At 46.7% G+C, this 235,436-nt stretch overlaps 5 protein-coding genes across 33 annotated transcripts; 2 read left to right on the top strand and 3 right to left on the bottom strand.

The window, feature by feature from the left end:
- Positions 1-23,435: 23,435 nt before the first annotated feature.
- On the bottom strand, positions 23,436-48,892 carry ZMAT5 (zinc finger matrin-type 5). Of its 13 annotated transcripts, none has more exons than XR_014785688.1 (7): positions 48,771-48,892; positions 47,181-47,331; positions 44,575-44,637; positions 42,941-43,021; positions 27,904-28,015; positions 23,836-24,239; positions 23,436-23,724 (listed from the first exon to the last, which is right to left on the bottom strand). XR_014785688.1 is itself a non-coding variant. In XM_084819362.1 (7 exons), exons 2-6 carry the CDS (start codon positions 47,305-47,307, stop codon positions 24,110-24,112), a joined length of 513 nt encoding a protein of 170 aa, XP_084675488.1. In that variant the 5' UTR covers positions 47,308-47,331; positions 48,771-48,892; the 3' UTR covers positions 23,436-23,724; positions 24,103-24,109. The 13 variants fall into 13 exon arrangements, 2 of the variants coding, with proteins under 2 accessions (XP_084675488.1, XP_084675487.1); XR_014785689.1 differs by having other exon boundaries at positions 23,859-24,239; XR_014785690.1 differs by having other exon boundaries at positions 23,436-23,713; positions 23,926-24,239.
- Positions 48,893-49,115: 223 nt separating this feature from the next.
- Positions 49,116-52,193, top strand: UQCR10 (ubiquinol-cytochrome c reductase, complex III subunit X). The gene is made up of 2 exons (XM_084819365.1): positions 49,116-49,307; positions 51,942-52,193. The coding sequence occupies exons 1-2, from the start codon at positions 49,134-49,136 to the stop codon at positions 51,987-51,989; spliced, it is 222 nt and encodes a 73-aa protein (XP_084675491.1). The 5' UTR covers positions 49,116-49,133; the 3' UTR covers positions 51,990-52,193.
- A 953-nt stretch (positions 52,194-53,146) lies between these two features.
- ASCC2 (activating signal cointegrator 1 complex subunit 2) lies at positions 53,147-137,581 on the bottom strand. 9 transcript variants are annotated; one of them, XM_084819344.1, is made up of 19 exons: positions 137,561-137,581; positions 103,989-104,088; positions 99,946-100,104; positions 96,879-97,049; positions 94,509-94,638; positions 91,683-91,750; positions 90,215-90,325; positions 86,202-86,314; positions 85,032-85,106; positions 84,015-84,122; positions 79,078-79,146; positions 76,089-76,163; positions 75,175-75,355; positions 73,536-73,750; positions 72,478-72,597; positions 62,934-63,158; positions 61,193-61,292; positions 56,902-56,978; positions 53,147-56,632 (listed from the first exon to the last, which is right to left on the bottom strand). In XM_084819344.1, the coding sequence occupies exons 2-19, from the start codon at positions 104,067-104,069 to the stop codon at positions 56,461-56,463; spliced, it is 2,250 nt and encodes a 749-aa protein (XP_084675470.1). In that variant the 5' UTR covers positions 104,070-104,088; positions 137,561-137,581; the 3' UTR covers positions 53,147-56,460. The 9 variants fall into 9 exon arrangements, with proteins under 9 accessions (XP_084675470.1, XP_084675472.1, XP_084675468.1 ...); XM_084819346.1 differs by lacking the exon at positions 137,561-137,581 and adding an exon at positions 114,236-114,256; XM_084819342.1 differs by lacking the exon at positions 137,561-137,581 and adding an exon at positions 109,147-109,243.
- Positions 122,575-128,041, bottom strand: LOC146336219 (uncharacterized). Its single transcript, XM_084819363.1, has 4 exons — positions 127,785-128,041; positions 127,072-127,133; positions 126,129-126,258; positions 122,575-122,718 (listed from the first exon to the last, which is right to left on the bottom strand). Exons 1-4 carry the CDS (start codon positions 127,950-127,952, stop codon positions 122,650-122,652), a joined length of 429 nt encoding a protein of 142 aa, XP_084675489.1. The 5' UTR covers positions 127,953-128,041; the 3' UTR covers positions 122,575-122,649.
- A 2,321-nt stretch (positions 137,582-139,902) lies between the features above and the next one.
- On the top strand, positions 139,903-233,624 carry MTMR3 (myotubularin related protein 3). 9 transcript variants are annotated; one of them, XM_084819339.1, is made up of 22 exons: positions 139,937-140,098; positions 172,222-172,293; positions 175,080-175,157; positions 180,269-180,358; positions 181,258-181,374; positions 186,075-186,157; positions 187,173-187,339; positions 193,318-193,414; positions 194,589-194,702; positions 198,236-198,441; positions 199,168-199,299; positions 201,120-201,231; positions 202,714-202,909; positions 203,439-203,624; positions 205,923-206,093; positions 212,333-212,478; positions 212,683-214,090; positions 224,413-224,523; positions 225,020-225,108; positions 229,082-229,108; positions 229,967-230,024; positions 231,082-232,411. In XM_084819339.1, exons 3-21 carry the CDS (start codon positions 175,155-175,157, stop codon positions 229,986-229,988), a joined length of 3,477 nt encoding a protein of 1,158 aa, XP_084675465.1. In that variant the 5' UTR covers positions 139,937-140,098; positions 172,222-172,293; positions 175,080-175,154; the 3' UTR covers positions 229,989-230,024; positions 231,082-232,411. The 9 variants fall into 9 exon arrangements, with proteins under 9 accessions (XP_084675461.1, XP_084675457.1, XP_084675464.1 ...); XM_084819331.1 differs by lacking the exon at positions 229,967-230,024 and having other exon boundaries at positions 139,922-140,098; positions 231,082-233,624; XM_084819337.1 differs by lacking the exon at positions 229,967-230,024 and having other exon boundaries at positions 231,109-233,624.
- The last annotated feature ends 1,812 nt before the right edge of the window (positions 233,625-235,436 follow it).

Here is a 235,436-nt window from a genome sequence, read left to right as displayed (position 1 = left end):
AGAGGCAGCTGTCTTTTCAGCAGATAGCATGGTTTTGCCAGGGTGGGCCCAGCTTAACCCAGCTGGGGGAGTCACTGGGACCCGCATGGTGGAACTTTTAAACTAAACTTTAAAAGCATGTAAAAGTGCATGGAGAACCTTCTTCCCCCCCACCCCACCTCCCAATCTGAATGATGCAATACTGTGTACTTTTATAATCGGATATTAGAATCCTACAAAATATATAAAATATTATATATATATAATATATATATTTATGATAAACCGAATAATCAGTTAAGCAATACACACGCGTCGGGATTTTCTATCCAAGATTCGGGCGTTGCATGAACATCAACACAACAAGGGCTGGACACAAATCACTCGCTTTTTGTAGCGTTGTCCAACTTCCCCTTTGCAGGCTCTCTCCAGCATCTATGCACTTTTTTTCTCTCTCCCCCCACCCCCAATCTGGGAGCGGGGGCTTACGAGAGCCTGTATTATGTGGATCTGGGAGTCGTTCGGATGGAAGGCACCAGCAAACAGTTGGACTGCCTGGAGGAGGCGAGCTTTGGTGTGGCTTCAGTGGCCGTTCTCATGATCATTGCATGTAGAAATTCCATGGCAGGCCACACCAGGCATGGAGGAATTCCTCCTCAAGGGGGCGCTGGGGCAGAATGTTCCAGGAGATGTAAGAGACTCCACCTCATTTGTGCCCTGTTCCATCTACTCACAGTGCCACCATAATTGTATATAGGGCACCAGTGAAACCATCAAGTCTGCCATCTTTATGGTGCAAATTCTTTTCCACTAAGCCCAGTATAATGTTATCTGGCTAGGGTAGTGTGTCTCTTTTATAACCCTATTATTGTCTTGAAGTGGAGACTTCTGAGTGATGGAGAATGCATCCCTTTCCTGGGCAGCCCTGTCTCAACGGTTAACCATTTTCCCTGTTTTAAGAAATATATATATATATACATATATTGTGCCTTATTTCTAATTTCAATTTGTCCAACTTTTAACTTGCAAGCTGTTGGTTCTTGTTATACTGTGGCTAGATCAAACAGACTGTCACTCTTCCCACGCTTTCTTTCCGTGAATGTATTTTTTCTGCCACAACGAGTCAGTTCTTAAACTTTAAAAAAAAGATGCTAAGCAGACCATACTCCTCAAGTCTGTAGCTCTTTTCCACTTCCTGTTTAAAATGTAAACATGAGGGATGGATACAGATGGATGTAGTCATGTTCTCAATTCTCATCAGAAAGGTACAATGAACTTTTCCCTGCCTGTGCTGGCTATATCTTTGTTAATGCACACAAGTATTTCTTCAGCCCAACCTCCACCAACCTGGTGCCCTCCAGATGTGTTGGACCACAACTCCCAGAATCCCTAGCCAGCATAGCTAGAGAGCACATCTCTAGGGCATCAGGTGGGAGAAAGCTCCTTTAGCCCTTTTCTTCAGCCAGAGAATCAGAGCAAAAGCTTCCTGGATAAGGATAAGGGAGAAATTTGCCCAGCTCAGATTTTAATGCGAATGTACCTCATTTTGCACTTTCGAACCATCTCATGAACCAAAACTTGGTGATCCATCAAATTTCACACATCTCAGATATTGTAACGGAGTTCTCCAATCAAAACATGCATACAAAAATGTGTATATTAAGGGGAAGTACACACAAAAATGTGTATATTAGTAAAAAAAAAAAAGTGTAGAAAAAATGTGCGTATCAGGAGAGATGTGCACAAAAAATGCTTATGAATTTTCATGCGAACTTTGAAAAAAAAATCTGAAAGTTCAGGACGAACTGAAATTAAGACTGGGGAAAAAGAGAGACACCAAAATGGACTGATTTATTCATCCCTGGGTAGTTCTCTACTCCACGCCAACCCCGCCACTGCTGCCACTCAAACTGATGTTTCCCTAAAATTAGGCAAAGATAGCAAATTCATAAGATTGGGTTTTAAGGGCCCGAAACAGATGCAATATGAAAGATATCTGAGTGGATATCTGAATGGCTTGTAAAACAAACCAACAACTGCAACACAAGGGATTCTGATTTTGGTTGGAGCCACAGTGCTGGAATTAACCCTTTCCCCCAGACTGGTTTCTGAATCTTCTCTCACACACACTCACACAGGGCCGACGTCAGGAGTAGGTATGGCTGGGCACCTGCCAAGGTTCCACACCTGAGCAGGGGCGCACTGATAAGAGCCCCGAGTGTCCATGGGTGCCAATCGAAGGCAATTAAGCTGGGGAGGGGGACTTTTTCCCATTGGTCTGGGATCTGGAACAAGGTAGAAATTAACTGAAGGATTTATTTTATTTAAGATGATTTGGAGGAGGAATTAACTGGAAGTCTTTGCCTCCTGTGAAATTTAAATAAATCCTAGTCATTATTTCCAAATGTGCATATACAGGTATAAGTCAGCATATGCAGATCTTATACAGATTTATGTTCTATGGGTCTGGGCCCCACATCTCTTAAGTATATAGCAACACCCTGTAACAGAGCCCATTTCCACTTTTGTGGTATCATCAGGGCCAGCGTCAAGGGTAGGCATGGTTGGGCACCAGCCAAGGGCCCACACCCCAGCAGGGGCCCACTGACAAGACTCCCCCAGAGTTGCTCCTCCTCCTCCCCATTGCAACCGCTTGTTTACCTGCCTCTCGCTCTGGCCCAGACAGCAGCGGTGGCGAGGAGGAGCAGCAGATGCCCCGGGCTCCTTGCTCGCTGGCGCTCTGCCTGCCCAGCAAGCCAGTGGTGGCAATGCTGGAAAAGAGGATGAGGAGAAACAGCACCTGGCAACAATGGTGGGGGCAAGGTTGACTCCCTGCAGGAGGGGGCCCACGGAGGGTGTCTTGACCAAGACACCCCAGAAACCTGGAGCTGGCACTGCACACGCACACAAGCTGTGATTTCCCTCATTGGGGAGAAATGACCTGTATCCTTATTGTGCCTGTCTCCCCGTCCCCCACAGCATGACTAACAGCACCTTCATGGAGGAGAGGTGGATGAAAATTCAGATTGGGAAAATGGCACAGATGGAAGTCAAACGCCCCCTCCCTCTGCAACTGCTTCAAAGTTGTTGCTGTTTTTTAAAAAAGTCAAGAGATCATGTCATGTTCAGGTGACCCCGGGTCCTACTTTACTGGGGACCATCCGGTGGAGCCGATTTGGGTGGACCTGTAAATCCGTTCTGGGCTTCAGTCAGAACTCTAAAGGAGCTATCCAAGGTGCTGAACCCTATCCCCAAAATAGATTCGGCACCTTGGATAGCTCCTTTAGTGTTCCGACTGAAACCTGTAGTGCAATCACCGCCCCACTGAAATCGGAGCCACCAGCCTCCACTGGACAGTCCTCTGTTTGAAGTGCTGTCTGGTACAAGTCCAGTTTAAAGACGAAGCCCATATGAAAGGCGAGCAGGAGGGCTTTGCGGGTGCCCATCAACACTTAGCAGCAGCTGGGCAGCAGGGTAAGCAGCTACTCGGGTCACCTGGTCGCTGTCTTCCCCGCTATAGTGAGATGTATTATATTTCTATATTATTGTAATTATTATAATATTTATATCCTGCCTTTTTCCCAACACTGGGACTCAAGGCAGCTTTACAACGTTAAAACTTATAAGATTAAATTAAAGTCCTTATTTCTAAGTTTTGCATCTATACCTTTAAATTAGCATATGCACATTTTATCCTCTTTTGCCCTCTTTTTGTGCAATGCCTTTCCTACACCACGTCCATTTTGGCCCATAGTCAATCAGTAACTGCTCAGTTGAGGCAGGTGCACCTAAGCTACGATCCAGCACAGAGGCAGACAGATGTAGGCAAATGGATTTTAAGAGTTTTGGGGCACAATCCTATGCATGTTTAGATGGAAAAAAAAGTCCTACAACTTGGCTGGCTGGGGCATGCTGGGAGTTGTAGGACTTTTTTTCCATCTAAACTTGCATAGGATTGTGCCTTTCAGCATGCCTGGAATTAGGGCTCTTTAGAAGAACCCTGCCCTATGCATTAACTGGTGAAAGAGGACCTCACCCGCCAGCCCAGGGTGCAGAACAAATTGGGGAACAAACCCAGAGCTATTCTAGATATGATGGGAGATCTCATTCAGCAAGTCATCTGGCTCCTGAGGTTTCGGAGATGTTCCCACACACTTTAAAGGAGGGGTGGGGAACCTCTGGCCCCGTAGCCAAAACCAGCCCTCTAGGTTACCCCAGCTCACCACACCCCCTTTCCCCCAGCCCCTTTCGCCCAACAGCAATTGTTTGCTGGTTTCCCAGATTTTGCACAGGTTTTTTTCCCCTCATTCTAAAAGGTTGAAATGCCTCTCCTAGGGATGGGCGAATCCCCCAATGTCCAGTCCAGGGACGTCCACCATGGAGCAATTCGGCTGCTTCGGGCCCTGCGGATTTCTCCGGAGCTCCGCTGCATCTGCTGGAGTTGCTGGAGCAGCTCTCCAGCTTTCTTAAAGACACGAGAGGCTAATGGCGGCTGCGGGAAAATTACAGCCATCAGTGGCATATTTTACGCCATTTCTGGCTGCAAAGCACTTACTTTAGGGCTGTATTTATGTAAAAGTAAGTGCTCTACGGCCGCAAATGGCATTCAGTGCGCAACTGACGGCTGTAATCTTCCTGCGATAAGTTAAGGGCAGCCGCCATTAGCCTAGCAAGCTGGAGAGCCGCCCCGCTGGAACTCTCATGGAGGTGTGTGTGGCCGGTGGTTGGATTCTTTTGAATCCAGCCTCATTTGTGTCTGTGGAGGATTTCTCCAGCATCCCTAGCTTCTCCTAAGGGTTAGTTTCTGGCAGGAAGAGCATTAAGCTAAAATTTGCTGGTATGGAGGGGGGGGGTTCACATGCGTGTGAAAATCACTGGATGACTGCAACATCAAGGCTTGACTTGCAGGTGTCAATCAGCCATCACAAGAACAAATACCATAGGCCAGGCGATGTCCCAGGGGTGGGCAATGTTTGGGGGTCTGGGGCCATTTTCAGTCCCTGGACCCTTCATTGTGGGCTCTACTCCACAGGGCAGGGGGGGAAAAAATGTCCCTTTTAAAAAATTGGTTGGTGGCATATGTTTTCACACACACACACCCCCAAATGTCACCATTAGCCAGTGTGGTGTGGTGGCTAGAACGTTGGACTGGGAGCTGGGAGATCCGGGTTCTAGTCCCCGCTCAGCCATGGAAGCGCATTAGGTGACTTTGGGCCAGTCACTGCCTCTCAGCCCAACCTACCTCACAGGGTTGTTGTTGTGAGGATGAAATGGAGAGGAGGAGGATTATGTACGCCACCCTGGATTCCTTAAGGAGGAAAAAAGGAGGGATATAAATGTAATAAATAAATAAAATATTAGCACTACAGAGCACTCAACAGGTTGAAGTGAGCGTTGAGCGCAAACTAAATTTCACTTGCGTAGTGCTCCGTAGAGCTAATGCTGCCATTTAAAAATAATAAGAATTGCGGGGGTGACCACCCCCGCACTTGGCCCACAGGCCACATGTATCTCACGCCTGCTGCAGACAGAACTTCAGTATTAGCTCAACCCCAGTGCCTTGGCAACCGAGTTGGTTCACACAGGCCCCATGTCGCCAGCACAGGACTTCCTTGGGCCCCACCTGGGATCCCAGGGCACCCACCCCTGATGCCTCCCCTGTGCCCCCTTTAAAAGTGGCTGGCTCAGGAAGCTGCCATTAAATTCCCCACAATGCCTCTGATGTAGTGATCCTCTGGAGCATTATGGGAAATTTGGATGGCGGTTCTCCAACCTCGCCACCGGGCGCCTACTGCTGTGATCGCACACCGCAACCAGGTAAGCCTGAGGGGGCCCAACAGAGGGCCCTTTGCTGTACCCCCCCAACCTAGAACCCACTCTGAGTTCAGAGAGATGTTCCTCTGCCAGTCATCAAGCGTACAATAATCAAGCATAAAGAAAACCAAGGAATGTGCCTACGCTTATGAACCAGGCCCAAATATAAAGCATGCATATGTGCAGACTATATGCTCCAAATGTCCCAATGTCATGCAATCATTGAATTTAACTGTTGGAAGGGACTTTGGAGGTCCTCTAGGCCTCCAGGAATCTGTAGCTGCAACATCCCTGACAGATGGCCATCCAGCCGGTGGAGCCTGGTGGCTCTGATGTCATTGGGGTGGTGAATCTGCTCCAGGTTTCAGTCAAAACCAGCCAGAACTCTAAAGGAGCTATCCAAGGTGCGGAGCAGCCCATATGGCGAAGCACCTTGGAGTGCTCCTTTAGAGTTCTGACTGTAAACCTGGAGCAGATTCATCGCCCCACTGACATCAGCGCCCCCAGCCTCCACTTCATCCAGCCTCTGCTGAAACACCGCCAATGAAGGAGAGCCCATCACCTCCCAAGGCAGTTTGTTCAACTGTCAAAAAGTTTATACTGTTAGGAAGTTTCACCAAAACTTTCACCAAAATCTGCTTCCTTTCCATGTCCACCCATTAGTTCTAGTCTGACACTCTGGAACAAGGGGGAAAGAAATCTGGTCCATATTTTACACGACAGCCTTTCAGATATTTGAAGATGGCTACCATGTCTCCCCCCCTGCCCCAACTATGATAAATTACTTTCTCCCGCTATAGTTCCCTTGCTAGGGAGGCCTTCTCAAGTTCATGTGAACATGAGTTGATAGGGTTAGCTTCCTTCCCACAGGCTCCAGATCACAACCTTCCCCAACCTGTGGCCTTCCAAGAATGTTGGGCTACATCTCCTATCATCCCCAGCCAGTGGCCAGCACCATGCACACTTGTCTCATGCAAATATGAGAATCAAATTGCCCCCCACCCCCAAGAAACAGGAAAAAAAAGCCAGCCAAACCACACACCCATCCCAAATCCGGCTGGTCCAGATGTAGAGTTGATAGGGTTAAACTACCTCTCCCATCATCCCCTGGGAGTGGACAGGACCAGGTACACTTTTCTCATGCAAATATGGGAACCAAATTGCCCCCCAAAAAGAAAAAAGAAAACCCCTGCCAAACCACACACACATATCCCACATCCGGCTGGTCCAGATGTGTGGCTTGCATTTCTTCATCCCGCTTTCCTTTTGAGCCAGGTGGTAATATACTAATTGTGCCACAAGGATCCCCCTGCCCCCCACCGGCCAGTTTCAGGTGCCAAGTGCGCCCCTACATGGTGACAGCTGGAATTTACCAGCAACATCATTTCTGATGGTTTTGAGATCCTCTCCAGTAAAGCGAAACTCATGAGATGTATTTGAAGGCTTTAATTATCAGCTCTTCTTTTTGTTTTTCAAACCCAGACAACAGCAACGCAAACGCTCTGGCCCAGCCAGCGCAGCGAATCCGCATGCCAGAAACAAGTTGCGAAAGCTCCCTTTACAGGGCTAACGGCAGCTTCGGCTTTGGGGTGGGGATCAGCACTGTAGCTGGGGGAGAGAGAGTTTAAAAAGAAGAAGGCCACCCTGCATACTGATCCTGCTACACACACACACACACACACACACACACACACACACACTAATCTCCATGTCTGCTATTCTTAAGGGACAACAATGGACACCTGAAATGCACACAGTTAATGCCAGTCTCTTTTGGTCCTTACACAGGGGGTGGAAAAGGCAGTTCTGGCAGGGAGGGAGGCAATGAGGATCTATGGATCTATGGATCTCTCTATCTCTCTAATGTAATGCATTTATATCCTACCTTTTTTCCTCTTGCAAGGAACCCAAGGAAGCTTGCATTATCCTCCTCCTCCCCATTTTATCCTCACAACAACAACCCTGTGAAGTGGGCTGGGCTGAGAGTCTGTGATGGGCCCAAAGTCACCCAGTGAGCTTCCATGGCCATGTGGGGACTAGAACCCGGATCTCCTGCTCCCAGTCCAGCACTCTCACCACTACACCATGCTGGGAGAAGCCTAGTTTCAAAAAGGGAATTTATTTCATACGGAAGCGTAATTTGCATCCAGACATTGGCAGGCTGCACTTGCAGGGTTAGCAAGGTGAGGCGATCCAGCTCAGGTGAAAGATTTGGGGCTACACCATTCAAGGGCAGCCAAACTGTCCACTCTTGAATGTATTGTGAGCTTGTTTGACTTCTATGGAGAGCGTTGCAAGGAGGTCTGTATTTGGCTATTCTGCCCTGGGCAGCAAAATGTCTTGGACTGTCTCTGTGCACCTAACACAGCTGCTGCTGCTGGTGACAGGGTGTGTCCGTGCATGTGCGTGCATGCGTGGATCACAGTCCCCTGGAGTCCAATCATAAATTGGGCTTAGGAATGTGGGAGCCCCTTATACTTTTATTGGTCCATATTGCTCAGTATTGTCTACACCACGGGGGTTGGCGCTGAGGCCAGTGGACTAAACCCAGCCTACCTGGCATCCCATTCCAGCCCTGTGGGGTTTCACACACCCGCTTTCCTGGGCACCACCCCCCTTCCCCCAACTGCCTATCAGCTGGTGGTTTCTCAGCCTTTTTGTGCACATTGTGCCTAGTTGTTTATAGGCTGCCAAACCAAGTTCTCTTTAAAGGTACCTTCTGGTACACTCCGATCAGATACATGGGCAGTGGTGCACCTAGGGCTGGTCCTCAGGGCCCTGCAGGCCAGGGCCCCCCCAAAGAAGCAGCAGATGGTGGGGCCAGTGACGAACAAGCCCTGTGTCTGCATCAGAATCTGGGCTGGCATGAGCATGCCAGGGCCCACCAGAGCTGACGCTGCCCGCGGCAGCATCCTCTCTTCTTCTTTTTAAACACGTTCAAGTTAGGGAGCAGCTGGCTGGGCACATACATGAATTACAGATGTTCATCTTATTATTTTTACTATAAAATATAAGTGAACCTTTTCTACAACAAATGATGCTTATTCCCGAGTAAATGTATTTAGGTTCAGGCCAGCAGAAGCAGACTCCATGGTATCCCTGTAATCATGACAGTGCTGTGATTTAAGCGAATTTAAAATGGAAAACTGCACATGCTCATTTTTTTTTTAAAAAAAAATCAGGGTTGGCAAATAGGGCTGTTTGTTTGCTCGAATGTATCAGGAGTGTAAAACCAGTTTGGAAGCATGGAACGGTGGGGAGGGGAGAAATGTTATTTGCGGGCTTCATAACTGAAGTAATACACATGGCCATCTAAGGGGAAATGGGGGTCCCATAAGACCATTAAGAACATTAAATTACCTCGCTTGCAGCACTGTACATTGGTTGTATATGGGATTTGAACCCAGGTCTAGCAGTTCCACACCCAATACCATCCATCAGACCTGGAGTGGGCAGTGGTGGCCCAGGGTCTGCTCCCTAAAAATATTGTATACGGCCCTTGAGAACTTGATTGAATTTTAATCATGAAATATGGTAAACCATTTTCTCGTAGTTTCACCGGTAAGGAAAATAAAAATGTCTGCAAGATGTTGCATGCACAGAAATGCCACACTTCAATGACGCATCTCCCTTTGGGTGTTGTATCTAGTGCCATAATCATGCTGGTTGATTGCCCTGAGTGCCAATAACTGGGAAGCCCTTACTGCTAGGTTGCACTGCCTTTCTTATGGGGCTTGACTCCTCATAAGGACATGCGCTTGTGCAGCTAAATCACTCACTTCCAGGCCTCTGTCCACTGTCTGCAGAATAGTGCCAAACTCCACAGATGTTGGCCATCTTTTGTCTAGCCCAGCCTTCCCCAACAAGGTGCCCTCCAGATGTGTTGGACTGCAACTGCCTGAGCTGAAAATGATGGGAGAAGCAGTCCAACACATCTGGACACCACCACATTGGGGAAGGCCAGTGTAGACCAGGGATGGGCAGACAGTAGATCTCTAGATCTTTTGCACTTCAGCTCCCAGCATTCCTGACCACTGGTCATGCTGGCAGAGGCTTCTGGGAGTTGATTAGTGACTAACCAAGAACAAGATCTTGAGGATGTGGTGGACAGCTTGATGAAAATGTCGACTCAAATAAAGCTGCCAAGATCATACTCCCCTTATACTAATCTATGGTGCGGCCACACTTGGAATACTGTGTACGGTACTGGTCACCACACCGAAAAAAGGATATTGTAGAGTTGAATAAAGTGCAGAAAAGGGCAACTAAAATGATCAAGGGCCTGGAGCATCTCCCCTATGAGGGAAGGTTACAACAGCTGGGATTGCTTAGCTTAGAAAAAAGGGCAAGTAAAGGGAGGCATGATAGAGGTCTACAAAATTATGCCTGGTGTGGAGGAAGTGGATAGGGATACATATTTCTCTCTCTCTCTCTCTCTCTCTCTCTCTCATAATACTAGAACCCAACAGGGTCATCCCATGAAGCTGATTAGTGGGAGATTCAGGGAAGATAAAAGCACATGAATGAGCATAGTTAACCTATGGAATTCTCTACCAGAAGATTTAGTGATGGCTATCAATTTGGATAGCTTTAAAAGGGGATTGGACACATTCCTGGAGGAGAAGGCTATCAATGGCTACAAGTCCTGATGGCTCTATGCTACCTCCAGTATCAGAGGCAGTATTCCTATGTACACCAGTTGCTGGGGAACATGGGCAGGACGGTGCTGTTGCACTCATGTCCTGCTTGTGGGCTTCCCATGAGTAGCTGGTTGGCCACTGTGTAACAGAATACTGGACTAGACAGACCCTTGGTCTGATCCAGTATGGCTCTTATTTTGTTAAGTCCAAAACATCAGGAGATCTACCTTCTAACCCTCCCTGGTCTGGACCACAGTGGGCTGCCCATTAAGCCCTACTGCTCAATAACATCCAGAAATTCCCACCCTTCCTTCTTCTCTGCTTTCCCACTAGCTCTCAAACAGAGCCTCAGAAGTCATGACAAAACCCAGCTGAAGCAATTCACCAAGATGTCGAGGTGTTTCAAATAATAGGTATATTCCCAAGGTTCATTCAAAATGTAAGCCAGAGGGGTTCTGTTTAAAAGGAGGAGAAGAAAAAATATATATCTTGGTTCTGCTTAAAATGTTCCTGACAGAGCAATATGTTCTGTTGTTACAGCTGGCAGAGGGAATCGCTCACCACCATTTATAATAAAAGGAATAAATCACACTGCTTATTTCTAAATACAAAGCTCTGGGTTGTTTGTTTCTTTTTAAAAATATATTAAACCATTCAGCCCGCTGTGCATTATTAACTATAATTTTACATGGTGATGGTAACCGTCTTCTGTAAAATGCCAGTCAAAGTGATGGGCAGGTTGTATGGGGGAAGGGATGTCAGAGAAATCCACAACAAATTCAAATAAGTTCAGTTCTCTATGGATCCAAACTGAGGATTCCGCAACCAACTAGCTTTTTCCATGTCACACAGATTCCATGGACTGGCATTTCACTTGGGGGGGGGGATTTGTGCTAATTCGAATTAGCGCTAATGCACATTAGCGCTAATGCACGTTTGCTAACACATATTAGCACATTTGCACAAATGTGCATTAGTGCAAGTAGAACAAAACTCTGGTTTCAAAAATCAGATTCCATCAACGATCAGACAACAGAATGAAAGGCACCTGACAATCCACAAAACACAGATGGAATGGAAATCCATACAACCCTAGTGGGAGGGGGAGTACATTTCCCGGACCCCATGCTTATGTGTGTGCGAATGTATCCAACTGGTTGGATACAAACTTAGTCATACTTAGAGTAGACCCACTGAAATCCATAGGAGTTCTGTTAGTCACGACTAAGTTACTTTTTATTGATTTCAATAGGCCTGCTCTAAGTATGACTTAATCCGGATCCAAGCAAATGTGTCTCTTTGTGCTTCAGAGAAATATTGCACCCTTTGAGAGACCCATGTCAAGACTGGAACAAGGTTCACCAGGCCAAGCCGATGGAGTGGGCCCTGCTGCCCCATCTCTCCCTCTGTGAATGGCAGCCTGTCCTGCTACGGCTGATCAGGCTCAGCATTAGGTCAACCTAAGGGACAGCCCAAAAGGAAGTCAAGAAGCAGGCAGTGGCCAAAGGCACCGTTTTACCGGGTAAGAGGGAGAGGTTCGAAAGAGAGCTCTGAAGAGCAACCAAGGTTAAAACACGGATAAGCAGTCAGATACAATACACAGTCCAAGAATCAAGCCGGAGTCCAAGGTCACTAACACAAAGGTTCAATCACAGAGCAAGGTCATAAGTATAAGGCACTGGAGCTGGTAAGAGACATTGTTTCCAGCAATGACTAGACTGACACTGCAGGGTTATATTGCCAGAGCTTCCTGAGGCCCACCAAGGGCTCATCTGCAGTTTGTTAAAGGCCTTGCTCCTAGGCAGTCCCTTCTCTTGAGGAGTACTTCCTTCTATTCAGGCACTTCTCCTTAAAGCAGCCTTACTGGCCTGCCTCTTGAAGCAATGATGCTCTCAGGAGCTAAGTGGCAGAACTCCCCTCCTGTGGGGACAGACCCATGGTCATCTCCCCGGACGGCCCAGGCTGCCCCTGGTCTCCTGCCATGGAGTGGCTCCTTGATGCTGGCCATCTCGGGGAGCTTCAGCTCCTCAGGGGAAGACTCCTCCAGCAGCGGCATGACAGTGCCTGATGTATCCCAGAGGGGTGGTCATCCCAGAGGGAGGGTGCAAAGAAGCTTGCTTGGAGAAGCTCTCAGAAGCTCTCAAGAAGTTATCTTGGAGAAGCTAGCTTGGAGAAGCTCTCAGGGGCTGCATTTCAGGGGTGGATGGGGCTAAAGTCAAAAGGGGGCAGGGCCAAAATCAAATCCGGTGGGCTCAAAACACCAAAAATGCCAGCATATTTTAGCTTAAAACTCTTCCTGCCTGGAACTAAGCCTTAGGAGAGCAATTTCAACATTTTAGAATGGGGAAAAACCAGCACAATAACTGAGAAACCACCAAACAAACTGTGGTTGGGGAGAAAAGGAGTGAGGCTAGGGAAAGGAAGCACGGCCATCTGGAGAACCTCAGGAGGGCCCTAGACCAGAGGTTCTGCCCTCTTGTCAAATGGGTTTAACTCAATTCACTTAAATGCTGAGTAATAGCTTGAATGTTGGGTTCTAGCTGGAATAAGAGGTGTTCTGTTGTAACCAGTGCAATTTCTCCAGCGTAACCAACATCAGGGAACGACCTTCCTCCCATTTCCTCAGCAAAACATCAGGCTCAGCTGTAATTCCACCTCTGCAAACGAGGATGTGAAACAAGCTGCTAATGAACATAAGGCCCCATTTATGTAAAATACCGTCTAAACACCATCTTTGCATGCGCTCTAGGCAGGCTGTTCCCCCCTCTTGCCTAATGGATGATCCTCCTCTAGGCCCCCAAACAATGCATTTTTAATGGGAAACAGATTAAAACAATAAAGAATAGGGCAAACTCCAAGAGTCGTTAGCACATCCCCCAAGCGCTGACATCATTGTCACCTTCCCCCGTTCCCCTGCACCCACTCCGTATCATTTCATTGCTATGCCTGGTATCACACAGAAGATCCTGTTTAATTGGGAACAGAGACTGCACTGTCTTCTGCATGACAGCCCTTCAGAAACCGTCTTCAAATATCTGAAGCGCTGTCATGTGGAAGATGGAGCAGACTTGTTCTCAGTTACTCCAGAGGGCAGGATTAGAAATGGCAGGGAAGGACATTTTGGATCTACGTTAGGAGAAACGTCCTAGCGCTAAGACAATGGAAGAAACTGACTGGGTTCAAACAATACGATACCCCACACTCAATGGTCGAGTGTGGCTTGTGGTTGAACCGTGGGTTGTTGTTGAAACATGGGTTATCATGTTGTCTGAACCCAGCCAAACAAACCATGATTTGTTAACCATGAACAACCCATGAAGAGAACCCATGTTTTGTTGTTGGGTTGTGAACTGTGGGTTGTTCGTGGTTTACAAACCATGGTTTGTTATCGTGGCTAGGTTCAGACAACACGATAACCCACGGTTCAACAACAACCCATACTCAACCCTTGAGTGTAGGTTATCATGTTTCCTCCGGAGGTGGTGGGCTCTCCTTCAGTGGAGGTATTAAAGCAAAGGCTGCATCTGTCAGGGGTGCAGAACTTCTTTCAGACCGAGGGTTGGACTCCATTTTGGAGAACCTCAGGACCAGGGGCAGCATCCAGCTTTAAAAAGGGGTTAGATAAATACCTGGAGAAGGCTATCAATGGCTATGTGCTACCTGCAGTACCAGAGGCAGGGAGCCTCTATGCACCAGTTGCTGGGGAACATGGGTGGGAGGGTGCTGTTGCACTCATGACCTGCTTGTGGGTTTCGTGTGAGTAGTTCATTGGCCACTGTGTGAACAGAATGCTGGACTAGATGGACTTTTGGTCTGATCCAGCAGGGCCCTTTTCATGATCTTAGAAGCTTTGAGGGGCAGCATTCCAGTGGTGGGTGAGGCCAAAGGCAGAAGGGACAAGGCCAAAAATACCACAATATGTTAGCTTAAAGCAGGTCTTCCTGCCAGCAACTAAGCCTTAGGAGAGGCATTTCAACCTTTTAGAGTGGAGAAAATCTGCAGAAAAGCCAGGGAACCACCCTGGTGGTCGGGATAAGAGGATGGAGCCAAGACCCAGATGCAGCCCCTGTTCCTGAAGTTCTGCACCTCTGCTGTAGATGAAAAATTCCTGCACTACGCAGGGGGTGGTCTGGATGATTGCCAAAGTCCCTTCCAACTCTAACATTCTATGTCTCTTTTATGTGTGAATCCACAGACTTGAAATCTGGAGAAACACCTGTTTATTTATTTAAAATATTTCTTGGCCGCCTTTCAGGGTAGAAGCCCTCCCGTGGCGGCTTACAACAATAAAATACATAAAAACAGTTAAAATATTAAAAGTGATAAAAACATAAAAACAAAATCAGCAACTATGTTAATAGCAGTAACAGCAAAAATAGCAGTCATATCAAGAGAAGGCCAAGGAAAAATAATAGGTTTTCAAGGCTTTCTTAAAAGTCTGCAGTGATGGAGCATGGCGGACCTCCGATGGCAGCTTGTTCCAAAGGTGTGGGGCCACTGCAGAGAAAGCCCTCTCATGTGTGGTCACCCACCTGACTGCTCTAATGGGTGGGCAAGTGAGAAGGGCCTCTCTTTCTGATCTTAAAGTGTGAACAGGTTGATATAGAAGGCAGTCTTTCAACTCACTTGGTCCCAAACAGGTTAAGGCTTTAAAGGTCAAAACCAGCACTTTAAATTGGGCTCAGAAGTGCACTAGTAACCAGAACAGCTGGAACCCAGGTTGCTTCCACTAGGGATGTGGGAGGAATCTGTCCAGGGGGTGGAGCTCACCGAGCTTCCATCAGCTTGGCTCCCCAGACTTCAGCTTGTTTCCCTGTGAGCTGGCCCGATTCAATCCGCATTGAACTGGGCCAGCTTGTGGACTTTCCAGGTTTTTTTCATAAACAGAAAGTTGTGAAAATTGCAGCCACAATTTGCACAACTTTCTATTTATGACAAAAAAAAAAGTTCCTGGATTTCAGGAAAAACCCACAGCTTGGCTCACAAATGCAAGCTGAGCTAGGCAGGCAGCAGAAATCTATCAGGCCCCAAAAGGGCCAGATTTGCAAACAATGAACATCGGTAGCTTACACGCAAGCTCTTTCCTCTGGAATTACCATCCTCTGTTGACTTGCTTTTTATGGAGCATCCAAACACATGTCATTGTCAGCTGGTTCTGTCCAGGGTTTTCTGCGTTGTCCGTCCTTGCTGTTTTTCAGACCCAATTTATGGTGCTTTTTCTTCAGTAAAAATACAACTGCTGCACAAGCCTATACAAAGTGGAGAGGCAGAGCACTACTGAGGCTTTCAAGGGCCCCTGTGCCTTTAATTAAATATCTCCTTTTTATAGGTTGGGCTCATTTTATTGCTTCCTCTTGAGCACAGCCATGGGATTCCTAACGAACAGCTTGTTAATTCTGCCTTGAGTAGCTCTCTTAATTGGTCCAATGTCAGTTTCTCTTCCAGGGTAGGGTAGGGTAGGGTAGGGTGGGGGTGAGATAGTTTCCTCATCGTTATATATTTGATATTAGAATAGTGCTACTTCAGTATAAAAATGAAAAGGAACAAATAACGGAAGGAAACCAGTAATTAAGGACACCAGCACCCACCCAGCATGAACAGAAAATGACACTGGGGCAATTCGGAGAGGCTAATCTAGGGGCATTATCAGGAATCACACAGGACATAGGTAAACTATGGAATTTGCTACCTCAAGATGTAGTGCATGGCTCTAAAGGGAGATTTTTAAAAATCCATGGAGGATGAGGCTAGCAATGGCTGCTAGTCACGATGGCTATATTTTACCTTCAGGATCAGAGGCGGGATGCCTCTTTACCCCAGTCCCTGGGGGGACATGAGTGGGAGGGTGCTATTGCACTCATGTCCTGCCTGTGGGCTTCTCATTGTCCAGGGAAGGGGAGTTTATGGCCTCCCTATCTGGCCCATGAAGGCCTCCACTGAGGTGCCACCCCTTGCCTGAAGCCCCCACCTCCTTGGAGAAGGAAGAGTGGGTGAGACAGCAGCTCCCAACTGATCTAACCCTCAAGGAGTGCTCCTTGAGGTAGCAGTTTAGATGGCTTCACTGGCCTGCACCTTTCCCAAGCACTGAATGTATGAACACAAGAGGAGCCCTGCTGGGTCAGACCCAGGGTCCACCTAGTCCAGCATTCTGTTCACACAGTGGCCAACCAGCTGTCGACCAGGAACCCACAAGCAGGGATGAGTGCAACAGCACCCTCCCCCCATGTTCCCCAGAAACTGGTGTACAGAGGCTGACTGCCTCTGGTACTGGAGGTGGCACATAGCCATCAGGACTAGTAGCCACTGATAGCCTTTTCCTCCAGGAATTTGTCCAACCCCCTTTTAAAGCCATCCAAATTGGTGGCCATCACTACATCCTGTGGTAGCGAATTCCCTAATTTAACTCTGCGCTGTGTGAAGAAGTCCTTGTATCTGCCCGGAATCTTCCCCCAATCATCTTCATGGGATGACCCCACAGGGTTCTAGTATTATGAGGGGGGGAGGGGGAAATGTCTTTTTCTCCACTTTCTCCACACCATGCATAATTTTGTACACTTCTATCATGTCTCCCCTTACTCATTTTCCAAAGGTAAACAGTCCCAGACATGGTGGTAACCTTTCATAGGGGAGTTGCTCCAGCCCCTTGATCATTTTGGTTGCCCTTTTCTGCACCTTTTCCAACTCTACAACATCCTTTTTTCTGTGCGGTGACCAGAACTGTGCATAGTTCCGTTTTTGTTGTTTATTCAGTCAGTCGCTTCCGACTCTTCGTGACTTCATGGACCAGCCCGCGCCAGAGCTTCCTGTCGGCCGTCGCCACCCCCAGCTCCCCCAAGGTCGAGTCTGTCACCTCCAGAATATCATCCATCCCTCTTGCCCTTGGTCGGCCCCTCTTCCTTTTGCCTTCCACTTTCCCTAGCATCAGCATCTTCTCCAGGGTATCCTGTCTTCTCATAATGTGGCCAAAGTACTTCAGTTTTGCCTTTAATATCCTTCCCTCAAATGAGCAGTCTGGCTTTATTTCCTGGAGTATGGACTGGTTTGATCTTCTTGCAGTCCGAGGCACTCTCAGAATTTTCCTCCAGCACCACAGTTCCAAAGCATCTATCTTCCTTCGCTCAGCCTTCCTTATGGTCCAGCTCTCGCAGCCATAGGTTACTACGGGGAATACCACTGCTTAAACTGTGCGGACCTTTGTTGTCAGTGTGATGTCTCTGCTCTTAACCTCAGCTCAAAACAAGTTCCCCTGCCATAACATCTAGTTGCCCACTGTGGGAAACAGTTTGCTGGACTAGATGGCGATCCAGCAGGGCTCTTCCTCTGATCTTATGATGCCTCCAGGGTCTCAGCTCTTTGACTTTATGACCGTCAGTCCAATGTTTGCCACACTCCAGAGGCCTGCATCTGATCAATAGCTGCTCTTGCAAGGTGTCTGTTTTTATTATTTTAATTTAACGTGGCTGGCTTGCTTTACCTGTCTCCAATTTCCTCTTGCTATGATAACAGATATGGATCGGTGCATGGGTATCTTTTCTTCTCCTCCCCCAACCCCAGTTCAGGAGAGGATTAAGTGCATATCAGCCACAGTAAATGACATGCAAATTTGCTGAAAGGAGCTTTTCGAAAGCTGATGCTCTGCAACCATTTATAAAAGGCTTGGGGCGGCGGGGTGGGGTGGGGGAAGCATATCAGTAGCTGGGACACCGCGAAGCCAGAATGTCTCGGGGGAGTTAGGTAGAAACCTTTGAGGGCAGCCATTTTCAAGATGGAATGGAGGCCTCAAAACGACCTCGGAGGAAGAGGATCCTGTCTTGGCCCTACTATGTACGGCAGGGATAGGGAACCTCAGGACCGGAGGCCAAATCCAGCCCTCCAGTGCTTCCGATCTGGCCTGGGGTCCTTAGATGGCCATACACCCCTTTCCCATGACCACCGACCATTTATTTCTTCATTCCATTTATATCCTGCCTTTTTCCTCTTGCATGATCCTCCTCTCCATTTTATCCTCACAACAACCCTGTGAGGTAAGTGAGGCTGAGAGTCAGCGACTGGCCCAAAGTCACGCAGGGAGCTTCTTGGCAGAGTGGGGACTAGAACCCGGATCTCCCGAGTCCCAGTCCAACACTCTAACCACTACGCCACACTGGCTTCGGTTTTTCCCCCATTCTGAAAGACTGACATGCCTCTCCTAATGCTTAGTTAGTGGCGGTAAGAGCTTTAAGCTACAATGTGCCGGTATTTTTTGGTATTTTGGCCTTTGGCCCCATCCACCACTGGAATTGAGCCCCCAAGAGTTTCTCTGAAATTAAATTGGGCTGAAAGAGGTTTCCCCACCCCGAGCATACGGGTTTGAAGAGGAGTCAGGAGATACCGACACAGACACCCAAGACCACCACCTGGCACGTCATCTCGCACGAGGAGGCTGTGGCTTCAGGGGAAGCAATGATCGATTTCCCCCTCACACCTCCCCCTCCAGACCTTCCAAGATCACCCCCGAGACCCTCGGAACAGAGGCGGCAGCTACTTCCAAGCAGAAGCCCAGATCTTAATGTACAGCACCCGTCCGGCAGCGCAAGGCCTCTCATCTCCAAATCTGACTCACAAGGAGGAAGCCAGATGCCTCATGTTCCTTGGGTCAGGGCCCTGAGAACGGGCCAGGAAGGCTTAGGGCAGCAGAGCCGGCTCTAAATCTCCTGTTTGGGGTTGGCCATTGCTGGAGAAGCCAGATGTGTTGGACTGCAACCCCCACTGGCCATGATTTCTGGGGATGATGGGGGTTGCAGTCCCAACACATCTGGAGGGCACCAGGTTGGGGGAGGCGGATGTAGTTCAGAGCGACAAGGAACAGACGAGTGGGTGATCACTTCTTAGTACAGATGCTTTCACGGGGACAGCCGTTCTATTCCTCCCTCCCCTCCCCGTCCATTCCTGTCTGTTAATTCGGTCCTGTTTAACTTCAGAACCTACACCAGTTGGGTTCTAGACACCCTGGCGGGTAGCCAAGCTAAGTCCAAACAGGCAAACATCACCACAGGCTAAAAGATAAACCGAAGTCTATTAAATGCTTTATTTAAGGAAATTACAAAAATTAAGAAAAGATGGCATGGTGGTTATATGAGCGTTAGAGTTAGAGGTATTATAATGCCATAACATTAATTAGCATCATCATCATATCATCCCACCTTTTTTCTTCATGTGAGGAACTCAAGGAGGCCTTTATACTCCTCCTCTCCATTTTATACTCACAACAACCCTGTGAGGTAGGTTAGGCTGAGAGTCAGTGACTGGCCCAAAGCCACCCAGAGAACTTCATTGTCGAATGGGGACTAGAGCCCGGATCTCCCGCGTCCCAGTCCAACACTCTAACCACTACGCCACGCTGGCTTTCATAGAATCAAAATGTCAAGGTCTTCTTGCCCATGGCTCAGGAGTCTGGAATATAAGCATGGGGTCTTCTTAAATATGAGTCTGGAGTCTTTTTTTTCTTGTGGGTCTCCCCAAAAACCCCATTCAGGTCATTTAACCATCCCAGATTAAATCATCCAGCTTTAGTTTGAAGTCGCCTCTTCAGTCTTCTGTTAGCAAAATTATTTAACACAGTCCCACAACAACCTCCCAGTGACTGCTGATATGGAGAAGCTGAGTTAGAGGGGCGGGGTGGAAATGAGTACTGCATTTTAATGACGGACGGCAATAGCTGGAAGACATCGGAAGCGCTAGGCCGGGGTGAGGAGCTGGTGAGCTCTCTCCAAACCACCAGCAATCACTCCTGACGCCTGGCCCCCAGCCCCAGACATCTCCGATGAAAAGGCCGCCGCGTTGATTAATACCCCGTCTGGGATCACGCTGTCCGAACTTTGCCTGACCAATCCGCTGGCTCCTTTGCGACGGTGCTTTTTAACAAGTTCACCTGTAACAGCTGGCACCTTGGTGATGCATCGTATCATTACGGTTCCCCACCCAGCACCACCATAAAAAAAATAAAAAAATGAGGCTATAAAAAGCCTATAATTTATGGCTTCCTACAAGTAACGGTGAGCGAGAAGGCTACATTCACACTTCAGTGGCTGGTGAGGTTGAGGACTGCAAAAGGTTTACCTGTAGCTTCGTCCTCATCCCTTTTGATGGCTTACGTCCTACGGACACCGATCATCCACGGCACTTCCAGGAAAAACATTTCTTAAATCTGTTGTCGGCATCCTGCTGCCCATGTTATCAGTTCCTCTGTTGCTGAGGCCACCTAAAGCGTGAGACGGCTTCTCTCCTTCCACTTTGCCAGTAGCCTGATGGTGGTTTTAGAGCTGGACATGGTTTCAGGGCCAAACAAGAAGCTACACTAGACACACACAGCTGCTGCTGAAAACAGCAACGAGGTGTCAGTTACACATGCATGGGTGACTTCTAGACTGGACTACTACAGTACTCTCAATGCAGGGCTGCCCTTGAAGATGACTCAGAACCTTGAATGGGTTCAAATTGCATCTGCCAGGATGTTGGTAGGAGCCAGCTACATGGGTTACTAGGAGTGTGTGCTGACCACAAGATTCAATTCGGACCCCGATTTGGCTTGGACCAATTCAGAGGCCACCTGCTTCAACTCAGGTCCAAATCTTGATTCAAAAGTCCAAATCTTCATGCCTCCCATTGACCATTGTTGGAAATCAACAGCAGTAACTTTTTCTCTGTTTGTCGGAATTGGATGAAATTGGCAGGAATCCCTGCCAGTCACAGTCCCTTGTAAGGGAATTACTTCACCCGAAGTTCAGACAAATGGGTGGAGGGATTTTTGTGCTATGTGCCGTAAAATTTGATTTTTTAATTCTTTTTAAAGTGGGGAACTGCTGAGAACCTTTTTTATTTCTTTGCGGAAATGGATTCAATTTGCCAGGAGAGTTGCCCCTTCAGAGGTGCATGCCCTGGCCGTGGGCTGCTAAGGTTTGGAGGTGCCAAGAAAGGGATAAGCCAGACCCAGGTTTACTTACAAGAAGCCTTTATTGAGTACTTACAGCACACAGGCATACCCAATGGCTGGATCAGACAGCTCTGTGTTCAGAGAAGATGCCTGATCCAACCACTGGGAAAGTCTGTGTGCTGTAAGTACTCAATAAAGGCTCCTTGTAAACAAACCTGGGTCTGGCTTATCCCTTTTTCGGCACCTCCAAACTTTAGCAGCCCACGGCCGGGGCACACAAGAGGGGATCAAGCACGCCAAGTTCCTCATGAATAGGTGCAGCGAGTTTTGTGCAGAAGCAGTCTTCCTGGCATATGGAAGGGGAAGAAATGGAAGCAGTGACAGATTTTACTTTCTTGGGCTCCAAGATCACCGCAGACGGCGACTGTAGCCATGAAATTAAAAGACACTCGCTCCTTGGGAGGAAAGCTATGGCAAACCTAGACAGCATAGTAAGAAGCAGAGACATCACCTTGCCGACAAAGATTCGTATAATCAAAGCTATGGTTTTCCCAGTAGTAACGTATGGCTGTGAGAGCTGGACTAGAAGGAAGGCTGAGCGCCAAAGAATGGATGCTTTCGAACTGTGGTGCTGGAGAAGACTCTTACGAGTCCCCTGGACTGCAAGGAGGTCAAATCAGTCCATCCTAAAGGAAATCAACCCTGAGTGCTCATTGGAAGGACAGATACTGAAGCTGAAGCTCAAATATGTTGGCCACCTAATGCGAAGAGAAAACTCCCTGGACAAGACCCTGATGCTGGGAAAGACTGAAGGCAGAGAAGGGGACGGCAGAGGATGAGATGGCTAGATAGCATCACCGATGCAATGAACATGGACTTGAGCACGCTCTGGGAGAGAGCAGAGGACAGGAAGGCCTGGCGTGCTATGGTCTGTGGGGTCACGAAGAGCTGGACACGACTGAACAACTGAACAACAACAACAAAGTCTTCATAGTTTGAGGGTTTCCAAAAGAGTATGAGCTTATCCCTTTGCCCCCATGCCCCCGCCAGCCAGGTCCTCTGCCTCCACAGTATGGCTCCCACTGTTGCCACACTGCTGGATTCCCACGTGTCCTCTTTCCCAGCAGAACCACTGGTTCTGCAGAGAAACAGGGTACATGACGATCACATGCCCGGTTTGTTTGCAGAATCGTGCTCCCCCACCCACCCCCGCCAAACACTCAGACACACCTTGGCAATCTTGCTGCTTTGTTGTTTCTGTGTAATACTTTTCAAAAACTGTCAGTCACTCCTTATTTATTGGCATTTTCCCACCTTTAAAAGGCTTTTCTCATCTATTTAAAAATCTCCAGTTGGCAACCCCATCTTTTCTGACATGCCTAACAAAGCTTTTATCCCCACTGGCATTTCCTGATTCATTCTCAATCATAAATAGCCACATTGATTTTTAAACATTTCTTTTACTGCCCCCAAATAAACGTTTTCTGAAGCTGCTGTGAATCATCTATGCACCCTCTATCGACAGGAAGGCTGTCTCTCCCCAGCACTTCCTAAAATTGTGACCATGTGCTAGTGATGGAAATTCTGTACAAGCAAACAGGGGAACCATTTCCTCCATGCTTCAGAAGGATTGGCAGCTACTGAAATAAAAGATGCTAGTACTGAGGAGCGGGGGAGCCCACAGGGTTTTGACAGACCTGCGGGCAGATCCCAGGACAAAAACTGGGCGATGGCTCTTTTTGAGTGGGGAGGAATGGATCTTTTTGAGTATGTTCAGCGCGCACTTCATCAGACATGTTAATAACACTTCTGAAGAATCCAGAGGCACTGGTATGCTATTCGTTCCATCTGCATTTTTATGCCCTTTTCGGGATCAACGGTTGTGCACCTGCATCACATAGAAATCATAGAAATCATAGAATCACAGGGTGGGAAGGGGCCTACGAGACCATCAAGTCCAACCCCCTGCTCAATGCAGGAAGCCTGGTCTCCCACCCCAAAGAAATCAGAGCATGAAATCAAACAATGCAAATTCTGATACTCGCAGGGGTGTGCAGGCTCAATTCTCACATGCTCGGAGTCCAGAAAACTTTATTCATTAGAAATATGTATTTATTTATTTATTTGCAAGTACAGGGGTAATACAATTTCAACTGAATACAACCACGCCCGCTGGCAATTTTTTTAAAGCCAGCTGAGATGCTGAATCACTTATTAAATCAGCATGTCGGGGTTTCTTTGTCTGCATTCTGCTTCGTGTTTTACATTCGACATTATAAACGCATGGTCTGTATAAACCCCCCATCATTAAAGCTACAAAAATGTATACTTAGGGCAGTATCCAGTAGAGGCTCCGATGTCCGTGGGGCTGCGAATCCGCTCCAGGTTTCAGCCAGAACCAGCCAGCGTTCTAAAGGGGCTCTCCAAGGCACCTTGGAGAGCCCCTTTAGAACGCTGGCTGGTTCTGGCTGAAACCTGGAGCGGATTCGCAGCCCCACGGACATCGGAGCCACCAGCCTCCCCCAGCAGTATCCAACACCGTCACAGTGCCGGTGCCAGGGATATTGCACTGGCGTACACCAGGGCTGGTGCGGCATCATTAGCGCTTGCCAGGCAAAAGGCAAAAGCAGCTCTTTGCCCCTGAATCTCGGCAGCCAATCGCCACTTTGACGACGTCACGCTAGCGCAGCGACAGCTTTGGGACTGCCCTTAGTAAACAACATGCTGGGACATCACGATGGCCGTCCCCTTTGGAACCCAGTCATCATCCCCAGTGGAGATTCGGTGGGACCAGCCATCCCCCGAGAGGCGGAGCCCGCAGGGAAGGTGGAAGCTCCTGAAGTGGGGGCCAGCCAGGGGGATACTGGAAACGTGTCTCTTCCTCGCAGAGGGGACTAGGGAAAAAAAGAAGGGCGGAAAGCACAGGTTTTCTGTGGTGCTTTTTTCAGGGCTGGATGTGCTGCACAGACGATATTCTGTCGGCAATCCTTGCACCGCCCCTGCCAGTATCAGCATCAGTGTCCCCATATTGTAGACAGGAAAGGCTGAGGCTTGGCTAGAGCCCCCTAAGGAGCAAGGCTCAGGGGAGAGTTGAACCAAGGGCATTCCAGCCCGTAGGTCAAATCCTTAGCCAGGAGGAAGTCTTACAGCACACTGGTCTATCTGGCACAGTACTGCAATCCCCAGGGGTGAAGAACCTTTTTCCGACCAAGGACTGCTTGCTGTTTGCCCATGGGAAAAGCCAGTGGGGGGAGCAAGCGGTGGTGGGTGGAGCCAGGTCTGATGGTGGGTGGAGCTTGCGGCATTGCTGGATTGCATGGTACTCTCTCTCAATCTCTCTCTCTCTCTCTTTCTCTCTCTGTGCCACCCCATCTCTCTCTCTGTGCCACGCCATCACTCTTTCTTTCTCTCTGTGCCACCTCATCACTCTCTTTCTCTCTCTCTCTCTCTCTCTCTCTCTCTGTCTCACTCCATCACACTCTCTCTCTCTGCCACCCCATGATACTCTCTCTTTGCCACCCCATTACTCTCTCTCTCTCTCTTTGCCACCCCATTACTCTCTCTCTCTCTCTCTGTGCCACCCCATCTCTCTCTCTGTGCCACGCCATCACTCTTTCTTTCTCTCTGTGCCACCTCATCACTCTCTTTCTCTCTCTCTCTCTCTCTCTCTCTCTGTCTCACTCCATCACGCTCTCTCTCTCTCTGCCACCCCATGACACTCACTCTTTGCCACCCCATTACTCTCACTCTCTCTCTCTCTCTCCCTCTCTGTGCCACCCCATCACTCTCTCTCTTTGTCTCTCTGTTTCCCCCATCCTCCATCTCCCAGTTCCTTTTGGCTTTCCTCCAATTAATACAGGTTTGAACTGATCACCGGCAGAGGACTTCCCTTCACCGCTCCACCACTGTATATGTTTCAGCTACATCAATTTCTTTTCCCCCTTCCTGCCCTCCTTCTCTCCTTCTGCTTACCTCCCACACACACACGCACACACACTGCAAGGTTCCTCCCACCCCAATGGTATATAGCATAGCCTCATTACCCATCCAACCCTTCCTCTCACACACACACACACACACACACACAGAAGAGAAAGCAATTCCCAGAGAGGAGATCTCCTGACCGGGAAGGAGGCAGTGCTGCTGTGTGTTTGAGGGGACGGGACTCAGGCTCGTGACTATGCTGGGGCTTTTCAGGCCTTGGCTACTACCAGTGCTGATGAATGTTGGGGTGCATCAGGCAAAGTTTTTGTTTAATTGGGAAGAGCACGGGGTCCCAAAGCCCAATCAACATCCACGGCTGAGGAGAGCAAACGGATCCAGGGCGCCACTCTCCGCAGAAGGCCAAGGTGCAGTGCTGCTGGAGAGTGAGGCACTAAGGGAAATGCGGGGAGCTAGCAAGGACAGGGGGCCGAGCGCCAAGGCCGGCTGCGGAAAGGACAGGAATGCTCGGAAGAGGACAAAAGGGAGACCTGGCACTGGCCCAAGTGCCGTTCAATTAAGCCTGCGGCAGAGTCAGGTGAGCAGAGAAGCAGCAGGCGGAGAAGACGGCGGGGGGGAGGCTCCACTTCGGCACGAGAAAGCCAGGAGGCAGCCCAGCTCGGCTGAAGGCAAGCAGTGGGTCGAGAAGCCACCAGTGGGAGGGTTCAGCAGGGAGCTGCCATCTCCCAAGCCTTTTGCGAAGAGGACCCACAACTCTCTCCCCCGTTCCCCCACCGCCACCATCCGCCTTCCGGCAGCCCCAAGGTGAGGGAAACTGAGGCACAGAGGGAGCACAAGGCTGAGGAATACAGAACCCCAGGCACAGAAGTGTGGAGGCGGAGAATGGTTTGGAGAGGGGGGCTCTCCCTTCCCCACCCCGAGAGCCGATGGGAACCTCGACGCCACGGGTGCCTTCCCTTTTGACCACTGTGTACCAATGCAGGCTGGCGGCTCCGATGTCAGCGGGGTGGTGGATCCGCTCCAGGTTTCAACCAGAGCCAGCTCCGCACCTTGGAGAGCTCCTCTAGAATTCTGACTGGATCTGACTGAAAACCGGAGTGGATTCACCACCCTATGGACGTTGGGGCCACAAGCCTCCACTGCTGCATACCTAGGAGAGTGCTTTGTAAAGGGCCACGCTCCCCATCATGCAAAAGCTTCCCCTGCCCCTCTCAGCTTTCCACGGTCTCTCTTCTGGAGCAGGCTGCTCGTCAACCACGACCAAGAGAAGGCCGTGGCACAGTGGCCAAGCACACCCTTGGCATGCAAAAAGTCCCAAGGTCAAACCGCAGCATCCCCAAGGCAGGTCCGGGAAAGACCTGTTTGGAACCCTGGACAGCCGCAGCCAGCCAGCGTGGAGGAAACTGGCCCACACAGACCAAGGATCTGACTTGATATAAGGCAGCTTCCCAGCTAACATATTAATTCTGGGGGTGCAAAGGACCGTCGTTCAGCAGTAGAGCACCTGCTTTGCAAGCAAATGGCCTTGGGTTCAATTCCTGCCATCTGTACTTAAGAGATGTATGGATTGAGTAAAATCTGTTCCATCTGTGTTTCACGGATTGTCAGGTGCCTTTCATTCCATCGTCTGCCCATCACCGGAATCGGGGGGGGGGGGGTCCCAATTTGCAAAAATGTGCATGTGCGAAAATGCGAAAAAAACCCAAATGCGCATGTTCTCGTTTTAGCCTGTGGCGGAAATGTGCAATTTTGGCCCGGTTATTTTTATTTTGCCCATTTTTCGGGAAAGTTAGAAAATCGGTCCACAAGTTGGCGGAAACAGCCCGACCGGGGGCAAGCCAGTCTGTTGTGAGACCTATGGGTCAGATTCATGACAATCCAAACTCATTTGGTTCCGTTGCGGATTTCTCCGACATCCCTAGTTAAGAGAATTATATAGGACAGCCTTCTCCAACCTCCAGAGGTGCTGGACTCAGCTCGATCATTCCCAGCCAGCATGGCCAACCATGATTAAAACAGAAGCAGCAGGCGAGCATGACAAGCAAATCCTGACTGTGCTTGGGAAGTCAAGCATGCATTTTCCCTTCCAACAGCCACGTTGGATGGGAATGAGGGGAGTTGCAATCCAATACATCCGGAAGGCACCAGGCTGGGGAAGGCTGGTATAGGGGGTGATGTGAAAGACCCCTGCCTGAAGCCATGGAAAGCCACTGCCAATCAGAGGAAACCAATACTGAGCAGGATGGACATGTAGACTGGCGTGGGCAAAAAAGGGCTGGGCAGAAGGGGGGGCTGGGCAGAAGGGGGGGTTGGTCTTCAACTCCCATCAGCCCCTGCCGGCATGGCCAATGGTCAGGCATGCTGGAAGCCCAAAAGGAGATCTACGTTCCACCCACCCCTGCTCTAAGGAATCTTGCTACATCCCTGGTACTACATTAAAAAAAAAAACAAGGCTAAAAATTGTGGCAGACGGCAAGGTTGACAGGCAACACCCCACTATGCTTGGGAAGTCAACAGGGCATTCCCCCTCCCAATCCCATTCGGCAGACCTACAGACTGTCTGGTGTCCCATCAGGCTGCTGCCGGAGCATGCAAGCAGGCTGCAGGGGCATGTACCTGTCCGTCTCCGCCGTGCCGAGCTGCTTGGCCCTCTTCTCCAGCCAGTCGTTGATGGTGCCCAGAGGGAGAACCGCCCCTTCAAGCTGCTGTTCTTTGGCTCGCTTCTCCTCTGTTTGGGGGGAAGGGTAAACGTGTGAGACCACGAACCTTCCACCCCATTAAACCCACGCTCCATTATCCCCCCATTGTTCTTTTGGCAGCCGGCAGCTCTGGCCTAAGCAAGTTTGGAAACTCCTCCCCAGCTGCTGGAAGTTTGGCTGGTTCCAGGTGGGGGCCGTTTTCCCATCCAACAGGCCTTTTTGCCTATGTTGCCTGGAATGGCATTCAAAAGCTCTGGCCTGGAGGCGTTGGTCCAAGCTTGGAGGCTAGCCAGTTTCACTGCCAGGGCGGTTACCGTGGCAGTGGAAGCAGGGAAAGGCCGGCTCTGGCTCGGGGGTTATCTGCCGCTTTGTGGGCCGAGGCCTAAGGGAAGCTCAAACCACCACCCCTCTCCCTTTGGCAGCCTGAAATAAACCCGTGCTGTTTTCCCAAGTGCAGTGAGAATGGGTGTGCATCTTTGGAAAGAGATACCACCTGCAAATGCATGAACAAGCGAAGGATTCTGAAACACAACATGTACTCGGCACCATAGAATCAATCAACAACTTGCTATATTATATGGAACCACTGACTGGGGATGTTCTAGCTCTGGATTTCCTGCAATGAGCGTTGGAAGAGATGGCATACAAACCTACACACGCACACACAACACACACACGCGCCAACTCTCGGATTCTAAGGTCAAACCACCTGCCTGGGTTGCCATTGGCTGAGCTGCTCTGATGTCACAGGAGTGCCTAGAGTTGGTACCGGCAGCAGGCCAAGGTGAAGAGGGTCAGTGAAGCTGTGGAAAAGAGTTGTTCTAAGGGAAGAGGTCACTGGGAGAAAAAGAGAGCCAGCAGGTACAGGCTCAGGCAGCAGGGGGACGAGGTCTGTCAAGGTGTGCGCACATGCACAGGTATAAAGTAGAGCGAGGAAGGACAGTCTCTCACAGCAGCAACTTATCACCTGACCTCCTTGAGCTTCTTATTTACTTATCACACAAAAATTAGGCCGCCTTTAAAGGAGAACGCTCTTCTTGTTGCTATGAGACTTCCCGGCTGTTCTCGTAGTTCTGAGGGCTCAGGGGGAGGGGGGAAATACATAGGCTGAATTTCTGCCACATTTCTCTCTGCCCTCCCCGACTCAGGACCTGCTGTGGGAACAGGCACAGCCGTTTTTCCAGTTAGGGTCTGCGCTGCCATGACCATGTGCCATTCCTCACCTTCCGACACCCTCCGCTGGCACCGACGCTGTTGCAGCAAGCCGAAACTGCCACAAATCTTACCTCAAGGCCTCGCCAGAGCCGAAACAAGATGTCTCCCTTCAGAGGAGGCCTGTTTTACCGTGCAAGGGCTGGCGTCAAGGGTAGGCCTGGCCAGGAACGCCAGCAGGGGCCCCCTGTCAAGATCCCCCTGGGCTGGTTCCACCCCTTCCCCGTTGCAACCTACTCATTCACCGGCCTCTTGCTCTGGCCCAGGCAACGGTGGCGGTGAGGAAGAAGAGCAGGAGATGCCGCGGCCCGCTTGCTCTCTCCCAGCCAAGCAAGCCAGTGGTGGCCATGATGAGGACGGGGAGGAGGAGCAAGAGCCGCTGGGGACCATGGCGGTGAGACTGACTGGAGGAGGGAAGGGGCCCATTGAGGGTGTCTTGCCCAAGGGCTCTCAAAAACCTGGAGCCGGCACCAGCCAGGGTTTTCCTACACATCTGGGCAATGTCCCCATGCACTGCCATTAAGAGCACAATCGCAGGCCGACGGCCGAATAAGCCTGAAGCGGGCCGAGAGACTGCAGCCTGCAGGAAACTTTCCATCTATCAGAAACGAGAACATGGGGATTCCTGCTTCTTCTTTTAATAGTGGATCAAGGTATCCTCCTGCCTATATAGATGCTCAGCGCCTCCTGCCCAATCTCAGTAGGGAGCCATTTCAAATAGATTCCCCCCGCCCCCCCGCCGTGGCATCTCCTATCACCACCCACCAGTCACCCTCCAGCCTATCCCACCCACCAACCCCACTCCAGCAGCCACCTGCTGTAAACGAAGACGGGCCGTATGTCACGCTTTTAAGCAAAATGTTAAACACTTCCCGACAGGGTGTGAAATTAACTCCACCACTCCAGCAGAGTGAAGGATCACGCCAGCCCCAAGGTGGCAGCCAATTATTCTTCTCACCGGTTGAATATTGATAAGGGCAACAGAAGAAAGTTGCACGACGGGCAGCCGGAGATGGATGGCACGCCGTATCCCAGGCTGGTTTGTGGGAGTGGCCGTGGCTCAGGGGTAGAGCCCCTGCTTTGCATTTGGAAGGTCCCAGGTTCGATCCGCAGCAACTCCAGGTAGGACTAGAAAAATTCCTGCCTGGAGAGCTGTTGCCAGTTGTCGTTGGCAATATTGGGCTAGATGGACTCATGGTCTGACTCAATATAAAGCAGCTTTTTATTCTTTCAATGGTCCCATTCGCATGACACAGCGGCAAATCACAGTTTAATTAACCTACAATTTGCCCCACGCAGACCGCCACCATATGCAATCTCCGAACGGAGGTTATTCTGTGATGTCCAAGCCATGGGTTAATAATCATAGATTAACTGTGGGTCGTTTAACCCACAATTAACCCATAGTGTCTGGGTTTGAATGCCACAGGATAACCTCCGATCAGAGGCTGCATATTCAAAATGGTGGTGACACACAACCCGGGCAAACTGTGGGATAATTAACCCATGATTTGCTGCAGTTACATGCGAACCAGGTCAATGTGTTTTGAAATGAGATATATATGAGCGGCCTATCTCAAGGAGCGCCTCCAGCAACACCAGATAGGCCACTCAACAAGATCAGCCTCGGATGGCTTTCTCTCTGTTCCATCAGCCAGGATAGCTAGACTGGTGGGGTGGCCCCCACTCTGTGGAACTCCCTTCCAAGGGAACTCCGCCATGCCCCCTCTTTAATGAGCTTCCGCCACGCATTAAAAATGTGGTTGTTCAGGCAGGCATTTGGGGTGGGTTAGGGCAATTCTAGAAATATGTTTTTAATGTAGAATTTTATTGTTTTGAACTGTTTTTGATGTTGTGCGTCGCCCAGAGTGGCTGGGTGGCCAGCCAGATGGGCGATTAATAAATTAATAGCTTTGTTGTTGTTCAGTCGTGTCAGACTCTTCATGACCCCATGGACCATAGCACGCCAGGCCTTCCTGTCCTGCGCTCTCTCCCGGAGAGTGCTCAAGTTCATATTCATTGCATCGGTGATACTATCTAGCCATCTCATCCTCTGTCGTCCCCTTCTCCTTTTGCCTTCAGTCTTTCCCAGCATCAGGGTCTTTTCCAGAGAGTTTTCTCTTCGCATTAGGTGGCCAAAATATTGGAGCTTCAGCTTCAGTATCTGTCCTTCCAATGAGCACTCAGGGTTTATTTCCTCTAGGATTGACTGATTTGACCTCCTTGCAGTCCAGGGGACTCGTAAGAGTCTTCTCCAGCACCACAGTTCGAAAGCATCAATTCTTCGGCGCTCAGCCTTCCTTATAGTCCAGCTCTCACAGCCATACATTACTACTGGGAAAACCATAGCTTTGATTAGACGGACCTTTGTTGGCAAGGTGATGTCTCTGCTTCTTACTATGCTGTCTAGGTTTGCCATAGCTTACCTAATCCCTTAAATCTATTCCTCACCTCCACTGTATATTCATAAGGGATATGATTTAGGTCACACCTGAATGGTTTAGTGGTTTTCCCTACGTTCTTCAATTTAAGCTGAAATTTTGCAACAAGAAGCTCATGATCTGAGCCACAGTCAGCTCCAGGTCTTGTTTTTACTGACTGTATAGAGCTTCTCCATCTTTGGCTGCAAAGGACATAATCAATCTGATTTCGATATTCACCATCTGGTGATGTCCATGTGTAGAGTCGCCTCTTGTGCTGTTGGAAAAGAGTGTTTGCTATGATCAGCGTGTTCTCTTGGCAAAACTCTATTAGCTTTTGTCCTGCTTCATTTTGTACACCAAGGCCATGCCTGCCTGTTATCCCGGTGATTTCTTGACTTCCTACTTTAGCATTCCAATCCCCGATGATGAAGAGGACATCTTTTTTTGGTGTTAGTTCTAGAAGATGTTGTAGGTCTTCATAGAACCGATCAACCTCAGCTTCTTCGGCCTCAGTGGTTGGGGCATAGACTTGAATTACTGTGATGATGAATGGTTTGCCTTGGATTCGTACTGAGATCATTCTATCATTTTTAAGATTGTACCCCAGTACTGCTTTTCCCACCCTTTTGTTGACTATGAGTGCTACTCCATTTCTTCTAAGGGATTCTTGCCCACAGTAGTAGATATGATGGTCACCTGAATTAAATTTGCCCATGCCTGTCCATTTTAGTTCGCTGATTCCCAAGATGTCAATGTTCAATCTTGCGTTTGACCACCTCCAGCTTACCTTGATTCATTGATCTGACATTCCAGGTTCCTAAACAATATTGTTCTTTACAGCATCGGATTTTCTTTTCACCACCAGACACATCCACAGCTGAGTGTCCTTTAGGCTTTGGCCCAGCCACTTCACTCTTTCTGGCGCTACTTGGAAATACCCTCTGCTGTTCCCCAGTAATATATTGGACACCTTCTGACCTGAGGGGCTCATCTTCCGGCGTCATATCTTTTAGCCTTGTGATACATTCCATGGGGTTTTCTTGGCAAGAATACTGGAGTGGGTTGCCATTTCCTTCTCCAGTGGACCACATTTTGTCAGAACTCTCTGCCATGACCTGTCCGTCTTGGGTGGCCCTGCACGGCATAGCTTATGGCTATGCCATAATTTATTTATTAAATATATTAATCTATAAATTAATAGATACCCTTTCACTATGTTCCACCACTTTGAAGATAAAGTTATCAGCATGCCTCGCCATACGAGTTGCTGGCGAACACGAGCGGGCGAGCGCTGCTGCACTCGTATTCTGCATCGGAGATCGGGGAAGTGGTGCCTTCTGAGGGGGGGGGTCAATGTTTTCCCTAATGTAAAGCGCACACACATCCCCACTAAATGCTATTAGTTGCCATGCTGGGGGGCGGGGTGGGGAGAGACATAGGTAAAAATGATCTTCCAGTCTTTTGCTCCCGCTGAGCTAATAGCAGCGGGGGGTATTTACACCAGAAAAAGGACATTCAGAGGGCGGGGGCGGTTTAAACGTGCACTGATGCCCTGATTTTCAAAAGCAGCTAAATAGCAAAGAAAAAACGAGAAGGAAAAAATAGCAGAGAAGAGGGGACTCCCAGGCTGGGGAACTTGGGTCTTCGGCTTCTGAGGGGCCATGGGCTTCTGAGGGGCCTGACAGGACAGGACTGTTGGGGCAGCCCCTGCCCTCTTCCTTGGGGCTACTTAAGACCTGTGTGCTCTGAGGGAAGGGAAGAGATGGCCAGGCAGGGGGCTCAGGCCATTGGATCCTGAAAAGACCTTCCATTGGCCTGACAGAACAGATTAAGTCAATATATACTATAGTTTTAAACCCATTTTGTCACGTCGTATTTGCTGGTTTTAACTGTAGGGAACATGAGCTGCAGAGCATCTGCGATGGGGTGGTATAGAAATGTAAGAAATTTTATGTATGTATGTAGAGACAGAGACAGACAGACAGACAGACAGACAGGGCTTTCTGATTCGTGGCAACATGCGTTTGTTTCAATATTGAGAAATTGTGAACTGCATTGGCAGGAAGGCGACTGAAGTGCATTAAATAAATACAGAACCAGCAGACGCACAGAGGAGGTCTTAATCACGGATTCCGTGCCATGTCTATTTGGCCCTAGGAGGCAAAGATTTAAACAACATCTTGTTTATGCCCAGATAGTATCAAACAGCCATCCAAATTTTTTTAAAGCATCTCGCGTCACCTCAAATGGGCGAGTTCGGCCTCATTTACATACCTATGGGATTATTAACGAAGCACTTCGACAAAACAGAGAAACACCATAGCCCAGGCTTCCTGAACCCAGTGCCCTTCAGATGGCCAAGCTGGCTGGGATGATGGGAGTTGTACGCAGCCATTTCTCCCCCCTTCACCCCCCCCTCGCTTTTGCACCTTCAACGTCCTGCTTCTGTGAGCAAAAACAGACATTTCTCAAAAGGTGTGTCTAACAACTATGTTTTTTCTTTTTACTCTAGACTAGGCAAGTCCTCCCCCCCCGCGCCCGATCCTGGTAGGAGTGGTAGAGGTGCTTTTAAGATCCAATTCGGGGGCCCTGCGCCTACTCTCGAGTCAAAATGAAAAGACAGCATCGCTGGTAGACACACATTTAAAATCATGTCTGTTTTGGCCCCTGCGATCCTAGGCTCGTAATGCTCTCGCCAAGGCCCGCAGATCCTGCCTGTCTGGCTCAGATCTCTCATACTTCCCCGAAGGGTAGCAAAGAAAAACGAACCCGCGACTGAGTGTTTCTTACTGCCCTGCACAAGTCGATAGTGGAAGCCTTGCCACCAAGCATCTGGGCTGCGGGCTTCTCCTCCAGTGGAGTTCCTTTAATTAAAAAAGGGTTTTGATTTGCAAGACTGAAGCTGAGGGGTGCGAGTGGGGAGTTGGCTGGGGTCCCTCGCAGGAACAGTCAGCCCCCCCCCCCCATCATCCAATTCAGTGCTTTTGCTTTCATCCGGCCCATTTAACCGACGCCAATAATCAATAGCTGCATAATTGGCGAACAAACATGACAAGGCCGGGAACAGCTGCGCCGATCTCCCTGCCTCCTCCAGCGCCGCAGCAAGCGGAGGGAGGGCCTGCGTGCCCGCACAGACGCGCCCATCACAATGGCTGTCGAAGAGTGCTTGCGAGGAGGCAGGCTTGCCGTCCCGGTGTGGGCCGAGTGTTGCAGGTCAAGCCGGAGAGAAAGCATGCCCTACGGATACTTCCAGACGGCACCCTGCCTGTCTTTTTCTTTGCTTCAAAGCAGCTGTGGTGGTGGGAGGGGGATTTTATTTTAGTCATTTATTTATTACATTTTATATCCCACCTTTCTTCCATCGTGGAACGCCAGGTGGCTAAGTGGGGTTCCCAGGAGGTCTCCCCTCCATGCACTGACCAGACCAGGACGTGCTGAGCTTCAGCAAGGTGGCTGCCTCATGTGCCTTCAGACCGTGCCCTGGGACTGGGACCAGTGGAGGCTGGTGGCTCCCATTTCAGTGGGGCTGTGCATCCATTCCAGGATTCAGTCAGAACCAGCCAGACCGCTAAAGGAACTAGCCAAGGTGCTGAACCCATTTGGAGTTGGAATCACAGCCCCAGTGAAATCGGGGGTAGTGATGGAGATCTGTACAGTTTCTTTCTTTATTTACAGTGGGTGGGATCCAGGATCTGCCTTCTGCAAGAGGAAGGTTGCTCCGCCCAATTTTGGGGGATCCCCCTCCTCCTACCATCCACAGCTCACCCCGTTCAGCAGGATCTCCTGATTCTCCAGGTACCATTTTCAGCAGGCCAGAGGGGCTGCTGTGGGAAGAAGGGGGCAGGAAAGCCCACTTCCTCCAGCGCAGTCGATCCAGGGTAAACCTGGATCCGACCCAGTCCTGATATGCCACCCAACAGCAGTATCGTTCTCTGGGTTGTCGACAGTAACAGACACAATAAAAACAATTTAAATGCAGCTATGAACCATAAAATAATGCAGCAGAAACATTCCAGTGGCAGAGAAGAAAAATCCATACACCGATGCTCTCAAATGGCACATGGGGAGAGATTTGAGGCCAATTTTAAAGGTGACTTTAGCAGTATAAACGTTTAAGAAGTTTTGCAAGTTTAACACCACAATCCTGTACATGTCTGCTCAGAAGTAAATTCCAATGAGTGCAACAGGGCTCATTCCCAGGTAAATGGGTATAGGATTGCCGTATAGGTTTAAATGCAGGTAACTGTATTTCCTGGACAGGTAACACTTTTTTTTCCCCTCCCCCAGGATTACTTAGCACCCTCAAGGGGGGAGAGGAAGGTATTTCAATCAGAAAATTGTGCGGGGGGGGGGCAGGCATGGGGGAAATCCTCTTTGCCCAGCACCACAACCCCGACCCAAGTTACATGCCTAGCCTCATTCAAGACAAAATAAATAAATCACGAATCTCCCACATTATGTGCACTTTGTCCCTGAGGAAACAGGAGGTTAATGGGCCTATTTGCATTCAGAAAGGCAAAGTTCATCCTGTTTTATCCTCCAAAAAAGCCTGCAAGGTAAGGGAGGTGTCCTGCATGTTTCACGGCTGAGCCAGGATTTGACCCGTGTCTCCTTGGACCAAGTCCAGCACTCTGTTGAGTCGGGTACCCAAATCTCCAACAGCAAAGGAATGCTTTTTTCCTCTCTGAATGTTAACGTTTAAAATATTTCACTGCGATACCCAAAAAAGAGCGTGAGAAGAGCGCCCACTTGTGCCCGCAGCGGGGAGCATGCGGAAAGCTGACATGAGAACAGGCCACAACCTCTCTTGAATAACCCGCTTCCTGCCAGCAATCTGAGGCATCAATAATTCTACTTGCCAGGGGCGAGTGCCTCTTGCCCTGTAGGAAATGATTCTCAGAGCAGCCTCAAAGAGGCTCTCACCCGTGCAGCAGGCTGGTTAAGAAAAGGGACAGCAAATACTCTCCTGCCCTTCCTGCAGCAGCGCAATAAGGCTGGACTCGGGGGTAGAGGACTTGGGTCCATTCAGCAGGAGGGTCCCCAATGCAGCAGCAGGGCTGGCTTATCGCATTTGGAACTAAATGAAGTGACACACACGCCCATCTTATGTGCAGGAGGCATAAGAACAGCAGGAGAAACACCTGCTGTTCCTTTCCTTTGCCAAAGCTTCCGGCAAAGGAGAGAAGAGCCCACCAATCTCTCCCTCCAGCAAGCTTGGAAGAAATGGGGGGATTTTTTTTTTTCCTGGCTTGAGACGAGGTTTAAATAAGAAAAGGAATGGCAGGCAGGCAGGCAGGCATTTGGCATTTCTCCTGCTCTTTCTTAACGTATTCACATCTCTGTCCAAGTCAGAACAGACCCTGCCTTTTTCCCAAACCCTCTGTGCTTGCAAGAGCAGAGATGGGCACAACGTAGATGGGCACAATGTAGACAGAGATGGGCAGAACGTAGACTGGTATTTATAAGTACATCTGTGGATGATTACAGAAACGAAGGCTTAAGAAAAAATCGGGGGGGGGGGGAAGGGGCCGGGGGAACAGAAAAATTAGGGGGAAAACATTATTTTCACCCAAATTTTCCAAAAACTCCCTAGGGGGGAAATCCCTCCCCTCCCTCCAAACAAAATTTGCTTCATTTTTTTCTGGTGTTTTTTCCCAGGCCTTCACCTCTCTATGGGTGATTTGAAGTAGATTGCTAAGGATTTCTGACTCCCAATTGTTTAATGATAGCAACAAAATGGTGGGGCTGTTCACACAACATGCTAACCCACACTCAGTGGTTGAGTGTGAGTTGTTTTTAGACTGTGGGTTGTTCCATGGGTTAGTGTGTTTTCCGGAGGGTGGGTTATCGCGTTGTCTGAACACAGCACGGGTGGTTTGCTAGCCATGCAGAGTGGCTTGTTAACCACCCTGAACAACCCAACAACAAACCATGGGTTCTCAAGGTGACTTGTTCAAGAAAATAAGCCATACTGCATGGTTAACAAGCCACCCTGGCTGCGTTCAGACAACATGCTAACCCACAGTTCAGCAAACAACCCATGGTTCAAAACAACCTACACTCAACGACTGAAAGTGGATCAGCGTGTTGTGTGAACAGCCCCATTGACTGCCACTCCCACCTGACAATTCGACCACTGAAATGAAAAAAGCAATGGAGTGTGTGAGAGAGCGAGAGTGTGTGTGAGAGAGAGACAGACAGTGAATATTTGTGCAAGCTCAGTTCCAGTGCTCCAAACCAATCCCTGGGCTCAGAATTCTTTAATTCAACGTGTATGTCTTTTGCCCCTGGTTCCAGCTGATAGAACTCAGGGTTCTAGTAAAAACACAACACACACACTAGATTCCCAAAAGCTTGATATCCACCCCCACCCCACCCTGGTGCTACAGGGCTTTGAACAGAGGCAGAGTCTGAATTCTGTATTTATTCAGTTGATATCCCATCTTTCCACCACACATGATGCTCAAAGCTCGACAGTTGCAAAGCAGTTTGGGGGAAGATAAAAAAAAGCAGATGAGATGAAAGGCACAATCCTATGCATGTTCAGATGGGAAAAAATCCTACTTCAAATCACCTTCAAATCAAATCACCCTGCCCCCTCTGCACTACACTGCACATAATACAGTCTATCTGTGCTCCCCACTCTCCGCTGGCGTGGCTGTTAAGTGGAGATCAGAAACTTCCAGTGTAGTTTAACTGCAGTTTAGCATGTTGCCCAAACCCTAAACTGTGGTTCATTTTAACTACGTGGAAACATTCAAACGTATCCCCTACACTCATCAATAGTGGATGGCTGCTTATTTAGATATATGGACTGCTTGTATTAATGTAGGTATTTGAAACAGAAGCGTCAAATCCTTTCTTCTCCTCTGTATTTTCTTTCTTTAGTTAATGGTATTGTAAATGATTATTGTGCATGCATATGTCATGGTTTCATTTTTCTTTCTTCCGTTTCTCTTTTTTTCCTGTCATGGCTTCCCCCCCACCCCGCTTCTTTTTTGTTACTGTTATATTTGCAAACTAAAATAAAAAACAACAACTATGTGGAAACAAGATAGCTCCATAAACTATTATTTTGCTTCATCTCTCAACTATGGTTTAGCGTTATGTCTGAACCAGCCCAATCCATCTGGTATATTGAACTTTAAACATATTGATGGCACATCCTTTGTTTGACCAATGTAAGTGCTTTTGGATTGGTAATGGTTTTGCATTCATAATTCAGAACTATCGGCTTGCTCGGTGCATTTTAAGTTTCATGTTTCGTACAGTATCTTTTCCTCGTCATTTCCTTGTGATCTTATTCTGTGGCGGTGATGGCAGTGAAGAAATCTGCTTCTCTGCCACCATTGCATCTGGTCAGTGCCGTCCAACAGAGCTCTTTCATGTGGTTAAAGGCCTCTTGGGCGTAGACCTTGGAACACAAGAACTCGAACCCTCAAAGGCCCGCTGTGAACAATCTGCCAGACACTTTGCAAATAAAATCACTCGTATTCATGCTGACTTGGATGCTATTGTTTTGACAGAGTCTGATCTGGACGGGGCTGGTGCACCATCTAGTCATGTTATGGATACCTTTCAGCTTGTGCAACTGGAGGATGTGGACAAACTACTTGGAAGACTGAGGCCCACTACTTGCCCTTTAGATCCTTGCCCATCCTGGCATGTGAAATCTGCCAGAGCTGGGCTGGATATCTGGACGTTAGAGGTGGTAAATGCCTCCTTGAAGGACAGAGAGGTCCCCGCAGCTTTGAAAGAGGTGTGGTGAGACCCTTACTGAAGAAACCAAGTTTAGATCCCATGGTTCCAGATAAGAACTCCAAGCCTCAGAACTCCAAGCCGTTTTGGATGAACGTGATTACTTAGATCCATTCCAATAAGGTTTCAGGCCTGGTTATGGGATGGAAACAGCCTTGGTCGCCCTGGTTGATGACTTATGGTGGGGAATGGATTGGGGGAGTGCAACTCTGTTGGTTCTTCTGGACCTCTCAGCGGCTTTTATTTATTTATTTATTTATTTATTGCATTTATACCCCGCCTTTCTCCCTCTCGCAAGGAACTCAAGGCGGCTTACATTATCCTCCTCCTCACCGTTGTATCCTCACAACAACAACCCTGTGAGGTAGGTTGGGCTGAGAGTCTGTGACTGGCCCAAAGTCACCCAGTGAGCTTCCATGGCCAAGTGGGGACTAGAACCCGGATCTCCCGGCTCCCAGTCCGTCACTCTCACCACTAAACTACACTGGCTTTTGATACCATCGACCATGGTATCCTTCTGGATTATTTATCTGAATTGGGCTTGGGAGGCACAACTTTAAAGTGGTTTCCATCCTTTCTGGAGGAGCGGTCTCAGAAGGTGCTGCTGGTGGACTTCGATTCCACCCCATGGCCATTAGCCTGTGGGGTGCCACAAGGTTCTCTCTTGTCCCCCATGCTTTTTAACATCTACATGAAACTTCTGGGGGAAGTCATCAGGAGGTTTGGGCTGAAATGTCATCAGTATGCGGATGATACTCAGCTCTACCTCTCCTTTCCATCTGCACATCCCAGGGAGGCTGTGGAGCTCTTGAACCAGTGTCTGGAGGCTATTTTGAGATGGATGAGGGCGAACAAGCTGAAACTTAATCCAGACAAGACAGAGGTACTGTGGGTTGGGAAACCAGCTACTTTGGATGGAGATTTACCACTGGCCTTAGATGGGGTTGCACTCCCCCTGAAAGACCAAGTGCACAGCCTGGGAGTCCTCCTGGACCCTGAGCTAACTGGGGAAGCCCAGATGGCTGTGGTGTCCAGGAGTGCTTTTTACCAGCTTAGGCTGGCACGCCAGCTGCGGCCCTATCTGGAGAGGACAGACCTTGCCTCAGTTATCCAAGCACTAGTCACACCCAGGCTGGACTACTGTAATGAGCTATATGTGGGGCTGCCTTTGAAGACGGTTCAGAAACTCTCCCTTGTGCAGAGTGCAGCCACCCAAGTATTGGTGGGGGCGAGGCGATTTGATCACAAAATGCCTATACTGCACCGGCTGCACTGGTTATCAGTGCATTTCTGAGCCCAATTTAAAGTGCTGGTTTTGACCTTTAAAGCCTTAACCCATTTGGGACCAAGTTACCTGAAGGACCGCCTTCACCCATATCAGCCTGCCCACACTTTAAGGTCAGAAAGGGAGGTCCTTCACACTTGCACACCCATGAGAGTAGTCAGGTGGGACATCACACGAAAGAGGGCCTTCTCTGCAGGGGCCCCACACCTTTCGAACTAGCTGCAATCGGAGGTCTGCCATGCTCCATCACTGCAGACTTTTAAGAAGGCTTGAAAACATATTATTTTACCTTGGCCTTCTCTTGATATGACTGCTATTTTTGCTGTTACTGCTGTTAACGTTGTTGCTGGTTTTATTGTTGTTTTTATGTTTTTGTCATTTTTAATATTTTAACTATTTTTATGTATTTTACTGTTGTAAGCCACCTTGGGAGGGCTTCTGCCCTGAAAGGCGGCCAATAAATATTTTAAATAAATATTTGGGCAATATTTTCTATAAAACTTAAGAGAGCAATCCTATGGTTGTGTAATACTTAGACAGCAATCCTTAAGAGACCATGGGACTGCTCGTAAAAACCTTCCGAAGTCAGAGACAGGGGAGTTGGAGATACCCCAACCCCTTGCAGGCAGTGTCGAGAGAACCATGCCAGCTGCATCTCGGAGATCGGAAACTCAACCTTACAGTGGGGGAAAAGGGGGAGTTCTGGTGGGTGGAGAGGGGAGGAGACTGGAGAGGCCACGATATGAGTTATTCTGAGCATCTTCCAGCCTCCTTCCCTACCCCTCCAAAGCGCTGTTCCTAGATGGGCTAAAAAGCCCATCTAGCGAAATCGGGAGGGCGGGGAGGCGAAGATCACCTCCGCTGCTCTTTCCACCCTGCCTTGGATGGTCGGATGCCTCTAAGTTCGGGGACTCGATGGTCTTATAGGCCCCTTCCAACCCTATTCTATGATTCCATGACTTCCTATCACTGAGGGAGCAATCAATTTGCACTGTTAGATACTATTCTTGCGAGCCAAGCACCTAAATTTAATAATCTGGCTTTTTGTGATCAAATGCCTTTTAGGAATAAAGTTCTGCCGTTCGGGGGCAGGATGAAGAGGGATCATATTTTTATTATCAGCATTGTGCTTCTCTTCATAAATTAAAAAGAACAAGCGCATATTGCTCATTCACACTTAATGAGCAATCCTATGCATGTTTAGACAGAACAAAGTCCTAAAACTCCCAGCATGCCCTGGCCACGCTCCCCATGCTGGGAGTTGTAGGTTTTCCTATCTAAACAAGCATAGGATTGTGCCCTAAATACTTGCTTTTTCCAGCCTTCTGCACACTGCAGCACAAACCTGGCTTCTTCTGGAAGGCCCCTTCCACATGCCAGGGTGGTGGAGGAGGAGGAGGGGGAAGACAGAGGGAGGCTTGGCCAAGCAGCTAGTCATAGACACCCCAATTGGACCTGACCATTGCAGCGCCCCAGGCCATCTGGGAGGGCCAGCAGGCCAGGACAGAGGACAAGCCCCCTGGGGGAGCCACTGCTTCCAAGCCCATTCATAGGTTTGGTTTAGTGCCTAAACCCCACTCACCAGGTTTCTTAAGGGGCTTGCGACCATCATGCCCCCTCTGGAGGACTCTTCTTCAGGGACAACCTGGAGGCCCCCCAAGACAAATAACGCGGAGGAGCGGCCTGCAGCTACTGACCTTGAGGGAGACCAGGTGGATCCTAGCCCCAGGGAGCGAAGGCGTCAAAATCAGGGTTGGATAAATTGTGGTCCTCCTGATGTTTTGGCCTACAATTCCCATCAGCCCTAACCAGCACAGCCAATGGTGAGGGATGACGGGAGTTGTAGGCCAAAACATCTGGACAGCCACAAGTTGGCCACCTGTGGCCTAAAGGTTCAGGCTTATCCAGTGGCCAGGCAAAGAACTGCCCGCCTGAGGACTCAGAACTCCTCGTGAGTAAAGGTATACTTGTGAGCAAGGCTCTGCCAGCTAGTACACCACTCTACAGGTAGCACTGAGGACCTGCAGTCGTGCTCTGGGTGGGCCTCTGAAGGCTTAGGGTCGTCATGTGTGCACCAGCCTTGCATTTACCTGACCGCCTAGCTCTTCTCTGGAACGCCCTGTGTTTGGACTGCCCACTGACCCCGACTAATTCTCTGGAGCTCTGCCCCACGCCACAATGAGCAGGACAGCTGCTGGGGAACTGCACGGGCCAGGCTCTTCCAGAATCCCGCCTCTGTGTCCTCACTGCAGCTGAACCCTTTGGCCATCACCTACCTTGCACCTGTGCGTTCAGCTTCTCCAGATCCTCCTCCGTCATGTGAGAGAACCTGCAGTTGGAGCCAAAATCGCACTGGCCTGCAAGGAATCCAAACAGAGGCATATCAAGTAGAGGGCGCCCAAGAGGCCACGGAAGTCTCAATCAATCACTCAATCCATCAGTCAGAATCAGCACCCTTAACAGGGCACAACAAGCACGACCACAGAAGAATGCCTCCGATATAGACTCTGGAACCACCAGCAGAGTCTTAAAAAGAGATATATTCTTTTAAAATATAGCAAGTTTCTAGGCCTCGTGGAGATATGAGAGAGTGGTGGTAGAAAGAGAAGTTGAAACTTATGTGGGCAGTTTCTATAGCATGCTAACAAAAAGTCTAAGGATCTGGAAGATGGGGCTTCTTTATTCAACATAGAGCTGAATCCCCTTGGCCCTCTTTGCTTATTGCCCCAGAACATCCCGAGCCACCTTCCCCAGTTTGCAGTAAAGAATAAGCAGGAAGTTTAGTATTTTGCATCTGCCATTCAACCCCTTGCTCAAAAACTGTAGATGGTGCAGAATGAACTTGCCAGGCTATGGATGAGGGCCTGTAACGCTGACCGTGGCATATTTTCAGCATGAAAAACCACTATTACTGTTTCATTTGCACTGGCTCCCTGGTGTGTTTCTCGGCCCGGTCAAAGAGCTGGTTATCACCTTTAAAGCCCTGAACAGCTTGAGTCCAGGTTTAACAGAGCAGGGCTTCCCCAACCTAGTGCCCTCCAGAAGGGGTGGACTACCACTCCCATCCACCTTAGCCAGGATGACTGTGGATGATGGTAGTTGTAGTCAAACACCTCTAGGGGGTGCCAGGTTAGAGAAGGCTGTTCTACACTTCAGTTCTATATTCAAGTATTATGGGTTAGATGTAAAAGCTTCTCCGATTCAGCGAAGGCTCCTGTTAGCGGGGGAGTGGAGATTTCTGCTGATTTCCCCCTCCTGCCTGGAGGGTCCGCCAACCCTCTGGAGCAGAATTTCAGGTGGCGCAAGGGGAGGGAGGGAAATCTGCAAATATTGCCTCTCCCGCCACGCCACGTCCACGCCACGCGAACTGCACTCCCAGGATTTTTGGATCCAACCCACATAAGCTTATTTGAATAAGGCAAATTAAGTACAGATTAAAGGACATGGTAACGGTGGCTGCTTTGGTGGCTCTAAGCGGGGATAAGATAAATCCACAGAAGGGGTGCAGAAATCATTCATCTTTCTTATTGGCCACGCTGGCCAAACAGAACCTCCAGGCCAGCGTGGTGCAGTGGTTAGAGTGTTGGACTGGGAGTTGGGAGGTCCAGGTTCTAGTTCCCACTCGGCCACGAAGGTTACAGAGTGACTTTGGGCCAGTCACTGACCCTCAGCCTAGCCTACCTCACAGGGTTGTGGTGAGGACAAAATGGAGAGGAGGAGGACCAGGTAAGCTGCCTTGGCTTCCTTGCCAGAGGAAAAAAGGCAGGATATGAATGGAATAATAAGAGTAAATAAAAAATTCAGAGGCAGTACACCTGTGAATGCCAGTGGCTGTGGGACAACAGCAAGGGGAGCCACTGGGAGGCTTCTGGTTTGTGGGGCGGGGAAGACGATGACAGAGAAAGCATACCTGTTTGCAGGAATTTCCGGCACGGCTTCTTGCTCTGCTCTTCGTGCAGGACAGCTGCAGCATCTATGAAAGACAAAGGACCACAAGAGACGGAGAACGCGGTTGTTTCATGGGAGGTTCCTTTGGACCATGTCCTGACCTCTCTGAAGCCCTTCACCACTTAGCCTGCCATCTTCTACTCGCCTGGGAGCAAGTCCCATTGAACTCAGTGGGGCTTATTTCCAAGCAGACCTGCACAGGTTTGCACTGTTAGCCACTGCACAATATGAGCTCTCTTGAATACACTCCCCAAACCAAGAAGTTAACTGGGTGTTTTTTTAACCAGTCAGTAGAGCCTTCACCTTGAGTTGTCACACTAGATTGCTGCAAAGTTATAGTTAAATTACTAGACTGTGTAGTTCACTCTCAGCCAACCTGGTGCCCTCCAGATGTTGTGGAGTTCAACTCCCATCAGCCCCAGCTGACATGGCCAATGGTCAGGAATTCTAGGAGTTGTAGTCCAAAACATTGTAAGGGGGAGGGGGCAAGGTTGGGGGAGGGGGCAAGGTTGGGGGAGGGGGCAAGGTTGGGGGAGGGGGCAAGGTTGGGGGAGGGTATGCTAAGCCTTTGAGATAGGACGGAAAGAAATCTCAACAAAACCAGCAGACCCAGCCTTCCTCATTCTGATACCTTGCAGATGTGTTGGACTACAACTCCCAGAATCCCCCAGCTGGGGGAGGGGAAGGCTGATGAAACCTAATAAAATTATCAAGTACTGATAATTTCTCGGTGGCTGCCCCAAGGCTCTGGAACCCCCTTCCCAGGGAGGTGAGAGTGGCACCCTCCTTGATATGCTTTCGTAGGCATGAAAACATTTTTTTGTTCCAGCAGGCCTTTGGGGATAACTAGTCTGGACCTGTAAAAATATGACGTATGGATACTATTTTTGTTGTCTTTTAATGTTTTGATATTTTTACAATTTTAATATTGATGATTTAATTATATTTCTAATTTTTGTACACTTGTATTTATATTTCTATTTATAGGTTTAAATTGTATAAGTTTTAACATTGTGAGGCCGCCTTGAGTCCCAATATTGGGAAAAAGACGGGATGTTTAATAATAATAATAATAATAATAATAATAATAATACTGCTGCAGGCACGGCTTTGTGATGGGTATTCCCACCTGTACAGCACTTGGCACATGCTGTAAAATAATAAGTGGATAAGAGTGTGAAGCAGGAGAGGATGTCCCAGGTTCAAATCTTGCCAAGTGGCCTTGAGCACACCTCTGATCCTTCACCTGCAATGTGGAGGTACTAATACTGGCCTACTCACAGGATTGTTGTGAACATAACCGAGATAATGCCTGCACAATGCTTTGAACACTTGAAATGCCCTCTATAAACCCTATCTAGTCTTATTATTAATCAATGATGCTGACATCCACTAACTATGCTAACTGCATGCTACTGTTATACAAGTTGGAAATATTTTCAGTGAGTTGGAAATATTTTCAGTGAGTTGCGGTAGCCAACATTTCTGGTAAGGGGGCCTAAAAAGGGGCTGGGGGTGGCAGAACAGACCAACCACAGATGCAGAAGCCAACTATATTTTAAAAGTTATTTATTTATATTCATGTTGTTGTTGTTCAGTCATTAAGTCGTGTCCGACTCTTTGTGACCCCATGGACCATAGCACACCAGGCCTTCCTGTCCTGCGCTCTCTCCTGGAGCATGCTCAAGTTCATATTCATTGCATTGGTGATGCTACCTAGCCATCTCATCCTCTGCCGTCCCCTTCTCCTTTTGCCTTCATTCATTTATATTCATATATTATATGAAATATTAGTTTTTTGAAAAAAATAAAAATCAGGGTCTCATGCTTATCAGTCATCCACTGCCTTAGAATTCATTGGTGGGAACAAGTTTGCTTTGTGGTGAGCAGGTGGGTGGAAAGAATTCTGCCTCTGCAATTTTCCTTATATCTCCAGAAGGAAAAGTTCTAGGGATTTTCATTTTTTAAAAGCAAGAAAAGATTCATGGAGGGGGCCTGCAATGTTCCTGAAGGGGTGAAGGTTGTTATAGCAACCCCCACCCAATGGCAACGGCCCTGGTTGCTGCGTTCCGTTTATGAAGGACGGATCAGCTGGTCACGTGGATGGAGGTGATACAGGGAATCCAGTGCCATGCACAGCCCCTCAAAAACATCAGCGGCCATTCCATCCATGGAGAAGAGGGAGGGTCAGGAAGCAGGGCCGCTCCATCAGCTCAGCTGAAAGACCAGCCATTTTTGGATTTGAGCTGCTCTGTTCCAGCTGGATGTGATAAAAAGACCCAACAACGTCTGTCTGCATTACAGCTGGTCTCTAGAAGAACTGTACAATGGTTGAGAATTGGTGCCTGAGTTTTCTTGTGTTCCTTTTCCCTCCCCATCCCTTTTTCCTTTTGTGTGACTTTTTAGACTGTAAGCTAAAGGGCAAAGCCTGTCTTGTTCTTATTCATAGGTAAGCCACCCTGGGAGCCTTTCCAGATGAAAAGCAGGGTATAAATGCCTGAAATAAAGAAATAAGTCCCTCCCTCCACTGCCCTTTGCTGAGTCCAAGGAAGGGAAACCGCCTCCTACCTCGAAACAGATCATACCAGACCTTCTTAGCCCTGAGGTGCTGGACCCCGTTCAGGTGCTTCTTCCGGTTGTGGAGGTTGTCCTGGAAAGAGCGGTTGCAGTAGTCGCAGAAGTAGCGCTTCCCCATTTAGACACCTCTGAAGGAAGCCTCCTGGAGGAAGATCAAATACCATTTTTCCACTCTTAAGGAAATGTCCAAGGCAGATTAAGTAGGTGAGAAATTTATGAAAGCATGTCACGGCCATGGGAGAGCCAGACAAAACTGTGTCTCTCCAAAAAAAGAAAAAGAAAACAGGGTGCATTTATACAGACTGAAAGTTGGAGAACAAAGAAAACACACTACGCATGCTCGGAAACCGATTAGTACTCAGCAACAGTCTTCTTATCTTTAGGGATGAGTTACTTTGGTGGATAGGAATTTCCCGCTTATGAAACAGATCATACACGAGTAAGTTGCAATTACCTTCTCATGGGTGCGCGCGCGCGTGCGTACACACACACACACACACACTCTCTCTCTCTCAGTGCCATCAGGCATCTTGGTTGGTTGCTTGAAGCAAACGACTCAAGAGGCTTAGTCAGGCCTACCTTCACACCACACAATTCTAAAAATCACAACTCAAAAGTCCCCCCACCCCCAACTGCATGGTCACTCATGCTCATGGCTGTTCATGGCATAGGATTTCCATTTATTTCACACACAGCTGTTGCAATGGCACGGATGTCACTGTGAATACAGGCCCAAATGCTGTTTTTGGTAGAAAGGCAGGATATAGATTTAATAGATGCATAAAATACAGCCACAATTGTACATTCACTGAACATGTATGTGTAGGATGACCAGATGAAAAAGAGGACAGGATCCCACAAACATGTAATCGTTGTGCTAAAGTGGGAACATCAGCAGATAACACACGTAAATACTCAAGGAGGCATCTAAGTGGCTACTGGCCGGATAGCCCATGGCAAGGAAGAATAGCATCCTGCCGAACAGGCAAAAAGCATTTACACATTAGAACCACCACGCCCACTCTCACCACCACACCACGCTGGTTGTTGTTGTTAATAATAATAATAATAGTTATCGTTATTATTATTTCATTTCTATACTATCCAATAGCCAAAGCTCTCTGGATGATTCACAAAGAATACATATCATACTGCAAGATAGTAAAAACATAATATAAAATCTCTAACATAAAAAAATTAAGACAATTTAAACAGCTGAAACATTTACAAACCAGACCTGATAAAAACTGACAAAAATGCCCCACCATATGCCATCAAACGCCTGGGAGAAGAGGATAGTCCTAACCTGATGCCACAAAGGTGGCAGCATTGGTGCCAGGCGGGCCTCAGTGGGGTGATCATTCCAAAATCGGGGGGCCACCACCGAGAAGGCCCTCTCCCTTGCTGCCACCTTCTAAGCCTCCCTCAGAGGAGGCCCTTGGAGGAAGGCCTCTAATGTTGGTCGTAATGTCCAGGTAGGTTCAGGTGGGTTATAACGCAGCTTCCTATGTCGATGATGGTTCTGGGCACCCTTCACCCTACCCAGCAATGAGAAAGCACCCAGCCCAGAAACCCACTCACCTTCTTCCACAGATGCTACATCACCTGTACAGAGCCTCACACACCTGGTACTGGCAGACAAACCCCACGGCCTGGATTTCCACCCAGTTTCCTCCTCTTCCTTTCAGCCAACTGGGAACTCTAGCGTGGCGTGGCTTGAGAACGAGAACTAGGAGATCTCAGGAGAGACTACGACTCCCAGATGCCTCGGCGCTCAACGGTCACCTGAACGCGAAGGAGGCGTGGTGCGGCTTGGGAAATGTAGTCTGCTTATCTGAAAGCCCAAGGACTGGTTGAGGAAATGTGACTCCAAAACCCATAATTCTGCGCGAGAAAAGACTTCGTGGCCCATGATGCTTTGCGCCACGGATATATAAGACTGGAATGCGCATGCGTAGTACCGAAAGGCTACTGAAAATGGCGTTTGGTCAGCAGGTTTATAACATGCTATTCCGGCGGACCTCCACTTTCGCCCTCACGATTGTGGTGTGCGCCTTGGTCTTCGAGCGGGCCTTCGACCAAGGTGCGGACGCCCTTTACGAGCACCTCAACAAGGGGGTAAGTCGGTCCGGGTGAGCTCGCAGGCCCGAGCCGGGGACTTGCGTAAAACGGAGCGGCGTCGGCTGAAGGTCAAGTGGGGCCTTGACGTACGCGAGGCCCCGGCTTCGGCCTTCCGCGCTTCTTACAGAGCAGGTTTCCATCTGCATCGATTAACAGAGGCTCGGTATTTCTCCGTGTGAATTGCGGCTTTCTCGAAGGTAGCAGGGAAAAATCTCTAAAACGGCGTTCTCTATCAGGCTTTGACGGATTTGCAGCCCCGCCTTGTGTTTACTCAGGAATAAGTTCTGCTGAGTTCAGCGGCGCTTACGCTCAAATAAATGCGCATAGGATGGCGGCCTCCGGGCTGGTCTGTAAGCCACGGGCACAAGAGTGTGTCAGTGCAGAGCAGCTATTTGATAGCGCCTGGTTTCCGTGCTAACTGGTGCTTGAATTAAATTCACGATTTCATTCTTAAGCGTATATGAAAGGGAGCGACCATTTTCCGACCATCTGGATTGTCGGTGCCTGGTAGTGTAATCGCAGGGCATTAATTAGTATCCAACATTAAACTTTTCAGAGAGGTAGCTGTGCTAGTCTTTTAAACCAAACATAGAAATAATTACGTATCAATAAAGACTAACAAATGTAGTATGGCATTGGCTTTGTGGATTATAGTGCGCTTCATCAAATGCGTGAAACGTTATCCTGCATTACCATCTGTGTATATTTGCCTCTAACCACTTCATGTATCTGATGAAGGATCTTGTCAACAAAAACTCCCCAGTGTGGTGTAGTGGTTAAGAGTATTGGACTGGGACTTGGGAGACCCGGGTTCTGTCCCTGCATAGTCATGAAGGAAACTTGGTCACTTTAGGCTGAGAGTCAGTGACTGGACCAATCTACCTCATGGGGTTGTTATGAAGATAAAATGGAAAAGAGGCTAATGTGTGCTGCCTTGGATTCCTTACAAGAGAAAAAGCCAGGAGCTAAATGTAATAAACAAATATGACATATTTTGTTATAAATATTATTTATGTTATTATAAATATTAAATATGTTATAAATAAATAAACAGTATTAGGCATGGTTTAAATGCCATCATCAGGCATTATCATGGCTGAGCCGCAGGGAGTGAACAGGCTGCCTCCTGTGTGCTTGTCACTTATGCTTTCAGTTAACCTGTTCTTGGGTTGTTATCATGATGTCCAAACCTGGAAACTCTGGGTTTAGTGGCTAAGTAACCCAGAGTTAACCCATGGTTTGTTTGGGGGTTAACCCTGGGATGTTCTTGGGTATGTTGCTGTTCTTCCACATCCCTGATCTAGGGATCTCATTGCCTCTTCGTGGTCTGAGAGTACAGTTGTCATATTTTCTATTTACTACTAATTCCACATCTACTTGGGACACATTTCTCAGAGGAGTGGCTCATTTGTAGAGCACATACTTTGCATGCAGAAGGTCCCAAGTTCAATCCCCAGCATATCCAGATATCTCCAGGTAGGGCAGGAAAAACTCCTCTCTGAAACCCTGGAGAGCTACTGCATGCAGAAGGTTAGAGGTTCAATCCTCAGCACCTCCAGGTAGGGCTTGAAATATTCCTGCCTGAAAGCCTGGGGAGCCGCAGCCAGTCAGTATTGACAATACAGGGCTAGATGGACCATGGGGCTGACTCATTATAAGGCCGCTTCCTGTGTCCTATGTTCTTGCATTATGGTCTGTTGTGGGGAAGAGAATAAGGGTCCATGCCCTTGAGAGAGCCATACAACACAACTACTGCTGCCATCCAAACTACTACTCCTTCAACAGGTTTCCCTCTTGCTGCCCTGTATACTTGGGGTTGCATCTCAGAACACCTGTGTGATATCACATCCCTTACTTCCCTCAAATCCCCCCTCAAAACCCACCTTCTCTGTAAAATGTTTGGTACAGCCCCCTAGTTCCCATTCTTCCAGTTTTATCAGCCTCTACCTCCTTGCCCTTCTGTCTCTCAAATTGTAAGTTCCTCAGGGCAGGGATCTGTCATCTTCTAATCTGTGGAACACAGTGCATATTTATGGTGCTGTTTAAATAATAATGAAGATACTGTATTGCTGAAGTTAGAATCAACTCCAGGGAAGAGGCTTGCTTATGAGTGGGTTTTGTTTTTGCTGCTGGAATATAACTAGGGCAGGTATCAGTAGGTCTGTTTACTCCCAATAGGTTTATGCTCTTTGGGGGAATCGGGGAGACCACAACATTGAATTTGAGGCAAAGACAGAACGTTGGAAAGTCAAAACATGGATAGAAGAGCCAGTTGACATGCAAACAGTGTAGCAGTATGAATAAAACAAGGTGGTGTGGATTTCATTTAGGCCCTAAATACACTTGCTAGGGAGTAAGTCACATTCAATTCAGTAGAGCTTACTTACAAATAAATGTGTTTAGGATTATATGGTAAAGGTGATGCAGACATGCATCCTGTTGCCTCTGTTCTTGTCATTTTTTGTCTGAAATTATTTTGAGTAGTACTGTGATGCTTTGCAAAATATGCCCCAGCAGTCCTGGGGGCACTATCTGGTGGTCACTGCTGGGTTGTAATATCCTGTTCAGCTACAAGCAGACATTCCTGAGGCTCTTGCATAATGTAGTGTTCCTCTGTCTCTTACTATGCAGAAACTGTGGAAGCATATCAAGCACAAGTATGAGAAGGATGAAGAGTGAAACACAGATGCTTGATTCCTGCAAGACCTTTCTTTGATCTTCACTTCAAGCCCTTCCTGACTACCAGCTGTTAAAGAAGCAAGTGTTCATCCATATGTATCAGTTCGAGCCAGAGTGCAACCTCTCAGGGGTGACAGAAAAGCTACCTGGACTCATGGACTTGTGCTGAAATGTAGTTTAATAAAATACATTCTCAGATATGTACATTCTGTACTGTGGATCTTCCATTAATTTTCTCTGAGCTGGTTTTGGTGTAATCTGAAACAAATTTTATTTCCAGGAGAAAGCAGCATGCCAGTCTATGCATGCTGGGAACTAGAAATCTGGAGGCATTTCTAGGCTTTAGCCTATTTTGGTATCAGTCTTGTAAATGTTCATTTATTGCTTTAGTCCAATGTTCAGGCAACAGCGAAAGCCTCAAATAGGTGGTGTGGCAAGTAGAACTTGTAACAAAATATTGCAGTCCATCCTCACCTCCTGAGGAGAGTGCTTCTGCTCAAGATGCCTGCCAGCCATAGCATATGCTGCCAAAAGGCGTAAATGGGGCATTTTAGCTCCCCCCCCGAGTGTCTGTTTTTCTCTTCCCACTGGCAAGTCAACACTCAGCAGTTACTGAGCATACTAAGTTCTCTTGGGCTGTCCTTTGCTTCCTTTTGTTTCTCAGTGGTCCTCTTCCAGTTCCATTTCTGTTGGTACTCACCACCTGAGTTCACTATTGGAGTGATTATACTTGAACAAATGCTTCATTCACTAGCCTCAACTTTGAATCATTAACTGGGCAAACCATTAAGAGCCACCTGTGTTCAGTCAGTCTTGGTACTCTGCCTTGGTGCTCTCATTTTCTGAAACATGTTTTGTGGGTGTGCGTCTGATACTGCACTCAGGTCCTGCTTGAGCATTTCCCACAGGCAGCTGGTTGGCCATTCTGTGAACAGAATGTTGCACTAGATGGACCCTTACTCTGATCCAGCATGGCTGGAGTGCAACAGCATCCTCCCACCCATATTCCCCAGCAACTGGTGTACATAGGCAAACTGCCTCTGATACTAGAGGTAGCATGTAGCCAGTAGGAGAAAAGGATACCTGTGGGGAAGGCATACCGTTAAGTCTTTAAAAACAAATTGTGGATGAAATTGAGAATCTTTTCCCAGTGGCTAAAGGCACTACTTTAATTTTCATTAGACCAGTCCACCAGGGATAGAAGGGCAGGCCAAAATGGCTGCACTACTTCTGCTATTCTAAGGTTTAGTTTTGGACAGGGTGCCCCCTCCCCCATGGTAAGCAGAAGCTACACTTGCCACTCCTGTGGCCACTGGCAACCTAGCTGGGCTTCCCCTGTGGCTTCTGTGGCTGTGCCAGCCACACAGACTAGGCATTTGCTTTGTGATCAAACGAAACCCAAGTCAACATCCTGAACACCAACTCCAGTGCAGATGGAGAAAAGTAGACCCTCTAATTTCCTAGATCTATAAGGGTGCAAGCGGCACAGCAGTGAAGTAGGTAGCCCTGTATTAATTTATTCCTGCATTGACAGGTACGGGGAGATGGCATTCTTGGTTCTACGTCAGCAATCTGCCTAACAGAAAAGCAAACACAAAGATGTCTTAAGTCCCATCCCCCCTCCTCCTAACTTGTTACTGATATGTCAGGATGGGCTGCTTTCCATACTGCAGTATTATGATAGAAAAACCCATTACGTCCCAAATTTAAGTGTCTGCTGGCGCACTTCACTGAAGTGTCTCAAAACTTGGCATTATACCCTCGTCTTGGTGGTTACATTAGGTAGGGCTCATTGCCACAGAACAAATCCAATTGACAGACTCGGATTTTATTCCTTAAGAGAACTTCAGTGCAAAGCTTTCAACACCTCAGTGCTCCTAGGGCAGTGTCTGGCATCAGCTGGCATGCTCTCCGGCAGGCACTGTCAGGTACCAGCTGCTATCGCCCTGCTACTGGCTGACACATTTCTGTGGGTGTGTCTACCTGTCTAGTATCATAAGAGACCAGTGATGGCTGGGGGTTCAGCGGCCACTGCAGGGATTCTTGTTGGTTCAAGAGAGGCAGCAAAGGGTTGCTGCTCTATGGTCTGTCCCCAGCCCATTTAATGGACTGGAAGAAGTACACAGATGGAGTGCAAACCCAGGAAAGCGAAGGGGGAAGACGGCTGAAAATGACAGTTTATGATGGAATAACCTGGGACTTTGGGATGAGAGGCGGGAAAAGTGGGTTCAGCCTTTAAATCTGCTTTTTCCCTTACCTCAAGGTTTGTTTTTTTGGGGAGGGGAAGAGAGAGAAAGATGCTGGACCCGGAACACAGGAAGCTCCCTTGTACTGAGTTAGACCACTGGTCTAACTAACCCAGTACTGTTGACACTGACTGGCAGCAGAAAGGTTTCAGGCAGAACTTTTTCCAGCCCCACTTGGAAATGCTGGGGATCAAACCTGGGACTTTCTGCAAGCAAAGCAGGTGCTCGGGGGCGGGGGGGGGAGTGGAACATATCCTATACCTCAGTTCTCCCTTCATCTTTTTTTGCAGCCATGCAGCCTTTGTTGCTTGAGCACGCTCCGGGAGAGAGCGCAGGACAGGAAGGCCTGGCGTGCTATGGTCCATGGGGTCACGAAGAGTCGGACACGACTGAACAACAACAAAGCCTTTGTTGGTCGGGGGTGAGTGGTTTTCCAGAAGGGTAGTTTCCTGTTAGAAGAAGACCTCTCCCCCATTTAGGCTCATGAGATGTATACACAGAATTGCCTATTATTGAAGGGGGGGGAATAGCAAATTCCATATACAGGCCACCTTCCTGCATTGAGCAGGGGGTTGGACTCAATGGCCTTGTAGGCCCCTTCCAACCCTACTACTATTCTATGATTCTATGGACTCTAGCTATCAGAACTGAAAAAGGGCAATTAACATAAGTAGTTGGAGAAGCCTCCCTGCAAGAAAAGTAACTGGGGCTTTTCAGCTTGGGGGGACGGAGCGGGGTGAGGAAAGTATGAGGTGCACAGGGGAAAATAATTTTCCTCCCTTCTCACCCCATGAAACCGATTTGCAATAGATTTACAACTGACAGAAGGAAGTACTTCAAACATATGGCAGATTAGCTTGTGGCATTCACTAATGCAAGACTGGATGATGGCCAGTAACTTAGTTTTGTTTAGACAAATGCATGGCAGACAGGCCTACCGCTACCTGGAACCTCTAGGTCAGGCTGTTGAACCAAGGGCCGAAATCAATGCCGGAGAAGCTCTCCGGTGCCAAAATACCAGCCTATTGTAGCTTAAAGCTCTTACTGCCAGTCACTAAGCCTTAGGCGAGAGGGCCGCGGTGGCTTAGTGGTTAAGATGCTGAACTGCAGACTGGAAGGTCGGCAGGACAGCAGTTCGAGACCCGAGTGCTGCATGACGGAGTGAGCTCCCGTCTTCAGTCCCAGCTCCTGCCAACCTAGCAGTTCGAAAGCAAGACATTGCAAGTAGATAAATAGGTACCGCTTCGGCGGGAAAGGCAACAGCGCTCCGTGCACCTCGGTGTTCAGTCACGCCGGCCACATGACCACGGAAGCGTCTTCGGCTTAGAAACGGGGATGAGCACCGCACCCTAGAGTCGGACACGACTGGTTGGGGACACCTTTACCTTTTTAAGCCTTAGGCGAGACATTTCAACCTTTTAGAATGGGAAAAAGAACTGCACAAAAATCAGGAAACCATCAAATGATCTGCGAATAGGGGATAGGGCACATCCCGGCCATCCGGGAATCCCAGAGGACCAGATGGGGGCTCCAGACCAGATGGGGGCTCAATACCCCTACTCTAAGCTCAAAGGCAGTGGAGATAAAACATTAGTGGTATAATCCTATACATATTTAGGCAGAACAAACGTCCTACAATTCCCTGGGAGTTCTACGACCTTTTTTCTGTCCAAACATGAACAAGATTTCACCTTAGGGCAGCCTTTCCCAACCTGGCACTCTTCATATGTGTTGGACTGCAACTGCCATCATCCCCAACCAACATGGCTAAGGATCATGCTTGCCAGTCATGGAGGCTGTAGTCCAGCACATCTGGAGGGCACTAGGTTGAGGAACGCTGCACTTGGAAATAACCATCCCTTTTGCACCCTGCTTGTGGGCTTCCCAGAGACCTGGTTGGTGGATTTCAGAAACAGACCGCTGGCTCTAAGGAATTGGGGCCGTTCTAGCGAGAGCACTGTGTTCTTATCAGGGCCGATGAGGAAGCTTTCTTGAGTGGGAATTAAGAAGTGCTTTGTCCAATCCCTATAAAAAATGCAACACAGAGCTGCAGCAGTTCTCTGTAATGAGATTCCCATGGCTACATGCAGATTCAGTCTGCCTAGGCAGATCTTCTCCATACACGGGAACCCTTCCCTTAAGGGATGAATGCTGTCTCTTGGGGCTAGGGCATTGCCCTGCGTGCCTCGGGGCTAAGAGGAACGGTGGCCCCCATCTCCACTTCGTCAGGATGGGATCATGCCTTTATTGCGCTTCCTGTCAGCCATGGCACGCCGGTTGTGGTTAGCCCTGGCCCCTTTGCTGGCTTCTTTCTTCCTGCGCTCCTGGACAGTGTCTCGGCTCTGGCCGCGTCCCTTGGCACTGCCCACAACAGCTGCAGAGTTGTCCGGCTTGTGCCTGCAGCAGACAAGAGGGAGCTTCCTTGTAAGTTCAACCAGGTTGACACAACAAATGCTTCTAGTCTGCCTTCTTCCCTCCCCCCTGCTCCCCCCCCTTTTCTTTTTATTGCAGGACAGATTCGGTAAAGTACAGATTTGGTCACCAGTGGTGATATGGTAATACTGAGAAATAAAATTGATAGGAAGGGCAACGACGGACGTATTGGAGGTGGCAGGGAGCCCAATAAACTAGAGCTTCTACAGAAGTTCTTCAGAACTTCCCCTTACCCTTTCCTCACGAGGAAGGTCATCCGTCTGGCCTCAGCTCTCTCCCTCAGCACTGCCGGGTCCTGCACAAAGTGGTCCTGCCACGGAATGGAAAGAACATTTGCTACAGACCAACCTGCACTCATCCAGAGGCCAGAGAAGGAGCAACCACAGAGATTGCTTCCCCCTTCCCCCACCGAAAGAACATCTGGCACCAGCTGTCAGTGGCCCTGGGGCTGCCCAGAAGTGCACTCTGCCCTCCACCAGATAAGGGGCTGCGTGCACACGTGCAAACTTAAAGGCAGGGAGGCCCTTCTGTCCGGATCAGATGACAATGCTATTATGCAACAGCCAGAACTGGTCCCTGGATTTGCTTGCTTTCCTCTTCCCTCATTCCTTCTTTTTTGATTTATTATTGATTTTATTTGAAGTATTTCTTAAGCTGCTCCTCAGGCCAACAGGCTCCTGGAGGGGCTGACATTTTTAATCAGTCAAGCAAGGCGGTCCCTGCCCACAGGCGTACAGCCTAAAAAGACATGACAGACCAGGAAAAAAGAATGCGATGGGGAAGAGGAAAGAAATAACTCTTTTAGTAGGGCTGGTGGAGCAGCCTCTCATCTCAGCCTGCTGGAATGGCTGCTGGCGGTACTTCTGAAATGAGGCTGAGTGCCAAAGGTTGGTCAGCCCTGCTGTATGCAGCGGCCTACTGTTATGTATTTTTTAACTGACGAGGAAACGAGTTTGAGCCTAGCCTTCAGGGTGTGGGGGAGGTCTTTGGCAGGGCTGCTGGAACGGCCCTGCTTTCGCTCAGCTCCATGTATCATGTCTATTCAACTGTGAGCCTGTGGGCAGAGACTATCTTACCTTTTAATCTCTATGTAGCATTAAGAAAATGTCATGGGCATTATAAGTGACAAATAAATATAGATTTTTGACATGGGGGGTGGTATCAAGCAAGTGACTCCCAACCCTATGTGAATTCTGAGGTAGTACAATTCTGCGGGAGGGCATCAGAAACTGCACCTTTCAACTTGTCAGGCGGCTACTATGAGGATAAAATGTGTTCAAAATGTACGGAGACCCAAGGTTGGAGCAGGAAAGAATTCTAAATCAACCCACAGTCACCTGAACCTGCCGCACAACCTGCTTGGCGCTGTCCGTACTCAAATGCACCGCGCTCATTTGTCCCAACAAGGGAAGAGTTCCCTATTCCAACTTCCTGTACTCTTGCTCAGAAACATCCCCAGCTGCCACCTGAAGTAGGTGTGATTGCCAAGAACATACAAAGCTCATTAACGCCAGAGCCACTGGTCTGTCTATCCTATAACCTATCCTGTATACTCTGATGCACAGCAACTCTCTAAGGACTCAGGCACAGTCTCTCTCAACCAGCAGGACAAGACTCTTTTAACTGGGAATGCCGGGACTGAACCCGGGACCTTCTGCATGCAACCAAAGGTTTATTATGGTCTGGATCCAGTTTTATGCTGGATCATCTGAGCTGATGGAAGTGGACTTCCCTGCCCACCCCTTCCCACAGCAGATCCTCCAGCCCCCTGAAAATGCTACACAGAGAGGCAGGAGACCCTGCTGAATGGGCTGAGTTCTGGTATGTGGGGGAGAGGGGATCACCAAAATTCAGGTTGAGGGACCCCCAAAACTCAGGCAGAGGGACCTTCCGCTAGGAGGGGCCTTCCTCGCAGAAGGCAGGTCCTAAATCCAAGCCCATGAGTGAAAATCCAGCACATTTGCACACCAAGGCCATTTCTTCTGTTCAGCCTTCCCACAACCAGTGCTGTGTCCAGATTTTCTGGGGAGTGAGGAGGCTTATTTATTACAATTCTCATTTGCCCACCCGTGAGAGCAGTCAGGTGGGTGATCACATGGGAGAGGGCCTTTTTTGCAGTGGCCCCACACCTTTGGAACAAGTTACCAGCAGAGGTTCGCCATGTTCTGTCATTGCAGGTTTTTAAGAAGGCCTCGAAAACATATTATTTTACCGTGGCCTTCTCCTGATATGACTACTGTTATTGCTGCTACTGCTTTTGCTATTTGTGCTAGTTTTATTGTTGGCTTTTAGTGTTGTTTTTACAGCTGTTTTACTGTCTTTATGTTTTATTGTTTTTAATATTTTAACTGTTTTTATGTATTTTAGTGCTGCCGTGACAGGTGGCTAATAAATAAATAAATATTTATATCCTGCTTTTCAAGATATAAATCCATTCAAGGTGGCTTACCAGGAATATAAAAACACACCCATCAAAACAAGCAGTACTAAAATACAACAATACACCAGGATCCTTCTCACAGGGCAGTTGGCAGTAGTAGCCCCTGTGGGCAGAGGGAGGAGACAATCCAGCTGGAGCAAGCTCCAAGGTGATCTTCACCTGCTTCCTCTCTCCTCTGACCTCGGTGCTCCCCTTCCCAAAATGGGTCCTCCTCCTCCTTGCCACCATCACCGCTGCCCATCTTCCCTTTGGGCCCAATGTGCAGCGGCACCCAGAGGGAGAGGAAAAGGCAAGTGTCGGCTGTTGCCGCCGCTTCCCACTTTTCGTCACTGCTCACACACTGAGAGGGGCCAGATGAACAGGCAGCAGTGGCAAAAAGGAGAAGGAGCAGAACCATGGATCTGGGAGGCTGACAGCGGCCCCCTTCTGTGCAGCAGGCCTCAGCAGGTGCCCAACCATACTGACCCCCTGGTGCCAGCCTTGCCCACGACGCAGCTCAGCCTCAACCAACTTGCTGGTAAAGAAGCCAGGATGTAAATTTATTAGCTGCTGCAAAGAAGTTATGAAGCAAAAAATACTAGAAAAGGGACAGGAAGCCCTGAACTGATAAAATGGCTTTCAGAAGTTTGGGACATTATTATTATGGGCAAATTAACTACCGTCGTTAAAACCAGACAGGGAAGAAATCAGAGAGCTGTCAGTGTTTATAGAGGGTTGGCAAACATTTACACACTATTGGAATACAAATAAACCTCAGGAGAATGTACATTCACAGCCTTTCTTCAGGTTATAAATGGAATATAAAAGAGAGTTAATATATGCTTTTGATGAGAATATGCTTATCATTTTCACACTCATCTGCATTCTTATATACAAACTATTTTAACTATTTTTAAAACCTGCTAGTTACCCTAGTATAGTCTTCCCCAACCTGGTGCCCTCCAGATGTCTTGGACTATAACTCCCATCATACCCAGCCAGCATGCCCTCCTTCCCCACCTCCCCACTCCAAGACCAGGCTGGGAAAGGCTACTTTAAACTAAGGCAGTATTAATGATGTAGAGCAGCTATGCAGTGATTAATCGTGCTCTCCTGCTCCAGACTTGAGAGTTGTCAGCTTTCTGACATGCCCAGCCAGACACCAGGGCCCAGGGGGACATTCACACTGCAGCCTCCCAAAGCTGCTGTCTCACCCCCTGGAAATGGGGGCCGACAGCAGCAGAGGCACGTTCTGCAAGAGGACACTCTTTCTTGACTGCCTGTCTGTACAGCCGCCATGGACGGAAGCACAGGAACCCCAAGGGACGGAAAATATATAGCATCTTGAAACAAAAGAGGGCACTGGAATGGGGCGCAGCAACCCCACCAGCTGGCCCTGTCCTACATGGCCCAGAGCATCCACTGCACCCCACTGTCTCTGGCTAGCTATTGCCCCGATGATGGCTAAGGGAGCCCTCCAGGAGGTATGCCAGTTTGGTCCCACACAGCCAGCCTCCCTGTTGCTTCTCCCTGGCAAATTGGGGGCAGAGCCAGCTATGTAGGGGGAGCTTTGTGAAGGAAGGGGAAGGGGCCCATCTTCCTCATGCCCAAAGCCAGGAGCCTGAGAAAGGGATAGCCCTCCACAAGGAGGGAAGGGCTCCCAAGTAACACAACTCCGGGCTCACCCCTTCCAGCTGTTTCTTTTCATTTACGTTCCTTTCTATTTCTTGGTGTGACCCCTTTCTTCTCATCCCCTCCTGAAACTAAGCCCAAGTCCATGTAACTGAACACCTTCTCTTCCGCCAGTTACCCTCGCCTCCGTCATCTTCCTCCCCTCCCTCCATTCCCTTCTCCAGGTTGGATTTAAGACTGTAAGCTCCTGAGGGCGGGGACTCGCCTTCTCCTCGCTGCTCCGCCAAGTGCCACGCACATCGGCGTCACTCCATACTCATGAAATGAAGAGCAGGAATTCCCCTTAGCCCCGGGGACTGCAGAGGCCTCCACAGTCTGCCGTATGGGTATGGTCCCAAAGAACAGTAATGCAGACATACACTCCCTTCTGGCCCCCTTGTGATTTGGGTCCGCAACTGCTCTGGGACACTCACCTTTATCGCCTCCTTCTCATCCACCTCCTCCTCCTCTTCCTCCTCCTCCTCCTCCTCCACCTGCTCTTTCGACCTCAGGACCTGAGGGATGGTAAATGGCCTAAGGAGAGTGGGAAAGACAAAGAGCCTTAGAGGCGCAGCCTATAGGCCTCAATGCCTCCAGAAGACAGCCTTGTCTGAGGACGTGCCTTACCCAAGGGATGGAGTGAGAGCCACCCATTTGGATGGCTTTAGAGGGGGATTGGACAAGTTCCTGGAGGAGGCTATTGATGGCTACTAGTCTTGATGGCTCTATGCGACCTCCAGGATCGGAAGCAGTATGCTGGATTGGAAACCCAGGAGGGCTGAATTTGGCCCTCTGGCCTAGGTTCCCCACCCCTGGGCTAGTTAATTATCACTGTTAAAACCTTAGACTGTAAACCTGAGGACTAGATCAACTTTTATTGTTGTTCAACATGAGGCCTGGCGTTGGCACCCATGGGGCTGCTGTCCCTGCCGTGTGTGAGGGAGGCTGATATTGGGCGGGGGGGGGGGGGGAGAAGTGGCAGTTTGTCAAAAGCCCCCTTAAAGCCGGTGCCAGCTCTATTCAGTGTTTAGTCATTTTGGGTGCTTTAGAAAAGAATTACAGCAAAGTGCCTAAACCCAGACAGAGAAGCACCATATTCCAACAGCTGGGAGAAGGGGTGGGGGGCACAGAGCAATGGAGCCTGCCTCACCCACCCCATCTCTAGACTGTGACTGATAACAGGGGAAGCTGCTGAAGGATGAGTCGAGGGATTGGAGGAAAGAGGGTCATCTTAGACCTTGTTCCACAGGCTGGGAACAACGGGAACCACATAACAAAGCCCATGCTAAGCGGTACGTTTTCCAAGTTTCATGTGTTATATTTTTATAATCCCACTTTAAAAATAAATTCATCCTCTCCCCACCATCCCAACATCTCTGTGAGATAAATTAGGCTGAGAGACAGAGACTGGCAGAAAGCTTTGTGACCGAGTGAGGATCTGAACCAGTCTCCCTGGTCAGAGTCCAACACGCTCCCCGTTCGTATCCCAGAGGCTCACCATCCAAGTCACAGTCAGCTTATCCTTCCACCACCCCAACCCCTAATGTATACCTGGTTCATCCATTTTCACGGAACTTCCTGAGGCTGCTGCTCCTTTAAACTAGGGGTGGGCAATTTCAGCGAGTCCGGGGGCCACTTTCCGCCCCGCCAGACCCCCTCACAGGCCAGATGCCTGCCCTCACTGTGCCGCCAAAATTCAGTGGGGCACAAAAACACTGGGTGCTTTGCTGCTGAATTTCAGTAGCAAACCACCATGGAAGCGTCCTTTTGGAGCCTCCATAGCGGTTTGCCACTGAAACTCAGCAGCAAAACACTGTATTTGTTGGGTGTGGTGCTGGGAGGACAGGGGGCTGCATGTTGGGAAGAGCGTACCGGAGGACAGGGGGCTGCATGCTTCCTCATGGGCCACATACTGCCCACCCCTGCTTTAAACAAAAGAGCTCCTTACAGTAGCGTCATCTGTTGACTATTAACCATTAACCAAAGAACTACACAACACACTTGCAATGAAGCTACAGAAGCTGACTGCGGAAACGGTACTCACAATTGCTAATGGGTTGTGAGAATGGGGGAGCGGGGAAAGACAGTGTCCCCCACTTCCCAAACTGGCCTTGCTGCCGGAGCACACACACAAGTCACGACACGGGCTCCGTTCACAGAGGGCGCGGAACTCACCTCCTACTGATCAGCTCATCGTCCGAGTCAGCATCGTTCGCGCCCACCTGGTTGCCGTCGTAGGTGTCATCGTATTCGTCCTCGTAGTCGTCCTGGCCGAAAGGGCCTGCCCCGCTCTGCTCGGGGACCTCCTCTACTATCACGGAGTACTGGCTGTAGCGCTCCCTCTGCTCCACCACAAGGCGCTTGTCATTGAGTAAGCTTTTGGTAGTGGCTTTGTCACTCCTGCGGCTCAGGAGGTGACCACAAAAGAGAATGAGTAAGAATAATAATTTTAATTTGTTTTGTATTCGCCATCAGCTTATTATTTATTATCCATCTCAAATAATCTCTCTAACCATCTTTTCACAATTTATTTCCCGTTATTAATAATCTATTTTTTTAATTGGGTATTTTCCTCATTTTATAAACAATAGCAAAAGAAAACATAAAGCAGCAGGAGGGGAAATCTCTCTTTCTTTCCCCCATCTATACACATACACACACCCCTCCCCATGTAGAAAAAAGACCTCTCTCTCTCTCATATGCAGACACACACACACACACACACACACATTAGTATGTAGAGGTTGACTGTGAAAGGAAGGGCCAATGTCCATCCACAATGCAGAACTGAAAACTGTGTCCATTATATTGTATTCCAGCACACTTCAATCGTATGTGTCCGTATATGCTATTCAGATATCCAGGTTTTTAAACTGTTTACATTTGCAGGTTCTTTGCAAACCTCAGCAAACCAGTAATACTCAGAAAGTTTTTTCCCCCCTATTTGCGTTTATTCTACTACAGTTTTCAAAGACGTGTTATTTACTGCTATGTGTTTCTTCTGCCCTTTGATACCGTTAGTGTTTGGAACAACTCTAACACTATTAATGTTTGTATTTATTACCTCCTTTTCAGTCTTTTGTGGCATGTATTGTATGGCCACATTCTATACTTCTGTACATGTTTGTATTTTCCATTTACAAAGATAAATACATTGGTCTTATTTATTGCATTTCTGCCCGCCATTTCCATCTGTGTTGCTTTTCACTGGATACCAAGATCACATGGTGGTGGGGAGATGGGGTGTTGCATTTAACTGTCATGGCAAACAACTACTGAAATAGGCGGGGCCGTGGCTCAGTGGTATGCAGAAGGTTCCAGGTTCGATCCCTGGCTCCTCCAGTTAGGGCTAAGAAAAATTCCTGACTGAAACCCTGGAGAGCTGCTGCCAATCAGCGCCAACAATACTGGGCTAGATGGACCAAGGGTCTGACTCAGGATCAGGCCGCTTCCCATGTTCCTAAAGAACTATCCGCCATAGATTTCTCCTAACACTTTTTAAAAAGACACTTAAGTTAGAAGCAACATATTGTGATAATGAATCCCATATTCTCACCACCACCACCAGTTTTTTCCAATTTGATTTTGTTCTTATTTTAAACTTTTTATATAATACACAAACACATTCTAACAGATTTAAGAAGTCCCATCTGTTAAGTAATACTGTCTGGCAGTTCTGTTACTATTCTAATAACAACAACAAAAACACCCTTATTGTGCGTGGTGCTTTACAGAGTTTATGAGAGCAAGTTCCTGCCCTGAGGAGTTTACAATCTAAAATTCAACACAGGGAGAACAGAGGAAGAGGCGGCAGGGGTAAACAGGGAGAAAATGTGCAATTATTTCAGTTACACATCCATAGGCTTAGTTACTGTAGAACAGTCTTCCCCTATCTAATGTCCTCCAGACATGTTGGACTACAACCTGCTGACTGGGCAGTGATGAGATTGTAGTCTGTAACATATGCATGTTAACATAAATGTTTGTGTTTGAATTGTAAAATGTTATCTAGGTAAGTTAGAGTTAATGGAATGTGAGTGTGAGTGAAAGGGGGCTTGTGAGTGAGAGAATTCTACAGGGTTTACAACGGAGAGAACCGATAGTTTAATGGTTGGAGAGGGTTGAGGGATTCACGGAATGCACATCTAGTGAGTGGCATTTGGGGAGAAGGGTTTAGAAGGGATAGGTAGCTTAGTTCTATGTACAGGATGATTAAATAATAACCTATATAACTCTTCTTGCATTTAATACAATTTTAGTTGTTTTATTATCTACATAATTCCACATGCTGGGTTGATTAATTAACGTTACCAGGTAGAAAAGTCTATTTTCCTGTTACTTCTCCTGTTTTGGTTAAAGGAGTGAACCAGTGAACCTATCGGGTGTTTTCTTGACACAAAGTAAAACGGCTGAAGCTCTGGGATTCAGTGAGGACAACTGGCCAGAGTGGAAGCAGACATACAGGGGGTGGGGGGCATTCAGTTTCAACCGACGGAAACTGGAGGGAGAATAACCCAGAGCAGGAATGTCACCAACACACCTGGGGGACACCAGGTTGGGGAAAGCTGCCATAGAACATGGGGACTACTGGACTGTACCAAAGGCTTCACAGATAAGGTGCATTTTGAGGAGGGCTTTGAAAAGAGGGAGCATCAGGGAGGTGTTCTGGAAGGCAGGATCCCCCTCCCTTTCATTGTTGGTTTTCCCCAGCATCAAAAAGCTCCAAATGCTCCAGCCTTTTCTAGCAAGGCAGATGTTTCAGCCCCATGATGATTGCCTTTGCCATTCCCTGCCCCTTCTCCAGCTCCTTTTGAGATGCGGCAACCAGAACAGTATACAAAAGTTGCACCACATCATTCCTCTTTAAAAAGGAACATCCTGACCTGGGGCTGTTCATTCCATGAGTTGTAATCCTGGGCCCCAGGCAGGCAGCCTAGAGATCTGGCAGCATGGGGAGGAGAAAGCTCACATCCCTGGCCCCAGAGCCCAAGGGGAAGCCAGCAGGCAGAGGAGCAAGCGTCCACATAAACAAAGACTCGGTCCAGCAGCCAGGTAGGTACAGTCAAGGCTGCTTGTCTGTCGCCAAGCAGAGGTTTGTATAGCCCTGCTGGGTCAGCGGAAACCACCAGCTGCCTGGCACCTGGAGGGTGCACCCTAGCCCTGGGAACCCCTTTATGGCCTGGCAGCCTTGAGGGTCTCCCGTACAAGAGGAAGCAGAGCACCGACCCAAAGGTGTGCAGTCGCAAAGCCTCAGAGGTTCTCAACACCGCAGCGCTGCAGATGCCGGCTGTGTAAAGATGGCTTCTGGAGAATTAAGACTCTCTCCAGCAGCACCCAAGAAAGAAAAAGAACAAAAAAACCCAACAAGAACAGGAGGCTGCAAGATCTGTCTAAAACTGAAGCAGTGAGTTTCAGGGGATGCCAAATGCAATGACTCCCGTTAGGTTTCAGCTGGAACTCATGAGAAAAAGGGGGTGCCCTCCATACCCGCGATGCTCTGGCCATGTGGTGGCATTTCCAGGTATACAGCTCCCCCAGACACCATCTGCAGACATCTTTTTATTATGCCGAGTACCTACCAGCAGAGGGCCTTGAGCTCCCATCCTCCCAAATCAGGTTGGGATGATGAGGCCAGAGTGGGACAAAGTCACCCCCGCAATTCCAGTCCCCCCCTGAAAATTCACACACCAAGTATCCTGTGTCCCCTGAAGGGAGGTGACCTGCAGTTTGAAAATTGCGACCTTTCTTATTCACACCGATAAGAACAACGTTGCCGATCTTTTGGCTGAGCTTTGCGTTTCTGGGCACCTACCTGCTGCCTTGCCTCATTGCCACAGTCTGTCAGTCTTCACCTCACGTGGCTGCTTAATGCGCTCCGTCCCATGATCTCACAGGTGACAGCCCATTCCCTGCAAACCCCAGCAAGCCAGTAACATTACGCCCACTGTTTAGCTGGGAAAGCTGTAGCACGGAGCTTAGCTCTTCAGCCTGGGCTGTTGAACCTCTTTCAGCCCAAGGACCAAATGCCATTTCAGAGAAGCTCTCGGGGGCCGCATTACAGTGGTGAGTGGGGCCAAAGGCAACAGAGGTGGGATAAAATGACAAAAAAATACCAGCATATTTTAGTTTAGAGCTCTTACTGCCTGGAACTAAGCTTTAGGAGATGCATTTCAACCTTTTATAATTGGGGTGAGGATGGGAACTGCACAAAAACTGGGAACCCAGCAAATGATCAGTAGCTGGGGCGGGGAGGGAAGGGGTCATGGTCATCTGGAGAACACCATAGGGCCAGATTAAGATCTCAGGCAGCCCCAAGTTTCCGCACCCCTGTCTTAGGCCAACATATACCAAGGTGATCACCCATTTTTACTGAAATGCATGTAACTGTTTTTATAACAGTTGCATTTTGTTGTTTGGTTGTAATTTTGGTTGTTTGACTCCCTCTGTAAGCTTCCCAGAAGACTTGGGTTATAGGGTGGCCTACAGATTTTACAAATGAAGTGCTAATTCATTCAACCCACACTGCAGATGCGAACACGGCAGTGAGTTTGCTGCAGCTGGGGAAGCGTTTGTCTCATCGCCAAAGAGCTGCCTGGATGAGTGGGGAAGACGTCCGATACGTATCAGCAATGGCTGGGAGCACAAACTATTGGCCTGGCTCTTATGTGACATGAGTGGCGTAAACGGACACCATCCAGACTTGAGCCCCAAGTTTCCTGGTCTGCACAGTGGCGCCCGTTGTGGTGGACACTCAAGGCTGCAGTGTGGAGGACAAAAGGAGCAGTACAATCCCCCACTAGGGGGCAGAAAGTAGAACTCCAGGTTTTTTTTGGACTTCAATTCCCAGCATTCCTAACCATTGGCCATGCTGCCAGAGGCTTTTGGGAGTTGAAGTCCAAAATATCTGTAGATCTGCCCAGCCTTGCTCTACAGTCTTACAGTATTTATCCCATTGAGTCTTGTTGGCTTTGCCTGGCAATACATGCTTCCAGATCAGGCTGGTCTTGGCTTGGGAAGCTTCTTACTTCCGGTCTTGCCACTTTTCTGCACCTGCCTCCAGCTTCTGCATTTCCTTACCTGGCTGCCACCTCCCTGGCATTGCACTCCCTGCCAACTCACCCTTCGGCTTTGATCCCAGCCAGTGACTGACTCTGTGGACCGACCTTTCTGCAGAAGGCCTTGAACCACGGTCAACACTGCCTGGAGCTGCCCAGCCACGCGGGCCCCCAATCCTGTGCCTTACTCCTGCCTGACCCCAACACTTTTCGTCAGCGCCGAGTCCCTCGCACTCCCTCGAGGCTTACATCACTGAATTCCCTGCAAAGCTGTGTGGAAATACTTTTTTCTAATGACACAGGCAGCCACATTCTGCTCCCGGGAATATAGACGTAGCATTCACATCTGGGCTTTCTGCACAGCATTCTCCTCATACCACTGGTGGAAGGCCACATCTGGAGGAGCAGGTGCAACTGGAAGGGTCTGTTTCCCTGAGGCAGCCCAGCGCCAATCTAATGAAGGCCTTCCGGGGAAGCACGAGAAGCCTGCTCCAAACCTCCACGCTTCGCGTCCCTTGCAGGCAGCACCCTCAGATTACAGGCAAGGTGGAAGATTAACATAAGCACCCCATCTTATGTTAATCTTATTAATCTTATGTTAATCAGGCAGTCACTGCATTTCTTTCCAGCACGGCCTGAATCGGGCTTTGTGATTAACTCCACAAGCCCTTTGCAACACCAGGTTTCGCTCACGTGTGGCCAAAGAGGCCGGGGAGGTGGAGAGGGATGTTACAAAATATCTCATGCCCGTGCTTAGCGGCAAGGCTGATGACACTTCAGTCACTGTTCCCTGTCAAGCCAGCCCAACAAGTTTGCAACCGGGCAGAATGCGAAGTTTGCAACACTCAGTATTCTCTGCTTCCAGACAAGGCTGCAACGGGGCATAACACTCGGTATTCTCTGCTTCCAGAGAAGTGTGTTAGTCTGGAATACCAAGGCGAAAATGAGCATGGTGGTGCTTTAGAGCAGCCTTCCCCAACCTGGAGCCCTCCAGATGTGTTGGCCTACAACCCACCAGGCCCGGCTGTCTGGGGAATGCTGGGAGTTGTAGTCCAAAACATCTGGAGGGTACTGGTTGGGGAAGGCTGCCTTAGGGCAGAATCCTTTTGATTGTGCCCATGCTGATAGTAAGGCAACGAACGCAAGGCTTACAGTTATGCTAGGCAGGGTGGGACGATCTTCGCCTCCCCGCCCCCCTGCCCTGCATTTTTCACTAGATGGGCTTTTTTGCCTGTCAAGCCAAGGCATTTCAGAGGTGGAGGGAAGGGGGCTGGCAGAGGCTCAGTTTAGCTCGTATCCTGGCCTCTCCAGTCTCCTCCCTTCCCCTCCCACTGAAATGCCCCCTTTCCCCCCTCTCCAAGGTCAGGTTTCCGAGCTCGGAGGCCAGCCAGCGTGGTTCTTTCTGCACCAGCTGCGAGGGGATGGGATAAGCGGTCAGGTTTCCAATTTCTCCCTTCCGAGGTTGTAGCGCTGTGTCCTGTCTTGGATCAGGGATTCAGAACTATCCTATGGTCCCTCAGGTGCTGTCTAGGGTCCACAGGATTGCTCCTGAAGAGAATAAGAAGTAATTCAAAAGGTTCAAGAAGAGAACATCATTGAGTCACTTCTCTGAAAAGATGTGCCCCTGGCAGGAAGCATGATGATGTGGCTGCCTCAGATTTTGGTAGACCTGGAAGATTTCAGTGGCAGACTGGGAAACAAACCATGCTCTCGAGCAGCTCCTCATAATGACAAGACTTGAGGAGGAGAATTTCACGGTGTTCCTCCATGTTAATGGGAAGTGGGGAAAGAGTTGCCCATATGGGTTTTCCATTCCTGGCGCCAAAGTGTATCGGACCAGCCCCGGTTGGAAAGCATCTCTACGGCAAAGCTCCCTAAGATTTCGAAATCCAGTGAGATTCTGAGCTGGAGCCACCACAAAAAAAGAAACGTGCATTCTGGGTGATACAGGTCCATGAAAGGGTATTCAAATCCTCTAAATGGCAACCAAGCCCTCTAAAGCAAAGTAAAATGAATCAGGGAATAACTGGGTTATGTTGGGAGATATATGCTAGTGAAGTCTGTCAACAAATGTGGGCAGGGGAGAGGGTACTCTAAAATCCTGACTTGTCAGAGGCAAGTTTCTCAGAAAAATTGCTATGTGAATATTACCGCTAACATCACTGAGATTTCTTCTGGGATATACTGATGATGTAATCCCACTGCAAAGCTATGACTTGACCAGCAATCTCATGATCACAGCTCAGATTGGGTCGGCACAAAAGGTTGTAACCAATGTTAGTCCTACTTAGGCTGAATCTACACATAGCAGTTATACCGTTATCATAACTATTGGTGCCCATTGGTGTCATGTGTACCAATAGTTATGATAACGGTATGATAACGGTATAACTGCTATGTGTAGATTCAGCCTTAGAGTAAAACCATTAAAAATGGGACTTACGTGTATCATGACTGACTTAAGTCCTATTCATTTCAATGGGTCTACTCTAAGGAGGACTAACATTGGATACAACCCAAAAAGGGGAGATGCCCACATTAAAGTCTTCTCTGATCTGGTGCCGTCCACACTGGTGGAGGTCTTCTCTGATCTGGTGCTGGACTATAACTCTCAGAATCCCTTAACCACACCAAGTTGGGGAAGGCTGGAATACAGTATAGGTCATATCATACATGGTAAAACTTACCATTCTATATGGTTTAGTGAAGGCAGGCCAGGGGTAGTTACTATTAGGGGATTTATTTTATGTTGGCATTTATATGTTAATTTTTGGAACCTGCATTTTCCACAAAATATAACTATGGATATATTATATTTCTGGGCGGGGGGTGATCTTGTGTATGAGGAAGTATTTGAATTTCTGAAATATTTGTTTCTGTATTATTATGACCATAAATTTTAATAATAACATAATAATAAAGTTTTAAAAGTAAAAAGAAATAATAATAAAGTTTTTAAAGTAAAAGAAAAGGAAATGCCATCAAAAGGAGCTACAACCATCTTGAACAATGGCGAAAAAATAGTTTCAGTTAAAAAACCATGCCAGAAAAAGGTCACAAGTGTCACCATCCACTAACAGTAATCCTCATGAACCTCTTAAAAAGTTTTGATCCCCTGAAAAAAATAGTCAAAATTGTCCCCAATTTTGCCTCCTGGGAATGGGACAGGACAGGGGGGAGCATTTTACAACAGCCCCAGAAAAATGCATGTTTGGACATTTTCTGTTCTGTTTCCCTACAGGTCTTCTAGAAAAGCATGTTGGGAAACGTAACACTGGAAGCAGCTCTAGCTGGTTTATCACGGCATGAGTTCTCACAACCATCGTTTACATCTTATTTTGCATCCAAGGAAGCTGTTGTTGGCACAAAACTTATGCTGCCATAAATTGGTTCATCTCTAAAGTAGCCAGGGCACTTCTACCCTTTGCAGCACCTATCTTCCCCCATCAATTCAAGCTCAAGAGCAAGACTATGGAAGCATGCTAGGAATCCACAGTTCAGTGTTGGAAATGACGGTGACGCTAAAAGAAAAGAGCCAGGGGCAGGAAACACCTTTCACCTCAACTCTGTGCAAGTCTTTTGGCACAACTCTCTCTCTCTCTCTCTCTCACACACACACACACACACACACACACACACACAAACACACTAACTGCTCAGTCCCTCTTATTTTTAGATATGTATGTAACCTGCTCTATTGCAAAGAGCCAGGGCAAATTACAGCATTTTACGACTACAGGGTAACTCTTCATCCCAAAAGCTCACTGCTTACATGCTGCCCAAGCTCCCACCCCCTCCCTTCAACCTTCCCCTCTTTCCAGATAATACCATCAATTTAGCCCCCCTCACAGCCCACCACTCTTTAGATACTTCCTTTTTTAAAATGCCCCCACCTATTTCCATACCCAGATTTCCATCTGACCCAATCCCAGTCAAAACCAAATGCTCACACATCCCTCAGCTACTCCAACCCTTAGGGCTGGTTTGCACACCACACTAAGCCAGGGTTCCAGGGGATGCACCAGGGTTTGTAGTTTCTTCACTCAAAACTGCCCTCGCACAGCTGCTTTCCTACCCACTGGGGTGCCAGGGAAGGCCAGGAGGAGAGATCCCTCCCTGCAGTCCAGAGTGCTGGAAATCAAGTCACTGTGAAGAGGAAATAATAACCACTCCCAATGGCTGGAAAACTGAAAAACAAGCCACCCTGCAAAAAAATGTCCTGGGTTCAGATAACCTGCTAGCCCATGGTTCAACAAACAACCTAAAGTTCAACAACAACTCACACTCAGCCACTGAATGTGGGTTAGTGTGTTGTGCAAACCCAGTCAATGAAAGTAACTAAGCCTCAGGAGGTGTTTTAACCTTTTAGAATGGGGGAAAACTGCAGAAAAGCCAGGAAACCACCAAATGATTGGTGAGGTGGGGGGAGTCAGAACCACCTGATGTCATGGGGAAGGGGGCACGGAGTTCTGGGGAACCCAAGAGGGCATGTTTGGGAACCCAGGAAGGCTGGATTTGGCCTCCAGAACTGGGGCTCAACACCCCTGCCTGAAAGCCTTTGAAATTATATAAGGTTTTTATCTTTGCCTGTAAAAACAGTTTCATGACTCTGATCACTGATCACGCACAGCCTGAGTAGGCTGACCACAATTCAGATGACTCACCTCTTGCCTTTCTGCACCCGGGATAGATCCACAGAGTCTTTGCTGAAAACGTCAAACTCATCGTTCTGGAAAACATTGTACCGTGAAGTGACTAGAGGGGTTGGGTCTGGTTTCACCGGCCTGGCAGAAAAAAGTAAAAAGAAAACGACTCAGTACTTTCTCAGAAGCACTCAGAAACACAGAACACCTCACGAAACAAAATGGGAGCCTGCTGCTGTAGGGCTGCAATCCTGCACCCACTTTCCTGGGAGTAAGCTGCATGGAACTCAATGGACACATACAGGATTGCACTGTACTGTCGCTTATTTCAGTGGATTGGGATCGAGGGAAACAATACACTGATTATAAATATACAGAATTTGACTTTACTTATTTTAACAACATTTGTATGCTGCTCCACATTTAAACACATTCTGGAGTGGTGAACAACAATGAACAAGAGATAAAAAGAAGAAACATGATATTAAGATTATTCTTTAAAAAACAGAATGCCAATAAAACCAAGGCTGGTTAACCCAGGAAGGCTTCCTGGAAAAGAGCTGTTTTCAGGAGGCGCCGAAAACAACCCAGTGTTGGAGCCTGTCTGACCTCCAGAGGCAGGGAGTTCCATAGGAAGGGAGCCACCACACTGAAGGCTCTCCTCCTCGTGGACTCCAGCCAGACCATAGGTCCATGTGAAACCACCAGGAGCATGCCCTCTGATGACCTCAGTGATTGGGTAGGTTGTTAAGGGAAAAGGCGCTCTCAAATAGCACTGTTACCACCTTTCTGATCCCCAGGCAAAGGCCTGGTTTAAAATGAGAATATACATAAGAAGAGCTGTGCTGGATGAGACCAGAGGCTTATCTAGTCCAGCATTCTGTTCCACAGTGGTCGACCAGAGGCCCCAGTGGGAAGCCCACAAGCAGGACACGAGAGCAATAATATCCTCCCGCTCGTGTTCCCCAGCAACTGCTCATCAGAGGTACTGGTGCTATACAAAGGAAGTATACAACCTATTACACTTTTTCCTCATAGAAGCCTAACCAAGATATTGAGAGAAGCCATCTCAGCTCTACCTGGGCATTGCTCGGTCCAGCTTCTCCAAGGATGCCACCAGCTTGCCCTCCAGAAGGTTGTTGATCACCTGCTCGACATTGTAGTTATACTCTTCCAGGCAGGCCAGGACGAAGCCTTCTCCAAGGTCAGGGAGCAGGTCCTTCACTTGGGAGACTAGAGAATCCAGCTCCACCCCAGAGACCTTGGCTACGGGCGCTGCAGCTGCTCCAGCGTACTAAAGCCAAACACAGCAGGCAACATTACCCTGGGAGGATCTCAATGCTGGAAGAAGTCAGGTGTGCCAAGCCAGGAAGAACGGCACAATGGGGATCGTTGCTTTTTTTTACTCAAAAGCCATGCGAATCAAATGCAGCATCTACATTCATTGCAGGCTCATCCACAGAGCCAAACAAGGAAGGCAGGACATGTCCTCCAGGGAAAGACAGGCAGCACTTTCTCCAGAACCCCCCTGCCATAATCTCTCGTGCACTGATACTCCCCCTGCCCCAGGATCAGGACCTCCCAGGGGAAGGGAAGGAAGACCTGGATCTTTACAGATCAGGTCTTTTCCAGAGAGGTACTCGGGTGAAAGAATCCAGCTAAGGGGCAAGGTGAAATTGTAAGCTGGAGAAGCAAGCAGAGGTCAACACCTGAAAGGCAGTGCAGACAGATGAAGCAGGCACAGAGAGAGAAGTGGGTAGCTGGATGGGTGGGAACGAAGGAAAGGCGCATAAGGCCAGGCAATGAAGGTGGAACGGGCGGTGGGGAGCAAGGCAAGAAGCACGGCTTGTAAGCTGCACACAGTAGCTGCACACAGGCAGCCTTTTGGAGCTGTGTCCACACTTGGCAATTCAATAAACTGTCATGGGCACCACCATAAAATGGCTGCCATGGGAGGCATGGCAAAGGACAAGTAACCTGCCAGAGAGACTGAGTACAAAACAGAGGTGATCCCCAACACACTAAACAACTCTTCTGAGCCCACAGTTTTCAGCACCAACAGAAACCTACTTCAGAGCAATCCCAGCTGATGGTAAGAAAATGGGTTGTTTTTTTCAAGTGGGTACGGCACCTTGGTGGGCGCCAGGAAAGGTGCTCAGGGGCGCATTGGTGCCCATGGGCACCATGTTGCCTACCCCTGCTGTAGATGACTTGGTGCACAAGGCGTGCTAACAGAAAGTTAGTATGCAGCAGCCTTCCCCAAGTTAGTGCCCTCCAGATATATTGGACCAACTCCCATAAGCCCCAGCCAGCATATAGCCAATGATCATGAATACTGGGAGCTGTAGTCCAAAACATCTGGAGAGCACCAGGTTGGGGTAAGCTGGTATAAGGACAAGAAAGGGCCACACGCTATCACAGAAGGACAGGCAAAAGAGCTAGTAGAGCTACTAAGGGCCCAGGAAGCCAAGGGATGGTCCAACAGAGAGGCAAACAGCTCAAGGAGAAGAAATCCAGGCCAGCTCCTGGAAGGCCTGAGGCTGAAATCCAGCTATGACCAAGAGGGAACTGTCTCTGCCAGCCATCTGGACCAGCACAGGAAGCACCTCTCATAAATGAAATTCAAGCAGCCCACAGCAGCCCCCGCTTAGCACCACAAAAGGAAGGATAGGCTCTGTGGCCAGCCCAGGTAGCTCATGACAGGCTCTAAATACTCACCTCTGTATGATCCTGCTGGCTGAGCCTCTCTGACCCGTCAGCAGTGCCAGGCAGCCCTACTGCTGTGGCTCCAGCCACAGCTTCCGGCAGGGGTGGGCCCTGACCCATTTTCTTCCTCCTGTCCACTCCCTCCCAGGCACTTTCCACTGCTTGCAGAATGTAAGTCGTCCGGGTCTCATCCCTACCCAACAGCATTAAGGGCATTTCTCTGATCAGATGCAGGGAATGTTCAAAGAGCGACCATGTCATCGGTTGAATCCCAGGGAACCAGGCATGGTCTCCATTTGCTTTCGGACATTTCTGCACCAAAGGCAGCCACGGTATCCCTGTTGCAGGCCAGCCCCTTACATATCAGGCTGTGGAAGCCTGCTAATGCCACAGAGATAAGGGGAACAGGCAGATTCTAATGCAGGTTGGGCGATAGGGTGAGCCGCCACAGCCTTGCATCTCTCCAGGACGAGCCCTATTCCCCTGGTTTGTCACCACCCAAATAGCTTCATTCATTTGGAAACAGGCAGTGCCGATTCAACCGCACCGGGACTGGGACCCCTTCCCTAGAGAAGAAGAGCTCATCACTAAAAGAAGAGACAAGTCAGGTCTCCCCACAAAGAGGCAATGAGGGTTGCAGGGGGAGGAGCTTATTCTTCCTTGACCACGCCTCCCTTGCTATGACTGGACCAAGACGGCGTCAATTTGGGAGTACGGAGGATGCAGAGAAAAGCTGTCAAGCACAAAGTGCCACGGTGTGGACGGGGCTTAATGGTGAACGTGGGTGGGGCCACCTTTGCCATGGCTCTGCCCTTTGCCAGCAAGCTGGCCTGGCAGTATTTTTGGAGGATGTGACACAACGGGTGGGTGAGTTAGTTAACTGCCACCCACATGCACACACCCCAGTGCTAAATGGCAAAGGATACAAGGTGGCGGAGGCTTGCTGGAGGAGGCTCACGTCATCTGCTACAGGGAAGTGCTCGTCGTAGTCGCGGAGGAACCTGCAAGTAGAAGGTTGTGATCCTAAGCATGCTTGCTAGGGAACAGGTCCTATTGAGTTCAGCGGGGTTTACTTCTGAGCAAACTACTGGCTTAGGATTGTGAGCTGCAAGTTTTGGAAATGTGTACACAAAATGGGGTGCAGAACCCCCAAGAGTTCTCTAGTCACTCACAGAGAAGTTTTTAAGGGTTGGAAAGTGATAGAACAGAGCCAGTTGCCAGTGCTGCAAGCACCACTTTCTTCCAGCCCACTGTAATCTGTTGCCAAAGTAGGTGCACGGAAACTCTACACCGTCATACTGCTTTCCTTCCCTCTGTTATAAGCAAAGAAAGGGCACAAAAGGTACCTCTGCAAGAGCAGGGATGTGTTTCCCCACTTCTCAGCAACTCCTGGATGTTGTGCGAAAGCACCTCCTTATCATCTGCTTCTTCCTCCCACCAGGTCTGGTCCCAGAATTAAGGAAGTCGGGGGTCTCCAATGTGGTGACTGATTTATATGTTCTTTAGAATGTTTTAATATCAAAAAATATTTTAACTGTGGTTGGCATGCTGCAAAGCAAAATACTGGGCATTTGGGACTCAGATCCTGCCTCTGCCTTGTACTGCATTTCTTATGTATTTATTTATTTATTTGCTTACTTTTAAACTGCCCAGTAACTGAAATTCTTTGGGCAGTGTGCAATATTTGGCCAATTTACTCATCTATGAGCCTCACCTGTTTGCCTTTGGGGAAAATGGGTATTTTGTGCCTGGCCACACCGACCGTGGCAGCCATTTTATGAGAGTGCCCACAACACCCTCTCAACATTCCCAATGTGTCCACCAACCCAAAAGGTTTGGGGATCCCTGGAATACAGCCTTGGTCAGAAGAACTGGATGACCATCACACAGACACACACACAATGGATTCAGGGACCACCTCCCACTGTAAGGCGCCAGCAGACTCAAACCACGGTATCTGGCAGGAGGGCCCAGAAGCCACCACCAGGAACACTGTAGAGGTGGACAGGCTGCCTGGCCTGAGCCTTGCTGCTCCACAATACTCCAGCCCAACAGCAGCATGAAGGGACCCTGCAGCCAGTCAAGCCCAGGAGGAGCCAGTTGACCTAGTGTGGGGGTCCCCAACATGGTGCCTGAGGGCCCAACGGGCCCATGAAGTGGCCGCCAATGTGGGGCCTGTGCTCATCCACAAAGCTTTTTTTTTTTTTAAATCCTGTTTTTAATATACGTACATGGATTTGTACGTATATTAAAAACGTACATCCACAGCACTGATGAATACATATGAAATACCTATATATATAAAAATACACGTTTCTAGCAATTATACATAGCCTTGCCATTTCTCTTCCCCAATCCCTTTCCTTGCTTTTTCTCTCCCTTCCCCATCCCTAACCACCTTTTTTCTCTCCCTTCCTAGCCCCTACGCTTGCTCTTTCTCTCCCACTCACCCCTTTATCATGCTGCTTCTCTCAACTCCCAGCCTCTAACCTCGCTATTTCTCTCCCTGACACCTCTTTTGACTAGCCAGACTCCCATGGCAGCCATCATGTGACCTCCATGGGAGCCATTTTGTGGTGGCGCTCGCAGCAGTTTCTCAAATTTCCAAACGTGCCCAAGGGTCCAAAAAGATTTGGGACCCCTAACCTGGGGAGCCAAAAGGGGCCCTGCCGGCCTTATATGAGAACTCTCCTAGGCTTGGCTCCTCTATCTGAGCAACCCATCTGAGAAAGAGGTGCTAAACTAGCTTTCCCCAACCTGGCATCCTCCAGATGTGTCAGACTGCAACTCCCATAATTCCCAGCCAGCATGGCCAACGGCTGCAGTCCAACACATCTGGAGCCAGCTTGGGGAAGGCTGTGATGAACAGATGCTTTGCCCCCTTGTCTACTTGCCCCAGAACCTGACCACCAGCCTGTTTGGACCACGACTCTGCCTCTGATCTCTAAACCTGCAGGAGAACTGCAGAAAGGGGCTGTATGTAAATAGGAGGGGAATGCCTGTCGTGGCTTCCCCCCTTATGCAGAGGAGCAGCAAGTTTAGGGTCAAGCACTCGGCTTCTGCGCTCACTGCCCCCCCCCCCCCGCTGCACAAAGGAGAAACCTTCCTGCTTTCTCCCTGCTCTGTGCTCCGAACTGCACCCATGGAAAGTAAGGGAAGGCACATCCCTGAGTGAGACAGCGTTTCGAAGGCCCATTGATGGCCCATTTTGATAAGCCAGGGGAAAGAAGCAACATTCTCCGGCAAACAGCAATCCACTGCTGCCACAGAGGCTGACAAGTCTACAAGCCCTTTAGTGAAAAACAATAAAGAGTTTTGTGACACTGTAAAGACTAACCAATTTATTCTGGCGTAAGCTTTCAGGGACACTCATCAGTTCATCCGATGCAGCTGATGAAGTGGAGAGCATCCGCAGAAGCTTGTGCCAGAATGAATATGTTAATGTTTAAGGCCGGGGTGCAGAACCTCTTTCAGCCCGAGGGATGAATTTCATTTCTGAGGAGCTCTGGGGGGCCATATTCCAGTGGCTGGCAGGGCTGAAAGGAAAAGGGGCGGGGCCAAAGAATCAAAAATACCATCCTATTTTAGCTTAAGGCTCTTTTGGCCAGTAACTAAGCCTTAGGAGAGGCGTTTCGACCTTTTATATTGGGGAAAAAATGCCCACAGCTGGGAAACCACTAAATGATGGATGGTCAGGGGAAGGGGCCGTGACCACCTGGGGAAACCTGGAGGGCTGGATTTGGCCCATGGGCCTGAAGTTCTGCACCTTTGCTTTAATATGTCACAAGATTCTTCATTGCCTTTGCTGCAACAGACTAACACAGCGACCCCTCTGGAAATTGTTACTGAACGGATGCATCCCAAACGCCTCTCCAGAGGTTAACGGGGGTCCCCCACAAAAGCCGGTACTCTCACCTCCTCTCCTGAAGCACTGAAGTGAAGATCTGTAGGAACTCTTCAATATAAGGCTGAATATTATCACTGCTGTAACAAGAAGGTAATATTAATCACACAACAACCACAACAAATGCATTTCTATCAGCTCAGGCCAGACTTTTTAGTTTAGGATCCTGATTCTTGCTTTGGGTGCAAGGGATTCAAATCCCTCCAAGGAAAGGGAGCCGCACCTTCGGGCTGTGGGGGGGGGGGGGGCATAGATGCTGTGTGTGATGTTCTTCATTATAAATTATGCCAAATTGTTTAATGTGTCTTATGTGGACTCCTGGGCTGGACTAGGATGTGTTTCAGGCTGCTGTTTTAGCTTACATTTTTATCTGTTGCTTTTAAGATCTTGGTTTTGAGCTTCCTTGAATGGGCTGGTTGCTTTGAAAGGCAGCATAAAAGTATTGGAAAAATACAAGCAAAGGGCTGGATGTGCCTGATGTCATCTGATCTCAGAAGCTAAGCAGGGTGAGCCCTGCTTAGCACTTGGATGGGAGACTGCCTGGGAATCAGGCTCCCTGCAGTGAACAGGGGGTTGGGCTCGATGGTCTTGTAGGCCCCTTCCAACCCTATGATTTTGTGATCTTAAAAACGCAACTCTGAACTTGGCATTAACAAATTGAATTTACATCGATCAACATATAATCCCCAGTTCTCCATACGTTTATCACACTTTTGATGTTTTCCTTAGATGTCAATTTGGCCATCGCAGCAAAATCCCACATTTTAGCTAGTTACATATTAGAGAGGATTTCCAATATGTAGCATAAACTAATCTAGCAACTATTATGTAAAAAAAAATTAAAATCCAGCTTACATAAAAAAATAATAATTTAAATTTAAACACAAACACTAATTTTCATCCACCCAACAAGCCATCCTCCCCCTGTGTCAGGGTCTCCAAGCCTACAAAACATAGCAGACACGTACTCCCAAAAAACGTTAGCTACTCAGTATTTCTTTTAAAGTAGCTTGTGTCAAGGCAACACCAAACTTCTGTTAAAGCCCCAGAGAACTGTCTGATGAGCGGCATCTGGGACTTCGTCTTTAAGGTGAGTATAGCAATAGAATTTCTCTCTGGAGGAATCTAAAAAGCTCATTTCATGCACAAATATTCAGCATGAGCACTGCAAGAGGACAAATAGAGGGAACCTGGGGAGGAGACATTTCTTGCGCTCTTTAAAGTGCTTGAGCTGCTCCTACAGCCTCACTTCTGGATGAAAATGGACCAGTAGGATCAGCAGGAAAGCCACAACCTGGTAAGAATTGTGGAGGCTTGGGCTGAGGCTGGGACAGACCAGCGACGGTGCACAATTGGAACCCATTTTTGGCACATAAAGGAATGGAGGTGAGCAGTGTTGACCCCTGTGACCAGCAGGCAGAACGAAGCTTCTGGACTGGCCAGACCTGGTATAAATAGAAAGAGCCTGGCCTTCTGCCTTTGCCTGAGCAGTATCTCCTGTCTGCTACATTCTAGGCCTGGGGTCTCCAAAATGCCCACAGACAACTCTGTTAGTGCCCACTAGGCTCCCTATCCCTCCCAAATTTTATCTTATTTCTTAAAGATTTGTGTTTAATTTAAAAAATGTGGCATGCTGCAAAGCCAATTGCCCTCCAACACCACCTTTATTTGGGTTCAAAAGAGTGCTTTTGCATTTGGGAACTCAGACCCTCCACCTCTGCCTTGTACTTACGTTCTTAGGCAAGCTACTTTTCTTTTAGACTCATGAGTTTGCCTTCTGATAAATGGGCATCTTACAACTGGCCATGGCCATCATTGTAGCCATTCTAAGAATGGGATTGCCCATACCCCTGCAACCATGTCTGCCATTTTGTGAGAGCACTTACAGCACTCTCAAAATTCCAAACGTGCCCACCGACCCAAAAAGGTTGGTGGGACCATTGCTGACTCAAGTCTCCAGCTCCAGCCAGCAGGGAATCTAGGATGGAAAATAACCATCCTGCGTCTGGAGGTGAGTAAGGCCACCCATAGCCCCGAGCTGGTGTGCAGCAGTTCAGAATTTGCCCACAGTTGTGCCAGTGTCCCTCCCCTGTTGATGAATATCTTTCCTCTGAGGCACTTCCTGATTGGTGCTACTGTTTCCAAAGAAGGAAATGTGAGAGAATGCCATTGTCCAAAAGCATGTGTCAACGTTAGGTCAGAGTTCGGCTGAAAGGAGACCAGAAAGATCCAGGAAAAACAATACTTCCTTTAAAAATATACATAATCCTTAGTAATCTTTGAGCTTAGGGTAAAACACATCCCCTAGAACTTGTTGCTTTGATAAGGTGGAGTCGGAATGCTGTATAGCTTGGGTCAGAAGCAGGTGTTGTGTTGATTGCATCTAATTCTACTTTGGTGAACTAAAGCATGGAATTTTTCTCAAGCCATTTTTACTAAGGAGTTATGTCTTGCATGTTGGGAGAAGGGAGTTCCTGTGAGGGTTTTTTTTTTCAAAATGGTATTGTTATATTTTATTTTAAAAGTTTAAATACCTTCTTATTTATACCTTTTTTATACTGCCTTTCATCAAATTCAGATTTCAGGGCACCGTACAACAAACGAATAACATCAGTACTCATGAACATAAGCACTCATGATGAGCATGGTAGCCCCATCAACAGCAACTGGGTTAAAATAAATTGAGCAAAGAATAAAAGGAACCTGGTGGTCAGAGCCTACTACCGGCCACCCAGTCAAGGAGAAGATGAGGATGAAACTTTCGAAAAGCAAATAGACAATGCTTCAAGGAAGCATGATGTAGTAGTAATGGGGGACTTCAATTTCCCCAATATTTGTTGGGAGACAAATTCTGCAAAACTTGGCCCCTCCAAGAAATTCCTGACTTGTGTGGTGGATAACTTCCTCCTACAGAAAGTAGAGGTAGGAACTAGAGGATCGGCTATCCTTGACTTGACCCTAACCAACAGAGATGACTTAGTGGGTAAAGTAGCAGTTACAGGAACTCTGGGGGAAAGCGATCATGTTATACTTGAGTTCATGGTTCTAAGGGAAGCAAAAGCTGAGTGTAGCCAAACCCGTACCCTGGATTTAGGAAAGCTGATTTTAATAAACTCAGAACAATGTTCACTAAGGTTCCATGGCAAGCAACTCTTAAAGAGAAAAGGAGTCCAAGATAGATGGGAGTTTTTAAAAAAGGAAATTCTCAAGCCACAATTACAAACAATTCCAAGAAAAAAAGGTGGAAGATAACAGAAGAAGCCAATGTGGCTTCACAAAAAGCTAGGAGATGACCTGAAAACAAAAAAGTACACATATAGGAAGTGGAAAGAAGGCCAAGCAACAAAGGAAAAGTACAGGCAGGTAGCACAGAATTGCAGGGATGGTGTCAGGAAGGCTAAAGCTGAGAACGAGCCAAGGTTAGCAAGGGATGCTAAAAGCAACAAAAAAGCTTTCTTCAGCTACATGCAAAGTAAAAGACAGAGGAAAGAAATGGTGGTTCAGCTATTAAATAAGGATGGCAAAATGATAACGGATGACAAAGAAAAGGCAGAAGTGCTCAACTCCTACTTTGGCTCAGTCTTTTCCCAAAAGAGGACCTATGACCCACCCACCCACCCCAGCGAAGGCAAAGTACAGGCTGAAGGGGAAGGACTGCAGCTTGAGATCGATCGGCATAAGGTCAAGGAACACCTAATTACTTTGAATGAGTTCAAATCTCCAGGGCCAGATGAACTGCACCCTAAGTAATAAAGGAGCTGGCAGAAGAACTCTCAGAACCACTGGCTATTCCCTTTGAGCAATCATGGAGGATGGATGAAGTGCCAGATGCCTGGGGGAGGGCTAATTTTGTTCCTATCTTCAAGAAGGGTAAAAAGGAGGAACCTAGGAACTACAGACCAGTCAGTCTGACATCAATCCCTGGGAAAATTCTGGAGCAGATGATAAAGCAATCCATCTGTAAGTACACTGAAAACAATGCAGTGATTACTCAAAGCCAACATGGATTTCCCAAGAACAAATCCTGCCAGACAAATCCGATCTCATTTTTTGATCAGGTCGCCTCCCTTGTGGACGGTAGGAATGCTGTGGACATAATATACCTCGACTTCAGCAAAGCTTTCGACAAAGTGCCCCATGATATCCTGATGAGCAAACTAGCTCAAAGTGGGCTAGATGAAACAACAATCCAGTGGATCCACAGTTGGCTACAGAATCGGACTCAAAGAGTGCTGATCAATGGGGTCTTCTCAAAGTGGGAAGAGGTAACGAGCGGGGTACCGCAGGGCTCAGGCCTGGGCCCAGTGCTCTTCAACATTTGTATGAATGACTTAGAGGAGGAGGTGCAGGGAATGCTGATCAAATTTGCAGATGACACAGAATTGGGTGGGACAGCTAATACCTTGGAAGACAGAAACAAAATTCAAGGTGATGATGATAGACTGGAGCGCTGGGCAGAAAACAACAGAATGACATTGAATAGGGATAAATGCCAAGTTCTGCACCTAGGAAAAAGAAACCAAATGCGCAGTTACAAGATGGGGATACGTGGCTCAACAACACTACAAGCGAGCACGATCTTGGAATTGTGGTAGATCACAAGCTGAATATGAGCCAACAATGGGATGTGGCTGCAAAAGAGGCAAATGCTATTTTGGGCTGCATTAATAGAAGCACAGCTTCCAAATCCTGGGAAGTACTGGTTCCCCTCTACTCAGCACTGGTTAGGCCTCATCTGGAGTACTGTGTCCAGTTCTGGGCACCGCACTTTAAGAAGGATGCAGACAAGCTGGAGAGGGTTCAGAGGTGAGCGAGCGGTGGGCGGGGGGGCACTGGCCCTGCCCATATTTGGCTCTGGCCCCACTCACCATTGGCACACAACAGATTTTCCCAGACTGAATGCGGCCCTTGAGGAAAAAAAGGTTCCCTACCCCTGAAAGTACAGTACCTGCTTTCCAAAATGGGTTGAAGGCATAGCTGGTTTACAACTATATGGAAAACTTCCACCACCTTCTTCCTGGAATGGGCCAGCCTCCTCCATAAATCCGACAGCAAGCTAAGTGGAGGGAGAGAGAGAATTCATGCGGTCATATGATTAGAGCACTGGACGAGGGAGATCCAGGTTCTAGTCCCCACTCAGCCATGAAGCTCACTGGATGACTTTGGCCCAGTCACTGATTCTCAGCCTAAACTACCTCACAGGGCTGTTGTGAGAATAGAGAGGAGGATCATGTAAGCCGCCCTGGGTTCCTTGCAAGAGGAAAAAGGGTAGGATATAAATATAATAATTATAAATAAATAAACTTAGTGCTCAGACAGTTTGACATTGCTGCTTAAATGCCATTCTCCCCCTCACTGGAGCCTTTGGTTTTAGCATGACGCTGGGTGTAAAATGGTTGTTGTATAGAGTAATAAACGCAATGGTCTAATATTGAGCATGTTGGAGGAGCTGCAGCTCAGTGCTGCAGCAGATGCTTTCCCATAGGCACCTACTAACCAATGCCAGTTACGTCATTGACAATCACCCCCCCCCCCACCACCAGCCTAAGCACTCCCTCAGTATTCTACATAAGCACTCATGTAGCCCTTTAACAGAAGTGGAGAACATGGAGCCAGCTGTGGTGCAATGCTAGACTTAAGACTAGAGCAACCTGGGTTCAAATCCCCACTCATCCATGAAGCTCAATTGGTGATCCTGGGCCAGTCACACTCCCTCAGCTTATAAACTACTTCACAGGTTGTTGTGAGGATAAAAAAAAGGAGCTCACTACATATATGCTACCCTCAGCTCCTGAGAACAAAGGCAGGATGTGTGACAAATAAATGTACGTGTAAAAAAAAGACTAGGCTGTGACGAAACTCCAAGCACAATTCAAATCCACAGCCTTGACAGGTACATTGCGCCTGACTGGAGGGGCACCGCATTTATTTCAGAGGGGCAAGGACATCTCCGCAAGAAATATACCTGTTATCCTCATGTCGTCTCTTCTTAATCGCAGATTCCAGCTCTGGTATCACCATCTCATAAAACGCAGCCAGCCTACAAACAGGGGCAACAAGCCCAATTGTGAATGGGGTTTGCCAAAAGTCAAATGAAGGCAAGGGAGGAGGAGGGGTGAAAAACTCCAAGACAGGTCCTATTGAGTTTACTTCTGAGCAAACTACTGGCTTAGGATTGCAAGCTGCAAGTTATGGAAATGTGTTCACAAAACAGACTGCAGAACCCCCAAGGGTTCTCTAGTCACTCACAGAGGCTAGAGAAGTTTTTAAGGGTTGGAAAGGGATAGAAGAGAGCCAGTTGCTCATGGGCAGATCACATCCTTGGTATGCGAATGCCCCCAGGTTCAAACCCCAGGATCCTCCGCCTGGCAAGCTCCTGCCAATCAAAGCACACAATACTGAGCTAGATGGACCAGTGTCTGATTTGGTAAAAGGCAGCTTCCTATGTTCAGTCAGATATGTACACTGCATCAAATCCCTACCTTTTTTTTTTTTAAAACTATTGGGCCCCTACATGTCTCCACCAGCCTTTCCCAACCTAGCCCCCCTCCCCCGGTTCTGCCATCATCCTTGAGCACTGGCCATGCTGTCTGGGGATGATGGGAACTGTAGTCCAACACCATCTGGGGATCCTAGGTTGGGAAAGGCTACTTTAGCGCAGGGGCCGGGAAAAAGTAGATATCCAGATTTTCGGACATCAACTCCCAGCATTCCTGACTATTGGCCATGCTGGCAGGGGCTTCTGGGAGATGAAGTCCAAAACAACTAGAGATCTACTTTTTGACCACCCCTGATAGGGTGATGGTTGTTCCTTTCTTTTTTACGTTTGGGGTATTATGGGTGCCCTCATTACACATGAATGCTTTAAATAGGGCTTGCCCAAGACCTTTTGGTGTAAAGGATTGCTTTCCAGCAGATTGCCATTTATCCATCTCCTGCTCAGCCACCCTTGATGGCAGCCAAAATCCGCTACCTAAGATGACGCCTCACCTTGCCTCAAGATATGGCCACCTTCAAACATTCAGTGAACAAGAAGGGAAGCAAAGGTCCAGGAAGCTATGGCTTGGATAACTTCTCAGACACGTGCTTTTCTAGGGGAACTGAAAGACACTCAAGAAACAGCCTAAAAATATACCTGTAACAAAAGTCATGCTTTTGGAACGTCTGACAAGCCAATGGGAAGACATCCAGGAAGGCCCAGAGGGTGATACAAGTGTCACACAGGTACAATACAATATCTTTCAGCTCCTAGGAGAGAGAGAAAAAAACCTTCCTTAAATATTCAAATGCTGTACAACCTTCTTTTCTTTTTGAATAGACACTGACTGGGTTCACACAACATGCTAACCCACACTCAGTGGTGGAGTATGGGTTGTTTGTTGAATCGTGGTTAGCGTGTGGTCTGAACCCAGGACATTTTCCACAGGGTGACTTGTTAACCATGCAGCGTGGCTTATTTTTCTGAAGCAAGCCACCTTGAGAACCCATGTTTTGTTACTGGGTTGGTTCAGGTTGGTTAAGAAGCTACCCTGCAGAAAATGTCCTGGGTTCAGACAACACACTAACCCACAGTTCAACAACAACCCACACTCAGTCACCGAGTGTGGGTTAGCATGTTGTGTGAACAGCCCAAATGAAACAATTCCCTGCCCTGGTCTCCCCTTTCCCTTTTCCTCCACCGTCTGCGTGTCCTCTTCCTCCTCAGAGCTGGCGACGTGTAGCAGCCAAGTACGTTAGCCAGGTCTATGGTTAAGTGGGGAGAGGCAGCCCACTGAGTCAGACCCTTGGTCCATCTAGCCCAGTATTGTCAACATGACCAGCAGAGGCTCTCCACGGTTTCCGGCAGGATTCATTCATTCATTTCATTTATATCCCGCCTTTTTTCCTCCCAAAGGAACCCAAGGCGGCGTACATAATCCTCCTCCTCCTCCTCCATTTTATCCTCACAACAACAACCCTGTGAGGTGGGTTGGGCTGAGAGTCTGTGACTGGCCCAAAGCCACCCAGTGAGCTTCCATGGCAGAGTAGGGGCTAGAACCCGGATCTCCCGACTCCCAGTCCAACGCTCTCGCCACTACACCACGCTGGCTCTGTGATTCCTTCTTAGGCCTACCTGGAGAGGCCGGGGATCAAACATAGGACCGTCTGCATGCAAAGCTCCAAAGAAGGTGCTCCTACAGCTGAGCTACAGCCTCTCCCACAAAGATTTCAGTTCTTTAATCCAGCATAGAAACCAGAGGAGAGAAGCCCCTTCCTCCGCACCCAGCATGGAAATGCAGCTGTCAGGGTGGAAACTGAGCCCATAGAGCCCCAGAGCAGTTCTGATTCTGAGGAGGATCAGCAGTCCGTGGGAGAGGAGCCAGCTCATCCCTCACAGGCACAGCAGCTGGCAGAGATTCTTCCTGTCGGCATTCCTGAGATAGATAGTGATCCTAGCAGTGAGAGTGCGGGAGGGGGGCTTGCTAGACGCTCGACACAGACGCAGGGAGCAACAAGCGATGGAGGGCGCGGAAAGGAGGCATAGTGCCCGTTTGGCACGCAAGCAACGGCCGCCTCCTGTGGACCCAAGGGAAAGAGGGAGGATCTCTCCCTAGCCCATAAGTTCAGGGTCTACAAGTGACTCTCCTTCAAACGGGGACCAAATGCCTACTCGGAACACAGGCTACTCTGCTGTTCCTTGCTTAGTCGCTGGTGATTAGCATCTGAAAGAGTCATTAAGTTGTAAAAGGATTAAAGCCTTGAAAATAATCCTTTCATCTGTGTCTTGAGTTGGCTATTGGAGTCTACTGAAAGAGGCTGCTAGGGCGCTCCTGACAGCAGCCATCCATCTCACCTCTGCCAGCCCCCCAGCAGGCTAGTAATCCTTTTTTGCAGCCTACTAATTTTTGTGGAAGCAGTGACAGATTTTACTTTCTTGGGCTCCAAGATCACCACAGACAGTGACTGTAGCCATGAAATTAAAAGACGCTTGCTCCTTGGGAGGAAAGCTATGGCCAACCTAGACAGCATAGTAAGAAGCAGAGACATCACCTTGCCGACAAAGGTCCGTCTAATCAAAGCTATGGTTTTCCCAGTAGTAATGTATGGCTGTGAGAGCTGGACTATAAGGAAGGCTGAGCGCCGAAGAATTGATGCTTTCGAACTGTGGTGCTGGAGAAGACTCTTACGAGTCCCCTGGACTGCAAGGAGGTCAAATCAGTCCATCCTAAAGGAAATCAACCCTGAGTGCTCATTGGAAGGACAGATAATGAAGCTGAAGCTCCAGTATTTTGGCCACCTAATGCGAAGAGAAAACTCCCTGGAAAAGACCCTGATGCTGGGAAAGACTGAAGGCAAAAGGAGAAGGGGACAGCAGAGGATGAGATGGCTAGATAGCATCACGGATGCAATGAATATGAACTTGAGCACGCTCCGGGAGAGAGCGCAGGACAGGAAGGCCTAGCGTGCTATGGTCCATGGGGTCACGAAGAGTCGGACACGACTGAACGACTGAACAACAACAACAACAATTTTTGTGGACTTACTTACAAGGCTGCTTTTATTATTTTACTTGGATCAGCGGGGGGGGGGGGGGGCAACATTTGGATTTTCTGCCCCAGGCACCAAAGTGTCTCGGGTTATCTCTGATCCCCAGACCTAATGACCTCATGGCAGAGGGGATATCCAATACAAAAAGTGAGGGTACCACATTTTACAGAGTGGATTTGTTCAATCAGATCACTCTGCTAAAATGTCCTGTAAACCAGGGGTGAGCAGAAGGTAGATTAGGATCTACTGGTAATCTCCAGGTGATTGGCTGCAGATCAGCAAGGGTTTCTGAGTCTCAATATGACAACAACAACAAAAGCCATTTTTCCTCCTCCTAAATTAGGCTCCTGAAATCAAGAAAGCCTGGGGGAAGGAGGGGTAGATTTGTATGTGTGAGATGATTTGTGTGCAAGCTCTAGTTCTGGTACAGAAAAAAAAACTGTGGGCTGGGCACATGCTCAGAAACATCTTGTTCCTCAAATACTACATCCGCCTTCCTGAGAAACTATTTTGCACCTGGCTCCAGTCCAGATGGTGCAAAACAGTGAAAAACAAAGCAGATCCTGAAAGCCTAACATTTGCCCACCTGTGTTCAGAGGAACACAGGGGTGTTCTCTACTGAATGAGACCCTTGGTCCATCTAGCCAGTATTGTCAACACTGACTGGCAGCAGTGGTCTCGAGGGTTTCAGGAAGGAGTTTTTCCTGCCCTACCTGGAAATGCCAGGGGTCGAACCTGGCACCTTCTGCACGCAAAGCAGGGGCTCTACCACTGAGCCACGGCCCCTCCCCTAAACACTTCATTACAAGTTATGGCACGGAATTAAACTATCAAAATTTCGAAACATAGAACAGAATTAATCTACCTTCCCCCACCCACCACTTTGGCTCTCTTGCCTCACGCCCTGTCCCCGGATTCTTTCTAACTTGACATTGAAAATATAATCGTCTCCCGGTCAAACCCCTTGCCCAGTCCCCAAGGTTCCAATCCCCTCAGGATTAGAACAGAGTAAAGCCTCTCCAATAATCTATTTATTTATTTGTTATATTTATATCCTGCCTTTCTTCCAAGGAGCCCAAGGCAGTATATATGATCCTCCTCTCCATTTTATCCTCATAACATTCCTGTGAGGTAGGTTAGGCCTAGAGTCAGTGACTGGCCCAAAGTCACCCAGTGAGCTTCATGGCTGAGTGGGGACTAGAACCGGGGTCTCCTGAGTCCCAATCCAACACTCTAACCACTACATCACACTGGCTCTCAGTCTTTTCTTCCCCTCCCTGGTCACTTCTACATGGGTGTGCACATGGGCACATTCTGCTTCTAAAAGAACACAAAGCAAAGAAGTGTTTGGTGTGATTTTAAAAGCGCACATAACGCTAATGCAGTCCTTTAAAAAAACAAGAACAAAGCATACCCAAATTCATGTGATGGGGGAGGCTGCCTCACCCAGCCACAGGACAGGCAAGAGAAATGATTACTAGGAACCATGTGCAGGATGAGACATACATTTTGGGCGGCTGGGGAATATGACTGTGGTTGGGCTTAAAGCTGTGGCCGAGTCTGGCAGGGGGAAGATGTTGGTCACGCAGCCAGTAACCCCACATACATAGAAACACGTACCTGCAGAGGAACGTCCCCAGGAGTCGTTCTGATCCTTTCCTCCAGTTTCTGTGGTGTGGCTGAAGCACCGTCGCCCTGCAAGCCACATGTATGCAAGATGCTGCCGAATACCTAGAAGGCAAAGGGCAAACTTTCAAATACGTCAGGTGGTGGAATGCAGCCAGCCAGGCACATTTTGCCTTTATTGGTAGTCTTCGCCTGACAGAGATTTTCCTCTTGGTGGTGGCCCCCCAATTATGGAATGATCTCCACGATGAGGCCTGCCTGGTGCCAACATTGTTATCTTTTTGGCGCCAGGTTAAAACTGCCCTCTTCTCTCAGGCATTTGGCAGCATATAATGAGCTTTTAATCAGGTCTCGGATTGGTTTTGGTTGCTTAAAAAATAGGTTTTTAGATATGTTATCCGGGTGTGTGCTGTCTGTCTATATCTGTGTATGCAAATGGTTTTGCACTTTGTGTAATGTGTTTTTAATCTCTGTGATCCGCCCAGAGAGCTTTGGCTGTGGGGCAGTATAGAAATATAATACATGAAATCAAATTAAATCTGCTCTCCAAGGGGAGAGCCACCTTTGCTAAAAAGCAAAGTCAGCTGTATATGGCACATCTTTCCCCCAATACACACACATATTAGTTAGCCCACCCACCCCAAATGAACATCCTCACCCAGCCACCCCACCTTCCTATCCAAAGAAGAACCAGTGTGCGGAGGGCAAAAGGTGGGCGAATATGGGGATCACTTCATATGGCTGCCTCTTGCAGTTTCCAAAACAGTGTCTCAAATTGTTTGTATGTGTTTACTGAATTTGTATTCTGTCCTTCAAGCAGCTCAGGGCAACGTACATTTTACCCATGTTATCCTCACAATAGCTCTGTGACTTACGTTAGGCTGAGAGATAGTGACCAATAAACACATGCCTGTTTTTGCAGGCTTGCCACACAATAATATAATCATCATTATTAATTATTATATTAATCATCATCATCATCGCCGCTGCCACCACCACTATGTATAAAGCACCCAACATTTTCTAAGCACTGTTAGGAAAATTAAAAGAGAAGATACTGCACAGTCTATACTGCATGGCAAACCAAAGGTTTGGATTTGCACTGGGTGCACGTTCAACCTGCTTCAGAACCGCCATGTGGACATGCCGTTCAGGCCGGTGCAGATGCAAGCAAACCCCTCTGCATGAAGCGGCCCCAGCATTCCTGGGATGTCACCGTGCAAAGCTCCCTCTGCAAAGAATTGCTGCGGCTTTCTAACACCTCTTTTCAGCTGTGGCACTCATGGGAATTGCCACCAGGAAGCAGCAAGCTCTCTCCCGACAGACTTCCCTTCCTTCACACAAGTGCTGAGAACATCCTGCACAGTGTGATTTGTTGCAGGGTGTTTCTAAACTGGCCCTTAGACTACATATTATGCAGGGACAAAGAGATGCTCCAAAATAATGCAAAGAGAAGCAGAACCTGAAGGACCGTAGGCACCGTTTCATCCAAGTCACTGAAGTAGCTTGGCTGCTGAGTAAAGATGTTTTCTGAGGGACAGGATGGAGGGGCAAGTGAGGAGAGAGAGAGAGAGAGAGAGAGAAGAGAGAGATTGATTTCAGGCTGGTTGAAACATCGAACTTCACAAATGGTTACACATTAGCTAAGGTATCTTTCTTTCAAGTAACTCATCCCGTCTTGGTGCGCAGACCAAAACACAACTCCCTGATTCTCCCCGAGGGTGTTTTTTATTTTTATTTCCCACACTCCCGGTAGTGCTATGACCCTGAAAGGAAACCCAGTTGAGGGGGAAACAGCCTGAGGAAAGGGGGGCATCTGCAGGGGGACTTAACAGGTGCAGAGCAGTTCAGCAACCCTGCCCCCTTTCCGCTCACTGCTTCTCCCCTACAAATGCCTCATCTATCCCTGCATTACCTTGGCAAATGCAGGATTGGGAACATGCTTGTGCCAAGGTAACATTTAGAGTTTTGCCCATCACCTAATGCGAAGAGAAAACTCCCTGGAAAAGACCCTGATGCTGGGAAAGACTGAAGGCAAAAGGAGAAGGGGACGGCAGAGGATGAGATGGCTAGATAGCATCACGGATGCAATGAATATGGACTTGAGCACACTCCGGAAGAGAGCGCAGGACAGGAAGGCCTGGTGTGCTATGGTCCATGGGGTCACGAAGAGTCGGACACGACTGAACGACTGAACAACAACAACAACCATCAAGAGTCCAAAGTGGTGTCATGGGCAGAGTGCTACAGTTGGATCAGGCAGACCTGGCTGAGCAGGGATTTGAACCCATGAAGCTCACGGTAGCTATAGCTCAAGGCGCTGTAGTTCAGTGGGAGAGCATCAGCTTTGCATGCAGAAGGTTCCTGGTTCCATCCCTGGCTTCTCCAGGTAGGGTTAGAACAATTCCTGCCTGAAACCCTGGAGAGCTGCTGCCAGTTGGTGTTGACAATACTGGGCTAGATGGACCCAGGGTCTGACTCAGTAGAAGGCTATGCTCCTACTGGGTGGCCTTCAGCCAGTCATTCTCTCAGCCAAACCACTCACCCAGAATTCAATTGTAATTAAAAAAATTAAAGGCAAAGAGCCCAGCAATCTCAAACAGGTCTGCTTCTTGACAAGCAATTGGGCAGGTTGCCGCCCGCATCTTTTTTAATGAAAAGCTGAAAATTAACTCAAGGGACTTGGCATGTACTCAAGCAGGCTCCCTTCTGAAGATCTCTCCCCAGATATACATATATCCCTGATTCAAGCCTGGATGTTCAGAGGGAAAGTAAAACAAAAAGGGGATGGGATACACTAGGGGTGGAGTAACCTGTTCCAGATGTTCTCAGACTACAACTCCCATCATCCTGGCTATTACTCAAGTTGGCTGGGACTCACTTGAAGCACCATTAGAACGAAGTGGAGCATGTGAGTTTGCTGTGCTGGTTCTGTGCCAGTTTGCTTAGCCCTACCTTGAGGGGATTGCCTATGCCTCTAGTCTTGAGGGTTTGGGATATTTTAAGGAGATGACAACAGAATCCCAACAATGTGAGATGCGCCTATCTAATGTTTCATTTGCGATTCATAGAATCTTTCTAAGGCACCCTGGAAATGCTGGTCTTCATTTATTCTCTCCCTAAAAAACAACACAGAGACTGCTGGCAGGGAAAGCATATTATTACTGTTAGCAATATTTCTATACCACTTCTCGTTTGCACAAATCCCAAAGTGGCTTACGAAAGAATACAAGAAATAAATACACAGGGTAGTATCCAATGTTAATCCTATGCAGAGTAGGTCCACTGAAATGAATGGGACTTAAGTTAGTTGCAATTAAGTTAAGCCTCATTCATTTCAATGGGTCAGTACTCTGTGTAGGACTAACACTGGATACTACCCATAGGAAGCTGCCTTCTACCAAATCGGACCACGGGTCCATCTATCCCATATTGTTGACACTGGCTCTCCATGCCACTGGAATTTCTCCAGCCCTACCTGGAGATGCCGGGGATCGAACCTGCACCCTTCTACATGCAAAGCAGCTGAACTGCGGCCCCTCCACTACGTGCCTTGAGGCAGTGGAATCCTTAAGTTAATTATCCATTTCTAGTCTTTCTTCATTCTGGGCATGGGGAAACTGCGGCCCTCCAGATGGTTTTTAGGACTACAACTCACATCACCCGTGACCACTGGCCATGCTGGTCAGGGCTGTTGGGAGTTGGAACCCAACAACATCTGAAGGGCCACAAGTTTGTTTGTTTATTACATTTATATCCCGCCTTTTTTCCTCCTTAAGAAACCCGAGGTGGCATACAGAATCCTCCTCCTCCTCTCTATTTTATCCTCACAACAACAACCCTGTGAGGTAGGCTGGGCTGAGAGTCTGCGACTGGCCCAAAGTCACCCAGTGAGCTTCCATGGCCGAGTGGGGGCTAGAATCTGGATTTCCTGAGTCCCAGTCCAACACTCTAGCCACTATACCACACTGGCACTCCCACTCTTGGTGTTTAGCTTTGACGTCCCTTTTGCAAAGGACCAGTTTGGAGGAGCCTCCCTTTAAAGTCTAGCACAGCTGTTCACCGATTCTCTGTTCATTGATAAAGGAAACGTTATTTAGCCTGCCTAGATCAAAAATGAAAGCAAGATTACAAAAACTAAATACAGAAATAAACCAGTCTGCCCCCTACAATAAATAAAGGCTACTGGACTGAGAAGTGGCAGGTCTGATCTAATCCTCGATTTCTAGAGCCCCCTGCCCCGAAGACCCTTCACCCCCTGCTCCCCACCCACCGTTCCATAACTAACCAATCATCTTGTTGAGTAGAGCACTGTTGCCTTTTCCAAACAGCACACACAGATCCAGGATTTTGGGAATGTCGAACAAGAAGTTATTGTAAAGGATCTCTCCAAAAATGGATGGCGTGATGAAATGATCCTATATGGAACGGAGAAAAGAGATAGAACCTTTTTTTTTTATCAATAGCTGGCAAAATGTCCATTGTGATGACAATGGGTGTGGAGGAACTGTGTACAGTACAAGGGCTCAGAGTGCAGGTGCACTGCAGTACAAGAGGGCAAGGTTAGGACAAGCCAGCCTCCATATTCAGAAGGACAAGCCCAAGGCCCTTTATTGGGGCCAGCCCTGGAGAACTCTAAAGCGCTCAGCAAATTTTCCTGCCTTTTCAGGGCATCCTCTGTCTTGACTAGCTAAAGATTTAGGGCTAAAGTCTCTACAGGGCAGTTTTTAAAAACATATGTGTATGCAATTAGAATGTACATGCCGCCATATGTTTCCAAAGAACAGCTTACAGCAGCTTATAGCATAACACACAGAAACCAATAAAACACTTAAAAATTCATCAAACTAAATCCGCAAAACTGAATCCTGAAGCCATGAAAACCATAAAATGACATAAGATCACATATAAGCAGCAGCCGATTCCTCACTAGCTCCTGAAGGCTTGCTGGAGGGGAAAAACATCTTTATACATTCCCTAAAGACTGTAACAGAGCAGGCCTTATAAGCTCCCTGAGGCTGGAGTTTCATAACACTGGTACCACTACTGAGAAGGCCCTGCTCCTTGGCTCCATCATTCTCACTCAAGGGTGCACAAATCTTGGGTGGCCTTGGTAGCTAGCCAAAATCTCTAGCTGCCACCAACCTTGTCCCTCTCTGACACGGGGGAAGGACGGAGTTTCATTCCTGACGTTGTGCTGAGCTTTCAAGGCACTCAAAAGGGAGCTCACTGTGTTCCGGGTGCCACTGAAGCCCATCTCAAGGTCAGGGCCATCTCCCACCAGACTAAAAAGATGTACTCGCCACTGGAGAGCTAGAGCCCTGAATCTGACTTCAGATGCATTTCTGGAGCCCTGAATCTGACTTCAGAAAGTGACAGGATTCAGAGGAAGCCGTCTCTGATTATCTTAGTGGGTACAGTGGTTCATATGGGAGAACACACTCCCCAAGGTAACGCAGGCCAAGGCCATTCAGAGTATTAAAAGGCTAAAAGCTGCGCTTTGAATCACACCTGTAAAACAAATGGGGGTGGGTGGGGGGAGGCAACTGAATTCTTGCGGAGAGAACCCCTAGAACCATGTGAAGGACTTGCTTTGCCTTATTAGTTATAGGCTGACTTAAGAGTTACTTTTTGTTAATTCATTTTGAAAGGGTTAAAATAAACCATCTCCATGTATCTCTACTTATCTGAATGCTTCCATTAATTAATCTCACTGTGGGAAATACAATATGGGTGAAGCAGCCACCCCAAGAGGAAGCAGCAGGCAGAATCAGGGACCTAGGCTCACACTCAGTTCCTTTTCTATTAAAAATACCTAACAGCCGCCTACTACATACAGCAGGGCTCACCAACTCACAGCCCCCAGCCTAGTTCCAGAAGTACCACCAGCAGCCATTCCAGCAGGCTGTACTGATGGAAATGAGGGGAATGTGCGGCCATTCCACCAGCCCTGCTGGAAGACTTAATTTTTTTCCTCCTCCCTCCCCATTCCTTTTTCCTTATGCATCGTGTCTTTTTAGATTGTCAGCCTGCAGGCAGGGATTGTCTCGTTTGACTGACTATAGGTAAGCAGGTCTGGGAGGCTTTTTGGCAGAGGAGCGAGATAAAAATACTTTAAATAAATAAATGGTCCTCTGCAAGCCATCAGTTCAGGCCTCTGGAAAGAAGCATCTGTGCCTCCCCTGGCAGCCCATGGTGTGGGGAGGGAGAGGGGGAGAGAAAGCAGTGGGAGAGAGTCAGACATGGGGTTGCCCTGCTCATTTTTGGCTCTGCCCCCATCCACCACAGGCATGTGGCCTCCAGTAGAAAAAAAGGTTCCCCACCCTGACATAGGGTATTTGTGAGGACTAATGAAAGAAGAAAATGTTCCTTCCCACCGCAACCTTTTAGGGACAGAATGGACTATATGCCTAAACAAATACATTACCATTTCCCAAAAATCATTTGGATACATGAGTATACTATGCTTCTATTCATTAATGACTAGGAAATAGTACTTGAACGGGGGGAGGGAGGATACTGAAGTGGAGCCTATGAAGGGAAAGCTATTAGGAAAGACAAACAGAAACCCGCCATTTCTCCCCCACCCCCCGCCCACCCCAAATATCTGTATACATATCCCAAAAACATGCAGACTAAAGAAAGAAGTGGTATTTACTTTGGATTCCTTGTGAGTGGACATTCGGAGGAAAGTTAGGAAAACATTCTGATGAAGGCATTTCTGTAGGTCGTTCACCTCTGGGGGCAAGTCTGCCGCTGTGTCAAACTTGCGAGGCGCGTGGCGCAGGTACGAATCCAGGCATTTCTGGAGAGTCTCGTCAAAGATCACCTGCCACAAAAAAACAAAGGCCTCATGGGAAACCTAAGCCCAAATTGATGGATAGAACCCTTTTAGGGGAAGAAGTAAAAGGGAATTTTCCTTGTGGTCATTGCAGCATATGTGTTAACTACTATAGAGGTAAGAGCTTTGTTAACACTAGAGATAATACACAATATTTCTACCAAGGTTTTTTTTTTTTAACTGCAATACCAGAGGGGAGATCTCTCTCTCTCTCTCTCCCCCCCCCCCGCCCCCCCTGGTATTGCAGTTAAAAAAAAAACCTTGGTAGAAATATTGTGCATTATCTATAGGGTTAACAAAGCTCTTCATCCTAACTTACCCCATAGGGTGACTGTTAGAATAAACAGGTAAGGATTATAAATAAATATATATATCAGGAAATGCTGAATAGAAGGGGGATGCATCGCCTGGTTTCTTATGCAGCTTTTATGTTCACCGATCCTGATTTTGGTAGCTCTTGTCATCATTCTCTCATTCATATATATATATATATATATATATATATACACACACACACACACACACACAGTCGTGTGTGTGTGTGTGTGTGCATGTGTGTATATATATATATATATATATATACACATACACATACATACATACATATATATACATACATACATTCATATATATGAATGAGAGAATGACGACAAGAGCTACCAAAATCAGGATCGGTGAACTGCATAAGAAACCAGACGATGCATCCCCCTTCTATTCAGCATTTCCTGAAATGTCCCGCACCTCCCAGCATTCCCCAATCAGCATGGCTGGCTGGGAAATTCTGGGAACTGTAGGACTTTTTTCTGTCTAAACCTGCATAGGATTGCAGCCTAAAGGACTTGAAGTTCTGCTATTTGGAAAAGGTTGAAGCTCATGGGTAATTAGTCAAGGGGCCAGAGGGGCCAAACCACAGCATATGTATTGTATGTTCAGTCAGACTGAGGCTGCTCATTGGAAGCAAAGATTCCATTGACCTCAGGAAAAAAACACAGATTTCAAAGTTTCATTAGCACACATTTATTGGGGGTGTAATGCTGAGGCCACCCGCTTTTCAGAGGTTATATTACTTATTTCTTAGCACTTTTCCCAGAGTTAAAAAATGCTTTATAAATTGGACCACCAACCAAGTAATCAATTTTAATTGGGTGACTGTTTGCCTTTGAAGTGCAACTTGCCTTTCAAGTTAAGCCAATTGATTTCCCTATCAAAATCTCAAGCTGCAGTGGAGGGGGCGTAAGATAACTTACAATCTAATTAAAGTCATTGGTTGAAGGAAATGCCATCTTAAATACTTTGTTTTTTAATTATCTACTCCTGTAACACAGCAGAGGGGAAATAGTCTCAAGAAAACTAACAAGTGTACTCTTAATGCTTAGTTTCAGTGGTTTACATTTTATAGTTTATTTAGGGTGCAATCCTATACATGTTTAAACATAAATAAGTTCTACAACTGCCAGCATTCCCCAGCCAGCATGGGTGGGGAATGCTGTCCAAACATGCATAGGATTGCACCCTTATTATATTTTTATCTCAGCCTTGCTCCAAAGAGCTGAGAGTGGCATACATGGTTCTTTTCCTTACCCATTTTATCCTCACAACAACCCTGAGAGATAGGTTAGGCTGAGAGAGAAAGTCAGTGGCTCACGGTCACCCAGTGGGCTTCATGGCTGAGTGGAGATTTGAATCTGGTTCTTCCCAGTCATAGACTGACACCCTAACCACTACACTGCCTCAGCAATTTGCTCTCACCAATTAATCGACTAAAGCTTTTGTTGAATACTGAATAAAGCCTGCTGCCCTATTTATAATCCTTACCTGTTTATTCTAACAGTCACCCTATGGGGTAAGTTAGGATGAAGAGATCATCTTCTTCCATATAGGCTGCCCTAGGCTCTATGTTCCGAGGGGGAGGCCTTCTCAGTTGTGGCACCCACCACATGGATTGACCTCACTGAGATCAGGTGGGTCCCTATTGTGGATTGCTTCCATCAACAGTTGTGGAGTGCTTCCACCAGTGACTTAAAACACATGTTTGCCTGGGCATTTCTTTGACACTGAGCACTGTCAGCTAACCCTGGTTATCTTAGGGCGCAATCCTATGCATGTTTAGACAGAAAAAGTGGCTGGGGCATGCTGGAAGTTGTAGGAGTTTTTGCTGTCTGAACATGCATAGGATTGCACCCTTAATGCAATTCTATTATTGCTGTTTTATTATTTTAATGATTGATTTTATGCATTTTGCAATGATTTAATCTTGTAAACCACTTCGGGATTTTTAAAATGAACATCAGTATAGAAATTTTCTAAAATAAATTTTAAAAAAATGAAACTCTGATTACCATAGAGCAGTCTTCCCCAACCTGATAACCTCCTACCCTAGGATCTTACTGATACTTCTACTATTACCATTCAATATTTAATGGTATACTAGTTATTGAAGAGCATCAGGATAGAATACACTTTTTGCACTCACTCCAAACGCAACTGGTGCTTTACACTTCCCCCTAAGAGCAAATGACAGTCAATTGTAGAGCAGAAAGTAAAAGGGTGCACTGGGAATACCTTTGTGGTGAGGGCTCAACCTGCTCCCAGTGGTTCCAGGGTCACCAGCTATCAAAAATCAAGCTTGGTCATATCTGCATAGCCCCACCCTAGGTGTTGTTTCTTGGTCACCATGGAGTGTGACGGAACCTCAGGAGCTATCATTTCTATCCCTGCCCTGAGAAGTTGAGAAAGGTGATGCTATCAAAGGAAAATACTTGCATGTACTAATATAATAATGCAAGTAATAAATATATATTTGAAAGCCAACAAAATACTCTTCCCTCCACCACACACACATGTGCGCACAGACATTCCTTTACTATTTACAAAGCAATGAGACCTGGCACCAGAATTTATCATGAGGCAAAGCCAAAAGCCAATCCAGATCATCTGCAACGAACGTGGCTCGCTCCAAGAACTCCTCCAGCAGTGCAGGATCTTTGGCTTTCGGTGGGGGTTTATACAGCACAAAAGAGCGCTCTGTTTTCTTCTTTGGATGCTGCGGAAAAACAAAATGCCACGAGTGTCAACAGACCCAAGACTAAACAGTACTCCTTGTTGCTGTTTGAGCTCTCTCAAAGACTCTTGACAGCCAGGGACATTTCTCATGTTTGTAGGAAACTTGGCCTGTGGTTAGCAGGAATCTTCATGTTTGCTCCCTCTGGTTTACTGGCAGCACTTCCCTTCTCCTCCATCAGAAAGGCACTGCTGATCAGTGGTTTGTGGCACCCACCACATGGACTGACCTCACTGAGATCAGGTGGGTCCCTATTGTGGATTGCTTCCATCTTTTACAAGGACTCTTTTACAAGGACACTTTCGGAATCCTGCATGATTCACTGTGTTCTCTCAGCCCAGCAACCATGAAGATAAGTAGCTTCCTCCTGCCCCTGCCATGTTTCCAAAACAAAACAGTAGAAGCTGGAGAGCATCCTTTGGATAGGTTGAATGTTTCTGCTCCAGGATCTTACACTGAACACACCACACCATCATGTGAAACCAGAAGGCCCATATTCTGTGACTGTACAGATGGGGAGCTTTTTAGGGAGCTGGAAATGGGGTCATAGATTCAACATTGCTCGTAGGAGTACACATGTCCATTTGTTCTATTTGGTTGGGGGGGTTATTAATATGTTTAGTGTCTCACTGTGGTTTCTGTTCAGTCCAGTTTTGCAGCTTGCCTGAGCTACAGAGCTCACTGTGACAGTTTTGAGGAGCTCTTCCTGGAGTCCCAGAGGGGAGGGGGGGAAGTCAAGCACACTTCACTTCCATTTAAATCAATGGGACTTCAGTGCACAAAACAACGTCAACGGGACTTAAGCATATTCTGGAATATGAACATGAACCCACTTTTTCCTGCACCTCATCAAGCATGTTCAACATAGCCAAAAGATGCTTTATAGCATCCCTTCCTAACCCGGTGCCCTCTAGATATGTTCGACTACAAGTCCCATCATTCCCAGGCAATGGCCATGCTGACTGGGGATGGCAGGAGTTGTAGCCCAGCATACCTGAAGGGCACCAAGTTGGGGGAGGCCATTTTATAGTTTCTGTTTTGTTTTGGAAACATGGCGGAGGCGAGGCAAAACTTATTATTGTAACCCCAAATGCTAATTCAAAGTCCTTGCACCAAAACCTAGACACATAATGCAGAGACAAGGAAGATCAGAGTAAAGGAGGCCAGAGAGGGAATTATGGGATATCAGCAGCAACACAGAACCGAAAAGAAAAAGGAGACAAGCATCAAGAAATGCGGCATTCTTCTCCCCTGCTCAGAACAAAGGAAGCAGCTAGTACGATACAATTTAGAAAGACCCTAGGAAGTATAGAACTGACCAAGAAGGGAAAACAAAATGTATTAATGGATGCACAACCTAGCTGGAGATATGGAAACAAGCTTTTATCTTAGGAATATATAAACATGCAGTATGCGATTTTGCAGGAAAGTAGTAAATACTTTGCAGGCTGCAGGATTCAACTTCCTAAGAATCTCACCTGGCCAGAGCAACCCCAAGCATGTAGACTCGGAAATAAGTCCCACTGTATTCAATTGGGCTTTCTCCCTAATAAGTGTGTTTAGGTGGGCAGCCTTCATCTTTTAAAAGAAACGTTTCAGGCCCTTGTGGCTACAAAGGTATGCCCTTGCTCAAAGGTGTGTGAGCCAATGGCTGCTGAGATCACTGAAGCTAGAGAGGTGGCTGAGCAAGATTTCCAGAGGGTGGGAATAAGGCTTTGGCGCCCTATATAGCACCTGGCTTGTCTCCACGACTGCAAGAATAAATCATGCAAAATAGCAACAAATTGGATAATATATTAAACAAAATAAATCATGCACATTTGCAGAATTCAGCTTTTCATTGCAGGGTTGTTTTTTAAAAGATGCGCAGAATACATACAGCTCTGAATACAAAGTGCTGGAGCGCTAGGTGCCCACGCAAGACTGGGACCGCCAGTCAACCAGGGGGGAAGATGGGCTGGTTTTTTGTTGTTTTGCTTTTGGAGCAACTGCTCTTTAAGAAGGACCAGGGCCACAGCCCAGCAGTAGACCAGCTGATTTGCATGCAGAAGGCCCTAGTTTCAATCAGTATCTCCAGTCAGGGTTAGAAATCCCATTCTTGAAGCCCTGGAGATCAACTACCAGTCAGTGTGGGCAATACTTAGGTAGATGGACTCAATATAAGGCAGCTTCTGATGTGCCCTATGCCAGAAAAGAAAGGGTCAAGCAGGATGCATATATGAAGCTGCTTTATACTGAGTTAGACCACTGGTCCGTCTGGCACACTGTTGTCACTGACCAGCAACAGCTCTCCATGGTTTCAGACACGGGTCCCTCCCAGCCCTACCTGGAAACATGCAGGTGTTTTCTCATGCAGCTACAGCCCTTCCCCTTCTTTCTTATGGCCCCTCCCACAGTTCACAGCTGTCATCTGAGCTTTGAGAACTAGGGAAATAGGTACCTAGACATCTACCAGCCAGCTTGGGGAAGGGCCACACCTCAGCGGCAGGCCCCAGGTTCAATCTTGGCATTTCCAGACAGTGCTGGGGAAAATTCCTGCCTGAATCCCTAGAGAGCTGCTGCCAGTCAGTGCAGACAGTGCTCAGCTAGTTGACGCAATGGTCTGACTCGGTGTAAGGCGGCTTCCTATCTTCATCAACCCTCTGGGGAAGGGCTGTAGCTCAGCAGTAGAGCACAGGCTTTGCATGCCAAAGGTTGCGGGTTCAGTTCCACATCTCTAGGTAGCGCTGTCAGGAAACCTGGACAGCTGCTGTCAGTCAATGCAGACAATGCTAAGCAAGATGAACTAAGGGTGCAACCCTATGGAGATAAATGCCAGCCTCTGAACTTGGAGGCTGATGCCTATCCAATGCAGGGCAGTTGGAGCATAGGGGGAATCCTATCCTCTGTGTTCCGGCCACCCTGCATTTTCAGCTAGGTGCGCAATTTCACACATCTAGCTAGGGACGTCGGAGCAGCGGGAAGGCTGCGTGGTGCATAGGAAGCCTTGTAAAGAGGCTTCCACGGTCTCCTCCCTTCCCTGCGCCCTTTTTGCCCTCTCCACGCTCCATTCCCAAACATGGAGAAGTCGCCGGTGCGGAAAGAACTGCAGCGGCTATGAGGGGGAGGGGGCAGGGAGAGCGCCCCCCCCCCCCACAGTGTCTAGTGGCCATAAGATTGCCATCTAAAGGTGTGACTTGATCTAAAGCAACTTTCTATGTTCCCTGTACCAGAAAAGCAAGGGGCAAATGCCACAGGCCGGCCTTCCTCAGCCTGGTGCTCCCTCCCCCCTCCTGGCTTGGGATGAGGAAACTGTAGTCTGACACATGGTTTGGGAATGCTGCCTTAGGCAAACAGATAGCTTATCTTTATGATTATTATATTTCATGTCTTATACCACCCCACAGCCAAAGCTCTCTGGGCGGTTTACAACAATTCATAAAAAGATACAGCAACAATATTACAAAATATGACATTATGATAGCAGCCTTTTTTTTTAACACACATTTAAAACAAGTGAAATAGCTAAAAACAATTTGGGTAAACAATTTTCCCATAATAGTCCTGTTCAAGACAGAGATGCCCCATCATATGCCATTAAATGCCTGGGAGTAGAGGGCAGTCTTAACCTGGTGCCGAAAAGATGGCAGTGTCGATGCCAGGCAGGCCTCAGCGGGGAGCTCATTCCATAGTCTCAGGGGCCACCCCTTAGGTAGCTAGGGTACCTAGTACCCTGACATGCCAAAGACTGCTATGCTCCACACCCAATACCCTAACTAGGGACCAGAATTTTTTATGTCAAAAATTGGCAATGTTAGTCAAGACCCATCATGGCTATTACTCTGGGTGTTTCAAACCTTTAACAATTCTCTATTTTCTTGGCTTACCAGTGCTGGTAAAGTTTTCGTCTTCCCAGTCAGCGAATCTTTCTCCGTAAACTGGAGCTCATCCAGTGGCAATGCTGGCATGCTGCCGTGTTAACTTGGCCTTGTAAAAAAAAAAAAAAAAAACAGAGAGAGAGAGAGAAAGAGAGAGAGAAAGGCAGCATCAGGAACTGTTTCAAGAATCCACAACCAACAGCAAACAAGACAGGTTGTTCCTGGTACAGCAGCCACACCTAGAGACATGACCTGTGTTTTTACATAAACGAATGCTATGCACAACCCAAGTATCAGGTCGGAGGGGAAAAAATACCCAAAGCCTTGTTGCATGAAGCCTTCCCCAACCTGGTGCCCTCCAGATGTTGTGGACTTCAGCTACCATTAGGCCCAGCCAGCATGGCCAATGGCCAAGGAATCCTAGGCGTTGTAGTCCAAAACAGCTGGACGGCACCAGTTTGGTGAAGGCTGCCAGGGAGCGACTTACAGTTTAAAGAGATCAGTTATCTTGTTTATGAAAAGGCACCAGAAGAATCCTAAGGCAGCCTTCCCTAGAGCGCTGCCCATCAGATCTGTTGGACTACAACTCCCATCATCTCCAGCCAGCACAGAGAAATCATGCTTAACAGTAAGGAGTGCTTAACAGTATAAAAATCCCCAAATCAACACAATTTGAGACCACCATTTAAAACAAAAAAAACCCTTTGTGTTCCACCCTTTGGAAGAAGAACTTAAGAAGTGCCCTGTGAGAATCCATTTTGTAGGCTTGGGCGATGTAGAATCATAGAATCACAGAATAGTAGGGTTGGAAGGGTCCTACAAGGCCATCGAGTCCAACCCCCTGCTCAGTGCAGGAATCCAAGTCAGAGCATCCCCGACAGATGGCTGTCCAGCCTCGTCTCAAATGCCTCCAGTGTGGGAGAGCCCACCGCCTCCCTAGGTAATTGGTTCCATTGTCGTATTGCTCTTACAGTCAGGAAGTTTAGATTAAGTTAGTAGATTAAGTAGTAGTTTAAGTGCTGTGAGGTGGGAGACATCAGAAGAGCCTTGGTGGATCAGACATCAGACATTATGTTTCCAGATGCCTCTGAAAGAAGGGGGAAGCGTTTCCCCTGTTGTCTGTTTACAACATCTGGTATTCAAAAGTATACTGCTTGCGGACATTTAGCAATCAGGCTACAGAGTTGTTGGAAAGACTCATCCTCCACGAATTTCTCTATTATCATCATCATCCCATAAGATAATCACACTTTGCCAGGGACAGGCTGGCAATGGGAGCACACTCCACCAGGAGGTTCTCCTGTGTAAGCCTTGCCGAAATGACAAGCACTACCATGCTCTTGTGCAGCTCTCTGTCAGTTCAGCGGGGCTTGTTCCGGAGAACTTCCCGGTGGATTTTGCCACTTGTTAACAGGTAGCATCAGAAATTGCTGCCTCAGCCACCAGAATATCTTGGCCCAAGCTTGACCACACCTGGGTCAAACTTGCTTGCTATAGATAGCTGCTTCTTTAGCAACAGGAACCTATCATTGTCAGGAGTCATGAAGGCCACTGTCTATAGCAATCACCTTTCTTGAATGAATGACATCATGTATACTAAAAGCAGAGAGATAATCATCCACACACGTGTGCGTGATTTACAGAATGGATAATATCACACTCATCTGTTCTGCATCTGATTAGCCATTGAAGCATCCACCCCTTACAGCAGCCTGTCCCAAGCTGGTGCCTTCCCAATGTGTTAGACTACAACTCCCATCATCCCCAGCTAGTGTGGCCATGGGGAGGTGTGCCAAGCTGGGGAAGGCTACCTTATGGTGTCCAAAACAAGCTTGCAACATTGCATGCAGAGTAAGAGAAATTTTCTCTTGGCTCTTGCATTTTTTCCATTTTTTAAACTGCAGTCCAGAGAGAACCCCAATGCCCTTCAGATGATTAGCAGAGGTTCCTCAATAAGAAGGTGGTAATGGCAGACAAGCTTGTCCAGGATATAGCTTATCCTCTTACAACATGCAACTACAGGAGAAGGCTGGGCGTGTTCTTGGCAGGCTCGCTCTCGGTTCACATGGGGCGTCGGTGAGGCTTCCGTGGTGCTCTGCCTACGCTCCCTAGAACATGCTCCAGGATCCTCCTCAACCTACAAGAACTCTGCACAGAGCTGGTGCCAAGGATTGGCATTGTTAGGCATCTGCCAAGGCCCACGCCCAGCTGCGATGTGGGGTGGAAAATTTCCCATTTCTGTCTCCATTATCCTAGAACTTGATGTTTCATGCTCTCTGATTTTGTAGTTTTGAAATGGTGATGTCGCTTTTGCTTGGCTTTGAGTCTACGTATGCCACCTTGGAATTATATTAGAAATGTGAGTTACAGTTTTTTTAACATATATAAAAAGAAACAAACAAACTCAGGGTCAGCCACTGAAATTGACCAGCAGTGTAGACTGAGAACAAAGCACTTTTCCCACATGCTGCTTAATTAACTTAGGGCAGAGTCCTATTGGGATGGCCATAAGCCACTGAACTCAGAGGCTTACAGCCATCCAATGCAGTGTGGAGGAGTGACGGAGGCAATATTTGCCTCCACTCTCTTCCCACTCTGCATTTTGGCTCGATGGGCTTTTTCGCCCATCTAGCTGGGGCTCTGCGGAGGGAGCAGGATGGAAGGAAGCTGGGGGGGCCTGGAGACGGCATAAGCCAGCCTCCCCAGTCCCCTCCTCTCCCCTCCCCATCCACCGGCACGCCCTCTTTCCCTCTGGAGGTTGCCTCTGCGACCTCAGAGAGGCAGCTGACACAGTTCTCTCTGTGCTGGCTACAAGGGAGAGGGGGGAAGGGGCAGGGAGCTCAGATTCCTGGCTCTAAGGTCAGAGCAGTGTCTCCAACCTCAGAGCCAGGAATCCAAACTATCCTATGGCCCCCCCAGGCTCTATCTATGGGCCATAGATTTGCTCCCTCCAGGATTTCACTGCCACAAGTTGTGGACATGGCCACTAATTTATATGGCTTTAAAGGGAAATTGGCCAGTTCATGGAAGATAAGGTTATCAGTATTTTTTTTTTTTATTATTACATTTCTATACTGCCCAATAGCCAAAGCTCTCTCAGTAGTTACTAGCCTTAGGGTGTAATCCTATGCATATTTAGACAGAAAGATGTCCCACAACTCCTAGCATTTCCCAGGCAGCAAGATTGGCTGGGGAATACTAGGCATTGTAGGACTTTTTTCCATGCATAGGATTGGACCCTTAGATGATTTTGGAAAGACACGTTAGGCCACAAGGGGAGGCCTTGCTGTCTGTGCCAAACCATGCAAAAGTCCCATCTGGCAGCAACACGGCAAAAAGCCTTCTTTGTGGTGGCTCCCTCCTTCTGGAATGAGCTCTCCCCTGCGATACATCAGGCACTGCTGATCATGTGCTTTTGACAATGTTTAGTAAAACCTTACATGTTTGCCCTGGCTTTTCCCAACCATTATCTTATCTAAATGCTGTTCTGCTTCAAATGATGTATTGTTTTGTAATATGTTGTGAACCGCTTCGAGATTTTTAAAATGGGAAGCGATATATCAATGCTCTAAAATAAGTCAGTCAATCAAAGAAAGAATTAGACTGCAATCCCAGACACTGGGGTGGGAAAGCTGTGGTGCTCCACATGTTGATGGATTCCACCAGGCCCAGCCTGCATGGCCAATGGCCAGGGATGATAGGAGTTGTAGCCTAACAACATCTGGAAGGCCACAGTTTCCCCATCCCTGCTTTACCCACTTCCTTGGAAGTTAGCCCCATTTAACTCAATGGGGCTTACTTTTAAGTAGGCATATAGCATTGCATGTAGGCACATTCATGGAAGAGGGCAGGACTATCAATGGGGTCTTTGCTAGGAAAGTTAGATAGAACTTCCATGTTCAGAAGCAGTGTACCTCTGAACACCAGCCTCTGAGAAGCAATGACAGGACAGAGTTATGGCCTTTGTATCCTGTTCGTGAGCTTTCAAGAGGCATCTGACTGACCACTATGGTAGGCAGGACGCTGGACTAGGGGGACCCTTGCCCAGATCCAGCAATGTTTACATTCTTATTAGCCACGACAGTTAGGAATGGAGCCTCTATGTGTAGGAGATGATCTACCTCTTGAGTACCAGACTCTGGGGACGTACAACGGAGGAGTGCTCACATGTCCATGCTCTGCTTGTGGCCTTGCAAGACATATCTGGCTGGGAACGCTGTAAGAAAGAGAATGGAGGGAGCCTTCCCCAACCTGGTGCCTTACAGATGCACTGAACAACATCAACCAGCATGGCCACCATTGTCGTAGTCCAACACATCTGTAGGGAGCCAGGTTCACAGAATCATAGGTCGGAAGGGGCCTACAAGACCATCAAGTCCAACCCCCTGCTCAGTGTAGGAAGCCTGATTCCCAGGCGGTCTCCCATCCAAGTACTAACCAGGGATGACCCTGCTTAGCTTCCGAGATCAAACGAGATTGGTCGGGCGCATCCAGCCCTTTGCTCGTTGGGGAAGCTGTGACCAGTTGGCCGCCCTCCCCCACCCCACCCCAATTTTAATATGCAATTGATCCACTTCTTACATTTATACCCCACCTTTCTTCCCAGCGGCAGAAGGCAATGTAAATGGTCCCACTCCCCCCTGAGAATTCACAGCAACCCTGTGAGGTAGGCTAGGCTGCCAGAAACTGCCCCTGAGGCCCCCGGCCGAATGGGGATTTGAACCCGGGCCTCCCCAGGCCCTATCCTGACACTCTAACCCAGGCGTCTCCAACCGAGTGCCCTCCAGAGGTCTTGGCCTACAGCAGCTCCCAGAATCCCCAGCCAGCATAGCCCACGCTGACTGAAGCCTGCGGGAGCTGCAGCCCGACACTGCGATCCAGAGGTGTCGGGACCACAACTCCCATCGTTCCATACTGCAGTCTAGGGGCGATGGGAGTTGGGCGTCTGCCGGCCACCAGGTTGGGGGCGGCGGCCACCAGGTTGGGGGCGGCTCCCCCCGGCCGCCCAACCCCCGCCGGAGCCACGACGTCACTGCCCCCTCACCCACGTGACGTCACAGCGCCCTACCTCGCTTCCCCCCCCAACCACCCCACATCCGGGTACCCTCCCGCTCCATCCTCATCCCCTTTCCCCTCCCCTCAGAGCGCCCCCAAGTCATCCACTGACCCGCCGCCCGAGCCGCCCGAGCCGCCCGGCCTCTCTCCAGCTTCCCCGGGAGCTCTCGGTTCTTTCCGACGGGGCTCGAACGAGACGCCCCCCCCCCACTCCCACAAGCCTCCCCGGCGGCCTAGCACTTCCGGTGTCGAGGAAGCACTTCCGGCTTGGGGAGGGCCGACCCGGCGCGTCGAGGGAGAATCGCCTCAGCCGGGCACCGGCCCGGTGCTCTTCCCCGCTGGCGCTGCTGAAGGCGCGATCCAGCGCACGCGTCGGCGCAGGGAAGCCCTGCCGCTCCCAGCATCCCCCAGCCAACGCAGCAGCCTGGGGGCTGCTGGGAGCCGCAGGGCCTTTTTTTTTTTTTTTTCTGCGCCCACACACGCGGCGGGATCGCGCCCTCCGCGGATCCATCCGTAAGCCGGGAGCCGGGACTGGCTGGCTCAAGCCCCATCCATCGCGTTGGGTCTACTCTGAAGTAGGACGTAAACGTTGGCGCCGCCTGCCCAATGATTCGGGCTGCCTTCCTGCGTGTTTGAGCTGCGCTGTACAGGGTGGTCGGCGATGGCGGGGTCATGAAAATACAGTCACAGCGCGGTCCCCGATTTATGGGCCTCTCTCTGTACCGCCCGTTAGGCAAAGTTCTCCGGGCGGCTCACAACGTGACAACCATAAAATACAAGAAGAGAAAACACAATATAAATGACGGTATGCACCAAAAAAGAAAAAAAAAAAAGTCACCAATTAGAACCTAGTGGCAGTGCAAAGATTTAAAACGTCGTGCCGGATTTAAAACAGGCTGAAAAACTAAAATGCTTGGGGAAGTACAAAGGTCTCCCCGCTGGGGCAGAAAAGAACACAAAGTAAGTGCCAGATGAGCCTCTCTGGGAAGCCATATCCGGGGTGCCACAGCAGAAAAGGCCCTCTTCTCAGCAGCCACCCAACTCACTTCCTTTGGCGGGGGCTCCCGGAGAAGGACCACTGAGGGCAATCTTAGGGTCTGGGCAGGTATATATGGGAGATGATCATTCAGGTATGTACACACACACATGTATGTGTCTGTGTGTAGGAAGCACAGATTTTATTAAATCCATTCTGTCTGTGTTTCACGGGTGGTCAGGCATCGTTCATTCCATCATTCACTCATTGACAGAATCTGATATATTTAAGGATGTACGAGTATTTAGTTCCACTTGCGCTAATGTGCATTAGCACTACGTACCTACTCAGAAACCAGCCCTATTGAGTTCAAGAGGGCTTACTCCCAGGTAAGTGGACATAAGGTTGCAGATACGGTTGCATCCAAGATTAATCTAACTTAAGTCCCATTCTTTTCAGTAGATCTACTCTAAGTAGGACTAAAACTGGATACAACCCATGACCTCAGAGTAAGTCTCATTGAACTCAAAGGGGCTTACTTCTGAGTACACATGCATAAAATTGTGTTGGAAAACAAGATGAAAGCAATAAAACAATTGGGGTGGGGGAGATTTAAAGAAAACTTCCTCAGATGTTAATAGCCTGGGGAAATAAAAACCAATAAATAGCCTGTCAAAAAAACATGATCACGTCACATATTATTTTGCCTCCCTGTCAGCCACCCTTCTTAAGGTGGCCAGATGCAAAAGAGGACAGAGCTCTGGCATCTTTAATAGTTGTATAGAGGAGGCCATTTTAGTAGATGTAGCTTGGTATGGCATGGGGGGTGGGGAGAGGTCTTGTTTGCCCACCTAACATAGGATGAGGCACGCTGGATCAGACCAAGGGTCCATCTAATCCAGCATTTTATTCACAGTGACCAACCAGTACCTCTGGGAAGCCCACAACAGCAACCTCCCACCCAGGTTCCCCAGCAACTGGTATTAAGAATCATACTGTCTTTGATACCGGAGACAGCATATAGCCATCAGGACTAGTAGCCATTGATAGACTTAAAGGTAAAGGTGTCCCCAACCAGTCGTGTCCGACTCTAGGGTGTGCTGCTCATCTCCATTTCTAAGCCGAAGAGCCAGCACTGTCCGAAGACGCTTCCGTGGTCATGTGGCCGGCATGACTGAACACCGAGGTGCACGAAACGCTGTTACCTTTCCCACCGAAGCGGTACCTATCTACTTGCAATTTCTTGCTTTCGAACTGCTAGGTTGGCAGGAGCTGGGACTGAAGGCGGGAGCTCACTCCGTCACGCGGCACTCGGGTCTCGAACTGCTGTCCTGCCGACCTTCCAGTCTGCAGTTCAGCGTCTTAACCACTAAGCCACCGCGGCCCACCATTGATAGACTTATCCTCCATTAATATGTCTAAGATTGCATTGCTACAGTCTAACAGACATGACACAAATGGAAAAGGGCATGGGGCACATAACGTAAGAACATAAGAGCCGTGCTGGATAAGACCAAGGTCCATCTAGCCCAGCATTCTGTTCACACAGTGGCCAACCAGCTGCCTATGGGAAACCCACAACTAGGACAGGAGTGGACCCTCCTGCCCAAGTTCCCCAGAAACTGGTGCACACAGGCATACTACCTGCCTCTGATATTGGAGGTAGCATATAGCCATCAGGACTAGTAGCCATTGATAGTCTTCTCCTCCATGAGTTTGTCTAATTTCCTTTTAAAGCCATCCACGCTGATAGCCATCACTGCATCTTGTGGTAGCAAATTCCACAGTTTAACTATATGCTGTGTGAGGAAGGACTTGCTTCTTCACTCAACACATGACCCACACAGCCCTTCACATGCACACAACCCCTGTGGAAAGTATGCCTCATCATAACTAACCCACCGTACTCCTCCCAGATTTCATGATTCCAACATTGCTATGAAGCCTTCTTTCACATAAATTAAATCAACAGGCCTTGGAAATCTCTATCAAGATACTCAAGCCTGTAACATTAACATAATAAAGATGCACAATTAAAAATTATCCCAAATAAGCATCATTAAAATATTCTAAAAGCAATACAGTCATCCTAATTAGAAATGAAGAACAGCAGCTATCAAATCCCATTTTGCCTCCTCATATCAAATGCCGTAATGTGATACTTTTTATTAGGTCCAACTAAACTGTCACACACGAGTTCCAAGCAACTTGAAAGCTTGCTCACTACTTGATTACATTTTTTGAATGGACCAACACAGCTCCCTGGTGAATTTTTATTTTTATTTTAAGTGTTTACCTTTTATCTAAAGGCCAACTGGGCCTCTTTAGGGAAGGAATTTCACATTCTGGGTACCATACCTAAAAGGCCCTGCCCTGATGCACCCCAACTATACCTCTGAAAGAAATGGGATGCTTCACCTTACTACATAGTACAACTGGCCCTGATCCTTTAGGAAATCATTACATCTGTAGTAACCTTCAGAAACAACAAGGAAGGAAGATAACTGGATTACTGGCAGTTTAATTAAGACAAGTGATTCAGAAAGTCACCTCCTGGCCTGAATATATGTCCAAACACAAAATGATCATGTGTACTGTAGTAGGGGCTGGGAACCAGGAAGTATCCACTTCAGATCTTGCCTCCACCATGAACTCATTGGGTGGCTTTAGGTAAGCTGCTCTTTCTTGGTCTCAGTCTCCCATCTGCGTTTAGAAAAAGTATACGACCACTTTACCTGACAACAGCCTTACAGAACACCTTTCAGCCCAACCCTGAATTCCATTTTGGAGATGGTCTCAGGGACCATATTCCAGCGTTGAGTGGGGCAAAAGGGATGGGGGCAAATATACCAGCATATTTTAGCTTAATCATACATTTGTATCATCATTGCACCTTGAGAGACTATGACTTCGTTCACATGTAATGACAAACCACGGTTTAATTAACCATGGTTTGTTGAATCATGGGGCTGTTGTTGCATGCAAACACAGAACTATGGGTTGTTTACCACAAAAAACCCATAAAGAGAACCTATGGTTTGTTGTTTCGTTATGAACTATGGGTTCTTTAAACCATGAGTTGTCATTACATGCACACCCAGAATCATAGATTGTTTTGCCAGGCTACAAAGGCAATGGGCAAAAGCAGTCAATAAACCCAACCTCTTTACATGCCAGTACTGCAGTGTCGTAACAGCTAGGATACAGGGAGGGAGTGGACAAAAGAAGGGGGAAACAAACCACCCAGAGTCTGAGAAAACAAACCATGGTTTGTTTGATCATCTGCCAGACAAACCCTGGGTAGGGCATCAATCCATGGGTTAATGTTGCATGCAAACCTGATGTTGCATGCAAGCCTATGTTAACATGATCAGGTCATTGTTAAGGAGGTGGAGGGAGTGGGAGAGAGGAATTCTGGCCAGGTTTTAGCTTGGTCTTACATTTGCATGCAACTCTGTATTTCTATTGTGTTTGTATTCTTATTGTACTTTTTACTAAGTCCATTGGGTTTTATTGTATTGTGATTTCATATCGTTGTGATAAACTCTGAGTGGTGCCATGGGTACTAGAAGGGTGGGATATAAATGTCTATATAAATAAAAATAAATAACCCTAGACCTAGGTGTGACTCATACAAAAGCATTCATGCCCCAAATATTATGAGCAGTTTAAATGATGATGATGATGATGATAATAATAATAATAATAATAATGGCAAAGTACCTGTTTCTGAAAGTTGCGTCACCAGTGTTCATCTTATCATGAAATGCACCAGAAATACTCACACTCTGTCTTAGAAAAAGACAGGAACTAAATGGATTCTCAAAGAATCAGATAAAAGGAACTAAATACAACATAAGAGCCAGAAATCTGCACAAGGAAATCTTTCCACATATTACAGGCATCTCTCCCATTGTTTCAGTAGATTACTGGACAATACACGCTTGACGCTGCAAGATACTATGATGCAAGATACTGTGATGCCGTGACAAACTGTGTTTGTCAGTTAACTCAGTCTAATTACACAATAATCCCAGAGCAATGTCTCCTTTAGTAACTAGATGTGACAATGGGAAAACAGATAAAACGCAGGGTTTCCCAAAATGCAAAGTTTCCATGTCAGAAAACTTGAAGCAGGCCATTCGCTATTTAGATTTGGAAGGGAAGGAGATGCTTATTAAAGTCTCAAAATAAAAAAGTGGGTAGAAATGTTTGATTTACTTACCTTTCGAGAGAATCAAGGGCAGATAAGGCTGCACAGGAATGGTCTATTCTGTTAGGCTTTTGCGCTTTCTCCAATATCTCTGCACCACTCCAATATTCTTGCCAAGAAAACCCCATGGAATGTATCACAAGGCTAAAAGATATGACGCCGGAAGATGAGCCCCTCAGGTCGGAAGGTGTCCAATATACTACTGGGGAAGAGCAGAGGGAATTTCCAAGTAGCGCCAGAAAGGGTGAAGCAGCTGGGCCAAAGCCAAAAGGACACTCAGCTGTGGATGTGTCTGGTGGTGAAAAGAAAATCCGATGCTGTAAAGAACAATTTTGTTTAGGAACCTGGAATGTCAGATCAATGAATCAAGGTAAGCTGGAGGTGGTCAAACATGAGATGGCAAGATTGAACATCGACATCTTGGGAATCAGCGAACTAAAATGGACAGGCATGGGCGAATTTAATTCAGGTGACCATCATATTTACTACTGTGGGCAAGAATCCCTTGGAAGAAATGGAGTAGCACTCATAGTCAACAAAAGGGTGGGAAAAGCAGTACTGGGGTACAATCTTAAAAATGATAGAATGATCTCAGTACGAATCCAAGGCAAACCATTCAACATCACAGTAATTCAAGTCTATGCCCCAACCACTGATGCCGAAGAAGCTGAGGTTGATCGGTTCTATGAAGACCTACAACACCTTCTAGAACTAACACCAAAAAAAGATGTCCTCTTCATCATAGGGGATTGGAATGCTAAAGTAGGAAGTCAAGAAATCACCAGAATAACAGACAGGCATGGCCTTGGTGTACAAAATGAAGCAGGACAAAAGCTAATAGAGTTTTGCCAAGAGAACACGCTGATCATAGCAAACACTCTTTTCCAACAGCACAAGAGACAACTCTACACATGGACATCACCAGATGGTCAATATCGAAATCAGATGGATTATGTCCTTTGCAGTCAAAGATGGAGAAGCTCTATACAGTCAGTAAAAACAAGACCTGGAGCTGACTGTGGCTCAGATCATGAGCTGCTTCTTGCAAAATTTCAGCTTAAATTGAAGAACGTAGGGAAAACCACTAAACCATTCAGGTATGACCTAAATCATATCCCTTATGAATATACAGTGGAGGTGAGGAATAGATTTCAGGGATTAGACCTGATAGACAGAGTGCCTGAGGAACTATGGACGGAGGTCCGTAACAGTGTTCAGGAGGCAGCAACTCAATCCATCCCAAAGAAGCAGAAATGCAAGAAAGCAAAGTGGCTGTCTGATGAGGCTTTACAAGTAGCTGAGGAAAGAAGGGAAGCGAAAAGCAAGGGAAAAAGGGGAAGATATACTCAACTGAATGCAGAGTTCCAGAGAATAGCAAGGAGAGACAAGAAGGCCTTCTTAAATGAACAATGCAAAGAAATCGAGGAAAACAACAGAATGGGAAAGACTAGAGATCTTTTCAAGAACATCGAAGGTATCAAGGCAACGTTTTGTGCAAAGATGGGCATGATGAAGGACAAAGAAGGCAGGGACCTAACAGAAGCAGATGAGATTAAGAAGAGGTGGAAAGAATACACAGAAGAACTATACAGGAAAGATCTGAATGTCCCTGATAGCCATGATACTGCGGTCACTGAACTTGAGCCGAACATGCTCGAGAGTGAAGTCAAGTGGGCCTTAGGAAGCATTAGTAACAACAAAGCTAGCGGAGATGACAGTATTCCAGCTGAGCTATTTAAAATCCTAAAAGATGATGCTGTTAAAGTGCTGCACTCAATATGCCAACAAATCTGGAACACTCAACAGTGGCCACAAGACTGGGAAAGGTCAGTTTACATTCCAATCCCAAAGAAGGGCAACACCAAAGAGTGTTCAAACTACTGCACAATTGCGCTCATTTCACATGCCAGCAAAGTGATGCTCAAAATCCTACAAGCTAGGCTTCAGCAGTATGCGAACCGAGAACTACCGGAAATACAAGCTGGGTTTCAAAGAGGCAGAGGAACTAGAGATCAAATCGCCAACATTCGCTGCATCATGGAGAAAGCAAGAGAATTCCAGAAAAACGTCTATTTCTGCTTCATTGACTACGCTAAAGCCTTTGTGTGGATCACAACAAACTGTGGCAAATTCTTAAAGTGATGGGAGTACCAGACCACCTTACCTGTCTCCTGAGAAACCTGTACGAGGGTCAAGAAGCAACAGTCAGAACCAGACATGGAACAACCGATTGGTTCAAAATTGGGAAAGGAGTACGACAAGGCTGCATATTGTCACCCTGCTTATTTAACTTATATGCAGAGTACATCATGAGAAATGCCGGGTTGGATGAATCACAGGTCGGAATTAAGATTGCCGGGAGAATTATCAACAACCTCCGATATGCAGACGATACCACCCTAATGGCAGAAAGCAAAGAGGATCTAAAGAGGCTTTTGTTGAGGGTGAAAGAGGAGAGTGCAAAAGCTGGTTTGAAACTCAACATTAAAAAAACGAAGATCATGGCATCTGGCCCCATCACTTCCTGGCATATGGAAGGGGAAGAAATGGAATCAGTGACAGATTTTATTTTCTTGGCTCCAAGATTACTGCAGACGGTGACTGTAGCCATTAAATTAAAAGACGCTTGCTCCTTGGGAGGAAAGCTATGGCAAACCTAGACAGCATAGTAAGAAACAGAGACATCACCTTGCCAACAAAGGTCCGTCTAATCAAAGCTATGGTTTTCCCAGTAGTAATGTATGGCTGTGAGAGCTGGACTATAAGGAAGGCTGAGCGCCAAAGAATTTATGCTTTCGAGCTGTGATGCTGGAGAAGACTCTTATGAGTCCCCTGGACTGCAAGGAGGTCAAATCAGTCCATCCTAAAGGCAATCAACCGTGAGTGCTCATTGGAAGGACAGATACTGAAGCTGAAGCTCAAATATTTTGGCCACCTAATGCGAAGAGAAAACTCCCTGGAAAAGACCCTGATGCTGGGAAAGACTGAAGGCAAAAGGAGAAGGGGACGACAGAGGATGAGATGGCTAGATAGCATCACCGATGCAATGAATATGAACTTCAGCACACTCCGGGAGAGAGCGCAGGACAGGAAGGCCTGGCGTGCTATGGTCCATGGGGTCATAAAGTGTTGGACACGACTGAACGACTGAACAACAAAACACTTTCTGTCCCTACTATTGTTTCTGCCTCCAGTGAGTTCCTAGCCTCGATGTTCCTACATTCTCCAAATCCTGCTATCTCGTCTACTCATGCTCTCTGTTGGCTAGTCCTGTGGCTCAGGGCCAACCCTATCATTAGTCAGAGTGAGGCACTTGCCTCAGGCAGCAGATACAGGGAAATGGCAGCAAGGTGTTGGAGGAGAGAGCTTGTATGCCACACAACCAGCTCTGCACTCCCTAAGCTAGCCTGATGCCCTCAGGAGCAGACAAGGATGCTGTTCCATCACCAATATGGAAGAAAGATTCAACATGCAATCCAGTTGGCTTTTGTACATGGAACGGAAGGGGGAGCTGCCTTGTTCTTTGCCTCAGGCAGCAAAATGTCTTGGGTAGGCCCAGCTGTGGCTGTTTCCTAGCCTCCAACTGTTGAAGTTAGCTAGTAAGCTCCTCAGGGCAGAGACCTATATCGTCACTCTGTGTAAAGCACTATACCAGTCTCCCCCAACCTGGTGCCCTCCAGATGTTTTGAATTACAATTCCCATCATCCCTGTCTATTGGCCATGGTAGCTGGGGCTGGTGGGAGATGATGTCTAACACATCTGGACAGCACCAGGTGGGGAAGGCTGCACTATGCAGAGTGATGAAACTATGCAGATGATCATGCTTCTTCCACATTCTGATGTGGAAGAAGCATCGATGCCCTTTCTCTCAGAATTGTTACCATAAAGGGAAGGAGCTGATGTACGGATAACGCACTATAGGGCCAGTACACAACATGTGGTGGTAGTAGGAACTGTATGTTCTCCAGTTCAGGGTTCTTGCCAGCCAGCAGTGCTGTCCTCTAAGCTACTCCATTCCGACTACATCACCCCCAGCTTTGCGTTTTCCTTTCCAACTGACACTCAATGTTACTTGGATATTGAGCTTGTTCACTCCTTGTAGTATTCTAATATGGTTCCCTTGTGCATCTACCACACGATGGCACATCTCCCTGCAGACTCTTGTGGAACATTGAACAGTTGCTTTGTTAAACAGATAACAAACAGGGCAGGTCCCGATGGTTCATGCACATAGAACTGAACTTGGTGAAGTGGAAGAGCACAAAAATGTATGTCCCAACCATTGAGTCATAGGAAGATGAGTGGCTACAGCAAATCTCAGTTTTTACACACCATACATCACAATCCTCATTATTTTTTGCCCCTGCGAAGGTTTGAGGCCTACAGAAGCAAAAGGAAAAAAGGTCAGGCTTAGAGGCTGGGAGTTTTTGTTGGGAGGGGGTATCCTGAGAGGAGTAGTTTCATTTTCCCGGTTAAGTTTCATTTCTTCAGGTTTGAAGCAGTACTTTCGGTTTTGAGGGAGGAGGGTATATAAAGAGAGTGAGAGAGACAGTAAGAGCAGAGTCAGGAAGACCAGAGCCTGAAGGGGAAGCAGGAAGAAGCAGCCTGGAAAAATCTAAGTACAGCTAGGGTAAAGGAACTTGTGTTTTGCAACGTGTATTTTCTCTCAGTGCCTTTTGTATCACTCATCTCTGTTGTGTAAATACCGTTAGTTGTGATTTGCTTGCTTTAATTCACAAGTAACCTATTGTGGTTAAACCCTGTGCCTAGAGTGTCAGTCACCCCACGCCTGTAGCCTAAACCCCATGTTACTGGAAGGGGGAAGGTAAAAGGATGGTGGGATTCATAAGGAGGCAAGAGATCCTTAAGGAGTTGCTCAGGGGGTCCAGGTCATAAGGGGGACCTTGACAGCTCCCTTTGATGTTTTGGTACTTCTGCAAACCTTGATGTTCCCCCAAGTATGCCAATAACTTACTCTTGTTTCTCAGTGGTCCCTTTCTGACTCCAGTCCTGAATTCTCTATTAGAGAGAGTGATGTGTTAATACGTTAGGGGCGACAGAGTGTATTATTCTCATTTGTAATTCACCATTATTCAATATTTACTTACTAACATGCCAGCCTTTTCTCTCCGGAAGGAGACTGCTGTGGGTAGAGTAAACTCAGGAAAGGTTCTGTTGACTTGCTTTCTACTTCAAGGAACTCAGGAGACTATTTAGAATGCTACAATCTTAATAGTTCCTCTGTCACATCTTCTAAATTATTATTTTTCTTAAAGCATGAATGATTCATGTTTAATTTCCTTTGGCAAACATCACATGCACAAGTGCAAAATGAGGTCCAGTCCATTTCTGACTGGGCTGCTGTTGCCAGTGTCAAGATTTATCGTATCTGAAGTCTATCTAGTAAATTATGCAAATATTACAAACATCATGAAGGTTGTAATAATGGAGCTAATGTTTGGGAGCTGAAACATGAGACCTTGCATTGCTTTTTAAAAAATTATTTTATACTATTCCAAACAAGCCCTCTTCTGAAATCTATTATCAGTATACAGGTCAAAGGTGACGATCCAAAGACTCAGAAGGGCTTGGACACTGTTTCTTTTGTTCCTATAAAGAGCAAGCCAAAAAAACCCATGCCAAATCCCGACATGCTGTAATGCAGAAGTACAGAACCCCACCTTCTTCCTAATCCAATCCATGGGCTGCCTTGTGTTCCTCAAGGGGGCGGAGCTTGGCCTCCAAGCCCTGCCCCCTGAGGAACCCCAGCTGTTGTCCCCAATCTGAGATCAGAAATAACAGGGATTCCCCTGAACTTTGCTCCCCCTTCCCCTCCGAGTTGGCCACACCCACTGATGTCATCTGGCCCCCCAGTGAAGATTAGTTATGCATGCAGAATATGTGCCTATCTCAAATCAGGGCCTACAATAATCTTGGGCAACTTACTTCCCGTGCCACTCTCTGCAAACCAGGCAGCTTAGGTTCTGTGGATCAAGGTGCATTCTAGGCTGCCTTTCTTCCGAATACAGTCAGCTCACCCCACAGGCTGATATGGACACACTGAGCCTTCTTAAACCCTCACTGAGCCATTTATCCTATTGAGTCAGGATCCTGAGCTGTGAGCCTTTGGGCTGGTGTGTGTGGCTGCCCTGTTAGTCCAAGGGCCCATGTCAAAATTCTTACAACATAAGACACAAAAGGTTTGACTATCTAGGAAAGGGAAAGGTTCCTCCTGTGCAAGCACCGAGTCATTGCTGACCCATAGAGGGACGCCGCATTTGCTGGCGTTTTCATGGCAGACTGTAGCGGGGTGGTTTGCCATTGCCTTCCCCAGCCGTGACTACCTTTCCCCCAGCAAGCTGGGTACTCATTTTACTGACCTCGGAAGGATGGAAGGCTGAGTCGACCTGAGCCGGCTACCTGGGACCCACTGGGATCGAACTCAGGTTGTGGGGAGAGTTTCCCTGCGCCACACAAGGCTCATTGACTATCTAGACATCTTACAAAAGTTGTGGTATCTCTAAAACATGTAGCCTTGTGAGCTACTGCTGGGGTGCTTAAGGGCTGGCAGCTCCCACCCCACCCTTTTCCAGGGCCAACAATTGCATCATAGGGTTCATGGATGAAATAAGCAGTATCTCTTGGGGAATGTGGTCCCATGGAATTCAACAGAATCTTCTCTAGTGAGAGCATTTAGGATTGCAGCCAATGGAACATCAAGGACCAGACTAGACATTTATTTACTTCTACATCTATATATATCCTGCCTTTTTTCCTCTTGCAAGGAACCCAAAGTGGCTTACATGGTCCTCCCCCTCCTCCCCATTTTATTCTCACAACCACCCTGTAAGGTGGGTTAGGTGGAGGGTCAGTGATTGGCCCAAAGTCACCCTAAGGGGCTTTATCACCAAGTGGGGACTAGAACCAGGGTCGGCCTGTCCATATAGGTGAACTAGGTGGTCATTTAGGGCACCAAGTTAAGTGGGGCACCTAATTCGAGGGAAAAAATCCAAATAAAATAAAGATGTCATTATGTCGTATTATACTTGTAATGTACCGAATTAAATGAAAAATAGGGGTAAAAGATTTCCCAGTTTACCCCAAAAAACTCAGCCTAGATCTGCCCTTGGGATTTGGGGGTGGGGGCACCAATTGCATGGTTCACCTAGGGTGTTAGTTCCTGGCAGCTAGTCTAAGGCCGCCCCTGACTAGAACCCAGATCTCCCGAGTCCCCAGTCCAACACTCTAACCACTACACTACACTGGCTCTTGCAATCAGCAATTGTGTGAATGCATTTTTAAAACAAGTAAATACCAGGTGGGGGGAAATCCAGAACAGGACGCTGCTGGTAGGGATGTTGGTGTGTTTAAACCCTTTGCCCCCCACTGCAGTCCTAATCCAGATTGGGACCCTGCTTGCTGTTTGCACTGGAAGAAAGGCTCCCATTCATGCCAGACAGAAGCGTTCTTCTATCTATTGCCAATAACTGGCATGGGAGGACTCTATTTTGATTGGGACCATGGCAGGATTCAAAGGGTTAGGGCCACACCATACCACAGTCCTGATTCCAGTTCCCCTCATACCAAATTACTCTTTTAAAAATCCAGCCATGCATAGGCTAAAAACATGAATAACTTCACATCTAGTTTGGGTCTGAGAAATAGCTTACATTGCAAGCATGATATACTTGTTCTAAAACAATAATAATAAATATTTTAAGAAAAAGAAATCACTCAGAAGCAAGCACCCAACATGTGGGCATGAATGAGATTTGGGTGAGATCCTACTGCTTCTTAACAAATGCACTTTAGGAAACTGAGTCTGAGTGATATAAAACAAGGCCTATCTCCCAGACTAATTTGTGGCTGGGAAGTTCTTGAGCACCGAATGAATAGAGCCATTGAGTTGCCCACAGCGCATCATCTACTCAGTGCCTGGGATCAGTGCCTGGACATCGTCCGGAGATTTGACAGGTATATGCCACTAATCTCCTTGGCTCTGTTTGAACGTTAAGAGAACCTTCCTGGCTTGGCCAGTGATAAGGGCACAAAGGAGCAGTTTCGTTTCAAAGAATGTAGGACGAGGAGCCAGAAAAATCCCAAGAGAAGGACAATTTGAAGTTGGCTTTTCATTGATTTGTGCATGTCTCATGTGAACTGGGGGGAAAAAGAAAACCTCCCAAAGTTTCTGCATTGTTTCAATGTCAGATGAGTTCCCAACTGACGACTGCACTGTTTAAAATAAAGACCTACTTTCCTGTACATTTGGAAGGATGTTCAACGTTCTTTTCCTTCAATGCGTGCTAACCTTGGCTGCAGCCAAATGACCTTCCTCCTTGCATGCAAAAAAGGCAAGGGTTGGCTTGCTTTGCGTTCTTTTTTTTATTGTCAAGGTGGATACAAAGGAGAGTTTGCAGCCTGAAGGCTACGCTTGCGGGTTGTTATGTGGCTGGGTCGTGGTTGTTATTTTCTCCTCGCAAGTAGGCCAGGGAACCTGAAGAGCATGAATAAGTAAAGTTATAAACACATTTGAAATCTAGGGTAGGAAAGAGCGCATTCACAAGCTGCAAAAAAACGGATGGCATAAAGGGCATTCCAGTCCTTCCACTCCATTACAAAGACTGTTCAATGGCTGGCAGCAATGCCAGCTCCAGGTGTTTGGGGGGCCCTTGGGCAAGGGACCCTCCATGGCTCCCCTCCCTCAGTGAGCCTCCCTTCTCACTGCCATTGTCACCAGCTGCTCTTGCTCCGCCTCCTCTTTCTCCTCATTGCTCCCACTTATGTATTTACGCGTTTATTTATGTCATTTTTATACCGCCCAATAGCTGAAGCTGTCTGGGCGGCTCACAAAGTTACCGTTTGCTTGCTTGACAAGCAGAGAGCCAGTGAGCAACCAGGCCGTGACACCTCCTGCTCCTCTTTCTCACCACCACTGTTGTCTGAGCCAGACAGAGAGAGAGAGAGAAAGGCAGAAGGAGAAGCAGGTTGCAGTGGGGAACAGGAGGGGCAACCCTGGGATGTTCATGTCACTGGGCCCCTGCCGGGGTGTGGGCCCTCCAAGGTGGCCAACCATGCCTACCCTTGACGTTGGCCCTGCGGGGCAGAATCCATGGGAGACCTAATTCTACTTCCTACACCCTCTGGCTTGCTGCAGCTGGGGCAGGAGGAGGGCAAGGTTTTTTTTAAAAGGATTCTCTCCACTAATGTTTTTGCTTGGTTTTTTGTTTCTCTCTCATTGACACCGCTGGAAGGAAAATGAATTATGCCGTCTCCAGGGCTAGCGTAGGCCCTTTGTTTGGGCATACTGGGGGAAGCAAAGAGGTTTTGAATCCTGTGGATTAAAGCCCCTCCCACACACACGCACGGAATACCTTTTTCAGGCTCTACAACCAGTGATATACCTGCTTATTTGTTACGTATGTTACATATTTGTGACATATCCCATCTTTTCCTCCAAGGAGCCCAAGGCAGCATGTATGATCCTCCTCCTCTCCATTTTATCCTTACAACAACCCTGTAAGGCAGGTCAGGCCCAGCGTATGTGGTTGGTCCAAAGTCACCCAGGAAGCTTCTTGACTGAGTGGGGACTTGAGCCGGGGTCTCCCCAGTCCCAGTACAACACTCTAGTCACTACACCACATTAGGTCTCTATGCTCGCAGAGCTGTCCACAGGCATACTGGGGGCTCCTTGGGGGTCATAAGTGCTGCCATGCTGGTAGAACTGCTCTCTGCTGGCAGATCAGACCGTCCACAATATCCTACAGTCGGAGGCCAGCTGACAGGCTGTAGGACTGAGAAAATAAAAAGGTATTTTGTGCCAAATTAATATTTGGCTACTGGACCGGATGGCTATATGCTACCTCTAGTATCAGAGGCAATATGCCTCTGTCTACAGTTGATGGGGAGCATGGGTAGGAGGGTGCTCTTGCTCTCATGTCCTACTTGGGGGTTTCCCACAGGCAGCTGGTTGACCACTGTGTGAACTGCAAGCTGGACAAGATGGACCATTCATCTGATCCAGCACAACGCTTCTTATGTTCCTATTACGGTAGGTGCTAGGGTCTCTCTGGGGAGGGCATTCTGGGGAAGAGATCTTACCCCAGCGGCTCCTTTTTTCTTGCTGCAGAAAATCCATTACGGAAGAAAATATGGAATAGCTGCCCAATGCCTTCTTATGGTTAGCACTGGGAGCCCTCTGTCCGGAAGGACCCTAAGTCAGGAGTCACAACTGGACTGTACCCCAACCTATGGCGGATCATACCTGCAACACACACTCCCCCCTTATCTGAGGGCTTTTGTACATGAGGCTGTTAATCCGCTGCATCTACTTTCAGTTTTGTCACGTAATTGAGGTCTGAGCACTACACTAGGAGCATCTCCTTTCCTGATTTTCAACGACATGACCTCTAGGTAGCACTGTGATATAGAGGAATAGCACAAATATACAAGAAGAAATCATGTTTTCTTTTGCTTTCAGAAATAATACCCCATTTTCCCTGCTCTAAAAAAACTTGCCAAAAGTGCTGTTTGAAAACAGAAGCAAAATTGGAGGGTCACATGGTCATTTCAAGAACAGCTGTGTGTAGGGATTGACAAGAGCACAATAAATGCTTCATGTAGAAAGGCTCTGAGAGCATCCTACTGCATCTAGGCAAGCAGGCATAGGATTGCAGTCTTAACCACAGCTAATTTACAATAGATTTTGGCCAATATAGGTCTTTTCATTTGAGATCCTTCTTGTTTTAACAAACTCATTCTGTTTCTTTTGTCACTGTGACTCATCATAGCGCTGTTGTTCCTTTCATGTTCCTTCAAAGGACTTGCTTGATGTATTTCCAGCGGTGTTGTGGTAAGTTTTGAAATGCACGGTCTCTGACTTCCTCCATGCTAATCTGTTGCAAACAACAGTAAAACTTGAAAATCTCCTTACCACTTCATTCCCTGATGAGAGCGACCAGAGTCTGTCAGTTACCATCAGTGCTCTGGCAGATGACATTTTATACCACACATCACTCCCCACCCCTCCTCAGAAACATTTTGACAGGCCTGGCCCAAGACATTTTACTGCCTGAGGCAAAGGACGAGATGATGTCCCCCTCCCCTCCACATACAGAAGTTAACTGGACTGGACTGGCAGTTGAACCTTATTTCATCGTTGGCAATGGGATAGCATCCTTCGTCGCACCTGAGGGCAGTAAGGTAGCTTAATGGGCACAGAAAGTTCAACTGCAGGCTGAGAGACACACCATGCACCTCTTCCTCCAAAAGCTCACCGCCATTCCCCATCCCTCAGCATCTGGTGGTGTCAGGGTGGACACTGAGCCCATAGAATCCCAGAGTAGTTCTGATTCTGAGGAAGAAGAGCGCGCACATCCTTCCCAGGGCCAACAGCTGACGGAGATTCCTCCCACCAGCATTCCTAGCATAGATAGCAGTCCCGGGAGTGACAGAGCACGGGAAGCAGACTTGCTGGATGCGCGACGTCGACGCAGGGAGTGGTGCCAAATGGAGGGCGCGGAAAGGAGGCGTAGTGCCTGGTTGGCGCGCAAACAACGGTTGCGCCCAGAGGATCCAAGGGAAAAGGGGAGGGACTCTCCCTAGCCCATAAGTTCAGGGTCTGCCAGTGATTCTCCTTCAAACGGGGACCAACTGTTCCAACTTAGGGCATAGGTACTCTGCTGCTCATATCTAGTTGCTAACAGTAGAGTCGTTAAGTTGTAAAAGAGGAATAAAGCTTTGAAAAGAATCCCTTGGTCTGTGTCTGGACTTGGCTACTGGATTAGACTGAGAGAGGCCTCCAAGGAGCCCTTGACAGGTGGTTGCTTCACTCTGCCTTCTGGTAGGGCTGGCTCTGCATGTTGGGATACCTAGCAGAGGAGCATCTGATCATTTTACTTCTCTTACTATGTTGCCCTGCACGTTCAGAAACCTCTTCCTTTTGCAATCATTGCATCTTGGGCAAACAGGATGGATAAGCCGCTCTTTCCTTCCTGTTGCTTGCATCATTTCAGGCACTACTTTTGGAGACTGGTAACTGTCAGAGAATAGATTGTGTTATTATATTTATTTAGGGCACAATCCTATGCATGTTTAGACGGAGAAAAGGCCTCCAACTCCCAGCATGCTGGTTGGGGGATGCTGGAAGTTGTAGGCCTTTTCACCGTCTAAACATGCATAGAATTGCGCATATGGTACTTTTGCCCTGCCTTTTGCAACAGCCTCAAGGCGGCTTACAGTAATATTTATTTATTTATTTATTTTATTAAATTTATTAATCGCCCATCTGGCTGGTCACCCAGCCACTCTGGGCGATGTACAGAGTGTATAATAGAACAGTTTAAAACAATAAAATTCAACAGTAAAAACATCATATTTCTAAAAATATCCTAACCCACCCCAAATGCCTGCCTGAACAACCACATTTTTAATGTGCGGCAGAAGCTCATTAAAGAGGGGGCATGGCAGAGTTCCCTAGGGAGGGAGTTCCACAAAGAAGGCCCTCTCCCTCGTCCCCACCAGTCTAGCTGTCCTGGCTGATGGGACAGAGAGAAGACCATCCAAGGCTGATCTTGTTAAGCGGCCTATCTGGTGTTGCTGGAGGCACTCCTTAAGAAAGGCTGGGCCAGAACCATATAGGGTTTTAAAGGTCAAAACCAACACTTTGAATTTGGCCCGGAAAACAACTGGTAACCAATGATATATATATATATATATAGAGAGAGAGAGAGAGAGAGAGAGAGAGAGAGAGAGAGAGAGAGAGAGCAATAAAACATGAAAAACACTAACAGAGCAGTCCTATGCGTGTTTTCTCAGAAATAAGTTTCAATGTGTTCCTATGAACACTTACTTGGAAGTAAGCTCTGCTGAACTCAATAGAGGATACGGATGAATAAATGTGCCAGGATTGTACTGTAAAGAAACAATCAAAAACAGCAGAACAAAACAACAGATAAAACACTAAAAAGAAAGAGCCAGCAATTCACATAATTATGTGTTGCATTTTTATCCTGTCCTTCTTCTAAGGCAGTCTTTCTCAACCTGGTGCCCTCCAGATAAATTGGACTTCAATTCCCATCAGCCCAAGACAGCATGGCCAATGGTCAGGAATACTGAGTTTTTGTCCAAAACATCTGGAGGGCACCAGGTTGGGGAAATCTGCTCTAAGGAGCTCAGGGTGGTGTAGATGGTTCTCCATCACTCTCATTCTATACTTACAACAACCCTGTGAGGTAAATTAGGCTGAGAGCAACTGACCCAAGGTCACCCAGTAAGCTTTATGATGAATGGGGATTTGAAGCCAGGACTTGCTTATCATAGTCAGACACTCTAACCACTACATAACACTGGTTCTAAAAACCAGGCATCATTAAAAGCCATTAAAGGCCTGAGAGAACAGGACAGACTTTGGCAGGATTCAGACGACATGCTAACCTACTGTGGGTTGCATTTGGGAGTGAGCCACGATGGGTTAGCGTGTCTTGTGGGGGGTGTTTTCCCCACCCACAATTGGTAAGTTACCCACCCTCTACGTAGTAGGTAAGGGGTCCCAGGGTAGCTTACCGTGTTGTCTGTTGGGCTCCCCGTGGATAAATTCGGCCGCTCCATGGATAAATCGCAGCGACCATAGAGACGCCTGCCTGGAGTGCCTGTAAGTTCCGGCAATGCTCTAGTCCATGTTGCCAAATGCTTTCTTTGCAGTTGCATAGCAATGGCTGGAGTGGCCTGCATGACCCTGTTCCCACCGCTGCGGCTGCTGGGATATTCAGCTGCAGTGGTGGGAGGATGATGAGGGAACCACAGAGTGGGGATGGTTCCATGGCCATGGGGGGGCGTGCAGTGGTTTTCCTACCCCTCCCCGCAGCATGGTTCCACCCTCCCCCCATGATCGTGTGAATAGGGCCTTTGTGCGGTGCTTTCAAGTTGCCTATTCTAATGTTTTATGGTTTTATTGTATTATATTGTGGCATATATTGGGTTGTTATCTCTCTTGTGTGCCACCCTGATATCTTAGGGCAGGTTAAAATACTCTTAGTAAATAAATAGGGCGGGAGTTTGTGTGCTACCACTGAAAAGGCCCTCTCTGTGGTAGCCACTTGCAATAGTGTGAATTATTGGGGGAAGACTTTTATCTTTTATTGCCTTAAATTTTTGCCTTTGAGAGAGTTACCTTGAAGATGTTAATCTCATAGATAGATGATGGATAGATAAATGGACAGACACATTAGCAATAGCATTCTACAGCTAGTTTACTACTGGTGCAGGCAATAGAAATGTCTGTCCTGCTTTAGGGTTTGGATTTCCCTGGTGACTGTTGTTGTTAAATTACTTGGCACTGGAAAATCCATCTGTAGTACAGGCCAGCTCAGGAATGCTTCACACATTAAAATTTCTCATACAGAAATAATTTATTAGGGTTGAGCCGGAAAATGAGCCAGGAGCTGGGCCAAGGAGGCAGAGCTGAGGGCTGCACAGAAACACACTAGGGCCACGAAGACCTTGTTGCTTGTGCAAAGTCCCAGCCCTGACAGGAAGCCATTTATAGCCATGGCCGACATTCAAAGGTGGCATGGTTGGGCACCTGCCAAGGGCCCACACCCGAACACAGACAAGAGCCCCCTGTAGTGGCTCCTTCTCTTCACCATTGCAACCTGTTTGTTCGCCTGCCTCTCACTTTGGCCCAGACAATGGTGGCGGTGGGGAGGGGGAGCAGGAGATGCCATGGCGTGCTTGCCCCCTGGCTTTCTGCCTGCCAAGCAAGCAAGTGGTAGCCATGATGAGGAAGAGGATGTGGAGCAATAGCAGTTGGTGACTGGCGGGGAGAAGGCAGACTCACTGAGGGAGGAGGCCCAGGGAGGGTATCTTGCCCAAGGGCACACAAAAACCTGGAGCCAGAGCTGTTTAAATGGTTGGTTTCTTTGTATTATACAATATATGCACATACTGAGCAGACACTATGGATGAATATGGAAAGAGTGCTGGGGGAGAGGGATGTTGTAGATGAGGAGGACGGCACACCTTGGGTTGTAAAAGTACTGGAATAGGTGTGCACATTAATGAGGAAGCTGGGAGGCCTTGATTTCCTACTCACTGCAAGGAAAAGAAAGGGCATAGTTACCTGTCTCTCTCTTTTTTGGTCTATTTATCTACCTCACATTTGTGTCTTGTCCTTCCAAACTGCCAGGGCAACTTGAAGTTCTTATTTCATTGGGTGCTTCCACACTAGGGCTTTCTTCACACAGAGTTTTTATCCTGCAATTGAGATGGCTCTCTTGGAGAATTGTCGGCTCTTTACATGACGCCATGATCATCCAAGGCGTCTCCTGCACTAAATGCCCTTTGTTCCATTTTTAAATAGATCGCAGATAATGAGCTATCAAATTACCCCATTGTGTTCTGCTTGAGTTCCCTCTGTGAAAAGAGGAAAAGCAGCAAGAAGAGGAGCAAGATCAATGAAAGATATGGAAGGCTCGGATATGGGGAGAAGGAGGGGGAAAGGGGAGGGTGGAAAGGAAGCATGTGAAAAAGGGAGTAGTCATGATCCTGCATTTAAAACGGAAGCAGAAAGCCCAGTTTTAAATGCGGGATTTTAGGCTGGTGTAGAGATGCCCTGGGTGTTTACTCTGGAATAGCCACACTTTGTTCACTAATTTTAAATGGACTTTGAGCAATAGCCCCATGTTTATGGAACACTCTCCCCAAGGAAGCTCGCCTGGCACCAACCCTGTCATCTTTTCAGTTCCAGGCAAAGACGTACTTGTTTTCCTAGGCATTTAGACATTAATTATGGCCTGACTGTGATGGGCTGCTTTTGTGGTGTCGATTCTAGGCCAGAGGTGGGGAACCTCTTTCAGCCTGAGGGCTGAATTCACTTTCAGAGAAGATGTTGGGGGCTGTGTTCCAATAGTGGGTGGGACGAAGGCAAGCAGGAAGGGCCAAAGATACAAAAAACCCACCAATATATTGTAGCTTAAAGCTCTTCCTTCGAGTTACTAAGCCTCAGGTGAGGCATTTCAGCCTTTTAGAATGGGGAAAAACTGCACAAAAGCCAAGGGCCATGACAGGTATCCCTAACGAAATGGATGAAGGTGGCTTGACTCCCCCCACCCAGCCCAATGCTGGTGAAAGAGAAGCAAAGCCTAGAATGTATTCTACTATATCAGGGGTGGGGAATCTCAGGCCCAGCAACCAAATCCAGCTCTCCTGGGGATCCAGTCTGGCCCTCTGAGGTTCCCCAGATGGTCCCACCCCCTTTCCCCCAACCACTGACCATTTTGTGGTTCGCCGTTTTTATGTAGTTGCTTCTTGCAAGGTTGAAATGCCTCTCCTAAGGTTTAGTTACTAGCGGTAAAAGCATTGAACTAAAACATGCTGAGATTTTTGGCCCAACTCAACACGCTGGGATTTTTGGCCCAACTCCTTTTGCCTTTGGCCCTGCCCACCACTGGAATGCAGCCCCCCCAGAGCTACTCCAAAATTGAATTCAGGCCTTGAGCTTTGGTTCCCCACTCTTGTATTATATAGATGACAAGGAAGCTGGCATTTCCTGCTTCTTTTAGAGCGGCTCTTGCAATGACAGTGTCCTTTTTAAAAAAGAGAAGAGCTTGGGAGCATGTACAATGAATGGCAGTCCTTGTCTATAGCCTACCACTCTGACACAAATACTTCCTCGCACTGGTGTCATATTCCAGTGCTTCTAAAATTGGAGTGGAACCAGTTTACGGAGCTGCTGTCCACAAATCAGCCATTTCAATCTAACTTTTGCAGGTTTGTTCTGGCAGCCTGGAATGTCTTTGACACATTGATCTTCGTTTCTTCCAACAAGGTAGGACGAAGGATTTAGTTACAACTCAAGAGTCCAAGATAAAATCTTTATTCAAGGAATGTTTTGAGTGCAGGAAGTGGGGTTTCTCAGGTTTAAAGGTCTGGAAAATTAAATGTAACTTTATCAGCATTGCCAAACTGTGTGATTTTAAAAAAAAAATAGACTCTTTAAATATCCGTTTTGTTTTCTTACTTTTATGGCATTAGAATTGAAAGTGTGACCTGATGTCATTCCCCGCCCCCCAGCCTCCAATAGGATCATAGCTTTCAGTGTTCCAGAGAAAAACCTAAAAATGAGACCTTCTGTTTCTGAAGCATGAAGGGCAATTTAATTGCCATCGGTACCGGGTTGGGGTACCGAATGGTGAAGCCCAACAGCACAGCTATAAGAGTGTTGCTGAAGGAAGGGGCAACTGTGGGGAGAGGAAGAAAAGCTAGAAAATGTGCACGGATGCCTGTTATTTGCCCCATGTTAAACAAGATCTCAGAAGCTAAGCAGGGTCAGCCCTGGTTAGTACTTGGATGGGAGACCGCCTGAGAATCAGGCCTCCTGCAATGTGCAGGGGGTTGGACTCGATGGTCTTGTAGGCCCCTTCCAACTCTGTGATTCTATGAACACCTCTTAATGCCAGTAGAGACGTAGGCCAGAGGAAGACCCCAAGGCCTACCAATTGGAGCCAGATGCAAAATGGTGACTTATGGGATGGAGCCAATTATCTACTGCACCCCCTGAGCCCAGGGTCTGGCATCAAGGGAAGGGCAGGTTTGGCACCAGCAGGGGCCCACTGAGAAAAGCCCCCTGGACTTCTCCTCTTCACCATTGCAACCTGCTTGTCGACCTGCTTCTTGCTCTAGCCCAGACAATGGTGGTGGTGAGAAAGAAGAGCAGTAGATGCTATTGCCTATTAAGCAAGGAAGTGGCAGCAGTGATGGGAAAGAAGAGGAGCAACAGCAGCTGGTGATAGTGGTGGTGAGAATGTAGACTCACTGAAGGGGAGGGGACCATTGAGGGTGTCTTGCCCAAGGACACTCCAAAACTTAGAGCTGGCACTGCGTGAGCCCTTCACTGGGATGCCCTGCATGCACGAATCTACATCTGAGTTACTGCAGATCAGGGATTCTAACAATCTAATTTAGATCTTAAACATGGCTATTGTTGAACAATTGGGAGTTGGAGACCCTTGCCAGTCTACAGAAAATCACCCAGAGATCTACCAGTAGATCTCAATCTATCTTCTGCCCACCCTGACTTAGGTTATCCAATAAGTATACATCCAATGCCTGTGTCCAATAGGCAGATAGTTGTAGATGCGGCACTTACTGCAACACAGTCTTGGCTCTCAGGATCTTTCTTACAACTGTTTTTAATGCAAAAAGTTGTACAACCATTTCTCTGTTATATGAAACTCTTTCATTAAAGTAGTCCTGCTATCATGGTGGATGATGATAATCTTTAAGTTGGTACTTTGTTGCTGCTGCAACAGACTAAGCAACATATTTGAAGGGCTGCTGGAGGACTGTCATCTATTTTGAAAAAATCCTCTGTTTCAAGAGCTGTTCTGGTTTAAAGATAAGGAACCATCAGAAGTAAGAGCTCATCAACAGCATCTGAACAAGTCACCTGGGCACAGTGTTCCCAACAAGGGTAAAATGGTCCGCCCCAGGCGTCTTATGGATCCAAATGGATTCCTGAACGCGCTTGGGGATTCTCTGGGGCACGCCAATGGCCACTCGGTCGAGACCCTGCTGGGTGGCTGGAATGCCACAATCACTGGGGCATTAGATCAGGTGGCTCCGAAACGCCCTCTCCCCCTGAACAGGGCTCGGACTGCACCATGGTTCAATCCGCGGTTACGAGCTCTGAAACAGGAGGTGAGACGGCTAGAGCGCCGGTGGCGGAAGTCTCGCTCCAAAGACGATCAGGCACGGGCTAGAGCTGTATCTTCAGCCTATCATGTGGCGGTGAAGGCAGCAAAAAAGGAATATTATGCTGCCTCTATCGCGTCTGCAGAGTGCTGTCCCAGGAGGCTGTTCCAAGTGGTCCGGAGCCTGGTCTGTCCTGTGGCTCTGGAACCACTGGAGCATTCTAAGGCCTCCTGTGAGGCCTTGGCAAGGCACTTTGCAGATAAAATCGATCAGATTAGGTGTGTTACTCTGCACGCTGTGGATACAGTTAGTGAGCAAGAGGCGGCCTGTGGGTTCCAGCTTCTTCCTCCTGATGAAGTGGACAAGTGCTTTCATCTGTACGGCCGACCACCTGCTTACTTGATCCTTGCCCATCGTGGCTCATTATGGGCTGCAGAGAGAGACTGGGTGAGGGGATCAGGGCGGTGGTGAACGCCTCCCTTGAGGAGGGAGTGATGCCATCAGCCCTCAAGGAGGCAGTGATAAGACCACTCTTAAAGAAGCCCTCCTTGGATCCTCAAGTTCTGAACAACTTTCGCCCAGTCTCAAATCTGCCATTTTGGGGCAAGGTGATTGAGCGGGTGGTGGCGGTGCAGTTGAAGGCACACTTGGAAGAAACTGATTATCTAGACCCATTTCAGTCGGGCTTCAAGCTTGGGCATGGGACAGAAACGGCCTTGGTCGCCTTGGTAGATGATATGAGGAGGGCTCTGGATAGGGGTGAATGCTCCTTCCTTGTTCTCCTCGACCTCTCAGCGGCTTTTGATACCGTTGACCACGGTATCCTCCTGGACCGCTTGGAGGGGTTGGGCATTGGAGACACCATATTGCGGTGGTTCCGGTCCTTCCTCTCCAGCAGGTACCAGAGGGTAGCACTGGGAGAGGAGGTTTCGGACCCGTGGCCACTTACTTGTGGGGTGCCACAGGGTTCCATCCTCTCCCCGATGCTATTTAACATCTATGTGAAGCCGCTGGGGGCTATCATCAGGAGGTTTGGGGTGCAGTGTCATCAATATGTGGATGACACGCAGCAAGAGTGTTGGACTGGGAGCTGGGAGATCCAGGTTCTAGTCCCCACTCAGCTATGGAAGCTCACTGGGTGACTTTGGGCCAGTCACACACTCTCAGCCCAACCTACCTCACAGGGTTGTTGTTGTGAGGATAAAATGGAGAGGATGAGGATAATGTAAGCCGCCTTGAGTTCCTTGCAAGAGGAAAAAAGGCGGGATATAAATGCAATAATAAATAAATAATAAATAAATTCAAATCTTCACCAAGGTTGGCCGTAGAATCCCTGTCCAAATGTCTGGAGACGGTGAGTGGCTGGATGGGGAGGAATAAGCTGAAGCTGAACCCTGACAAGACCAAGGTACTTTTGGTGGGAGACAAGAGGAGGTTAGGGGATGTTGACCAGGTGTTGAATGGGGTACGGCTACCCTTGAAAGACCAGGTCCGCAGCCTGGGGGTCATTTTGGACTCCCAGCTGTCCATGGAGGCTCAGGTGTCAGCTGTGAGCCGGACAGCGCTGTATCAACTCCATCTGATACGGCGGCTGCACCCCTTCCTTCTCGACCATCTGCTCCCATCGGTAGTACATGCCCTGGTCTCCTCTCGTTTAGACTACTGTAACGCGCTCTACGTGGGGTTGCCCTTGAAGACGGTTTGGAAACTGCAGCTGGTACAGAACGCGGCGGCTCGCCTGATTAAAGGCAGCCGCCGGCGAGATCACATCACTCCAGTGCTGAAGGAGTTGCACTGGTTACCAGTTGTTTTCTGGGCCAAATTCAAGGTGTTGGTTTTGACCTTTAAAACCCTATATGGTTCCGGCCCAGCCTATCTTAAGGAGCGCCTCCAGCAGCACCAGACAGGCCGCTTAACAAGATCAGCCTCGGATGGCCTTCTCTCTGTCCCATCAGCCAGGACAGCTAGACTGGTGGGGACGAGGGAGAGGGCCTTTTCTGTTTTGGCCCCCACTCTGTGGAACTCCCTCCCTAGGGAACTCCGTTATGCCCCCTCTTTAATGAGCTTCCGTCAAGCATTAAAAACGTGGTTGTTCAGGCAGGCATTTGGGGTGGGTTAGGGTATTTTAGAAAACGTTTTTATTGTAGAATTTTATTGTTTTAAACTGTTTTATTGTATGTTGTACATCGCCCAGAGTGGCTGGGTGACCAGCCAGATGGGCGATTAATAAATTTAATAATATTTAATAATAATAATAAAAGGGTGAGATGTACTCTATTTCTATTTAAATTATAACAATTATTTCTAAAATTGCAGCTATATGTATAAATTTGCATATGAACATTTCATGAAAATCAGTGACCTCTTTTTTGGTGATGCAAGTCCTCCTTTTCGGCAATTCACAAGTAGCCCCCTACTAACATGGCTACCTCTCTAGAAGTTCTTCCCACCCTCAAAGTAGCATTTCTGTGGCATGAAACTGCAAACTATTGTCACTGGTAACATGTGGTATTTTGCTCCCAGCCAATACTTGAATGCCATGTTTGACAGGCACAAGAATTCATGTCATTGGCTAATCCTTTTCCTAATCTTTAGTAGCTCAGCACATTCCGATGTCCTCTCCCTCAAGCAGGGGACAGGCTCTTTATACAAACAAAAAAAGTGGTGATCACCAGCAAAGGTACCTTCTCCATACCTTTCGCAGCAATTATTGCACCATTATTATTATTACTTTTACTCCACTTTTCCTCTCCAGAAAAGGAGTTGCTCAAAGTGGTTTGCAAAGCATAAAAACAATAATTAACAATTAAAACACACCAACAAGCTAAAAGCAGTAGCAAAGACACAAATAACCAAAACTAACAGTCAGTAAATAAAATTAAGCAACAGCAAAGTCAAATGCTCACCTCCACTTGCCAACAGATCACAGATAAAGAGGAAGATGACCTGACCCTGGGTATAGGGCAACTCCCAAGTTGAATGAATAAATAAAACACAACAGACAAAAATAAACTGTCACAAATCTGACATCAGAAATGGCAATTTTCAAGAACCAGTGGGGAAACATTTCAACCTCACAGGACTCTCTGTAACTGACTGACCGTAAGGTGGCCATTCTTGAACAAAGGAACTTCAAAGGGAGACTGCAATGTGAAAACACTGAATTACAGGACATCAAGACATTCACTTGTATCACCTCTGGCTTGAATTGGGATGAAGTTTTTTCAAGCACACTACATTTGTTAATTAGCTTACCAACGCCACACCTCTTTTGTGAATGGCCACTAGTAATAATGTAATTGTCTCTGTGTATACCAGGCTTCCCCAAGGCAGCACCCTCCAGATGTTGACTGGGGCTGATGCGAGGTAGGCCAAAACACCTGGAGGGCATCAGATTGCCTACCCCTAGTCTACACTTTAAAAGAGAGGAGAGGACAAAAATGGCTTGTCTCTCAGCTGAGCTAATGGAGAGGCCCTGCTTGCTATCTCTCCCTCTGCTGCAGCCTAATGGAATGGCTGTAGAGTAGACTCAATGTATGTTCTATTGAATTTCAGGTTTCTAGATGCTAATAATTGTATAGCTAAGAAGCTTGGGCCTTTTCTTTGATTGCATTCCCATTGAGTCATCTTAACTAATGCATTTCGTGTAGCACAATTCTATACATGTTTATTCGGAAGTAAGTCCCACTGTATTCAATAGGGTTTGCTTCTAAACATGCATAAGACTGAACTGCAAATTAACTTGCACTGCATATAGAAATGTGGTTAAAATTTAAGCAGTCACAGCCAATATGACTAACTTAACCTTGTTGCTACAAATTAACTACAGTGTGATGGTCCTGGTGGTGGTGGTAACTATTTGTGAAGAACCTAAAGCCACCTTTATGTTCTGAATACGTTTTTTTCTTAAGAGTTTGGTGACAGTCTGAATAATCTTCAAACCGGTCCCAAATAATATAATCTCTTTCTCTAGTGCTGCAATGGGAAATTTTGGAATACAGGAGGTTATCATTACATCCCCCTAGCCATGCAAAGAGATTCAGGACAGACAAAAAGAAGGGTTCTTTCACACCACACACAGAGATTTGCTGCCACAAGATGCAGTGAAGTTAGCTAAATTCAGCGAGGGCTTTGTTTCTCAAGATCAAGCAAGATGCCCAAGCTAAGCCCCCATGTTCAGAAGGAGTATCCCAGTGAATCCCAGCACCTTGGAAGGAACGGAAGCCAGAGAGAGCCCTGCTTGAGGGCTTTCCTGGAAGCATCTGGCTGACTGATGTGGGTCACAGGATGCCAGACTAAATGGACCTTTGGATTAATCCAGCAGGGCTCTTCTTATATTTTCATGGACTAACAGAACTCCCCATTTCATCAATTCATGAAGTTACATGGAGGGACATTATACCCTGGGGAACTTGAAGAGCTAGGAAGACAGGCCTCATAAATAAATAAAAGTTATGGGGTTGTAAACAGTGGGATTTACAATGTCACAGACTGTGCCTCTGGCATTGGTCTCCACTGTTTACATTTTTCCTCCTCTGTATTTGTGAGAGTGAGCACATAGATACAGAAAGGATAGGTAGCTATTTTGGCCATAAGAACAATCCCAAAATCCCTATTAGGGCAATGTTGTTGTTTATTCGGTCACTCACTTCCGACTCTTCGTGACTTCATGGACTAGCCCACGCCAGAGCTTTCTGTTGGCCGTTGCCACCCCCAACTCCCCGGGCAAGGTCGAGTCCGTCACCTCCAGAATATCATCCATCCATCTTGCCCTTGGTTGGCCCCTCTTCCTTTTGCCTTCCACTTTCCCTAGCATCAGCATCTTCTCCAGGGTGTCCTGTCTTCTCATGATGTGGCCAAAGTACTTCAGTTTTGCCTTTAATATCCTTCCCTCAAGTGAGCAGTCTGGCTTTATTTCCTGGAGTATGGACTGGTTTGATCTTCTTGCTATCCAAGGCACTCTCAGAATTTTCCTCCAGCACCACAGTTCAAAAGCATCTATCTTCCTTCGCTCAGCCTTCCTTATGGTCCAGCTCTCGCAGCCATAGGTTACTACGGGGAATACCATTGCTTGAACTATGCGGACCTTTGTTGTCAGTGTGATGTCTCTGCTCTTAACTATTTCGTCAAGATTTGTCATTGCTCTCCTCCCAAGAAATAAACGTCTTCTGATTTCCTGGCTGCAGTCAGCGTCTGCAGTAATCTTTGCACCTAATAAACAGCAAAGGGTTTTGTGGCACCTTAAAGACCAGCACATATGAGGGGTCACCAGATTCTTTGCTGGTTTTGCTGCAGCAGACTAACAGGGCTACCCCTCTGGAAGTTGGTACCTTTATTATAGATTATCTATTAAATATTTTATCTTATGCTTTCGTGACCTTGTATTTGTGGTTTGGCATTTTTGTGAACTGCCCAGAGAGCTTTGGTTATGGGGCGGTATAGCAACGAAATAGATAATATAAATATATATATATATATATATATATATAGTTGTTGTTGTTATTGTTCAGTCGTTCAGCCATGTCCGACTCTTCGTGACCCCACGGACCATAGCACGCCAGGCCTTCCTGTCCTGCGCTCTCTCCCGGAGCGTGCTCAAGTCTATATTCATTGCATCGGTGATGCTATCTAGCCATCTCATCCTCTGCCGTCCCCTTCTCCTTTTGCCTTCAATCTTTCCCAGCATCAGGGTCTTTTCCAGTTACTTTTCTCTTCGCATTAGGTGGCCAAAATATTTGAGCTTCAGTATCTGTCCTTCCAATGAGCACTCAGGGTTGATTTCCTTTAGGATTGACTGATTTGACCTCCTTGCAGTCCAGGGGACTCGTAAGAGTCTTCTCCAGCACCACAGTTCGAAAGCATAAATTCTTCGGCGCTCAGCCTTCCTTATAGTCCAGCTCTCACAGCCATACATTACTACTGGGAAAACCATAGCTTTGATTAGACGGACCTTTGTCGGCAAGGTGATGTCTCTGCTTCTTACTATGCTGTCTAGGTTGGCCATAGCTTTCCTCCCAAGGAGCAAGCGTCTTTTAATTTCATGGCTACAGTCACCGCCTGCGGTGATCTTGGAGCCCAAGAAAGTAAAATCTGTCACTGCTTCCATTTCTTCCCCTTCCATATGCCAGGAAGTGATGGGGCCAGATGCCATGATCTTAGTTTTTTTAATGTTGAGTTTCAAACCAGCTTTTGCACTCTCCGCTTTCACCCTCAACAAGAGGGTCTTGACGGACCTTTGTTGGCAAGGTGATGTCTCTGCTTCTTACTATATATATATATTTCTCGTTTGGCGTGATGCTTTATGCCGATGATTTATGCCTCTGTTGGAGTGACACCGCCACCTCCCAAAGCTTGTGCCACAATCACATCTATTCGAGACTGCAGCTGTTTTATGTTGTGGCGAAGAAGGACGAAGGCACAACGTCAAATGGTGTCCGGTCAAAAGGCGCCGTGGGCTTTCCTTCCATTTCATAACAGAGGCACGATTTTGATCTACGCTCTCGAACTTAAATTTCTCTGGGTCAGTTAACGGACTCGCCTGCGCCTGCGTTGCGAGCTGTTGCCGACCGCATGGCGGCCAGCCTGAATTAAATCTCATAGAATAGTAGGGCTGGAAGGGGCCTACGAGGCCATCGAGTCCAACCCCCTGCTCCTCGCCTTCTGAACCCCATTTCCTGGCAGCGCAGCGCTGCGTGAGGCGGGGAAGGGGAGGCTTTTTGAGGGCCGCCGAGGCCGGGGCGCCTTCTGTCAGCGCGAGGCGAAGCAGGCGGCCCTGTGGGCCGGAGCCGGCGGCTGAGTCATAATTGGGAGGAAGCGAAGGAGCCGCCGCCGCCGCCGCCGCCACCCGCGGCTCCGCAGGCGGCAGCGGGAGGAACCTGCCGAAAGCTGGGCTGGAAGGAGACGCGCCTCCGGACCGCCCTCCGGCTTCCTCGGGCGGCGGGCGAGGCGAGGCCTCCGCGCTCTTCCCGCCCTCCGCGGCCCGCGCTCCTCCTCTGCCTCCAGTGTGTGGCCTCGGCCGCCATGTTGTTGTGGTTGTGAGCAGGGAGGCGGAGGCTGGAGCCGCCGAGCGGGAGCGACGCCGAGGGGACGCCGAGCGACCACCCCCCTCCGAGCCGCCGCCGCCGCCGCGCCCCGTTGGGGGGTGGGGAGGGACCCGCGCCATGGCCGGCCGCCGCCGCCGCCGCCGGGTAAGGAGGGCGAGGAGGCGACGGCGGGCCAGCCCGAATGGGGAAGGGCGGGCGGGAGGGCGGAGGCGCGGGGCCCGGGCCTGGCGCTGCGGAGGCAGCCGGGCTGTCAGCGGCGCGGGGCAGGCGGGCGGCCGGGCGGGCGCCGCCGAGCTGGGCCTTCGAGTGGCCTTCGCGCCCCGGGCTGGAGGCGCCCCGGCGCTTCTCTGGGATTCCCGCTTCCCCGCCCTCGCCCCCTTTGAAGGCTTGCCCTCCTCAGAAGCAGGAGGGGGGCATCTTGCTGCCTGATCGCTTGTGGTGGTGGTGGTGGTTGTTGTTGTTGCCGCCTTCAGTCAGTAATGGAGGGAGGGGGCCAGGCTCGTCCTGCCGCTTTTGCAGTTTACGCCTCGCTAGGTTAAGAGTTGTAAAATGCACGCGAACGCTTCGGGCAGCGACGATCCTGAAAGCTGCGATCATCCTAGGCATGTCTGCTCAGCGGTGAGCCCCATGTGGGGAAAGTGTGCGTAGGGTTGCAGCCTCAGACGGCTGGCTACCTGGGAAGGTACCTTCGGCTGGTGGTCTTGGGGCAAGATCCTGTCTCTCTTCAGCTTCACGCACGTTATACTATGAGGGTAGCGATGTGATGTAGGTCGGGGGCATTGCGGGTGGGGAGTGGGGCTGAGAGAATAGTTGCCCCACTTAAGGCCACCCACCCAATGGGGTTGAGGTGGGATCTGGGAATGCCTGGTTCACTCCATGCATGTAGCCGGGGTTGCTGTGGCTTTGTTAATAAGTACAGCCCCACTGAATTCAACGGGTGCACCTTGCAGCCCAGTCCTATGTGTATTTAATCAAAGGTGAGACTTGCTGAATTCGGTGGGGCTTAATTCCAAGTAAGAGTGCATAGGATTGCAACTTTAGCGTCTTAACCCTGATGGAATGTATGTATAATGTATAAATATATGTAAATAAATAAATATGAGGTGTACTTGGCTGAGCGCATCCACATTTTAGGCCTGTGACTGATTCTTTGTATGGCAGAAGACTGGGTGCTTTCTTTTTTACTTTCTCGCACATGCGTTTCTCCCCTCCTTTTCATCCCCATAGCTAGGAGTTTGGCTTTTTAATCTTCTTGACCATCCCCAAGCCAATGGTATTATCATTGTCACTAAGTCACCTTTATGCTCCACAGTACTTAATCCAGAGTAACTCCCATCTTGTGCTCCCGTACTTGTCACCACTATGTAGATTACAGCACACTGAAAAGGGTGTGGGGGAAAAATCCAGCCTTTGTGTCTCTAACCTATGCTGTGACTATGATTTAGTGATTGAAGCAGTCTTGTAAATCACCAGTCTCCAGGTTGCCTGTGGCAAGTATAAATAATCCCAGCTGACTAGGAAGAGAGTATGACAAAGTCTGCTCTCAATGTCTTACAACCACAAATGACTAAACATGAGTATGTATGGACACATTGGCCAGGAATTATTTTTGACGACTAACTTTTGGATATTTAATTGCAAGTTTGCGTTATAGAATAAGGGATAACTAATGTCTATTAAGTGATCTTAAGAATGTGCCTATAGGAGGCATTCTAGCTCTTATGCCCCTTATGTATACATATTAGATTCCTCCCTTTTCCACACAACTCTTTGCAAGGATGCTATCCATGGTATGGAGGTGACTTCTTGTATGAATTATGCCCTGTGTTGTGCTGCATATGATAGAGTTAAGGCTTCCTTCTGAGGGAGCCTGAGTTAACCACCTATCCCATGCCCCCCCCGCCCCTCAGCTTACAAAAGGACCACACGATCCCTATATTGGTGCATATTTTTCTCTGATATGGATGTTAATTTTTCTGACTTCCTACTCTTACGTGGCACGTTAGATTTCATCTGCAGGTGTTAGTGACATAGAACCTAGAACAGTTACTGGAACCCATTCTTTGTGGATGACAAGGATTTTTTGTGTGGGAAGGCTGGATTCTACAACTGCAAGAGTGTGATTAGTAAAAGTCAGAATGGCAACTTCGGATCATGGGGTTCTATTCTTGCTCTTTTATTATGTAAGTTATGTTGGAGATCTGTGCTTCATTTACGTTGTATTGGATATGGGGTGCAGTGTGATATGCTGAGTAGAGAAGATACTGGTATGTGACAGTTTAACTTGCAAGTCTACAGGAGCGATTGCCTTTTATTATAGACCTGAAGAAGCTCTTCAAGATTGTCTTGAAAATCAGCAGCATGTGGTAGGTTCAGGGTATTTTGCATATAGTGACAGAGTAGTGCTGGATGGTCTTATTTTTGAAGGGAATATAGTTCTGTACTCAATACTATGAGCGTCATGGGTTTTTCCAAGGTCAGTCTGTCTATCTGCAAAGTAGGTATTTCAGAAAAAGATTCATTAAAATGTTTCTTTATGTATAATTGCATGGGAGCTGAAGTGATGCTGCTGGTGTTATCACAATGGACATAACACTTCTGAAGAGAGATTTGCTTGTGCATGATCCAGATGCATTCCTAAGGCTGCAATCCTATGCATGCTTACCTGGGAGTAAGCCTATTTGAACACAGCGCAACTTACTTCCAGCCAAATCTGCATAGGATTGGGCTGCGTGTCTGAGTCTGGCCTTTGAATTGATGTGGAAAAAAATGCAACTCCAGAACTACTAACACATGCTCAAAAACTCTTGTAAACTATATAATAGGAAACCATGTGGGATGCAGAAGGTACAGCTTTCTCTTCTCTGCCCATCTGGAATGCATGGGTTCCTTGCATATAATTTCTAGAGTGTGGAACTGCCGCTTCCTCTCAGCTGACAGGAAAGCCTCAGCATATCCAATGTGCAAGTGCTGACTGCTTAAATATTCAATATGGATTCCATATCTTCAGATCTCTATTCATTGTGTCATGTGAATGATTACTGCTGCTTCTTTTTTTCATCTTACTGCTTTACAAATCCAGAACTGGACATGCATTCTATCAGTACTTGAAGTAAAGATACTCGTAGGGGGTTGAAAACAATACTGATATTTCAAATGTATAGGGAAGAGTGATTACATGGGCAAATGGTATATGGGAACATCTCTGTAGCTTCCATGTGTGAAAGGGTGGTGGATGGAGTGAAACTGTGAAGTTTTGAAGGAGATTAGAAGTAATTATATATAGGAATTTGTGAGGCGCCTGTTGTGAATGGGGCAGTTACATAGCTTCAAAGAGTTGTATATTGCTTGGTTAGTAGAAGGCTGGAATTGCTATCTGCTGTGTCATTTCATGTGGCAGTGAGCAAAATATCTCCCAGTGCATGGTGTCATGATGAGCTGTGTATTGAGACTGTATAACTGCAGAGGTGTTAAAAAAAGAGGGGGGGAGTGAAGATGAATGCAAAAGGGATACTTATTGTTCAAGGGCAAAATTGCAGGTTGCTGTTATGCGTAAGGGAATATATAATCAGGTATGAGGAAGGAAGGCTCTCCACCTTTGATATTTTAAATAAATTATGCAGCTTGTTGAAGAATGATTCCAGCTGAGACTGCTCATACATTGAAGTGCTTTTTAATGGATATCAAAACTTTTAAATCTTACTAAATATATATAAATACACACAGAGAGAGGGAGTGTTAGATTGTTCTAGAACATAGAAACCTGTCTTATACTAAGTCAGACTATTTGTCCATCTAGTTCGAGATTGTTTGCACTGACTCCCTGCAGTGGCTCTCCAGGGTTCCAGAGGCCGCTCTTCCCCATCCCTACCTGGAGATACCAGGGATTGACTTGGGACCTTTTGCACTCGAAGCAGGTACTCTGTACTGACCAATGGCCTTTCCCACAATGGTATGCTCCATGAAGACGCTTTGCAGATCACTGGTTATAAAACAGCAAACACTATTGAAGAGAAGAGCTATTATTTGGGGTTTTGTACCACTTTCAGGGTTTTAGGCAAGTTGTAGCAAAATCTATTATTTGAAATGACTGGTAGTAGTGAGCTTAATATCATTGGGAATGATATTAAAGGCAAAACTGAAGTACTTTGGCCACATCATGAGAAGACAGGATACCCTGGAGAAGATGCTGATGCTAGGGAAAGTGGAAGGCTAAAGGAAGAGGGGCCAACCAAGGGCAAGATGGATGGATGATATTCTGGAGGTGATGGACTCGACCTTGGGGGAGCTGGGGGTGGCGACGGCCAACAGGAAGCTCTGGCGTGGGCTGGTCCATGAAGTCACGAAGAGTCGGAAGCGACTGAGCGAATAAACAACAACAAAAGTGAGCATATGCACAGTTGAAGCAAAAATCTTGCTTATAGTATGAAGAAATTACTTTCTAGTTAAAAAAACCCTATTGAAAACAAGTGATAACAGACATCTATTTCTGCATAAAGATCTGTTTTTTAAAAAACTTCTAAGCGCTAATGAGGTAGCTTGTTCTGTAGGCCATGTGATATGGCACTTGACTTGGCACTGTAGTTCCTTACTAAGGGAGGAGAGGACTAACAGTGAATTAGAATCAAGGCATAATGCGCCCTTAGTTCATACATGACTTAATTTATTCCATCAGAGATCTTGAGATTGCTTCAGAGGTTTGTTCAGGCTGAATCCAATTTAATAATCTCTCCTTCAGTGTATTTACAGAAACCTGAGACTGTTACCTCTGATCCCAATGTGGGATGCCAACACATAAGGTGGGAAAAGGGAGCCTCCTCTGCCCAGGCTCCACTGCACAGTTATTTTCTTAAATATTCTCCAGTGTTAAGGGGTTACTCTTCTCTCCCTCCTGCCCAAGTTGTAGGAAATCTCTGACTCAGTGCATGCAAAATCATGGCTTGGACCAACCATAGTGCAGAATCCATCGTTTGAGCTTCCAAAGATAGAACAGGCAATATCGGCTTTATGGCTTTCATTTTCAGTCCATCCAGCACTTTGTTTCATTCCTAACTCCATGGTGCTACAGCCACTGAAGGCAGAGTGAGGACTGTGACTATGGTTTGTTAATACAGCTCATGCCAAACCCATAGTTAGTTCCTTAACTATGGTTTTCTGTGACAACTGAATATATTTGTCAAAGGTGAGAGTACATCTCTTAGAGTTTTGCTTCTTATCTGGCTGACATGTACCTACTGACTGGAGTATTGTGTTTCAGGTTAGTTACGATGGGGTGACATGCAAGATGAGATTCTGATTATTTCTTACTTTTGGATTACTTCATTCCTAGTTCATCCCTGGTTATCTAAGCAAATCACATCCCTATTGGGATGCTTTATTAGGGATGTAATCAAACCCACAAAAGGGTCCATGGATATAACTTTATTCCCCTAAGCACATTATAAAAGTCTCACCGTTCTGTAAAGTGCTTGTTCTATGCTTTGTGACATCATCTGTCTTAAAATGACAGACAAGCTGATGTTCTAAGTGCCTTTGTCAGAGTCTGGGAGTCAATAGATGGCTGCATGTGCACCTTTCTGCTTGTTCTAGCCAGGTATAGTTCTATAGCAAGTAGGTTTATGTATCACCTGTGGTTTTTCAAGTCTTGAAGTCCCTGGTATCTCCAGGGAGGGCTGGGAAAGACCCTTGCCTGAAACCATGGAGAGCCACTGCTAGGCAGTGTAGGCAGTACTAAAGTAGATGTCCCAGTGGTCTGACTTGGTATACCAAGACAATTTCCTCTATTCTTATGTATTCCAAGTGAAGCTATAATGTTGACAGGAAGATCATGTTGTAATTATCTTCGTGGGGAGTGAAGGTGGTATCAAAATGAAATGGATTGCAGTATATTTCCTTTACTCTATTTTTTCAGTCTCATTTTTGTTCTGTTCAAAATAATGGTTTCTATAAAATGTAGTTTGTTTTGGTCTGGGAGACATACTAGCAATTTAAAAGTTGGCCAGTAACCTACAATCAGAAACATTAATATAGCACCATCTATGTACATAAAATGAGAGGAAAGGTGTTGCTTCAAGGGACTTAAAATAAAAAATAGGCACAAGGGAGACAACTGAGGAAGGGAAATGGAGGTGGGATAAATATGTATGAATACTCATTGTTCCAACATAGGCATGTTACCCCTGCACATATATTCACTTGCATGTATAGTCACTTGCACACTCATAAGCATATCACCAGCCTGTAATAACTCACTTAAGCTTGAGCCCTATTTAGCCTATGGCCATACTGCCCCCAACTGAGTGTCATCCCATGTGATCTGGGAAACTTGAGCTGATTTGAATAGAGCCCCATTGCACCCAATACTGTCTGTGTACCATACCCTTTCCCCAAGGTTACTCTCATTGGCAGGGGGATAACAATAGAGTGGGTGATGGCAGTGGAGACCTCAGATTTAAGGCCCAATTCATTGCTGCTGGGAAGCATGGGAAATGAAATTTCCATTACTTCCCAGCTCTCTGGATGCTCTTCAGTGATGATAGGAAGCTGTGGAAACTAAATTTCCTATGCTTCCAAGTGACAGTGAATTGAGAGACATCTCTTCTATCACACCTTCAATCAGACAGATTGGTTTCTCAGCCCCATTCATAGGTTACTGTGACATCTGAACCCAGACACTGGGTTATTCATGGGTTAAACAACCCAAAGTTAATGCATGGTTTGTTTTTAGGTTAACTTTGGGTTGTTTAACCCAAACTGTCCAGGTTTAGATGTCATTAGTAGGTTGACTGGGGCGTTCATAGGTTGTTGCTGCAAATTGGAAGTGGTCTGTGCACGGCACACATCCCCTCCCCCAAATTGTGGGTTAATTAATTTGCCGCCAAATGCCACTGTTGCATGCGAACAGCCCCATTATCTTTAAAAAGGGTGGGCCTATGGTTCTGTTGCCTTTATGCTTCCTAGAGATAAAGATTAAGCCTGGCTGCTAGAAAAAACAACTTAAGCATCTAAAGAACTGGGGCAATAACTAGCTGCCAATTTAAAGAGTATTTCATTCAGAGGAAATCATGCCACCTCAATCCAATTTCCCCCATTGGTAGGGTAAATTGTTTGGTGGATTGTAATGCATTGGACTGAAAAAATTTATATTTCATTTGAAGTTCACATGAAATATAAATAAATTGGAGAAATATAGTTTAGAAGGTACTAATAATGTTGGGTGATTGGAAATCTGCAGTTCACTGACAGACTAGAAGGGTTCTGCAGGGATCTTGCTTAAATCAATTTTATTTGTGGCCTAGATGAAGGGAATCATCTGGATGACATAGGGCTGGTTCTCACTGAGATGGAAACATGAGCTGTATCACTTCATTCTTCAAGTGGGGCTCATATAATGAAATGCTCCTCCATACATAAAAGTTTGTTGCACACGAAAAACCAGGGAGACAGGATCTAGCCTACCCTTCTCCCTAATTTGCTAGTTATGTGCAGGGGAAGCATCCCATCATGTGATCCTCTCCTGTAGTTTAAAATGGCACAGCCTGCGGGAGCAAGACCTTAGATTTGGAGATGATACAAAACAGGGATAAACTGCAGAACAACCCATGAATTCTCCTTATGTGTGAATTAGGTCAATGAAACCACAGTGTGATACGAAGCACAGAAAGTGCAGATGCAGTTTTGGTGTGCATTAACAAATATGGCATACACAGTAAAATCTGTACTTTGCTCTAGCTAGGCATTAGTTGAAATATTCTGTCCATTTTGTGGAAGATTCAAAACAACACTGAACAATTCTGAATGCATAATGCACAAAGATTGGTATTTTTAAAGAGATTTGAAGAGTGAGGTAGGGCAAAAAATACAAGATTAGGTGTTCCGAAGTTTAAATAGGCTGTTATAATTTTGTAAATAGCCACCTGTCTACTTTGTGGTGAGGAAGGACCTAATCAAGCAAGTTCTAGGGGTTTAAAAAAATGGATGAGAATGGCCCCCTATGCCACAAACTACAGACATTGAAATGCTTTGGCAGGTGGGCTAGTAAAAGTTATTGTGGACTAATAATTTGGGCTTATAAAAGCTTGCAAATAATTGAAGCCCCTTCCTCCTTCAGAACCAGGACTGTTGCCAGCCCTATAATATTGTCAGATGAAAGCATCATAGAAGAAAGCATCAAATTCCAATCTTTGGGTTTCCTATTTCCATGTCAGTCTGCTTTACAGCACTCTTCCCCCCCCCCCCGATTTAATGCGAAAGAGAAGTATTCTGTTCATTTGTCAGACTTCAAAGAAGTCTGCCTTGTGTGCTATAAACAAACACAGTGTACAGTTGTAAACAGTGTGTCTTCTCAGTTCAAGTTAATGAAACTTGCTGTTTGTATGTTCCCAATAATAAATTGATAGATAATTGTAACTAACTGCACTGACTAAGAAAAGAACTTTGAAGCTGTTGAGGGGATCTAGAAGACATAGGAAGAAAAGCTGAAGGAACTGTGAGTTTAGGCCAGGAAATACTATTTTTCTAACGTTTGTGAGCTTGTTTGCGGGTCTGTTATAATGCTGACTGTTCTCAAATGTATAAAAGACACTAGAAAGGAAAGAGGAAAAAACTGTTTAAATGATCCACTAAAGATAGGTTAAGAAGTAGCGAGCTTAAACTACAGGAAGCTAGATTAAACATTGGGAGAAAAGCTTCATAGCTGTATAGATATAACCGCTAGTGTGACTTTTATCTTGTATGCTGCCTTGAGAGGGCTCCACCCTTAAAGGTGGCCTAGAAATAGTTTAGATATATTAGATAGAATAGCAATGCAGTAATAAGCTGCTTCCCCTTCATGGATCACTGCCTTGTTGTGGCGAAGGGGCTTGCGTAACTCAGTGAAGCCATAAGCTATGCCGTGCAGGGCCACCCAAGACGGACAGGTCATGGCAGACAGTTCTGACAAAATGTGGTCCACTGGAGAAGGAAATGGCAACCCACTCCAGTATTCTTGCCAGGAAAACCCCATGGAACGTATCACAAGGCTAAAAGATATGACGCCGGAAGATGAGCCCCTCAGGTTGGAAGGTGTCCAATATACTACTGGGGAAGAGCAGAGGGAATTTCCAAGTAGCGCCAGAAAGAGTGAAGCGGCTGGGCCAAAGCCGAAAGGACACTCAGCTGTGGATGTGTCTGGTGGTGAAAAGAAAATCCGATGCTGTAAAGAACAATATTGTTTAGCAACCTGGAATGTCAGAGCAATGAATCAAGGTAAGCTGGAGGTGGTCAAACATGAGATGGCAAGATTGAACATCGACATCTTGGGAATCAGCGAACTAAAATGGGCAAGCATGGGCGAATTTAATTCAGGTGACTATTATATCGACTACTGTGGGCAAGAATCCCTTAGAAGAAATGGAGTAGCACTCATAGTCAACAAAAGGGTCGGAAAAACAGTACTGGGGTACAATCTTAAAAACGATAGAATGATCTCAGTACGAATGCAAGGCAAATCATTCAACATCACAGTAATTCAAGTCTATGCCCCAACCACTGAGGCCGAAGAAGCTGAGGTTGATCGGTTCTATGAAGACCTACAACATCTTCTAGAACTAATACCAAAAAAAGATGTCCTCTTCATCATAGGGGATTGGAATGCTAAAGTAGGAAGTCAAGAAATCCCCGGGATAACAGGCAAGCATAGCCTTGGTGTACAAAATGAAGCAGGACAAAGGCTAATAGAGTTTTGCCAAGAGAACACGCTGATCATAGCAAACACTTTCCAACAGCACAAGAGGCGACTCTACGCATGGACATCACCAGATGGTCAATATGGAAATCAGATGGATTATGTCCTTTGCAGCCAGAGATGGAGAAGCTCTATACAGTCAGTAAAAACAAGACCTGGAGCTGACTGTGGCTCAGATCATGAGCTTCTTGTTGCAAAATTTCGGCTTAAACTGAAGAACACAGGGAAACCACTAAACCATTCAGGTATGACCTAAATCATATCCCTTATGAATATACAGTGGAGGTGACAAATAGATTTCAGGGATTAGACCTGACAGACAGAGTGCCTGAGGAACTATGGACGGAGGTCCGTCACATTGTTCAGGAGGCAGCAACTCAATCCATTCCAAAAAAAAAGAAATGCAAGAAAGCAAAGTGGTTGTCTGAGGAGGCTTTACAAGTAGCTGAGGAAAGAAGGGAAGCGAAAAGCAAGGGAGAAAGGGGAAGATATATCCAATTGAATGCAGAGTTCCAGAGTATAGCAAGGAGAGACAAGAAGGCCTTCTTAAATGAACAATGCAAAGAAATCGAGGAAAACAACAAAATGGGAAAGACTAGAGTTCTCTTGAAGAAAATCGGAGATCTCAAGGGAACGTTTTGTGCAAAGACGAGCGTGATAAAGGACAAAGTAGGCAGGGACCTAACAGAAGCAGATGAGATTAAGAAGAGGTGGAAAGAATACACAGAAGAACTATACAGGAAAGATCTTCATGTCCCTGATAGCCATGATAGTGCGGTCACTGAACTTGAGCCGGACATCCTCGAGAGTGAAGTCAAGTGGGCCTTAGGAAGCATTACTAGCAACAAAGCTAGCGGAGATGACAGTATTCCAGCTGAGCTTTTTAAAATCCTAAAAGATGATGCTGTTAAAGTGCTGCACTCAATATGCCAACAAATTTGGAACACTCAACAGTGGCCACAAGACTGGGAAAGGTCAGTTTACATTCCAATTCCAAAGAAGGGCAATGCCAAAGAGTGTTCAAACTACCGTACAATTGCGCTCATTTCACATGCCAGCAAGGTGATGCTCAAAATCCTACATGCTAGGCTTCAGCAGTATGCGAACCGAGAACTACTGGAAGTACAAGCTGGGTTTCGAAGAGGCAGAGGAACTAGAGATCAAATCGCCAACTTTCCTGGATTTATTTATTTATTTATTTATTTATTGCATTTATACCCCGCCTTTCTCCCTCTCGCAAGGAACTCAAGGCGGCTTACATTATCCTCCTCCTCACCGTTGTATCCTCACAACAACAACCCTGTGAGGTAGGTTGGGCTGAGAGTCTGTGACTGGCCCAAAGTCACCCAGTGAGCTTCCATGGCCAAGTGGGGACTAGAACCCGGATCTCCCGGCTCCCAGTCCGTCACTCTCACCACTACACTACACTGGCTCTCCATGGATTATGGAGAAAGCAAGAGAATTCCAGAAAAATGTCTGTTTCTGCTTCATCGACTACGCTAAAGCCTTTGATTGTGTGGATCACAACAAACTGTGGCAAATTCTGAAAGAGATGGGAGTACCAGACCACCTCACCTGTCTCCTGAGAAACCTGTACGAGGGTCAAGAAGCAACAGTCAGAACCAGACATGGAACAACCGATTGGTTCAAAATTGGGAAAGGAGTACGACAAGGCTGCATATTGTCGCCCTGCTTATTTAACTTATATGCAGAGTACATCATGAGAAACGCCGGGTTGGATGAATCACAGGTTGGAATTAAGATTGCCAGGAGAATTATCAACAACCTCAGATACGCAGACGATACCACCCTAATGGCAGAAAGCGAAGAGGATCTCAAGAGCCTCTTGTTGAGGGTGGAAGTGGAGAGTGCAAAAGCTGGTTTGAAACTCAACATTAAAAAAACGAAGATCATGGCATCTGGCTCCATCACTTCCTGGCATATGGAAGGGGAAGAAATGGAAGCAGTGACAGATTTTATTTTCTTGGGCTCCAAGATCACCGCAGACGATGACTGTAGCCATGAAATTAAAAGACGCTTGCTCCTTAGGAGGAAAGCTATGGCAAACCTAGACAGCATAGTAAGAAGCAGAGACATGACCTTGCCAACAAAGGTCCGTCTAATCAAAGCTATGGTTTTCCCAGTAGCAATGTAATGGCTGTGAGAGCTGGACTGTAAGGAAGGCTGAGCGCCGAAGAATTGATGGTTTCGAACTGTGGTGTTGGAGTAGACTCTTAGGAGTCCCCTGGACTGCAAGGAGGTCAAATCAGTCAGTCCTAAAGGAAATCAACCCTGAGTGCTCATTGGAAGGACAGATGCTGAAGCTCCAATATTTTGGCCACCTAATGCAAAGAGAAAACTCCCTGGAAAAGACCCTGATGCTGGGAAAGATTGAAGGCAAAAGGAGAAGGGGACGGCAGAGGATGAGATGGCTAGATAGCATCACTGATGCAATGAATATGGACTTGAGCACGCTCTGGGAGAGAGCGCAGGACAGGAAGGCCTGGTGTGCTATGGTCCATGGGGTCACGAAGAATCGGACATGGCTGAACGACTGAACAACAACAACAAAATAAGCTGCTTAATGGAATATCGACTTCACAAACTTCAGATGATGATTTTGTGTCCCAGTTTTGATTCTGTAGATGTGTTTGATTTTTTTTAATTAAAGTAAACCTATCTACAGTGTTCTGCTCTTCTGGGAACAAATTAGCTACCCATTGGAGATGATATTTCTATTTAAATTGGAAGCTTTGTGTTGCCGATGGCCAACCTTTTTAGCAAGTGTGCAACTTGTCAAGTCAGAAGCATGAGAGTGTGCCGTCCTGGTGTGTCCTTCAGTACGTATGCAGGCTACAAATGCCTTGGTGTAATTTTACTTTGTTGAGCCAAGTGGCTGTGCAGCACAGAGAGATTGGCAGGAAACCAGATGTGACTCATGGGAGTCTCTACGTAAGACAAGTCTTCGCCATGCTTTCAGTGTTGTTCACTTATATACTACCTCATCTTTATGGGGGTTGATTTTACGAGTGGGTAACATGAGGCATAAATTGCTCCTCTTCCTTTTCTTAGATAATCATGCCTCAGTGATTATCCACAAACTGTGATCTGGGCCCAACCCTATTTCAATGGGCTGTGGCAGTCAGACTTGTTGGTGGGTGACTTTGGGCCAGTCACAAACTCTCAGCCCAAACCACCTGACAGGGTTGTTGTTGTGTGGATAAAATGAAAGAGGAGGAGGAAGACTATGTACGCCGCCTTGGGTTCCTTAAGGAGGAAAAAAGGCAGGATATAAATGTAATAAATAAATAAAATAAATAAATATGAAAAAATTAAAAACAATGACTAAAAAACAATAATGCAGTACCTAACAGCCAGCAATAGTTATGTTAACCACAGGGCTTTTTTAACTTGCAAAGGTGAGCAGTGAGGTGGACAAACAGACTTCCTTCGGGAAGGCATTCCATAACTTGAGCACTGCAGTTGGAAAACCAAGACACGTGCATCTAATTGACAGTGGAAGTAGTCCTGTGGGTCTTCTGTCCCAGTCCCAACAAAGCTGGCGTTGGAGGAGGAAAAGGGGTGGACGTGCCATTTGAGTACGTACAAGAATACTTGCAACTGTGCATGTGAGCAGGAGTGTACACAACTGCTTGCGTGTTTAGAGGAGCATGTATTTTAAAGTCTTTCACTGAAAGATTTGTTTAGATCATACAGTTGAGCAAATTAGGAAACAAGGAAAAATGACAGCTGAAGGGAAGGGACAGAGGTAGTGAATCACGTTTGAAAGGGGAAAGGAAAAGAGGATGGGGGTGCGGGTGGTAGAGAAGGAGGGAAAAGTGTAGAGAAGGTAGCAGTCAAGAAAACAAACTATTGGGTACTATCCAGTGTTGGTCCTATGTAGACTTATTGAAATGAATGAAGGTAGTCATGACTAACTTAAGTCTTTCATTTCAGTGGGTCTCCTCTATGTCGGACTAACATTGAAAACTACTCATAATCTTTGTTTTATTTATTTATTGCATTTATACCCCGCCTTTTTTCCTCTTGCAAGGAACCCAAGGCGGCTTACATTATCCTCCTCCTCTCCATTTCATCCTCACAACAACAACCCTGTGAGGTGATGCATGTAGTTTGGACTTGCTGGGCAGCCTAATAATTTGACAGAGTATATTTCATCTCCCTTGGAGGGTATGAGCCAGCAATGAGCGTGTTTTAACTTTTAAAGTTTGGTATTTTGAAGAATAAGCTAAGCAGCTATTTCTAACAGTAGCAATATGGTTGCAGCCTCCAAAATAACCTGTCTGGGATTTATTTCCTGAAACATGCTGTCACCTTGTGGCAATTTGGTACAGTTGGGACAGACTACAGCAGGGGTACGTGTACTTATAATCATAGAATCATAGAATCAAAGGGTTGGAAGGGGCCTACAAGACCATTGAGTCCAACCCCCTGCTCAGTGCAAGAAGCCTGATTCCCAGGTGGTTCCCCATCCAAGTACTAACCAGGGCTGACCCTGCTTAGCTTCTGAGATCAAACTAGTAACACTAACCTTGCAATTTTATTGTACATTAAAACTTCATAGTAGAATTTAATCAACTGCAGGCATCTATCTTAAAGTTACTAGTCACTTTCCCCTAAAGTTACTAATCACTTGTTAATGTTGACATGGATCTTGGCAGAAAAGAAAAGCGTAGTTCCTCCCATAGTGCTAACAACTACTGTTTTATTCCCATGCCCCCAGTAAATCAGTTCTGCTTTTATCAGTGACTGTACTCACACGACATGTAAACCATGGTTTAGTGCTATGTCTGTGAGCAGCAGTGAGCCTCAGCAAGCCTCAGGTTTGCATGCTCCTGCTCCTCTTTTGCTTGTGCTTTTGGTTAGCCATGCAGTTTGTTGTGTCGTCAGGGGCAATAAACCATGGGTTATGAAGTTTGTTGAAACTAAACAAAGTTAATTTTAACCACAATTCTAGGTCCAGATGGCTGCACTTAATTCTACAGTTCTAGGTCAAAATGGCTGCAAGCAAAAACTGTCAAATTCGTCTTGGCTACACAGGCCAAGGAGGAGAGGGCATGGGGGGAATATGCAAGCCTGGAGCTCACTGTAGCTCTCCATGTTGTGCTAAACATTGCTTAGCATGATGTGTGGACACAGCCAGTGGGAAATGGGAATTGTAGCATAACATGTGCCTCTACTTTAAGGCATGATAGTTAAAAATCAGCGGGGTTGAAGTTGGCTTCTCCTCCAGCTTTCTCGAGAAGAACTAAGTTGTTGGGGGGCGGGGGCAAAGAAACCAGTGCTAAGTATTTTTAGAACAGATATGCAATTTAAAAATGCTCTCAGTAAATTGCACAATGACTTTGTTGTTGCAGTTCTGTAGGGTAGGCTTGTTCAAGGTGGAAATCAGCATACTGTAGAATTTCTTTGGCTTACATATTTATATTGAATTATTTATATTACATAAATACGTGATTATTGTCAGGGTGGAAACTGAGCCCATAGAGCCCCAGAGCAGTTCTGATTCTGAGGAAGAACAACAATCTGTGGGAGAGGAGCTTGCTCATTTCTCACAGGCACAGCAGCTGGCAGAGATTCCTCCTGCCAGCCTTCCTGGGATAGATAGTGACCCTGGCAGTGAGAGGGTGCTGGAGGGGGGCTTGCTGGACGCTTGGCACAGACACAGGGAGCGACGACAGATGGAGGGTGTCCAAAGGAGGCGTTCCGCTCGTTTGGCGTTCAAACAACGGTCGCGTCCCGAGGACCCAAGGGAAAGAGGGAGGATCTCTCCCTAGCCCATAAGTTCAGGGTCTTCCCGTGGTTCTCCTTCAAACGGGGACCAACTGCCTTACCTGGAGCTTCGGCTACTCTGCTATCTTTCCCCAGTGCTGTTCCTTGCTTAGTCGCTAGTGATTAGTATCTGAAAGAGTCATAAAGTAATAAAGGAATAAAGCCTTGGAAAGAATCCTCGTCATCTGTGTCCTGAGTTGGCTATTGGTGGGGACTGCAAGAGGCAACTAGGGCGCTCCTGACAATTATATATTACATGAATAAGACCAGTGATGTACAGGATTATGTAGATCAGCCTTGTATTGAAGCACTAACCTGGCAGTCACAATTGATCAGGAATTGCATGTAGGCAGAAGAAGGAGCTCTCTGCAGGGCAGGCTCCATGTCTGAAGAGATTCTGGGCAAAGTGGGCTGCCTCTTCTGTCAGTGGGCCCTGGCTAGCATACCTGACAGTGGTGGTAGGCAGCAACAGAAGTGGGTGGCTTGGGGGTACCATGTTAATTTCTCACAATGCCCTAGAGTGACACCATGTGGGGGCATTGTGGGAAATTAAAATGGCGGCTAGACCCAGCCATCCTGTGCTGTTTGGAGTGCTAGGTTCCAACAGAAAAAAAGTGTATCCAGGGCAAACATCTGTGGTGGGTTTGCCAGGGTTGCTGGAGCCCTGGCAGCTGCTTGAGGATGCCAAGTACTGACTCTGGCCCTGGCTCTCCAGCCATCTTCTGGCAACCTCCAACAGGCAAGTAAATGTTTTTGAAGGCTAGTGACTTTACTGGGCTTATTTTTACAAGCCTGATTTATGTTACATCTGTAAACTGTGAAATAGGTTTCGATTAATATCTGTCTAATAGTGCCAGTTTAATATCAAATTCTGTCAACTCTGCAAGTTGTATACAACCTGTGATACAACTCTGAACTCTGCTTCTTTAGAATGTGAGGAACAAACATCCTTAACCTGAGCTACATAATGGCCAGCCTGGAATCACAGATTTTTATTGTCATATTAACAAAAGAATTGCACAGTCTTAATGATTTACACAGGCTACCTCATCTTCGGGTTTAAACAATTCCTTGTCCCAGCTTTTGGAGGTAGGGACACAGGTGCATCATCATTTGGGTACCTGGAAATTTGATATATTAGTATTTAGGAATTTAAAATATTGTCATTCTTTTGAAGGGCTGGTGCCTAAAAAAACTTGATGTGGTTTCTAGGAATTTGAAATACCTTTCCATCCATCCCTCCATCATGTTCACTCTTGCCCTTAGCATTGCTAGGGAGGATAGTTTGTAGTGTTTTGTTTTGGAAAATGGTATTCTGGCTTTATCCTTTCTTGTCCATGGCATACTGTACATGGACTATATACAGGTACTGTGACCTGCGGGAAGTGAAGAATCCCCTCGCATAACCTCTGGTTTATAAACAGTTATTAGAAACTGCTCAGATCCTTCCTGGGGTTTTTCTCTGCTGTCATTAGGTGTAGAAACTTGTTTCTCTCTCTCTGTCTGTCTCTCTCTCTCTCTGTTTACTTAATTAAAGGTTAGGTTTTTATCATTCTCGAAGGAAGGAAGGAAGGAAGGAAGGAAGGAAGGAAGGAAGAAAGACACTGAGTATCCTTCAGGATATCCCTTCCATTCAGGAGTTGGAGCCAACTAACAATCTTGTTCTTTTAGGAAACGGTTCCTACTGTTCCACAAGACCAGTCCTGCCTAGCAGTCACGAGGTTGTATTACAGCTTGGCTGTAAGAGCAAACTTGTATAGTGAAAAGGCTTCTTCTACCTTTTTACTTTCATTTTGGGTTTTAGTTTCATTTTTTATTCTCCTTTCATTTGAGCTTGACTTCCCTTTCTAGCCTGGTTGGGCATTTCATGGAAAGGGCATAGTTTGTGGACCTACTGCCCACAAATTATTTGGGATTTCTTGGTGGGAGAGCTCCCCCCCCCCAATTTTGACACTCTATGACAGTTCCCCAGCCTGGTGCCCTCCAGATGTTTCGGATTTCAGCTCCTATCAGCCCCTGCCAACATAGCTAGTGGTCAGGAATGCAGGGAGTTATCTGGAGGGCACCAGTTTGGGAATGCTGCTGTATAGAGCTGTGCCCAACTTCCAGGCAAGCTGCCCGAAGAGGAAGCTGACATAAGAGGCCAGAAGCAACAGCGGGCCGCCAAGCCGTTATGGGAAGACTGGAGAGTGTTGCTCCACTTTCTCTGAGCTGCCTGTTCCTCAGGGCTGGGTATGCTGCTTGGGAAGTGGCTCCATTGCCTTCTCCTCAGGGTTTCTCCTCAGTGCTACAATTAGGGTGGAGAGCGAAGAGAAGCCAGGCTCCTGTTTCCCCTGTTGCACCTTCTTCCCCAGGCTAGACAGGCAAGGGGAGGTTTGAGCAAGTGCCAGCACCCTTCTTTGCCTCTGCCCCTGTGTCAGGCAAGAGCATCATCATCTTGATTAGTGGCCATAAAAATGGACACCACTACTTGCAGTGAGACTGTGGCAAAACTTCCATTGGATAACGGGGGGGGGGGGCAGGGGAAGCACAAGGCACACCTGAAGACTTCCTGACATGACTCCTTGAGTCATCTGACTGCCCAAGTGTGCCCCCACCCCAACCCATGACTCTTCCCCACTCCCAGAGCTTAGGAGAGATCAGGCATCCACAGTTTCTTCCATGGATTGGGGACTAGTAGCACAAAAAGCCAAAGAGGCTCTGAGTAAAACTTTATCTTAAAAAGGAGTTTATTCATTCCTAAAGATAAAATATTTCTTACTAATCCAAGCAGATATTCCTTATATAGCTAGTGTAGATTTTCTGCATGAAAATCTCCTGCCAGGAAATGGTGGACTGGCCTACGTTCCACATGAGGTCTCACACCACTTTCAGAAAGGGAGGGCCCATGGGAGCATGAGACTTTCACAGTCACCAGTGTTCGTTCTCAAGAACATCTTGCTCATGTAGCTGGATGAATCCTGCCTGACCATGGGTGTCTGTCTAGAGATACCGACCAGGACTGTAGTGACAATAAATTCTACCCTTTCAGGCTGGGGTGGGGACACACCTGGGCAGTTGGGTGACTCAAGGTTCCTTGATCAAAGCAGAAGCTTAGTGGTGCATCAACTGGTTGAAGATAAGGGTGCAAAAAGCTGGTTCTTTGCATGTTCCAGGAGATTATCTGAGGTTAGCATGTATTGGTGCATGCAGGCAACATCTTGGCAAAGGCACTGTAAACAGACAAAATGGGAAAAGGGCCAGTGACGTATATCTGGTCTTTTTTCATGTGATTAGTTTATAGTTAGCATGGCTTCCATAGGATCAGCGTCTTGCAAAGATTACTGTGGAAACCAGTCAATGCTGGCATCTTGGAGGCAGAAATGTAGGAGAGAACATACCTGTCAGATAGGCAGGAACTCTTAGAAATTATGCTGAATAACATATATGTGGGAAAAGTGATCACACTGTTAGGAAAGGTTTGCTAGAATGGGTCCTTACTTACCACTGATGGGTTTCCAGGATCACTCAGCATTGTGGGCTACTGTTCATGGGTTGAATGGTGTATGTCTAACTTGAGGACCGAGTAGATGCAAAATTGTCTCATTACAAAGCTGCTAGCTCAATTTAAAACAGTTATCTTTCACATCAAGAGAAGAATAGTCATGCTTTTGTTAAACGCAGCTGGAGAAATATATTGAGTTACAGCTGTAGACCATTTTTGGTTCCCTGAGAGTTTATGGCAACATTTTCTATTGTATTTATAATACCAAATGCATGAAATCGAGTTGAATATTTTGCAGTAGAGAGAATGTTCAGTATAAACAGAGACATAATAGTTCTGGACTTTCAATTTGTAGTAAAATAAGGGCCTGTTACACACAATTTTGTAAGCAAATAGCACATTTGGGGAAAACTGAAATACCTCTGTTTTCACTGTCGTTCATACTGTTGGTAACAAGAATTTGCTGTGAAGAGGGGCATTATATTCTGGCTGAGTACGCATTATAATCAGATTATGCTCTTTGTCTATATGCAGTGAACCTTTTTTCTTTATTAGACAAGCTCCCACAGGAAGATAATGCACCTTTTCATTTTGGAAAGCATTCTGGTACTGCCCCTCCCCATTTTTAATTTTATTTTTTGCGGAGTAAACATTTTTTGCAATTTAATGATTTCCTGCTACAGACATGCTTCTAGGATTTGGTTTGTGTTACAGCTTAAATATAGATTGCTCTGCCCTGTCGAGATTTTGATCTTGATTCAATGCTTTGTGTATCAAATGTAAATATCCTGTGTTTTGGAAATATTCTGGTGCACATAGATTTGCTGGGTATCTCCTTGTTCTGTGATGTAACAAATCAGATGTGAAGTCATTGAAAATGTGCAGATCTTGAGCTTTGTAAATAGAAATGTAATACATTTGGGTTGCTCTCAAATTTATCCTTTCCTTTTCCAGAAAGTCTGAGACTTCATGAATATGAAAAAAGCACTTGTCAAGATAATTGATCTAATTAAACTTTGGTTTTCATATTTAATACAGAGGTGGCGTACTTTCTGGAAAGTTTGCCTCAAGTTAAGTCCAAAGTTATATCTTAGGCCCCCAGTGCCTTGTTCTGTCTCTTATCTACAGAGTGAGGGAGCAAGCTGTACTGCAACACTGGAGAGGCAGCCAGGAATGCAGGTCTGATCGTATTCCATGGGCTCACAGGCCTGTATCCCGGAGTACAGTAAACATCTGTTGCTGCAGGTTGCTCTCCCCTCCATGCTTCAGTACCATCTAAAGGTCTTGTCATCTTGATTGAGAAATATTTTGATAGCTTTCTGCTCTAGAATCTAGGTGACCTCGGGGCGAAACGACTATGAGTCACTAAAATGCAAGTCTTTTGTCTCTGCTCTTAATTAATATATGGGACCATATAATCATTCTTCAGGCAGTCATTCCACATTTTTCTGAACTGACTGCTCAGTCTGATTTGAGGAACAGCTGTGAGTTTATCCAGTGGAGGTAATGACCTGTTTCGCACATAATGACCAACCACGGGTTAATTACTCAACCCGTGGCTGGTTGGGGCCATGCATGAATGAGCGCGCTGCCTCCTATCCACATCCGCTTTGCACCTTGTTTAGCAAACAATCCAAGAATATTCCATTTTTGGGTTGTTTGCTGAATTGTCCGAACTCGGCACTCTGTTGTTGAGGGAGACACAACCCAGAGTTTTAACCCAGCAACAAACCATGGTTTAAAACTCTAGGTTGTTTCTCCCTCAACAACCCAGAGTGTTTAGTTCAGATGTTGCAGCAAACAACCCAAGAAATGGGGCATTCCTCAGGTGTTTGCTAAACTGGTTGCAAAGCAGTTTGTCATTACATGTGAACTGGGTCGATTTGATATGATATGAAATGGGAAGCAGAAGCAAAGTTCCTAACGTGCTCTAAAGGTGGTCTAAAAGAGTAGCTATTCACTTCCAAAATGCTGCTTTGCACAGGCACAGATTCCACATGTGTGACTGCACAGAGACCATGAAGAAGAACATTTGCTTTTCTGTGGAAATTGTCCTCTGTCCAGAGAAGAATAAACGGGCGATATTCAGTCCAAAGGGAAGCTCCCAGAACTAGATGTTAGGACCCTTTTGATTCTCTTGTGTTTAATTCTTGTTTATTTTGGGAAGGCAATTAGAGAAGTCAAAAGTACTTACCCCCCCCTTTTTTAAGGTATCCCTAAACAGCCCATGTTGTGTCATCTATGGATACCTAACTTATGAAACTATAACACACACACACACACCTACACACCTCAGCGAACAGAAAAATTTCTGCTGATGTCCAGCATAAGAAATCTAATTCTCTCCAGAGCACAGACTTAGTTGTCAGCTAGCCTTCATCTCTGTCCAGGAAGCTCCCCTCCTAATCCACTGAATTGCTGTATATTTGTGGCTAAAGTTTCACTTGAGCTGTAGATAATTGTAGAGTACATATGATAAAACAGGTGATCTTCCTGGTCTGCTTTCATTTAAGAATTCTTAGGAAATCCCTGGGAAACAGGACCATTAATCTCTTGTACATCTGTAAAAGCCATGTTCTGTTCTTCATCTATGCTTAATTCACTAGGGAGTGGCAACAGTCTTTTATTCAAACTTTTTTTTTTTTTATCCTGCTCTTCAATGCGCCCAGAGCGGTTTACAAAGATCAGAAATAAGACAGTCCCTGCCTGTAGTCTTACAGTCCTAAGAGACACAACATAAAAGGAAGGGATGGGATGGAGGAAGAAAACAAAAGTAAATTCAGGCACTAGATGCTTAGTTGCAATGTTCAGCAGGTCATGGATCTAAATGTAATGGAAAAGCTGCTTCTTCCTGTGATGGCTTCAGCAGTGGCAGTTGGTAGAAGCTTTCCTTACCAATTATGAGTTTCCTTAATTGTTTTGTGATGGTAGGACTCCTGCTTGGCCTGTATAGGCTAAACTTCTGTCTGTAGTACTTTTGCACTCCCATCCATCAAATACCTGGTGTTTTGTTCAACTTGTGCTCTGTCATTCTGCCTAAAACCAAGCTTGCAGTGTAAAAATATAACAATTACTTAAAAAACAACCTAGACACACTAAAATATCAAACTGAAATAATTAAAAGACTAAAAATCATAACTATTTAGGCTTCCTCAGATGGTTTGATAGGTGAAACCAAATGTTTGCTTCTGTGGTTGATGGGTGTTTTTCTGACCATTGAAAGCTCCATGCAATATCACTTGTGCTGGATGGTAGCACAGAAACCGCCATTTAATAGCTCTTGGTTTTTCACTCAGTATTACAAAACATGCTGTGAATAACTTTCCACAAATGAATTTGTGTGGTGTATTACCTCTTCAGGCTAGAAACATGCTGAAATACTTTAGCACCTGGGTGGCTGACTTGTGGCAGAGGCACCACAAATTGCACATGCAGCACAGGAATTTGTGGCATGCCTAGGCAGGATCAGGAGGGCCTGTGACCTTGGTCTAGTCAGACCTGCCTCACATGCTCAGTAGACTAGAGGTAAAGCCACTCCATGCCACATAGGGACATTAGCACTCACAGGCTTGTTTCCCATGTAACACTAGAACATTGTTCAGTGCTTCATGCAAGAGCAGCAAGCCTTGGGCTTGCATGGTCCCCTCTCCTGCATTGATCACAAGGAGGAAATCAGGAGCTTTCACTTATGCTTTTAAACTAACCAGAGTTTCTCGTTATGTCTGGAACTGGGGGAGCTCTGGTTAGGATCAAATCATGTTTTATGGTCTTGGTTTGTTGACAAGCAAAAGTTTAACTTAACTAGCTCTCTGACATAACATGACATAATATTAATATTATGACATATTAATAATATTATGACATAATAGAGAATTCTAGTTAGTTTAAAAGGGAAAGTGAAATGTCCCTTTCACACCTGCGCTAGAGGGGGAGGTAGTCATGTATGAGTCTGAGACCTGCTCCTTCTCATTGACAAGAGTCCTAAACTGGTTTAGCGCTGCATGCAAAATGGGCTATATTTAAGTGTCACTGACTCATAACTTAGACTAAACTTGTGGCACACTTGCTAAAAGAAATTGTCCATCAGCATCTTAGGACCTCTTTTTTTAAAAAAAACTTTTTAAAATATGCCTTTTCTTAAATTTTGTTAAATTTTGCTTATGGTGGCATGCAGTCAGCTTTCCGGCAAGTATTTCCTTAGTAAGTAGCTAGTACAAACTGTAGTTGCCACAGTTATGTTGGGTTCTAATCCTTGTTTATCTTAGGAAGACAGAAAAAAAAATGAAATCCTAAATTCATCTTCATAAAGTGCTGCTTAAGATATTCAGTACTCCTAAATGAAATGCAAGATAATGAAATATGCAATAACTATTATTTTGTTATATCCTCAAATGGAAACGAGCCATCTCATTCTTGGGTGTGATGTCAGATTTGAATGTCTGCCAAGTAGGAACTTAAGTCATGCTAAAAAAAATGCCGCCACTCTGGAAGTACTTAAGTGAAAGCCTTTTGGATTGCAGTGATGGAAGGGACAAATCTGTTACAGTGGCATTATTTTTAGTAGCGTGGCGAAGACATAAAATACTTTTTGAGTATTTACTTTTATTTGTACATGTCTAAGTTAAATGTATGAACATATGACGCTTACTTTCTTAACACCAATTTGGACCATTGGTCCATCTAGTCCTGTATTGTTCTCCAAGGCCTTGGGCCTTTCCCAGCAAAGTTACCTGAGATACTTCTAACTAGTAATGCCTGGGATTAAACCTTGGACTTCTTTCATTCTAACCGTATGTTCTACCACTGAGCTATGACCTCTTCCCACTTAGTATAACAATCATAACTGCTCTTCAAATGTGGGGAGTCATTTTATTGGTGGGTAAAGACTCTAATGTGGGGACCCATGGAGGAGGCACCACTATTCCAGTGACTCGGGGCAGAAGGAGATACAGCAGGAGGAGGGGGTTGGGATATCAAAGTAGAATGGGCCACAGGTGTTTATACACTGTTCATCTTCTACCCCCCTCCTCGAGCTCTCATGTAGCTGGTAGCTCTTCCACTGTGCCCTCCTGTCTTGCGGTGCTGCTGTTTAATGCCAGATCGGTCTGCAGTAAGACCGCACTCATTCATGATTTAATCGTGGATGAGAGGGCCAACCTGGCGTGTATCACTGAGATTTGGGTAGGTGAGCTGGGTGGAGTCAACCTGACTCAGCTCTGCCCACCTGGGTACTCAGTGCAGCACCAACATAGGTTGGAGGGCCGGGGGGGGGGGAGTTGCCGTGGTTCATAGAACTTCCATCTCTGTCACCAGGAGACCACTCCACCTTGGAGCAGGCCTTGAGGGGTTCCACCTGGTGTTGGGCCATAGAGACAGATTGGGGATACTGCTGGTGTACCGCCCACCCTGCTGCCCAGCATCCTCCCTGACTGAGCTGGCGGAGGCAGTCGCAAATGAGGTGTTGGAGGAACCCAGGACAGTGGTTCTGGGTGACTTCAACTTCCATGCTGAGGCTGTCTCCAGAGTTCCAGCTCAGGACTTCATGGCCTCCATGACAACCATGGGGCTGTCTCAGTATGTCATCGACCCAACACATGAAGCAGGGCACACCCTTGATTTGGTTTTTGCTCCAACTTGTGAGATGGGTAGTCTGAAGATTGGGGGGCTTCAAGTAACCCCATTGTCATGGTCAGACCATTTCCTGGTGAGATTTGAACTTATGGCATTACTCTCCTCCCGCGGGGGTGGGGGACGTATTCGGATGGTCTGCGCTAGGAGACTGATGGAATCCAATGGATTTCTGAATGCTCTTGGGGATTTTCCAGTGGAGAGAGCTGGTGATCCAGCCGAGGCCCTAGCCTCACTGTGGAACAGTGAGATGCGGAGGGCCATCGACATGATCGCACCTGAATGCCCTCTCCGGCACTGTGGAGCCCGTTCTGCTCCCTGGTATACTGGGGAGCTGCGGTCAATGAAACAGGCTGGATGTCGGCTGGAACGCAAATGGCGCAAGACTCAAAGTGAAGACGACCGAGCATGCTCTAGAGCGCATAATCGTGCCTATTGCATGGCAGTGCAGGCAGCAAAGAAGGTTTATTTTGCTGCCTCCATTGCGTCCTCAAGTAGCTGTCCAGCGGAGCTCTTCCGGGTGGTCCGGCGGTTGTTAACATCTTCCCCAGTAAATGGGGCCCTGGCCCCGTCGAGGACCCGCTGTGACCTTTTTGCATCGCACTTTGAGGACAAAATCGTTTGTCTCCGCGGCGACCTTGATGCTGTTGTTAGTGTAGTACCAGTCGAGGTGTCTGATGCTACCATCTGCCCAATTTTGTGGGATCAGTTCCAGTTGTTACAGCCTGATGATATGGAAAAGATGCTTGTAATAATGCAACCGACCACGTGCCCTCTTGATCCCTGTCCCTCCTGGCTAATAAAAGCTAGCTGAAGGGGCATGACTGGGTGGGTCCAGGGAGTGATAAGTGCTTCCCTACGGGAAGGGGTGGTTCCTGCTGTCCTTAAGGAGGCAGCAGTGCGGCCACTCCTGAAGAAGCCCACCCTGGACCCAACGGTATTAGACAACTACCGCCCAGTCGCAAATACCCCTTTTCTAGGGAAGGTACTTGAGAGGGTTGTGGTGAACCAATTGCAAGCACACTTGGAGGATACTGATTATCTAGACCCATTTCAGTCTGGGTTTCATTCTGGTTACGGGACTGAATCAGCCTTGGTCTCCCTGATGGATGACCTTCATCGAGAGAGGGACAGGGGGAGTGTAACCCTGTTAATTCTGCTCGACCTCTCATCGGCTTTTGAAACCATTGACCATGATATCCTCCTGGAACGACTCCATGGGATGGGTATTGGAGGCACTGTGCTACAGTGGTTCCGGTCCTACCTACGGAGCTGATTTCAGAGATTAACACTGGGTGACTGTTCCTTGGCCCCTTGGCAATTGAGCTATGGGGTGCCACAGGGTACCATCCTGTCCCCAGTGTTGTTTAACATCTATATGAAGCTGCTGGGAGCGGTCATTTGGGGATTTGGAGCTAAATGCCATCAGTATGCTGATGACACGCAGTTCTATCTCCCTGTGACATCTGAATCAGGAGAGGCTGTGCAAGTCCTGAATCAGTGCCTAGACTCAGTAATGGGCTGGATGAAGGCCAATAAACTGAAGCTGAATCCTGGCAGGACGGAAGCCCTGTGGGTGAGTGGTTCCCTGGATGGGGTTGCACTCCCTCTGAAAGATCAGGTCCGTAGTCTGGGGGTACTCCTAGTTTCATCATTGTCACTGGAGGCCCAAGTGGTCGCTGCAGCTCGGAGTGGTTTTAACAGCTTCGGCTGGTTCGCCAGCTACGGCCTCTCCTGGACAGGGATAGCTTGACCACGGTGGTACAGGCGTTAGTAACTTCAAGACTGGATTACTGCATCTGGCATCTGGCCCCATCACTTCCTGGCATATGGAAGGCGAAGAAATGGAAGCATTGACAGATTTTATTTTCTTGGGCTCCAAGATCACCGCAAACGGTGACTGTAGCCATGAAATTAAAAGACGCTTGCTCCTTGGGAGGAAAGCTATGGCCAACCTAGACAGCATAGTAAGAAGCAGAGACATCACCTTGGCGACAAAGGTCCATCTAATCAAAGCTATGGTTTTCCCAGTAGTAATGTATGGCTGTGAGAGCTGGACTATAAGGAAGGCTGAGCGCCGAAGAACTGATGCTTTCGAACTGTGGTGCTGGAGAAGACTCTTAGGAGTCCCCTGGGCTGCAAGGAGGTCAAATCAGTCAATCCTAAAGGAAATCAACCCTGACTGCTCATAGGAAGGACAGATACTGAAGCTGAAGCTCCAATATTTTGGCCACCTAATGCGAAGAGAAAACTCTCTGGAAAAGACCCTGATGCTGGGAAAGACTGAAGGCAAAAGGAGAAGGGGACGGCAGAGGATGAGATGGCTAGATAACATCACGGATGCAATGAATATGGACTTGAGCACGCTCCGGGAGAGAGCGCAGGACAGGAAGGCCTGGCATGCTATGGTCCATGGGGTCACGAAGAGTCGGACATGACTGAACAACAAAGAGGTTGAGCAGAATGCTGATATACAGTACCCCCGCCCATGAATAAAAACATACCCTTTCTTTATCAAGGTTTCTTTCTAATGTGTCTGATCTTAAGGCTCAGAGTGGGGGGTGGGGAGGGGGAAACTTACCTTTTACTATTTCTGCACCTCTCTTTAGTAAGTAAGATTTAGTAGGTAGCTGAGTAAGATTCTCTACTAAACATGAAAGTTATGTAATTTCTAATCTAAGTGGCTGTGCAGTTCTGCCTATGTAACAATGGGCTGATGTAAATAACAACGGTTCTTCCCCTGCTAGTCTTTTAAATTGTGAGGGGCCCCCTTGCAATTTAAAGGATCAGGATGGGAGTTAATTGATGCTTACTGGTTTAATTTTAACTGCTAGAACATGTAGCTACTAAATAGTGCATTTATGCTATCTTTGAGGGTAAGCTTATTTCCCATGTTGCTTTTTGTTACAGTTCTCCTTTTCCTAGATTGCATAATTCCCTTGTCTTGGAGCAGCCCAGAATTTTTGCTCACTTCAGTTTATATATCTTTGTTTAAAGATAGCCCATAACTTTCCAGTAGCAATAGCTGATAATTAGTAACTGGGCAGAGCAGTCTAATTTCATACAATGAAATGTAAGTATCCTTGTTTATAAATACTCATAATTTGAGAGCAGAGGACATTGTAGAGCTCATGTAGTTTGAGCATAAAAGGCCACCCAGATAGGCCCAATGAATAACCTTCTTTACAGAATGGCATCTGCTGGGTTGGGTCCCAGTGCCCATGATGACGTTGTCAGTTGTTAGCATCCAGCATAAAGTCCAATATAGCAATATAGCACATGGCCTATTATGCAATATTAATAATTTTTGACCTCAAAAACATTTTCCCATGGTTCTTTATTTACATAGAAGAGCAGCCTTTAACTCAGTGGCTTGGTTGAAATGTAACATAGTCTGGTTTGGATATAAATGTGCAGGAGGTAGAGGGGTGTGTGCAAGCCTGAGCTTGTAACCCCGAACCATGGATTTATCTTAAGTCTAAAGCAAGCCTGTGTGTGTCAGAGGGCCATCGATTCAGCTGTAAGCAACCATAAATCAGCCTTCCCCAACCCGATGCCGATGGCCATGCTGGGTTAGGAGTTGAAAGATAACATCTGGAGAGCATCAGATTGGGGAACGTTGCCATAAATGGTTTAACATGCATATATTTGGATTTAATTTTAACCAGGCTATTTAAAAAAATAAAAGAGCATTATTACTGATGTAAAAAACATTTATACTTAAATCTTCAGTTTTCATCCAACCTGTTCACATGGCTCATTCTTTTAGACAATGGAAAATAATCTGCCAGGCACTGTTTTCCATACAGTGACAGCCAGGGCTGTGTCATTTTAAAACCTAGCAATACCCCTTTAGAAGGAAGGCTAAATTGATATAGTGTTATCTTTAATACGTTCTTTGTGCGCGGTCTTTGTTTTTTACATTCTGTTATATGAATGACAGTCATTGGACTAACTCCTTTAGAAGGAGCTGTTTTGACTCTTGTTCTTTCAAGTACTCTTGAAGATCATAACAAATAAGTTATCCTCCCCTTCTTATGTTGTGTCCTTCTACTATTGAAATTTTGATGATATGCTTCTGTTTGGTAAGGGGACTTAGGGCGTAGTCCTGTCGATTGCACCCTTGATGATTGGAAGCCCCTGAACTTGGAGGCTTCCGATCATCCAGCGCAGGGTGGGAGGAGCTGCAGAGGCGATCTTTGCTTCCCCATCCTCCCACCCTGCACTTTTCACTTAATGGCCTTTTTTTTTTTTCTTTTTTGCCCTGAGGCACTTCGGAGGGGCAGGGAAGGAGGCTGGAGAGGCTTCAGGATAGCTCCTTTGCTGGCCTCTCCAGTCTCCTCCCCTCCCACTGAAATGCCCCCCTTTCCCCCTCTCTGAAGTCACTTTTCTGACCTTGGACAGCACGTGGTGCAGTTCTTTCCATGCTGGCTTCGAGGGGGTGGGGGAGGGGGGCAAATCTCCTCCCCTTCCGAGGCCAGAGTGCCATCTCTGACCTTGGAGGGGGGAATCAGTATCCTGTGGCCCCTCAGACAATGTCTAGGGGCCATAGGATTGCTCCTTCCATTGCTTATGTTACTCTGTAAAGCAAGGATGGGCAATGTGCAACTCACATGTGGCCCCCCATGGCCTGAATTGCTGCCCCACCGAAATTCAGCAGCAACAGCGGCAAAAACATTGGCAATATGCTGCCAAAATTTGGCAGCAAACCATTACAGACACTCAAAAGTGCCAAATTTAGCTTGTTTTCAAGCTAGATGTCGTCCTTTTGAGTTTCTGTAGCTACTGTGTAGCAGGGATGGCAGCACACAGTGGAGGGACTTGGGGTGGCAGGGCATCCACAGCAGGCCACGTATATTGCCCACCCCTGCTATACTGGTTTGCAGAACTTTGGCTTTGCGCCTGTGGCAGGAGTGCTGGAAACTGGCCCCCAGACCAGCTGAAGTTGTCCACCCCAGATGTAAAACGCCATGTACAGTGATGATTCAACATTCTCATTTATCAGTGTAGATTTTAAAAAAATATTTGACACAAACCAAAATGAAGATTTCAGAATTTAAGTCTCTTGCATACAATTGAGTAAACACTAATATAGCATAACAAGTAAATTCCTAGATGTTGTAAATACTATGAACTTGCATTTGAAACTTGTATTGATTCAGAGTTTTTTGTTTTTTTTTACCTAAGTAGAGTATGCTTTATGCTTCAAATATTTCACATTTATACTTTGAGTTAAAAATCCAGCATTGGAAGCTGATTAGATTTGCATTCTTGGCTCTTTGTTTCTATTGCAAGTGGCATTTTTGAAGCTAAAGGATTGTCTTCCTCTTCGAAAGAATTCTTGACTGCCTGTAGGAGACTTTCTATGTTTGAAATTGGGAGGTTCTACTTCTAGGTTTCACTCTTAAAACAAGCCATTGTTGTCAGTTGTGCAAGCTTTTTAGATCCAGATTTAGTATCTTTATACTGTTGCAAAGGGTTAAAAATAACTGGCTGGTTAATTTTGTGCACTTGCATACTGCTTGTGTTCAGTAAATTTTACTGCTAGTATTTCATACAATTCTCAGTCTAGACCCTTCAACAAGGCATTTATCTCAAGTGTAGGTTGCTGTGCGTAAGCAACAAAGAAAATTGTGTATGAGGGAAGAACTAAGTTAAGGCAGAGTACATGTACCGGATGTTCATGAATCTTTTAAAAGCCCGTCTGAACAAGTGCTGGGGGCATGGAAAGGACGGGGGGGGGGCATTTAAGCATACGTCCTCCTAGTTTTTAAAGTGTTATCAGCAAATTGCTTTGCAGTGTTCAGTTTTTCAGCATATGTCATGATCACGCGCATCTGTTTGCTTGAGATATCACTCAAGAGTTTGTGGCAAATGCAGAGCACAGTTTTATATATATTTACTCAGAAGTAAGTTTTGCAGTGTTCAGTGAAGCTTTCGGTTAGGTAAGTGTGCATGAGCTGCAGCTTTAGAAGAGTAGCTTGAACAACTGTTGGTGTCATATTTCTAAGCAGATAGTGCTTACAAACTTGTTTTCTGATGTGGGAGTCGTGACTGTGCAGAGAAGAAACAACTAAAAAAATAGCAGGTGTTTGGAGAAGTGAACTGGATTGGGAATCTGGGTAGTGTTGTCTAGTTACCAGTATACATATTTTACATGCTACGAAAGTGATGCCAAAGAACAAATAGTGTATGTGTTCATTTTATTTACATTTGTATATGAAGTGTTACATAATCCTTACTGTATTAGTTCATAATAACCACTGTCATTTTACTGTTGAGGAACTGAGTCTAATGGATTTTTCAGAAAAACCCCTTTTTTCTTTCCCCACCTTGTGGAGTTTTACAACTGTTTTTTATTTTATTTCATCTCCCCCCCCCCCCCCCGAGGATAAGAGTTGGAATTTGTGGAGAAATGTGTGGATAAAGAAACGACTGCAGGAGCAAGAAAGTATATGGGTGAAGGCAGCGGTGACTGTCTTGACAGTTGTGCCGAATCTCACTACCTGACCACCATGATTCCACCCAGACCACGTCTAGTCTTTCTCCTTTGGTTTAAGCAAAAAATCTTCCCCATGTTTTTAGAGTTTTGTGTTAACCCATATCAACTAGATACTCCTGGTTGCTCTGGACTTTGGGTAAACACTTGAAATTCAATATGGTCTCTGTATTCCAAGTTCAACTGACATTATGGCTGTGCAAATTTTCAGGACCCTTAATTATGCATTTGTGCTGTCATAGTTATTTAGGGATAGACAATAGTATGTTCCATGCAGATGTAAACACCTGAAAAACGTATTTTAGGGCTCAGAGACTGGAAAGCAGTGGTCATGTTCACATTCTATGGTAAGCTAGAATTCCGGAGAATCTTGGCTTACAGCTCACAAGCTGTGTGCTGGTGCACCTAGCCTGTGAACTGTAAGCCAGGATTATCCAGAATTCTGGGTTACTGTTGCATGTGAACATGGCAAATGCCAGGATTGGGAGAATGGATGAACTGAAGAGTTAAACGTTGCTGCTTACGTACTATTTTAGGACAAAGGCTATTTTATTGCTTTAGGGTGCAATCCTATGGGTGGCACCCTCATTGGATAGAAACCTCTGAGATCGAGTATCCAGTGTGCTGCTGGTCTGTTGCCAGCAGGGCAGGAGGAGCAACAGAGGCCATTTTCACCTCTGCGACCCCTTTGCGTGTGTTTTCTCTCTAGACGGATGTTTGAGCCTGTCTAGTGGAGGTGGCTGGTGGGGGCAGGTCTGGAGATGCTATAGGATTTCTCATATCCTGACCTCTACTCTCTCTTCCCCACCCACCGCAGCACCCCTTTCAGACCTTTCTGAGGTCCTCCAAGGCCACTTCTGCAATCTCATAATACAGGCACTGCCATTCTTTCTTCACCGTGGGGAGGGATTGGATTCTGGAGTCCCCTTTCTGAGTTCGTAGCAGAGTCTGTAGCCTTGGAGGGGGGAGTCTCAAAGAATCCTATGGTTCCTGGGATGCTCTCCTGGGACCACAGGATTGCCCTTTTATTTTATTTCAACATTTATACCTCAGGGTTACTTCATCAGACTCACCTAAGCGGTGTACATCAAACAACCATTACTTCAATTTGATTACAGTATGACCTTCTATTCTTTCAGCTTTCGATCTGAAATACCAGAACGCCTGAATAGCATCTGAAATTTATTGAAAGAAAGATTCATTGATAGCTGGTAAGTTAATAGATGCTTAATGCCAGGCCGTTTCATTTTCTTGAGCTTTTTAGATGCAATTTTCATTCTGCTAACTCCTTTATGCTACTTTTATTATAATTTTGTGACTTTTAGCTTAATTTATGTTTTGTGTTTACATTTTTTTGTTTTTTATTATGAACTGCATTGGGAATATGATTGAAGGGTGGTAAACAGATTTTGTAATAAAAGAAATGAATAAAATACTAGCCTAAAAGTAAGGTTAGCCTCTTAAGCAATTGTGTTCAACCTTCTGGTGGTTTATAGCTGCAGAATATGACCTGGTTCAGATGATCGAACAACCCATGCTTAACAACCCATGGGTTGTTTGTGAGCATGCCCATTAAGCAACGCAAAGTTAACCTAACAATCGCCCATGGATTGTTGTTGGGGTAACTCTGGGTTGTTTAGTGCATAAACAACCCAGATTTTATAGGTTTGCACATCATGAAACAACCCAGGAATGAGGTGTTCCTCAGTTGATAATTGAAAGTGGAAGTGGTGAGTGGGCAGGCGGCAATGCGCTCACTTGCTCCCACACCCCGCTGCCAATTCATGGGTTAAACAACCCAGGAATTGGCCATGATGTGCAAACCGAGTCTAAGAAATGTGAATATCCTTCAGCAAACCTTCTCTCCGCAACAGTGGGTTGTTTAAAGAATGACAGAAGGGTGAGTATCCCCCCCTCCCAATCCTTTCATTGTATATTTTTGTGCAGGATGATAACTTTCCACGTGATTATGTAGGGAATAGCAGTTATTTTGATTCATATGATAGAAAACTTGTTACAGAACTATTCATTATGCTGTCAATTGAGTCAGCTGTGTGAACCAAAAGGTTTTCCGTAGTTAACTGCTTCAGCCTGCAACCTTGACATCATTCAGTCTCCAATTAGGGAAGACCAGTGTAGGTTGTATATGTGGGACAATTTTGAAAGGCATCTTTTTTTTTCCGTGATGTTAATCACATTTTGTTATTGTCTTGGAATAATCATGGATTGACATGGGTCAGTCATGACAACATCGTCTGTTGTCATATTTTAACTGCAAGTGTAATTGCAATCGGTGTGTGTGTGATACATCGTAGAACATGACTGGAATTTGAGAAACCTGGGCAGGGTTAGCCCCAGCCTTCTATCAATAGACTTCTCCAGCAGTGCAGGACCTGCACCATAGGCTGGGGAAAGCCACAGCAGAGGCAGCTGAGATGTATCCTGCACATCTGAACCACACCCATTGTTGGAGTCCTGTTTCCCTGTACTTGGGGGCTCAGATGTTTTTTGCTATTTATTAGACTGTCTTTTCAACCCCTATGTTATAGAATAAAATTGGATTACTGCAATGCACTTTACATGGGGCTGCCCTTGTGGGTGGTCCAGAAGCTGCAGTTAGTGCAGAATGTCGCAGCCAGGTTGGTAGCAGGATCGTCTTATCGCCGGGATATTACACCTATGCTGAGGGAACTTCACTGGCTGCCTATAGGCTACTAGGCCAGATTTAAGGGTTTGGTACTTGCTTACAAAGCCCTAACAGCTCAAGGCAAGGATAGATAAAGCGACCACCTAGCCCCCTACCTATCTGTTTGGTTGCTGCATTTATCAGGAGATACCCTCCTGGTGGTGCCCAAGATTGCAGAGGTCCAGTCCACGATAGCTCAGAATAAGGCCTTTTGTATCATAGCTATCGCTCTCTGGAACTTCCTGTCTCTACAAATTAGACATCCACCTTCTAGGTTTTCAGTACCTACTGAAAACATACTTTCCCCCCCACACAAGCATTCCCTGGGATGTTATTGGAATTAGCCTCTCTGCTGTGATACTAGCAACACTTTTGAAGTACGGATTATTCAGTAGCTCTAGTCACTGAATTGTTAAACTGCAGTGTTTGAGTTGACTTCTATTCCTAATGCTGTTTAGACCAACATAAACCTTAATAGGGATGGTATTGTATTTGAAGGGTAGGGTATAAATCTAAAAAAAATAAAAATAAGAAACTTTAAGAAAGGATTCCTTGCCTTTGTGTCTTGCTTGAGGTTCACTGTTAACCATAATGTTAAAAGTTAATTAAGTACCATGGCAGATGAGTTTGATTAATAAATGTATTGGCCAGAATTCAAAGAGCCACTTTAGGGAGTTATGTGCAACCACCAGGGTTTTTTTTTTTTAATGCTTATTCTTTGAAGAGCATACTCGAACACCATATGAGAGCCAGTGTAGTATAGTGGTTAAGGTGTTGGACTGGGACTTAGGAGATTCAGGTTCTACTTTTCACTCAACCATGAAGCTCACTTGGTGATTTTGGGCCAATCACTAAGTCTCATCCTAACCTACCTCGCAGTGTTGTTGTGAGGATAAAATGGAGAGAAGGAGGACCATGTAAGCTGCCTTGGGTTCCTTGGAGGAAAAAAGGTGGGATATAAATGTAATAATAAAATAAAGGAACTTGTTTTCAAACTCCCCCAAATTTGAAGTGGTTTGCTTTGTGGCATAGGCAGCTGTTGCAGAAAAGCAAGTCTAAGTCACAGTTGTTTGCATCCTAACTGGTATTCTGAAGACACCCTGCAACCAATTTTTCGGAACAAATTAAGTGAACCAGACATGCTTTTAAAAAACAAACGGAGTTCATAATGTCTGTACTTGCATTTTGCTGTCTGAACTCTGCTTTTCTACATCTATACTTCCTGCTTTAGCTAGTCCCAAGTTAATACTACTACTTTGCTAACAGTAAATGTGTTGTCCTGTTTATCTAACTTCTAATTTCCTTTTCCAGATCTTTACATAATATACAGTGCTACAGAGTATTGAAAGCAAGGGCGAGGACCTTGCCTCTTAACCTGGCTCTGTCATGGTAAGCACGCAAATTCTTTCAGGACAGGCAAAACCAAAGCAGGTTGAAGCATGAGGGAGTGGGGAGTGGCAGCTGTTCGATACATGTAGCAGGTTTTAAAGCTCAGTGAAGGGATTACGTTTTCTGCAGAAGATGAAGCTGTTTGATATGGTCAAGGATTGGTAAAGTTCCACGCTACTCTGTTGAATGCAATAATATATAGCTGCCACTTTCAGCCAAAGAACTGCATTGGGGATTCAGGTTACTTACAGTGGCAGCTATCATGCATGCCACTCTGAAAACTACGGCCAGAACAAACTGCTAACCATCCGTCTTTCATTTCCATCCTGCAATCTGGGCAAGGACAAAATTGCACCAAGTCTTTGCTTCCTAGTCCTGAGGAAGGCAACAGGCTTTGGTGCAACAGGACACTTATCCAGCCCTTTCCAGGTTTGGAATGCCTAAATTGCATCATTCAACACAGTTAAAACACATTCTGTACCATAACATTGTGGTGCAACATTCTGCACCATAATTCAACTCTGTGTTCAATAATAATGGGATTTAAATTCCATCTGACATCAATTTGAAATTCATCTTAGAGGGGGTATTGCTTCTTGGCCTTTTGGCTAAGATCTAGTGTAGTGTGTAGTATCTTAGAGGGGATTATCTCCTTTTTAACTCCATTCTTAGACAAAATGGCGTCTGCTATCCTCTAGCCCTCATTGCTTCTGAAAAACACATATCTGGTGTCACCGGATTGCATGGAAACAGAGAGATATGAGTCAGTGGCTTGAGTCTTGCATCTCTCCCTCCCTTTCCTGTGTTCACATTTCCCTGGTCCTGCTGCCCTCGAGGTCCATGCCTCCTTCCTTTCATGGTCTACCACTCTGATCCTTGTAATAATATCATAGGAAGAGCAATCCTATGGCCCCTAGACAGAGCCTGGGGCACTATAGGAAGCTGCAGATCACCTCTTCCACACCCACAGACAGAGCTATGAGCACAGAGGAGGAGATTGTTCATAGATCCTCCCCTCCCAGCCACTGTGGAAAGCATCTTTTACAAGGTTGTGATTGCGACCTTGTAAGAGAAGTTGGAGGGGGAGAAAAGGGGGCATGGTGGTGGGTGGGGAGGGGAGAGGCCACGATACGCAATACCTTATGGGCTGTCCAGTCTCCTCCCCACCCACTAAAAGGTAAGTCATCTAGATGGGCCCAGAGGCCCATCTATCTGCTTTTTGCATTTTAAAAAGAGGAACAGAAGTGAAATTGCCTTCATCGTCCTGTCTTGCTACCTGGCACTTGCCAGCAGGGCATAGGATAGGTGGAAGACTCTGAACTCGGAGCCCTCTGCGTATTGGGAGCCCAACCCATAGGACTGTGCCCTGATTCTAGGAAAATGTAAAATGTTGCTCTTTAACAAATCATATATTTCATGTCCTGATGTCCACATTTGTGTGGGCACCAAGTAGGCAACATACAAAGGGTCTTCTTTCAGTCTCCTGCCAGCCAAAAGGTTGTTGGTAGAGTCGGCATAAAAGGGGATGCCAAGTTTAAGATCTGAAACTCTTGTTGTTCAGTCGTTAAGTCGTGTCCGACTCTTCGTGACCCCATGGACCATAGCACGCCATGCCTTCCTGTCCTCTGCTCTCTCCCGGAGTGTGCTCAAGTTCATATTCATTGCATCAGTGATGCTGTCTAGCCATCTCATCTTCCGCTGTCCCCTTCTCCTTTTGCCTTCAATCTTTCCCAGCATCAGGGTCTTTTCCAGGGAGTTTTCTCATCGCATTAGGTGGCCAAAATATTGGAGCTTCAGCTTCAGTATCTGTCCTTCCTATGAGCAGTCAGGGTTGATTTCCTTTAGGATTGACTGATTTGACCTCCTTGCAGTCCAGGGGACTCGTAAGAGTCTTCTCCAGCACCACAGTTCGAAAGCATAAATTCTTCGGCGCTAAGCCTTCCTTATAGTCCAGCTCTCACAGCCATACATTACTACTGGGAAAACCACAGCTTTGATTATACAGACCTTTGTCGGCAAGATGATGTCTCTGCTTCTTCCTATGCTGTCTAGGTTTGCTATAGCTTTCCTTCCAAGGAGCAAGCATCTTCTAATTTCATGGCTACAGTCACCGTCTGCGGTGAACTTGGAGGCCAAGAAAATAAAATCTGTCACTGCTTCCATTTCTTCCCCTTCTATATGCCAGGAAGTGATGGGGCCAGATGCCATGATCTTAGTTTTTTTAATGTTGGGTTTCAAACCAGCTTTTGCACTCTCCTCTTTCACCCTCCACAAGAGGCTCTTGAGATCCTCTTCGCTTTCTGCCATTAGGGTGGTATCGTCTGCATACCTGAGGTTGTTGATAATTCTCCCGGCAATCTTAATTCCGACCTGTGATTCATCCAACCCGGCGTTTCTCATGATGTACTCTGCATATAAGTTAAATAAGCAGGGTGACAATATGCAGCCTTGTCGTACTCCTTTCCCAATTTTGAACCACTCGGTTGTTCCATGTCTGGTTCTTACTGTTGCTTCTTGACCCTTGTACAGGTTTCTCAAGAGACAGGTAAGGTGGTCTGGTACTCCCATCTCTTTAAGAATTTGCCACAGTTTGTTGTGATCCACACAATCAAAGGCTTTAGCGTAGTCAATGAAGCAGAAATAGACATTTTTCTGGAATTCTCTTGCTTTCTCCATGATCCAGTGAATGTTGGCGATTTGATCTCTAGTTCCTCTGCCTCTTCAGAACCCAGCTTGTACTTCCGGTAGTTCTCGGTTCGCATACTGCTGAAGCCTAGCTTGTCGGATTTTGAGCATCACCTTGCTGGCATGTGAAATGAGCGCAATTGTACGGTAGTTTGAACACTCGTTGGCATTGCCCTTCTTTGAAATTGGAATGTAAACTGACCTTTCCCAGTCTTGTGGCCACTGTTGAGTGTTCCAAATTTGTTGGCATATTGAGTGCAACACTTTAACAGCATCATCTTTTAGGATTTTAAGAAGCTCAGCTGGAATACTGTCATCTCCGCTAGCTTTGTTGTTACTAATGCTTCCTAAGGCCCACTTGACTTCACTCTCGAGGATGTCCGGCTCCAGTGACCGCCCTATCATAGCTATCAGGGACATTCAGATCTTTCCTGTATAGTTCTTCTGTGTATTCTTTCCACCTCTTCTTAATCTCATCTGCTTCTGTTAGGTCCCTGCCTTCTTTGTCCTTTATCATGCCCGTCTTTGCACAAAACGTTCCCTTCAGATCTCCGATTTTCTTGAAGAGATCTCTAGTCTTTCCCATTCTATTGTTTTCCTCGATTTCTTTGCATTGTTCATTTAAGAAGGCCTTCTTGTCTCTCCTTGCTATTCTCTGGAACTCTGCATTCAGTTAGAGCCAGTGTGGTGTAGTGGCAAGAGTGTTGGACTAGGAGCTGGGAGATCCGGGTTCTAGTCCCCGCTCGGCCATGGAAGCTCACTGGGTGACTTTGGGCCAGTTACAGACTCTCAGCCCAACCCACCTCACAGGGTTGTTGTTGTGAGGATAAAATGGAGAGGAGGAGGATAATGTACGCCGCCTTGGGTTCCTTGCAAGAGGAAAAAAGGCGGGGTATAAATGCAATAAATAAATAATATATCTTCCCCTTTCTCCCTTGCTTTCTGCTTCCCTTCTTTCCTCAGCTACTTGTAAAGCCTCATCAGACAGCCACTTTGCTTTCTTGCATTTCTTTTTCTTTGGGATGGATTTCGTTGCTGCCTCCTGAACAGTGTTACGGACCTCCGTCCATAGTTCCTCAGGCACTCTGTCTATCAGGTCTAATCCCTTATATCTATTCCTCACCTCCACTGTATATTCATAAGGGATATGATTTAGGTCATACCTGAATGGTTTAGTGCTTTTCCCTACGTTCTTCAATTTAAGCTGAAATTTTGCAAGAAGCAGCTCATGATCTGAGCCACAGTCAGCTCCAGGTCTTGTTTTTACTGACTGTATAGAGCTTCTCCATCTTTGGCTGCAAAGGACATAATCTGATTTCGATATTGACCATCTGGTGATGTCCATGCCTCTTGTGCTGTTGGAAAAGCGTGTTTGCTATGATCAGCGTGTTCTCTTGGCAAAACTCTATTAGCTTTTGTCCTGCTTCATTTTGTACCCCAAGGCTATGCTTGCCTGTTATCCTGGTGATTTCTTGACTTCCTACTTTAGCATTCCAATCCCCGATGATGAAGAGGACATCTTTTTTTGGTGTTAGTTCTAGAAGGTGTTGTAGGATAGAACTGATCAACCTCAGCTTCTTTGGCCTCAGTGGTTGGGGCATAGACTTGAATTACTGTGATGTTGAATGATTTGCCTTGGATTCGTTCTGAGATCATTCTGTCATTTTTGAGATTGTACCCCAGTACTGCTTTTCCCACCCTTTTGTTGACTATGAGTGCTACTCCAGTTTTTCTAAGGGATTCTTGCCCACAGTAGTAGATATGATGGTCACCTGAATTAAATTTGCCCATGCTTGTCCATTTGAGTTTGCTGATTCCCAAGATGTCGATGTTCAATCTTGCCATCTCATGTTTGACCACCTTGATTCATTGATCTGACATTCCAGGTTCCTAAACAAAATTGTTCTTTACAGCATCAGATTTTCTTTTCACCACCAGACACATCCACAGCTGAGTGTCCTTTCGGCTTTGGCCCAGCCGCTTCACTCTTTCTGGCGCTACTTGGAAATACCCTCTGCTCTTCCCCAGTAGTATATTGGACACCTTCCGACCTGAGCGGCTCATCTTCCGGCATCATATCTTTTAACCTTGTGATACGTTCCATGGGGTTTTCTTGGCAAGAATACTGGAGTGGGTTGCCATTTCCTTCTCCAGTGGACCACATTTTGTCAGAACTCTCCGCCATGACCAGTCCGTCTTGGGTGGCCCTGCACGGCATAGCTTATGGCTTCTCTGAGTTACGCAAGCCCCTTCGCCATAACAAGGCAGTGATCCATGAAGGGGTCTGAAACTCTAGTAGCTTATAATAACCAAGTGTCTCATTGGTTCCTTGAAAATGAATCTTTCAAACTTCTTAAAACACTGGAAAGATTCAGTATGTTGGGTATATAACTCTGTTGAAATCAACTGGATGATATGTTTCTCAGGATGAAGAGACTCAACACAGCCTTGAATGCATCCAAGCTAATCAGATCTTCCCTAGGAAGCAGCTGATCCGTGAGGATGAGAATCTCCAGGTAGGCACCTCTCTCTCCTTTCCCCTCGCAACAGTGACACATGGGCAGTCCTGATTATGTTACTTCTAGCCAAGATCAGGCAGCAGAAATTAAATGTGCTTGATTTAGCTAAACTTGTGGAAGTTTAATTTAAATCTTGTTGATGTACTTGTGAGCTCATTATGAAAATTTTATTTAAAAGTGAGAGTCTTTATTGGAAGTTGTACTGCAAACCTATTAATGCTCACTTGACCTAATCACTTACTTTTGAAGACTTTTATCTCTCTCCCCCACACACCTTACTAGAACTAATTAATCAGTAGGACAATGCATATGAAAATTCTGGGTTTTCTTGTTTGTGTCAAGTCTTTGGAATTGCTTGTAATTTAGGAAAAATGCCCTCAAATAGCTCCAAAGTTTTTAATTCCCTCCCCCACTCAGATTTCTGCCACATTTAATATCGGATTGAGCTGAAAGTTCCAACTTGAGCTCTTACTCCTACTGTTGGAGTGCCAGTTGTTTTGGCAAGCCTCAATTCCCATGCATGCCCCTGTTTAACGTGGAAGGTAGAGACGGTTCACTTTGCTTATTTAATTGGGATCCTGAAAGGCCCCTTTAGTTGCAACTGCCTGCTGTGTTAATGTTGTTTCAGCAAGATTAATATTGCTATGGCAACATCCAGCAGCAACAGCCTCCACCAAAATATCCCCCCTCTTTTGTGTGTTCACTTTCTGTGACACAGCCTTGAAGACCTGTTCTAGCAGGTACTTACACAAAGCTTTCTGTAGGTTTTGCTACTACATGCTTGCCATGTCATGTTTCTTCAAGATCCATCAACTGGCATTTGAGGTGTGAGTTCTTGACCTTGAGATGCTGCCATCCGTTTTTAAATAAAATTGATTTCTCCACCCATTCTGCAGGTCCCTTTCCCTGAACTTCATGGCGAGAGCACAGAGTATGTAGGCCGAGCAGAGGATGCCATCATTGCACTGTCCAACTACAGACTTCACATCAAATTTAAGGAATCGATCGTGAATGTAAGTCTTCACTTCTGCCTTGTCTGTTAAGAAAAGGAGGCCTTGCTGATGATGTAATTGGGGAAATGTCTTTCTTTATATAGGAGGGTTCATATCATGGTTTTTATGTTAGATGTAGCAAGTTATGAAGCACACAAGGATCTGGAATTAAGAACCATGTCCATCTCCCTGCAGTGGGTCTCAAGAATGAACTTATACTTCTCCCTTTCCTCATCCTAGCTTTCCCCAGACAAACTCATCTTGGTTGTATTAGCACCCTTGATGCTTCAGTTTTTTGGACCTGCTTCCTGTAGCTGTATCTCAGGTGGACAACAGAGGGTCTTTGGTCTCTGCAGGTTGTTTCTCCATTTGGTAGTCATCTATTGTTACTCTTGCTCTGGTTTGGGAGAACTGAGTTGCAGGTTTGAATAACATGGCTGCTGCCAAAGATGTTTGATATTGGCGGTTCCATATGAATGTCTTTTCAGCCACAGGGACCAAATGTCAACAGGTAATAGAATAGTCATATTCAGTCTCCCACTAATGTGAATATCTAGGCCCGCTTGTAGAGAGCAAGGCTTATCGTCTGTGATCAGCATTCCTTGTCCATACACCTCAACCCAGGTAGGGGGAAAGGGTTGTGGTTACTTGGAAATAGGAAGAGGCTGAAGTGGGGCATAATGGTGCTCCTTGTATAATAGCGTCTACGTGCGATTAATCACACTGTTGTTGGAATTAGTTTCTTCTCATCACTCTCTTTTAAAAAAAACAAGAGGCAGTAGAGAAGTCTATGTAAATTCTGCCCCTGAAGAAGAGCACCCAGCTCAAAACTTGAGGGAAACTTCATTCCCTAAGAAATAATTGAGAGCCCCTTTGAGTTTGGTTTTTCCCCTGTGATTTTCTGCTTGCTGTAGAGGCAGCTCTCCCCCTCCCCCCATGCTACATGCAATGAACCTCATTCATGAGTGCTGTTCTGCTACTCAAAAGAGATTCCATGAGGGAGATTCCCTGGTGACTCCTTGCTGTGAGTGCTCAGTCTGGTTGGGCGATATGAATTTTAAAGTGGTGTTGCCGTTTTTTAAAAATAAAGTAGTTGATGAGGACTAGAAGTATTTCTGCATAACTTTAGTTTTTGATGCACACACATACACACACACACACACACACACACACTGCTTAGGTAGCTTTTGTGTCATTTGTTCAGTTGGCAAGTTAGAACAGTTCTGTCAGTTGCAGGTGCAGACCTCACCGGATACCTCAAGTAACATTTGTTCTGTTTCATAGCTTATCAGCAGCTGTAAGTCATGTGGAACCTATGTTGGTGAGATGAGGTAGATTTAGAATACCTTTTGAATTGCTGTAACAACATCTGGACTTCTATGTTTATCCTAATAGATCAATGCCAACAAAAACTGATATGTTGCATTGAGAAGCCACAGACTCATAGGATAGAAGGTGGTGGTCCAGAAGAACAAATGCTTCAGTTTTCGCTGAAGAAGTAATGCTGCTGAAATTCTCAGTGTGTTCTGAGGTCCTATTAGTCTTTATCCTTTAAGTGTGTTTATCAATGGAGCTAAGTGAAGGTAGTGAAATATTTGCTAATTTAATCATCCTAGTTAAGTTTTACACTGCTGGTTCTGTGAAAATTAATACCCCGTTGGAATGTTGAATGGATTCCTTGTAATCCTAGATGATGTGAAATTCTGAGATTTTGTTCCTGTGTCTCTTACACAAGCAAAAAACAGTGTTCCTGAGGTCACTTCATGTTTCACATAGCTGGTATGCAAATTAGCTAGGTAGAGTAGGCTGAAACCCACTTGAGAGTATACAGAGTCTGCCTTCTGGTTTTATCCTAATTTTGTTCTTTGTTTACAATTCAATAGAGTGTCTGTAAATTTGCTGCTTATGAGATCTCAGTAAGTAGAATGGTGTTGCTATTTAACGTTTTTACTGCTGCACCTTTGCTTGGAACAGAATAAACTTGTGCTGTCCATTGCTCACCTTGCAACATAAGCAGGAGCTATAATGCATGAGGCCTTTTGACTGAATAGATAATTTCATGGATCACATAGCAATAGGAACTTGATGTTCCCTTTTGGAAAAACAAAAAACTCAGTAGACCGAGCAATCAGCCAATGGAATAGTGACTTTTGAGACGTGCTGCTGACACATCCATCCATGGGATCATTTGTAAATTCAACAGTGATACTTTCTGTGCACATCTAAACCTGAATGCCCAGGCTTATCTGTTGGCTGGCTCCAGTTACGGAAAGCGTTCAAATTGTGGCATCTGGGAAATTATGAGAACAACATTTCGAAGTGGCTTCAAAAGCCACAGGTTTGAATTGGGACTTCTTGTAAATCGACCTTGGATACAGAACATTAAGATTTAAAAGGTCAAATGTGAGGTTTGATGACACAATGAGCTCTCCCTTCTTTGGTTCAATTTCATGTTTTGGATTTTCACCCCCTGACTAATGGACCATCATTTATTTTCAGCAAAGGTAGTTCTCCTCACCTACAATCCATAGCAAATTTAGAACCTTAGCAAGATTCTGATATCTAGGAGAGATTGTTTATTTAATTAAAAGTAATTGAGATGCTTGGAGATTGCCCTCTGTAAAATGACACTGGCGAGGCTGAATAGCTTTGCATGCTCACTAAAAGCAAGCAAAATGGTGGGTTTATCATTGCCTTATTAGTGTTCTGCTGTCTGATTCAACAGTGAGCTGTTTGGAGGCTGGACTAATTGCATGGTGTGTCTTGATTTGTGGTGTTTCTTAAGCATGGACATTGGCCAGGGAAAGCTTTTTTTAAAATGAAGAATGAAGTTTGGTTGAAATGAAGGCTGAGAGCGGGGAATTTACAAGGCATAGTGAGGCAAGATGCTTGACAAAAAGACAGACATAAATGAGCATCATCATTTGTCTTTTCTAGGAAGTAAATAGGCCACTCTTCATAGAGAATAATGTGGAAGGCTATATTTAATAGAGGAGGATTTTTCAGAAGGAACAAAAGTGGAGCAGATAGAGGCAAGGAACAGGGCAAGAGAAAAACAAGGGGGTAGCAGGAAACATGTGTTTGAGCTAATAAGAGGTGAAAAAGGAGGCCTTTAAATGAGAGGCACAGTAACGATGCGTCACCTGTATAAATTAGATCTTGAAAAGGTTTAAGGCAGAGAAGAGCAAAATCCTTGGGGCAGTCACATTTTATTAAGAGCCTTTGCTGAGGGAGTTTTTGCAAAAGCCTTCTTAAAATCCAGGTATAAATGTCTATCAGATCACCTGTACCCACTTTTTTGCTGCACTTGGAGAATTTTAAAAGGCTCATGAAGCAAGACTTCCTTTGCAAAAGATAGCTGATTGCTTGTCAGCAAGGCATCTTCACAGCTGCATGACAGCTGATGAAGTTGCTTGTTACTTGCATGAAGTAGAGAAGGTCTGTAAGGAACAGGCCTATAAAATGGCTCTGTCTTCTTGGTCCCAAAGGAGGGCAAGGGCATGAAGGAAGCCCCAGACCTGAAGGGGAGCTCCATGAGTTCAGTTACTTGGCTTTTCAGTGCAGATTCTCCAATCCCTTGTTAATTCCCTAGTGTCCGTTGTCTCCTCCCTTTTTCTTCCCCAGTGTGATGCTTGTTAACCTAAGGGATGTATTGTCCTCTCCAACACCCCCATTTTCTGCCTTTTGCAGAGTTGGTGCCACCCTGCCTCCTGATATGGCCCGCTCTTTCCTTGCACAGGTGACATGTGTGCTAGGGACACTGGAGGCAATGCTGTGTCACTATTGCTCGGTTTTGCTGCCTCTTCCTGTTGGACCAGAGCACATATTCCACCCCACCAGTAGTTCAGTGTTACACAGGTTTGCCACTTCTACCTCTTTGTAACGCCCATCATTATGATAGTTAGGTCCATATATTACATTGATTGCTTGGTGGGTGTAGTGGGCAATGCGGTGCACCCTCCGTTCGGTGTCTGTCAGCAGATGCTGGGCCGAGGTTGGGTTCGATCCATTCCAATGTATCCATAGGTGTGGTGCTTTGCTTTGAGATTGTGAGTAAAAGGTTGCTCTTCCAGGAAGCAGTGCTCCTTCAAGTGGAGGCACTGGTGATGCCAAAATCAGGGTTAAGGGCAGACAGGAAGGAGCACCAGATGAGAAGTCTTGCATGATTAAATTACAAAAGCTGGAGGGGTGTGTGCGTGTGTCATATAGCGCTCTTTTCCTGTAAAAACTTTGCTGCTTCAAGTTCAGGCATGAATATCATAAACATAAAGCCCATTTTAACTTAAGGTAAATGTTTCTCTCTCACATTTTTGTAACACTTCATGCATCTGATGAGGTGGACCCTGGTCCACTAAAGCTTAATAAATTAAGCGTAATAAAAGCTGAATAACGGTGACACAAGAGCCCTTGTTTTTGCTGCAACGGGGTAACATGGCTACAGCCCTCTGGAAATTGTTACATTTTTGTTCTTAGGATGGTACACTAACATCTAAAATTACATTGTTTCACCAAAGGGGGTGGGATTTTAGATCAGAACAGGAGGAGTCTGTTTGTGTTTAACACAGAATGCCTGTTCCTATGGTAAGAAAATAAGAAGGGACAGTAGTCACTATGAGTAATATATTTCAGGTCCTGAATTATCTAATAAATCCTTTTGATAAATATTGAAAAACTGTGTGTCAGCCGCTTTGAGTAAGGTCATCTAATCTTTTTAATCATAGGTTCCATTACAGCTTATAGAAAGTGTTGAATGCCGGGATATATTTCAGCTTCACTTGACTTGTAAAGACTGCAAAGTTATCAGGTACGTATGTATAATTGTCAGTTGGACACATTGGATTATGCAAGCAAGCATGACCCCCATAAAGATAAAGATGCCCTTTTAATAATTACAGATTACACTTAACAGGGCAACTCCCTCCACCTGTCTAAATTGTACAAAGAGAAAATTGGCAATCAAGCCCAACAGTGTTAACCTCTCAGCTGACAGCATCCAAATGCAGGAAGTTAACAATTTATGTTTGTCAACAATATCCTGGGGTCCCTACATGTGAGCTGAGATTAAAGGGCTCCCTTAGTTTTTGTGGTTGATCTCATGAACAGCAAAAAGTTTCTCCCGTTTTCAGCACTTAACTGCAAATACATCTACGTTATTTTCAGTGCTGTTCTTCATAGCCCATTTCTCTTTTTCTTCTTTGCCATCATGGTCACATTTGTCCACACAGCTGTTAAATCCTATTTGTCTGTGGCAAACCCACATGAATATGTTGATATTGCAATGCTAGAGCTAATGTGATAACATCTTGGACATTCAAACAAAATCATGATGGCATGATCAAATAAACCTTATTTGAAAATGCTATATTTCTGGCCTAGATGTGTGCAAAGGCCATTTAAAGTAGGACAGAGAAGGGGAAACACCCCACTCTGCACTTACTAGATCACTCAATATCTATAATCCCCATGCATACTACTTAAACCAATCTATCCCTTTGCATGATTGTCTCTTGATGCAGAAGATGGTGGTGGCACTTCTTTAAAAAATCTGATAACCATTAGCATAGGTTATATGAAGATTTATGCAAAAAACAAAGGGATTAACAATGGATGTACTCAGGGTGGTGATACTACATTGCAATTTTGCACATTTTGTATAGGGTTCATTTGTCCAAAAAAAGAAGTGTTGTCACAACTTTTGAAGTTGAATACCACCGTTTTCTCTGGTCTGCTTTGAAGCTAACCTTTCATTGAATTTGTGACTTGGATCTTTCTCAGTGGAGGTTAATAGATCTGATGTGCGTCTTGTTTGTTTTTTACAGGTGTCAGTTCTCTACCTTTGAGCAGTGTCAAGAGTGGCTTAAGCGGCTGAACAGTGCCATCCGCCCTCCCTCAAAGATAGAGGATCTCTTTTCATTTGCTTACCATGCCTGGTGTATGGAGGTGTACGCTAGTGAAAAAGAGCAGCATGGTGATTTGTGCCGGCCAGGTACGATCTGGACTGGTGATTTTTTGCCTATGAGAACTTTCAGAGCAAAGGAAAGCTTTTGTGGATGATGACAAAAGTTTTACAACCACCACTACCCACTTATCCTTTTCTTGGTGTGCACTATTTGCAGTTCCTTTCCCCAATCTGCAGCTTTGCTGCTTTTTTTAAAAAAATGAACTTCTTCCAGAGGCAATTCAAGCCAGTTGATTCTTACATAAGCAGCCTGATGATGTCATGTCATTGCACAGCCAATCAGGTTTGGCTGTATAATATCACAAAGTGAAATCAGAGTGAGGGCAATGTGTTCTTCCCTCATTCTTAATGGGTGAATATTTTTGCCTCATCTTCCAGATCCCCCTGAACAATCAGTGAAACGGAGGGCAAAGCCCCCAACCCTGCATATGCCTTAGTCCTACTGTTCATGTATATGCATAATGTGTATCTTCACGTCAGATGTTCGTATCTAATGATATGATCTTTGATCTTCATATCAAAGCAGCCAGTTATAATACAATTGACATTTTACCTGTTCTTACTGTTGCAAACTGAAATTGATGCCGGTGGTCCTTTTAGCAGAGTAGCATCTTGAATTCAAGCTCAACTTCTTAATTGAGAGTTTATGAAAATGGAACAGTGATGAGAAGAGCTGGCATAATTTTTCTAGTAAGCTCTCATATCGAGAAGTTTGGATTAGTCACAGATGGAAACTTGATGGCATCCTAATTGTGATTTGTACCCTGCGAATGCAGCTCGGCTCCTCCTGCCACAGCTGATCTACTGTTGGACCTCATGGCTGCAGTATCTAAAGGTGGTGTAATTGGTGGATGCCATGAGATGACAGGCCAATCTGTAAATGAGGAAAACAGCAGGAGACTCAGAATATGGACGAGCCGGTGTGACTGTTGGCTGACACTGGCTGGCAGTTGGCAATAAGGGAGGCGGTCCGCCTCAGACATTTGGGGCTGGTACTGGGAGTGGGAGCTCAGGAGGCATAGCAACAGCAGCCGAGCATCCTGAAACATGATTGTGAAACATCTTTGCTCCATAGCTGTGGAACTAAGACTAAGTTCTCCGTTGAGGGAAGAGGACTAACTATGCTAGATATCAAGACTTTGCAAGAGGGATCTTTTAATGTCTTGAGGTTGACTGTTTCGATGGACTGTATCTGTGTCTGTGAATTACCCTAGTAAATCCTCTAGAACTTTATGAGGTCAGCTGTGTCTCTCATCCTGGAGGAGAGCCAAGGAGGGCCAAGTTTCTGTTCAAAAAATTGATTTGGAGGGATCTAAGGGATTACATAGTCCAAATTGTAAAGGTTGGGATGAATGCATAAGGTCTGTCTGAATAGTAGATTAAAATTTGAGTCCTGCTACAAGGAAGAGATGCCTGTGTGTTCATGTCCATTTCAAGAACCCATACAAACAACTGCTTTATATTTCAAAGGGCAGGAAGAGATGTAGCTCTAGCGATCTGGTGTCTCAACCTCTTCTTAAGCAGTCCAAAATTGATGACTTTTTGTCTTCCAAAAGAGCTCACGAGAAAGAGATGGCTTTTGCTATTCCAGTTATGAATAGATACTCACCAGTTACTGAGGATAATGAGCCTCACCCTAAAGCTGAAGATGCTCTCTCTACACCTCCTAAGGCTGAGGCTGCTAGGCCAGAATCTACTCCCTCTGATTTATCTTTTATAGAACTTTGGGTAAAACAGTGCTTCCTGGTGGCTAATATGACACAAAACATATTTACTCTAAAATAGGAGAAATAGTGAGAATTTTAAATTACCTAGTTTCTCTTGTTTCAAGTGGAGGCTGAACTTCCGGGAGCCTTACTGTTTCTAACCAGCCCCCAGTATTGGTAGCGAAAGCTACCTCCTCAGCTCAATCTAAACCATCCTGGTTATACCTCTAAAGAAAGTAAGGAGCAACCCTCACGGGGTACAGAACATAATTTGGTTTTACAGGCATATCAGATTGTCCTAAATATTATGCCCTTTAAAGGAGGGATGCCATGCTGGGACTCAGTTCTGTTGGTAAAACATAATTTAAGGCAATTACTGGGGGTTAGATGCATTGATCTGAGAGCTGTTGAATTTTTTTTTCACCAACACATATGAGAGTTCTTCTTAGCTTTAGTAAAACAGATATGCCTGCTCTTCTAATTAGGGAAAGGCTCTTACTCAATTCATTTGGTATCTTTCCTACAAGAGTTTTAAAAGATTTCTCTCTTAAGCCTCTGTTATCAGCTAGGAGACATGGTGCTACAGAAAATCTTGGTGGTAGCTCTAATATTAAAGGTGTTCGCTGGAAGAGACCTGCTGGTATAAAAAATAGGGAACATCCTATCCAGGGTACCCTGTCAGGTAGCGTAGACCTTAAAGGTACAAAATATGTTCAACAGATTACGATGAACCTTGTGCATACCCAACCTACAGCAACTAAACAACAACAGATAAATCCCCACCAACAGAAAGCACAGATTTAAGTAGACGGGATGATTCAAAGTCTAGGTGCCCTTGTCTACATCTGCTCCTTTAAATCCCCCACAGCTGGAATTGGAAAAGGCAGAACATATACTTCTTATATCTCATTTATCACCCTAGGATTCTGATGACTTCTGGGAACTGGAGGAGTCTAGTCTCTTTTCCTCCTTTTCTGCACTTCCACAGGCAGTGCAGATAAGTATTATAGAGAGATTTAATAAGGTGAAAACTAAGCTTTTGAGCCTTCTTACAACTAGTGGGAATTCAGGTAAATCCCATGAGGCCTTCTCTGTTTCACCTCCACTAACTAAAAAGTGCTCTCTCCTGTCTGTATAATTAAGAAACCAGAGCAAGATGGAGCATTTAAAACTATTGATCCTTGTCCTCAGGAAGGATCGGTGGATAAGCCCAATGCTGCTATAGCAAGTGCTGGTGTTGCCTGCTCTAGTGATTGGGTCGGTTTCTAGTTTCTGGAAACTTATGAATTAGGGTCACCTCTCACCCATAAACTTCCTTCTGGGCCCTTAAACAAGCAGATTTTCCCAACTAAGAGTGGCAGTATCTTTTTTGACTAAGAAGGAGTGCTGGAGGAGCTCAACTCCATCGACTGACTCTCTAAGACATATAGCTCTCCTCCTTTGCTTAGATGCCTCTCCTGGAACAAAGCAGGTTGGAAGGGGAAGGTTAGGGATAGATCATTCATAAATTACATCAAATCCTTCGATATTGTCTTGTTGCAGGAGACTTGAGTTAGTGAACAAATAATATTCATTGGGCATATTGCTAACTCCTTGGCAGCAACTAACCCTCAAATAGAGGTAGACCTAGAGCAGGACTGCTCTGTCTGGTTTCTGCATCCCTTAATGTGGAAGTAGTTGTGCTCCCCAGCTGTGGAACCACTGCTGTGGCAATTCTAATCAAGAATAGCTGTCTGCAGGATTGTTTAATGTCTATTTTCATCCAACTAAATATTCTGATATGAAAGCTCCGTGGGAAGAGTTAGAACAGTATATTATCTATACTGAGGCAAAGTTTCCATCAGCACAGGTCCTTATGGCCGGGGACTTCAATGCCCGGATGGGCTCTGATGATCATGCATTAGCAGAATTTTGACATCTTCAAGGAATTGACCATGTGATAGGACAATATCCATATATTAGACACTAAGGATGTCACAAAAAACTTTGCTGGCGTGTGTTTAGCTCTTCTAGCATGTTGGCATAACAAAACTATCTTGAATGGAAGCACCCCAGGTGACATGATAGGCGAGTTTACTTTCATTTCAATGTTAGGGAGCAGTGTTGTTGATTACGTTCTTCTCTCGGCCATTTAGGAGGGCAATTCAAGCTTTCTACATTGACAGTCATACAGATAGCGATCACTATGCATTAATGACATTAATTCAACCTCACATAGAGATCCATTTGCCCATCGGACCCCAAGTATTAGATTCTTTTCTGCTCCCTTGTGTGAGAGGCATTAAATGGACAAGTAAGACAGAGGGCAAGTTTGCCTCTTTTACAGTATGTTCTACCTGTCTGCAACTATATCAGGACATCTTAGCTTCTACTGGTGAAAAGAAGCTGTATCATTTCTGACATTCAAAGGACCTTAGGGGTAGATAGTCCCTTGATTGGTGATAAATATTACAGGAACAAAAGTTGGTTTGACCATAACTGTACGCTACTTAAGAATCAGATTACTCAGGTTTACTTTATGTACCGGAATAAAGGAGCTAAATGTTTACCCGAACGGTATTATAAATTGAAACGAGAATATAAAGGCTTTATTAATTAAAAGAAAAGCGCTAAAGAGAGAGAAATGGAACCTACTAATATGTGCTACACAAAAGAGGGATAGCAAATTATTTTGGCGACTTGTTACAGGGGCCCTGTCAGAGCGCCAAAAACATCCTGCTTATTTCCAATTATGAGTGGGAAAGAGATTTTTCTGCACTTCTTCAGGATCCTGACAACTTCTCTTTACACAGTCTCGAACTGTCCTCTGACACTCCAGAATGGCAATCTGTTACTCCTAGTGAAATTATTGATTTGACTGCTGAACTTAAATCTGGTAAAGCTCCTGGTCCAGATTCTATTCCTCCCCCCCCCCCCCGATCTTTTAAAATCTAATTCAGAATGGTGGGATCTTTTACTTCCAGCTTTATTTACTTTCATTAATAACTCCGGAAAGATCTCCAATATTTGGAGTAAAGCGATTATAGTTCCTATTTTCAAGAAGGGTGACAGGACGAATCCAGGTAACTACCATCCCAGTAGTCTCCTCTCAGTTACTGGTAAACTATATGTGAGGTATTTAAAACTTAAGCTATTAACTTGGATGGAGGATAATAGTATAATCAATGAGGAACAGAATGAATGGGTTTAAAGCTGGCCGTTCAACTTTAAATCATCATTTTGTGTTAGCTCACTTGGCAGAGAAATATACCTCAATTCCTGGTAGGAGGTTTTTCACTGCTTTTATTGATCTTAAGTTTTCCTTTGATTTGGTGTCGAGGGAATTGCTATGTTCTAAATTACACAGAAGTTCTATGGACAGGCGCCTACTGTTTGTCATTAGATGTTTGTATAATCAGACTTCTAGTCAGATCAGATTTGGGCAGCAGGGACAAGTTTCTAATCCAATTTCTGTTACAAGGGGTGCAAGACAGGGTTGTATTTTGGCCCCTTTTCTTTTCAGTTTATTTTTAAACGATTTGGCCTCTTATGTCTGTAATGTTGATTCCCATGCTCCTAAACTGTCCAACACTAAGATACCTCTACTTTTGTATGCTAATGGTGCTGTAGTTCTGTCACTTTCCAGAACTGGATTAAATCGCTTATTGTCTGCATTTGGGACTTATTGCTCTGAGGATAGTTTGACTATCAGTTACAGCAAGTCTAAAGTTTTAGTGTTCTCAAAAGCTCGTAAACAATACAAGACTTTAAATGGCAATATCATCAAGCAAGTCTTCCATATAAAATACTTAGGCGTACAAATTCAGAGCACTGGATTCTGGTCTGTACAATGTAGGCAGGCAATTGATTCAGCAAACCATAGCCAGCAGCTGTTTCTTTATGCAAGGTGGTCAGTTTATTCCCTCTGCAATTCAAATTTACAAAGCTAAGACTCTGGCCCAACTCACTTATGGAATCCCTATTTGGATTTTGGGATTTAATTCCCAAATGGAAAGGGTCCAGTCTGTATTTCTTAGGAAGCTAATGGGCCTTCCTTCTTGTGTGGGGAATGCAGCAATCTATTTGGAAGTGGGTATCCAATCAGTTGAATGCAAGGTAATAATTTTACTTGGGTCATAGGCTATCAAAAAAGTGCTACCTCATGATTTTTTTCGTGGTGGGGATGAATAAAGCAGATTTGCTGCTGTTTTTCTTTCTTACTAAGTCATTGAGGATGACAAAATAAACTGGACAAAGTTGACATGTTACGTAGGGACCCCTGTGTGTCTCATTTGCCTCCTATTGTCATTTGATTCCTAGGAGAGCATGTAACATCCCGATTTAAAAATGAGGTTGAGCGGATGGGTTTTGATATGAACAATGCCTGGAGGATCTCCAATATCAATGAGAAGTACAAGTAAGTTCTGTGGATGCTTGCAAACAGCAGGCCATCGGGTAAGCGGCTGGCTTTTGTTCAACCTGACATGTTAGAGTGGATCGTTCATGGGCCTAACTGTGATGGGATCCTGGTGCAGATCCTGGCGCTATTTGGAATGGAGCAGGTGAGGGTTCTTAATAGCCGTTAAAGATCTCCAAGGTAGAGTGATGTAACCTTACCTGTGGCTTCCATTCCGCTGTTTTGTTCATTGACATTTATAAACTGGGCACTGCGGTAATGGTTGCACACATGGCTCTCTGCCATCTGGCCTCAAAGGGTTACTGAAACTTCCAATGCCAACTACGTACTCATGTGATCTTGTTGCCAGTTCTGTACTGACCTTAAAGAGCCAGGAGCTTCCAGTAATGCACAGCAGCAAGGTTGGGTTGCCAGCATTATGGGGCCATGTCTGGAAATTTGGGGACAACTCTTACTCTCTCCAGGTGAACACTAAATCATGAGATGGCTCTTGCTGGGAAGGTAGTGATGACAAAGGAATGTGGGATAGAAGAGGGCAAGGTAGGGATACCAACACAGCCGCATAGCTCATTTCTTTCACAATTTACACCATTTGTAGACTAATGCATAGTGATCACTTTCAGATATGAAGGCATGTGTGCCTATGGGGAAGAAGGAGTAAGGGAGAGGCAAAGGAAACATGAAGGCCTGCTCCAATTGGACAACATCCCCCCCCCCAAGTGACATCATCTGCCCTGTGGGAAAGAAAGAGGAGCATGGCAGACAGGAGCAGGCTAAGGGAACATCAGCCCTTGCTCCAGTTTGACTGCCCCCACCCCCTAGGAGATGAGACAGGAAGGGGAAGCAGGGCCATTCCACCAGCCCTACTGGCTGTTTATTTTTTCCCTCTACCCTCATCGTCCCTTTTTCCTTGTGTGTCATGTCTTTTTAAATTGTAAGTTTCCAAGCAAGGATTGTCTTTTTGCTGATTGATTGTAAGCCACTCCAGGAGCCTTATTTGGCTGAGGAGCAGGATAAAATAACTAACTGTGTACACAGCCTATTGAAATAATTTTGGGCATTGGACAGCACGCAATGATGCATATAACAGTTGTGCCCTTTTGATGTGGCTATAGATGCATAGTTTGGTTCTCCAGAATTTTTTTTCTGTTAATGTGATTCATCTTCCACACAGGCTCTGCAGTAGCTACCCTCAAGAACTCCTAGTTCCTGCTTGGATCACAGACAAAGAGCTGGAGAGTGTGGCAAGCTTCCGATCTTGGAAACGTATCCCTGCTGTCGTTTATAGGTAAGGCCTCCACTAAAACAGCCACCTGTCACCAAAATGACTGCTGAGCTGTGTGTCTGTCTTTTTAAATCATCGTGCCACGTGCTTACTCAGTGCTGTGGGTCCAGGGGAGCAGTGATGATCTCAAAACGGGCACAAGGGCGTGTCCGCTTTGCTTGCCTTTGGGTAACAGAGCACTGACGCCCGGTGCTCATCTGCAAGACAAGCTAGCTAGGACTTCATTCTCTGGGGAGTCCCAGCCATGCTTGCTGCAAAGCCAGAGCACCTCCAGAATATGTGAGAATGACCAATTAGAGCAAGGATTGCTGTCTTTGTCAAGCAGGAGGGCCCCATCTCGATCTCCTACCCCAATACCCCATAAAACTCTGTGCCTAATAATAGTGAATCATAGGAACAATTTGTTGAAAGAGAAGGATTACATGGAATAAACAAAAGATGTGGAACAAATACATGGCAAAATGAAATAAAAACAATCTTGGTCTGCTGCTAGATTGGTATATAAAAAGCAAATATACCCATACTGGTCCATAAGAGAATATCCAAAATCCACAGTTAGGCAATACCTTTATTAGGACTGACCAAAATGCCACAAGAGAGTGTGCAAGTGTTTGAGTTCTCTAGAACTCTTCATCAGGCTACATGGTACAAAAAGGGGGGGAAGGGAGCGGAGAGACGAAAAAGAACAAAGGTTAGGCCAGATGTGGTGGCCATGAGGTCTGTGCCTTAGTCTTGGTCTCCATTTGGAGATAGCCACAGTCTCTGAGATTAAATCTAAGTTGGAGACCTCACAGCCACAACATCTGGCCCAATGTTTAGACTTTTTTGTATTTATTTGTTGTATTTTTATCCCGCTCCTCAGCCAAAAAAGGCTCCCGGAGCGGCTTATAATCAATGAACAAAGAAGACAGTCCCTGCCCGCAGGCTTGCAATCCAAAAAAGACACAACACACAAGGAAAAGGCAATGGGGAGGAGAGAAAAAAGAATTGGTAGACTGTCAGCAGGGCTGGTGGGATTGCCCTGTTCCCCCCTCTCATCTCCCAAAGGAGGGGCAGTCCAATTGGAGCAGGCCCTGATGTTCCCTTTGCCTGCTCCTTCACTCTTTCTTCTTCCCACCAGGCCATGGATGGCAGTTAGCCCTGTGGTGGGGGACTCCAACTGGACCAGGTCCTGATGTACTCTTTGCCTGCTCCCTCGCTCCTTCTTCTTCCCCACAGGGCCGTGGATGGCAGTTTTTATACCATCTAACCTGATGAGGAGCTCTGGAAAGCTCAAAAGCTTTTACGTTCCTTTGTAGCATTTTGGCTGGTCCTAACAGAGGTATCGCCTAACTGGATTTTAGATCGTCTAGGTGGTATTCAGAGACCCAAAACAAAGATGTTCTCTCGTTCTAGGTTCATTCTTCTATTCCCAACCAGTCTTGTCACAATTCCTTAGGTTTGCCAGTGGGGTCCCTTTATGTTTTCTCAGTAAATTTTCGCTGCCAAGCTGGTTACATCAGTGTAGTCCAGTCTCATCCCACTTCTGTCACAGTGTACAATTTAGCCCTCAGCAGTGTAAACCTAGACAGGCTGCCTAAAGGCCGGGCTAGCATGCATGTGTTTGCTGTCATGGTTAGGTTTCTTAGGTAAACAAAGGAGCCAGCCCAATGTAGCCAGCTGGGAGCTGGGCTTTCCTCCTTGGCTATTATGGTTTTGGGTGTGTCACATATAATATGGAAAGTCTGTTCTCAGATACGCAGAGCTTGGGACATGGGATTTCATGTAATGAGAAATGTACTCAGGTTCAGTTATTAGGTTTTTCCATAATTTAATATTTCCTGGAAATACCAGATGGTGTGCAAATTATTTAATTTTCAGGAATAGTTTTCCAATTGCAGTATAGGAAAGTTGCCAGCTTAAATGATACTGTAGATCAGCCTTGCCCATGCTGGCTGGGAATGATGGGAGTTGCAGTCCAACACATCTGGAGGGCACCAGGTTGGGGAAGGCTGCTCTATGTAGCTAGTAATCTTTTCACTTTGTTTTTTGGTTGCAGGAAGATTTGACATCATGCTAGGTGGTTCTCTTCTTTTTCAGCCTTGATATTGGCCTTTGACATAGATTACATGTCCAAAGCTCGCTCTTTCTTTTTGAGGGGTACTTGCTGGTTGCCCTTTTGTTAGACCTTAAGTAGATACCAGTTTGCTGATGGCTAAATGGGCCTATGCTTTAGATCAGGAATGGGGAGTGTCTGGCCCACAGGGCTGCGGGTCAGTCTCCTTCGCTCCTCAATTTGAAGGCAGTGAAGGAGGGAAGGGGCTGGGCTGTCTCAGCATTTCTCCTCCACATTCCCCCCTTCAGGGAAGGTGAGGGAGGACCAAGGCAGGCTCCTGAGGAGAGGCAGCAGTGATCTCTTGTCTCTCCGCTCAAAGCTTAAATTCTCCGTGCAGAAAGAGGCACAGAGCAGTCACTCTTGTCTCTCTTTGCAGAGAAAAGGACTTTCTCTGTGCAGAGAGATGCACGGAGCAGTCACTCTGGGACACTCTCTGCACAGAGAAGCTCCCCTGTGATGTCAGGGGGTGGGACTTCGGGGAGGGTCTGCCTTCTGATGTCATCCACCCCCTGAGGGGTGAGTCAGACAGGAATCCAGCCCCCAGAGACTAAACTCTTCCCTACGCCTATTCTAGATGTTGCAAAACTGAAAGAATTTCTTTAATTGAAAGATTCAACTTCTAGGCCTTCAGTTTTCTTAGTAGAATTAATGACAGTAACTGTTTCCTCACGTAAACAGTCAGGAAATGTAGCATAAGTTAATTTATGCTTCCATATGAAGAATGTTTCCTTTCTCGAGGAAGAACGGAGCGTTCTTGTCCTTCATTGAGAACTCCGCTGCCAACTCCTTTTTTTAGGAAGCACATACTTGGTTTCAAACAGGTATTACTAAATGAGGGTTTCGTCTTGCAGAAACTGATGAATATCCATTGCAGATTACCGCTGCATGCTGGAAACAACACTTCTTCAGAGTTCACTGGTTATGTAAAACTATAGATGTGCTTCCCTGACTGCCTCTTTCTAAACAAAAGGCATGTTGAAAATACTGAAGCTTCTGATCAGCGTTAACACTGGCTGCTGATCACTGATCTCTCTTTAGGAATAAACTAGTAGCCTTCCAGTTCTAGACATCTCTGTATTACAGGCATTTTACATGTGCCAACAAAAGTGGATTCATATCCTGACCTGGTATAAGTGGTCATAGATCCATTGGTTCAGTTATTTTGAAACTTGCTTTTTGATGAGTCCCACACAAATCTCTCTTAAATCTGAACTTTCTACTTTTCTTTTTTTTACTGTACTTAGATTATAGCAATTGATTCAAATAGCAAGTGTTAAATATTGTTCCATGGGGCATACAGGTATTAGAAAAGTTGAACCGCTTATGTAATTCTCCAGTGAGCCGGCGATTCCTGTGATACTAAATACTTTTGTTCTAGCATTACCTACTGTTGGGCTGCTGTTGTGATGGTTACTGTTAGCTGTTTCTGTTTCCTGTGTAGGCACCAGAGCAATGGGGCAGTGATTTCCCGTTGTGGGCAGCCTGAGGTCAGCTGGTGGGGCTGGAGAAATGCTGATGATGAACATCTTGTCCAGTCAGTGGCCAAAGCCTGTGCCTCAGATTCTAAGTCTAACACCAGTAAACTAGTAAATGGAAACTGTTCAAGGGACTTCTCCAATGGAGGAGACTTCTCTGATGTGGAATTTGGTAAGCTCAGTAACCCCTCGGCTTTTGAAATGTTGCATGCCTAATACCTAATTCTTCAGAATTCGAATTGCAGACTTCCATTGATATTTAGCAGACAAGACTTCAACCTTTTGCCTCCGATTCGTTGTGCTGTTGTGTAAGTGATGCATGGACGCCAATGCCAGTAGCTGCAGGCCAGCACACAGTTAAAAGTGCTGTGACATCAGTTGGATTTGAGCAGTCTAAGTGTGCAGATCTGTAGCCCCGATGTGGAATATGTTTGTTGCGTTTATATGCCACCTTTCTGCCAAAGCATTAGTGGCAGCTTACATTTTATAAAAATGGCTTACAATTGGAAGACATGATATAAAATGGAAGAGGAAATGTAGCACATTCAGGTACTACCTCTTTCATATTCTTACATAATGACCAAGTGGAATAATTGCTGCAGGAGATCATTTGGGGGAGTGAGGAGCCAAATGGAAGTTGGTTCCAGGCAGACTGGGAGAGTGGGCCTTAATGACTCATCTCTCCCTCTGCTATAAGCTTTCCTCCTGGGAAAGCAGTGATCAGAGTTGCTGGGGTGGGGAGAAGGCCCCCAGCGACCCCTCTGTGTGTCCCCTGTGTGAACGAGAGCCACTGGATGTGGGTCTTGGGACTGAAAAAGTTGTGCACCCCTGGTATAAACGGTGCTTTTTGGATAGCTGCTGTGTAATAATACACCTCTTTTCCCCTTTTCTTCCTGAGATTCCTCCATTTCCAATGCTTCAGGAGCAGAAAGTTTAGCCATCCAGCCTCAGAAACTTCTGATCTTAGACGCACGCTCTTACACAGCTGCAGTCGCCAACAGGGCCAAAGGGGGAGGTTGTGAATGCCCAGGTAAGTCACAGTGCTCTGCTTCAGGCTTTTGTATGAATGTGTTTCTGTACACACAGAAAGAAGCCGAAAAGAGTGCTAGTCTAGAACAGAGGTGGCCAACAGCTGGCCTGCAGATTTGATCCAGCCTCCAAGGCGATATTATTTGGCCCCAGAGGCCCTACCAGACTTTAATCGGAAGTATTATTTTTTAAAAGAATCATGTACTGCTTTGTTTTAAGGAAGAGAAGTATTGAGACTCCATGGCCAAACCATAGTTTAACATTGTGTTCACTAGCTGCAGCCAGCCTTGGAATCATGCATTTCTCCCTTCCTGTTTGCAGTTTGTTACAAACAGCAGTTTCCTGTTTCATCTGAAAAGGGAAAATCAGATTTGTCCCAAACCACAGATGAGGGGAGAGCATTTGAGAAGGGGAGGGTAGAGCTGGGAAGGGCCTGTCTGAAACCCTGGAGAGCTGCTGCTAGGCACAGCCAGATGGATACTGAGTAATGGTCTGACGGTTTAAGGCGGCTTCCTGTGTTCCTCAGTGTCACTTTGATTTCTCTCCGTAATTCAAAACCTGCCACAAACACAACTTGGAAAGTCCACAAAAGCTTATGCCATTATAGATGTGTTAGTCTCTAAAGTGCCACAAAACTCTTTGTTGTTGTCATAAGTTCGCTAATCCACCACAAACAGCACAATATGCTTGTACTGCACTCATCCATAAATCTGTGAGAAATGGCATGGTACTCCCAGCAGGATGCTGATCTGTCAGCCTCTTCACTGCGCACCTCATTCCTTAAAAAATAAGAGCCCTCCTGGATCAGACCAAGGTTCCATCTAGTCCAGCATTCCATTCACACGGTGCTCAGCCAGCTGCCTGTGGGAAACCCACAAGTAGAACATGACTGCAGCAGCATCCTCTCACTCATGTAATACATAGGCCCACTGCCTCTGGTACCGGAGGTAGCACAGGGCCATCAGGACTGGTAGCCTTGATTCAAATAGCCTTGTCCTCCATGAATTTGTCTAACCCCCTTTTAAAGCCATCCACATTGCTGGCTGTCACTACAACTTGAGGTAGTGCATTCCATAGTTTTAACTATGCGCTATATATTCATGAAGCCCTAATGATCCTAATCAGTCAGAATTGCAAGTGGCTACAAAACTGCAGCACAGTCTAAAAAAAACCCTTCTCTACCCTCAGGTGGCATCATAATTGTACCAAAATGTCTAAAGTTCTATGAAACTATTCCACACACACCAAAGATTTACCAGATCTGTATTCTTAGAGCCATTTTGGATATTTAAAATTCCTCTGTATAGAGCAGCCAGAGGATGCAGCCCAACTGGTATGTCTACAGTTACTGCTCCTGCACAAATGGCTACTGGGCAGGGGCGGGGCGGGAACCCTATCCAAAAAGGCCCTAGATAGGCTGTCACTCTACCCCATTCGTATTTTTCAACTCTCCCACAGTGATGTACATGTTGCCAACTAAGCAGGGAGTCAGAGTTATGTTTGCTGGTGATAAGACTAAATTTAAATCTTCTTTTACAGATGGAACCTATTGTTCCCAGTACCGGTCTAGTGGATAAATAAGTTCATCTGTTTTCTTTAGACTGTGTTAGAATAACTCCCTCCATTCTATCGTAACAATCACCCTTTGTTATCATGTTTGGAGTGCCTGAGAACCTCTAAAGGCCAGAGGAGGCTGATGGGATCATAGTGCTTAGCACAGGCCACAGCTGCCACTAGCTTGTTTTCACAGCAAAGCTTCTCCATTCATTTAGTTTCTGCCTTGTTTGAAGCGCCTTCTCTGCTGCTTCTGCTTTTTAACAGAGTATTATCCAAACTGCGAAGTCGTGTTCATGGGAATGGCAAACATCCATTCTATTCGAAAGAGCTTTCAGTCACTGCGTTTGCTCTGCACACAAATGCCGGATCCAGGAAAGTAAGTGACGCAGGCACGCTCCCTCCCTCCCACCGCCCTCTTTTCCTGTTCCCCCCTTGTATCAATAGACATTGATACTGTGGTGTTTAAAAATCTAATCTCCATTCTTCCTTTTGTAATGAGGCAAGTATTTGCACCTTCACCACTATTATATACCTAAGTACATTTCTGTTACACCAATCTAAATGTGAAAGGGCGTCGCACTGATTCGCCCTGAATTTGTGTTGGAAAAGTGACCGGAGGGCAAAGTTTGGATTCTGTGTTTCAGTACAAAAATCTGTGAAAGCTTGCTTTTGGGCTTTCCTTCTACTGGCGCTCTCTTCTGTCCAGAAGTTCCCTAGTTCTGCCTTTCTTTCAAAGTCACTTACATTATTCCTCTTGAAACACCGGCATGTATAGCCTGAACATGCAGCCTGCTCGCTAGCTAACTGAGCTGGTTCCAGTGACCCAAAGAGAGTGCCTGTGGAATCGTCTCTTGGAGCACTGCAGTGTTGCAGATCAGCACCTGCCTTTTAGAAAGCAGTAGAGCAACTTGAGTTGATTAACAGCATGAGCAGCGGGGCTGATGTAAAACAGATATATTCACTGTCTCTCCATTTGTATCCCAGCCTTCAGGGGGTTGCCATTCTAGCTCTCAATAATCCTGCGCTGTACACTATGTTGAGAGAATGGCTGGCACAAAGTCAGCCATGTCTCCCTGGTCCAAACCCAGTGTTCTGTCTACTAGACCAGTGGCTTTCAAACTAATTCAGCTCAGGATACTCTTCCCGTATTGCAGGACTGGGGAAGGTCTTTCAGCCCAAGGGCCAAAGACAAAGGGATTAGGGCCCCAAATACCAGCGTATTTTAGCTTAAAGCTCCTACTGCCAGTCACAAAGCCTTAAGAGGGAAATCTCAACCTCTTAGGATGGGAAAAAACCGGCGCAACAGCCAGCAAATCACCAATCGGCAGTCAGGGGAAAGGGGGTGGGGTTACTGGAAGAGGGCATGGCCACCTGTGAACCCCGAAGGGCCAGATTTGACCCGCAGGCCTGAGCTTCCCCACCCCTGCTAAGGAATGGCTCTGTGTCTTCCATGGGATCCCTGCACATTGCAGATGATTTCAGGATGTTTTTTATCATTTCATAAGTAGCATCTGCCAAGCCCATTTCCCATACAAAGCAAGAGTGTGCCCTAAACATGTCCATGCACAGTATGTTGTAGGACACAAACAGTAGGAATTGGTGACCTATCTTATAGGGAAGCTTATGTGTTACTCTTGATCTCCTTGTTAAGGAATCTTAGATAAACTTTTGACACCCCAGGATTGTTCCTAAGAATAGAATTTGAGAAACCGCTGTATCAGACAATGCTGCTTCTCCGTGCAAGTGAAAAATAGATCTCCTCCAATTGCTACTGTACAGGAATTTAATTTGCTCAGCCTACAAACTTCACTTTAATGGGAATGAAGAGGTCAAACTATTCTTGGTTGTTGATCTGCAGCTGGCTGTCAGCTCTGGAAAGCACCAGATGGCTGCAACATTTGTCCATGCTTCTGAAATCGGCACTGCTGGTGGTTCATGCGGTGGACAGAGACCTGCGACCTGTCCTGGTACATTGCTCAGATGGCTGGGACCGAACCCCGCAAATAGTGGCTCTGGCTAAGCTGCTCCTGGATCCCTATTACAGGACCATAGAGGTTTGTGACCGAGGGCAGGGGGAATAGCAAAGCCAGGGTGCCTCTAAATTGTTTGTGAAAGGCTTTGAATGAAAGGATTTGTGGTGGTGGTTCTTTTAAAGACGAATGTTGATATGAATTTTTTCCCTCCCTGCGGAGGCAAACTGCAGAACTGGTTTAAAAGAAAATGCATTTAGTGCTGAATAAGACTTTGAGGATGCCTAAGAGAAATGTGAGTTTGGGACTGCAGTCTGAGGCAAGGATAGATTTTGGGTGCTGTTTAAGGATGGCCAAGCAAGACGCGCCCATGGGGTGTCACGCACGTGATCTTTTGCGCAAGACTCGGAGATATGAGTGGAAGCAGCTCTTATTTGTTTCATTGAAGCTTGCGCAACAGACCTTTCTAGGGGACATGACCCCATGTTGATTGCGAAGGGTAGAGCCATTTGGGTTTTCCTCCTCATATCCCTAGATGTCTTGCGGCTGGCCCTGTGCCATAGAAAAGGAGTTGCACTTGTGAATTTCATGGCATGCACTGTGCTTCCCTCAGGGTTTCCAGGTGCTAGCGGAGATGGAGTGGCTGGATTTTGGCCATAAGTTTGCCGATCGGTGCGGCCATGGTGAGAATTCGGATGACCTGAACGAACGCTGCCCAGTGTTTTTGCAGTGGCTTGACTGCGTGCATCAGCTCCAGAGGCAATTCCCCTGCTCTTTCGAGTTTAATGAAGCATTCCTCGTGAGTTGAGCGCTTTTTCACGCTGCTTCTAAACCAACCACTCTGATAAGTTGAACGCTTTCCCTATGTGCCTTCATGGCTTCGTTTTCATATCGGAGTATTGAATTTTCCGGAGACGTACCGGACCGATCAACATTTATAATATGCCAGCATGGTACGTTCTGTAGCACCGCTTACGTTTTGAATTAATCCCACGAGGGATTGTCATTCAAGTGAAATATTTCTGCCTGACGTACCAGTTCAGCTGTAGCTTGATTAGCAAGAGCGCCACTTCAGTCAGCCTGTGCCTTTTCCCTTTGACTCAGTGCTGGAGGAACAACGTGCCCTCCAGTGGGGGAGCAGGAAGTCTCTCATTCCCTCAGACCTTATGAATCTGCTGAGATGCCCTGTAAAAGTATTGCATATAGTGCGTTTTGTCGGCGGAACTTGCATCCCACTGCGAGGTTTTGACTGGGACATTGCAAATGGGATCAAGGCTGCATGGGTTCCTCTAAGGAGACGTGCAGCTTCGCTATTAAGACACTAATGCCGAGGGCTGCAGTTTTGCCTGTCCTGCAAGCAGAGCACATGCTTTGCATTTGGAAGGTCCTGGGTTCAACCTCTAGCACCTCTGGTTGAAAGAACTCTGATAGAAGGGCTAAGAAACCCCCTGCTTGAGGCCTTAGGGAGCTGTTGCCAGTCAGAATCACCATGACCAGACTAGATGGACCAGTGGGTAGACTTGAGTAAGGTCGGTTCATAGTTCCATATTGCTCTTCTCTAATTATGAGACTTTTGCACGCACACACACACACACACACACACTGTACAATTATATTTCTATACTGGCCAAGAACTGAAGCTGTCTGGGTGATTCACAAAATGTAAAACCATAAAAAACAACATTAGAAAGCATAATATAAAAACCTTCAACAGTTTAAAACAGAATAGGAGCAGGCCCTTGAATTGGGCCTGGAAACAGACTAGAAGGTGATGCAGATCACAAAGAGATCCCTGAGAGATCAAACCTTCTTAGAACTTTGTCTTCCTATACCTTGTTCCTACCTTCCTGGTAAACAGGAACATGAATCATCCATTGTCAATAGAAGACAATAAAACTTTGTACTTTCTCTCAAATGTTAAAGAACTTTGTTCATCGCAAGAAGTCTGTCACGTTAGTCATATTTGGGGAGTCCACATGCACAAATCAGCCACTTCGGGCGCAATCCCATCCATGCTTAGAGAGAGAAAAGTCCTACAACTCCCAGCATTACCCAGCGAGCCAAGATGGCTGGGGCATGCTGGGAGTTGTAGGACTTTACTTACTCTGAACATGCATGGGATTATGCCCTTAAATGTTTTTCTCCCTGGCAGGGTTGGATCGGAGCCCATAGAGCCCCAAAGCAGTTCTGATTCTGAGGAAGAGTTAGAAACCGTGGGAGAGGAACCTGCGCGCTGTTCAGAGGCGCGGCCGGAGGGAGAGCCCCTCCCTGCTTACATTCCTGAGAGTGGTAGTGACCCTGGCAGGCAGAGGGAGGGACAACTGGAGCTTCGGGATGCGAAGCGCCGGCGCAGGGACAGGCGGGAGATGGAGGGCGCCGAGAGGAGACGCCTGGCCCGCTTGGCGCAATGTCCACAGCCACGCCCTGATGCACCACGGGAAAGGGGTGTATTTTCACCTCCTAGCCCTTAAGTTCAGAGGCTTCCCGCCTTTTCCCTCCAAACGGAGACCAACTGATTCCCTAAGGCTAGAAACCCCGGATAGGCAGCTCTCTTAAGTTTCCCTCATTAGGCTCTGCAATTAGCATCTGTAAGAGTCATTAGGTTGAATGGAAATAAAGCGTTGGAAAAGAGCCCCTCTGCGTGTTGATTCTGGCTACTTGAGGATTTCAGAAGGCAGCAAGGGCGCTCCCGACACTCCTTCCTGTATTGATACCTTTGAGAAAGTTTGGCATAAGAATCAGCAGCCATTGGGCATAAGAACCAGTTTTTCCATCTGTGATCCTAGAAATGGCTTCTAGCCACTGCTGCTGTTTCCATGTACAGACCAGTTCCTACCAAGGTTTCTCCATGGGATCCTGTACATGTGATGGATGTGTGGAGAAAATGAGCGGCCACCTTGCGTGTGTAAACTAGCCCTCTTGAGTAGTTCTCTTGGAATATGTGCTAAATGGGGAAATACAGTGTTCTTCTCCCAAAGCCTCAAAGTACATCAAGTCTCAAACGAATGAGTGAATATATTTTCTCTTCAGGTGTGTGTGAGCCTTATTTTCAGGCTTATGTGAGAACAGTGACTTCAGCTGTATCGTTTCTGTATAGGTCAAGTTGGTGCAGCACACTTACTCTTGCCTCTTTGGTACATTCCTGTGCAACAATGCGAAGGAGAGGGGCGAAAAGCACACCCAAGAAAGGACCTGCTCAGTTTGGTCTCTCCTTCGAGCAGGAAACAAAGCCTTCAAAAACCTGCTTTACTCCTCCCAATCAGAATCTGTATGTACTTATTTGTTACTTTATTTATTATATTTTTATGACCTTCCTTTCCTCCAAGGAGCTCAAGACAGCATACAGGGCTCTTTCCCCCTCTTTCTTTTTAATTTCCCACAGCATCCTGTGAGGTAGGTCAGGCTGGGAGGTCATGACTGGGCCAAGTTCACCCAGTGAGCTTTGTGGCTGATGGGGACTTGAACCTGGGTCTTCCCCAGTCCTAGTCTGAAACTCCAGTCACTACGTTACACTGGTACTTCTGTTGTTTTGTTTCTTGCCCCCTCAAATCCTGCGATGAAGGTGAGGCATAGAACCAAGATTTTGCATCTAAAACAGGGTAAGAGAACCTGCCTCCTGAGAGAATGTAGAATGCTGCACGAGGTGAAGCTTTGTACTGACTCACCTTTGGCAGTATCTTCCTGCACTGAAGAGGCAAACTTCCCTTATTCCAAAAAGAGACATGGCGCTACAGCACTCTGAGATTTACCTGGTTTATTGTGGCACGGAGCCTAAAGATTTAGGCAGGGAGCTCTCCTCTGCAGGTCCCCCTAAAATGGGTAGGCACTGCACTGTGACAACCGTCTGAAGAGCTGTGATTCAGTTGTACTGTTGAAGATAAGCAGGTCTGGCCCTGTAAACCTGGGAAGTGTGGGTTGAGAGCAGCAGAACATACGCTGCTATTTAAATGTTTTGGATTCACATCAAGAAGAAACTTCGGAGGGCTGCTGAGGGCTTGCTGTGCCAGTCAGTGCTCTTCCCCTCATGGCTGAGAGTCAGCTGGTGGGCTGTTTTCTGATCTGATGTCACAGGTGGCCGTCACACACCCACTGACTGGCCCAAGCTCCAGGATCAGCTGCGGCTGGGGTTTGGGGGAGGAGTGGAGACGGGCAAGGGCCAGCTGCCCATTAAAGAGCAGAGGGTGGGAGAGTGGGAGAAAGGAGGGCAGAGGGGAGAAAGAGGTAGAGTGGGCTGGAGACGGACAGTGAGGAAGAATGGTGGCAGAGGAAAGGGAAGGAAGCAAGGAAGGAGGAGGCGCATAAAGGAACAGAGGTGGGGACAGAGAAGTTGTTGGGAAGATGGAGTCAGCAGAAACAGGGAAAGATTTTGTCTGTGGCCTTACCTGACCCCAGAGGAACGTGCAGAAATGAAACCAACTCATCGGGGGTGTACAGGGGCACACACCCCCGAGACACCCTGGAATCCCCATGCTGTCCTGTCACAGCTGGGAGAATCCTCCTAGGAGGAGGGAGCCTGGACTATTAGCAGATCAGAGGACATGAGTAGGCAAGCTTCTTGTCGGGGTGTTTCTGAGCTCAGGGAGTGGGATAGCAGTTCAGATTCTGAAGGAGAACCGTCAGACATGGGGGAGGGGTTTTTCCAGGCTAGTCCCGATATGAGTAGGCCTGCTTCTCAGGTTTCAAACGTACAGATGGCCGAGCTTGAGGGTCCCTCCTCACTCCCCCCCCCCCCCGTGAGAGGCAGCGAACAGGAGGTTGACCTAACAGATGCCAGGCGCAAAGCAAAGAGAGAGAAGGTGGGGCAGAAGGTAGACGGTCTACCCGATTGGCCTTGTGTGAGAAGCTGCGCTTAGAGGCCCCACGAGAAGAGAAGGACCTCCCCTCCTTAAGTTAGGCTAGCCTCCCTCTTCAAACGGTGGGCAAAAATTCGATTTGCATCCCCTGAAGGCATTCCTTGTAGATGGAGAGTTTCTGTGAGAATTTGCATATGTATGACCCTGTGAAGTAATGGATTAAAAGCTGTAGACTGAAGCCTCTAGTCTGTGTATGTTTGGCCATTGAAGTGAAGTGGGGGCTAAGGGAATCGTGACACTTCTCCAGGTCCAAGTAACTATCCTACATACTTTTCTGGCAGAGGGAGAGAGCAAGCCACGCAGACCCTGGGAAACTTAACTTCACTGCCTGGAGATCAAGAGAAAGCCCCTTTCAAGCTAGCCCAGTGAAGGAGGAGGCAGTGGCAACTGGAGACAGGTTGGCTGCTGGGGGAGCTCTCAGAGAAAGAGCTAGCAGCCTACTCCCAAGGTTAGCCTGTACTATGGGAAACCTACTCAGCAGAAGGACCCCCAGGAAGGCTAAGGCAGAGTTCCTTCTTGTAGGGCAGTACAAGAACAGGAGTTATACTTAAGGAAGGACTGTCCTGGAATAAGGTGCCTAACCTGTGCCGTAACTGGGGCCTACTGGAAGAATAAAACATAACCTGAGTACTTAACCTGCGGCCGCATTTTTATATGAAGCCAATGGAATAAGCCAGTTTTGATGTCTCCCCCTTTAGGCGACCTGTGCACAATAATGAACTATGATTTTCCTATGGCCCCCAAAGTGATAATGCTTACATTCACTCATTTACTTAAGAAACATTGTTCAGTGATCTCCAGTTTACTAACAGCTGCAAAATTGATCATTGCAAAAAACTCGGGGGGAAAATTTCAGGCTGCATTCACACTCTCACCATCATTACATGGGTGCAGGCAATGTGACGTACCGGTGGAAGATGTGTCAGTAAAGTATGGCAAGTAGAACAGCTCTAAGCGAAATAGTATGACTAAAGGAAACCTCTTGCGAAAAGACATGCCACGCTGAGGTCTTCTGAAACAAAAGAAAGGCATAAGTGTCATAAATACAACAAAAAAATTGGGGTTATACTAAACTGTCCACCTGGTTGCTAATTTGTTGCAAAATCGGCTGCCCTTTAAAATAACTTGCTTGGAGTTGGATGTTTGCTTGCTTTCCCAGTCTTTGCAACGATTCATCCTCTTTTGAAATAGTCTCCTTTCTAAATTAATGAAGTCCTGTGGTTGAGAGCATGAGCTATGACCTGGCAGGAATACTGCATCGATTTGAGAAAACGGACAAGCAGGGATACAGTTCAGTATGTGTTGGGTAGGGGGAAGATTCAAAGTCCAGCTCTTGAATTTATTTAGTTGTTGTTGTTGTTGTTCAGTCGTTCAGTCGTGTCCGACTCTTCGTGACCTTATGGACCACAGCACGCCAGGCCTTCCTGTCCTGCACTCTCTCCCGGAGCGTGCTCAAGTTCATATTCATTGCATCCGTGATGCTATCTAGCCATCTCATCCTCTGCTGTCCCCTTCTCCTTTTGCCTTCAGTCTTTCCCAGCATCAGGGTCTTTTCCAGGGAGTTTTCTCTTCGCATTAGGTGGCCAAAATATTGGAGCTTCAGCTTCATTATCTGTCCTTCCAATGAGCAGTCAGGGTTGATTTCCTTTAGGATGGACTGATTTGACCTCCTTGCAGTCCAGGGGACTCGTAAGAGTCTTCTCCAGCACCACAGTTCGAAAGCATCAATTCTTCGGCGCTCAGCCTTCCTTATAGTCCAGCTCTCACAGCCATACATTACTACTGGGAAAACCATAGCTTTGATTAGACGGACCTTTGTCGGAAAGGTGATGTCTCTGTTTCTTACTATGCTGTCTAGGTTGGCCATAGCTTTCCTCCCAAGGAGCAAGCGTCTTTTAATTTCATGGCTACAGTCACCGTCTGCGGTGATCTTGGAGCCCACGAAAGTAAAATCTGTCACTGCTTCTATTTCTTCCCCTTCTATATGCCAGGAAGTGATGGGGCCAGATGCCATGATCTTCGTTTTTTTAATGTTGAGTTTCAAACCAGCTTTTGCACTCTCCTCTTTCACCCTCAACAAGAGGCTCTTGAGATCCTCTTCACTTTCTGCCATTAGGGTGGTATCGTCTGCATATCGGAGGTTGTTGATAATTCTCCCAGCAATCTTAATTCCGACCTCTGATTCATCCAACCCAGCATTTCTCATGATGTACTCTGCATATAAGTTAAATAAGCAGGGCGACAATATGCAGCCTTGTCGTACTCCTTTCCCAATTTTGAACCAATCGGTTGTTCCATGTCTGGTTCTGACTGTTGCTTCTTGACCCTCGTACAGGTTTCTCAGGAGACAGGTAAGGTGGTCTGGTACTCCCATCACTTTAAGAATTTGCCACAGTTTGTTGTGATCCACACAATCAAAGGCTTTAGCGTAGTCAATGAAGCAGAAATAGACGTTTTTCTGGAATTCTCTTGCTTTCTCCATGATGCAGCGAATGTTGGCGATTTGATCTCTAAGTCCTCTGCCTCTTCTAAACCCAGCTTGTACTTCCGGTAGTTCTCGGTTCACATACTGCTGAAGCCTAGTTTGTAGGATTTTAAGCATCACCTTGCTGGCATGTGAAATGAGTGCAATTGTGTGGTAGTTTGAACACTCTTTGGCGTTGCCCTTCTTTGGAATTGGAATGTAAACTGACCTTTTCCAGTCTTGTGGCCACTGTTGAGTGTTCCAGATTTGTTGGCATATTGAATGCAGCACTTTAACAGCATCATCTTTTAGGATTTTAAATAGCTCGGCTGGAATACTGTCATCTCCGCTAGCTTTGTTGTTACTAATGCTTCCTAAGGCCCACTTGACTTCACTCTCTAGGATGTCCGGCTCAAGTTCAGTGACCGCACTCTCATGGCTATCAGGGACATTCAGATCTTTCCTGTATAGTTCTTCTGTGTATTCTTGCCACCTCTTCTTAATCTCATCTGCTTCTGTTAGGTCCCTGCCTTCTTTGTCCTTTATCGTGCCCATCTTTGCACAAAACGTTCCCTTGAGATCTCCAATTTTCTTGAAGAGATCTCTAGTCTTTCCCATTCTGTTGTTTTCCTCGATTTCTTTGCATTGTTCATTTAAGAAGGCCTTCTTGTCTCTCCTTGCTATTCTCTGGAACTCTGCATTCAGTTGGGTATATCTTCCCCTTTCTCTCTTGCTTTTCGCTTCCCTTCTTTCGTGAGCTACTTGTAAAGCCTCATCAGACAGCCACTTTGCTTTCTTGCATTTCTTTTTCTTTGGGATGGATTTCGTTGCTGCCTCCTGAACAATGTTACGGACCTCCGTCCATAGTTCCTCAGGCACTCTGTCTATCAGGTCTAATCCCTGAAATCTATTCCTCACCTCCACTGTATATTCATCAGGGATATGATTTAGGTCATACCTGAATGGTTTAGTGGTTTTCCCGACGTTCTTCAATTTAAGCCGAAATTTTGCAAGAAGCAGCTCATGATCTGAGCCACAGTCAGCTCCAGGTCTTGTTTTTACTGACTGTATAGAGCTTCTCCATCTTTGGCTGCAAAGGACATAATCAATCTGATTTCGATATTGACCATCTGGTGATGTCCATGTGTAGAGTCGCCTCTTGTGCTGTTGGTAAAGAGTGTTTGCTATGATCAGCATGTTCTCTTGGCAAAACTCTATTAGCTTTTGTCCTGCTTCACTTTGTACACCAAGGCCATGCCTGCCTGTTATCCCGGTGATTTCTTGACTTCCTACTTTAGCATTCCAATCCCCTATGATGAAGAGGACATTTTTTTTGGTGTTAGTTCTAGAAGGTGTTGTAGGTCTTCATAGAACCCATCAACCTCAGCTTCTTTGGCCTCAGTGGTTGGGGCATAGACTTGAATTACTGTGATGTTGAATGGTTTGCCTTGGATTCGTACTGAGATCATTCTATCGTTTTTAAGATTGTACCCCAATACTGCTTTTCCCACCCTTTTGTTGACTATGAGTGCTACTCCATTTCTTCTAAGAGATTCTTGCCCACAATAGTAGATATGATGGTCACCTGAATTAAATTCGCCCATTCCTGTCCATTTGAGTTCGCTGATTCCCAAGATGTCGATGTTCAATCTTGCCATCTCATGTTTGACCACCTCCAGCTTACCTTGATTCATTGATCTGACATTCCAGGTTCCTAAACAATATTGTTCTTTACAGCATCGGATTTTCTTTTCACCACCAGACACATCCACAGCTGAGTGTCCTTTCGGCTTTGGCCCAGCCACTTCACTCTTTCTGGCGCTACTTGGAAATACCCTCTGCTCTTCCCCAGTAGCATATTGGACACCTTCCGACCTGAGGGGCTCATCTTCCGGCGTCATCTCTTTTAGCCTTGTGATACGTTCCATGGGGTTTTCTTGGCAAGAATACTGGAGTGGGTTGCCATTTCCTTCTCCAGTGGACCACATTTTGTCAGAACTCTCTGCCATGACCTGTCCGTCTTGGGTGGCCCTGCACGGCATAGCTTATGGCTTCACTGAGTTACGCAAGCCCCTTCGCCACAACAAGGCAGTGATCCATGAAGGGGAATTTATTTTTAATTTATTTAGTACTAGAATGCAAATTAAATTGCGATGCAGGTCAATCTCAGCCACTTTGTTTTTCTCTCAGGTGCTGTATCCTGTGTGCCATGTGCGAAACCTAATGCTCTGGAGTGCTGTTTACTTGCCATGTTCTTCCCCGTCTACCCCTGCGGATGACACCTGTGCCCCTTACCTAGTCCCTGGTTCCAGCCCCGAAGATCAGCCTCTGGGCAGGTGAGCTCAGCGTTCCGGTAGTGTAATGTAAGATAAGCAGATGTTTAGCATGTGAGGGAGGTGCCTGTATTTCATAAGTTGTTGGAAAAGTGTGCCAACTTGTAATATATAATTGTTTGCAGTAGTGATTGGTTGTTATGACTGGGGAAGAATGCAACAAATAATTTAACACTATTCTTCACATTTTATTCCTTACTTTTCTAGGCTACCAAAGACAAGGTCATTTGACAATCTAACAATGGCCTGTGACAGCACTGTACCAACAACCAACCGGCGCAGTAGCGATCCCAGCCTCAATGAGAAATGGCAGGAACACCGCCGCTCCCTGGAGCTCAGCAGCCTCGGGAACGCTGGGGACGATCCCTTTGAGGGAGAAACCCTGGGCAAGCCAGGCAGGACTCTAGTTGGAGCAGAGCTTTCAGTAGCTGTGGCAGAGGGACAGATGGAGAACATCTTGCAAGAGGCTACCAAGGAGGAAGGAGGCCTGGAGGAGAGTGTGAGGTATACTCAGGAAGCAGCAGGTAAAGAAGGGGAAGAGGATGCTGCCCTGGATAAGGAAAGCCAGACTGAAAACCTGGGTGGCTCTGCTGATAATGTCTACAGAAAAACTGAGCTGGATACAGATACCGTACTAGACAATCCAGTTTCCAACCAACAGGTGGATTTACAGGGTGCTTCTGAGCTTCAAGGACAACAGGATGAGCACATGGCTCTCCATTCTGCTGTCCAGAAGCCATCTCAGGTGGCGGAGCTGCAGCCTGGCTTTTTGGACAATGCTGTACATAGTAACGTTCAAAGAGTAGAGGAGGACAGTGTTAGTAGACTTCCAGTAGAAATCGAAAGCCCCCACGGTACCCCCCAGCCCAGCCCACCGTTGCCTATCCTGCAGGAGGCAGGAACATCAAACATGGAGAGCTCTACTGAAACCTTAACAGAGACTGGAGCCAAGACAGAGCTGATCCAGACTGTCTCTTGCCATTGGCTCCACCCCCTGGATAACAGCGCTGATGAACTTTCCCAAATTGTCGAAAGCAGGCCCGAGAGGGAGGACTCGATAGAGCTACACAGGCTGGCAGTGAACCTAAACAGGACTCCTAAGAGCAGCAACATACCCGACCCAACGCCTTCACCTTGTGCCTTGCCTTTGGCTGACTATAAAGAGATTGTGTGTAATGGAGAGCTGGAGCCGGAGAACAAGGTGACCGAGAACCCAGCAGGGTTCATCGTTCCCCAGAAATACCCTGCCCCAAATGGACACTGTATGAACGGAGAGGAAGGCAGGACAAAGGCCCCCCTCAGCCGGCAGGTCTCCACGGCCAGCTGCAGTTCTGCCCCGTTGCATCTACGCAACCTGCACCACAAGTGGGTTCACACCGTTCTGGGCCGGCAGCAGACGGCAAACAGCCCAGATCAGCCTGCCCGGAGTCACCTGGATGATGACGGGATGCCAGTCTATGCCGATGTCATTCAGCAGCGCCTCCGTCAGATTGAAAGCGGGCACCAGCAGGAGGTGGAGACCTTAAAGAAGCAGGTGCAGGAGCTGAAGAGCCGCTTGGAGAGCCAGTACTTGAACAGCTCGCTACGTTTCAACGGGGATTATGGGGATGAAGTGGTGAGTAAAGGGGCTCGGCTAGGCAAGGCAGGTAGATGCTCCTTGCCGCAGAGGTGCAGAACCTCAGATGTGGGGGCAAGTCCAACCTGGCTAGGGTCCCAGTCTGGCCCTCCGAGGCTCCCTAAAGGGCCACATGCCCTCCTCCTGGACTGACCTTTTCCCCCCGATTGCCAGTTGTTTGGTGGCTTCCTGGCTTCGGTGCAGTTTTTCCCCATTCGAAAAGGTTGAAATGCCTCTCTTAAGGCTTAGTTGCTGGCGGTAAGAGCTTTAAGCTAAAATTTAAGCTGGTGTTTTTGACACTTTGGTCCTACCTTTTTGCCTTTGGCCCCACTCCAACTGCCTTCAGTCCCACCCACCACTGAAATACGCCCCAGGACTTTTCCAAAACAGAATTCAGCGGGTTGAAAGAGGTTCAGCGCTCCTGCCCTACCGGGTTTGCAAATAAGTCCACAAAAACAACTCGCCTGCTTGCCTACGCATATATATATCCTGGCCACTCGTGGCATGCTGATGGCCTGAAAGGGTGTGTGTGTGTGTGTGGAAAAAACGGCAAAAAGAACCAGCTCTCTCCTGATTCTCAAATGCTTTCCTGCTCGGTCACCTTGTGGCGATTTTTATTCATCGCAGGCAACTATACGAATGGCTTTTTACAAGGTGACTCGTGTTTTGGGAAGAGCATGTGGGTGTGTCTAGTACCAGTGATTTTAGTCAGCAGAAGTTGCAAAACCATGCTTTATTTATTGAGAGCCAACGTGGTGTAGTGGCGAGAGTGTTGGACTGGGAGCCGGGATATCCGGGTTCTAGCCCCCACTCGGCCATGGAAGCTCACTGGGTAACTTTGGGCCCATCACAGACTCTCAGCTCAACCCACCTCACAGGGTTGTTGTTGTGAGGATAAAATGGAGAGGAGGAGGATCATGTAAGCCGCCTTGGGTTCCTTGCAAGAGGAAAAAAAAGGCAGGATATAAATGCAATAAATACATATTTGGTTGGGAAGGGCAACTGCCTTTAAAACGTATAAAGGAACTTCTACTGCATGTATTAGCAGAAGATGCCCAAGCGTTGCTGCTGCTGCTGCTGCTGTGAAGCCTACGTTACATTCCATGCCCTGCCCAAACCCACTGAAATACCAGGCGGTTATGCACCAGTTGGGCCTGTTAGACAGCTCCCGCTATCTGTGTAGATCTAAAGATGGCTGTATTTTCCATACGTGCCCACAAGTCCTCGTTCGAAAGAGCCATCTCTGCTCCTTCATTTTAACCCTATCACTGGTTTTAAGAGACAGTCAGCTGGGCCAGGGGTGTGTGAGTGTTTATGGATGCTTAAAGCTGCTTCAGTGTTCACAACAGGGGTGGGAACCTGTGGCCCTTAGATGATGTTGGGCTTCAGCTCCCATCAGCCTCAGCCAGCATGGCCAATAGTCAGGGATGATGGGAGTTGTAGTCCAACATCCGGAGGGCCACAGGTTTCCCACCTGTGGTTTAGAAAATGGTAATTACATTTATATCCCACCTTTTTTTCTCTTGCAAGGAGCCCGACGTGGCTTACATGGCTTTCCTCTTTCTCCTCTCCATGTGATCCCCACATCAACCCTGTGAGATAGGTTTGGCTGAGAGTCGGTGACTGGCCCAAAGTCACCCAGTGAGCTTCATGGCCGAGTGGGGACTAGAACCTGGGTCTCCCCAATCCCAGTCCAACACTCCTAACCACTATGCCACGCTGACTGTGATCACACAGATGACTGTGTGATGACAGATTCTCTAACGGTGGCCAGCAACTGGCAATCCTTGGGCCAAACCTCTGTCCTATTCCCTTCATTACTGCAGGGCAATTGACACTGGTTACTACCGAGTCTTAAGGCAACTCCACGTTGGTGTGATGCCTATTCTAAGGGGAGTGGGCAGTTGAGAAGGTTGCCAGCCAGCCAGATGTTCCCTATTCTTCGTAGTGCAGCCTGGATGAGAGCATAAGAGAGCAATTGTAGGGGGCCTGAGCGAGCATTCCAGGGACCACAGGATGACTTGGAAAACCCCTCCAAGGTCAGAGACTGCAGTCTGACCTTGGAAGGGGGAGTTGGAGATCTGACCCTACGCCCCATCCCCTCACAGTTGGCACAGAGAGAACCATGCCAGCTGCCTCTCTGAGGTTGGAAAAGTGACCTCAGAGGAGGAAAAGGGGCATTCTGGTGGGTGGGGAGGGGAGGAGACTGGAGAGGCCAGGATACGAGATATCCTGAGCCGCCTCCCTAGAGATGCAAAATTTCTAGAAATTTTGAGGCCATGGGAAAAAACTGCTTTGGGGGGGGAAACTCCAGAAATTTTGGAGAAAATTGACAAAAAAGCAGTATTTATTTTTTAAGTGCTCTTTACAGATCTAAAGTGACTTTATTGCTTTAGGACTGCCTTCCCCAACCTGGTGCCGTCCAGATATTTTGGACTTCAGCTCCCATCAGGCTCAGTCAGCATGGCCAATGATCAGGAATGCTGGGCATTGTAGTCCAAAACATCTGAAGGGCACCAGGTTGGGGAAGGCTGCTTTAGGAATGTAAAGCAGTCTTTCTGTTCCTCAAATTATTTAATGTCTAACTTGGTTTGCTCATAAAATTATCATATTTTTTAAAAAATAAAAATTAAATAGTAACTTTGTAGTTATTCGCTGAATAAACTATACTTTTACATTTAATGTACCAAATGTGATAATTTTATGAGCAAACCAAGATATACATAACATATTTTAGGTTCCTATTTAACTTCTGACCAGAAGGAACATCAGCAAGTTGTCCCAGAAACATTGGAATCATCCCAGAAGCAGGAAAAACTGGAAGGAGAGGGACTAGTGTACAGCATCTGCCCCTGTTTGAAAGGTAGTTTAGGGAAATTCCTAAGCCTGTTCCTGTTTGTGCGGCAGAGGTTAGGGAAATCTGATCTGAAGGAAAAGCTATTGAGATTTTATTTAGTCAGGAAAGACTCAGCTTAGGAATGGTAAGCATTCATATTTAATTTAAGAATCTTTAAGCAATCCCAGCCTATTATTTGAAGAATAACATTTTATACACGTTTGTAATAATTTCTGTTAATGAACATCTTATTTTGTTTATGTGGAAAAGTTGTCTCTAGTGGTAGGCATGGGGCTGACACTACGCCATAGGAACCAGGCTACCGAGTCTCTTTTGGGTAGAGAGATTTTATTCCAAAGGCAGCAGTTAAAAGGTTTTATAGCTGAGGCAGCATTCCCTAGTGGTGAGGTCTAAATTAAGAACTTTATTAAAACTGTGGCAGTGAGTTCTATAGACGCAAACTTCAAAGTTAATTAAAAAAAAGAAAGACGCATAGGTGGGGTAACCCACATGCTTTTCTCACATAGCCAGAGGCAGGGGCAGGATAACCTACAGTGTTTTTTCAGATGTGGCTTTTAGATTAGAACTACATTAATTGACTGCTGCAGCATCTAACCAGAACAAGCCCAGTAACACAGGACTCTATCAAACAAAACCCAAATGGTCAAGAATGTACATTTACTTCCATTATTATGATGTGGTGACTCTACTCACAGGTTGGGAAACGGAGTATAAATGTCTATCAGTAAAAGATACGTTAAATCAATAATTTTAATAAGGAATGAAAGAAATAACTATGCTGGTAATCATACAGAGAAGAAAACATTTTTCCCCATGGCTTCATTACTTCCAGCCATTTTACATCTCTAGTCTTTCTATAAAAATGTTCTTATTAGATAGTTTTTAGACATCATTTTGTGGGAAGTAAAGGCTGGGTAACAATATATAAACACTCGTATTAAATTCTAAAACTAAATAGTTCATAATCCAGAGCTGTTCAATATTTGCAATTTTTCAGAAAAAGAAAACAAAAACGGGCCTCAGACACCCCCCCCCCCCCCGGGAAAAGGCCTTTTTTTCCTGGGTCTTCACATCTCTACCTCCAGCCTTCTTCCCTCCCACTCCAAAGCACCCTTGCTAGACAGGCTGAAAAACCCGTCTAGCAAAAATCACCACAGACGGAGGATGGGGAGGCAAAGATGGCCTCCGCTGCTCCTCCCGCCCTGCTGGCTTCAGCCACGCAAAGCATAGGAATCTCAGAAGCCCCTGAGCAGCGAGGGCGCAGTCCATAGGACTGCCCCCCAAGTAAGCAAACTAGTCAGTGGCAATTGGAGGGGGTTGTGATTCCCATGGGTGTTGATAGGTAGCCCGTGGGGCTTGTGCTTGGCTCTAGATTGGCCCTTCAGCCAACAGAGTTGCTGACTTTTTAAAGGCTTTTGGGTGGGGTGGTGAGAGTCCGTTTCCCCCTCTTTGGCTGCATACGTTAAGACCCCACTGAGCCTTCCAGCTGCTACCCTGGTACACAGAACGATACTCGGGGAAAGCTCTTGCCACGCGGGTTTTGTATCGTTTACTTATTTATTCTGTTTATTTGTCCTGTGTGTTGAGTAGAGCTGTGCAGCTGCGGGCAAGCTTGTGTTTTTAAACGGCTGGAGTTTTTGTTTGCCTGCCCTTAAACTCTCTGAAATCGGCAAATCTCTTTGGTTGGCAGCAGGGCTGTGTGCTGCCGTGCTCTTCATCTGAAAGGAAAGGGGTGAGGTTTTTGAGGTCCTCCTGAGCTTGTTGTGTAGCCTAGGCCAGCTTTCCGCAACATAGCCTTTGGCCATGCTGGCTGGGGATGGTCGGCCTCGTAGTCTGGAGGGCACCAGGTTGGGGGAGGCTAGCCTAGGTACTGTGTTCAGACTCCGCAGGCTTTCTCCCTCCCCTGGGTGCCTCTTGAAACTGCTCAGAAAGAGAGACAGGAGGGGGCGCAAGTGAGAGAATTGTCTCCTAAATAGCCCAGTCCTTTCTCAGCAGGACAATAATTTGGAAAGGGAGAAGTTGATTTCTTGCACTCCTCTCTCTCTGTGTCTTGGTTCCCCAGCTATTTCCTGGCTAGATGGAAGGGAGCCAGAGGAGCATTCCTCACACAGAGGATTATTATTATTATTATTATTATTATTAAATTTATTAATCGCCCATCTGGCTGGTCACCCAGCCACCCTGGGCAATGTACAACATACAATAAAACAGTTTAAAACAATAAAATTCTACAGTAAAAATTTTTTCTAAAATACCCTAACCCACCCCAAATGCCTGCCTGAACGACCACGTTTTTAATACACGACGGAAGCTCATTAAAGAGGGGGCATGGCAGAGTTCCCTAGGGAGGGAGTTCCACAGAGTGGGGGCCACCACAGAAAAGGCCCTCTCCCTCGTCCCCACCAGTCTAGCTGTCCTGGCTGATGGGACAGAGAGAAGGCCATCCGAGGCTGATCTTGTTAAGCGGCCTGTCTGGTGTTGCTGGAGGCGCTCCTTAAGATAGGCTGGGCCGGAACCATATAGGGTTTTAAAGGTCAAAACCAACACCTTGAATTTGGCCCGGAAAACAACTGGTAACCAGTGCAACTCCTTCAGCACTGGAGTGATGTGATCTCGCCGGCGGCTGCCTTTAATCAGGCGAGCCGCCGCGTTGTACCAGCTGCAGCTTCCGAACCGTCTTCAAGGGTAACCCCATGTAGAGCGCATTACAATAGTCTAAACGAGAGGAGACCAGGGCATGTACTACCGATGGGAGCAGATGGTCGGGAAGGAAGGGGCGCAGCGGCCGTATCAGATGGAGTTGATACAGCGCTGTCCGGCTCACAGCTGACACCTGAGCCTCCATGGACAGCTGGGAGTCCAAAATGACCCCCAGGCTGCGAACCTGGTCTTTCAAGGGTAGCCGTACCCCATTCAACACCAGGTCAACATCCCCCAGCGTCCTCTTGTCTCCCACCAAAAGTACCTCGGTCTTGTCAGGGTTCAGCTTATTCCTCCCCATCCAGCCACTCACCGTCTCCAGACATTTGGACAGGGATTCTACGGCCAACCTTGGTGAAGATTTGAATTTATTTATTATTTATTTATTATTGCATTTATATCCCGCCTTTTTTCCTCTTGCAAGGAACTCAAGGCGGCTTACATTATCCTCCTCCTCTCCATTTTATCCTCACAACAACAACCCTGTGAGGTAGCTTGGGCTGAGAGTGTGTGACTGGCCCAAAGTCACCCAGTGAGCTTCCATAGCCGAGTGGGGACTAGAACCTGGATCTCCCAGCTCCCAGTCCAACACTCTTGCTGCGTGTCATCCGCATATTGATGACACCGCACCCCAAACCTCCTGATGATAGCCCCCAGTGGCTTCACATAGATATTAAATAGCATCGGGGAGAGGATGGAACCCTGTGGCACCCCACAAGTGAGTGGCCATGGGTCCGAAACCTCCTCTCCCAGTGCTACCCTCTGGTACCTGCCGGAGAGGAAGGACCAGAACCACCGCAATACGGTGTCTCCAATGCCCAACCCCTCCAGGCGGTCCAGGAGGATACCGTGGTCAACAGTATCAAAAGCCGCTGAGAGGTCGAGGAGAACAAGGAAGGAGCATTCACCCCTATCCAGAGCCCTCCTCATATCATCTACCAAGGCGACCAAGGCCGTTTCTGTCCCATGCCCAAGCCTGAAGCCCGACTGAAATGGGTCTAGATAATCAGTTTCTTCCAAGTGTGCCTTCAACTGCACCGCCACCACCCGCTCAATCACCTTGCCCCAAAATGGCAGATTTGAGACTGGGCGAAAGTTGTTCAGAACTTGAGGATCCAAGGAGGGCTTCTTTAAGAGTGGTCCTATCACTGCCTCCTTGAGGGCTGATGGCATCACTCCCTCCTCAAGGGAGGCGTTCACCACCGCCCTGATCCCCTCACCCAGTCTCTCTCTGCAGCCCATAATGAGCCACGATGGGCAAGGATCAAGTAAGCAGGTGGTCAGCCTTACAGATGAAAGCACCTTGTCCACTTCATCAGGAGGAAGAAGCTGGAACCGATCCCACAAAACTGGTTTGCCACAGGCCGCCTCTTGCTCACTAACTGTATCCACAGCGTGCAGAGTAACACACCTAATCTGATCAATTTTATCCGCAAAGTGCCTTGCCAAGGCCTCACAGGAGGCCTTAGAATGCTCCAGTGGTTCAGGAGCCACAGGACCGACCAGGCTCCGGACCACTTGGAACAGCCTCCTGGGACAGCACTCTGCAGACGCGATAGAGGCAGCATAAAAAGGTAAAAGGTGTCCCCAACCAGTCGTGTCCGACTCTAGGGTGCGGTGCTCATCCCCGTTTCTAAGCCGAAGAGCCAGCGCTGTCCGAAGACGCTTCCGTGGTCATGTGGCCGGCATGACTGAACACCCAGGTGCACGGAACGCTGTTACCTTTCCCGCCGAGGCAGCACCTACTTATCTACTTGCAATTTCTTGCTTTCGAACTGCTAGGTTGGCAGGAGCTGGGACCGAAGACAGGAGCTCACTCTGTCACGCAGCACTCGGGTCTCGAACTGCTGACCTGCCAACCTTCCAGTCTGCAGTTCGGCATCTTAACCACTAAGCCACCGCGGCCCCTAGAGGCAGCATAATATTCCTTTTTTACTGCCTTCACCGCCACGTGATAGGCTGAAGATACAGCTCTAGCCCGTGTCTGATCGTCTTTGGAGCGAGACTTCCGCCACCGGCGCTCTAGCCGTCTCACCTCCTGTTTCAGAGCTCGTAACCGTGGATTGAACCATGGTGCAGTCCGAGCCCTGTTCAGGGGGAGAGGGCGTTTCGGAGCCACCTGATCTAATGCCCCAGTGATTGCGGCATTCCAGCCACCCACCAGGGTCCCTACCGAGTGGCCGTTGGTGTGCCCCAGAGAATCCCCAAGCGCTTTCAGGAATCCATTTGGATCCATAAGACACCTGGGGCGGACCATTTTAATGGGTCCTCCACCCCTGTGGAGGGGTTGTGGAACCGAGAAGTCCAACGTCACCAGATAGTGATCTGACCATGACAAGGGGGTGGTGGATATACCCCCAACTTCCAGATCACTCCCCACTTCTCCAGAAACAAACACAAGGTCTAGCGCATGACCGGCTACATGGGTGGGCCCAGTTAGAATATGGTGCAGCTCCCAGGAGGCCACGGTCTCCAAGAAGTCCCGAGGTGCTCCTGTGAGGATGGCCTCCGAATGTACGTTGAAGTCCCCCAACACCAATAAGTTAGGGGACTGTACACGCACATCAGAGACCACCTCAAGCACCTCGGCCAGGGAGTCAGTCGTGCAGCGGGGTGGACGGTACACGAGCAGAATCCCCAGACTGCCCTTCGGGCCCAACCTCCAGTACATGCACTCAGCAACCTTGGTCTCCTGGAGAGGGGGTCTGGTGAAGACCAAGGACTCTCAGTAGGTAACAGCCACTCCCCCTCCCCGATCCCCAGCCCTCGGCTGCTGTGCATACGAAAATCCGGCTGGACACATGGCTGCAAGGGTTGGAGCAGCAGCCTCGGCCAGCCAGGTCTCCGTAATACATGCCAGGTCTGCGCCCTCATCCAGGATCATGTCATGGATGAGGGAGGTTTTCTGGGTAACAGACCTGGCATTGCAGAGCAGCAAATGAAGGCCAGAAGATGGGGTCACACCTCCCCCAGCCATCCTTTGGCTCTGGACAGGCCCGGAGCAGGGGACAGATACAACACATCTCTCCCTGGTTCCCCTCATCTGGCATGGCCTGCCCCTAGCGCTCCGCCAGCGCCTGCCGCCCAGCCTCAGTATGTTCTGGCCCCCAACACTCCCCCCACTGCCTCCATCAGGTGGACACATGCCCCCTCGCTCCCGCCTATCAGGCAGGCTACCCACCCCTAAAAACACAACAAAATCCCCCAGAAAAAACAACAACAACAAAAAACAAAACAATGGGGTGTGGGCTTGCTGGCAGGTCAGTTTGGGGCAGGACAAGGGGCTGTTGGTCCACCTGAGTGATGTGCCAGTGGAAGTAGCTGCCTGGCGCCGTATCCCTGGTCCTAGCTTTCTGAATGCAGGGTCTGCTGAGCGTTATGTAGAACTTCTTCTTGGCAAACGTTTGGGTTTCACATAGAAATGTGTCAGCTTGTGTTTCAGTGAAAGGACTCACTATTTATTTCTCTCGCTGGGCTCAGTAGGGATGATGCAGCATCAGGTGCTTATTATGGTCTCCTGCTTAATCATCAGTTTAAACAAGTTTGTGCCGGGTGATGTTTTTATTTATTTTAAAGAATTCTCAGTCCAGGGACTGAAAGTGATCTTTAATTTCTTCCACTAGTTTTGGCTATATTGGCTTAAAGGAGTTGCAGGGTGTGCTTACTGGGTTTATTTAAAGACCTCGAGACACGAGTTCATGGAAACCAGCTTGGCAGGAACAGGTTTGAGAATAGTAATGTTTCAAAGTACTATGTTTGCTTTCAAGGTTATGCCCTGAACAGACACCTGTAGCCTATGAGGATGCACATGGCAGAGGTTTTAATCTACAGCTACAGGCATTGAAGATACACAAGACATTGTTTTCTGTGCGTGTCTCCAGTAGAGCAGCTCCCACAGAGGACAGTGTGGGTACTCCAGGAGAAAGCTCTGCCAGGGCTGTAGCTGTCTCTAGTTGGAGAACTAGAAGCAGCAGCATCTGAGGAAGCTGGAACAAGTGGGGCATGGGACCTGTGGACTCCAGCTTCTGCACCCACCTTACAGAGCTTGCAAGGGGACCAAGGCACTCTGATGCTGTTCTCCACGATGGTCTTCACGGTTTCACCCAGAAGGGATGGCTGCTGTCCACTGCGGTCACCATCACTCCACTGTTGCTTCCCCCAAGTTGTGTCAGGGCTTGTCTGAATTCTCCTTCCAGAGGGATGTTTTGTGCCCCATTCCCTTCCCTATGCCCCATTACTACTACGGTAGGGCCTAAAATAAATTAATCTTTCTCAAGGGAATAAACCTGATGGTTGGCACTGTCAGTGGTTTGCAGTTTGTTGAAGGAACTGGAAACCAGGGGGTCCATTTGGGGATTCCAGCGTTTACTGCCGGAGCTTGTGCAGTCCCGTATGCATGCCACCTCACTCCATCATCTTGCACCGCACACCCCTTTATGTACCCGTGGCAACCAGCAGCTGTCCCTTAGCTTCAGCACCTCCAGACATCGCCAAAACATACAAGCCCTGCAAGTCTTTTCACCAAAGACTCTTGTGGCAATATTTGCCATAGTTACCTGCGAACTCTAATTTTAGCGTTGAGTTTGGGTTTTCTGTTTTGAGAATCTGTGAGAAATCGTAGAACCAGTCTTTCTGCCCTGCCCCACAACATATAATCTGATCTGTCCAAGCAGGCGATACACAGGATTCCCTGTTCTCAGCTGTCTAATCCATGTTCTGTGGAATTGGGAGTTGGTTCTCTTCAGCTGTGTTTGTTTGCCAACAGACTTCAATACCTGACTCGGAAAGCAATCTGGATCAGAACTGTTTGTCTCGCTGCAGTACAGAGATTTTCTCTGAAGCCAGCTGGGAGCAGGTGGATAAACAGGACACAGAGGTACAGGCAAAATCCATCTCCGTGGCCTTCCTCTCCCTTTCTTTATATCAGCACATGATACTAATGATTCAGCTCTGCTATATATCCCTCTGGTTCTAACACTAGTCTCTGTAAATCTTCCCCCTTGTCGCTGTTGTCTCTAATACCAAAGAGCCCCCTGCTGTCAGTTGCCTCTGGACTCGTTGGGATATGATGAAAGCGTTTCCTAAACTAACACATGCAGGATCAATGTATTTGGCTATGTACGTGTACAAAGAAGTTGGCAAACTTTGCTATGGTTTTGTCTGAGGCTGTGAAAATTTGGTATTTAGATTACTCTGCAAGAAGAATCTTCTGTTCTTTGGCATCAAAGAAACAAACTCAATGCTGACTCTTCTCTGTAAATCATGAGACTTCTTTTCTTCCTCTATTGCTATTTCCTTCTTTCCCCCCACGTTTTAAAGGTGTATGGCAATACTGTACTTTAAAGCTCTCTTTTGTCTTCCTTATTTCCTAGGTGACCCGGTGGCTTCCAGATCATCTGGCCGCTCACTGTTATGGCTGTGACAGTGTGTTCTGGCTTGTTAGCAGGAAGCACCACTGCAGGTAATGTGCGCCCTGGGCAGAGAAGGGGGAAGGGCTGCAGATGTGCTGTGCTGCTGTCATGTCCAGGAGCGGTTCCTTCGGCCCTTTGGCTAGCATTTTTCCCTGGTTGAGCCGCTCCCCACCCAGGATGAACAGCCACACACTCTGGTGCTCCAGCAAGTGGAGTCATCATGTGGGGAAAGCAGAGCAGTTGGGGTGGCTGAATTTAACTTCTTTTTTACATTCTTCACATCTGCTCCATCTCTCTCTCTATGCAAAGTCAGCCTCTTCCTTGGCTATGACAGAGGTGCTTACCTCTTGACAGACTGCAAGAGGGTTTAAACCATGGGTAGGCAACGTGGTGCCCACAGGCATCAATGTGCTCCTGGACACCTTTCTTGGTGCCCACCAAGGTGCCCTACCCCTCCCACTTAAAAACAAAAAGAAAAAAAGAATACATTTCCTTACCCGCAGGTGGGATTGCTGTGAGATAAGCTCCTATTGGTGCTGAAAACGATGGGTTCAACTGAGTTGTTCAGTACTTTTGGGCTCAGACCCCACCTCTGCCTTTTACTCAGTCTTTTGGGCAGGTTTCTTGTCCTTTGTCATGCCTTCCATGGCAGCCGTTTTGTAGGGGTGCCCAGGACTGCTTCTCAAATTGCCAAGTGTGCCCAGGGCCCCAAAAGGTTGCCTACCGCTAGTTTAAACATTACAGTGCAGTCTAGTCTTATTTTCAGTACTTCTGATCCCGCAAATGAAATAATTCCACTGTCTAAAACCTCCCGTTTACAGAGCATACTTTCAAGTATTCAAAATGCTTCATATAGTTGATTTCAAGTAATCTTTTCAATCGCCCTGCAATACCGTAGGTCTGTGTCCTGATTTCCATGTTGCACTTGTGGGGCTGAGTGATGTGCCTGAGGCCATCTAGTGAGTTCATAGCAGAGGCAAGATTTGAACCAGAGGCTTTCTGGATATCACACTCTGAGGCTGTAGTGCAGCCAACCTGGTGCCCTCCAGATGTTTTGGACTTCAACCCCCATCAGCCCCAGCCAGCATAGTTAATGGACAGGAATTCTGAGAGTTGTAATCCATAACATCTATAGGGGGCCAGATTGGGGAAGGCTGCCAGAGTGCTACTTGAGAATAAGTTCTATTGAATGTAGGGGGACAGTTAAAAAGGTAAAAGGTGTCCCCAGCCAGTCGTGTCCGACTCTAGGGTGCGGTGCTCATCCCCGTTTCTAAGCCGAAGAGCCAGCGCTGTCCGAAGATGCTTCCGTGGTCATGTGGCCGGCATGACTGAACACCGAGGTGCACGGAACGCCGTTACCTTTCCCGCTGAGGCGGCACCTATTTATCTAGTTGCAATTTCTTGCTTTCGAACTGCTAGGTTGGCAGGAGCTGGGACTGAAGACGGGAGCTCACTCTGTCACGCAGCTCTCGGGTCTCGAACTGCTGACCTGCCGACCTTCCAGTCTGCAGTTCAGCGTCTTAACCACTAAGCCAGCTCAGCCCAGGGGGTCAGTTACTTCTGTGTAAACATGTGTAAGATGAGACCTCTACACTACATCACCTTTCTTTTGCCCCACTTTTAGAGTAGGAAGGTGATCCTAGGGACATTGGAAGCTGGCTTATACTGAATCAGACCATTGGTCCATCTAGCCCAGTGCTGTCAACACTGACTGGCAGCAGTGGCTCTCTAGGCTTTCAGGCAGGAGGTTTTTTTTAGCCCTATTTAGAGATGCCAGGGATTGAATCTGGCACCTTCTGGATGCAAAGCAGAGCTCTGCCACCGAGCTATGGCTCCTCCATCCATCCCTTTAAACTCCTCGACTACGGCTGTGTGGACTCTAGCTTGAGCCACCGGTTTGTCTGAATGGCCTTTGGCCAACCCTTTTGCATGTAGTGGTCCTACCCCCGGTTGCCAGTTCCAGGCTTCCTGGTGCCTTTGCATCGGACTTGAGTATGAATCTTAGCCCACCACAAAGACTCAGTTCCAATTGGAACCTGGTGCCAACAAGGTGGCCAGAGAAGAGTGGCACAGCCCCTTTGCTGTCATCCTCTCGAGTGCAAGACCTGTAGTTGCATGAGTCAGAAAATCCAAACTGCACTGCCTCTCCAATTAATGTGGGGCTCAACCCAACTGGGATGTTCTCCTATACAAAGCTCTGTTGAAATGAATGGGAGCTGTGGAAAACCACAGGGCTTAAGGCACGGGAGACCTTCCCAACTGATTGCCCTCTATGGAAACCATTTTCGTGTTTTCCCAGTTTCCTTAATGGCACCCAAAAACTGCTATATGTGGTATTTAGGTTCTCAAAGAGAGCCTCACAGCTAGCCTCACAGCAGAGCCAGTTGGATCCAGTGAAGAATGAACATCGTCCATCCCAGAGTTCTGTGTCTGGCTGGCGCAGGTCTTACTGCTTCATATGGAAAGTACTAGAGGAGTGCGACATGGCTCTATGCACTGGATGAAGCAGGGAAGGTTGGCACTCCAGCCTTTTGTAGCAGCCTTGCCTATCTTCTTGTTTCTTGCTAACTTGTCTTGTTTCCCATCAAGCAGCAGCATCAATATCTTCCCCCGTTTTATATCTCCCTGGGCTTATTCTGGCAGTTAGCATCTGGCATATGCTCTGCCTTATACTGTACTTTGAACATAAGGTATTCACCTACTTTGGATTAAAATCTGTTAGAAGATGAGCTTTGAAGAACACTGGAAACTTCCCATTTTGTTGCTTGGTCTTCTGAGGGCGCAGTCCTCTGCATGTTTAGCCAGAAAGAAGTCTTGCAGTTCCCAGCATGTTGGCTGGGGAATGCTGGGAGTTGTAGGACTTTTTTCTGGCTAAACATGCAGAAGATTGCACCCTAAGTGTGTGAGGACTGAACCCGGTCATCTTACTTGGCTGAGAAGGCTTACCAAAAATGGGTAGGAACGGATTTTGAGGTTGGATTCAACTTGGGACACTGTGTGCCATATCTTTTCCCATAATATTATTTATTTTTATGTAGTACATTTCTGTCCTCCCTTCCTTCCGTCATAGGGTTTCCAGGTGGTCCCTATTCCAGGCACTGACTAGACCTGGACCTGCTTAGTTTCAGCAGGCTGGCTGCATCATGTGCCCTCAGATGATGTCCTAAGCCTAGGGATGTCCACCCCTGGGAAATCTGGTTCTTTTTTGGCTAAGTGGAGTTCCGCAGCGTGTGAGCCGAGCTGTGGGCTTTCCCCCGAACTCTGGAAACCTTTTTGTATGGTTTCCCCACAGGTTCTGCAATTCATGCAAATTTCTCAGCAATTTGTGCAAATTCGGCCATAATTAGCACAAATTACAGAACCTACGGGAAAAATGCATAAAATGCCTGGAAAATCCGTGAACTGGCCTGACTCACTGCAGACCAACTCGGGGGCCGCAGCAGGAACCAGAGCGAAGTCTTGGGGGCTGAACCTAGGAAAACTGCTCCAATTCCACCCCCCAAACGAATTTCTCTGTCATCCCCACCTAAGCCTAATATCACTTAATAGTTGAATGGTGTTTCCCAGGCTTTGATACCTGAGGCACATTTTCCTTATATGTAAACTGGAGGCATATGTGTCTCCTATTTCCAAAAAAACATTTCCTTCCTAGAAATTCCATTCCTTCCTGTAGGAATGGAATTAAGAATCAACCCTTCTCAGCGGAGCCCATGTTTCTGCATCAGCCACTGTTCTTGGCATGCTTCCTGACTGGAAATAGGTGAGCCCAGAGAAGTAAATCCTGCAGAGATGCAGCAGGCAGCCTCCTTGGTGGATGGGTAACATAGGCTCACAAAAGCCCTTTACCGTAATTTCTCACAGAACCCTAACAGTTTTCCTATGACACACAGTTTGGAGGTTACTGAGGTGTGGCTGTATATTACCCTCTTTTGGGCTAGAGGGGAAAGCCAGTGGTCCTATCGTGCCATTTTTAAGCTTCTCTGATTTAGTCTCCCCTCTGAGCTTTCTCTCCCCTCCTTGCAGGGCCCCTGAACGTGTTGATCAGACTTGGTGAGCATTTGCAACAGCCTCTGTTGTCTGTCTGCATTTCTCTGATAACCTCTCCAAACTAACTTTTGACTCCTTCCCTTGTGCTCTGCTTGCTCAGAGATGGTTAAACCCGAGATGAATGACAAAAGCCTGTAGGATGTTAAAATCTGTGGGCATCTATTCTCACGTGACATTTAGAATCCAGCCTCTTTGCTTCATGTTCCATACTGCTACATTGGCTAAGCCATACGTGACTTGCCCAAGGAGCGTTTTCATTGTAATAACAGGCATTTACTTTGTATTAGTAATCATCAAATTATTTTAGCCTTTTTTTCTATTTTTAAATTGATGTGAGGGAGGGCTGACAATAGTGGTAGTGGGGAGTTCTTGAGCAGTGTGCCAAGAGATATCTGAACAACCACCTCAGAAAAGGGTAAAAGGGCAAAGCAATCTTTAAGCAAGCATGTGTAAAAAGCAGTGAACATGGAGCAAGGAAAAAGGGGCTATAGGATCTCTGCTAGCCAGGTGGAACCATGGGAAGGAGTATGGCTTGGACAGTAAGCTCCAGGACTCTGGCAACCCCCCCCCCCCCCCCAAGATGGATGAAAGAGCCTGTTTGGGGACAAAGTAATTCCTTTGTGTGAGATTTGAAGAGATGTACCCAGGCAGAAAATTCCACAAATAGCCTTGACTCTTCAAAATATGCAGGTATTCCCCTCAAAAAGAAACAGTAGTCTTGGTTTGGCAGCAAGGTCCTGCTATGAACCATCATCCTTTCAAAACCAGAGCCACTGAGGGCATTTGAATGGCTTTTCCGTAGAGCATTCTTTCTTCCTTCACTGCATTAAACTTTTCACTCTGGCTGTTTTTTTCTAATAGCAGTTTCTATTGGAGTCCATAAGAAGACTTCCAAATCTCCTGCCCAAGTCTAGCCTGAGTGAGTTTCCCAATGCAAAGGTTAGAGCTTGATATCTAGAGGGTGCTTTGCCAAGTTGGGAAGACCAAGTCTGTGAGATGAAAAATAGGTGTTTCCTTTGCTTGTGAGTGCATTGATAATTAGCATAAAGAAAAACTACATGCATTGAAGCTTTACATCAAGGCTGTGACATGTCCCATGAGATCTTTCTGTCCAGCTTGTTGCCTCTCATCTCCCTCCATAAGCTGATACAGGTACTGGACAGGAGCAGGCCCAAGTGTTACTGTGCAAAACATTTCCAAAATTCAGTTTGCCTGGAGCAAGGTGTAAATGTTTGAAATGTCTGCCTAGATTTGGAGGTCCAGGATTATGAGCTGGGGAGCTTGTCAGCTTAAGCTGACCAGAGCTCAATTTGGGAATGCAGGTGTGAGAGCAAAAGTGTGGGATTGTGGTTTCTAGTGACAGACACACACCCCTCTCTCCCTGCCCAAGGTGCATGTGCTAATATGCCCCTGCTGGCTGAGCCTGACACAGTGCTGGCTGCCGAATCACTCGCAGCATGTGGGCTGCATCTTCTCTGGCTGCTCACTGTGTGGCTTTGCATGGTCCCTCTTGACTCACATTTTCTCTGTGCTGAAGGACGGTGCTACTGTAGCTCCACTGGGCTATGGCTGGCGTCTGTCAATTTTTTGTTTTGTTTTTGGAGGAGTGATTGGCTCGCTAGTCCTTAAGTTTTGATTCGTTGTTTATTTCTCATGTTTAACCACTGGGGAGCAATTTCCAGGATAAGCTGGAGGAATAGCTGTAGTGCTCTGTTGCACCAACACATGGCACAAAAGGAATTTGTGGCTCAAGGGGATTTAAGGAACGTAGCCCTCTCTTCACCCCTCCAGATCACCATTATTGTTTGGATGGGCATCATAGCAACATCACCTCCACTACTCAAACTCTGTTCTTTGGCAGCTTGCCCCAAAGGTTACCCTTTTCTGCGACCACTAGATGAAGTCGTGTATTTTGTGGTGGGAACTGTATTCTGCAAACTTATTTTACTTTCTTCTCTTCCTGTTCCTGACTGAAGGAATTGTGGGAATGTGTTTTGCTCCAGCTGCTGTAACCAGAAGGTGCCGGTCCCCAGCCAGCAGCTCTTCGAACCCAGCCGAGTCTGCAAATCCTGCTACAGCAGCTTGCATCCGAGTTGCTCCAGCCTTGACCTTGAATTGGACAAACCCATTGCTGCCACTTCAAACTGAGGCTCCAGCCTGGAAGGAAAGCTGAGAAGAGACCATGCTGCCTCTCTCCTTTAAGCAGACAAGCACATTCTCGTGGGCTGAAGCTGGTAGGGCTGGAGAAGCCATGCACTTTGGCGTCTTTGGAGTGGAGAGTACAGAAGACTGCTCAGACGGACGGGATGTTGGGCATGTACCAGTGGAGTGCAGAAACCCTTTTCTTTCCAACTGTTACTCCCGTTTCCTTTTCCTCCTCATGTAAATTTTGTGTGGATTTTGCTGGAAGACTGTGAAAAGGGGGGGCCAGGCTGGAATCTGTTTTCCTACAGGCATTTTAGCTGCCCTCCTGTTGAACTGTGCTGCAGACAGAGGATTCTACGTTGCTGAGAGGACCGGCGGAGGAGCAATTAGTCCAGAGACATTGTGAATACCTGTAGCCTCAGTGCTAGTGCTTTCAGTCACTCCTGATGCTTCCTGACAGCAAACTGCTGCTTGGGAAGTTGTTGCTGCTAGAAGAAATGGAAGCTGCCTTCTCAAAAGAACTCTCTCTCCCCCTCTCTGTTCTTAGAGTGGGCTTAGATTTTCTTGCTGCACGAATCGGGGGCAGGGGGATTGGTTGCAGATCTCCACACTGGGCAGTTCTTTGCCAGTGCTGGCCAACTTGTGGCTTGGAGTGGGAAAGGCCTGGACCGCTTTGGCTAAAGAAAGTGTGTGCTTGTTTGAGGGATGTGAGAGGGGAGGGATTAGACAGGCCGCCTGTTCAGGGTTGTTTTTAAACTGGCACCTCAATGTAAGATTTTATACGTGCAGCTTGTTATAAAGGAACTGGTATCTGGGCTTGTTAGTAGCTTTTAAAATGTCTAACGTCGTCCCATTTTTAAAAAATAGTTTACCCAACAGGCAGAGCTGCTTCACTGCACTTGACAGGCTGTGTGCAAAGTCAGATGACAGAATGTATGTTGGCCAAGAGAGAGCCCCAAAGCAAGTGTGGGGTAGCCTTGATTTGTAGGATTTTTTCTGCAAAGAAGGGGAGTCCGCTTGTCAGTGAGGATTAGTTTGCTGATGCTCAAAAGTGGGGGCAATTGCCCCCTCCGTTATGCAGAAATCTCTTCTGTAAGAGTATGACTTGATCACAACAAATTCAAAATGTTTCCCTGATATTAAAATCACTTTTTAAATGTTGGCCTATAGAGGTGCGAGTCCTAATTTTGTTTTTAGCTTTTATTCCCCTCCCTCCCTTAAAACATGCTCTGCTTAACACTGGAGGGGGAAGAGTTCCAATACCTGTTTTACCTGATGTTATTGTCTAGGCTAAGCTGAAGCCACTTCTGCCTAAATATTCCCTCAAGTAGTGATGGGCCTCCATCTTCTACACACGCACATGCACGCCTTGTCCTAGAGAACATGTTTCCTCTATTGGACCTCCACCACTTGAACCTGCCACCACGTGATGTCTTCTCCATGCCACCAGTTAGCATGCAGAACCGCCCTTCATGTTGCTCCCATGCATCATGTGGGTAGCTTCCACAGGAGAGCCAGAGGCTGCCGTGAATGTGTAGCACTGGCATGAAAATTCTCTTTGGTTTCTCAGAGCTGCACAGAGAGGGAAGCTCCATGTTAATCGGAGCAGCATGGAGGTAGAGATGTTACACTGAGGTCATTTCAAGGGGCAACAGTGGAATAAGTGGACCAGTCTTTTAAAATGAAACTGCACAGTTGCAATGAACCCATTACCAAGAGAGGGAATATAAAGGCAATGCCTTCTGAAGTGAAGTTTATAAAGCTTTGAGTGTCTTGGAATTCCTGATAGAGGAAAGACACATCAGCATATTTAATTCTTGATGTCTGATTTTTCCATGTTCTTTGTGAAAGGTGCATGTGTTGCGTCAAACACAATAATACAAAGAAAGCATTTGGGAATGAAAATCAAGGATCCAAGAGGTGTATGTAGGAAGACCCTTTGAACCTTTAAAGCAGCCAGGGGTATGATTTCTTCACACTTCTCATTTTCTTCCAACAGGGAGAAGCAATGCAAAATCTAATTCCAATCTGGCTTTTTAATATGAAATGAAATTGTTTTGAGGGGAGTAGCCAACAAAGATTAATAAATAGTAGTTCTATAGAGTTCCAGGTATACTAGAGAAAGTTGGAATAGGAAATGGAAGCACCATACAGAGCTGGTATTTACTTTTCCATTAAAGCAGGTGAGTAGAGACATGCTTTTGAAGGAAAATGGTCTTGTGTCACACACGGTGCCAGTATGGTTTTATGGTACAAATAGATGGTGAAAACAAGGTCTAATATTCTGCAGTTCATAATGACAGGTGCCAAGAGGTTCTGATACGGGTTTGGGGGGTCTGTGATGTACAGTGTGAATAAACGCTTGCAGCTCTTAGTCTTTTTTGATCAATGAAGCACTTTTTTATTATTATTTTTCTTTGTATGTAAAGCAGGAAACTATCTCCATATAGCTGTGTATAAATAACCCTTCTCTTCCTGAAGAGGAGCAAAGTTGCTCCTTTTATATTTTTCATTTTTTTGTCAAAGCGAGACGTAAATACTTTAGAATGGTTAAATATATAAATAAAAGTGAAATAAAGTTTAGAGTTTTGCATGGGAGCAATTGCTGACCTACTTGCTACTTTTTATCTGCCCCATCCTTTATAGATGGTAGGTCCAGAAAAACCACCAGGCCCTTGGTGATGGAATGTACTCCTGCTGCCGCCTCCTGCTTTCTTATCACTGCTGTCCTTGTGAGGAGGGTGTATTTGCACAGAATGTTGCTGGTTTTAGAAGGAAAATGACCTCTTGTGGTCTTACTGGTATGAGAAGTCCTGCTGCTTGTGCTTTTCTCTGCTACCGGGAAAGAGCAATCACATAACCCTTCGGTTCATCAGATGTCTTTATTTTAGTCAGCATTGCATTTGAAAGCTGGTCTGAAGGAGTTTGTCCTCCCAAACAGCCCTAAGGAAGTAAGTCCATTCCCAGCTTGGTGTGAGGAGGCATCCAACAATGGGTTAAGTTTTCCCACTGCCCAGGAAAGGCAGGGGTCAGGTAACAAACATCTTTGCCTTAGTGTTGGTGCTTTCAGACGCCTCCCCACTTTTGTCCCTGCCTTTCACTGAGGACAGCGCTGTCCTTTCACTCTACGTTTTCTGGCTTTAACGTCATTTATTTATTTATATACAGCATTTTTATCTCACCCTTTGGCCAAAAAGGCTCCCAAGGTGGTTCGCAAAGATATTCTTAAGACAGTCCCTGTCCGCAGGCTTAAAAGACACAACACAAAAGGAAAGGGGGACTGGGAGGGAGGAGGTGAAAAAAGCACATTCAGGCACTAGATTCTTAGTTGTTGAGTTCAGCAGGTCACGGACACAGTGGAAGGGCTGCTGCTTCCTCTCCCTCTGATGGCCTCAGCAGCGACAGTTGGTAGCAGGAGCGGGGGGGCTCAGCTGGAGCTGGATCCAGGCATGATGAAGAGGTAAATGTAAGGCTTTATCTGTGTTTTCCCTTCTCTCAGCTGTTGGTTTGCACTGCACATGACAGCGACAGGGAAGTGAACAGTCCTCAAGGCTCTGAAGCAAAAGACAGTTAAGCGCATCAGGGTGATGAGGAACTCTTAAGGGCCCACTGCAAGCAACCAGATCTCCTGGTGCTGTGGCTGCTTTACCTGATAACGCCCTTGGTGAATCTGTACCCACACCTGCCGGCCACAGCTGCAGTCGGAGTTTCTCCATGCCCAACCGTGCTGGGCACAGCCAGCACGAACAGTTTGCCGGCGATGATGGGTCTGGCTCCGTTTCTGGCCTCACGCTCATCTGTGCTGACCCCAGCCACAAGGACACCACAGACAAATTTGGGTCATGTAAAGCACCCTGGAGGCAATCCGGTGATTGGGAGGAGCAGGAACCAGATGCCAGGGAGTATTGGGGGAAGTTTGCACTTCCTGTCGTTCAAAACACTGCAGTGCACACACGTAGAGCGGTACTCAAGGGTGTCCTGTGCATCCCTAATGGTTCACACAAGAAAAAGTCGTTGTACTGGTTGTATATTCTCAATGTTTTTCACTGTCTCAGTGGCAGAGGGCAGGTGGGTGGGATCTGCATCTTTTAGCAACTTTTCCTGTGCTCCCAGTTTATCATGTCATAAGCCTTTGTCTCCTTGCAAAACTGGCTCTCTTTAGCAATCCAGCCAATGTATCCTTGAA

This window comes from Heloderma suspectum, chromosome 13, assembly GCF_057233095.1.
Source record: "Heloderma suspectum isolate Gila_16-S chromosome 13, 16-S_ref, whole genome shotgun sequence".
Taxonomy (NCBI): Eukaryota; Metazoa; Chordata; class Lepidosauria; order Squamata; family Helodermatidae; genus Heloderma; species Heloderma suspectum.
The sequence above is the reverse complement of the archived record's forward strand: the minus strand, read 5'-3'. Positions and strand labels throughout refer to the sequence as shown.

Bases quoted from the DNA above. Each gene is read 5' to 3' on its own strand.
- ZMAT5 (XM_084819361.1), bottom strand. From the start codon at position 47,307: ATGGGGAAGCGCTACTTCTGCGACTACTGCAACCGCTCTTTCCAGGAC. The intron at 28,016-42,940 runs GTAGGTGATGGC...CCCCCCAAACAG, and splicing joins GCTGAACGCACAGGTGCAAG to AGGAGAAGCGAGCCAAAGAA. The intron at 24,240-27,903 runs GTACATGCCCCT...TTTTTTCCCTAG, and splicing joins GGCACGGCGGAGACGGACAG to TCCCCTCTGCGAGGAAGAGA.
- LOC146336219 (XM_084819363.1), bottom strand. From the start codon at position 127,952: ATGCAGGCCACTCCAGCCATTGCTATGCAACTGCAAAGAAAGCATTTG. The intron at 127,134-127,784 runs GTAAGCTACCCT...GTTTCTTTACAG, and splicing joins GGAGCCCAACAGACAACACG to TACAATCCTGGCACATTTAT. The intron at 122,719-126,128 runs GTAAGAGAAGTA...CATGCTCTTCAG, and splicing joins TGAACGTGCAGGGCAACATA to GTTCCCTGGCCTACTTGCGA.
- ASCC2 (XM_084819344.1), bottom strand. From the start codon at position 104,069: ATGCCAGCATTGCCACTGGATGAGCTCCAGTTTACGGAGAAAGATTCG. The intron at 86,315-90,214 runs GTACGTGTTTCT...TCTCTCTCCTAG, and splicing joins CTGGGGACGTTCCTCTGCAG to GAGCTGAAAGATATTGTATT. The intron at 73,751-75,174 runs GTGAGTATTTAG...GTTTGGCTTTAG, and splicing joins GCCAGCAGGATCATACAGAG to TACGCTGGAGCAGCTGCAGC.
- UQCR10 (XM_084819365.1), top strand. From the start codon at position 49,134: ATGCGCATGCGTAGTACCGAAAGGCTACTGAAAATGGCGTTTGGTCAG. The intron at 49,308-51,941 runs GTAAGTCGGTCC...CTTACTATGCAG, and splicing joins ACGAGCACCTCAACAAGGGG to AAACTGTGGAAGCATATCAA.
- MTMR3 (XM_084819331.1), top strand. The intron at 199,300-201,119 runs GTAAGTCACAGT...GCTTTTTAACAG, and splicing joins GGGAGGTTGTGAATGCCCAG to AGTATTATCCAAACTGCGAA. The intron at 203,625-205,922 runs GTGAGTTGAGCG...GTTTCTGTATAG, and splicing joins AGTTTAATGAAGCATTCCTC to GTCAAGTTGGTGCAGCACAC.